The following is a 288,358-nucleotide window of genomic DNA, read 5'->3' on the forward strand; positions in this document are numbered from 1 at the left end:
CTAGTAATAATTATATTCCTCACATGACTCGTGCACCGTGTGCCTTTGATCTCATTCATTCTAATGTTTGGGGTCTATCTCCTGTACTTGCTTTGTCAAGCCATACATATTATGTAACTTTTACTGATGGCCACACTTGATGTACATGGATTTATCTTCTTTGACATAAATCTGAGGTTTTCTCCATTTTTGTTCAATTTCTACAAATGATTAAAACCCAATTTAAGTCTGTTATCCAGAATATCCACTCTGATAATTGGGGGGGGGGGGAGTACATCTCGGATGCTTTTCGCTCCCATCTTAATCAAGCGGGTATTCTCCAACAGCTCACTTGTCCTAGTACGCTTGAACAAAATGGGGTGGGTGAACGTAAAAATCACCATATTATGTCTGTGGTTCAGTGTCTTTTTTTGTGGTATGAATGTTCCCAAGTTATACTAGTATATGGTTGTTCTTACTGCTGTCTATCTGATTAACGGCACCCCGAGTCGTGTCCTGCAAGGCCTCGCTCCTTTTCAAGTCCATAGGCCGGATAGCACTATGTTTCCTATCCTTCCACGTGTGTTTGGGTATACTTGCTTTGTTCAGAATCGTAGTCCCATCCGTACTAAGCTAGATGACAAGGCTATCCGTTGCATTTTTCTGGAGTATTCCTCTTTATCCAAAGGGTATAGGTATTATGATTTAGTGTCTGGGCATTTTTATCATTCTTTAGATGTTACTTTTTGTGAGGATTTGCCCTTTTTTGGTTTTAACATTCCTTTGCAGGTGCGTAGTGTTGTTCCTCCATCTCCCCAGTCTCCTTCTGCTCGTCTTGTTCCCATCTTTGATACAAATATCTCTGACACTTCAAATAATTACCCTACTCCTAGCCCTTCTCCATCTCTTCCATCTACCCCGCCTCTACAGGTTTACACCCGTCACCCTCGGCCTTGCCAACCTCCTTTTCTCCTCTTAGGTCACGTAAGTCGTCTTCTCCTATTGCATCTACTCATTTCTCTCAGTATCGCAACAGAGAGCGTCGCCTCCCGTCTCGTTATGGTTGGCTTTGTAGTACTAATCATCCTATTTCCCAGTATCTCTCTTATAATAGTCTTACAGGTTCTTATCGCTCTTTTTTGGGCAAACTTGAATCTATCTCCATCCCTAGCTCTACCTCTGAGGCCCTCCAAAATCCCAAGTTGGTAGCAACTATGCAGGCTGAAATGGATGACTTAGAACACAATCAAACATGGAGCTTTTTCTTTGCCTCCTTCTGCCAAGACGATTGGGTGTAAATGGGTATTCACTGTTAAGTATCTTGCTGATGGGTCTGTGGATCGCTATAAAACTCGTTGGTTGCCAAGGGCTACACCCAAGTCACTGGCCAATTCACTGTTAAGTATCTTGTTGATGGGTCTATGGATCGCTATAAAGCTCGTTGGTTGCCAAGGGCTACACCCAAGTCACTGGCCAAGATTTTAGGGCTACATTTGCGCCAGTGGCGAAATTGACCTCTGTTTGACTTCTGGTTTCCTCGGTGGCTACTCATTCTTGGCCTCTTCATCAACTTGATGTGAAAAATGCTTTTCTACATGGGGAATTACTTGAGACTATCTATATGGATCCTTCACCCAATTTTTGGGATCAGGTGAAGTATGTCGGGAAAGTGTGTCGTCTTCGTAAATCTTTGTATAGTCTGAAACAGTCTCCTCAGGCTTGGTCCAGTCCGTTCAGCAAGGTTATCTTGTCTATGAGTTTCATTCAATGTCATTCTAATCATACTTCATTAGGCTGCAAGCAAATGGACAATGCATCATTTTGCTTGTCTATGTTGATAATATTATTCTTACTGGTAATGATGCTACAGTAATTGCTCAAGTTAAAAAGGATCTTAGCTATATTTTTGACATCAAAGATCTAGGTTCTCTCAAGTACTCTTGGTATTGAGATTGCTCATTCTCGCCAAAGGATTTCATTATCTCAAAGGAAGTACATCTTGGATCTTCTTAAAGATACTGGTATGATGGGTTGTAAACCTACCTCTACTCCTATGGATCCTAATCTAAAGCTTACTGCTGAAACTGGTAAGTTATTAAGTGATCCGGGTATGCATTAGCGTTTAGCAGGTCAATTAATATATCTGTCCAACACTAAATCAGCCTTGACATTTGCTACAAGTGTCGTGAGTCAGTTTATGCATGCATCTCGTAGCCCGCTCATCTTGATGTAGTTTATCATATCCTATGATATTTGAAGACTACTCCGGGTTTAGGGCTATTCTTCTCCGCCGGCTTGTAGTTTAGGTTGTCTTGTTTTACTGATGCCAATTATGCTGGCTCCAAAATTGATTGGCGCTCTACCTCTGGATTGTGTACCTTCTATGGCAATCATCTTATATCATGAAAGAGTAAGAAACAGGCAGTTGTCTCTAGATCTTCCACTAAGGCTAAATACCGTGCTATAGCACAGGGTACTTGTGAGATATTGGGGGTCAAATCGATTCTTGCAGAATTAGGCTTTAAGGAGAATACCTCATCCCTTTTGTTTTGTGACAATAAGTCTACAATTATGTTAGCTTCAGATTCAGTTCTCCATGAGAGGATAAACACATAGAAGTAGACATTCATTTTATTAGGGAAAAGGTTAGGACGAATGTTATAAGTCCATCCTTTGCCTCTTCATTGGAACAACTTGCTGATATGTTCACCAAATCGGTTGGTCCAACCTTGTTACAGTCTTCCATTGTCAAGTTGGGATTAGTGAATATCTTTGAACCAGTTTGAGGGGGAGTGTTGGAATAGGGAATCCCATATATTGTGTGATTAGAGGATTTTAGGCATATTTTCTTATATTTGATTTTATTGTTATTCTACCTTCCTAAATTGTAACCTCCTCAATTCAATACATATATATATATATATATATATATGTATATATATAAGGCTAATCATACATAGTGATTAAGCCATTCAATTATATTCTTCTTTTCTTATCTCTATTTTCTTTCATTTGTATACTATCAGTTCCTATAAATATTGATTAAGAAGTGAGTAATGATCATAATCCCAAAAAAAAAAAAAAAGTGAGTAACTAAGAAACAAATTTAATCATAACCAAGAGCTCTGAGATTGAAAGCAGCCTTGGTACACTGGGGGATGTCATCACTACAATTGGTAATGAGAGAGGCCGCAACAAAAACGCAAGGAAGCCCTTGATTTATTTCAAATAGGATGAAATTGCTTTATGAGCTCTGCTATCAATTCTGCATGCCTCTTGATTTTAAATGTTCTTTCACCTAGCTAAGATTTCAAAGATTGCAAGCCTGCTTTGTTTTTTCATTAACTTCTAATTGGTACTGAAATAGAGCATGAGTCTTTCAAATTTCAATGATAATGTAAAAACAACTCATTCGTGTTTGGGTTTGTGTGAATTCTTACCTGACTCAGAGGAAGCCATCCTTATGTAAATGTCTTGCCCACTTTCACTGATCACTCTGAGGTCAACCAGGTCATCAAACCAAAGCAAGCATCCACTTCCACCTCGGCTTATGTTTAAACTTGTGTAAGCCACACAAGAGCAGTTCTTCAAGCATACCTCGCTGCATTCCCCAATCGTCATCGTCCGATTAAACCACGAACTCCGTGTGTCCGGCAATTTCATGCCTGAATACTTCACAAACCCATCTCCATTCTTGCAGTCTAATGGTGTCCTCCTGACACACCCTTCTGACCAATCTGTCATGGCCCAACTTATCGAGTTTTTGGGCACAAATTTACTCAAGCAACCGCAAAAAAGGGGTTTATTAACGTCACAGCTACCATATGAACCGCACATTCTATAACTATCGCAGTTATCAGACGGTGAATTGAGGTCAAGTAACCAATCACGGTTTCGATCACTCCATCTCCAGAGCTGTACAACACCATTCGAATTCAAGATAAGCCTTGAAACCAGTGAGCTGTTAAGCGAGTCATACGAATAGGACACCTCGTCCCTTTCAAAATACGTTCTTATACTGTAAATTGGGTTTTCTCTCAAGCCTGTCCCGCTGAATTGGAGACCATTCCATGGTCCGGTTCGAAACTGCTCGACAGAGCCATTGCTGATGAAAATTTGTGGGTATCCACGAGGATCAAGCCAATAAGTATAATCACCTCGACCCGGATCATCTTTACTCTTCCACGACGACATGTTCCACTCTCGGCCAGTAACCGAGTTCCTCCCAAGCTTCATGCCCGGTAACAGAGTATCACACGGGTAATCGAAGCTCTGCCAAAGGAAATTTTCTGGGTTGTGATCGTTTGGGTCTTGGATGATAAGATTTCCTGAATCGAGAAGTCTCGCAACTGGGTTGTGCGAGGATCGAGAGGTGTTGGTGGACCATACGGTGTTGTTGGTGGAATTGAGAAGGACGAGGATTCCTGGGTCGATGAGTTTCAAGACACCAGAGGAATTAGGAAGTGGGTTTTCTCTGTTGGCAACCCATACCACAGTTCCCGTGGAAATTTTCTTGTACCATATTCCCAAATAGCGATTGTTGGAATTGCCAGGCTTGAAAAACCCCATTTCAAAGCTTTCACTAGGTGAAACTATGGTGGTGTTACTATCAACTGTAATGAACTGAGTTTTAGTAATGGTGTCGAGTGCTTTGGAGGTTGTTAAGATGGAAAATAAAGAGTAGAAGAAAAGAGGTATGGGATGAATTTCCATTGATGTATCTGGGTTTAGAAGTTCAAAATAAAAAAACCCTAGAAATCAACAAGAGAGCACTTTGGAGAGATGTCTCAGTCTCAATCTCAATCTCAGAGAATTCAAGAAAAGTCCCTGTTCCACTCCCAAATAAAATCTGGAAAAGATAAAAGATAAAAGATAAAAAATAAAAATAAACAAAAAAAAGAAAAAGAAAAAAAAAATTATAGGAGATGGCAAATAGTGTCCAAGTGAGTTTTTATATTTGTTGGAAATTTGGTGAATTTGTCTTTCAGAACTAAAAGTGGTTGTGGAATGGGAATCGCAGAAGAAGAGCACCTGGAGTTCGAAAAGGATCACACCGTGTTTTGACCTTCGCCTTCAACCTGAGTAGAAGTCATCCGTTCGGGATTTTAGAAAGGAAAATGAAAAATAAAGGTAAAATATAAATAAAATATATTTATATTTTATTTTATTTTATATAAATATTTTTATAATTTTTCAATCAAACACAGTGTAAATGTGTTTTGATGGGCGCTGGGAGTGAGATTTATATTATATAAGAAAATAATATATGATTCATGATGTATTAAGAAGGTGATTGATTAATAATTAATTATAAGTCTAGAAAATGGAACTAACTTTTAGATCTTAATAGTACCGATCTATTATATATATTAAGTGATTAGAGAACATGAGTGGATATAAGAATTTGTAATTGACATAGGATATAATCATGTGGTGTCTCAGAACTAATTAATAATTTTTTCAATCTTACACCGTGAACCTTTTATTTTTTGGGTAAATTACATTGACGTCTCCTGAGGTTTGATCTAATTACATCACATCTTTTGACGTTTTAGAAATTACATTCTCATCTCTATAATTAATAGTCTCATTTCACAAATTATTCTGCTTATATAAAATACAATGGCCTTGTTTGTTTTGTATTTCAGAAACAATTTTCTGAAAACACATTTCTGGAAGTAATCAAACCAAACAGATTTTCTCAAAAAAATTCTCAGAAATGTGTTTGGTTATCTTTTTTCAGGATCACTTTTCAAAACAAATTCTCAGAAATCCGTTTGGTTAGTTTTTTCAGAAACACAAAATACAAACACCCCCAATTATGTAAACATGTTTTCTTTTTTTCTTTTCTTTTTTTTTTTTCTTTTTTTTTTTAGAATGAAGCAAAACAGCACAGATTAGAATGAAATTGATGGATACTCACAGCATGGTCAAGAAATTCATACAATAAAGCTGTATTTTCTAATGCAAAAATCTGGCCCTATGCCAGATCAGTTCACCTTTGGAAGCATAATAAGATCTTGCTCAAGTTTGAGTTCCATTGAGCTAGGGAGGCAGTTGCATGTTCATGTTATTAAATCAGAATTTGGCTCCCACCTTATTGCACAAAATGCTTTGATTGCAATGTACACAAAATTTGGTCAAATTGCTGATGCATTGGATGTGTTTTCTGGTATTAAAAAAAGGATTTCATTTCATGGAGTTCAATGATTGCGTGCTTTTCACAACTTGGTTAAGAGTTAGAAGCATTGAGCCATTTTAAAGAAATGTTGTCTCAAGGTGTTTATCAGCTAAATGAATTTGTTTTTGGTAGTGCTTTTAGTGCTTGTGGCAGTCTCCTGCGACCAAAATGTGGGAGGCAGATCCATGGGATGATTACAAAATTTGGGCTAGGGAGAGACACTTTTGCAGTTTGCTCGCTCAGTGATATGTATGCAAAATGTGGTCTATTGGATTTTGCAAAAACAGCTTTCTATCACATAGAGAGGCCTGATTTAGTGTCTTGGAATGCAATCATTGCAGGGTTTGCGTATGGTGGTGATGCAAACGAAGCCATGCTGTTTTTTTCTCAAATGAGGCATCTGGCATTGACCCCAGATGGTATCACAGTTCGCTCCTTGCTTTGTGTTGGAGAAAAATGGTTGTATGAGAAATTGCCTCATAAATGTGTATATAACTCACACATTTAAAGCTCATCAGTTTTACAAAATTGATTGAGCAGTTTTGCTAGCATTAGTTACCAGCCTCGATGGCTAGAGGCTCCTCCTCTCTCCCCCATGGTGTATAAAAGGAGGCCCTATTCCTTGAAAAGAAAAAAAGATAGATAGAATTTTTTCTTGGTATCCATACCCTATCAGTTTACTTCTCCTATAATTTTCTTCCTGAGAGAGAGTGCTGTCGTTGTCAGTTCGTTAAGCTAATCAGAATGTGCTTCTGTTGTAGCTGGTAAAAACTATCATATCCTGGGAAGTAGACGCCGGCGTACCTCCAGCACCTAACGGTGAGGCAGCGAATCTATTTTAAGGAGACTGTGGTATCACACAGGCTTCGGTTTGCTTCCTTTAACCATTTTATATTTTATCTGTATTTTATTTAGCATGTTATATTTTCTGGAATTTGAGGTTTGTTTTGTTCATCTCATAATTTTGCGATATGCAATGTGAAATTATGTAATATGAGTAGTTTTTCCCAACAAGCTTAAAATAGATTCGACGTTTATCATAGAATTAGATTAATAGATTCATAGGTGTGTGTAATAATTTTGCATGTAATAGGCCACTGTTATCAATAGGGAAGAAGAGTTTCATTGGTGCAACGTTAATTCACTGTATTTTCTAATTAATTTATTAATTTATGGTGTACCGGTTCATGTCTTGTATTTCTAGATTTACATACTTATAGTTCACATGCTTCTAGTGTACAATATAAATTACATGTTCATTCGGGTTTAATTTTTAGTGTAATTTACATTTCTAGCATGTTTATCAGGTAGTAAATTTACATGTAACTTGTACCTATTAATTTTTAATTTAGGTGTGGAGTTGTAAAGTTTATAACTTGCCTATATTTAAATTCATGTTAATTTCTCTAGAATTATTTGCATGTTAATCATGTCATTTGCAATTCTTGCCTAGTAATGTGATTTAAGTGTTTAGGAGTTATAAAATGTTTGTAACTTGCCTCAATTAATTACATGTTTAGTGTACCATAAGTTCATATGTAACATTTACCAATTTAAAATATGGTTTAATTATATTTAATTTTGGGTTTGTAACTTGTATAGTTAATTACATGTTTATTATGTAATTAATTTTTTATAGTTTTTTTTTTTTTTTTTTTACTTCTAGATGTGTAACTTAAGGGTTGATTTTAATCTTTACTTACAGTTATTTATTATTTTGTTTGCTAGTACCTCCTCTTCAATCACTACTTTACCAAAAGTAAAGAAAAGCTGAGGGAGGTTTTGTTGTATTTTGTTGTTAACTCTTTATTGCAAGAATACCTATGGAAATGGGAAAAAGGATTAATTTGTACTAAATATGTAAAGCAAGTTTTATTTGCTTGTAATTATTGTAGCAATTTTGTTGTAATTGCTTATAAAGTGATGCAATTGTAATTGCTTGTACCGTTTGGAACTTGGTGTGTTTAACCTAGTTCATCCCTTGGAAAATTTAATTTTTAAAGTTGTTTCCCATAGACTAGGAGTCAACATGCTCTTGAAAGTTTTGTCTAAGGTTAACTGGATTTTAAGTGGGATCGGTGTGACCCCTCCAGTCTTCCTAGAAACTTTCCTGACCATGTTCGATTCTAGGTTGCGTGGTGAGACTAGTTTTGAATTAAATTTCCAATTTTGGGATTTTCTAATGTTAAGTTTGATTTCTAGAAATACAGAATAATGAAAATTCTGCTGTAATTTTTCAGAAATGGCAACTGTCTCTGATGCTGCTGCTGCTGCTAATGTTGGTGGGGATCCGAACCCCGGGGCGACTGGCTTGCCAACCCCTACTGTGACCTCTATGGTCAATCCTCCTGTTATTACTCCGGCTATTCCGGGAGGACCGCTCAATCATCACGAGCGCCCGGAGAAGTTCACGGGAGTGAATTTCAAGAGATGGCAGCAAAAGATGCTATTTTATTTGACTACTCTAAGCCTTGTGAGGTTTCTGAGTGAAGATGTACTAGCCGTAGAGGAGAATGAGCAAGATAAACAAATGCTCATGGCTCTGGACGCTTGGAAACAAGCAGACTTCTTATGCCAAAATTACATTCTGAACGGCTTGGCGGACCCGCTTTTCAACGTGTTCTATGCCAAGAAATCGGCTAAGGAGTTGTGGGATGCCTTGGACAAAAAGTACAAGACCGAGGATGCTGGGGTAAAGAAATTTATCGTCGGCCGGTTCCTGGACTTCAAGATGGTGGACTTCAAACTGTCATGAGTCAAGTCCAAGAGTTCCAAGTGATTCTGCACGAGATACATGCAGAAGGGATAGTCTTAAGTGAGTCATTCCAGGCAACTGCTTTGATTAAGAAGCTGCCTAACGGCTGGAAAGACTTCAAGAACTACTTGAAGCACAAACGAAAGGAGATGACAGTCGAAGAGCTCGTTGTCAAGCTCCGGATTGAAGAGGACAACAGGAAGAAAGAAGGGAATACCTCCACTGTCAAAGCCAACATGGTTGAGCATGGCGAGTCCTCGGGGGCGAGGGAAAAAACCACCGACAGGCAAAAGCTCAAAGTTTGGGGCTAGAGGAGGAATCTCCAAAAGGCCAGCCTACAAGCCAAAGGAGCCTACTTTTAGGTTCAATGGCAAATGCTTCAACTGTGAAAGTGACGGGCATCGGGCAGTTGATTGTCTGAAGAAGAAGCCCTACAGGAAAAACCCTCCGCAACACAAAAACCAGGCATATATGGCTGAAATTGAGGAATTGTCACACGATGTGGACGACATGCATCTGTTAGTCATCGTGTCAGAAGTGAACATGATGGGGTCAAACCCGAGGGAGTGATGGGTGGACACTGGGGCCACTCGCCATATTTGTGCAGAGAAGAGAATGTTCACAACTTTCGAACCGGTTTCAAATGGGGAGAAGTTGTTTATGGGAAACTCTGCAACCTCAGCTGTTGAGGGTAAAGACAAGGTGATCCTAAAGATGACTTCAGGAAAAGAACTGACTTTGAACGATGTCCTTTATGTGCCGGACATTCGTAAGAACCTTGTCTCGGGGTCTCTCCTAAGCAAGCATGGCTTCCGCATGGTGTTTGAATCAGACAAGGTCGTGTTGACCAAGGGCGGGGTCTATGTGGGGAAGGGATATATGTCAAGTGGTATGTTTAAATTGAATGTAATGACACTTATCCCTAAGATTAATGAGAAAGCTTCTTCTTCTGCTTATATGCTTGAGTCCCCTAATTTATGGCATGGTAGATTGGGTCATGTAAATTTTGACTCTTTACGTAGATTAATCAAGTTAGATCACATACCATCTTTCAAGATTAATCCACAACACAAGTGTGAAACTTGTGTAGAAGCAAAATTGACAAGGTCTTCTTTTCATTCTATTGAAAGAAATACCCAGCCTTTGGGTTTAGTGCATAGTGATGTGTGTGACTTGAAAGTTGTACAATCACGTGGTGGCAACAAGTACTTCATCACTTTTGTTGATGATTGCACTAGATACTGTTATGTGTATTTGCTTAAAAGCAAAGACGAGGCTATTAATAAATTTATTCTTTTTAAGAATGAAGTTGAGAATCAATTAAGCCGGAAAATCAAGGCATTGAGAAGTGATCGTGGTGGTGAGTATGAATCCCTGTTTGCCAAGACTTGTGCTCAATTTAGGATTATTCACCAAACCACAGCGCCTTATTCGCCTCAGTCAAATGGTGTTGCTGAGCAGAAGAACAAGACGCTGAAAGAGATGATGAATGCAATGTTGATAAGTTCTAGGTTACCACAGAACTTATGGGGGGAAGCAATTCTCTCCGCGAATTATATTCTTAATAGAATACCACGGAAGAAAGTGGACAAGACTCCATATGAGTTGTGGAAAGGTCATAAGCCTTCATATAAATATCTACGAATGTGGGGGGTGTCTTGCAAAAGTGGCGGTACCTACACCCAAGCGGGTTAGGATAGGTCTGAAAACCATGGACTGTATATTCATTGGTTATGCACAAGATAGTAGTGCATATAGATTTCTTGTGCACAAGTCTAATATTTCAGATATACACAAGAATACTATCATGGAATCTAGAAGTGCATCTTTCTTTGAAGATGTATTTTCGTATCGTCCCCGAGACAGGGTTCCGAGTTTCATGAAAGAAATAGTAGATGATCACGAAGACGATCACATAAATGATCACATGGATGATCAAACAGTTGATCAAATAACTGATCAAGAAGATGATCAAGTTGATGAAATAGATGAGCCAAGAAGGAGTAAAAGGGCTAGAACCACAAAGTCTTTTGGTCCAGACTTCTTGACTTATATGTTAGAGGGAGAACCTCGAACGTTCCATGAAGCTGTGACTTCACCTGAAAGTCCTTTATGGAAAGAAGCAATTAAGAATGAGATTAACTCCATCTTATAGAACCATACTTGGGAGTTGGTTGATCTACCCCCAGGCAGTAAGGCCTTGGAGAGTAAGTGGATCTTTCGAAGAAAGATGAAAGCGGATGGGTCAATTGACAAATATAAAGCTCGGCTAGTTATCAAAGGATACAGGCAGCAAGAAGGCCTGGATTACTTTGATACGTATTCACCTGTGACAAGGATTACATCCATTCGCATGGTGATTGCAATAACAGCTTTACGTGGTTTAGAAATACATTAGATGGATGTAAAGACAGCTTTCTTAAATGGAGATTTAGATGAAGAAATCTACATGGAGCAACCCGAGGGGTTTTCAGCTCCAGGACAAAGTAAGAAAGTTTGTAAGCTTGTCAAGTCATTGTATGGTTTGAAACAAGCTCCCAAACAATGGCATGAGAAGTTTGACAATGCTATGTTGTCAAATGGGTTTCGAATCAATGAGTGTGATAAGTGCATATATGTTAAAGACACTGACAAAGGTTATGTCATTTTGTGTCTATACGTTGATGACATACTCATTGTTGGTAGCAATGATGAAATGGTTAAAGCTACCAAAAGATTGTTAAACTCTAAGTTTGACATGAAGGATATGGGCCTTGCAGATGTCATTCTGGGTGTTAAGATCACCAGAACATCTGGTGGTATTGTACTTTCTCAAGCTCATTATGTTAATAAGATACTTGAGAAATTTGGAAAGTCAAATACAAGTATGTTTAGGACACCGGTAGACTTACGTCTATATTTGACCAAGAATAATGGTGAGAGTGTCTCTCAACTAGAATATTCTCGGGTCATTGGGAGTTTGATGTATCTGATGAGTTGTGCAAGGCCGGATATCGCCTACGCTGTTAGTAGACTGAGTAGATACACGAGTAATCCTAATGCTACTCATTGGAAGGGCATTATGCGGGTGTTAGGGTATATCCGTTACACCCTGGATTATGGGCTGCATTATACTAGATACCCAACGATACTAGAAGGGTATTGTCACGCCCCCAAACCGCCCCTAATAGTTTGGTGCCGTGATGGCCAGTAATCCGAGATTACCGAAGGCCGACTTACAAGAATCACACACAATCAGAGTATAAAATATGGGGCTTACAAGTGCGGAAGCAACATATATATATACAGAATCTAAATAGTCCATGAGAGCCGTGCTTAAGTCCAATGAAATGACATGCATTTTTACAAAGTCTTACAACTTAGATACAATAAGGGAATGAGATACAAAATACATCTTGACCAAAAGGCTTCTCAAGCCGACATATACAAGTACACATGAAATATAGGCTAAGAAGCATAATCTTCAAGATGGTACAAAATGCTAATCCAAAACACGTCGGCAATGCATCCAAAAACACATCGGCTACACGTCTAGGCCTCATTGCCTTCTTGCTCATCACCTACATATATATAGAGAGGGTGAGCTTGGATACTCAGTGAATGATATTAGAAATAAAGGTTTTGCATGATTGATATCCAAGATTTCTTTCAAAACAATACATAGTATACTTTACAATCAAGGGGGAAATCAAGTTTATTGCCGGCCTTTCAAGTTCTTTGGATGTTATTACATCTACTTAATACAAGGGGGTGATGACAATTCCAAGACAAGAGTGCAGTTGCATTATAGTCCCCTGCAGCTAAGAACTTTCAAGACAAGAGTGCAGTTGCATTATAGTCCCCTGCAGCTAAGGACTTTCAAGACAAGAGTGCAGTTGCATTATAGTCCCCTGCAGCTAAGGACTTTCAAGACAAGAGTGCAGTTGCATTATAGTCCCCTGCAACTAAGGACTTTCAAGACAAGAGTGCAGTTGCATTATAGTCCCCTGCAACTAAGGACTTTCAAGACAAGAGTGCAGTTGCATTATAGTCCCCTGCAGCTAAGGACTTTCAAGAAATGTCATCAAAACAAGATAGTGTTTAATATACAAGTAGGGATAGTCATTCATGCTAGATCAAGTACTTTTCAAAACAAGGCAAGACGAGATTTATGGAAGCAAGTGTAACATAGCTTTATTAAAAATACCACTCACATAGTTTCTTCAAACGAGACAAGCCCAAATCCTACAAACACATGGCAAAGCCTATTGAATGCACCTTCAACAAGTTTCGTATGTACACAAATGGTTTCGGAAAACATGCTGGGCACCAACCAGGTCTAGGCCGAGGTTCCACACCTCCTCGCCGAGGTGTGTTCCCGAGGGCCACATGCAAGGAAAAGAGGTCGGGAAACTCCGGGTTTCCCTCTGCTGATGAACATGAAGAACATGAGTGTGAAAACATGAAAAATATGAACGTTCAATCATAATCTGTCATCACAAATCTGGGATTTTCGTGCTATGAGTTTGAAAACGTGGACCTGGGTACCCGTACTTGGAATTCTTGCGGACAAAAACATGATTCTTTATGCAAGCTTTCGGATCAAAACAAGACTTTCTTAAAGAACACATGAATGTCATTTTCTCTTTCTAAAATCGAACTTCAAAACGATGCATGGCTTACAAATCATACCCGATCATGCAGTGCAATAACATGAACATAGAGAACATCATGAGCAGATCAAGAATCTAACCTTAGAACACGGATCTAACGGTTCGATCTCTAGGAATCAAGCTTGAAGATCTACTTCTTCACTCTAAAACTCCTTCTTCCTCCTAGAGTTTCTCTCTCTACAAGGCAAGGTTATGATACCAAATGATAGTTTTCTTTACCCGGTTCTGGGGTTAACCCTCTACTGAGACACGTGGCGGCGTCTGGTTGGGTTCTTCCTGAAAAGGTGGCTGACAGACCAGACAAAGCATGGTGGAAGGGTGTTCAACAAGTAAAGCGGTATGGGCTCTCTGACGAGGCAATGACATCGGCTAATAACAAGGCGTATTTAACAAGCTTCACGGAATGGCACTCCGGCAAGGGGTGACATCGGCTAACAAAAGGACTTCGGCAACTAAGGTGACAATGACCCCGGTTAGGAAGGACAACACTTGACTAAGCTGTGCCACATCTTGGCCTAGATGCGCCACACCTCGGTCTAGGTCATACCACTCCAGGACGAGATCACTTGGGTGCAAGGTAACATCTCGGCTAATGTGTCAAGGCGAGGACGGAGGTCAACAAGGGGTTCCAAGATACTTCTAGACTGAGCATGACCTCGGCTTGGAATAACATCGGCTAGTATAACTCAGGCAAGGCGTGACCTAAGTTTCACATCAAGGAAGGAACAAGACAAGCATACTACACTTAGACAAATCACAAGGCTTTAAAACAAGGCATGGATCACACTCGCTCAAGCGAAACAAGTCACAAACATACACATGCAAGCTTAACAAGTCATAATCATACAGATGCTCATGAATCATGATGAGAACATAAAATGTGGGTTCCTACAGGTATAGTGACGCAAATTGGATATCTGATATCAAAGATTCCAAATCCACTAGTGGTTATGTGTTTACCCTCGGAGGGGTAGCCGTGTCTTGGAAATCTGCCAAGCAAACGTGTATCTCGAGATCAACGATGGAATCTGAGTTTATTGTTTTAGATAAAGCAACTGAAGAAGCTGAATGGCTTCGCCAGTTTGTTGAGGATATTCTACGTTGGCCGAAACCTATGCCAGCTATCAGTATTCATTGCGATCAGCGATTGGTCGGGCACAGAGTAATATGTATAATGGAAAGTCTAGACATATCCGTCGTAGACATAATTCCATACGACAACTACTCTCAAATGGAGTTGTCTCTCTAGACTATGTCAAGTCTAAGGACAACATTGTGGATCCGCTAACCAAAGGGTTAACTCGAGAGTTAGTAGAAAAGTCATCAAGAGGAATGGGGTTAAGACCTTTAGTAAAGGTTACCGGAACGGAAAGCCCAACCTAGTTGACTGGAGATCCCAACATCTAGGTTCAAAGGGACAACCTAACTTCGTATAACAGGTGAGTCACTGAAGAGGTAAATCCTCTTGCCTATTCCTTTATACAGTGATGCCTTGTGGGGGTGGAAGGTTAAGCTAATGTTTTTAATGACCTTAGTGATGTGGTATAATGAAATACCGTATCTAGGTCACCTATGTGAGTGCGAAGTGGGGCTACTTCTTTAAGAATTGCCAAGGAAGAATTCTTTAAAAACACTCACAGAACCAGGCTAGTGTTCCAAGGCCATACCAGACACACTAGTGAGAACAAGAACAATGGTTGGACTAACTCCTATGTGAGGTCTATTATCTCGGTTTACATAAACGGCAGAACAGTTCAAGACATCACGTTCACTGGTCAGCCAATCAATCCGATAGGCTTTCACTACGAAAGGTTCAAGGCCAACAGCTACCTTTTCTGATGCAGGGTTAGTCTGTGTGCTCTCTCTCTTTCCGAGTCTTTGTTGATAAACGTTGAGCGTTTGCTGTATTCGGTCAATTTTTATTCATGTGGGGGATTGTTGGAGAAAAATGGTTGAATGAGAAATTGCCTCATAAATGTGTATATAACTCACACATTTAAGGTTCATTAGTTTTGCAAAATTGATTGGACAGTTTTGCTAGCATTAGTTGCCAACCTTGATGGCTAGAGGCTCCTCCCCTCTCCCCCATGGTGTATAAAGGGAGGCCCTATTCCTTGAAAAGAAAAAAAAGATAGAATTTTTTCTTGGCATCCATACCCTGTCAGTCTACTTCTCCTATAATTTTCTTCCTGAGAGAGAGTGATACCGTTGTCAGTTCGCTAAGCTAATCAGAAGGTGTTTTTGTTGTAGCTGGTAAAAACCGTCGTATCCTGGGAAGTAGACGCCGGCGTACCTCCAGCACCCAATGGTGAAGCGGCGAATCTATTTTAAGGAGACTGTGGTATCACACAGGTTTCGGTTTGCTTCCTTTAACCATTTTATATTTTATCTGTATTTTATTCAGCATGTTATATTTTCTGGGATTGGAGGTTTGTTTTGTTCATCTCATAATTTTGCGATATGCAATGTGAAATTATGTAATATGAGTAGTTTTTCCCAACACTTTGTGCCTGCACAAGTCCAGTTACCCTAAATCAAGGCATGCAGATACAGCCATACCTTATCAAAGTGGGTTTTGATTTAGGTATAGCAGTGTGTAACACTTTACTTTCAATGTATGCAAAGTGTTCAGATCTTTATGATACATTTAAAATGTTGAACGAGATGACAAGCAATGCAGATTCGTTCTACTACTCCTATCAAATGCTCCTTTCAAATAAACCACCGAACTCTGTAATGTGATGAAGGATAACCTAGTTACCAGACTAGAATGAACACAGTACCTGTTACCACACTGACAACATACCAAACCAGTGTCTCAAGGGATGAAGACTAACATAATCTATTGAAGCACCCAATTAAGGCCTTCTGTAAAAACATGTAAAAATGGATCTAAATATGTAAACACACATTCAGAACACACAGAAGCATCTGTTCCCAGACCAGAAAACCGAAAGCAGCATAATGCAAATTTAACATACACAGAGAAGCATCTGTTCCAGTTACAGATTCAGAACACACAGAGATGGGACTGTTCCAGTTACAGCATCTAAATATAAAATACAGATTCACCATTGCATCTAAATTTAAAATACAGATTCACCAGTTACAGCATCTAAATTTAAAATACAGATTCAGAACATAGCAACCCAGACTTGCCAGCAACACAGCAAATTTAAAATTAATCTAATCACAACTATCCACTGTTTCACTAATTTGCCAGCAACACATCAACACAAACTTCAACACATGGATACAGAACATCACCCAGATAAAGAAGACACAGATTCAGAACAGCACCACAGTGAATTTGATTGCAGCAGCCGCACCACGCGTTGGCTTCATCTGCATATGGCTTTTAAGTTAGCAATCCCATTTTCAAATATATACAAGAAATACAAATATAATGTGAAGTTTGAAACATTAACCTACTTTGATTATGTGCTCCATTTTTTCCAATTACCAAAAAGAATTTACCTACTTGTTATCATATACCTATTGTTGTATGCCTCCCACATAGATGCTGCAACATCATCTCGCCATTGTCCCATCTGCACTAGTTGTTCACGTGACATGTTCACATGGTTGTGTTGTTGCATAGCTGGTACTCCATCTTCATCTCCGTGACATTTTGAACTCCAACTTCACCTTGAACTTGACTTGCACCTTCGCCTTCACCTTCACATTCATCTTCATCTTCATCTTCATCTTCGTCTTCAACGTCATCTTCATCTTCGTCACTTGATTCTTCTGCATCGAAAAATTCATCCTGCTTTTGCACCGTTCGAATCCAATTGTGGAGAACACAACATGCCATAACGATTGGCCCTTGTCGTACCATATCATACCGTGGCATGTGTCTCAATAATGGAAACCGTTGCTTCAACACTCCAAAGGTTCTTTCTATAACATTCCTCAAAGAAGAATGTCTATGGTTGAACAACTCCTGTGGACCATGGTAGCAACGCCGCCTGTTGAACTCTTGCAAATGGTATTTTTGGCCACAATATGGGGCTACGTACCCGGGCATGTGTGTGTACCCGGTGTCAACGAGATAATACTTGTCTACAGGAAAACTCTTTCAGTAAGAACATGTCATGCCATATTTGGGTGTGAGAAAAAGGAAAACTCTAAATTAAAAACAAATACACTTACTAGGTGGTGGGTGTGGAAAGTCAGTAGAATTTGTGGTAAGTGCTTCTAGGAAAATTTGCGAATCGTGTGCACTACATTCCCAACCAGTGTATACAAACGTAAACTTCATGTCAAATGAACATGCAGCCATGACATTTTGAGTTGTATGCACTTTTCTACCTCGATATGGCATTTGGTCACCTTCTAGTGCCACAACAACAACATGTGTGCCATCTATGGCCCCTACACAGCCCTACATGACATAACTTTGAATTAATTTATCTAATTTTCAGTCTGAATAAGCCATATAAAATAATGCAAATGAACTTAAGTTTTTGTTACCTTAAACCATGGCCAGTACCGTCTGTCATTCCGAATTTTATGATGGGTCACATCCATGTTCGGTGGTTAGATTACAAATGGCACAAGATTTCCCAACGCCCGCATCATAAGTATGAAATGACGATGAATTGTCTCAATTGAGTGCTGAAATCGATCTCCAGCATTTCTTGTTCCTGAACTTTGACCACAGATAAATAAAAACATAGCCAACGACTCTTCAAGTGACAATCGCATGTTTGACCAGTCTACAACATTTCTACGAACAATATGTTTAACTAATTCCACATATGTCAGGACTTCTATTCGCAATTGTTCACAGATTGATTCAGGATTTCCACTGTCACGACCCAAACCCGGCCCTATGGGTTTAGCACCGTAACCGGCCAGTAATCCGAGATTACCAAAGGCCTGCAGAACAGTAACACAGTAAAACAGAGTACAGGGCCTGGCGGAAGCCAATACAGTAAATAAACAATGCCCGATGAGCTGTGACAGTCTGTATGCAAAAAAGACTTTCATACATTATAGGTAACCAGTACAGAACAGTATGCACAATATTTACAATCATTCCGACCAGGGACTCAACCCTATTAAACAGTACGGTAAACATTCAGTCTATACAAAACAGTGAGACGGTGCAGAAGGGGGAATTGTAAAACACCCCTAAGCCTTAACACGATAGGCTCGGAACCTCGCAGTGAGGCACATAGGCTGGCTTGACAAAACTGGAGTTACTCTGACGCTCCTAGCTCCGATCTGGTGGCTGAGCACCTACATATATATATAAACAGTGAGCTAAAGCCCAGTGAATAACATAGTGCGTAAAGAGGTTATGAATGAAATGTCCTTACAGTAATGAAATTAGTTCATTAAACAATACTTCAGTCTTTCAGTCAGAACAGTTATTCAGTCATATGTGGTACATCCATTAGCATAGCAGTAAACAGTATGTCTTAAAGACCGAACAGTAATGATGGCCATCAGTCAGTAAACAGTAGTGGTTCCACGAGGGAACCGACAGAGATCTCTGTAACAGTAACAGTAACAGTAAACAGTAGGTGCTAAGGATGCCACAATACAGTTTAGAAGATAGGACATACATTCATTTAGTAAACAATATCAGTTCAGTAAACAGTTCAGTTCAGTATTCAGAAGATAATCATTTGAACATATCTTTACACAATTGTTACTCACAGAGTTCAGGCTACAGTAAGCTAGAGCGTGTCTCCCCAGTCGCCAACCCTACACAGTTAACAGATTGAACACACTAAGCTACGCAGTTGGGAAATATAACAACTTAATCCCTAATGCCTCGGTGTGTTCTACCTCTATATCCTCAATAAGATGTCTTAAACTAGGCCTAAGAATGCCTAGGATGGGATGAGGATGCAAGGAGGCACACTTAAAAGCATTTTCAGAAAAACAGAGTCCCGCTCGAGCGCAGGTTTCCCCGCTCGAGCGGTCATGCAATAAAGGTACACGCTCGAGCGTAAACTTTCCCGCTCGAGCGTACTGTAAAAGTACTGGATGGGTGAAATCTCCGCTCGACGCCCGCTCGAGCTTGAGACATGACTCCGCTCGAGCGCCCGATCCTCCGCTCGAGCGGACTGTAAAACAGTGCAGAGAGATGCTGGTTGCTCGGATTCCATGCTCGAGCGTAACTTACCCGCTCGAGCGGAAGTGCGAAATCTGGAAAACCCAGATTGCACCTCCAAGCTCAAACTCAAGTTTAAGTGCATCAAAACCGATCCTCTTGGGCTGAATTTCCAGAAAACATTTATAAACACATAGAATAACATGGTTCAAAGCTCAATTTGAGAAATCAAAGCCCAAGGGTGTTTAATTCAAATCCAATTTCAAACCATTTTCCAAGAACAAGGAGAACATGCAAACATGCATGATCTTAAATCATTTTCAAAGCTTTAATGCTGTTTCAAAAGAGCTCAAACCTTCAAAAACAAGATGAACTCATGGAGTATGACCAAAAGATGGACATGCATGTGAGGAAACGTGGACTACAACCTCAAAACTTCAATATATGTACATGCATGCAACAATTAAGCCACAATTCAACATCTAAACCATGTTTTGGCTCTACACTCCATCAATATGACATGAACCATGCAAGAATCAACTTAAAACATGAACAAGAAGACAATGGAGCTACCTTTAGTCTTGTAGTTCAAGAAGGGAGCTCAAATATGCAATCTACCCTTCAACAATTCTTCAATTTCCAAGCAATATTGAGATGAACTCAACTCCTCAAGTCTCTCTCTCTCTATGGTCGGCTAAGGGTCTCACAAATAGGCCAAAGAAATGTTTGATTTAATGTATAAGGCTCAAGTGTGTGTGCGAGATAGTGGTCCACTAGGGGTAGTTCGGTAAATAAGGCCAACTCTATAATTGATCAATATTTAATCTAATTTAATCGTACCTAATCAGTTTTCAGATAATTATACCATAAAATCATATTAAATATGACGATCATAATACACTAACCCATTTCCGGTTCGGCGGCCGATAAGACCTTCAATTAATAGTTTAAACAAAAAACACGAACAGATCAAACAAACAGTCAACAGATAAAATGCAATTCAAACAGATGTATTCACTCAATTCAGTTTCAATTTCGGTCAGTCAGTTCAGTACTTTAATCAGTTCAATTCTCAGTCAGTCATCAGTCATTATCGTTTAACAGTAATCGGTGATCATCGGTAATCAATCAGTCATTAATCAGTAAACAGCATGAGGGTTGTTACATCCACTTAGTAAGAATTTTATGTACTGCTCACCGGTGTATGGACAACTACGTTGCGGTTGTCTCATAAGAATGTCACGTGTTAGTTGACAAACCATGTGTAAGTCCATCACATCATCGTCATCGTCACTATACGGGTCGTACATATTGTTCGGTTGCCTTCCATTGGGTCGTGACGACGACATCTAAAGCGGAAAGTGTAAAACAGTCAAGGTATTATCAGTAATGACATGAGTACAGCACTAAAAATTTAATGAGGACATTGCAACAAAGAAAACATGGCGAAAAGATATTACGACAACATAGTGGTAAGTCTAAAGCCAATGAACTTAGACAGCATGATATAGATAGTTAGGTCAACACCCAACATAGTCCAAACCGAATATTACAAAAACAAACAAATTAAAACAAATATAATTTAAGTTTAACAAATGCGAAAAACAAAGAAAAATACACCCAAACAATTCTGCGAGCATCTTCATTTCCAGAAACCTCAAACCAAACAGTGAGATGACCAAGCTTCTCACAAACTGAGGATCCAAAGGTACCTCATTTCCGGTTCCGTGGTCATAAACATGGTTCGCCATTCTAGTGATGTGAACATGTTCATGGCCTTCAAAAACAAGCTCGGATCTAGGGCTATTGATTTTAGGATGGTCATACATGCTGCAACGGAGTACGCATCAGCTGCCCCAGCGTTGGCCTCGGCTTGAAGGTAAAACCGTTCACGTGCTTCACATGAACGTTGCCATGATTGCAGTGCATCGTCCATTTTTGGGTTCTTGCTGGACTGACCCTGGCCACTAGACTTACACTTACTTCCGGAATTTATAGATTCATCTACTACGCCTTTTCCCGACGTATATGCATGAAAGCATTCATCAATTTCTTGCTCGTTATATCAGATGTGGGTGCACCCTGATGAGAAGAACGCGCAAAAGCACCCGTGGCAAATGACTTGGCAAATATTTCTGACATGAGCTCATAATGTTCAAGGCCTTTGGTTTGGAATTGTTTTGCATTTGGGTGTGCCTACAAGTTGTAAACTTTAATTAATTAAGCATTTAGAAAATTATTTCTCTATGCACATGGTTATGCTAAATGTATGCGCCAAATAATTACTTGAACATAATTTTCCCAAACATCGTCTGGGGCTGTCACTGTTTGAGTGATTGGATCCCAGCCCAAACCCGTGTGGTTTTTTAGAGCAACAAACTCTTTGTAGTTCGCCTTCAAACGCGCGAACTTACCCTTCAATTTTTTTTGCCCATAATTTTTTCCAACCTTTTTAGTCATCTCATCATCAATTGTTTGCCACTGCCTTGGGAAAAACTCCTATCTTTCTTTGACATGGAAGGACCCTCTTTCTTTATTTCACCCACCAATATTTCTAAAAATATCTTGACAATTTCGGACCCCCACATCTTAAAGTCGTCATTATCGTTAGCCATTCTAGCCTAATACAAGTGCAACAAATTACAGTTTATAGTTATGTGAACAACTTAAGTTCCAGAAAAAGTTTGGCAGTACGTGACATGAAACATATGCATAATAATAGCCATTACGAATATTACAAATATTTAATATGAGATTCCGCGTGCAAAAGTTTACCGGATAAGAACAATCGTTTTCAGCTGTGAAGGAATTGACTGATGGTTGAGGTGATCTCTTCCTCTTGGCCCTTGGTGTATTGAACAATGACCGTGGAGTACAAAGTTGGCCCGGTTTAAAATCAAAATGAAAAATTCAGAATGAGCAGAATTTATGTGGCATACATGAGCAGAATTATCAAAGCAGAATTTTCAAAATGAGCGGAATTTATGTACGCATACATGAGCAAAATTTATATTTCAAATCAAGTACCGCCTTTTTTCTAGTCATTCATTTCTGGTCAATGCAAGAAAAATCATTGAAGTTATTCTAAGTGAACATATGTGAAATACAATATTCAAACCTTCATAGTTTAAATTTTAAATCCTGCCACTATTCTAAATCAATTTTGCCTTATAAAACTAAAGAGAATTGTCATTCCAGCTACATCGACTCCACAGCACTAACTGATAAAAATCCAAAAACTGGGTCAGATTGTGAGAACCATGCCACTCCTGTGAAACACACTATTGGGCTGTTTTTTGAGCCCATGCAATAGAGATCACCATCTAGAATTTTTGGCTGGTTCGCTGGTTAAATTTAAAGAACATTGACAATGTTTGTACACTGGTTTGTAGTTTTGACTTTAGTAGAATAAAAAATTAAATTAATTCCACTCTAAAATCCCAACAAAAGTAGAAAAATGAATATAATTGAAAAATGCCAATAGAACAACTCAAAGTTTATTGAACAAGAAAATAAAAAGGCTGATCCAAACAGGGAAATTAATTTTTGCAAAACGTTCATTAGATCATTTCAGTACGAATATCCCAAACAGAGTTTTTGATCTGTCATTGATGATATAAATGCTCTCAAAATTTGTATTGACCAGAATTTATGTATGCATTGACCAGAATTTATGTATGCATACATGACTAGAAAAAAGGCGGTACTTGCATTGACCAGAATTTGTGTGGTCATCTATAGCCTTCTCTTGAATGGTTCATTTGCAGCATACTGTTTCCAAAATAAAAGCTGAAATGGAGAAAACATTGCAGTGGCTCATTCCCATTGCCACTAACACAACCAAGTAAAACTACTAGCCTTGACAACATTATGAAAACTCTACCACTATATAAAAATTAAACTACTCCATTAAAACTTTAAAATCTACTTAAAAGATAAACAACTTAAACTTTTTAACACATTCTAAACTGCTACTCGACTCATTTACAAGCCTAATCAGTAGTGTTTTGTAACCTCACATTTGCTTTTTTTCAATGTATCAAAACTGCATCTTCTATTTCCAACATCAAATATGTGTAGCATTTTCTATTTTCTCATTGTTTTTATATTCTCAAAGTAAAAGATTTTTTGAAAAGCCAAAACTACAACAAAAGCAACACTCATCAACTGCTATGTTAGACTTGGCTTGCTCACAAACACAAAACACACACCAAGCCTACTAATCTACAGAATGAAAGCTTCACCGGAATCAATTCAGCACAAAATGATACAGAACAAAAAATAAGAGTGCAAATGTATAATAAAGTAAAGAAGATTCCAATGTTTGTGGTGTAAACCAAGTGGTGTAGCAATTGCTATTGATTCCATATCCCAAAAGTCTGGCGTCAAAGATAGTGTAACAAATTGCATCAAGCTTTTGCACGATATGCAAGGATATATTACAGTATATGACCACAAAATCCTGCATTTTCGGGCAAAAATTTCCTTCTTATTTGAGAGCTTGAAAATGATATCAGCCGAATTGAGGGACCTTTAAATTATTCTTTCACCTTCATTGTTTACTGCCGTGGAACGAAATTCATGGCTGAAATCAGTGTAAATTCATCTTTTCACAAAAAATGGAGAGAAACAGCCATTTTCTTATCAAAATTGTTAATCCTAAAAAGAAAACTATCTGTAATCTGCATATGTTCTATGAGACACCAAATAAATTAGGCTAAGGTTAATTTAACGATTTCGAAAATTATCTGGTGTGTGACTGTATGGACTACGATTTCAAAAATTTACCAGAATCAGTCAATACATTGTTCAGAACTGACAAACCCAAATGAATTTTTTTAAAAAAAAAAAAAAGTAGTCATGCATTAGAAATACCTCTTGCTTGCCTGCTTTTGGTGGCCCTCAAATCCCACCGTCCACAACGAAGTTTTGAGCACGGCCTCTCCGTTTTTGCAGCGAATGATGAAGTTATGCTTCGTCTTGGTGGGGTTCGACGCTGGTTGGTTTGCATTTTATAGAGCCCAGAAGAAAAAAACGAAGGACATTGATGTTACAAGTCCCGATTGTGTGAAGATTTCATTCAGTTTAACTAAGACCAAAGCTAGGGCACGATTTGGGGAAATCTGTGAGGTAGAGAAGTTGTGATAGACAGTGTCGGTGCATCTAATGCGGAAGATTTCTCAAATCTTGAATAGCGTATTGATGGAGGGAAGGCAAGTGGGCCTTCGAAGGCACTTGGGCGAGTGCAGATCTTGACGTACAGGTGCGGATCGTTTTCCTTCACACAGCCGATAGAGAGCCATTGGACTGCCTTAAATGATTTTCTTTATATCACAGAGATAGGTCAGAAAAGGCAAGTGGGTCTTCGAAGGCACTTGGGCGAGTGCAGATCTTGACGTACAGGTACGGATCGTCTTCCTTCACACAGCCGATAGAGAGCCGTTGGACTGCCTTGAATGATTTTCTTTGTATCACAGAGATAGGTCAGAGAGGTTCTTTTGAGAGAGAGAAGAGAGAAGATGCGTTTTTAGAGAAGTTTTGAGAGAGAGAAGTTCCAAAACGTGTTCTGAGATGAGTCTTAGAGAATATTTCAGAAACAGGTTTGCCAAATGTGTTTTGGTACTTTTTTCTCTCAAAAATTGTTTCTGAAATACAAACCAAACAAGCCCAATAACTCCTAGTAAAAAAATAGAAAAAAATTATATTGAAAAAAAAATAAAAAATAAAAAGAAGTAAAGTAAGAAAAAAAGGCATGAAAAAGTTCAATGTCTTCTCATTACGTTTAAATAATTATAATGACAACAGAATTAGTATAATTTCCAACGTCAAAAATGATATGTATTAAATTCAAATCCCGTTGTAAGTATAATTTATCTTTTTTTTTTTAAACATAGGTCTACCCTAAATTGAGTCCGGTGTAATTTATAGTCAACCCTAACACAAAATAAAATTTATTAGGAAAAATGCACTTGTAAGTTTTTTTTAAAAAATTTATAACAATTGTGATAGAGACCTCTACACATACATGACCCCCGCAACCTTCACTTTTATTCCAACCATTCATAATATGGGGCCCACACATATATGAATGGACCCCACACATACATCAAGGATCAAGATCAAATTAGGGTCATAAAACCCCCAAAACATGGGTCCCAAACATTTCTCAAATTATAAATTGGTGTTAAATTTTAGGAAGATTATCCAATAAGTCTCATATTTTGGACTTATAATCCATATAATCCCCTTTTTTTTTTCTTGTGATCTATTTAATCCGTTTGGATGTGTAATGACTCATTTATCTGCTACATTAGAGTGTCACATTTGAAAAAGAATACACTAAGGAGTTTTTTAGTGTCACATCATAAGCCCCACATTGGAGTGTCACATTTAGAAAAAGTACACTAAAGAGTTTTAAATTTTTTTAGAGTGTCACATTGGAGTGTCACATTTAGAAAAAGTACACTAAAGAGTTTTAAATTTTTTAGAGTGTCACGTTGGAGCGTCACATGTCACATTTACAAAAAAAAATACACTAAAGAATTTTTATTTTTTTGGAGTGTCACATCATATCCACTACGTTGTCATATTTGAAAAAAATATACTAATGAGTTTTTATTTTTTTTAGAGTGTCACATCATACCACGTTGTCACATTTGAAAAAAAATACACTAATGAGTTTTTTTTTTTTAGAGTGTTACACCATATTTGTCACGTTGTCACATTTAAGAAAAGTATACTACAGAGTTTTTGTAACATACCCACCACATTGTCACATTTTAAAAAAAAATACATTACAGAGTTTTTTTTTTGGAATAAAAGTTTTTGAGTGTTACATCATACTCGCCACGTTGTTACATTTAGAAAAAGTATTAATTTTTTTGGAGTGTCACATCGTTGGAGTGTCACATTAATACCTGTCACATTGGACTATTACATCATACCTATCACATTAATAAAATGGTATAGTTGTCCACCAAAACATTACTAAAATAAAAAATAAGACCATATAGAAATAAACTCTCCACTAATAGGACTTAATAAATCAATAGAAAAAACTTGAAACTAATTGGAATACTTGTTTATGAGATGGGATTTATTGATAAATATTTCTAAATTTTATTGATTTTATAATTTTTTTTATAAATGTAAAAATCACTGATTTACAATTTTCTTAAATTTATTAGCACAGACTGAAAGTACGAAACTCTAGTCATTACGGCATTTGGGCTATGTTTAGTTTCGTTTTATAATTTTTTTTAATTATTTTATTAAAATATAAAAAATAATTTAATAAAAAAATAAAATTATATTTATTATTTTTATTTTTTAGGAGGGTTGAAATAACTTTTAAAATTTTAAAAATATCTTTTTAATTTGTCAACTTAATTTCTATTTTTTTAATAAAATTATCAAGAATAATTTTTTTAAAAATCAAATCAAAACAAAGATGTTGAGATTTTTGATTTATGCATTCTCATTCTTATGAAACCAAACTCCACCAAGTGGCGTTCTGTTTGTTTTGACGATTTTTTTTTGTTCTATAAAATATTTTATTGTAATTTTATTGTTTTTATATTTAGTTTCAACCTTAAAGTTAATATGTTAGGTCATTTTCTATCCTTCATTACATATTTTATTAAATTTAAATTTACCAAAATATTAGCTAAAATGGTACTCCAACCGTTTCATCAAATCCATATCAAATGAAAAAAAGTTAAATTTTTCATTAAATCAATGGAGCTTTTCTAGGTGGCCATTGACCCGGACATTAACTCGGACAATTGGACTTATAACAAAATTTGATAAAAAAATTTAAATTTACCATTATAGTGCATCATGTCTGTTTGCACCACATTCTATTTTTCTGTCGATTATGGCCTATTAATTATGGCCAAATTCGATTGTGGTCTATCGATTGAAATCATAGACTATCTTTAGAGAATAACATTGGCCAAATTTGTTGTTCTTGTTATTATTTCTGTCGACGGGCATGCTGACGTGGCATGACAGATGTGTTAAGGATGTGACATGATGTGGCATGATGACATTTTAAATAGAGGGTAAGAAAGTTGGCCATTGCAACCATTTGAAAAGTAGTTGCAGAGATTAAGGAGCCAAGACTAAGTGAAAGCACAGAATCTACAAGTAGTATAGGATATGGTTGAGTGGAGCAAAGATCAAGGAAGATCATGGATTGATAGCTACAACATGAGGTGATCAAGCAAGTATAAAAGGAGGGCTTGAAGAATGAAAAACAGGACATCTCAAACCCCATTCACAAGGTGTGATATTTATCTAGGAGTAGGTTAACTTAGCACTTTTAGGAGTAGAACAGTAGTAGCTTTCTCCAAACCTCCCCCCTCCCACTTCTCTTCTTTTCTTTTGTCAATTGCTGTATTTCTTCAATCTTTTGTTATTGTTTAAATTCTTGTAACTAGTGACAAATGACAATTCATTCGAATTAATACATATTCTATTCTTTTCCATTTTCTTCTTCATTCAATCACCTCAAGGGAAATCCTTAACCTGTTTAAGACAAAGAACTCAACTACAAAACCTGATTTTTATTTGTGTTTATTAAATCTTCTTAGGCTTGTTGATCAATCACTATCGATTGGGCTTGAATTGAATTTTTACCAACAATATCATATCAAACTTTCATCAATTTTTTATTCAAATTTAATGAAAAATTGATGAAAGATTAGAGATGCTCTTAGTGATTGTATTAATAGTGGTGGTAGAGATGGTGGCATTGTTATACTCCATTTGGATCGTGAGATGGGGTGAGAAAAGAAAATAAATGATTATAATTTCTCACCATTATGTTTGGATGAATAAAAGAGAAGAGAATGTGATTTCTCATCTATCTTGTTTTGATAAAATAAATAAAAGAAAGGAAAGGAAAATGTTTTATTTCATTTTACCAAAATAATCTTCTATATTAATAAGCTACGTTTTTTCATAAGAGTAATTTTGGTATTTTAAAAAAATGTAATTAAACTCAATTCTTTTCTCACCAAATCTCACAAGTTTTGGTGAGAAACAAAACATAAGTTTGGTGAGAATCCTTTTCTCATCATCTCTCATCATTTCTCACCTACTTAACTATCCAAACAAGTGAAGGGATTTTCTATTCTCACAATTTCTTTTTCTTTTCTCACCAAACCACTCCACTCAAACGGAGTTTTAATAACAGTGATGAGATAGTAGAGACGATGACTGTATTGATAAGATTTTAGGTATTTTTTTTTAAACTTTTTGAAAATAGAAAATATTTTCGTTCACATAATTTTTTTCCTTCTTCTATTCATAGTAAAAAAGTGTAAGTAATTGAACATTTAATTTCACTTTTGAGAAAACAACAATTTTTTTATTATTTTGTGAATTCTCCAAAAACAGTTATCCTGAAAAAAGTGAAAGTCATATTGTGGCCTATTTTGAAAAGTAGGTTAAAAAATGATTTCTTTTTTTTTTTTTTTGAAAAAATATGTAAAAAGGTAAAAATGTGATATGACTCAAAAAAATTAAAAAATCAAAATATTGACTTTTAACCGTGTTGTCAAAATAGACTTGTGCATCAATCTTCATGTCATTTTCATTTATGAAAAAATGAAAAACCAAAGAAAATTTTCAAAAGATGAGATACCCCAAGTCCAAGGTAATGAAAAATTGATGTTTAAAATGAGTAAATTATCAATAAGTCTTAGTTAATCGTGTTGTCAAAATAGGCATATGTATATATCAATCTTCACATCATTTTCATGTATGAAAAAATGAAAAACCAAAGAAAATTTTCAAAACACGAGATACCCAAGTCCAAGGTAACGAAAAATTAATGCTTAAAATGAGCAAATTATCAATAGGTTTAATAATTTGACTTAATTTTTATTAAAAATAAATTCTATTAAAATCGTCACTAAAAATAACATTTTGTGATGATTTTTTGAATCTCGCTAAAAATTGATAATTAGTGACCTTTTTTATTACGATTTTTATAAATTATCGCTAAAATTTACAATTAGTGACTTTTTTCTGTGATGAATTTTTCAAATTGTCGCTGAAAGTTAAAAATTTGTGACTTTTTGTGACAACCCTTACTACTGTTTACTGATAATACCACTGATTACTGCCAAACTGTGACTGAACATGATTAAGTAACTGATTTAACTGACATTCTGAACTGATTGATTGAGTGTATTAGTTTAAACGCATTTCTATCTGTTTGACTGTTAATTGATCTATTCATGTTTTAAGTGTCGAACTGTGAATTGAAGGCCTTATCGGCGGCCGAATCTGAAATTGATTAGTGTTTCATGTTAATCAGAATTTATGTGATTTTATGGTATGTTTAATTGAAATTTTATTTGGTATGATTAAATTGGATTAAAAATGTTAAATTACATTAAATGAGTTTATTACCCTTTTGTCATTGAGTGGGCATCTTTAGGCCATTAGTTCATTTCAATTTTGATACACTATCTCAGCCATTTTTCTTGGCCAAAACCGAGAGAGAGAGAGAGAGAGAGAGAGAGAGAGAGAGAGAGAATTGTTTTATCTGGAGAATTACTTGGAGAATTAGAAGATTTGGAGGATAATTGCACAAATTGAGCTTCCATTCTTGAAATTGAGGACCTAAGGTAGGAGAATCATCTTCTTGAACTTGTATTTAAGTTGTATCTTGCATGTTTCATGGAAGTTTGGTGATTAGAGTCTAGAATTGGTTCAAAATGTTGAATTGACGCTTAAATCATGCATGTATGTATATGTTCTAGCATTTTGAGGTTGTTTTCATGAAAATTGCTACATGCATGTCCATATCTTGATTATAGTACTTGAATTCATCATATTTTTGGAAGTTTCGACTTATGTGATTATGTATTGGAAGCTTTGATTTCAATTGAACACTTACATGTCATATGTTCATCGTGTTCTTGAAGTTTATTTGATATTGTGTTTAATTGACACACCTTTGGGCTTTGATTTTGCAAATTGATCTTCGAAACATGTCATATTATGGGTTTTAAAGTGTTTTCCAGAAAATTAGCCCAAAAGGATCGAATTTGAAGCTTTAAAAGTTGAATTTGAGCTTGGAGGTTCAATCTGAAAATTTCAGATTTTGAACCGACGCTCGAGCGTAAGACTTCACGTTCGAGCGTACGCTCTGAGTACATGCATCTCACTCGAGCGGGGGAAGTAACGCTCGAGCGTGAAATGCGTGTATCTAGTACTTTTCATATGTGTACAGTCCGCTCGAGTGAGAGAGTTCACGCTCGAGCGAGAACCTGTGTCTCACGCTCGAGCGTGGATCGAGCGCCCATCGAACGTGATTTTTGTGTATCCAGTACTTTTGCTTGAGTTTACAGTCCGCTCGAGCGAAGGAAGTCACGCTCAAGCAGAGATCGTTTGTCTGCATGTTCGCTCGAGCGTAGAAAGCCACGCTCGAGCGAGACCCCTGTTTGCTGAAAATTTAGAAAAGTGTTTTTAAGTACATCTTTGCATCCTCATTTCATCCTAGGCATTCCTAGGTCTAGTTTAAGGCATCTTAATGAGGATATTGATGTTGAACCACACTGAGTCAAGTTAGGGACTAAGTCGTTGATTTCCAAGTGTGTAACTTAGTGTGTGTTCATTCTGTAACTGTGTAGGGTTGGCATCCGAGGACGCTCTAGCTTATCTGTAGCCCAGTGCTCTGTAAGTAACAATGTTGTAAAGATATATTCAATCATGAATATTTTCTGAATGATCAACTGTACTGCTTTCTGAAATGATATTTCTTACTGAATGAATGCTTGTCCTATTTGCGAATTGTATTCGTGGCATCCATAGCAATTTACTGTTACTGTACTGTACTGCTACTGTCACAAAGATCTCCGTCGGTTCCCATGTTTGGAACCACTACTGTTTACTGATATGATGGCCATCAACTGACTGTTCGGTCTGTTAAGACCTACTGTACTATTTGCTATTGGATGTACCACTCATGACTGCTATGATCAAATAACTGATATACTGTTCAAATGATTGTTTTAAATACTGGAAGGACATTCATTCCTAACCTCTTTACGAATATGTTATTCACTGGGCTTTCGCTCACTGTTTTTATATATATGTAGGTGTCTAGGCACCGGATCGGAGCTAGGAGCGTTGGATTAAACTCCCTTTTTGTCAAGCCAACCAACGTGCCTCACTGCGAGGTTCCAAGTGTGTTCAAGCTTAGGCTTTTTGAGGTGTCTCAGTTCACCCTTCTGTCTCTGTTTTGTAATACTGTATAAACTTGTACTGCACTGTTATGGTAGGGATTTGGTCCCTAACCTGAATGCCTGTATATGTTGTATGTACATACTGCTTTTGTTCCGAATGTGAATATGTTATGAAAAGTCTTTTTGCATACAGTCTGTCACAGCTCATTGGACATCTTTCATTTACTGTTTTGGCTTCCGCCAGCCCCTGTACTCTGTATTACTGTTATTATTGTTAAGCAGGCCTTCGATAATCACGGATTACTGGCCGGTTACGGTGCTAAACCCAAAGGGACGGGTTTGGGTCGTGACACTTTTTTTGTAACGATTTTTTTAAATTGTCACTAAAACTTATAATTAGTGACATCTTTTGTGACAAAATTTTTAAACTGTAGCTAAAAATTAATAATTAGTGACTTTTTTTAATAGTTTTTGATGAAAAATGTCGTTAATTATCATATTAAATAATAAGTTTACCTATTAACACGTACACGTAAGTCTCCCTAATTGAAAGCCAATTGTATTTTTGATCGTAATGTTGCTTTCGTTTTTGAAAAAAATTTGAAAAACAAAAGAAAAACTATGAAATCAAAACAAACTAATCTCTCACATTTTATGTTTAAAAGACCCACCATATTTTAGCTAAGGATTATCTCTTCCCATGTTCTAATTATTTACAATTGTTAGATCATATATTAAGATTTTTGTATTTTAAAATTTTTATAATGAATGGTTGTGAATGAATGTATAAGGTATCAGAGATATTTGAGATATATAAAATTTATAACAAGTGTTTATAGAGTACTCATTTGGCATAATAGGTTGGGTCGGTTGGGACTAAAATAGGTATGAAAATATAAAATAAACTTTTTAGTTTAATAAGACAAAATGTCACATCTAAATCATAATCATTTTATTTTTTCTCTGACAAAAGTTAAAAAACTCATCTTAAATGAAACTTTTTAATCCTAAACTAAAATAGCTAAAAAAAAATAACCCACCTCCAAAAAAAAAAAAAAAAACCCAAAATATGAAAGAGTGTGCAAATAATTGACAATTTTTTAGGATACTTTCAACTTTGGGCAAAAAGTTGTTGCCGTGCTCATTAAGTCACAAAATTGCAACTAGTCAAGTAATTGTCTGGAAGGTTAGAACATTCAAATGAGTGAGATCATGATCCTCTCGATTATCTTTGTAATGACAAAACTTTAATGATTATAAAATAGGTATATAAATTTATTATTATTTTGAATGAAAAAATCATTATACTTATTAAGCTTCTTTTTTTCATTACTGTTAAATGATATAATAAAAATCTTAATGGACAAAATCTCAATCCAATAAATTTTTTTTTTTTTTTTTTTAACAAAGTAAGCACTACACCAAGAAACAAAACAGAGAGCACAAAACAGAGAGCACCACAGCCCAAAAGAAAGCTCACAGAGCAAACAGAGAAGACTCTGGCTAATTAACTCTAAGCAGCAAAGCAAGCTTTGTTGGAGGGTTGGCAACCCAATTAGGAGGAAGGCGGCCATGGAGAGAAGCTTGGGCCACCCAATGAGCAGCCTTGTTAGCGGTTCTAGGCCTCCAACTAAAAGAGAAGCGCCCCTGAGCAGCCATTCTCTTAATATCAGTAAAAATTGCACCACACTCCCAATCCATTTAGTAACCAATAGTGATTAGTATATCATAAAAAAAATGTAGTGTAATTCCCTAAAATTTCAACTAGGTAGACCATCCACGTACGTATGGTATATAAAAAGAACCATAAACCATTGAATTGAAGGCCTAAAACAGTAAGGTTATTTGATAATTATAGAATTCAATTTGCGTTTTTTTTTTTTTTTTTTTTTCTTTGTGTGGTGATTTTAAAATTGTTTATTAAGGTGTGCTAAGGATTCCATGGCCTTCTGCCAAAGTAGCAGGCTCTTTAATTTTGCCGGCTTGTTTTCAGAGGTAGTGGCTTAAGATTGGACTATTAGTCACTTAGGGTGTGTTTGATCGGGGATAAGAGGGGGAGGAGGGGGGATTATTTATTATTGGGATTGTAATTCGAGAGAGGTTGTTTATTCGGTATTTTTTTTTTAGTTTACTGGACATGGAGTCCGGCCGGACTCCTTATCCCCCATATGGGAAACTATTGTATCCTAAAGGGGTATGAGACAATTTTTGGGGACTATCCACTGTTGGGATTAGATAATGAAATGACTATTTTGACCCTCTACTATTTAATTATGTATTATATTTAGTAAAATTCAATAAAATTTAAATGTCTCAATTTAAAAATAAAATAATTTTGTTTAACTTTTTATTGATTTTTATTTATTTAATTTTTTAAAATAATTTTTTATAGATATTTTATTGATGTTTTATTTTAAAATTTTGTTTATAATTTATTTAATTTCATTATTTAAATTTTAATAGATGTTTTATTTAATTTCATTATTTAATTATTATTATTTTTAAAAATAAATTTATTAAAAATTTTAATTAAAAAAATAACATATATTTTTATTAATATTTTATTTATTTTATTTTAAAAAATTAATTTATTTAATTGTGTAAAAAATAAAATAAAATAAAATTTTATTTAATCTAGCTAAAAAATTAAAATATTAAAGATATGTTTAATATTGCTACTACTTAGTAAACAAATAAAAAATGATAAAATAGTCTTTTGTTCATTTGTCCTATACAGTCCGTCTAACCAAACGTTGAATTCACTAAAAATAGTCCTTTCCAGATATCTGATCCTATGAAAAAACAAACACAAGATATATATCAAACCCAACCAAATAGTCCGGGGGATTGACAGTCCTAAGACTCAAGTCCAATGGATTCTAATCCCCCATTATCCAGTCTGTCCAATCAAATGCACTAATAGTTCATTTGAACTAATAGTCCGTTATTTGGTTCAAAATTTTTACATCGAACTATTAATCTCAAATATGTTGAACTATTGTATCCCATGGGGGGTGGGACACAAATCATGGGATAACTCATCCCATGGGATTAGGTAATAAAATTACATTTTTTACCCTATATTATTTAATATCTCTCTAAAAATAAAATTTATTTATTAAATTATATATACTTAATTTATGGGCAAATTACAAACACCCCCTTCGAGATTTGGTAAAAATATTGATTGGACGGACTGGATAATGGGGGATTAGAATCCATATCCCATTATTTGGTTCAAAATTTTTACATCGAACTATTAATCTCAAATCTCGAGGGTAGTGTTTGTTTCGAGGGATTGAGTTATGGGATATGATTAATAGTTCATTTGAACTAATAGTCCGTTATTTGGTTCAAAATTTTTACATCGAACTATTAATCTCAAATCTGTTGGACTATTGTATCCTATGGAGGGTGGAACACAAAACACGGGATAACTCATTCCATGGGATTAGGTAATAAATTACATTTTTTACCCTATATTATTTAATATCTCTTTAAAAATAAAATTTATTTATTAAATTATTTATACTTAATTTATAGGCAAATTACAAACACTCCCCTCGAGATTTGATAAAAATACAGATTCTCCCCTGAGGTTTGAGAAATTACAAATTGCCCTCTGAGGGTCAGATTTTCATAACAAATCAGGAGAAATTATGGGGGAATCTGTATGAAAATAAAAATCTCACGGGGCAATTTGTTATGAAAATATAAACCTCAGGAGGTGGGATGTAATTTCTCGAACCTCAAAGGGGAATCTGTATTTTCACCAAATTTCGAGGGGGTGTTTGTAATTTGCCCTTAATTTATTTATTAAATTATTTATACTATTATAGTTAATAAATTATTTATTTTAATAATATGGTATTAGTTATACTTAGTAAAGTAAAATAAAATTTAAAAGTCCCAACTACAAATTAAAATAAATTTATGTAATTTTTATTAATATTCTATTTATTTAATTTTCTAAGTTTTAGTAAAAAAATAAAATAAAATTTATAATTCAAATTTAATATTCCTATTATTTAGTAAATAATTCAAAGGGTAAAATAATCTTTTGAGCATTTATCATTCTCAATAATATCCTAAACAAAGATGCACTTTAAAAGCATTTTCACAATTTTCAGAAAACAGGGGTCACGCTCGAGCGTATGTTACTCCACTCGAGCGGACATGCAGACAAAGGTTTCTGCTCGAGCGTAGACTTACCCGCTCGAGCGTTCTGCAAAACAGTCAAAAGTGCTGGATAGGTGAAAATCACGCTCGATTGGGCGCTCGACACCCGCTCGAGCGTCAATTATTCCGCCCGAGCAAACATCAAAACAGTGCAAAGTACTGGGAGCACTAATTGCACGCTCGAGCGCCAGTCACCCCGCTCGAGCGTGAGTTCAAAATCTAGAATTCCCAAATTTGAACCTCAAGCTCAAATTCAACTTTTAAACCATAAATTTCGATCTTCTTGGGCCAATTTTCCAGAAAACATCCCAAAACTCATAGTTTAACATGATTCCAAAGCTCAATTGTAAAATCAAAGCCCAAGGGTGTTTCAAACAACTCAATTTCAAACCAATTTTCAAGAACATGAAAAACACGCAAACATGCATGAATTAAACCATTTCAAAGCTCAATTTCATGCTCTAATGAGCCAATTCTTTTCAAAACAAGATGAAATCATGGACTTAACATAATTATGAGCATGCATGTAACATTTTTCCATGAAAACAACTCAAAACTCAACAATTCACACATGCATGCATGAATTAGGCTATAATTCAACATGTGAAGCTATCACATGACTTAATCCACTAAATTTGACATGAATCATGTAAGAACAAGTTCAATTCACAAATAAGGGGGTAATTACACTACCTTAGGTCTAGGATGCAAGATATACAAGCTCAAATATGCATTCAATCCTTCAATTCCTTCAAATTTGAAACCAAAATTCAAGATAAAGCTAAGTTCCTCTACCTCTCTCTCTCAGTCGGTTTTGCTTCTCAAATATGGCTGAACAAATGTGTGCCTAAGTGTAATAAGGCTCAACATATTAATAGACAAAGGCCCCATTAGATGGCATTTTGGTAATTAAGTCTAAGTTGTGCAATTTATTAATAATTAACCTAATTTAATCATACCAAATCACATTTTAACTAAATATGCCATAAAATGGCATTAATTCTAAGGATCACAAATCATCAATCAATTTCAGATTCGGCCGCCGATAAAGCCTTCAATTTGCAATTTAAACACAAAGGCATGAACAGATAACCAAACAGTCGACAGATAGACATACAATTAAACAGGTATACTTAGTCAATTCAATTCCAGATTTCAGTCAGTCAGTTTAGTACTTTAATCAGTTCAGTTATCAATCATAATCAGTCTCAGTTTAGCAGTAATCAGTGGTTAATCGGTAAACAGTGATAAGGGTTGTTACACGTCTAGTGGATTACAATCCCATTTATCCAATCCGTCCAAACAAACATACCCTAAGGGTGTGTTTGATTGGATGTACTGGATAAGGGGGATTAGAATCCATCAGATTTAAGTCTTGGGACTGTAAATTCCCCGGACTATTTGGTTAGATTGGATATGTGTCACGACTCGAACCCTCCCCTATGGGTTAAGGCCATAACTGGCCGGTAATCACGAGATTACCTACGGCGTCAAACCAAATAAGACAAAACTCATTAGAGTAAAGGGGCCAAACGGAAGCAAATTTAAAACTTTGTCCATGGAGCCGTACTGATATGCACATTATAACATTCCACATTTACATATGTTAATAACTCACAACAGAAAGTGTAGTAGCATAAGGTTCTGTATAGACAGGATCATTCAACTCTAAGTCAGCCAAACAAAACTATACACAAATGTATACCGAAGTCCTCGCCAACATGACAAAATACACAGAAAGGCAAAAGGGCGAAGACATGTCTCGTGCGTGAGACGTAAGGACTGACTCTTTAAACTTTGGTTGTTCCATACAGACTTCACTGAGGCTGGGTCTGAACCTCTCTTGGCTCACCTATAAACACATGAATGAGCGTGAGCGAAAGCCCAGTGAATAATGTCAAATAAAGAATATACATTGGAACAATATACATCAAATGCCCTTGAGCCTAATTTATATTTCTAACTAGTACATACATACATAGACATATGTAAGTTAAGTAATTGTGGTTCTAAACACATCATATGGCCTTGGGCCCAATTCATTAGTATCATTCAAGTCAAACTGTTATTCGTGCTAAACTGTTATTCGTGTCAAACTGGCCTTTGGCCCATTCAATCTTTCATGTCAAACTGGCTTCTGGCCCATTCATTTATGTCAATTGGCTTTCGGCCCAATCATCTATGTCAGTCGGCCTTCGACCCAATCATCTGTCAATCGGCCTTCGGTCCAATCATTTATGTCAATCAGCCTTCGGCCCAATCATTCATGTCAATCGGCCTTCGGCCTAATCATTCATGTCAATCGACCTTCGGCCCAAACATTTATGTCAATCGGCCTTCGGCCCAATCATTTATGTCAATCGGCCTTCGGTCCAAACATTTATGTCAATCGTTGTCCACCATTCAAATTAATGAACTTACAAAACTTGCATAGAAGTAAACAATTGGACAATAACATATCTCAAATATCTTGTTAAGACATTACTCACAGTGATCGCCTGATTGATTTGCCCTGGAGCTTGCCCCTACACATCACATAACATATATGGGTCACAACGGATTCAATCCGTTTTTAATTCACATATTCCTCTTTAGGCTTAATTCTTATTCTTCTAACTCATTTACCATGCTCAATGTATGCCTAAGAGTACTTTGAAGTGAAAGAGAACAGAAAATGAAACACAGAATGTTTTTTCAAAATTTCAGAAAACAGGGTCCCCGCTCGAACGTGGACTTTCCCGCTCCAGCGGACCCTTGAGGCCGGCAAAAGTACTGGTTATGTCAAATTTACGCTCGAGCGTGAGTTTTGGCGCTCGAGCGGAAGGCCTCTCTATATGGCTCCCCGCTCGAGCGTCAACTTCCTCGCTCGAGCGGACACCATGTCTGCAAAAAATGTTGGGAGCCCGTTTTTCACGTTCGAGCGGCGGTTTCCCCACTCGAGCGGGCACCAAACTTTCTGGGTTTTCTACAACTGTTCTTGAGCTTCAAATACACATTCAAGCTGGTATTTCTTGCATTTCACAGCCCATAACTCTCATATACATATACCAACATGATATAAACACCAAATTACAACATATTGAAACTCAATTCCCATGAATCAATCACATGCAAACCCAAATTATACCAAACTTACTTCCAATATATTAAATTCATGCATTTAAGCTTTATATCTTCATCAATCATGCATGTATGTCAATTCTTGACTCCATTTCTATTTCAAATGGTACAAATGGTGCTTATAACCATGAAACTCAACAAAACTATGCTTGCATGCATGATTCAACACTCACATTTCCATATTCAACTTAATACATGCTTGATTATGCAAAATCATGGTGATCCTATACATGCATGTGCATTTTTAACTTCAAATTCATCAATTAAAGCACAACTCTTGTTCTTGATCACCAATCAATCTTTAATTCACAAATTACAAGTTAATATTCATGAATCCATTTACCTAGAGGCTCCAACCCAAAGCAATTTCTTGAGTAATCTTCCAAAATCTCTAAGCCTCAAGACCAAAACCCCAATCTTCTACACCTTCCCTCTCTAATTCGGCTCTCCCTCTCCTCTCTTGGAGTTGATTTCGACCAAATAAAGAATTAGAGTGGGGTTGGTGTAAAATGCTCCACTAAATACTATTTCGCTTAATTACAATCATCAACATTATATATTTGAGCACTAAGTTATTATTTTAATCCAATTAATTTGATCCGAATCAATTTCCAATTAAATTTTAGCGTAGGCTCTAAAAATTATATCAATCACAATGGCGTAATCAATTTCAAGTTCTGTGGCCGATAAGCCCTTCAATTTAATTCCCAAAGTAGATAAGCAAACAGATATTCCTACGACGAAATTCAAAATCACACATTTTCACATAATGGCACATAAAGTCATATTAGACATATAATCAAACTCAAAATAAGGATCAATTAGCTAATTACGGAACATGGTTATCACAATATGTATCATGTGTTTGTTTTTTCATAGGATTAGATGTCTGGAAATGACTATTTTTAGTGAATCCAATGTTTTGTTAGACGGACTGAATAGGATAAATGAACAAAAGACTATTTTACCATTTTTCAATTGTTTACTAAGTAATAGCAATATTAAACATATCTTTAATATTTTAATTATTTTTAGCTAAATTAAATAAAAATTTATTTTATTTTATTTTTTACACAATTAAATAAATTATTTTTTAAAATTAAATAAATTAAATATCAATAAAAATATATGTTATTTTTTTAATTAAAATTTTAAATAAATTTGTTTTTAAAAAAAATAATAATTAAACAATGAAATTAAATAAAACATCTATTAACATTTAAATAATGAAATTAAATAAAATATAAACAAAATTTTAAAATAAAACATCAACAAAATATCTATAAAAATTTATTTTAAAAAAAATAAATAAAATATCAATAAAAAGTTAAATAAAATTATTTTATTTTTAAATTGAGACATTTAAATTTTATTGAATTTTACTAAATATAATATATAATTAAATAGTAGAGGGTCAAAATAGTCATTTCACCATCCAATCCCAATAGTAAATAGTCCCCCACCCCCTCCCCCAAGATATTATAATCCTCCACATGGGGGATAAGAAGTCTGGCAGGACTCCATGTCTGGCGGACTAAAAAAAAAACAAACGATGGACTACTCACTCCTTCGGATAAATAATCTGAACAGTGAATACTCCCTCCCCCTAAAGGTGTGTTTGATTGGAGGGATAAGGGGAGAACTATTTACTGTGCAAATTGTAATCCATTGAAAACATCCAATCTAACATTTGTTTTTTTTTTAGTCCGCCGGACATGGAGTCCGGCCGGACTCCATATCCTTCATATGAGGGACTATTGCATCCTAGGAGGGTGTGGGATTATTTTCATGGGATTATTTATTGTTGGGATTAAGTGGTGAAATGACCATTTTGACTCTCTACTATTTAATTATGTATTATATTTAGTAAAATTTAATAAAATTTAAATGTCTCAATTTAAAAATAAAATAATGTTATTTAACTTTATATTAATGTTTTATTTATTTAATTTTTTAAACTAATTTTTTATAGATATTTTTATTGATGTTTTATTTTAAAATTTTGTTTATATTTTATTTAATTTCATTATTTAAATTTTAATAGATGTTTTATTTAATTTAATTATTTAATTATTATTATTTTTTAAAATAAATTTATTTTAAATTTTAATTAAAAAAATAACATATATTTATTTAATTGTGTAAAAAATAAATAAATAAATTTTTTATTTAATCTAGCTAAAAATAATTAAAATATTAAAGATATGCTTAATATTGCTATTACTTAGTAAACAATTGCAAAAAGGTAAAATAGTCTTTACTCATTTATCATATTCAGTCCGTCTAACCAAATATTGGATTTACTAAAAATAGTCATTTCTAGACATATAATCTCATGAGAAAACAAACACAAGATACACATCCAATTCAACCAAATAGTCTGGGGGATTCACAGTCTTAGAATTCAAGTCCAATAGATTCTAATCTCCTTTATCCAGTCTGTCCAATCAAACAAACCCTAAGAGTGTGTTTGATTGGGGGGATAAGGGGGGAATTATTTACTGTACGGATTGTAATCTGTACAGTAAATCCAATCCGATGTTTGTTTTTTTTTAATCCGCCGGACATGGAGTCCGGCCGGACTCCTTATCCCCCATATGGGTGATTATACTATCCTAGGGGGGGTGTGGGACAATTTTGGGGAGATAATTTACTGTTGGGATTAGGTAGTGAAATGACCATTTTGACCCTCTACTATTTAATTATGTATTATATTTAGTAAAATTCAATAAAATTTAAATCTCTCAATTTAAAAATAAAATAATTTTATTTAACTTTTTATTGATGTTTTATTTATTTTTTTTAAATAATTTTTTATACATATTTTATTGATGTTTTATTTTAAAATTTTGTTTATATTTTATTTAATTTCATTATTTAAATGTTAATAGATGTTTTATTTAATTTCATTGTTTAATTATTATTATTTTTAAAAACAAATTTATTTAAAATTTTAATTAAAAAAAATAATATAAATTTCTATTGATATTTTATTTATTTATTTATTTAATTTAAAAAAAATAAATTTATTTAATTGTGTAAAAAATAAAATAAAATAAATTTTATTTAATCTAGCTAAAAATAATTAAAATATTAAAGATATGTTTAATATTGCTATTACTTGATAAAAAAAATTGAAAAAGGTAGGGGTGTACACGGTCCGGATTGATTCGGTTCTGAGAAAATTCAAGAACCAAACCGAACCGATCCTAATGGTTCTGTGATTTTGAGAACCAGACCAGACCGTTACACTTGTAAAATCGGATCAGAACCAAACCGAAAAAACGGATTGGTTTTGGTTTGGTTTACGGTTTCAAAAATTTCTATTTACAAGAATAAATTGTTAATATTAGCAAAATAATTATTCAAACTAATTACATTTAACTCATGATAAAAATTAATAATATAAAGGCATTACTTAATATTATATAGAAAAATGTTTGAGGGCCACAAAAACAGTGGCTCAAATGGTTCAAAACTGTCAAAACGACGTCGTTTTGGTAGTTTTGAGCCATTTGAGCCACTGTTTTTGTGTCCCTCTACCATTGCTGTATTACATATCTATACCATCCTAATATCATTAAAATTATAAAAAACTAATTAATAAAAATAAAACTTGATATTATATATATATATATTTTAAAAAAAAATCGGTTTGGTTCGGTTCGAACCACGATTTTTTTATAAAATCCATTAACCGAACCGTTTTTACGGTTCTCATATTTCTTAATCCGAAACCGAACCAATTCTTAATAGAACCGAACTAAACCGTACGATTCGGTCTGGTTCGGTCCCGATTACTAGTTTGAACGGATTATTGAACAGCCCTAGAAAAATAGTAAAATAGTATTTTGTTCATTTATCCTATCCAGTCCGTCCAACCAAACGTTGGATTCACTAAAAATAGTCCTTTCCAACATCTAATCTTATGAAAAAATAAATATAGGATGCATATCCAATCCAATCCAACCAAATAGTCCGGGAGATTCACAGTCTCAGGACTTAAGTCCGATAGATTCTAATTCTTCCTTATCCAGTCTGTCCAATCAAATACACCCTAAAAGTGTTCAAATAATGTTTGTTTGCAAATTAGAACTCGGAATTGATAGTCCCTTGGGACTAGTATGGGCTTTGGAATAGGGGATTAACAAAGGACTCCAGGAGTTGAGTTTCAAACTAGGGAGGAGATTAACTTAGAAAAATTTTATTTTGTCCATGTTATGCATTTGTCTATGTGTTTTTATTTTTATTTTTTTTGAGGAGAGATATTACGTCATATTTATATATAAATATTAATATAGTACAAAAAAATATTTATAAAATTTAATTTTTAATATTAAAATATGTCAAAAATACTAAAAGTATTTATGATATTTCATATAATTAATCTCCTGACTAAAATATATCATAAACAAATATAATTTTTTTTTTTTAGTACTTTCGCTAATAATCTTTATACTAATAATTTCGTTCAATATAATTTTGAAAACAAACAAGCCCTCATAATAGAAGTTGTGGGTTAAAATCTTCGCACTAAGCTTTGGTTGACATACACGATAAAAGTTAAAAAATTATTTAAAAATTCAAAAAAATGAATACTATTCACAATATTTTAATAGTAAAAAACAAAAAATTATATCAAAACCGTACGCATCAAGGGTTCAAAGAAAAAAAAATTAAAAATAAAACCATTTTTTTCTATGATTGATGTTGACATTCCGTACTGCCACACACGTCCGAACAAAATAAAAAAAAAAAAAAACAAATTTTCAAATATTGTATTGGACCACGGTGGAAAATATATATATATATATATCAACTTTTTCAAGACACACAAGTCCGTACTGACATACACGCAGATCTAAGAATTGTTTGAAATATCTTAAATAAGTGTATTTTTTATCTTTTTAAATTAAAAAATTGAGAAAAAAATATAGATGTTTAGATTAATTTTTTGACTTTTTATGAAAAAATATGTATTAAAAAATTACATAAATTAGTGTGTAGGGAAAAATTAGTATTGGAAATTGTGCAGCTGTACTTTTTAACTTTTGGTGACTAATTATAACTTGTTAACTTTTTGAATAATTTTTTGACATTTTAACTTTTTTTCAACTTGTCAAACTTGGCTTTATATGGGTAAAATTGTAATTTTGTAAATTTATATAATATTTTAATACACATTTTTTTCATAAAAAGTCAAAAAATTAACTCAAACATCTATATTTTTTCCTCAATTTTTTAGTTAAAAAAGACAAAAAATATACTTATTTAAGACACTACAAACAACCTTAACAATTTCATTTAATTTAAATCTAAAAACCAACGGACTCCTATCTGTCGGTTAAAATTTTTTCAAAAAAGTAAAATTTTTAATATTTTCTAAAAATATCCAGGCTTGGTTTGGGAAGTGGGTTGGCTTTTTGACTTTTTGACTTTTTTGGCTATTTTAGCCTGGGCTTAAAAGCTTGGTTTGGGAAGGGCTTTTTGACTTTTTTGAGTTTTTTTGTGAGAGAATAATGTAATGATTATGGGTTGGATGTGATGTTTTGTTTGTTATGGCTAAAATAGCCTATTTTGTTTTTTGTGGCTAAAATAGCCAAAAAAGCCTGCAAACCCACTTGCCAAACACAGGCCCAGTGTGTTTGGTTTGAGTTTTCTGGATTAAATTTTTTGAAAATTGACTTTTTTGGTTATCGCATTTTTTTGTTTTTAGTGAATATTTTTTAAATTTTAAATATATTTTTTATTTTTTAGATGCACCTTACTTAGATGTATCTAAAAAATAAAAAAATTGTAAAAAAATATTTGAAAAAATTAATAAATACATAAAAATATAAAAAAATGTACTAAATTCTTGTATTTTTTTTGTATTTATTGAATTTTTAAAAGATTTTTTTATAATTTTTTTACTTTTTAGTGTATTTATGTTAGGTGTGTCTAAAAAGTAAAAAAATTGCTTATAATATTAAAAAAATTCAGTAAAAATAAAAAAACATTGAAAATAAAAAGTATAATTTTCTAAAAAGTATTTTTTAAAAAATAAAAATAAGCAAGGTGATCAGCATTTTTAACAATAATTTTATCCTTAAAAAAGAAAAAAGAAAAAGTAAAAATAAATTGCTAGAAAAAGTAATTGACAAAACGTCTAGTACTGTAATAAAGTTGTGGAAGATGTTTCATAAAGTATCTCAGGCTGTCATAAGATGTTAATGTTGTTGCAGTCAACCCAAAAGTATACATACATCATAAGTTTTTTTGGGTGAATACATACATCATAAGTTACCCTAGCTTTCTATGTTTTTGGCTATGACTTGGCATCGTTTGGCACATCGAGTTTGTAACTGGAAAGTTAAAAATTTATTAAAAATATTTAAATTTTTAAAGAAGTATATAAAAAATTAAAGATTTTATTTTCTTTATATTTATTGTATGATTTTTTTTTTGCAAAAAATAAAAAATCATTCAAACATTAGTTTTTTTTTTTTAGTTAAAACGTTAAAAAGTTAATAAAATGAGAAAAATTATGGTACGCGCCTTCTTAAAAAGTGTGTACCATATATACTTTATAACTAAAAAAATGATATAATTTTATATTTTTTGAGTTATAACTAAAAATAAGGCCAAGTTTGGCATGCGCTCAAAAAGTTAAAAAATTAAAAAGTCAGTCAAAAAGTTAAAAAGTTATTACTATTCACCAAAAGTCAAAAAGTGCAGCCGCACAACTCCAAATCCAAATTTTTCCCTACACACTAATTTATACAATTTCTTAATACATATTTTCCCATAAAAAGTAAAAAAAGTTAGCCTAAACAGCCATATTTTTTTCTTCAATTTTTTAGTCTAAAAAAGTCAAAAAGTGCACTTATTTAGGATATCCCAAACAACCTCTAAATAAAAAAAAGTCATAACTAAATATCAAATATATCAAAATAATATCATAACTAAAAAAAAAAATTAATTATAACTAAAGAAAAAAATGACATAACTAAGAGAACATATGATAAAAAATATGGGTATGTTTGGTTTGACTTTGTAGAGTGATTTTGGAAAAAAAAAATTTAAAAATTTGTTCGGTTTGTAATTTTTCCAGAACAATTTCTAAAATCACTTTCTCTTTCTTACACATCAATCAATCACTTTTTCTCTCACATACATTTACTCAATTATAACAAAATATCAAATCATTTCAAACTCCCAAACTCCAAAACTACTTTCAAAATACACAACCAAACAAACCAAAGGGGTTGTGGCATTGTGGTAAAGCCTTGGGGTTTAAGCCCTAAGGTCACAAGTTCAATTCCCCCCTTGGGCCAATCTCCTGGGCGAAGCACTGTTGGTTAGGAGGTTGGACCTCAAGGATGCATAATCAGCTACTTGGTGTGGGTTTAATGCTCCCCCACTGTGCGAGTCCTGACTTAATCGGAGCTTGCCTTGGGAGGTCGGGACAAGCTTCCAGGTTATAGTCTCTTACTCGGAACGGACAACAGAGCTTGCCTTGGGAGGTCGGGACAAGCTTCCAGGTTATAGTCTCTTACTCGGAACGGACAACAGGACACCCTGGTGATCTCCTCATGGGGCGCTGCCTTGGACCTGTGGGAGGGTGGGAGGATTTCCCTGTAACCAAAAAAAAAAAAAAAAAAAAAAAAAAAATTCTCTCCCCAAAACAATTTTTAAAAACTACTCTCTCAAAACCAAACCAAACATACCTTATATATTGTAAAACAACAATGATTCATACCACTAAAAAAAAGACCACCAATAACACTAATGTATATTGAGAATGCCAAAAAAAAAAAAAAAAAAAAAAAAATAAGGCATAGGCAGTGGGTGGCCCACTGTTACATCATTAATGGTGCTATTAGAGCACCACTTTTAATACTCTTAGGGTTGGTTTAGGAAGTAAGTTGACTTTTTGACTTTTTTAATTTTTTTAAACTATTTTAGCCTGAACTAAAAAGCTTAGTATGGAAAAGACTTTTTGATTTTTTTTGGTGAGAAAAGAATGTAATGATTATGAATTGAATGTGATATTTTATTTGTTACGACTAAAAAAATCTATTTTACCTTTTACAACTATTTTAATCACAAATCATCTTCCTAAACGAACACTACCATTTTTCATTATAAAATTCCCCTATGCTTGAGGTTGAGATAAGCGACGTTTTCTGATAGGCATACTTGGCTTCATCTAGGGAAAATTATTTTTAAATATATGTTTTAATTTGATTTTTATTGATTGAAATATTCAAATTCACTATTTTTTTTTTTACTTTTTTAAGAAATAATTAAATAAATGTCTCAATAAATAATATGGAGCAATATTTTAAGACTACTAACTTCCACCGAGAAATTGTCAAATTGATGACATGTCGCAATCTAGTTGACTCGACTCTGCCTTCGTTTTGGAATTTAGTTAACTTTTTAACTTTTTTTTAATTATTTTAATTTGAAATAAAAAATTTAGTTTGAAAAGATTTTCTTAACTTTTTAAGTTTTTTTTTTTATAGAAAAGAGTGTAATAATTAGGAGTTAAATGTGTTGTTTTATTTGTTATGATTAAAATAAGTTATTTTGTCTTTTGTGATTAAAATAACTAAAAAAAAGCCACAAACTCATCTTCCAATAGTAAAGTTATAATTTTATAATGCAAATTATGTAAATAGTCTCGATAATTTACATGATTTATTAATTTGATCTTTATTATTTTACTTTGTTTAATTTTGTCTTTATTTTAATAGATTGTGTCATAATAATCTAATAAATAATGGCCGTTGGGTTTGGTATACAGAAATTCAAATGATATGTTAATTTAATCTCTATAATTTACACGATGTGTCAATTTGATTCCTATCAAAATCGAGCAAATTAAAACAATAAAAATCAAATTGACACATCGTGTAAACTATAAAGAATAAATTGATACATTGTTTGAGCATGCGACAACTTTCTGTCCACCAAACCTAACGGTTATTATCTATTGGACCAATATGACATAATCTGTTAAATTAAAGAACAAAATCGAACAAATTAAAATAATATAGACCAAATTAATACATTATATAAACTATAAGTATCATTTGCATGACTTATAACTTAAATAATACAAAAAGTCAAAAAGTCACTATCTTATTTAAGTCACATCATCTTATTTAAATCACATTACCTTTCTAACACATCACATCAAACCCAACCCATATAAGCCAATAAGTTAAAAAGTACACTTTTTTAGAACATCCCAAACCAACCCTTTAGCCCCGATTTGGTTTTCCTTTTGGGCTAAAAAATCAAAAAATGATTAAAAAAAAGGTCAAAAAAATCAAAAAGTCCACAAAAGAATAAAAAAAAATTATCATTCCAAAGCCAAAAAACCAAACAAGAAAATCAAACAAACAGAAAAGTTCTAGGCTAAAAAAGTCAAAAAAATCAACTAAAAAAATATTGTCAAACGAACCCTTAGGCTTGTTTGCGGAAGTAGAAATTTTTTTTTACCTTTTTTTAGAAAAAATAAAGAGATTATATAATCTAAATAAGTCAATAAATTAATTTTTTTTAATTGTCAAAATAAACCTTAATGATAGCTGCAATGCATTTTCAGGTGATCTCGTTCAGAGTAGACTATTTTATTAGGAGTATTTTCAAATAAATCCTCCTTATTATATACTCTTAATTATGTATTTTTTTTAATTATAATAATTTTTTTTAATTATCATATTATTTTAACAATTTACTTCACATTCCTTAATTATCACCATTTTCTTCACAGCCACGTCATCGCCGACTCACCACTCACACTCCATCATCATGTGACTCATTGAAAAATTGACCGTAACCATAATTTTAAAAATAAATAATTTATCTATTTTAAATATTAAAATTGTATGATTGTAATTGTTAAATTAAGTTATTTATTTTATTATTGATGATTTATGCACCCAACTTTAAAATTTAATAAAATGGATCATCAAAAGTCTAATAAACTAAACTAAATCATCAAATTCACAGACAAATTACATTATATGAGATTAAAATTCTTATCATATTATTGTAAATTCTAAATTATCAATATTTTTAAATTTTATATCTTATTCCATATTTAGAATGACTCACGATTATAAAGATGGATTAATAGAATGTTATTAAATTTTTAATTTAACTAATTATTCCCAACTATTTCTTAATTTTTTTTATTATTTTGTATCCTCTCTCTCCATCGATATTCACTAGTCGCTTATAGCGTGGATATTAAACCGAGGAGGAGGATGGAGGGGGCTGTTTGAGCCCACGAAATTCGTCATGGATTTTGTTTTAATAATTCAAATCGTTTATTTTGTTGGATATTTTACATATTTTATTCACAAAAAAATTATATCGATCTGACAATTATAATTTGTTTAATTTATCAAAATTTTCATTAAAAAAATGCCGACAATTATGTTTTCAAAAAGCGAACCATACATTTTTTTAATGACAAAAATAATAAATCGAATAAGTTACCATTATCGAATAAATCTCATTTTTTTTTTATAAATAAATACTTTAAATATCGATAAATTTCACGGCCTAACCAGTCGTCTCCCGTCCAAATCCATTAACCAAACGCCGTATTACCAATTCAAAGTGATGTTCGCCTTCGAGCCTTTCCCACTCAACAGCTCGTGAGTTGTCAACTTATTAGGTAAGATGTAGTTGTTCACCAGACTTGTAAAGCATTGATTGCGTTGATCATTTCCATTATCGCAAGGGCAAGTGCATGGACAAGACTTTGGGTCAACGCCTGTGGGATAATTATTTCCTGACTATCAATCTTAAACGACAAAAGTGGTGACGACTTGCTTTACTCCGTTCACCATTCTATCATCATCTTCGTTCCTCCCTGTGAAATGCAAGAAGAAATCAATGGAAGGTTTCACCATACCGCTTTTTTTCCTCTACTCTTTATTTTCCATCATAACAACCTCCAAAGCACTTGACACCATAACCAAAACTCAGTTCATCACATTTAACAACACCATAGTTTCACCGAGCGAAAGCTTCGAAATGGGGTTTTTCACCCCAGGCAATTCCAAGAACTGGTACATAGCAATATGGTACAAGAAGATAGCCTCAGGGACCATTGTATGGGTTGCCAACAGAGACAACCCACTTCCCAATTCCTCTGGTGTCTTGAAACTCATCGACCCAGGAATCCTCGTCCTTCTCAGTTCCACCAACAACACCGTATGGTCCACCAACACCTCTCGATCTACACGCAACCCAGTTGCCAGACTTCTCGATTCGGGAAATCTTATCATCCAAGACCCAAACGATCACAACCCAGAAAATTTTCTCTGGCAGAGCTTCGATTACCCTTGTGATACTCTGTTACCGGGCATGAAAATTGGGAAGAACTTGGTTACAGGTCGAGAATGGCACATGTCTTCGTGGAAGAGCAAAGATGACCCAGCTCAAGGTGATTACACTTACTGGTTAGATCTTCGTGGATACCCACAAATCTTCGTCAGCAAAGGCTCGGTTGTGTTGTTCCGAGCCGGACCTTGGAATGGTCTCCGGTTCACCGGCACTGGGACTGTACTGACCAAGAATCCAATTTTCAAATTTGGAATGTATTTTGAAAAGGATGAGATTTACTACAGGTATGATCTCCTTAACAGCTCTGTTGCTTCCAGGTTTATCTTGACTCCCAATGGTTTTGCACAGAGATGGACATGGATTAACCAAAAAAAAGGTTGGGTGCTTTATGTGAATGCACCAACAACTGTTAGTTGTAATAGTTATAATTTGTGTGGTGCTTATGGTAGCTGTGATGTCGATAAATCCCCTGTTTGCGGGTGTTTGAGTAAATTTGTGCCTAAAAACCTGAAAGATTGGAACATGACGAATTGGTCGGGAGGGTGTGTTCGGAGGACGGTGTTGGATTGCAAGAATGGAGATGGGTTTTTGCAGTATTCAGGGGTGAAATTGCCTGATACGCGGAGTTCGTGGTACAATAGGACGATGACGCTTGGGGAATGCAGAGAGGTGTGCTTGAAGAACTGTTCTTGTATGGCTTATACTAGTTTGGACATAAGAGGAGGTGGGAGTGGGTGTTTGCTTTGGTTTGATGAATTGGTTGATATTAGACTGTTCAATGAAGGTGGCGGGCAAGACATTTACGTAAGGATGGCTTCCTCTGAGTTGGGTAAGCATTCATACAAACCCGAAACACAAATGAGTTATTTTTACATGAGAAATGTTAGGGATCATGAAAAGTCTCTCATGAAAATGATCATGAAAGATTTGTGATCTTTAGATTACCTTGATTAGTGTGTGGTGCTTTATTCTAAGTGTAATCTAAAGGTCATAAATCTTTCATGATCATTTTCATGAAAAATTTTTCATGATACCTAGCATTGCTGTTTTTACATTATAGTTGAAATTTGATTGCATTTGTTACTTAATTGCTCACTATTTAATGAAACTTATAGCAACTGATAGTTTATTAATGCAAGAAAATATGGGTAATTAGTGTACAGAATATCATACTTGCTCAAGAAATTCCTCAGTTTCTATAATGTTTATCTAATTACATATTGACAAAAAAAGAGTTCAAGTGTTTTTGGAGTCCAATAGTCTATAGTAGTACTTGAGGCATAAGCAAGTAATCTTTCAAATTTGTGGTTTCATGGTTGTAGACTTGACAGTCCATCAAGCCAGCTTCAATGGCAAGAAAAGAGAGATAGTCATAGTGACCTTGACATTATTCACTGGAATGCTTCTGCTGGGTCTGAGCATAATGTTGTATATCCGGAAGAATAAGAAGAAGAAGAAGAAGAAGAAGAAGAAGCAGGATTCACAGTTGAAGATAGAAGGTAATCCAAATGAGTGTCTATTTGCTCTCTCGTCCTTGTCCTGTGATCTATTTTGTGAATGGATTCTGTGTCTTTTTGTTAACTTGGATCACAAAAAAGACAAAAAAAATGAACTCATAAAATGTATTGCTTTGTTAGCTGTCTCGTTTAAACTCAAATCAACTACTTTGCAGGAAGGCCGGTACACAACTCCAAACAAGGTTCCACTGAAAAAAACCAGAAGGAAGATATGGAGTTACCATTGTTTGACTTTGCTACGATAGCTAGTTCTACAAATAACTTCTCAATTGACAATAAACTTGGAGAGGGTGGATACGGACCTGTTTACAAGGTTGCAATTTAAATACCCTCATTTAGTTAGAATGTAGGTGTCACCCAATCCATAAGTTTCAAGAATATTTTTTAATTAACAAATTGGTAATTTTCAGGGTAGGTTGGAAGGAGGACAAGAAATAGCAGTTAAGCGGCTCTCAAAATATTCCGATCAAGGACTTGATGAGTTCAAGAACGAAGTCATCTGTATTGCCAAACTTCAACACCGAAATCTCGTGAAGCTTCTGGGTTGTTGCATACAAAGAGAAGAAAAGATGTTAATCTATGAATTCATGCCTAACAAGAGCCTAGACTTGTTTATTTTTGGTTTGGCTCTCAAAATTCTTTTGAATTTTTGTTACGAAACCTTTTCTTGTTAAATTCGTTTCACCCGAGTATGGATTGACTCATATGAAACTTTGTGTAGATGAAGGCGGAAGAACATTCATGGACTGGCCTAAGCGTTTTCACATTATTAATGGAATTGCGCGTGGACTTCTATATCTTCATCAAGATTCCAGATTGAGAATCATTCATAGAGATCTTAAAGCTAGCAATATTTTGCTAGATATCGACATGAACCCAAAAATATCAGATTTTGGCATGGCTAGAATTTTTGGAGGAAATGAGACAGAAGGAAATACGAATAGAGTGGTTGGCACATAGTAAGGATATCTCTTAACATGTCCTAAATAATAATTCACCTACATTAATTGTCCTAAAATATGTTTCATAACTCAATGCTTTGTTATAGTGGCTACATGTCTCCAGAATACGCGGTGGATGGGCTTTTTTCAATAAAATCAGATGTTTTTAGTTTTGGTGTTATGGTGTTGGAGATTGTGTGCGGGACACGAAATAGAGGCATCGTTCATCCAGATCACCATTTCAACCTCCTCGGGCATGTAAGTATGAAGTATGGAAATATTTGCTTGTGTGTTAAAAACTAAAGGTGTTAATACCAATTGTTGTGAATTGTCCAGGCATGGAGACTATATGAAGAAAGCAAGTCAATGGAACTTGTTGATGGGTTTGTAAGGGACTCATATTGTCTAGCTGAAGTGTTGCGATCAATCCATGTGGGTCTATTGTGTGTGCAACAACATCCAGAAGATAGGCCAACCATGTCGTCTGTGGTTATGATGTTGGGAAGTGAAGGTGAATTGCCATGGCCTAAAAAACCTGGCTTTTTTACTGAAACTGATGGTTCATCCAGCAAGTATGCACCATGTTCAGTCAATGAACTTACCATTACAACAATGCAACCTCGATAGTCGCATTCTCTAGGAATTGATTGTAATATAATCGTGTGGTAGAGAGAGAATTTGAAACAGGAGATAAGGGACAGGGCCAAGAACCCTTGTATAACATGATATAGTTGCATTTCTCTGAAAGCCACAGCAATGTGGACTATTTTATTACCTTGGGCTAACTGTATTTGGATTATCTTCTCATGATCCACATCCTCTGTAAACATTCTGATTTAGCCTTTGGTTGTTCCTATAAACTGTGCACCGGTTGTCTCATGTCCTCTGTTCTTTCTTTTGCTTTCTCTTTGAAATTCTCTTTTTTATTAAATGGTGACCTTTTAGTCAAAACATCAAATACTTGATGATCAATTCAACCAAATACCAATCCAACAAAGCAAGGCAACAAATCAAAACTAGATCTAAATAACTAATGGAGACACACACAAGTTTAATGATTCAAAACACCGTAGATCATCTTCAGCCTGTTAAATCACATTAGCTCTAAGTTGCAGCTTAGGTCCATGAGAGGGATTCACACACACAAGAATATGACATGAACTATGTTAAATACAATTTCAAATAGAAACATGATTAACACTGAAATAAATTATGGGATTACCAAAACTAAGTCTTAACACTATTTCTTCCAATGCTGGCGGCCAATGCCAATTTTTTTTTTTTTAAAAAAAAACTAGAGCCTCGTAAACAATACCACTGGCTTTTGTACCAAGGAGTCTCCAATATACAATACATCAGAATAAAGCAATTCCGTAAAGATATACATACATATTTATGTCATCGAGGCTTTAGTATTGTAATAGTGAATTCATTGGTTGGAGTAGGTGCATCTCTGCCAGAAGAATTATCAGTTTCAGTTAGATTCTTTTCAACCAAAAAAACCAGGCTATTTGGGATGGGACAATGCACCTTCACTTCCCAAAATTAGAACCACAGATGACATGGTTTGTGACACCCATATTCTGTATTATGCTAATTGGTCCTTAATGTGTATACGATTATGTGTTTGTTATGGTTTTGTATGCCATTATGTGAAAATATGTGGTTTTGAGTTTCTATCTGTTCACCGTAGGAATATCTGTTTGATTTTACCGCTTCGGAAATTAAATTGGAGGCCTTATCGGCCACGGAACCCGAAATTGATTACGCCATTGTGATAGGCATAATTTTTAGAGCCTACGGTGAAATTTAATTGAAAATTGATTTGGGTTAGATTAAACCGATTAAATTGATGAATTAGAGCCCAACTATTCTATTATTATAATCTTGGCCTTAGTGGATTTTGTTGTCAAGCTTTAAACACTCAATCTCTCACTCCCTAGTCTCATTTTGACTGATATTAAACTCAAAGAAGAGAAGAGAGGGCCGGTTGTAGAGAGAGAAAGGGAGAGACTTATGTGATTTGGGCTCAAGACTTGGGAATTTGAAGATCTAGCCCAAGATTTGGCTAGAGCTTGAGTGTTGAAGCTCTTAGGTGAGTGAATTCATGGACTCTTGTTTGTAATTTGTAAGTTCAAAGTTGAAAGAATGTTAAAGAACATGGAAGGAGTTGGTTTTGATGAATTTGAAGACTATATATGCATGCATGCATGAATTGTTTTGAATTTGCATATTTGAGCTTGAATCACATGACTCATGTTGCAATTTTGGTTGAAATCCATGTATTTGACCATCTTTTCATCATATGAGATGAGGAAGAAGGTTATATGTCACATGCATGTACAATCCATGGAAGTAGAAGCTTTGAATGCATGAAATGGTTACATTGGTAATGAATTGGTGGAAAATGAGCCATGCATGTAAATAAATTATGAAATTGCGCTTCAATATGTTGTAATTCTATGTTTGTACCGTGTTAATACATGATTATGCGAAGTTTGGACCGAAATCATGCATTTAGAGCCTTTGAATGTCAAGATGGAGCTCAAGAACTCAATTTGGAAAACCCAGATTTTCGATGTCCGCTCGAGCGGGTGAAGTGACGCTCGAGCGAAGAAATCGAGCTCCCAGCATTTTCTGCAGACATGGTTACCGCTCGAGCGGGGAAGTTGACGCTCGAGCGTGGGAGCTATTTTGACATGCCTTCCGCTCGAGCGCCCTATTTAACGCTCGAGCGTATTTTTCATGCAACCAGTACTTTTGCAGGCCTTAAGGGTCCGCTCAAGCGGGTAAGTCCACGCTCGAGCGAGGACCCTGTTTTCTGAAATTTCGTTCCTGCATTCTGTGTTTCGTTTTCCATTCTGTTTCACTTGTAATCACTCTTAGGCATGTGTTAAATGGCGTAAATGAGATAAGAATAAAGCCTAAAGAGGAATACGTGAATTAAAGAATGGATTGAACTGTTAGTGACCCTCTTGTGTTCATGAAATGTGTAGGGTCAAGCTCCAGGGCAAATCCACAAGCCGATCACTGTGAGTAATATCGATATTTGAATATTTGAATGCATGTGAATGTCCAATTGGCTACCCCATGTTTAAGCTTTATGAACTGCTAATTGGGATTGTGGACGTAAGTCCGATATGAATGCATGAATGGGCCAAAGGCCATTTTGATGTAAATGAATGGGCCAAAGGCCGTTTTGATATAAATGAATAAGCCAAAGGCCGTTTTGATATAAATGAATGGGCCAAAGGCCGTTTTGATGTAAATGAATGGGCCAAAGGCCATTTTGACATAAATGGATGGGCCAAAGGCCGTTTTGACATGAATGAGTGGGCCAAAGGCCGTTTTGACGTAGATGCAAATCAGAATGGGCCAAAGGCCAACATGTTAGAACTACAGTTACTTGATCTAGACTCTGTATAATGTACATATTGTTTATATGACTTCTATGTTTGATATTATTCACTGGGCTATCGCTCACGCTCATTCATGTGTTTGTAGGTGAGCCCAGGGAAGTCCAAACCCAGCCCCAATGAAGTCTGCTAGGAAAAATCCGAGTTTTGAGGAAGTCAGCCTTGCGTCTCACTCTTGAGACCTGCCCTTGCCTTTTTGTTATGTAATTATATTTTGTCTTGCCGGCAAGGACTTTATGTATATCTGTAATTAGTCTGCCATAGGTTGACTCGTTTTGGATGATCCTGTCTGTAATGGATTTGGCGAAACTGTACTTTTGACGTGGGTTATTAACGTGACTGAATATGGTTTGTTGATGTGTATATAAGCACGGCTCTATGGACAAAGTTTTTAAATTTTGCTTCCCTTTTGGCTTCCTTTACTCTGATGTCTTAAGTCTGTTTTGGTTGAGGCCGTAGGTAATCTTAGGGTTACTGGCCGGTTACATCCTTAACCCATGGGGGCGGATTCGGGTCGTGACAGAGTGGTATCAGAGCACGAGTTAATAACTCACACACTTGTCCAAAAGAGCAATAAGCGTCTAGATGAGATCTAAGATGCATTCATAAACTCGAATTTAGAAGCATTGGTTATATGCTTAAATGTTTGATATGAACAATTATGTGTGTAAGTTGTGAATTACTTGCACTACAAATTATCTGAGATTATGCGCTTCTTCGTATATGCACGCTTGTGGATCTTTTGTGTAAAATATAATACAAGTTTAATCAGATGGTGAGAACCAGAGGTGATGAGTTAGAGGAATCTTTTACTACCAGACTGGACAGAATGGAAAGATTGATCCAAGAAATGGCAGAAGCTTTGAGACAGCAACAGGAGTGGCAACAACAGTGGCAGCAACCACACCCGCCACCTCCACCTCCGGCACCACCTGTGCCAGATCATCAGAACGATGACTGGATTATAGCTCTCACTAAGGAATTCAAGAAAATGAAACCACCATAGTTTCACGGGGGATTAGATCCGTTGAAAGCCGAAGCGTGGGTCGTCGGCATTGAGAAGTTATTCGAAGCGTTTCCCTGTTCGGAGACTCAGAAAGTGCTTCTAGCCACTTTTATGCTAGAAGATGAAGCGAGAAGATGGTGGATGTTGATGAGAGAAAATCACAGAGATGTCGATTGGGTGAAATTCTTAGAAATCTTCTACGACAAGTACTTTCCGCAGTGTGTCCGGGATAGGAAAGTGGCAGAGTTCATGGAACTCAAGCAAGACAGCATGACTGTAGCGGAGTATGAGGCCAAATTCACTGAGTTGGCCAGATTTGCACCACACGTGATTGACACTGATTATAAGAAGGCAAGACATTTTGAGGGTGGGCTCCGCAACGACATCCTAGAAAGGGTGAATGTCCTGAAATTAGAGACCTACATTGGGGTGCTTGACAGAGCCATCATATCAGAGGCTAACATAGCCAGGCAAGCTAAGCCAGTAACAGAATGGAAAGGCAACAAGAGACAAGGCTTCTTTTCGAAGAAGAAATTTTTGAAAAAGCAAAACACAGGCTCCTCCACTACTTCAAATTCTTCCCGAGACACAGCTCCCATGTGCAATGTATGTAGCAAAAAGCACCGTGGGGTTTGTTACCGTGCGTCAGGAGGCTGTTTTAAATGTGGAAAGCAAGGGCAGATAGCCCGAGAATGTAATCAGAACAGGGGGAAACTCGCAGCTAGTTCAACTGCATCAGTTCCAAAGTCGGGAAATACTTTGGGATCTACTACTACTGGGGACACGGTGAGACAGGAGAGAGTTTTTGCACTTGTTCCGGGCGATACACGGAATGCCAATGCCGTTGTCTCAGGTACTATCTTAATATGTAATCAGGATGCTTTTGTGTTAATTGATTCTGGATAAACGCACTCATTTGTGACATATGCATTCGCATCTAGGTTGAAAAGACCCCTAGAATTGTTGCCATATTTGTTATGTGTGTCTGCTCCATCTGGAGAATCTGTGTTATGTGACTATATATATCGGTTTTGTGACATGCATATTGAGGATGCCACCCTATATGTAGATCTGTTGCCCTTAAACTTTAGACACTTCGATGTAATTTTGGGCATGGATTGGTTGACCAAATATTGTGCCACTATAGATTGTGTGACAAAGAGGGTTGTGTTTAAACCACCAGATAGAAAGAGATTGTGTTTGTGGGAAATGGGGTAGTGCCTCCACCATATTTGATATCCGCAATGAAAGCATGTAAATTGATCAGGAAGGCGTGCCAGGGTTATTTGTGTTATGTATTGACTGAACAATCCGTGAATGTTGAATTGAATGATATTCCCATTGTTAGAGAATTCCCAGATGTGTTCCCAAATGAATTGCCAGGGGAATTGGTAGACAGGGAGATAGAGTTTACTATTGAGACTGTGCCAGGCACCCAGCCTATTTCAAAAACTCCCTACAGGATGGCTACCGCCGAAATGAAAGAATTAAAGGAATAGTTGCAAGACCTTCTTAATAAAGGGTTTATCCGGCCCAGCACTTCGCCTTGGGGCGCACCGGTATTATTTGTGAAAAAGAAGGATGGTACTTTGCGCCTGTGCATCGATTACCGGGAATTGAACAAGGTAACGATAAAGAACAAGTATCCTTTACCCCGTATTGATGATTTATTTGATCAGTTGCAGGGATTACAGGTGTTTTCTAAGATTGATTTGAGGTCCGGGTATCATCAGTTGAAGGTTAAGGCCGAGGATGTTGAGAAAATAGCATTTAGAATGAGGTATGGTCATTTTGAGTTTCTTGTTATGCCATTTGGAGTGACTAATGCTCCGGCAACATTTATGGACCTAATGAATAGAATTTTTAAAACCTACCTTGATGAGTTTGTTATAGTTTTCATCGATGATATTTTGATATACTCTAAAGACAGACTTGAACATGAACATCATGTGAGGACTGTTTTACAAATACTTCGAGAAAGAAAACTATTTGCTAAATTAAAGAAATGTGAGTTTTGGTTGGATGAGGTTGTCTTCTTAGGGCATGTGATCAACAAGGAAGGAATTTCAGTGGATCTGCAGAAGATAGAGGCAATTGTGAATTGGCCTGCACCGACCAATGTGACAGAAGTTCGCAGTTTCATGGGCTTAGCTGGGTATTATAGGAGGTTTGTGAAGGACTTTTCGAAATTAGCAGTACCTCTTACCCAATTGACACGTAAGGGACAACCATTTGAATGGAATAGCGAAAGAGAATCAGCCTTTCATGAATTGAAGACGAGATTAACTACTGCGCCAATTTTGACACTACCTTCAGGTACGGAGAATTTTGTGATTTTCAGTGATGCATCTTATAAGGGTTTGGGTTGTGTGTTAATGCAAAACGGAAAAGTTATTGCTTATGCCTCCAGGCAGTTGAGGCCACACGAAAGAACTATCCAACACATGACTTAGAATTGGCCGCAGTTGTTTTTGCCTTGAAAATTTGGCAGCATCATCTGTATGGAGCAAAATGTGAAGTCTACACAGATCATAAGAGCCTGAAATACTTCTTCACGCAGAAAGAGTTGAATATGCGTCAGAGAAGATGGCTAGAACTGATAAAAGACTACGATCTAGAGATTCAGTACCATCCTGGGAAAGCTAATACAGTGGCAGATGCCTTGAGTAGAAAATCAACAGGGAGTGTGGCTTGTTTGCTTACTGAACAAAGGGAGATTTTGCAAGACTTTGAAAAGTCTGAAATTGAAGTGGTAGCATGTGAACAGGGTGGATTGATGGTCGCTATTACAGCCGAGCCGGTAATTGTTGATGAAATCAAGCAGAAACAGAAAGAAGATGAGTTCCTCAGAAAGGTAATGGATGAATTTGAGACAAGTCCAAAAGCAGAATTTAGTATTGAGAATGAAGTGTTGAAATTCCAGAACAGAATATGTGTCCCTGATATCCCGAAACTAAAGAAGAGGGTTTTGGATGAAGCCCACAGATCCGTATTTGCTATGCATTCGGGTAACAATAAAATGTATCGGGATTTGAAACAAACCTATTGGTGGCCTAAAATGAAGAAAGAGATAGCGGAATATGTGTCCAAGTGCCTTCAGTGTCAGCAAGTTAAGGCTGAACACCAGAAACCAGGCGGCCTACTTCAACCTCTCCCTATTCCTGAATGGAAGTGGGAACATGTGACTATGGATTTTGTTGTTGGCCTACCTCGGACTTCCCGAGGTATGGATTCTGTTTGGGTTGTAGTTGATAGACTGACTAAATCTGCACATTTTCTACCTGTCAAAACTACATTCACTGCTTACAGGCTGGCTACTATTTATGTTGATGAAATTGTCCGTTTACACGGAGTTCCGGTGTCCATTGTGTCGGATAGAGATCCGAAATTTGTATCTAGACTGTGGAAGAGTTTGCAGAAAGCCATGGGAACATAATTAAGGTTCAGCACTGCATTCCACCCACAGACAGATGGGCAGTCAGAACGAACGATACAGACTTTGGAAGATATGCTTCGCATGTGTGCCTTGGATTTTCAGGGGAGTTGAGAAGATTATTTGCCGCTTGCAGAGTTTGCTTATAATAACAGCTTCCACTCCAGTATCGGTATGGCACCATACGAGGCTTGTATGGTAGGAGGTGTAGATCACCTATTTGTTGGACAGAGGTTGGAGACAGAGCTTTGCTTGGGCCTGAAATTGTACAAGACACCTCTGAAAAGATCAAAACTATTCGACAAAGGCTCAAAACAGCTCAAGACCGACAGAAGAATTATGCAGACGTTCGGAGAAGACCTCTTGAATATGAGGTCGGCGACCATGTGTTCATCCGAGTTTCTCCGATGAAAGGCCAAGTCAGGTTTGGGAAAAAGGGCAAGTTGTCGCCCCGTTACATTGGGCCGTTTCAAATTTTGGAGGGGCTTGGTTCAGTTGCTTATAGAGTCGCCTTGCCACCGGGATTCGAGCAAATCCATAACGTGTTTCATGTGTCGATGTTGAGAGGTTACCTCCGAGACCTGTTACATGTGATTGATTATCATCGGGTAGCTATTGATGAGAATATGGAATACGCTGAATGGCCGGTAAGAATTGTTGACCGACAAGTGAAAGAATTAAGAAACAAGTCCATCCCAATGGTGAAAGTAGAATGGAAGGAACACTATGGGACAGATGCTACCTGGGAAAAAGAGGAGGAAATGCGTCTACGCTATCCACATTTGTTTCCTGACAAAGGTAACTTAAGTTTGGAGGACCAAACTTTCTAAAGGGGGGAAGACTGTGACACCCCTGTTCTGTATTATGCTAATTGGTCCTTAATGTGTATACGATTATGTGTTTGTTATGGTTTTGTATGCCATTATGTGAAAATATGTGGTTTTGAATTTCTATCTGTTCACCGTAGGAATATCTGTTTGATTTTACCGCTTCGGAAATTAAATTGGAGGCCTTATCGGCCACGGAACCCGAAATTGATTACGCCATTGTGATAGGCATAATTTTTAGAGCCTACGGTGAAATTTAATTGAAAATTGATTTGGGTTAGATTAAACCGATTAAATTGATGAATTAGAACCCAACTATTCTATTATTATAATCTTGGCCTTAGTGGATTTTGTTGTCAAGCTTTAAACACTCAATCTCTCCCTCCCTAGTCTCATTTTGACTGATGTTAAACTCAAAGAAGAGAAGAGAGGGCCGGTTGTAGAGAGAGAAAGGGAGAGACTTATGTGATTTGGGCTCAAGACTTGGGAATTTGAAGATCTAGCCCAAGATTTGGCTAGAGCTTGAGTGTTGAAGCTCTTAGGTGAGTGAATTCATGGACTCTTGTTTGTAATTTGTAAGTTCAAAGTTGAAAGAATGTTAAAGAACATGGAAGGAGTTGGTTTTGATGAATTTGAAGACTATATATGCATGCATGCATGAATTGTTTTGAATTTGCATATTTGAGCTTGAATCACATGACTCATGTTGCAATTTTGGTTGAAATCCATGTATTTGACCATCTTTTCATCATATGAGATGAGGACGAAGGTTATATGTCACATGCATGTACAATCCATGGAAGTAGAAGCTTTGAATGCATGAAATGGTTACATTGGTAATGAATTGGTGGAAAATGAGCCATGCATGTAAATAAATTATGAAATTGAGCTTCAATATGTTGTAATTCTATGTTTGTACCGTGTTAATACATGATTATGCGAAGTTTGGACCGAAATCATGCATTTAGAGCCTTTGAATGTCAAGATGGAGCTCAAGAACTCAATCTGGAAAACCCAGATTTTCGATGTCCGCTCGAGCGGGTGAAGTGACGCTCGAGCGAAGAAATCGAGCTCCCAGCATTTTCTGCAGACATGGTTACCGCTCGAGCGGGGAAGTTGACGCTCGAGCGTGGGAGCTATTTTGACAAGCCTTCCGCTCGAGCGCCCTATTTAACGCTCGAGCGTATTTTTCATGCAACCAGTACTTTTGCAGGCCTTAAGGGTCCGCTCGAGAGGGTAAGTCCACGTTCGAGCGGGGACCCTGTTTTCTGAAATTTCGTTCCTGCATTCTGTGTTTCGTTTTCCGTTCTGTTTCACTTGTAATCACTCTTAGGCATGTGTTAAATGGCGTAAATGAGATAAGAATAAAGCCTAAAGAGGAATACGAGAATTAAAGAATGGATTGAACTGTTAGTGACCCTCTTGTGTTCATGAAATGTGTAGGGTCAAGCTCCAGGGCAAATCCACAAGCCGATCACTGTGAGTAATATCGATATTTGAATATTTGAATGCATGTGAATGTCCAATTGGCTACCCCATGTTTAAGCTTTATGAACTGCTAATTGGGATTGTGGACGTAAGTCCGATATGAATGCATGAATGGGCCAAAGGCCGTTTTGATGTAAATGAATGAGCCAAAGGCCGTTTTGATATAAATGAATGGGCCAAAGGCCGTTTTGATATAAATGAATGGGCCAAAGGCCATTTTGATGTAAATGAATGGGCCAAAGGCCGTTTTGACATAAATGGATGGGTCAAAGGCCGTTTTGACATGAATGAGTGGGCCAAAGGCCGTTTTGACGTAGATGCAAATCAGAATGGGCCAAAGGCCAACATGTTAGAACTACAGTCACTTGATCTAGACTCCGTATAATGTACATATTGTTTATATGACTTCTGTGTTTGATATTATTCACTGGGCTATCGCTCACGCTCATTCATGTGTTTGTAGGTGAGCCAAGGGAAGTCCAAACCCAGCCCCAATGAAGTCTGCTAGGAAAAATCCGAGTTTTGAGGAAGTCAGCCTTGCGTCTCACTCTTGAGACCTGCCCTTGCCTTTTTGTTATGTAATTATATTTTGTCTTGCCGGCAAGGACTTTATGTATATCTGTAATTAGTCTGCCATAGGTTGACTCGTTTTGGATGATCCTGTCTGTAATGGATTTGGCGAAACTGTACTTTTGACGTGGGTTATTAACGTGACTGAATATGGTCTGTTGATGTGCATATAAGCATGGCTCTATGGACAAAGTTTTTAAATTTTGCTTCCCTTTTGGCCCCCTTTACTCTGATGTCTTAAGTCTGTTTTGGTTGAGGCCGTAGGTAATCTTAGGGTTACTGGCCGGTTACGTTCTTAACCCATGGGGGCGGGTTCGGGTCGTGGCATGGTTGACCTATCTTTTGGACTTTGTCGCACACACAATAGACACGCATGAATTGATCTCAACACTTCATGTACATGACAAGAGTCCCTTACAACTTCATCAAGCAAATCAAAGGACTTGCCCTCTTTATACACCATCCATGCCTAAACAAGAAGCAAACAAATTAGGACTACTGCTTTTAATTTAATGTAAATATCAAAATAGTATTACCAGCCTTGATTTTTACATGTCTAAGAAGGTTGAGGTTATGATCCGGATTTGTTTCTCTTCCCGCTCATAATCTCCAAAACCAAAACACCAAAGCTGAATATATCTGACTTTACTGAGAAATATCCATCAACCGCATATTTTGGAGACATGTAGTCACTGCAATAAGACATCGAACAAATTGAGAAATTTAGGACGATAATAAGTGCATTACAAATTACACATATCAAGTTACAATAGAGATTCGTACTATGTTCCAACCACTCTATTTGTGTTTGCTTCTGTCTCATCTCCTTTGAAACTTCTAGCCATGCCGAAGTCTGATATCTTTGGGTTCATGACAATATCTAACAAAACATTGCTAACTTTGAGATCCCTGTGGATAATTCTTAGTCTTGAATCTTGATAAAGATAAAGAAAAAGAAATGCTTGAGCAATTCCATTGATAATGTGAAAGCGCTTTGGCCAATCAAGTATGGTGCTTCGGATTGGATCTGCATATCTTTGACTAAGTTAACTGTGTTTATATATTTGAGTGTAAAAAAGTATTTTTAACTTTGAATACACGAACATTCGATTGGCAACAAATTCACATAGGCAGCCACTTGAATTACTTTTTATTTAAAAAATAACAATAATAATTGCAAGATGGCAGGTACTTCATTTCTCTGCTCACATAGGCAGCCATTTGAACTTGGTCCAACCAAATTCTAGAGGAACTTTGTGCCAAACCACCACACCAGTAGATGGAATACTTGAAAAATGTAGTGCACTTTTTGATCTAAAAATTACTATGGTTTTGACAAAGCCGGACCAAAAATAAAGGAGTCCAAGCTTTTGTTAGGCATGTATTCATAGATCAACATCTTCTCTTCTCCTTGAATGCAGCTCCCTAGAAGCTTTACAAGATTCTGATGCTAGAGTTTGGCAATCCATATAACTTCATCTTGAATTAATCAATTCCTTGTCTAGAGTTCCTCGAAAGCCTCTTCGCAGCTATTTGTTGTCTCTCTTCCAGCGTACCCTGAAGATTGGCAATTGTTATAAACCAAATATCCAGCCCTTGCAAAAATGCACTTTTGTTCTTACTTTCCTTACGTCTTTATTCTTTTTTATTAGTTACTCTCTATCAGCATTAAAAAAATTACCACCTTTGACAATAATTACATAGAGTTTATTTAAATGCTTACCTTGTAGACAGTGCCAAAACCCCCCTCTCCAAGCTTATTGCTTGCTGAAAAGTTACTGGTAGCATTCATTATTGTAGCTAAATCAAACAGTGGTAGCTCTAAGTCTTGCTTCTGGCTTTCATTGTTGCAACCTTGTTTAAAGATATCTCTCATTGTTCCTGTACAATAGCAGATAGAGTGAATTTGAATAAAAGAACCTGTTTAACTAGGTAGAGATATGCAATGATACTTTTTTTAGAAACACACAAGCACGCATGCACACACACAAAGTTTGCCACAGAATGTGTCATTTGAGTTACTTTTTCTCTTTATCTGCTGCTTCTGCTTCTTTCTCCACACATAAAAGATGAGACAAAAGATTAACAGGCCCATTTCCATTAATAATGCCAAGCTGATCCTGATTTTCTCTCCTTTCTTCCCCTCAGAGCTAGCTTTGGAAATTGTCAATTATACTATCCAATTGAAGAGATTAATTCATCTCAAAGGTAAAATCATATAAGTGCAAATTTAGAAGGATTGTTTTTGCCACATAGTGAAAATATTCTGTTTAGTACTGAAAGATACAATAATGTCTTGCAATTTATGATGTTAGTTGCTTCATAAAAGTTAAAGGACAACAATACAAGTAACAAAATATTATATATATGCTGCTTAATTGTCTGATTTCTTTCCTACAAGCTGACTCATAGGAGAGTTGGAAATGGAAAGATTGCAAGTCTGCTACACTTTTCAATAACTTATTGGAGACAAATATAACTGTTAATGTATTATGTTATTAGCTGTTAGTGTTATTAGCTGTAAAGTGTCCAAGCTGTAATCATGGTGTCTTTGCTTTCGGTTGCTTTTGGGTGCATTGTTTGTAAACTTCTCCTTTATAAAGAGCCCCTGAACTATTGTATAAAATACAACATATATCAATATATACATAATTTATTTTCTCTCTCTATCAATTTATCTTACATGGTATCAGAGCTAGGTTAACAACCTAGTTATTCTGCTTCACCGGCAGGCGGCAGCCTCGCCTTGGCCGCCCGCCGGACCTCTACACATACCCTGACTCCGCTGCTAATATATAATGTCATACCTAAGAGCATTTCCAACGGTAATAGGCATTTTACCTATCTAAATATTACTATAAAGTATATATTTTATTTTGCCTATCAACTATTTCATATTTCTACTCCAACCATGCTCTTTATTTTAGCTATTCATCTAAATACTATTAATTTTATAAAATGCCACATCAGCAACAAAGATGGAGGGAAATGATTCTAATGATTAAATATATTTTGCCTAGTCTTGAAGGCTAGCTACATGTAGCTAGTGAATGTGAGTTGAGCTAAAATGTCTAATCATATGCCTAGTGCATTGGAGTTGAAAAAAATAAGTTATACTAGGTATTTTGACTAACAAACATGATATGCCTAATGGATTGGAGATGCTCTAAGTCAGAGGAGGCCATCCTTATGCAGAGGTCTTGCCCATTTTCAGTGAAATCTTCTTTAATGTCAATCAAGTCACCAAACCAAAGCAAGCAGCCACTTCCTTCTCCATTACTTATATTCAATGCTGCATATGCCATACAAGTGCAATTGTGCAAGCACGCAGAGTATCACAAGGGTAATCGAAGCTCTGCCAGAGAAAATTTTCTGGGTTGTGATCGTTTGGGTCTTGGATGATAAGATTTCCCGTATCGAGTAGTCTCGTAACTGGGTTGCCTGTGGATCGAGAGGTGTTGGTGGACCATACGGTGTTGTTGGTGGAATTGAGAAAGACGAGGATTCCTGGGTCGATAAGTTTCAGGACTCCAGAGGAATTAGGAAGTGGGTTTTCTCTGTTGGCAACCCATACCACAGTTCCAGTGGAAATTTTTTTGTACCATAGTCCCAAATAGCGATTGTTGGATTTGCCAGGGCTGAAAAACCCCATTTCAAACTTTCACTAGGTGAAACAATGGTGGTGTTACTATCAACTGTAATGAACTGAGTTTTGGTAATGGTGTCAAGTGCTTTGGAGGTTGTTAAGATGGAAAATAAAGAGTAGAAGGTATGGTATGAAATTCCATTGATGTATCTGGGTTTAGAAGTTCAAAAAAAAAAGAAAAAAAACACAAGAAATCAACAAGAGAGCACTTTGGAGAGATGTCTCAATCTCAATCTCAGAGGATCCAAGAAAAGTCCCTGTTCCACTCCCAGGCACACCAATTCTCTTTCTCCTCTCTACATATATTAAAGTGAGTCCTCATATTTTTTGGAAATTCGGTGAATTTGTCTTTCAGAACTATAGTGGTTATGGAATGGGAATTGCAGAAGAAGAGCACCTGGAGTTCGAGAATGACCACACCCCTATTTTATTTTATTTATTATTATTATTATTTTTAAGACCCGGGAACTTGGGCCTTTTCATGACCCGACCCTATAAGTTAATTCAGAGAGGATGTCCAGAAATCCACATTTCATCCCCCAATTTCAGTCAAGTCTAGAGCTGTAAGGAAGTTGGTATAGATTTCAAACACCATCACGGAGGCTCTTGGTCATGCAAGTTGATACTCATCTTTTAACCTTAGGAGAAATTATTCTTTGATCTGAGACCCAACCACGTGATGCTACAGATATATTCTGGTTGGTAAAAAAATGAAATCCATAATTATATATTAAGTGATTAGAGAACATAAATAATATAAAAATTTATAATTAATCTGAGACATGATCAGATGATACTAGAACTAACCAATCCAACCTTAGAGCCTGAACTTTTTCTTTTATTTAAACCTAGGTCTATCCTAAATTGAGTCCGGTCCAATTTAGAGTCAACCTTAACACAAACTAAAATTTACTGGGAAAATTGCACTTGTAAGTTTTTATTAAAAAAAATTATAAATTAGTGTCAAATTTTATCAAATTTATAAATATTTAATGTAAAAATTACTGATTTGCATTTTTTTTTAAAATTTATTAGCACGGATTGAAAGTGTGAAACTCCGGTCATTACAACATTCGGGTTATGTTTAGTTTTGTTTTATAAATTTTTTTAAAAATCATTTTATTAAAATATTAAAAATTAATTTAGTAAAAAAAAATTTAAAATATATTTATTATTTTTATAAATTTTATTTTTTGGGAGGGTTGAAATAATTTTTTAAATTTAAAAAATATCTTTATAATTTGTCAAATTAATTTATATTTTTTTAAAAAATTATCAAAATAATTGTGCAAAAAATAAAATAAAATCAAACCAAAATCTTGAGATTTAGATTTAAGGAGAAACTTTTCTCCAGTCCACTGGGTTAGAGTGTACTGTTGGGTTCGTGGGTCTCACTACAGGTCTTGTTTTAATAATTCGAAACGTTCAATGTATATAACTCATCGAGTACTTTATGCCTGTAAAAAATCATGTTGATCGGATATCGGGTTCCATTTCGATCAAGTGGCCACTGATATCTGATCAATGTGATTTTTTATAAGTATGAAGTATTCGACAAGCTCTACATATTGAATTATTTGAATTATCAAAATGGAATCTGCGGTGGGTTCCACGAATCCAACAGTATGCTCCAGTAAGCCTCTCAAGGGGCTACCGATATCTGATCAACATGATTTTTTTTTAAGTATGAAGTATTCGACGAACTCTATGATTTGGATTATCAAAATAGAACCTGTGGTGGGTTCCATGAACCCAACAGTATGCTCTAGTAAGCCTCTCAAGAAGCCACCGATATCTGATCAATATAATTTTTTTTTATAAGTATGAAGTATTCGACGAACTATATATTGAATGATTTAGATTATCAAAATAGAACCTATGGTGGGTTCCACGAACCCAACAATATGCTCAAGTAAGCCTCTCTCTAGATTTATTATGAAACCACACTCCACCAAGTGGCATTCTGTTTGTTTTGACCCTTTTTTTTAGAAAAATATTTTATTGTAATTTTTTTTGTTTTTATATTTAGTTGCAATCTTATAATTAATATGTTAAGTCATTTCTAATCTTTCATTAAATATTTTATCAAATTTAAATTTAATGAAAAATTAGTTAAAACTTTCAACTGTTTCATTAAATCGATATTAAATGAAAAGATAGTTAAATTTTTCATTAAATTAAGGGAGTTTTTTTAGATGGTCATTGGCCCGGACATCCTTTCGAACAATCGAATTTGTAACAAAATTTGATAAAAAAAATATTAAATTCACCGTTGCAATGCATTATATTATATCAAACTTTTCAACAAATTTTTATTCAAATTTGATAAAAAAATTTCATGAAGGATTGGAGATGCTTTTAGTGATTGTATTAATAGTAGTTGTAGAGATGATGGCACTGCCACACTCTGTTTGGATCGTGGGGTGAGGTGAAGAAAGAAATTATTGTGATTTCTCATCTAGGTGAGAAAAGAAAATAAATGATTATAGTTTATCACCATTATGTTTGGATGAATAAAAGAGAAGAAAATATTTCTCACCTATCTTGTTTAGATAGAGTAATAAGAAAAAAGAAAGGAAAGTGTTTTATTTCATTTTACCAAAATAATCTTCTCTATTAATAAGCTATGCTTTTTTATAAGGATAATTTTAGTATTTTAGAAAACTTTCATTAAACTCAATTCTTTTATCACCAAATTTTATCACTTTTGGTGAGAAACTAAATATAAGTTTGTGAGAATCCTTTTCTCACTATCTCCCGTCATTTCTCACCTACTTAATTATCCAAACAAATGAAGTGATTTTTTATTCTCACAATTTATTTTCTTTTCTTATCAAATCCTTCCATCCAATCAAAGTGTTGATTGTGCTGGTGGGGTAGTGGAGATGATGGCGGTATTGATAAGATTTTAGGCCAATTTTTTTATTTAACTTCTTAAAAATAGAAAATATTTTTCGTTCAAATATATATTTTTTCATCATTCCAAACAGTAAAAAATGTAATTAATTGAACATTTAATTAATTTTTTGAGAAAACAATAAATTTTTAATTATTTTTTAAATTCTCCAAATATGGTCATCACGAAAAAAAAAGCGTGTATCAATCTTCACGTCATTTTCATTTATGAAAAAAAAATGAAAAATCAAAAAAAAATTTCAAAAGACGGGATACCCATGTCCAAGAGGTAATGAAAAATTGATGCTTTGTAAGATATAAGGTAAATTATCAAAATGGTTTTAATAGTTGAATTTAATTCTTATTAAATTCTATTGAAAATAAGTTCTAGTAAAATCGTCACTAAAAATAATTTGTTGTGCTGATTTTTTGAATATTTTGCTAAAAATTAATAATTAGTGACTTTTTTTTGTCACGATTTTTATAAATTGTTGTTAAAATTTATAACTAGCAATGTTTTTCTATAATGAATTTTTTAAACTGTCGTTGAAGTTAAAAATTAATGATTTTTTTGTAACGATTTTTTTAAACTATTGTTAAAACTTATAATTAGTGACATTTTTGTGACAAAACTTTTAAACTGTTGTTGAAAATTAACAATTAATGACTTTTTTAATAGTGTTCAATAAAAAATGTCATTAATTATTATATGACCTATTAAATAATAAGTTTACCTATTATGACTTACACGTAAGTCTCCTTAATTGAAAGTCAATTGTATTTTCAATCGTAACATTGCTTTGGTTTTTGAAAAAAAAAAAAAAAATGAAAAACAAAAGAAAAGCTATGAATTCAAAACAAACTAATCTTTCACATTTTATGTTTAAAAGAGCCACCATATTTTAGCTAAGGATTATCTCTTTGCATGCTCTAATTATTTAAAATTGTTAGATCATATATTAAGATTTTTATATTTTAAGATTTTTATATCGAGTGGTTGTGAATGAATTAAGGATAAGGGATTAGAGATATTTGAGATATAAAATTTAGGGTATACTATTAATACATCTTAATAGTTGAATTTAATTTTCATCAAATCTTATTAAAAATAAGTCTTAATAAAATTGTCGTTAAAAATAATTTTTTGTGACAATTTTTTGCATGTCTCTAAAAATTGGCAATTATGGACTTTTTTTTTGGTCACAATTTTTATAAATTATCGTCAAAACTTACAAGTATTAATGTTTTTCTGTGACAAAGTTTTCAAACTGTCTCTGAAAGTTGAAACTTAATGACTTTTTTTGTGACGGTTTTTTAAACTGTCGCTAAAATCTATAATTAGTGACATTTTTTATGACAAATTTTTAAACTGTCACTGAAAATTAATAATTAGTGATTTTTTTTTAATCCTCATAAGACTTATTAAATAATAAATTTACTTATTAAAACCTATACGTAAGTCCAGTTAAAATCTATAACAAGTGTTTATAGAATATGAAAGAGTGGCTCAAATAATTTTCCATTTTTTAGGATACTTTCAACTTTGGACAAAAAGTTGTTGCCGAGCTCATGAAGTCACAAAATTGCAACTAGTCAAGTAATTGTCTTGAAGGTTAGAACATTCAAATGAGTGAGATCATGATCCTCTCGATTACCTTTCGTAGTTATAAATGACAAATCTTTATTGATTATAAACACATTTGTTATTATTTTAAATTAAAAAAATTATTACACTTATTAAGATTCTTTTTTCATAAGTGTTAAATGATGTAATGAAAATCTTAATGGGTAAAATCTCAATCTATTTGGTAACCAATAGCTATTAGTATATCATAAAAAAAAAAAAATGTAGTGTAATTCTCTAAAATTTCAACTAGGTACACCATCAACTGAAAGAGGTACGGTATAAAAAGAACCATAAACCATTGAATAGAGGGCCTAAAACAGTAAGGTTATTTATTTTTTATTTTTTTTTAGAGGGGAAAAACCCAAAAAGAAATTACAAAGTTTCAGAAATTATCAAAGAAAATAACTCCAAATGAACCTCTTCCATCTAGATTGATATCCCAAAGTCTTAGCAACCATCTGGGATGGACATGAGCAACTTGATTGCCCGACGGTAAGGTTATTCAATAATTATAAAATTCAATTTGTTTTTTTTTTTTTTTAGTGATTTTAAAATTATTTATTAAGGTGTGGTAAGGATTGCATGGCCTTGGCCCTATTTGGTAGGGCTTATTTCCAGCTTATTTCAGTTTTTAGCTTAATTTAAGCTATTTTGATGTGTTTGATTTAGCTTAACAATATAGCTTATACTTTTTTGTAAGTCAAAAATCAACTTATTCTTTGAGTGGGGGAGGAGAAGCTTAATTTATAAGTCAAAAATCAGCTTATGTTCACAGTTATAAGCTATAAGTTGTTAAACTATAAGTTATAATCACTTTCTCACAGCTCTATCAAACGAGACCCTTGTGCCAAAGTAACATTTTCTTTTAACTCTTATCCTGTTTCTTTTCAGAGGTAGTAGCTTGGGATTGGATTATTAGTTAGTTGAGAGTGCTAAAATCATATTTATTTGTAAAGTGGAGCTTGGAATTAGTAGTCCCTTGAGACTATCATGGGCCTTGAAGGAGGGGATTAGTAAAGGCCTCTAAAGATTGGGTTTCAAAACTAGTGAAGGGATTAGTTTAGAAAATGACTATTTTGCCCATGTTATGTGTTTGTTTTTGAGTGTATGTGTGTGTGTTTTTTTTTTGGTATTACGTCATTATATATATATCTAAATATTAAAATAATATAGCACAAAAAAATATTTGTAAAATATAATTTTTAATATTAAAATATATCAAAAACACTAAAGAGTATTTATGGTATTTCATATAATTAATCGCCTCGCTAAAATATATCACAAATAAATATAATTTTCCTTAGTACTTTCACTAACAATTTCTGTACTAACAATCTTCTCACTAATAATTCTATCTAACCTAATTTTGAAAGAAACGGATCCTCATACGATGTTAATGTTGTTGCAGTCAACCCAAAAGAATACATACATCATAAGTTTGGCCATGACTTGGCCTTGTTTGGCAAATCTATTTTGTAACTTAAAAATTAAAAAATCAATAAATAAATTAAATATTTTATTTTCTCTATATTTTTTTATACTTTTTTTTTCCATAAAAAGTAAAAAAATATTCAAAACATAATTTTTTTACGTTTTATTTTAGCTAAAACGTTAAAAAGGTTAACAAAATGGAAAAGACTAAAGAGTGTGTATTATATGTACTTTATAACTAAACAAGAAAATGACATAACTCTATACTTTTTAAGTCATAATTAAAAAAAAAAAAATTATAACCAAACACTACATGAGACATAATTAAACATATCAAAATAATATCATAACTAAATAAAAAAAATTGATCATAATTAAAGAAGAAAATGAAAATGAATGTATAGTAAAGAGTTTGTATTGTGAGAGGGCAATTTTTGGTAAAAATTGGGCCGAGCTGCGAAGATGGACTTTATGGCCCAAAGTATGAAGGACAAAAAGGCCCAATGGAGATGTAAAACTTACTCCGGTCCAAGAATAAGAATGTTACTCCGGTTTAGGAGGTAAAGTTACTCCGGCCCAGAAAGAGATGGAGTTATTTCGGTTTGAGGGTAAATGTACTTCGGTCTGAAGGTAACTTGAAATTAGACCGGTCTTGAAGGTATACCGGTCTCGTAGTTATACCGGTCGTAAATTGTTAGTTCGGTCCAAACATACCATGGGTTGAACAGGAGAAAACCGAGGTAAGGAGGAGTAGAGGGAGAGCCGAACTAAGGATAGCTCGGCCTACTCTGTGGCTCAGCATAGCCAGTTTTACTTCAGTCAAGTGGAAGTTCGGCCATAGTGAAAACCATCCCACTTGGTTTAAGCAGTGGGGGGGGGGGTATAAAATGATAAGCATTATCCTTTAGGAGTATGAATCTTAGGAGGACTCTGCATGGAGAAATAAAAGTCCTACTAGGATTGTGCCACTCGAAATATATAAAAGCTCACAAGCATCACCTTGGGGGAGGTAACAACATAACACAACATACAATTTTGCTTTCTGAACATCTTAAGCTTTGTCTATTTGTCAAGTTTTCTGACTTAGGCATCGGAGAGGTTTCCGGCACACACCCACCGACTAGCTCACGTTTGTGTTTTCAGGTGACAAAGCGACGTCGTACGGAGGAGCGTGGACTTAGTCAATAGGATTATACGAGGAGAATTATTTCTTCCCCGTACAATTGGCGCCGTCTGTGGGAACAACAGACAGAACGAAACCTCTTGACTAAGCTTCTCATTTTCTCATCCAATGGCACACATTGAAGACTTGCCGCAGTCCGCCGTCGACGGACTAACTCCTGAAGGGGGCGCGAGGCGTGAAGGATTACCTTCTGTCCCTCCCATGGCGGACTTGGAACCCCAACGACATACCTCCAGAAGGGATGCTAGGGGAAGACGGAATCACAGCCCCCGTCAATCCCACTCTCAAAGCCCCGACCGGCAAAGACGGAGGATTGACCCTCAAGCTCTAGAAGATCGCATGAAAGAGCAAGACGAATTAATAAGGAAGATGGCGGCAGACATAGAGGCCTTAAAACGCCAGATGAAGAAAAAAGAAGTGGCGACAGGAGAGGGGTGCAAAAACCAGACGCCCCCTCGCCACTCAGAAAATCGTAGTAGGAATACTACACCCTCGCAAGGAGAGAGCAGAAGCCTCAAAACAGGCGACACTCAATCCTGGTCTTCCAGGACTCGTCACTCCAGGTCTGAAAGGACGAGACCTGAAAGGTCATACACTGAAGGAAGCACATATTGGCCTTCACATTCGCACCAAACTAGATCTAAACAGACAGAATTACCTAAATCATCCGACTTACGAACCGTGCTCGAAGAGAAAGCACGATGCAAGGAGGATGCCAGGGCAAGGGATCCACATAGAGTTTCAGCCTTGCAGCGGTTGGCTCCTCGGACGCATGGAAGCGTCGAGGTTGGAATGCCAATACCGCGCCCTGCCTATGAACCGACGAACAAAGCTTTGGCAAGACTACAAACTTCGCCGTTTGTTCCAGCAATCGAGAACGCACCCCTACCATCAGGCTTCCTTCAGCCAAAATTCACCACATATGTAGGGAAGACGGACCCGTATTCACACCTAAGCCACTTTCGCCAGGTCATGGCCGTTTACAGGCGAAACGAGGCCTTAATGTGCATACTCTTCCTATCAAGCCTTGGCGACCTAGGCTTGACTTGGTTCGAGAAGCTCCCAGAAGGCAGCATAGCCTCTTGGGCTCAATTGGCAGAAGCCTTCGTGACAAGGTTTCAGACGAATACTAAAACTCCGGTGGAGATCGACCAGCTACTCTCCATCGACATGGGTGATAAGGAGACCCTGAGATCTTACAACAGTCGCTACTGGGAAACATTCAATCAGATTGGGGACTGCCCCACCAATCTCGCCATTGCACAATATAAAAGAGGCCTTCCAGTCGGGAACAGACTGAGGGACTCGATCACCATGACGCCACCCCTCACTATGGAAGCCCTGATGGAAAGAGTGCACCAGCACATCAGGGTAGAGGAGGACGGCGCACGTGCCAAAGCAAAATCTAGTGCGACTACAGTGCCAGAAAAGAAGACCTCAGCAAAGGTCAATACGGTAGACCGAAGTAACAGAAACGGACGTGGCAAACGAGATAATGGAGAAGACCCAGATAAAAGATGGTTGAGAATCTGCACTGCCATAACAACGGTGTTCAAAAAATCGATATATCGAATTCTGAGCGAAATAAAAGATGAGCCTTTTGTCAAGTGGCCAGCCAAGCTAGGAGAAGCTCAGAAAGACTACGACGACAGATCACGGTGCACCTTCCACAAAGAAAAGGGGCACCGAACTGAGAATTGCACACCATTGAGACAGCACTTGGAAGAATTAGTAGCAGCAGGACACTTGGACAAATACATTGAAGGAGGGACGCAGCCAGCCCCCCAGAACCATAACAACCCCAATGGAATGCCACTCGACGCCCCGCCTCAAGGCATTATCAATGTAATACATGGAGTCTTTGAACCTGAGTGTGTATGCGAGCTCAGGGGATCTATAAAAAAGGCTGAGCACTTTAGAGAGGTGTTAAGTGCCCAACCTACCATCAAAAAGGGAAAAACAGGGGCAACAAACGTCATGTCTTTTTCAGATAAGGACTTGGATCGAATATACTGTCCTCACAATGATGCTCTGGTCGTCACTCTCCGAGTCAAGGATTTTGACGTCAAGCGGATCCTGATTGACCAGGGTAGTTCATGTGAGATCATGTACTACGACACATTCAAACAACTAAAGTTAAAAGACAAAGACTTGGCGCCTGCAGTATCCCCCCTAATTGGATTCAACTCCATGCCAGAGTGGCCCGTCGGCAAAATAATTCTTCCAGTCAGAGCAGGAAGTGTAACAAAACAAGTGGAGTTCTGGGTATTGAAGGTCCCCTCCACTTACAACATCATCTTGGGCAGAACATGGCTGCACGCCATGCGTTCGGTGGCATCATCATACCATCAAGTGATGCGGTTTCCCAACGACTCCGGTATAATTGAAGAGGTATATGGAGACCAAATCATGTCAAAACAATGTTTCGCCACGGTGAATGGCAGCCGCGCCGCCAAAGGGTATGTTCATTCGGTGGAAGAACCAGAAAGTAATGGGCTATTCGCAGACGTCGGCAAAGAGGCTGATCAAAAAGCGGTGGAAGACTTGGTGGAGGTAAAGATAGATGAGAAGAACCCGGATAAGTTCTTCTTGCTTGGCTCGTCGTTGTCCAGCACTGAGAGATTAGAGATCTTGGAGTTCTTGACCTCTAACATCGAAGTGTTTGCCTGGACACCTTACGACATGCCAGGCATTGATCCAAACTTCATCAGTCACCAACTCAATGTCCACCCATCCGCCAGACCAGTCATCCAACGCACACGCAGATCGGCACTCCACCACGCCGAAATAGTGGCGGAAGAAGTAGGCAACCTGCTGGAGGCAGGAGCAATTAGAGAAGTGCACTATCCAAGATGGATCTCCAACACAGTAGTAGTACCAAAGAAAAATGGCAAATGGCGAGTCTGCATCGACTACAAAACAGTCAACAAGGCCTGCCCAAAAGATAGTTTTCCTCTACCAAGGATAGATCAACTGGTGGACCTAACGGCCGGGCACAACGACTTAGCTTTCTGGATGCATACAGAGGCTATCACCAAATCGCCATGCATGAGCCAGACCAGGAGGTCACATCTTTTACAACCCCAAGAGGACTATACTGTTACAAGATCATGCCCTTTGGCCTAAAGAACGCAGGGACAACATTCCAACGGATGGTCACCAAGATGTTTGAACCATTGTTAGGCAGAACAATGGAAGCTTACATCGACGACATGGTGGTCAAAAGCAAGGATGAGAATGACCATCTTAAGGACCTAGGCGAGATGTTTGAGATCCTGAAGAAGCACAAGTTACGCCTCAATGCGTCCAAGTGTGTATTCAGAGTAGGATCTGGCAAATTCCTAGGCTTCCTCGTGACCAACCGAGGTATAGAGGCAGACCCCTCTCAAATCAAGGCAATCCAGGAGTTGGAGAGACCAAACTCAGTCAAAGAAGTACAGCATCTCACCGGCATGGCGGTTGCGCTCAATCGGTTCATAAGCAGGTCATCAGACAGATTACGACCATTCTTTCAAGCTTTAAAAACCAAGTTTGAGTGGGATGAAGAATGCGACCGAGCCCTGGAAAGCTTGAAAGAGTACATGTCTTCCCCACCACTACTTGTTACTCTAGTACCTGGTGAAGAACTCTTTTTGTACCTAGCAGTCTCTCAGCACGCAGTTAGCGCAGTGTTGGTACGTGCAGAAGGAATACAACACTTGCCCATCTTTTATGTCAGCAAGACATTGTTGGGAGCCGAAACAAGGTACTTACCCTTGGAGAAACTAGCATTAGCATTAATGATGGCCTCTAGAAAATTGGCACACTACTTTCATGCCCACACCATAGTCGTCCTCACAGCTTTTCCACTAAAAGCTTTGTTTGAGAGGGCAAACTTTTCTAGGCGCATCTTGAAGTGGGCAGTAAAGTTGGACAATTCGACATCAAGTTCCAACCCAGAACCGCAGTAAAGGCCCAGTCTTTGACAGACTTCGTCGCAGAGTTTACTCCTGGTAGTCATCACATCTGCCCAGTCGACCTAACTGACACGACCGAACTAGGGATGGAAGTTGACGCCAGAATAGCGTAACCCCTAGCAGTTAGCACTCAGTCAGACTCCAAGGCAGACCAGACTAAAGACAGCAAGGAAGAAGCAAACCAAGACTCACCAACAGCCCAACTAGATGGCGAGGAACAGACAACAGGCATGGACCTTGAAGAAAACACCATTCTTGACCCCACGACATCATCTGACCCCTCCACTTGCTGGAAGTTATTCGTTGGAGAGATGTGGAAACTCTTTGTGGATGGAGCATCCAACCGGCATGGTGCAGGACATGGCATAGTCCTCATCTCTCCAGACGGCCTGGTTGTGGAGCAAGCAATCAACCTTGGCTTCCCAGCATCCAACAATGAAGCAGAGTATGAGGCGCTTCTCGCAGGGCTCAAGTCAGCATACTACATGAAGGCCACCGAACTAATGGTGTACAGTGACTCTCTGCTGGTAGTAAACCAAATCTCTGACGAATACGAAGCAAAGGATGATAGAATGGCCAAGTACCAAGAGCTGGTAAGAACAGAGATCAAGAAGTTCGCTGTAGTAAGGATAGAACAAATTGGCAGGGAGGAAAACAGCCGAGCGGACGAACTAGCAGGCCTCGCCTCAATGACAGATACATCCATCCCTCATCTATTACTCATCGACTTCTTACCCAGACCAAGCATAGAAGACCCCGAAGCAGAAGAGGTATGTTGCACAGAATTAGGCCCCTCCTGGATGGATCCCATCATCCTATTCCTGAAAGACGACATCCTACCAGAAGAGAAAAAAGAAGCCAACAGAATAAAAGCAAAGTCGCAGCGATTTTGGCTATCTCCATCTTTGGCCTTATACAAGAAGTCATTCTCAGGGCCTTACCTAAAGTGTGTTCATCAAAGAAAAGTAGAGGCATTCTTGTTTGAAATACACGAAGGGGCTTGCGGAAGCCATCAAGGCGGAAGATCGCTAGCTTATAGGGCCATTTCACAAGGTTACTGGTGGCCATACATGCAAGCATCCTCAGAGAAATATGTAAAGAAGTGTGAAAAATGCCAAAAATTCGCACACCAAATACATCAACCAGCTAGAGAACTCCTACCATTGACTAGCCCATGGCCATTCGCAATGTGGGGCTTGGACATAGTGGGACCACTTCCAACAGCACCCGGTGGTAGAAAGTTCTTCATCGCAGCAACTGACTACTTCACAAAGTGGGTGGAAGCAGAAGCATTGGCATCAATCAAAGAAAAAGATGTGAAGAAATTCATTTGGCAGAATATCATCACTCGGTTTGGCATACCAAAAGCCTTAGTTTCAGACAATGGCACTCAGTTCGACGGCAGAATCTTCAGAAGCTTTTGTGAAGAATACAAGATAGAGTTCTACAATTCTACACCAGCATATCCTCAATCAAATGGCCAAGCAGAAGCATCAAATAAAGTCGTCTTGGATGGACTTAAGAAAAGACTGGAGAAGGCAAAAGGCAAGTGGGCAGACGAACTTCCTCATGTTTTATGGGCTTACCGCACCACACCTCGACGATCAACAGGAGAGACACCATTTTCCTTAGCCTATGGAATAGAAGCAGTAATCCCACTGGAAGTTGGCCTCCCCACCATCCGAAGCCAAAATTTTGATCCAGACTTAAATGAATAAGCCATAGCATTGGAACTTGACCTTGCGGAAGAAAGAAGAGAAAGAGCATTGGTTCACATTGCTTCGTACCAACAAGAGTTAATTAGAAAATACAACAAAAAGGTGCATCCAAGACAATTCAAGATCGGCGATTGGGTACTACGCAAAGTAATGGGAAACACCTTGGTACCAGGAGATGGCAAGTTGGGGCCAAACTGGGAAGGTCCTTACAAGGTGGTTGGGTTAGTAGGCAAAGGGGCATACCACCTAGAAGACGAGGACGGCAAAGCAATCCTTAGGCCATGGAACACGGCCAATCTCAAGTTGTTTTATTTTTAGCTTTTTCTCTTTCAAGCATATGTAATTTTCTTTTTCCTTAATAAGACAATCAATTCTTTTCAGCATGAGTTGTTCTTTGTAAAAGTTAGCTTTAGTGTAGATAGGAATATCGCAAACCCATTATTCTAAGTTAGCTGGAAAAACTAACTTAGAGGTTGGCTGGAATAAACCAACACCCTTCCTAAGCCCAGGATAAAGATCCAGGCTGCAGGACGTTTGGTCGGAATAACCAAACATTATTCTAAGTTAGTTGGCTAGATTAAACCAACTCTCTGTACTCTTCAGCTGAAGTATGGGCATGGCTGAAGAGTGGTTGGCTGGATTAAACCAACTCTCTGTACTCTTCAGCCGAAGTATGGGCTTGGCTGAAGAGTGGTTGGCTGGATTAAACCAACTCTCTGTACTCTTCAGCCGAAGTATGGGTATGGCTGAAGAGTGGTTGGCTGGATTAAACCAACTCTCTGTACTCTTCAGCCGAAGTATGGGCTTGGCTGAAGAGTGGTTGGCTGGATTAAACCAACTCTCTGTACTCTTCAGCCGAAGTACGGGTATGGCTGAAGAGTGGTTGGCTGGATTAAACCAACTCTCTGTACTCTTCAGCCGAAGTATGGGCATGGCTGAAGAGTGGTTGGCTGGATTAAACCAACTCTTTGTACTCTTCAGCCGAAGTATGGGTATGGCTAAAGAATGGTTGGCCGGATTATCTCTACTCTTTATACTCCTCAGCCGAAGTAAATACATCGGCTAAGGAGTGGTTGGCTGGTAAGCATGGTTAGGCTAAACTATCTAAAACCGGAATAACAGTTGGAATTACAGAAGAAATTTCAGGTGTAAGCATACACATCAACCGAAGTAAGAGTTCAAGCAAATTTTCATTTCATTAAAAGATCAAAATAGGAACATAGGAGGGGCCGCAGCCCGGTTACAAAGAAAAAAGGCAACAAAAAGAGAAAAAGTACAAAGTCAAGAGAAAAGATCTTCAATTTCGGCATCAAATGCGGCATCAGCATCAGCAGGAAGACCAGTTTCAGGCGGAAGCTCGGTGTCGGTAACAAGAGTTGTTTCGGTCGGAACCACAGTTTCAGCTGGTCGTTCGATTGTTAGATCCTCCACCATGGGCTCCGACCGAACCACCTCATCGACGTTGACAACCAGAGTATCCTCAGAGGCAGAGTCTTCATCAGAATCTGAGCCTTCAAGAAACTCCTGTTGCTTGGCATTCGCGTACTCCAAGAGGGAGTTCGGTATGAAGTAGGCTGGAGGGTTGAAAATCTCGGTCTGAGGATCATGACCGAGCTTCTCAACGGCCCCCCTCCAGCCGCACTTAAAGAACAGATCTTTGGCAGCCTCACACTGTTTGACATAAATATCCTCTGCCTTCTTGTAGCCTTTCTTTTTTGCCTCTTTTGCGTCCTCCTTCGCCTGGGTTATTTCGGCATCCTTCTTTCTTTCCAGCTTCACAAGCTCACGTAAGTACTTATCTTTCAGAGCAATGGCAGTCTTTTGCTTTTTCGCATCGGCCGAACTAACCAGTCCGGTCAGTCTGCCGACCTCCCCGCGCAGCTCGGCCATTTGTTTTCGGGCCTCCTCCAGCTCGGTCGTTTTTGCTTCGGCCTCTGCCACTGCTTGCCTTGTGGTTTTTCTAAGCTCCAGGACCTTTCTGTAAGTAATGTTGTTTTTCTGGAAGGCCTGACAAAACAAAGACTTCAATTGAGCCGAAGTAAAAATTGGGAAAAATTAGACCGAAACAACAACGCAGAATTACTTACCAAAATCATGGATTTCGATGCAGACCGGATAGACTTCAATTCGGTGTTTAATTGCTTTTGGTGGTGCTCCATATCTTTAGGGAGGCACACACTCTTGGCCAGGCTGAAGGCCAATTGATGATCTTTATCAGCAACAACCGAATCAAAATCCTGGATATCTCGGTCGTTGAAGGTAAGCTTTGGGGCCCATTTGGAAGATTCTGCTCGGTCAGTTTGCTCCGGTTGAGGAATAGGTTGAGGACTTTGTGGGATGGATTCGACCTCATCGACAAGGCGCTGTTCGGTCGATGTAGATCGGGCGCGTTTAGAGGGGCGAGATGTAGAAGGCCGTTGAGAAGGAAGGGCCACAACGACAGGCTGCGTTTGGGCTAACGGTGGTGCTTCGGCCCTGGTTGTTTCGGTCAGAAGGGCCCTGACTCTGCTTTTCTTTGCCATCTCTTCTTCAGCAGTTAATGGGACAAGTCGTATTTCGGGCAGGGTTGGGTCCGGTTCAGGTGCGTCTTCAAGAAGGAAATCGGTCACTCGGGCTTTTCGGCGACCGCTATATCTGTAGGTCGGCTCAAAGTTTAGAAGCTTAGCCCAACTCCTTTCTTTAACACGTAATGCAGCTCGGAGTATGTTCAGATTTGGGTAACTATAATAGGAAGCAAGATGAGCTAAGTCTGCAAAAAGGATACCACTGTTAGATCGGTTATGACATCCGAAACCAAAGTACAAGAAAAAAACATACATAAAACCGAGGTAAACTCTACCAGGTTTTCCTTTCTTCCAGTTAATACTTCGGCTTGGGATTTGGGCTTGCTGATCTTCAAAATTGCCCGATACCCAGAAAAAGTCATCATCATTGACGTCCTTATCCGGCGTGTCTTGTATTATCTTTTCTCTATGGCGGCGTATCCTAAGGTAATAAACCCAGCCATCTTCTTTGGAACCTATGGAGTACTGGTGGAAGATTTCGGCTAAATCGAGGTTCAGTCCTGCTTGGCGGTTTAGCTCGGCTATACCCATTATTATCCGGTATGTATTAGTGGATAGCTGGGTTGGGCATAGTCTGGTTTGCCTCAGAAATTCACAAATTAAAGGCTGGACTGGGAATCTTAGTCCGGTCTCTATTATTGAAAGTAGGGTAAAGGGTACAAAGCCTGCCTCACCCCAGGGTATGATATCCTTCTTGGCAAGGGTAAGGTGTACATCGTCTGGAATGCCATAATCCCTTCGGAATTCGGCCATGCCACCAGGGGTCTCTACCAAATATCTATACTTACCCATCTGGTGTATAATTTACGAATAAATTATATCGGTGCAAAAATCGTGCTCAGTAGCTCGGTTGAGCACACGCAGGAGTGCCTGGGTAACCTAAGTCTGCAAAGTAAAGAACAAAGGGGTTAAGCACTGATCATTAGACCGTGCTACAATGTAAAAGCAAGGTATAAGAGCCCTACTTCGGCCTCATAAGCTGGTTCTACCTCGGTTCGTCATAAGGTTTGATAGCTCGGTATGAGCAGATTGCTCGTTAGACCGGCTCATCGTATATGGGCAGCTTTCTGAGTTCGGTCTATAAAACTAAGAAAGCTGGTTTAGCCCCAAAGGCCTAAATCGGTTGGAGTTTGAATAAAGTTATTTCGGTTGAGCCTCTAGGGGCGGCTTTCTGAGTTCGGTTTAGAAACTAAGAAAGCTGGCTTAGCCCCAAAAGGCTTAGTTCGGTTGAAAACCGAGGTTCCTAGTTTAATATGTTCAAACCTCGGTGATCTTATTTCGGCTAAAGTAAATCAGGAGTTGGTCACTCGTTGAAACTTTTGTTATTTATTCAAGTTCTAGTTCAGTTATTGACTATAGTGATCTGCCCATATAGGACAAACAGTATCCTAGTTCGGTTACTACCTAATTTTGGATCTAATACTAGTTTTCTACAGAAGTTCATACACACATGGGTTCTACTAATATTTTCTCATAAAAGTACTGAAGCAAACCAGAAAATGGGCAATAATGTTTCGCATAAACATTAAAAGCAAAATACGAAAGCAAAATGAGTTTACTTACCAGGTTGAAGAAGAAGGATCTGAAGATGGGAAAGTAGCAACAAAATCAGTCTTCAGAAGCAACGGAAGAACAGCAAAAGCACAGAGAGAGAAGATAAAGAATGGAAGGTGAATGATTCAAGAACAAAAAGGTTATTTTGTGAAAGAGGAGAGAGAAAAAGCGACAAAAATGGGCGGGACTGTTCAAAAATTTCGAAGTACGAAGACGGCGTGATAACAGCTCACAGCCTATCAGAACCTGCCACGTGTCATTGGAAAGGGAAGCGTTACAGGCGCTATGATTGAAGAGACATTTTGACCGGACAAAACAGAGCCCGGAGTAAAATTAACTCAGCTTAAAAGTTTAAGAGTTTTTAGCTCGGCTGGAGAGGCTAAAGTGTTTTTAGCTCGGCTGGAAAAGCTTAAAAACTCCAGCTCGGCTGGTGGACTGGTAATCCCAATCATGCTATGCAGATGGAATTAAGGGGCAATTGAGATGGTAATTTTTGGTAAAAATTGGGTCGAGCTGCGAAGATGGACTTTATGGCCCAAAGTACGAAGGACAAAAAGGCCCAATGGAGATGTAAAACTTACTCCGGTCCAAGAATAAGAATGTTACTCCGGTTTAGGAGGTAAAGTTACTCCGGTCCAGAAAGAGATGAAGTTATTTCGATTTGAGGGTAAATGTACTTCGGTCTGAAGGTAACTTGAAATTAGACCGGTCTTGAAGGTATACCGGTCTTGCAGTTATACCGGTCGTAAATCGTTAGTTCGGTCCAAACATACCATGGGTTGAATAGGAGAAAACCGAGGTAAGGAGGAGTAGAGGGAGAGCCGAACTAAGAATAGCTCGGCCTACTCTGTGGCTCAGCATAGCCAGTTTTACTTTGGTCAAGTGGAAGTTCGGCCATAGTGAAAACCATCCCACTTGGTTTAAGCAGTGGGGGGGTGTAAAAGGATAAGCATTATCCTTTAGGAGTATGAATCCTAGGAGGACTCTGCATGGAGAAATGAAAGTCCTACTAGGATTGTGCCACTCGAAATATATAAAAGCTCACAAGCATCACCTTGGGGGAGGTAACAACATAACACAACATACAATTTTGCTTTCTGAACATTTTAAGCTTTGTCTATTTGTCAAGTTTTCTGACTTAGGCATCGGAGAGATTTCCGGCACACACCCGCCGGCTAGCTCACGTTTGTGTTTTCAGGTGACAAAGCGACGTCGTACGGAGGAGCGTGGACTTAGTCAACAGGATTATACGAGGAGAATTATTTCTTCTCCGTACATATTGTAACATTCTCCTATGCTTGAGGTTGAGGTAAATGACATTGTTTTCCAGTAGGCATACTTGGCTTGATCTGAGGAAAATTATTTTTTTTGGTGTGTTCTTTAATTTGATTTTTATTAGTTGAAATAGTGAGATTTGCTTTTTTTTCTATTTTTTTTAATAAGACAATTAGATAAATATCTTTTAATAAATAATGTGAAATAATATTTTAAATAACTTCTCTGGATCTAGACCGGGAAATTGTCAAATTGATGACATGTCGCAATATATGGGGCGGTCTCCAAGAGTGCTATGAATTTAATTGGTGAAATTGGTGAAAAGACTGATGCATATAATTTTATGTTGAATTATGGAGAATAATAAAAAGCATAATATCTGGTGGAATGCATTATCAAGTGACTTCATTTAGAATAGACTATTTTATTAGTAAAATTTTATATTATAATTCTCTTATTATATATAATTTTAATTATGTTATTTTTTAATAATGATTATAATTTTTTAACTATAATATTATTTTAACAATTTTCTTGACATTCTTTAGTTATGTCTATTTTCTCAAGCATATGCGTCTTTTTTAACCTCACAGCCACATCATCGCCGACTCATTACTCACACTCCACCATCATGTGACTAATTGAAAAAATTCACTGTAACCACAGTTTTAAAAATATTTTATTTATTTATTTTAGGAAATTTTTTTTTAAGATTCCTAATAATAATAATTTAGAGGATAAAGGACACTAAAAAAAAGGAGTGATGCATCATGTCCTTCAATTATTATCGCGCGCATTTTTAATTATCTCATGGACCAAAATACCCCTCACAAATCAACATAGAAACTGAACTGAACTCTGACGACTGAGTTCCAACCATCTTCACGAGCAAGAGAACAGCAGAATTAGGGTTTCAATTGTTGGAAAAAATGATTTTTGGGGACTTTAATTTAATATTAAAGTGTGGTGACTTTAATTAAAGATTAAAGTAGGTCCCAACCATCTATTGTGTTGGGTCCAAGTGGGTCTAGATACTTTGCGTTGAGATCTTTACACCACAGATAGAATGGCCGAAAACCATTGAGATTTGAATGAGAAATTACCTCATGAAGTGAGCTTCATGGAAAAAAGGTAATGAAGTTTGTAACTTCTGCATTAATGGAGTTTGGAACTCCTGCATTAATGGGGTTTGTAACTCTTGCATTAATGGGGTTTGTAACTCCTACCTTTATTGCAGAGGTTAATGGTGCATTATGACAGCCATAAAGGCTGGAGGCTCTTCCTCTCTCCCCTATACATGTATAAATTGAGACCCTCCTGTCAAGTCTCAAACACAGAAATTTTTACTTCCATTTCACAAGTCAGTTTGCCTGAAAGTTCCTACAGTGAGAGAGTGCTGCCACTGTTTTGTTCGCTAAGCTAGACAGAGAGTGCTTTTGCCGTAGCTGGTTTTGACCGTTGTATCCTGGGAGACAGACGCCGGGATTCCTCAAGCACTCGACCAGTGAGGCGGCGAAATCTGTTTTAAGGAAACTGCTTCCGTGCAGGCTTCGGTTTCGTCTCTTTACCCTTTTATTGTTTTGTGTATTTCTGTTGAAATTTAGTTGTAATTATTAGCATGTGTTCTTGGTATATATATAATTTGATTTCTTCATAAATCTATTTATTTAATTTCAAAATTTGAACAACAAGCTTAAAACAGATTTCGCATATATGTTTTTCCTATGAAATTGATCGAATAGATTTATATAGACATTTGTATAATGTTACTAGGAATTGTTGCGGAATTGCTTCCTATTTCAATGATTGTAAATTATGCAATGTGATTCTCTAATTGTTTAGTTTAATTAGAATGCCCTATCATAATTTTTATACTTAATTGTATTACTCTGACCTTATTTTATGAGTATGGTTCATCATTCCCCTTCTATGATTTGCATGATTTTTAAGGTTATAAAATATAATTATTGATGTTCCAATTTGACATGCTAATTCTATTATATTCTAGGTTTTAATTTGTTACATGCTTATTATTTTCTAGACTAGATTACATGATTTAATCTTTAGAATTTTTGTATGTTAATGGTTGAATGGTTATATACTTGAAGTGCTTGGTTATTAATTTATTACATATAAACAATTCAAATTATTTACATAAACCGCATGCTACTTATTTGGTTTCATCCTATTTGTCTAATGTTGCATATGTATATTTTGATTTTGCATGCTTCTAGCTTTACTATCTAATTTGCATGTGAAATTGCTTCTAGTTTCTAGAGTTATACACATAAGTTATTTTCATGAATAGTGTGTGATTTAATTGGATGAATTAAAGTTTGAATTAAATGTAGTTCTTTGGAGTTATAAAATTTGTGTAACTTGCCTATATTTATTTACATGGTTATTGTGAATTAAATTCTTATATAATTTATGGCAATTTATTTTTTAATTTAATGTAGAAGTTATAAGGTTTTGTAACTTGTATAGTATCTTAATTCCTTAGTTATTTTGCTATTCTATGATTTGCTAGAAGGTTAAATAATATTTGATTGTATGTACAATTGCTTTATATTATGTTGTTGTTTTCTACTAACTCTCTTTGTAGGCATACCTAAGCGTAGAAAGGAATTGTATGGACTACTTATAATCCTCAATTGGATTGGTTATTTTTCTTTATGTTTGAAGAAAATTTTTACTTGAGATTTAGTTGGTTTGTTTACCAATTTGTAGTAGCAAGTTTTATTTGCTTATTAAACACATTTTATATGCATGTATTTGGTTGTAGCAATTTTAAATTGTTTGCAAGTTTAAATTGCTTGTAAGTTTGGATTTTGGTTTGGTTTTCTGGAATAGAAACCAAAGTGTTTAGCCTTGGCTAAAAAGGAGGTTTTATTTGTTTCGAAATGGCAACTATCACTGAAGCTGCTGCTACTACTAATGTTGGTAGGGATCTGAACCCCGGGGCAACTGGGTTGCCAACCCCTACTGTTGTGACCTCTGTGGTCAACCATGGCGTTACTCCGACTGTTCCGAGAGGACCGCTCAGTCATCATGAGCGCCCAGAGAAATTTACTGGGGTGAACTTCAAGAGATGGCAGCAAAAGATGTTGTTCTACTTGACCACGCTAAACCTTGCAAAGGTTCTGAGCGAGGATCCTCCAACCGTGGCAGAGAATGAGCCTGATAGGCAGAAAGTCATGGCGCTTGACACATGGAAGCAGACAGACTATCTTTGCCGGAACTATGTGTTCAACAGCTTGGCAGACTCACTCTATAGTGTGTTTTGTTCCAAGAGCTCAGCAAAAGAGTTATGGGAATCTCTAGACAAAAAGTATAAGACTGAGGATGCTGGGGCAAAGAAATTTGTGGTTGGCCGGTTCCTTGATTTTAAAATGGTATACTCTAAAACTGTGATAAGCCAAGTCCAGGAGTTCCAAGTGATCTTGCATGAAATTCATGCTGAAGGAATGCCTTTGAACGAGTCATTCCAAGTTGCTGTGATCATTGAGAAACTTCCCAATGGTTGGAAGGATTTCAAGAACTACTTGAAGCACAAGCGCAAGGAAATGTCAGTTGAAGAGCTGGTGGTCCGACTCCGGATTGAGGAGGATAATAGAAAGAAAGGAGGGAGTACCTCCTCAGTAAAAGCCAATGCCATTGAACATGGCAAATCTTCTGGAATAAGAAAGAAGCCCTCTAAGTTGGGGCCTAGAGGTGGTGTTGCAAAGAAGCCGGCTTACAAGCCACCGGAACCAAGTAATCGGTTCTTTGGGAAGTGCTATAACTGTGGTAGCAATGGGCATCGGGCTAGTGACTGCCACAAGCAGAAGAAGTCATACAAGACTAAACCTCGTGCTCATATGGCAGATTTACAAGAGCACTCCCATGAGGAGGATGATATGCACTTGTCTGCCGTTGTCTCTAAGGTGAATCTGGTAGGTTCAAACCCAAGAGAATGGTGGATTGATACTGGGGCTACACGCCACATCTGCTCCGAGAAAAAGCTGTTTACAACTTTCGAACCGGTTACAAACGGTGAGAAGTTGTTTATGGGAAACTCTACTACCTCGATTGTTGAGGGGAAAGGAAAGGTGGTCCTGAAGTTGACGTCAGGAAAAGAGCTGACCTTGAACGAAGTCCTGTATGTTCCGGACATTCGTAAAAATCTTGTCTCAGGGTCTCTTCTTAGTAAACATGGTTTTCGCATTGTTTTTGAGTCCGACTAGGTCGTTTTGACCAAGAGCGGAATGTATGTGGGTAAGGGTTATATGTTGGGGGGTATGTTTAAACTCAATGTAATGACTATTATCCCAAAGATGAATAAAGATGCATCTTCTTCTGTTTACATGCTTGAGTCTTCCAATTTGTGGCATGGTAGACTAGAACATGTGAACTTTGAATCTTTACGTAGATTAATCAAGTTAGATCACATACCATCTTTTAAGATTAATCCGAAACACAAGTGTGAAACTTGTGTTGAAGCGAAGTTGACAAGATCTTCGTTTCATTCTATTGAAAGAAGTTCAGAACCGTTGGATTTAGTGCATAGTGATGTGTGTGACTTAAAATTTATACAATCACGTGGTGGCAATAAGTACTTCATCACTTTTGTTGATGATTGCACTAAGTATTGTTATGTCTATTTGCTCAAAAGTTGAGAATCAAGTAGGCCGCAAGATTAAGGCTTTCAGAAGTGATCGTGGTGGTGAGTATGAATCACCGTTTATTGAGATTTGTGCTCAATCCGGGATTATCCACCAAACCACGGCGCCTTATTCTCCTCAATCAAACGGGGTTGCCAAACGGAAGAATAGGACGCTAAAGGAAATGATGAATGCAATGTTGATAAGTTCTGGATTGCCACAGAACATGTGGGGGGAAGCAATTCTCTCTGCAAATTACATTCTGAATAAAGTACCCCGGAAGAAGGTGGACAAGACGCCATATGAGTTATGGAAAGGCGTTAAGCCTTCGTATAAATTCTTACGAATGTGGGGGTGTCTTGCAAAAGTGGCAATTCCTACACCCAAACGGGTTAGGATAGGCCCGAAATCCGTGGATTGTATATTCATTGGTTATGCACATAATAGTAGTGCATATCGATTTCTTATACATAAGTCTAAAATTCCAGACATACACAGGAATACCATTATGGAGTCAAGGAATGCATGTTTCTTTGAAGACATTTTTTCTTGCCGAACCCATGAAAGGGTTCCAAGGTCTTTGGAGAAATTTGATGAGCTTGCTAGTGAGGATGATCATATTGATGATTCAGGTGATGATCAAATTGAGGTTTTAGATGAGCCCAGAAGGAGTAAAAGGGCTAGGATATCCAAATCTTTTGGTCCAGACTTCTTAACTTATATGGTTGAGAACGAACTTCAAACTTTCCACGAAGCTGTGACTTCTCCTGAGAGTCCATTATGGAAAGAAGCGATTAAAAGTGAGATTGACTCCATCTTACAGAACCACACCTGGGAGTTGGTAGATTTACCTCCAGGTTGTAAGCCTTTAGGCTGCAAATGGATTTTTAAAAGAAAGATGAAGGCCGATGAGTCTATTGACAAGTATAAGGCGAGGCTCGTTATCAAAGGGTACAGGCAACGAGAAGGCCTGGATTACTTTGATACGTACTCACCTGTTACTAGGATAACATCTATTCGGATGGTGATTGCGATTGCTGCTTTGCGCAATCTATAAATTCACCAGATGGATGTAAAGACAGCTTTCTTAAATGGAGATTTGAATGAAGAAATCTACATGGAGCAACCTGAAGGATTTTCAGCTCCAGGGCAAAGCAGGAAAGTTTGTAAACTTGTCAAATCTTTATATGGTTTGAAGCAAGCGCCTAAACAATGGCATGGGAAGTTTGACAACGCAATGTTGTCAAATGAGTTTAGAATAAACTAATGTGACAAGTGTGTTTATGTCAAAGACACTGACAGAGGTTATGTCATTTTGTGTCTATATGTTGATGATATGCTCATTATAGGTAGTAACGATGAAATGATCAAAACTACCAAGAAGTTGTTAAACTCTAAGTTTGACATGAAGGATATGGGAATTGCAGATGTTATTCTGGGAATTAAGATTACCAGAATCTCTGACGGAATTGTACTATCTCAGTCTCATTATGTTGATAAGATACTTGAGAAGTTTAGTGGATCAGATACGAGTGTGTCATCGACACCTGTAGACTTAAGTCTACATTTTACCAAGAATAATAATGAAAGTGTCTCACAGTTAGAATATTCTCGGGTAATTGGAAGTTTAATGTATCTGATGAGTTGTACTAGGCCGAATATAGCTTACTCGGTTAGCAGGCTTAGTAGATACACAAGTAATCCTGATGCTTCTCATTGGAAGGGTATTGTGCGGGTGTTAAGGTATTTACGCTACACTCGGGATTATGGGCTGCATTATACTCGATATCCAGCGGTGCTTGAAGGCTATAGTGACGCAAATTGGATATCAGATATAAAGGACTCAAAGTCCACTAGTGGATATGTGTTCACTCTTGGTGGAGCAGCGGTGTCTTGGAAATCTTCCAAACAAACGTGTATATCTAGATTAGCGATGGAATCAGAGTTTATTGCTTTGGATAAAGCAATGGAAGAAGCTGAATGGCTTTGCCATTTCCTTGAAGATATTCCAAGTTGGTCCAAACCTGTGCCTGCTATTTGTATTCATTGTGATAGTCAATCTGCAATTGGTAGGGCACAGAGTAATATGTATAATAAAAAGTTTAGACATATCCGTCGTAGACATAATTCCATACGACAACTACTCTCGAATGGAGTTGTCTTTATAGACTATGTAAAGTCTAAGGACAACATTGCGAATCCGCTAACCAAAGGGTTAAATCGAGTGTTAGTCGAAACGTCGTCAAAAGGAATGGGGTTGAGGCCTTTGGAAGTTACCGGAATGGAAACCCAACCTAGTTGACTGGAGATCCCAAGATCTAGGTTCAATGGGACAACCTAATTGCGTGTAACGGTGGTATGTCACTGAGGAGGTTAAACCTCCAGCCATTCCTTCTATCAGTGATACCTGCAAGTGTAGAGGTTAAGCTGAGCTTTTAATGACTCTAGTGTGTTAAGCTATTGAGCTGAGTATAGCAGGATACTCAAGTAGAGTCACCTATGTGAGTGTGAAGTGGGGACGCTTCTAGAAGAATTGGGCAGGCCAAGATTCTTTGAAACCACTCGCTAAACCAGGCTAGTGTCCAGGGCCACACAGGGCACACCAGTGAGAACATAATGGTGGTAGGAGTAATTCCCGTGTGAGATCTATTGTCTCAGTTTACATAAACGGCAGAGCAGTTCAAGATGTCATATTCACTGATCAGCCAGTAAACTCAATAGGTTTTCACTGGGAGAGGTTCAAAGCCAAAAGCTACCTTCTCTGATGTCGGGGTTAGTCCGTTGTACTCTCTCTCAGAGTCTTTATTGTTGAACGGTGTTCGTTTGTTGCGTCATTCGGTCAATTTTTATTCATGTGGGGGATTGTTGGATAAAATGATTTTTGGGGACTTTAATTTAATATTAAAGTGTGGTGACTTTAATTAAAGATTAAAGTGGGTCCCAACCATCTATTGTGTTGGATCCAAGTGGGTCTAGATACTTTGCATTGAGATCTTCACACCACAGATAGAATGGACAAAAACCATTGAGATTTGAATGAGAAATTACCTCATGAAGTGAGCTTCATGGAAAAAAAGTAATGAAGTTTGTAACTCCTGCATTAATGGAGTTTGTAACTCCTGCATTAATGGGGTTTGTAACTCCTGCATTAATGGGATTTGTAACTCCTGCCTTTATTGCAGAGGTTAATGGTGCATTATGAACAGCCATAAAGGCTGGAGGCTCTTCCTCTCTCCCCTATACATGTATAAATTGAGACCCTCCTGTCAAGTCTCAAACACAGAAATTTTTACTTCCATTTCACAAGTTAGTTTGCCTGAAAGTTCCTACAGTGAGAGAGTGCTGCCACTGTTTTGTTCGCTAAGCTAGACAGAGAGTGCTTTTGCCGTAGCTGGTTTTGACCGTCGTATCCTGGGAGACAGACGCCGGGATTCCTCAAGCACTCGACCAGTGAGGCGGCGAAATCTGTTTTAAGGAAACTGCTTCCGTGCAGGCTTCGGTTTCGTCTCTTTACCCTTTTATTGTTTTGTGTATTTCTGTTGAAATTCAGTTGTAATTATTAGCATGTGTTCTTAGTATATATATAATTTGATTTCTTCATAAATCTATTTATTTAATTTCAAAATTTGAACAACATCAATATCATCTTCACCATCGACATTAGAGCTTCATTATCTTCTGCAAAAATCATTCACATTCCTTCCTCACAAATTTCTCTGACCTCGTTTTCACTGTTCATCGTCATATCAATTCATCTTCATCACGTCGCATCTTCATCTCAGGGCATATTAGCTCATCATTACAGTTTCATCCTAACTCTGGTAAGTTTTTTTACAATACAACTAGATTTTATCTGGAAATACAGTTAATTGCATTTTATATTAACCTTCCATAAATTAGGGTTTCAATTTCGTAATAAAAAGCTACATGAATTTGAAAAAAGTTATTTCTCTGTGTTTTGAACTTATTCTTGAAGATGTTTGTGTGATTTTATCTGTAAATTTCTCTGGCATTTGAATTTCTCTGATTTTTGCTTGATGTATGTTTCTTCTTTGAATTTTTTTTGGTATGCTTATTTTGAAAAAAATTATTTCTCTGTGTTTTCATCTTATTCTTGAACATTTTTCTGTGATTTTGTTTATAAATTTCTCTGCTTTGTAAATTTCTCTGCAATATGTATTTTTAATTGCAATGTCTTTCTTTCTCTGGAATGTCTATTACTGTCTTGTCTCTGTCTAAGTTTCTCTGGTATTTATTATTTTCTCTGACCACATCACTTTCCTCCCTTGTGTATCTCTATCATGTTTAATTTTCTTTGGTTGTGTATGTAAATTTCTCTAGCATTTTAATATTATGGACTGGAATGTATGTTTCTTCTTTGAATTTTCTCTAGCATGTTTATTTTGAAAAAAGTTATTTCTTTGTGTTTTGATCTTATTCTTGAATATGTTTATGTGATTTTGTCTATAAATTTCTCTGCTTTGTAAATTTCTCTAGAATATGTATTTTTCTCTGGAATGTCTATTACTCTCTTGTTTGTGTCTAATTTTCTCTCGCCACATCACTTTTCTCCTTTGTGTGTCTCTATCATGTTTAATTTTCTCTGATTGTGTATGTAAATTTCTCTGGCATTTTAATATTATGGACTTGAAATTTTCTCTGAAATGGAAATTTTCTCAAGAATGTGTAATTTTCTCTAGTATGTTTATTTTGTTCAATTCTTGGTTTCAATGTTGTTTAATTTTCAGTGACATGTTTACGTTGCTTTGTTTATTTTATCTTGCTAATTGTGGAATCGAAATTTTCTTTGACTTGTCATGTTTATTTTTCTCTGTCATTCATTTTCTGTGCTTGCTAGATATATGTTTCTTTTTTCAATTTTCTCTGGCTATATTTTACTTCTGTATGTAATTTTAACAATTATTAAAAATTTCTCTGCCATGTTTATGTTGCTTTGTTGATTTTCTCTGGGAATGGAAATTTTCTGTGGCTAGATGTATTCCACAGGAAAACAATTAGTACTACAACAAATTTGGGATTTAAAGACGAAACAAATTTGTCCCAAAATGTATATATTTCGTCACCCAAACTAATTACGACGAACATTTTTCGTCACCCGTTTTGTCTCCAAAGGGTCGTCGCTAAAGGGTCTTAGAGACGAAAAAAAATATTCGTCATTGAAAATGATAAATTTGTGACGAATTTTTTTGTCTCCAATACACTTTGTTGGCAACATACTTGTAAGTAATTAGTGACAAAATATTTTGTCATTAAAGAAGAAATTAGAGACAAAAGTATTTCGTCACAAATATAAGAAATAGAGACGAAATAATCTTGTCACGTTTAATATAAACGAAGACGAAAATTTTTTGTCAAAGAAGCTACCAATAGAGACAAAAACAAATTCATCATTAAAAATGATAAATTTGTGACGAATTTTTTTGTCTCCAATACACTCAGTTAGGAACATACTTGCAAGTAATTAGCGACAAAATATTTTGTCATTAAAGAAGAAATTAGAGACAAAAGTATTTTGTCATAAATATAAGAAATAGAGACGAAATAATTTTGTCACGTTTAATATAAACGAAGACAAAAAAAAATTGTCAAAGAAGCTACCAATAGAGACAAAACCAAATTCATCATTAAAAATGATAAATTTGTGACGATTTTTTTTTGTCTCCAATACACTCTGTTGGGAACATACTTATAAGTAATTAGTGACAAAATATTTTGTCATTAAAGGAGAAATTAGAGACAAAAGTATTTTGTCATAAATATAAGAAATGGAGACAAAATAATTTTGTGACGTTTAATATAAACGAAGACGAAATTTTTTTGTCAAAGAAACTACCAATAGAGATAAAAACAAATTCATCATTAAAAATGATGAAATAATATCAAAAAAAATTCGTCACACATTGAGGGTAATAGTGACAAAATGTGACAATATTTTTTGTCATGACAAATTCATTTAGCGACGAAATAAAGAATTCATGACAAAATTAATCATCCACCTAAGCCAAATAAGAGACAAAAAAACCTTCTTTAGGGATGGAAAATTTTGTCAATAATTTCATAATATTTTTTTCCACATTATATACCTATTTTATCAAAATCTAAATTTTAGTTCAACAAATATGACCCTGTTCATGTTGAAACCTGTTGAATATAACAATTCCATCACAACTTAACCTAACCTGTTATCAACACATTTACGAATTAACAAAATAAAAATATCCATTCATCATTACAAATAATTTCATCCTGATATAATAAAATAGTGAAATATCCACAAAATATCCAAAAGTTATAACTTGTTCAATTCCACCAAAAATCCAACAATAACTAGTGTAACTCCAAAAAGTATGTGTATCCTTATCAAATAAAAATGAACATTCAAACAAATTACATCATTGTTGCACGTCAAAAATGCCACCCCAATCCAATCTGCAAAAAAATAAATTAAAAGTTTTAGTAATTAATCAATTATACAAAAGATTAAAAACATTAGTAACTCATCAATTTACAATTAGATCAATTATACAAATCTATAATTGTGTGATAATTTAGCATTTCGACAGCCTTTTTTCAAGCTTTAAGTATAGAGAAAAAAATATATTTTTTAGACTAATTCACAATTTATACATCATGTGCACCTGTACAAATTGGATGTCATATGCATGTTTCCATTACTTCCTAATTCTTCAAACATGTATTTTTTTATAAAATTTGTTATATTAAAGTTAATATACTTTACCAAGAAGTATGTCCACTTGTGGATGAGTCCCCTCCACTTCTAAAGTGTCCAGTGAATCCTTTGGTCCTCAAAAAGTTGACAACATCAGCCATTATCTCCCCTTGCTTCTTCTTACCCTCTCCAAGATCTTCTATTTTATTGTTTTGCATTTGTATTTGTTCCTTTTGTGTCTCTATTTGCATCTCAAGGCGCTTCACATAATCATTTGTTTCAGCATATATGGTAGTGGCTCTCCTAATAGAGGATGAAGGTCTCATGCCAAGTCCCTTCACATAGCCAGACCTTGGCTTTAGGACTTTGATTGATAGCTCTTCTGCAGTCAAAGGGGTTGATCCTGGCTATGAGAGGTGATCAGCCTGTGTCTGTATCATATTTTCCTATCAAATATAAAAAAAATTAAATAATTATTAGAAAATTAAATAAGATTATAACAAATAGTATTCTAAAATTTTGTTAATAAAAATTACAATATATACTCACATAATTACATTGAGCTTGAGATGAGATCCACTCATGTGTTTTCTCAGAGTTTCCTTGTACAAGATTGTGTTTAACATTAAAACTACGTTTGGTAGCATATGAAATGAGAAACGGAAAAAAAATGATTATATGTTTTCTCACTAAATCTCCTTTTTTTGTTTTTTTTGTTGTTGAGAAAATAGACAAAATAACAGAGATCTCTCATATTTGCTCACTTAATTTATAAACCAAACAAACATGAGAAAGAGTAATCTTTCCCTTCATTTTTTATCCCTTCTCACAAAATTACTGAAATTTATATACTAAAACTTCTGAATCGCATTAGCATGAAAAGATACCAACTTTACTCTTCATTCATCAAAAACTGGAAAGAGAGAGAGAGAGAGAGAGAAAGAGAGAGAGAGAGTACTTACAGAGGACAGACCAGAGCAAAGAGAGGCCTGCAAGTGAAATACAAGAATACGTAAGATTATATGTATGTATCTACATGCATACGTACGTGCATATATATACACACACATACACATACGCATGTATATACAAATGAGGTTAGAACAAAACATAGAGATAAAGCTGAAAATCAACTTCACAAAGTCGGCTAGTATATCTAACGTGAAAGTTGGACATTCGAAGAGAATCAAAAACAGAGGAGTAAAGATAAAGTAACTAAATATTAAAAAAAAAAAAAAAAAATCACTTTCTTTGTGTAGCCAGAGAAAACAAATGATTCATACCAAGCAAGAAAATCTAAGAAGCACTTCAAACCCAACTTGAGAAAACTCACAAAACCCATCTACAATTAGATCTCTTCCAACCTTCCTTTTTCTTCTTAGAATTTCTTGGGTTTGTAATACTAATTTGATGTGATGAGATGAGATTCTACAAATCCAGACTTTATACATGTACGAAAGAGGGAAATGATCCTCATGATGCAGTACTTTGTTAATTACGGAATTGTCCTGCTAATGTTGTTGTACCGCACAACTGTTGTAGCAGAGGAGAAGAAGGGCAATGGACATGTCTTTTTGGGAACCCATAACGTCTCTTCGTGTTGTGAAACACTATGGTGCATATTTATACATGCACTTTATAACTTAAAAATATATATATATATATATATATATATATATATAATTTTAAATATTTAAATTATAATGAAAAAAAATTTCATAATTAAATATAATATAAGACATAATTAAAGAATTTATGAAAATAATATTATAATTAAAAAAATTAATTATAATTAAAAAATAAGAAAGGGAAAAAAAATTAATTATAAAAATTCCATGTCACCCGTGTTATGCACAGATTGTGTTTAACTTAAAAATATATATATATAAAACTCCGTTTGGTAGCATATGAAATGAGAAAGGGAAAAAAAATGATTATGTTTTCTCACTAAATCTCCTCTTTATGTTTTTTTTTTTGTTTTTTTTGTTGTTAAGAAAATAGACAAAATAACAGAGATCTCTCATATTTGCTCACTTAATTTATAAATCAAACAAACATGAGAAAGAGTAATCTTTCCCTTCATTTTTTATCCCTTCTCAAAAAATTACTGAAATTTATGTACTAAAACTTCTGAATCGCATTGGCATGAAAAGATACCAACTTTACTCTTCACTCATCAAAAACTGGAGAGAGAGAGAGAGAGAGAGAGAGAGAGTACTTACAGAGGACAGACCAGAGCAAAGAGAGGCCTGCAAGTGAAATACAAGAATACGTAAGATTATATGTATGTATCTACATGCATACGTACGTGCATATATATACACACACATACACATACGCATGTATATACAAATGAGGTTGGAACAAAACATAGAGATAAAGCTGAAAATCAACTTCACAAAGTCGGCTAGTATATCTAACGTGAAAGTTGGACATTCGAAGAGAATAAAAACAGAGGAGTAAAGATAAAGTAACTAAATATTAAAACTCCGAAGAGAATCAAAAACAGAGGAGTAAAGATAATGTGTTTTCTCATTATAGTGAGTTTCCTTCTCATTATAGTGTGTTGGGACTTTTCAAGAAATTCATATCTGTTGGAATTTTCAAGGAATTTTTTTTATGCTTGTTTTTAATGCATTAAAATGTTATTATGAGGGTAATGCTTGGGGGATGAGAGAAATTAATAAATGCTAAGGTTTTTTTTTTAAATCAAAAAATCAAGAAATTTAGATTGGGATATTGGAGCTCTCACAAGGCTTGAGGGTTAAAAACTCCCTTTTGCTTAATATATAGTATAGAAGTATAGATAGCATATCACCCGTGCTATGCACAGATTGTATTTACAATTATTTATATATGTGAATTGCGATTTTTAATTTTTTTTTTGTTGTTGTAAAATGCCTTTTTTTTTTTTATAGTATATTAAAGTTTAATATTTTGATAATAATCATATATGTTAGACTTTTTAAGGAATTAAGTGTCTTTTTTATTATTATATTATATTAAAGTTTAATATTTTGATAATAATCATATGTGTTGGACTTTTCAAGAAATTTTTTTTATGCTTGTTCTTAATGTATTAAAGTGTTATTATGAGGGATAATAATCATATGTGTTGAAACTTTTCAAAGAATTCATGTGTGTTGGATTTCAAAGAATTTTTTTTATGCCTGTTCTTAATGCATTAAAGTGTTGTTATGCTTGGAGGTTGGGAAAAGTTAATAAATGCTAAGGTTTTTTTTTTTTTTTTTTTTTAGATCAAAAAATTAAGAAATTTAGACTGGGAGATTTGAGCTCCCACAAAACATGGGGTTAAAAATTACATTTTGCTTAATATATAGTACTAGCATATCACTCGTGCTATGCACGGATTGTGTTTACAATTATCTATATATGTGAATTGTGATTTTTAAATATATATATTTTTTTAAATGTCTTCTTTTTTTCCTTTTTTATATTATATTAAAGTTTAATATTTTGATAATAATCATATATGTTGAACTTTTCAAGGAATTAAATATTTTTTTTATTATTATATTATATTAAAATTTAATATTTTGATAATAATCATTTGTGTTGGACTTTGTAAGAAATTTTTTTTATGCTTGTTTTTAATGCATTAAAGTGTTATTATGAGGGATAATGATCATATGTGTTGGGACTTTTAAAGGAATTCATAATAATCATATGTGTTGGACTTTTTAAGAATTTTTTTTTATGTTTGTTCTTTAATGCATTAAAGTGTTATTATGAGGGCTAATAATTATGTGTTGAGACTTTTTAAGGAATTCATAGGTGTTGGATTTCAAAATAATTTTTTTTATGCTTGTTCTTAATGCATTAAAGGATTATTATGATGGTAAGACTTGAGAGTTGAGAGAAGTTAATAAATGCTAAGATTTTTTTTTTAAATAAAAAAATCAGGAAATTTAGATTGGGAGATTGGAGCTCTCACAAGACTTGGGGTTAAAAATCCCATTTTGCTTAATATATACTAGCATATCACCCGTGCAATGCACGGGATAATTATAGATATTTATATTTGTTTTAATTTTTTTTAATATATAAATTATGTTTTTTAAGATTTTTTATAAAAATAATTTAATAATCTTATCACTAATCATAGTTTACAAGAGAAATTAAAAAGGCTACTGCAAAAACAATGCACGACCTGTATCTATAATTAGTGATAAATTATTTTTTTTAATATATAAATTATACTTTTTAAGATTTTTTATAAAAATAATTTAACAATCTTATCACTAATCATAGTGTACACGAGAAATTAAAAAAGCTATTGCAGTAACTATACATAAGTTGTATCTATAATTATTTGTATGAGACGATTTTAAATGCTAATCAGGGATTTTGACCAAATCAATAAATGCAGGCATGTGGATTGGAAAAAGTTAATAAATGTTGATCAGGGGATTTTGACCAAATCAATAAATGCTGAGATTTTTTTTTTTAAAATCAAAAATTTAGAAAATTAAGATTGACATATTGGATATAGCGATCCCGGGTTTACCCTTGTTGTACAGTGATCCGGACATGTGTCCGTGGTTGTTGGTAGTTGTTTTTTTTTATCTTGTTTACATCCTTTTTACTTTGTATTTGAGTTATGGGATGTGTTGGGCAGGTTTGTTACAGGTTGGTTGAGTTTAGAAACCAAAACTAGTTGCCCAGATTTTGACCTGTCCGCTCGAGCGGGGGTTTTGGCGCTCGAGCGGGAATTGCACCCATCCAGTATTTCCTGTGCAGTGTTGGACGCTCGAGCGTGGAGTTGGCCGCTCGAGCGGGGTTGTGTGAGTTCCGCTCGAGCGGGGAGCTGGAAGCTCGAGCGGAGACCTGGTTCTGTAAAAGTTCTGGGAGTGTGTATCCGCCGCTCGAGCGGAATGGTTGACGCTCGAGCGGGAGTTTGTGAGTGACGCTCGAGCGGGGCGTTTGACGCTCGAGCGGGGCGACTGGGTTTAAGTTCCGTGTTTTGACTTTTCAAATCACTTTTTCACTTTCTCTTCTCTCTCTTACTTTTCCAAAAACACCATTGTTGAGCCTCTCACTCTAGAACTCTACCTTCTCTCTAGGTTTTGATCTAGTAGGAGTGATTTGCTCATCTTTGGCCTTTACAAAAAGGTTGTTGATCGTCGAGGGCTACATTTTAATCTGAAAATTTCGGGATTTGGAGCACATTGGGTTTTGTCATCTTCTCCCTTGGGGCTCCGAATTTGAGGTAGGGATATCCTACTCCTCTCTATGGATTTTGTCTTTAAATTTTGGTATTTTGAGATGTTGGGGTTGGTTTGGTAATTTTGTGAAAGTTTGGGGCTTTTGTGTTATTTTACAAAAGTTGGGGTTTTATTTGTAATAAACCTAGATGCATGTTTGGTATAGAGAAGAGGAATAAATGTTGAATCATTGATGAAAATGGGACCTAAGGGTTGTAATGTTAATTATGGCAAATGACCTAATTACATTGTTTGATTAATTGGGATAATTAATTGTGAGAAATGAGGAAATGAAATGGAATTGTTGAGATTGGGAGTGCATGGGGTTAAAGGGTGTAGTTGAACTATTTATCACTCACCGAATTGAAATGTTGATTGAATATCCATTTGTGCATTTATTTTCAGTTTAGAAATAATTGCTTTGGGCTATCGGTGGAGGATAGTCGTGATTGTTGTAGACAATGCATGATGATTAGGCAAACGGAAACTAATCAATGAATGTGTCATGAAATCTGACGGTTGATAGAATACATTAACTGTATGTATTGAGTGATTGTATATAGAACCAATGTGTTTGTATACGTTATGTGTAGAGGAGGAGATGGGGGATGTACTCCGCGGTTTAGGGGAAGATGGGGGATGTACCTCTAAATCGGTTAGTATTGGGAGAAGATAGGGGATGAACTCCGTAGATACAGCTCATATGCTTGTCTGGAGAAGTGAAGATAGAGCTAATATGCTTATCTTTGTGAAGTGTGGATACAACTTATATGCTTATCTGTGAATGTGGGATATTGTTGTTATACATATCTGTTGAGAATGTGGATATAGCTAATATGCTTATCTGTGAATGTGGGATATAGTTTTATACTTATCTGTTGAAAAGGGGAAAACGAAAAGTAACTTGGACTCATAAGTCGGATGACATAAAATGTAATTTATGTGGATGTATCAGTGTTGGCCATCTATCAATTGCTAATCTTTTAGTCAATGTTCATGGTTGGTTTAGTGTATTTCTTCTGGGCTGTGGCTCACCCTATATGGGAATATCATTTTCAGGTACAGGTAGCATGCCACCTCCAAGGTCATAGCTTGGGAGGCTAGAGGCGAGCAGATTGTTGTTGTTTTAGTTCCTTTTGGATGTATTACATGTATATTCAAGCCGAGGGCTTAAAGTGTAGACGAGTTAGCACTCTTTTGTTGTAACCAAGTGTTAACTTGGAAAGCTGTAAGCCCGTAGGGCATTTTGCTTTTGTTGTTAACATGTAATACCTTTGTAATGAAACTCTGATGAATAGAAGAATGTGGTTATCTCATATGTCAATGAATGTCTTATTTGATGGGTTTAATGTTATTATTTTGAGGGCGTTACATTGGAGCTCTCACAAGGCTTGGGGTTTAGAAACTCCATTTTCCTTAATATATTTACCATTATCTATATATATGAATTGCGATTTTTAAATGTCTTTTTTTTTTTAAATGTCTTCTGTTTTTTCTTTTTTATATTATATTAAAGTTTAATATTTTGATAATAATCATATGTGTTGGACTTTTTAAGGAATTAAATGTCTTCTTTTTTTTTATTATATTATATTAAATTTTAATATTTTAATAATAATCATATGTGTTGGACTTTTCAAGAATTTTTTTTGCTTGTTCTTAATGCATTAAAGTGTTATTATGAGGGATAATAATCATATGTTTTGGGACTTTTCAAGAAATTCAAATGTGTTGGATTTCAAAAAAATTTTTTTATGCTTGTTCTTAATGCATTAAAGTGTTATTATGAGGGTAAGACTTGGGGGTTGGGAGAAGTTAATAAATGCTAAGTTTTTTTTTTTTTTTTAAATCATAAAATCAAGAAATTTAGATTGGGAGATTGGAGTTCCCACAAGGCTTGAGGTTAAAAATCTCATTTTGCTTAATATATAGTACCAACATATCACCCGTGCTATGCACAGGATTGGATTTAAAAAATCAATGAATTAAAAAACTAAATTATAAATTTTTTGGGGAGACAAAATACAACCTAATCATCATGTGATCAAAAAACATAGAAATTGTCGCAATCCAAACCAAAAAAAAAATTTCTCATCAATGAGTTACAAATTTTTTTAATTGATATTTAAAAAACACAATTATTTTTTTAAAAAAAAAACACACTGAGTTCAAAAACCCAATCAGTTTAAAAATACAATCACCGTATATTTAAAAAACACAATTATTATTTTTTCAAAAAATACAATGAGTTAAAAAAACTTAATCAGTTTAAAAAATCACAATCACATTTTTGTACATAATAAAAAAAATAAATAAAAAAAGAAACTATTGAAAAAGAAATGAACAGATTACTTACAGATCTTTTGTGACTCTGAAGGTTTCAGTCTTTTTCCTCAAATTCTGCCCAACTCTCTCTCCTTCTAAACTTTTCCCAGATTCTGTGAATCACATTTTTTTTAAATAAAACTCTCTCTACTCAAAAGGAATGATGAATGCAAATAAAAAAAGTATGCAATATAGAGTTGTGATTGTACAGATGCATCCTTCCATGGCGAATATATTATTTTTATCAACAATGAAATTAATTGGTAGTTAAAAAATATAATTATTTTTTTTTCAAAAAATATAGTCACTTAAAAATTCAATCATAAATTAAGTCAATTGATAATTAAAAAATACAATCATTTATTTTTTCTCAAAAAACACAATGAGTTAAAAAATCAAATTATAAAATTTTTTTTAGTAGACAAAATATAATCTAATTATTATGCGATCAAAAAATACAGAGATTGTCGCAATCCAAACAAATTTTTTTTTTTTTTTATCATGAGTGAGTTACAAATTTCCACAATCACATTGGTATTTATGATCTTCTTACACATTCTAAAGACAATGATCAATAATCACATAGAAGAAGAAGTACTTTAATCCATGTGCCTAACAAAATAAACTATGATTCAACTCTCACGAAAACTTAAAAGGAATGACAATGCAAATAAAAAAATTATGCAATATAGAGTTGTGATTGTACAGATGCATCCTACCATAGCGAAGATATTTTTTTATATCAGCAATGATGTTAATTGGTAATTAAAAAATTTAATTATTTTTTTTTTCAAAAAACACAATGAGTTAAAAATTTCAATATAAATTAAGTCAATTGATAGTTAAAAAATACAATCATTTTTTTTCCCCAAAAAATACGGTGAGTTAAAAATCAAATTATAAATTTTTTTAATAGACAAAATACAATCTAATCATTATGTGATAAAAAACATAGAGATTGTCACAACTCAAACAAATTTTTTTTTCTCATCAGTGAGTTACAAATTTTTTTTAATTCATATTTAAAAAACACAACCATTTTTTTTTTCCAAAAAACACACTAAGTTAAAAATTGAATCAGTTTAAAAATACAATCACCGTATATTTAAAAAACACAATTATTTTTTTCAAAAAACACAGTGAGTTAAAATATCCAATCAATTTAAAAAATCACAATCACATTTTTATTCATAATAAAAAAAATAAACGAAAAAAGAAACTATTAAAAAAAATAAAAAAATTACGTACAAGTTTTTTTTTCTTTGGACTATGAAGGTGTCTTTTTCTCCAGATTTTGTCCAACTCTCTCTATACTTTTCCCCAGATTTTGTTAATCACATTTTTTTCCCATTAAACTCTCTCCCTCTTTCTCCAAAGAGTTATTTATTTTATTTGAAGTTATATGTAATACATGGCGGATGGCGGATGGTGGAAGGAGTTGAATAGGCTGTGCAGTGGGTAGGGGAAGTCAAAAAGATTGTGACAGTAGGATTAATGTTATTAAATTTTGAAAAAAGTTGAAATTAAATGGTGAGTGGGATTATTATTTTTTAAATCAAAAAATTATGAAATGAGAATTGGGATATTAGAGTTCTCTCAAGACTTGAAAAGGGTGTGTATGAGAAGTCAAAAAGATTTGAGAAAAGTCAATAAGTGCTGAAGTTTTTTTTAAATCAAAAAATTAAGAAATTAAGATTGAGACATTGGAGCTCTCACAAGACTTGTGGATTAAAAATCCTATTTTTCTTATATAATACTAACATATCACCCGTGCTATGCACAGATTGTGTTTACAATTATCTATATATGTGAATTGTGATTTTTAAATATATTTTTTCTTTTTTTTAAATGTTTTCTTTTTTTCCTTTTTTATATTATATTAAAGTTTATTATTTTGATAATAATCATATGTGTTGGACTTTTGAAGGAATTAAATGTCTTTTTTTTATTATATTATATTAAAGTTTAATATTTTAATAATAATCATATGTGTTGGACTTTTTAAGAAATTTTTTTTATACTTGTTCTTAATGCATTAAAGTGTTATTATGAGGGATAATAATCATATGTGTTGGAACTTTTCAAGAAATTCATATGTGTTGGATTTCAAAGAATTTTTTGTATACTTGTTCTTAATGCATTAAAGTGTTATTATAAGGGTAAGACTTGGGAGTTGGGAGAAGTTAATAAATGCTAAGATTTTTTTTTAAATCAAAAAATCAAGAAATTTAGATTGGGAGATTGGAGCTTCCACAAAACTTGAGGCTAAAAATCCCCTTTTGCTTAATATATAGTATAGATTAGCCTATCACCCGTGCTATGCACGAGATAATTTTAGATATTTGTATTTGTTTTAGATTTTTTTAATATATAAATTATGTTTTTTAAGATTTTTTATAAAAATAATTTAACAATCTTATCAGTAACCATAGTGTATGGGAGAAGTTAAAAAGGATACTGCAGTAATTATACACGGATTGTATATATAATTATTGGTATGAGGTGATTTTAAATGCTGATCAGGAGTTTTTGACCAAATCAATAAATGTAGGCATGTGGAAAGACATGTGGATTGAAAAAAATTAATAAATGCTGATCAGAGAATTTTGACCAAATTAATAAATGCTGAGTTTTTTTTAAATAAAAAATTTAAAAAATTCATATTGGGATATTGAAACTCCAACAGGCCTTGGGGTTTAAAAACTCCCTTTTGCTTAATATATAGTGCTAACATATCACCTGTGCTATGCACGGATTGTGTTTACAATTATCTATATATGTGAATTGCGATTTTTAAATTTTTTTTTTTTAAATGCCTTCTTTTTTTCCTTTTTTATATTATATTAAAGTTTAATATTTTGATAATAATCATATATGTTAGACTTTTCAAGGAATTAAATGTCTTTTTTTTATTATATTATATTAAAGTTTAATATTTTGATAATAATCATATGTGTTGGACTTTTCAAGAATTTTTTTATGCTTGTTCTTAATGCATTAAAGTGTTATTATAAGGGATAATAATCATATGTGTTGGGGCTTTTCAAAAAATTCATATGTGTTGGATTTCAAAGAATTTTTTTTTATGTTTGTTTTTAATACATTAAAGTGTTATTATGAGGGTAGGACTTGGGAGTTGGGAGAAGTTAATAAATGCTAAGGGTTTTTTTTTTTTAAATCAAAAAATCAGAAAAATTAGATTGGGAGATTGGAGCTCCCACAAGGCTTAGGGTTGAAAACCCCCTTTTGTTTAATATATAGTATAGATAATTATAAATATTTATATTTGTATTCGATTTTTTTTAATATATAAATTATGTTTTTTAAGATTTTTTATAAAAATAATTTAACAATCTTATCACTAAGCATAGTGTATGAGAGAAGTTAAAAAGGGTACTGCAGTAACTATACACGGATTGTATCTATAATTATTTGTATGAGGGGATTTCAAATGCTGATCAGGAGATTATATCAATAAATGCAGGCATGTGAAAAAACATGTGGATTGAAAAAAGTTAATAAATGTTGATCAGTGGATTTTGACCAAATCAATAAATGTTGAGTTTTTCTTTTTTTAATAAAAAATATAAAAAATTTAGATTCAGATATTGAAACTCCCACGGGCCTTGGGGGTTAAAAATCCCTTTTTGCTTAATATATAGTATAGATATAGATAGATAGATAGATATAGATATAGATAATATAATATAGATAGATAGATGTGTTGAAATTTTCAAGGAATTTTGTTTATGCTAGTTTTTAATGCATTAAAGTTTAATTATGAGGGGGTTTTGACCAAATCTCCCAAAAGGTATGGGGATTGGGAGAAATTAATAAATGCTGAGGTTTTTTTTTTTTTTAAATCAAAAAATTAGAAAATTAGGATTGGGATATTGGAGCTCCCACAAGCCTTGGGGGTTAAAACCCCCTTTTGTTTAATATATAGTATAGATTAGCATATCACCCGTGCTATGCACGGATTGTGTTTACAATTATCTATATATGTGAATTGCGATTTTTAAATGTCTTCTTTTTTTTTTTTTTTTAAATGTCTTCTTTTTTTCCTTTTTTATATTATATTAAAGTTTAATATTTTGATAATAATCATATGTGTTAGACTTTTTCAAGGAATTAAATGTCTTTTTTTTATTATTATATTATATTAAAGTTTAATATTTTGATAATAATCATATGTGTTGGACTTTTCAAGAAATTTTTTTTATGCTTGTTCTTAATGCATTAAAGTGCTATTATGAGAGATAATAATCATATGTGTTGAGACTTTTCAAGGAATTCATGTGTTAGATTTCAAAGAATTTTTTATGTTTGTTCTTAATGCATTAAAGAGTTATTATGAGGGTAAGACTTGGGGGTTGAGAGAAGTTAATAAATGCGAAGGCTTTTTTTTTTTTAAATAAAAAAAATCAGAAAATTTAGATTGGGAGATTGGAGCTCCCACATGGCTTGAGGTTAAAAACCTCATTTTGCTTAATATATAGGATGGATAGATAGATTAGATAGATAGATAGATAGATAGATAGATAGATATAGACATATAGATAGATAGATAGATAGATATGGCACATACCATTTATATGACACAAGGACCAAAGTACCGGGACAATTGCTGCAATTTGCCCTCATCTAAATTAAAGGGATTTAAAAAGTAAAAAAAAAAAATTATAATATTAAAAAATGTTCACTAAAAAAATATAGATTAAAAATTAAAAATTAATTATTGAAAACTCAATACTAAACAAGGTAATGTTTTCTATTAATTTTGAAAATTAAAAAATTATTATTAATTTTTCCTCTGTTTTTTTTCTCACAATTTTTTTTTTTTTTTTTTTTTTTTTTTTTTTTTTTGTGGAGAGGGGTTTTGACCTGCGATTTTTCTAAAATGAGTCTTCTAGACGGAAAGGGTAGAATTGGTTCAGACAATGAGAAAAAGTGCTTATGCAAGGGGCGCCTTCATTATGAGAAAGAATAGTCGGTTTTGCATAGGGTGCCTTTTTGGATAATAGCTTCAATACTGGCATGCATGAAGGGCTTAAGTGTGAGACATATGAGAGGGGCTTTAGTGCGAAAATAAAAGAAATGGTTTACAGAGTGTCTTCTTACTTCACGACTTCAATACTTGTGAGAGAGGAGTAGGCTCAAGTGTGAGAGAGAAATGAGGGTTTCTAGGAAGTGTCTTCTTGGGTTGCGACTTGAGTGTCCGTGCACATAAAAATGAGTGATAAGGGTCAGAGTGTGTCTCTTGTGGTGACGGTTTTAGTGCTCTGAAACACAAAATCATAGCATTTTAATAAAGAGAAATAATTAGTGATAAAATATTTTTGTCTCCTTAAATACAAGAACAAAGAATTTATTATTTGTGACGAAATATTTTTGTCTTCCACAACATAACCTTATAAGACGAAAAATATATTCATCGCGCAATCAGTCAGAATTTATTAGTGACGAAATATTTTCATCTCCCACAACTTATTCTTCCAAGAAAAAAATATATTTGTCGCCCATTTAACAGAAAGATGAAACGGCATCGTTTGCATGATGGAGTGTTTATTGGTGATGAAATATTTTCGTCTTCCATAACTTATCATTCCTAGACAAAAATATATTTGTCGCCTAATAAATAGAAATATGCAACGACATTGTTTAATAGGTAGGGAATTTATTGGTGACGAATTACGTTCGTCGCAAAAAATATATATATTTTGTGACAAAAATGTTCGTCTCCAATGAGCTAAAATAATTTGCGCCAATGCAAATGAAATTGGCGCCTGAATTTTGCAGACGAAATTTTTTTTCGTCTCCTATACGTTTGAGAAAAATTAAAACAAACGACAAAATTAATATTTTGTCATCTTTGGGTTAAATTTTAAGTCACCAAATTTTGTCACAATAGCCTAGATTTCTTGTATTTTGTTTCCTTGTTTAATTATTATTATTATTTTTTTGTTTTTGTGGAGAGGGGTTTACTGTGAGAAAGAATAGTAGCTTTGCACAAAATGTTTTCTTGGATAACAATGTTTGCATGCACAAACGGCTTAAATGTGAGAGAGAACAGAGAAACTTCAATGCGAAATAAAAGAGATGGTTTATAGAGATTGTTTTCTTGTGTCACAACTTCAATACTTGTGAGAAAGGAGACTCAAGTGCGAGACAGAAATCAGGATTTGTAGAGGGTGTCTTTTCGGGTCACGACTTTAGTATTTGTCTGTGTGTGAAAGTAAGTGATTAAGATAAGAGCGTCTCTTAGTTTCTAACGACATTTTAATAAAGAGAAATAATTAGTGAGAAAATATTTTCATCTCAAACTCATATGTTCGTTGCCTAATCAACAAAAATACGAAAACAATGTTGTGTGGGGATGGAGAATTTATTGGTGATGAAATATTTTCGTTTCCTTTAACTTAACCTTATGAGACAAAAATATATTCGTCGCACAATCAATCAAAATGCAACACGACACATGGAGAATTTATTAGTAACGAAATATTTTCGTCCCCCAAAACATATCCTTCCGAGACAAAAATGTATTTGTCGCCTAATTAACAGAAAGATAAAACGAGCATGAACGGTTTATTGGTGATGAAATTTTTTCGTCTTCCATAACTTATCCTTCCCAGACAAAAAATATATTTGTCACCAAATAAAAAAAAAAATGAAACGACATCGTCTAATAAGTTTGGAATTTATTGGTGACGAATTCCTTTTGTCGCAAAAAACTTTAAATTTTGTGACAAAAATGTTCGTCTCCAATGAGCTAAAATAATTGGCGCCGACAAGAAAAAAAATTGGTGCCTCTTTCTTTTTTCTGACAAATTTATTTTTTCGTCTCCTATAGTTTTGAAAACAATTAAAAGAAACAACAAAAGTAATATTTGGTCATGTTTGGGTTACATTGTAAAACGAAAATAAATTTTATCACCAAGTTTTAAAAATTAATTATTGAAAACTCCATACTAAACAAGGTAATGTTTTCTATTAATTTTGAAAATTACAAATTTTTTATTATTTGTTTCTCTGTATTTTTTCTCACAAAAAAAAAAAATAGCTACATTAATTATCTTTTTTTTTTTTTTTTTTTTTTTTGTTGGAGAGAGGTTTTGACCTTCGATTTTTTTGAAATGGGTGTTCTAGACGGAAAGGGTAGAGTTGGTTCAGACAATGAGAAAAAGTGTTTGCATGCAGGAGGGGCCTTCACTGTGAGAAAGAATAGTGGGTTTGCATAGGTGCCTTCTTGGATAATAGCTTCAATGTTAGCATGCACAAAGGGCTTAAGTGTGAGACAGAAGAGATAGGCTTTAGCGCAAAATAGAAGAAATAATTTACAGAGTGTCTTCTTGAGTCACGACTTCAATACTTGTGAGAGAGGAGTAGACTCAAGTGTGAGAGAGAAATGAGGGTTTGTAGAAAGTGTTTTCTTGGGTCACGACTTCAAGGTCCTTGTACATGAAAATGAGTGATAAGCATCAGAGTGTATCTCTTAGGGTCACAGTTCCAATGCTTTGAAGCACAAAACCACGGCATTTTAATAAAGAAAAATGATTAGTGATAAAATATTTTTGTATCCTTCAATACCAGAACAAAGAATTTACTATTGGTGATGAAATATTTTTGTCTTCCACAACTTAACCTTATGAGACGAAAAATATATTCGTCACGCAATCAATTAGAATTTATTAGTGACGAAATATTTTCGTCTCCCACAACTTATTCTTCTAAAACAAAAATATATTTGTCACCTATTTAATAGAAAGATGAAATGACATTGTCTGCATGATGGAGTGTTTATTGGTGACGAAATATTTTCGTCTTCCATAACTTATCCTTCGCAGACAAAAATATATTTGTCGCCTAATAAATGGAAATATGCAACGACATCGTTTAATAGGTATGGAATTTATTGGCGACGAATTACGTTCGTCACAAAAAAAAATATATTTTGTGACAAAAATGTTTGTCTCCAATGAGCTAAAATAATTCGCGCCAATGCAAATGAAATTGGCGCCTCATTTTTGCACACGAAATTTTGTTTTCGTCTCCTATACTTTTGAGAAAAATTAAAACAAACAACAAAATTAATATTTCGTCATCTTTGGGTTAAATTTTAAGACAAAAAAAATTTTGTCACCAAATTTTGTCACAATAGCCTAGATTTCTTGTATTTTTTATTGATTTTAAGCATTTGGTGACAAAATTTGGTTTTCCTCTCTAAAAATAATACATTTGGAGACGAAATTATTTCCTCTCTAAATTTTTTTACAATGGTGACGACAAATTTCGTGTCCAAAATGGCGCCAAATCTTCCACCAAATTTTCCAAAGGCGGGAAATTGTTTTCCGACGAAAAATAAAATTTAGAGACGAATAAAATTTTCGTCACCTATTGTTTTATTTGATTTTAAGCATTTGGTGATGAAATTTGGTTTTTGTCTCTGAAAATAATATAATTGGAGGCGAAATCTTATTTTCATCACTAAAACATGCATATTTGGAGACTAAATATTTTTTCGTCACGCGTTTTCGTCACCATAGACCTTTTTTGTTGTAGTGTAGTACTCTGACATTTAATTTTTAGTGTCTAATTTTGTTTGACATTTATAATTTTTCCTGGCCACCTTAGTTTTCTTCCTTATGTGTAATTTTCTCTGACATGTCCAATTTTCTCTGACATGTCCAATTTTCTCTGGCATGTTCAATTTTCTCTAGGACTTAATGTTGACATCTTTATGTTTTTATCATTGTCTAGAAATGGCAAAACGTAAAAGCAACAAAACACCGAAAACATCAAGCAAGAAACAGAAACTCTCTCAGTCTTCTTATGATCTAAGATCAAAAACCAGCAAAACACCACAAACTCCTTGCCAAAACACATAAGTCCGAGGTGATGAAGCAACTAGCATCAAGATAAGTACCCCAACTTCAAAAACCTGTTCAACTCCAAAGAAAAAGAGCTCATTACAGCATTCAATACCGATCCAACCTCTCATCTGTTGTCTCCTTTTTTCAAACACTTAAATTCAATTCAAATCAACTTGTAGAGCTTCAAAAGACCCCATTCTAGTATTTGATCCAAGATCTAACCACTAGAAGGATGGATCCAAGGAAATCTAGGAAATCTGATAATGATGTAGTTGCAATAATCCAATGTTACAATGAAAAAACAAAAGCATTCACAATTGGTAAAAAGAACTTGACCTTTACAACCAATGACATGACCTTGATTTTCGGTTTGCAAGGAGGTAAAGGAGCCATGTCATTAAGATACTCTTAAAAGTCAAAATCTACATTCTTAAGGAGAAGTTTCCCAAAGGACACAAGGTTCACTGGTCCTATTCTTAAAAATGCCTTGGTCAAAGCAATGAAAGGCAAGCAACTGACTGATTACAAAGATGTAGTAATCATTGTTACATTGTACTTGTGTCTCACCTTTTTTTTGCAACAAGTGAGAATTCAATTGGGTGGGTTTTTATAAAGTATGTGGAACCTCTTGAATCAATGAAACAGTATGATTGGCCAGAAGCAATCACATCAACATTGATTGATTCTATCATAGCATTGCACAAAACGGGGTGTGTCATTACATTGCTAGTAAGTATAATTTCCATTCAAATTTGCAGTTATCATACTTACAAATTTGTGTGTTTAGCAAAATTTAATTACTTTAATTCCCATCACAGTATTGGCTATGTGAACATGCAAATATCATTGACTCGGAAGACAGTAACACAACTGACTTCCCAAGATGTGCCAAGTGGAACCTGCAAAGCTTGACGAAACAGCTGCAAAAGACACCAGTCCACTCTCTTACACCTCGACAGGTTAGATTTCTATCGCCGCTGAAATCTCAGTGAAATTCCAAAATTTCTCTGACCACTGGTTTGTTTCCCTCATTGTGCCTTGATTGATTGAGATCAATTTTCTCTGAACTATCAATTTATGTTTCTTCTTTGATTACCACTGGTTTATTTCTGCCATTGTAATCAATTTTCTCTGCAATCCAAATTTCTCTGACCACAATTGTAACACATTAACTTATATACCCTAATTGATTTTCTCTAATATTTGAATTATGTTGGTTGTTTCATAATTTTCTCTGGCTCATAAAATTGTTTCTCCTTGTGTGTAATTTTCTTTAGCCCATAACATATGTGCCTTGCATCTTTGATTAACACTGTTTATTTCTACCCTTCTAATGAATTTTCTCTGAAATCCAAATTTCTCTGATACAATTATAGTAAAACATTAACTTATATGCATTGATTGATTTTCTCTGATAGCTAAATTATGTTGCTTGTTTCATAATTTTCTCTGCCTCATAAAATTAACTCCTTGTCTATAACTTTCTTTGGCCCATACAATTTTCTCTAAAGTTTGTTTCCCATTAGTATCATTTAGATGAATTTTATTTTCCTTGTTTAAATTTTTTCTCTCAATGAATTTTGTAACATTTCTTTAATAAAAGAACCTCCTGTTACAGATAGATAACAAGGAACTAGTTAAAAACCCATCAGAGGAGTTTTGTCTTGGTAAAAAGAAGCAGAAAGAATCAAAAAAGACAATTGTCAAATTCAAGGAGACATTAGAAGATTCATCTGAAGAACCAGGGAATGAGAAAGGAGAAGGCAACATAGAAGAACACGAAGCCAGCAATAGACAAGAAGATTGAGCAAGCAGTGGAGAAGTGGAAGCCAGAGAAGAAAGTGAAGAAATAGAAATAGAAGACAAAGAAGAAAATGAACAGATAGAAGAAGACAATGAAGAAGAAGATGAAGGCACTCAATCTAAATAGCAAGAAGAAAGCAATGAGGAAAGTGATGAAGAAGAACATAATGAGCCAATGAACCAACATCATGATAACATTTGTGGCTCAACAATGCATCAGCCTCAAGAATCTGATGAATCAAAGGATGCCCAAATTGCTGATCTACATCAAAGACTAAAGGCACTTTCTAAATCTAAAATAGAAGAAGAGAGAAATTGGAATAAATTGTTTGCAGAAAAGGATATTGCAATAAGAACCTTGACATCACATAACTCAGAACTTCAAAAAAGAGACAGCACAATCCAAATGAAACTAAGGATGTTGGAGGTTAAAAAAGAAGATGATACAAAAACAATTCAACAATTGAGGTATTCAATTTCAGAGCTTGAAACTGAAAATGCTAGATTGCATGAACAAATTCAAGGACTATCCGTCCAACTAGCAACACAACCTTATCGAACACCAACACAAGTTCAACCACAAGGTTAGTGAAAATCTTGAGTCACAAAAAGTTATGTCTTTGTGTCAACATAACTCAGAGAAATTTCTATTTATTATAATTTTCTTTGGATGTTAAATTTCTCTGACCACATTAGTTTCAGCTGCTTATTTCTATTGATTTCTATTGCTTATTTGATTTTCTCTGTCTATTTGCTTATTTGATTTTCATTATGTATAGTTGGAATAGAAGTGGAACAACAACCAACAACCAACAACCCAACAAGAACAAATGGCACACAAAGAACAACCAAAACAAAAGACAAAAGTCTATGGTAACTGAAAAATATTGAATCAAATAAATTTACATATTAAAATATCATCTCTTACTTCAGAGAAATTTCACTTTTACTGATATTTTCACTGTCTACAGTGAAAAAAAGATCCTACATCAATGATAAAGAATTTAAAGGCAAAAGAAAGGAAAGAAAAGTAGTAAGATCCAGAATTTCAATGTCCCAAAGTTGAAAAGGTGACTAGAGCTTCAAAGTAAGCTGCAAAGCAAACAGAGCAAACCACCAAAGACAAAGAAGTACTTGATGCCGATGCGTACGTCTTGCCTCCACCAACAAACATCAGAAAATCTTGGGTTTTTCCACAAATTCTACCAGTTTCAAGATTGATAAAAGAACATGTAAAAGACATCTTGTAGCACATATCAAATGTGTCTGGACTCGAGTAAGTACAACAAACAAAAAGAAGATAACAAACAACAATTTACTAACTTATATTGCATTAATAACTATTAAATCCTTTCTTTGTCATTTTGTAGGGCTTTAATCTGGACAAGTGAGTTGAATCTCATTACCTTTGAAGATATTGGAAACCTAATAAAGCAAAAAGAAATTGCCAACAATGTAAGTCTTTCATCAAAATTTTTTTGCAATGTTCCATCAGCATTTATAAACCAATGTTACAATTATAAATGATATTTTTCAGGTCATTGATGGCTATGGAGAGATCCTATTTGCTGACCAAAGGAGAAAACGACAACAACCAACTTCATATTTTTTCACATCCATGAGCTTAGTATGTTACTACACTTTTATTTGATTTTCTCTGGAATTTAGTTACTACTTTCTCTTGTTAAGATACTTCTTGAGGCCAGTTGTGTCCCTGGTCTAATTTTCTCTGGCTAGTTGTGTGGATTTAAAATTTCTCTATGTGTATATTTCTTAAATTCCTGTCATTTCAACTTTCTCATAATATAACCATTTTTTGATTTTCTCTGACCACAGAACTTCATCAAGATGACGGAAAATCAAACTTTCCAAGTCTCATTATTTGACAAGCATCTTGAAACAACATGAAAAAACTACAGGTTCCTCTATTTCCCAATAAATACTGGGGGTAATGAGAAGTCAACAGATGGAAATCACTGGACGTTGCTAGTCTTGGGCAAACAAGACAATTTATGGAGGTTCTATAACTCAAAGGAGGGATGATGCACAAGACAAATATATTAAAGATGCAAAACAATTGGTAACGAGTTGAAATTTCTCTGATGCATCATAATGTTTATGTGATGATAATTTTCATAGAGTCCCATTGATTTGTCTGTAAATTTCTTTGTTATTTAAAAATTATTTTTTTGCAGCAAGATTATGTGGAGAATTTTTTGAAAGCTTGCCTTGAAAGAGGGGCACAATCCTAACCCTCTTTCAAATTAACGGACTCACAAAACACAAATTACAACTTTGAATATGTCAACAATGCTCCACAACAAGACAGTGATTCGTAAGTTTCATACAGTATCTACAAATAAGATAATCTAATTGAATGTTTTTTAAAACTAACTATTCCTATAATTTGTATGCAGTCTGGATTGTGTCGTCTTTGTATGCTACATAATGAGACAATATAGCAACCATAAACCTATCAGCTCCAAATTGTCCACACAAGACGTAAGGTTGATGAGGGCAGAAATCATAGAGAGATTTGTGACCGAAGTTGGCCAGTCATGGATAGAACCAATTCAAATACCACTAGAAGAAGAACCAAAAGTATAATAGTGAAAGCATACTAGTGAAAGGAAGACAATGTACACAATGTAATTAGGATTAACCATTCAATTTATTTTTTCATACATTAAAGGAATGATGATGTTTGACATATATGTATATATCTTTTTTTTACTAACGTAAATTTCATAACTATCAGTGGTTAAATATATATTTTTTTTATTGTGATTGTCAATACAATCCACACAGAGAAAATTGTTTGTAGAAATTTCTCTGGTATGATGTTACCAGAAATTCACAGAGAAATTTGACTCGTATTTTGCCAATAGCAGAAATTTCTCTGGTATGATGCCTATATGATCATGTAATCTATAATGCTATGTGTTGGTACAAAACAATCATTAAATTCAGAAAACACAAAGCAAGCAGTAATTTTCTTTGCTATTTACAAATTTCACTGGATGAATTTGAAGCTTCAAAACACAATGCACAAATAATTTTCTCTGCAAGTGGAAAATTTGTCTGGATGAAATTGACTGGTATTATAAAGACAATGCCCATAGTATGTTTCAACAAACACAATGCACATTGTAATTTTCAATGCTATTGGAAATTTTTTTTGGATGAATTGGACCTCACAAAACACAATGCTCATTTCAACAAACACAATGCCCATAGTAAATTTATCTTCTATTGGCAAATTTCTATGGATAAATTTGACTGGTATGAAGTTACCAGAAATTTGTAGAGAAATTTAACTCATATCGTCCCAAAGAGGGTGCCTATATGATCATGCAATCTGTAATGTGCTGTGTTGGTATAAAACAATCATCAAATTCAAAAAACACAATGCACAGAGTAATTTTCTCTGCTATTGGCAAATTTCTCTAGATGAATTTGAAGCTTCAAAACACAATGCACAGAGAATTTTCTTTGCTATAGACAAATTTCTCTGGATGAATTTGATAGGTATTATAAACACATTGCCTATAGTATGTATCAACAAACACAATGCACACTTTCACTGCTATTGGAAATTTTCTCTGGATGAATTTGATAGGTGTTATTATATACACTGTCCAAAAAATACATTTTACAAAACAAAATACACAAAGTAATCATCAAATGTATTATTCAATCAATAAAATGTATTATCCTCAACTATTTAACAAAGGTTCCTTACATATCCTCTTATTATGACGACCAATACTCTCACAACGACTACACTTAATCACCCTTTTAAACTCTCCAGTAGAAGCAATTTTGTTCTTTTTTGGCCTCCCAGCTAGTCTCTTACTCAATGGAGGTAAAATCATAGCATTATCAATGCTACACACAGGTTTTTTAATAGTTAGAACTGGGCCAATCGAAAATGAGTATGCTTGATGATACATATCAGCATAAAAGAATGGTTCAACAAATGAATTCAAATTCTTTCCACTCCTAAAAATTAAAGCAACATGTTGACATGGATACCCATTTATTTCCCATTTTCGACATGAACAATGTCACGTCCCAAACTCGCCCCTAAAAGTTTGGGCATGACCAATTCAGAAACGAACATCAAATTCGATATGTACAACATATGGGGCCTGAACGGAAGCAGTTAGCAATGCAAAACAACATCCATTGAACTAATACTAATATGTCAGGATCATACACTTTATATTAGGTAATTTAATGCATTATAAACATACACGTGATTATATATATACAAATATACAGACCCATCCCCGAGTTTGAGAATGTAACAAAACTATGATAAGGGAAGTTAATCATGTTTAACAACACCAGACAAAAGATTCAGTGCACGAAGTTAAAAGTTTTGCAAGAACTCCACAAAAATGAGTGAGCTTCATCTAAGTGCTCGATCGTGGTGTGATGGACAAAAGACAAGCGGTCCAAGCTGGACTAAGACTGACCTCCAAGTTGATTACCTACAGAGACAGACATAACACGAAGTAAGCAAGGCTCAGTGAATAATAGTACTTAAATGATTCAATGAACAAACTTGAATTATAATGTATATAAGTGCAGAGGTCATATGATTACCCTTATTCTGTAAACATTTTCAGAATCGTCTTGGGCCGAATCTTTATACAGAGCGGCTTCAAGCCCAGTATCATACAGAACGGTCTTAGGCCCAACAGATTTTACAGATCGGCCTCGGGCTCAGATAGCAACAGATGTCTGAACATTAACGGGTAAGTGATACATCGACATGTACGCCACTTCCCTCGGCCACAGGCCATAAATATATTTAATTCAAACTAGAACACGGTCGGTGAGTCATTGACATGTCCTCACTTCCCGTTTTTTCAGAGTTGTCCACAATTGGTGGCTTATAACTGAACGGCCTCAGGCCCATTATTAGCAAAACAGAATGATCTAAGATTCACACAGATATCATTGCTCAATAATGTGCATAAGTTCCATTTACTCATTATGAATCGACGTAGTTCACTTATGGATAACAGAATGTTAATATTAACTACTAACAGTAAGCAAAATGTACTACTACAGTACTATTACTCACAGTGCTGTGGCGGAGCGATAGTTCCTTCCGGAATGTGACCTACACACATATGCAATTCACAAATTAGCATCTTTTTCCTTTTAAATCATTATCTGATTCGTTTTGCTTCCAATGAATTTATAGACATTTTAAATCATCAAATACAGATTTTAGTAATACCAGAGGGTTAAATAAATAAAACGGAGGAGACGAAATTTTTCTACATGGGTCGCACGTGGGGAGGCCTTTCGCCGCACGTGCGGGAAGATGGCCGCACGTGCATTTATTTCAGAATGCAACATTCAATTTTCCCCTTATTTCTTTCACGTGCGGCTGTGAGCCCTGCACGTGCGGTGGTGCTTCCCGTACGTGCGGCCATGACCCCCGCACGTGCGGTCGTAGCCCCTGTTTTGGGTAGTTCGAATTTAGGCACAAATTCATCAAATTCTCAACATCACAAAGGGAAGAAATGGGGGAAACAACACAATATAATGGCATAACAATACCATAAACATGGATTACAAGTCATAACACCATATAATCATAAATTACAAGTTTAATGAAATCACAAGCTAACTCCTCAATTTGGTATAGGAACAATAAATATGTTTAACCATGTGAGTTCAGCATGAGAACCAAGGAATAGGATGTAATTCCACCATCTAACCCAAATTACTTCCCAAAACAAGTAAATGATAAGAATACTCTTCCAATCAGGTGATTATCACATATTCCATCCCAATTACAAACCCTAGCTTACATATTAATAAGAAATTCTTACTCAAATTCAAGAGAAGGGTTGTACAAGGTGAATTAAACTTACATTGAGCTTAAATCTCTCAAATTCTTCTTAAGTGCCAACTTTCTTGTTTGTTGAAGCTCTCCTCTTTGATTCTTTCTCTCTACTCTCTCCACTCTCTCTCAGAAGATATTTTCTTGAGAGACTTATCAAGTTAAGAGTATAAGAAATAGATAGATATATATAAAAGTTGATTAAAAAAATAAAAAAAACCAATCAGTTTAATCATTCCGAATCAGATTTTTATAGAAAATCATATTATGATCTAATAATTATGCTGAACTCAATTATAAAGTCAATTTCAGATTATCAAGTTTCTAAGGCTTCCAATTTTTGATCCAAACATCATAATTGTAACAGATATTTCTCTGATTAGACAGATATGAATCTATAATCATAAGATTCACTCAATTAAACTTAATTTCACATGGAATTTCACAGCAAGCACATAAATGCACAAAGTAAGGGACTGAAAGCATACCAGAAAACATGTACGAGGGTCGGGTTATTACAAACAAGTTCTCAACCCAAGATCAACCATAACCGAAGGAAAACAATGTACTTCAAAGACATTATCAGATGATAAACTCACATTCCATGTCCTCCTATCCAAGAAAGCCTTCTCCAATACACTATCCATACGAGGATAGAGAACTGTATTCCATTTACTAGAGAGCAACCTCCTATCAGACCTCATATTCATGATTTACAACCGTATCATGTCCACCAAATTTGTTATTGGCAAGTGCCGAGCGTCTCGTATCCATGAATTGAATGACTCAGCAACATTTGAATACATCTCACCATAACGTTTGCCCTCAAAATATGCATCACTCCAATTTTCATATGGTAAACTTCTCAAGAAAACACTCACAATGTCTCCTCCCTTACTTTTTAATTCATTTAACTTGAAATGAAATGATGCCTTTGTTGGCGTATATGCACATTCTGAAAACTTGGACACAATCGTCTCTCTAACCAAATTTGTGTTTCCATATGACAACTTATCTCTCAAATTTCTCTTTAGATGTTCAAGACAAAATCCATGAAAGCAATTAGAGAAAAACCTAACAATTCCTTCCACAATACCACAATGTCGATCTGATATGAAACTTATCACCCTCTCCGATCCCAATACTTCACATAAATGTTCAAGGAACCAACACCAATTGTCTTTGTTCTCAGCATCAACAATAGCAAAAGCTATAGGAAAAAAACTTACAAAACAAATACGAACTAGCATATTAGATATACACATGTAGAGAAAATTAGAACAATAAACAACCAGAGAAATTTGACACTGCCAACATCAAGAGAAAATTCACACAATGGCAACCTCCAAAGAAAATTCACTTAGTGACAAACTCTAGAGAAAATTCAATACTGACCAACTACAAATAAAATTCACACATTGGCAACATCCAGAGAAAATTCACTTAGTGACAATATCCAGAGAAAATTCACTTAATATGACGACCGGGTCTTTCTTTTCTTCCTTCTCTTCTCTTTTCTTTCCTTCTTTGCCCCTTCTTTCTTTTATTTTTCATTAGGCTTGAAACGTTTGGAAATTGTTCTTAAAATAGAATCCTTGTTCTTGTGGTGTTTGGTGTTGGATCTCACTTGCTTCGGGAAGTGTAGGGTTAGGTCCGGAGTGCCTGGGAGCGAAGCGAAAAATTTTCTAGGCTGTTAGGCTAGGGTCGCACGTGTGGGAGGCCAAGCCACACGTACGGGAAAAGGGGAGCTTGGTGGGCTGCATTCTACTTTAATTGCAGGTGCGGAGCAAGTTGAGTGCAGGAGGGCCTCACGTGCTGGGTTGGAAGCCGCACGTGCGAGAGTGAGGCTTCGCATGTGCGGGACGGCTGGGCAGTTTGAGGCTCTATTTTTCTTTCTCTTTTAGGGCCGTTTGTATCTTATTTTTACACACCTCTCTCTCTAAAAAAAACACATTTTTCTCCTCCTTCTCTCTAGAAACTCACACCAAAGCCCTAAAACACCTTGATTCTTGTAAATTTTAGGTCTAGATCATTAACATTTCTCACCAATCTTGAAGATCCAAGTTGGGGTTCCTCTTGGGGTTGTGGAACATTGAAGAGTTTTCCACCAAAGCTAGGGTTTTCATTTCCTTTCATCATCAAACATTGAGGTAGGGAAATCTCCTTGAGTTATATGTATATTTATGTTAGATTTGGTTGATTTAAAGGTTCCATTAATGACTTTGAAATGTTTGGTCTTGTCTCATAAATGCTAGGGTTTCAAAAGTGGGTTTGATTTCCCTCTCCTCCTAAACTATTTTCTTGAGGATTTTAAACTCACATAATAGGGGGTGTGTGTAGACACCCCATTTTTGATTGACCTTAAGACTTAGACGTCACCAATTGAGCGCTCAGTAATGTTGCATATTGTGCTCATTCTGAGGTTGCAAAGTCTCGGCTGAGAGCCTTGCCTCCGGGCTTCGGAACCTTTTCGTGCCTTGCCTCGGTTTGCGAACCCGGTCCCATTTTCTCTGTTTTCTCTTCTTGAAGGGAGGGAGAGGTCTCGTAGACCATCTCTCAGTGGCCGTAGGTTACGTTTCGTGGTCGTAGGCCATTTTTCCCATTTCGAGACCAATTTTCGATTTTTCGGAGCCGTCGGCCGTGTGCCTCGGTTCGGGACCACTTAACTACCTCCGTTTGCTCTGGTTTTTGGCACACACCTTGTTTCCTCTCCTTAGAGGGACACTGTGGCCCGAGAGACCACCTTCATGGTCGCATGCCACTTTCAATGCTTAATAGTTAGTTTTCGGGGCCCCTGGCTGTGCGTTTTGGCCCCCGAACCTTCGTTTCGCATCGGTGTGGGTTCATTTTTGGCATGGACCCTAGTTTTATTGTTAGGAAGGTGGTAGTAGGGTGGGAGACCACCTTTTCTTCTTGGAGGCCACCTTTTCCTGATCGGCCGATTTTTTTGACAAGTAAGTGGTCTCCCTCACTTTTGAGCCACAATTTCTGGTCTCCCATACCACCACTGAGTTGCATTCACCTGGGAGACCACCAATCTTGGTAGGCCGACCACCTTTTGAGATTGACCCTTTTGACCCCTGGTCGGCCGGCCAGGGCAAGTGGTCGGACCACTTGAACTGGTCGGCCGGCCATCTGCTTTTTCCTCTCTCTGAGTGTGTTCCAGCTGTGCCAGCTGGGAGGCATTTGGTGTGTATGGAGGATGTTTGGCCTAGATTTTAAGCTTCTTTGAGAAGATTTAGACCTTCTCCTCTATAAAGGAAGGGCCTTCCCTCCTTGGCCTTGGGTCAGAAAAGTGCTAGAGCATACATGCATATATCTCCCTCTTGTATCTCCATATTGCCTCCAAAACTCCATAGTTCTTGGCCTATCACACACCAACCCTTAGCTTAACCTTTCCACCATCCATCCAAGCACCTTGGAGCTATTTCTCAGAGGTTGAAGGGTTGCTACATTGGTCTAGAAGTTGCTGAAGGTCTGCTCTACAAGGGTAACTCTCTATTTCCCTTTTTGTAGCACTATTTTGCTTCATCTTTTAGACTAGTTTGAAAGTATATTTAGGCTTTGTCATAAACTGAAAAAAGTCTTATTTTGAGCTTCTAAACATGTTTGTTTAAGGTCTTTTTTCTGTTGGGGTTCATCTACCCCCTTGCATGCTTGTTTTCATCTTGTTTTGAGCCATGCATCTAGGCCTTTGTATTGTGCTTTGTTTGACCTTTTAGCCACTGAAATCCAGTGGATTTTCAGTGGCTAACATGCTGTTTTGAGTCTCAAAATCAGAGAGGGGTGACCCTCTCACCCCTTTGTTTTGTTTACTAGCTTTGTTGGCCTTACAAAGGAGCCCCTATTTGCATGTTTCAAAGCCATGCTCCAGGCCATTTTTGATGTGTTTTGTGACCTGCATGACCTCTGTCTAGAGGTGGTTTTTCCATGTTGAATGTCTATTATGCATGTGTAGAGTAATCCTCTTCAAGGCCTTTCAAAGGGGCCTTTATTTGCATGCTTCCTAGACTCATTTCAGGCCCATTTCAGTGAGTTTTAGAGCCATCATAACCTTTGTCCAGAGGTGGTTTTTCCATGTTGAATGTCTATTGTGCATGTGTAGAATAACCCCCTTATTGGCCTTTCAAAGGGACACATCATTCTTGCATGCATTGACTGAGTTTCAGTGGATTTTTGGGCATTATTTGGCATGGAATACTTCTGTCTTTGGCTGGTTTGGTGACCTCTCATGTGCTTCATATAGTTGTAGTGCAAATCATGGTTCACTGGCTTGTTTGGCATGGTGTTTTGGCCATCTTTCTTAGCACTTTTTGGCCATGCCTTAAACTGATTTTGTGCATATTTTGGACTGTCTTAGCTCTGTTTTGGGGTCTAATGGTCGAATGATGCTTGTTTTGCATGCTTGTAGTTCAATATCCATGTTTAACTTTGAGTTTCGAGGTCCATCGCATGCATATACTGAGGTGTGTAGACACCCCATTTTTGACCGTCCTCAAGACTTGGGCGTCACCGGTGGAACACTCGGTGATCATCCATGTTCGTGTTCGTTTTGAGTTCCCAGAGGCCTTGGTTGGGCGCCTTGCCTCAGGATCTCTCAACTTGTTCATCTTGCGTTTGGTTTTTGTAGACGTCCCCGAACGCCCCAGGAGGGTGAGTCCCGTTCTGTTCATTTGGGGTCACTACAGCTCGGACTCTCAAATTGTCACGGTTCTTAATCTGAACCAAAGAGTCCAAATCTAGCAAATCGTTTTGAGAAACAGATTTTTAGAAAAAGAAGTGCCAAACATGGACTGCTTTGCCAGATACAGAGTCGCCACCTAAATATTTTTTATGGGGGAATTTAGGAAACCCTGACTCAGTGCCGAAGGCCACATGTCTGTCATCACCGGAGTTGTCTCGGCTCGAGAGCTAGGGTACGATTGGGGAAGGTCAGCTATGAGCACCCCCTCTCGCCCGATTCGAAGATCGGCCTCTACTAACCGTGATATCCGTTTTTGAAAACGTTATATGTTCTTATTCCAATTATTAGCCTAGCGTTACTATATTATGCGCACAACAAACAAGTATAGACTAGATTGCCTAATTTGGAAATAAGCATTGCATATCCGTTTGTCTTAAAAAAAGTACTTTGGAATTTGCTACTCGCAAGTAGGCTAAAATACAGATTTCAATGAGTTTTTCCAACTCAAACAATCCAACCTTCACCCACAGGCATTCAAACAGTTTATAACACATAAGTATCTAGCCACATGGTAAGCATACTGTCATGATAGCATTCACACGCATGCGATGATGCTAAAGCATAAATACTTACATTGTACTCCGTGCCAAAACAATAAACTGGTTAGCAAACATGCGTGATCTTAGTTCATGTCAAGTTGACTAATGCAACACATGCAAGATGCAATTAGAGTAGGCTCGGCTAACCTAAGCATGGCATGTGAAATGCAACCAATTGATGCACGTATTCAATTTGGAATTGAAATACAAATGCAGTTAGCGTGATGTACCGAGCCCGGTGCATGCAAGACAAATGTATGGATGCACGCATACATAGCATAAGGTATGCTAATTTAAACATGCCCTAATCTACCATCATAAGCAGGTAAATAAAAGGGAAGAAAGAAATGGGGGTTGGAAGACATACACACACTCACCCACATTTATTACAGATTCGTCCTCACTCGGAGGGACCAAAAGAATAATACAGATAATTAACCTACAAGCTAATTAATTATTACAAATTACCTAATTAGCTAACAAACTAACTAAGCTAGGAAAAAACAGTGAACTGCCTCGGGAAGAGAACCCAATGCAATGTGTGCTCGGGTCTTGCTCGGAAGTGCACCGCCATGCATAGGCTGCCTCTGTTTTCCTTTCTTTACTCCTCTGGAGGCTGCCAAAACCTCAGGATTGCTTCTCTGGATACTGGAGAATGTCGTCGGATGGGTAGAATTCCCACCGGCAGTGGAATGTAATCACCGGCCATTGGTGAAGCTATCGGCAGAGGGAGGATTGCCGGTCGGCACTTATAACTGCCGGTCGACAGAAAGCTCCTGCAGAATCTGTAATTGACAGCAACAGAGGGCAAGACAGAGCATGGCAACACAATTCAAGGCATATATGCACCAATCATGTCCCTTATCATGTTAATGACTCAAAGGGACATGTTCCTTGGTTCTCGGACCATCAATCGCGCATTTCCATGCGTGATGGCCCAAAGGACCAAGTGTGCACGTTTTGATATCAAATGCAATGCAAACCAACAAACCAATGGGACTCGACCTCCATCATGACTTGGTCAAAAGGTAGAGCATGCATGCCAATGCAATGCAATCCTAATCATGCGAGCTAGCATGCAACATAGCAATGCAATGCGAGTGATGTACACTAGGCACACCAACTATGCAAGCAAGCAAACAAGCATACAAGGCATGAGATAATGCCACCAACAAGTATGCAAGGCATAATGTGGGTGTTTAAGCATGTAAACAAACATGTGACTTCATTCAATCATGCAAGTTCAACTATTCAACAACTCACCAATATGCTACAACATACAAGGAGTACATGCAACAAACAAAGAGATGGACTTAAACATGATTTGGGCAGCTCTAATAAGGCCCAAAATAGTGGCCAAAGTGACCAAAATAAAGGACCAAATACACATGCACACATGCACATGATTAAGGGCCAACACTTAGGCACAAAAGGGGGAATCTCAAGCACACTTGAAAGAGGCATAATGTGGACTAATGGAATGCAAGATAAACATTGAAAATCATGTTAAGATGGTGCCAAACCATGCAAACAAAATAGACTAAGCATGCAATAAATGGCCCAAATACTTGAAGCAAGTCAAAGGGGCTTGAACCATGACCAAGTTAACCAAGCCTCACAAGGCTAAGAGGACTTAAAATAGGTTCAAGGCAAACCTAGACCATGCAAAGGGGGCCCCCTAGATGGCATTTAAGTGGCTCAAATTCAAAGGCATGTACGATGGACAAAACATGGAACATGCTACACAAGCTTTCAAAGCATTAAAGAGGTATCCAAGGCAAGCATACAAGCATGTCAAAGGGACTAAAATTACATGACAAGTGGTCCTAACCCACTAAATTAAGGCAAGGATGCATGCTATACATTCACACACTTAAGGTCGACAAGCCAAAAATGCAAAGGGGCTATACAATGCATGCCATGGCCGACCCAAACAACTATGGACAGACCTCTAGCATAGTAAAATAAGCATAGAAGCTTCACAAAACTAGACCTAAAACAAGCTTGAACAAAGGTTTACAACCTAAGGCATGTTAAGGCAATAAAGTGGCATTACAAGGTAGGTATGCTAAGCATGCATGGTGTACCAAAACCAACAATAAACAGAGGCATATTATGATATAATAGGCACAAAAAATAGCCAAGGCATGGTCAACATGAAGCTTAGCTAGATGCTCCATCAAGAGGCCAAAAATGGTCCATTTCAAGGACAATAAGGAGAGGGGGTGGCCCTCTCCTTCTTGGGACCTCAAGGCACCATCCTCACCTCTGAAATCCCTCAAGATTTTAGTGATGAGGAGGCCCAAACACCAAGGTCTCGGAGCTCACTCAAAATAGCACAAAATGGGGCCTTTCAAGGCCTAAGAGGGGTCAAACACCTCTAAACCACAAAACACTCTAAACAAACTATTTAGAGAGCCTAAAAACAGAACATTTTTATATTATACACTAAGCACAAAAATAGTTCTAAGATAGGTAAAAAAATAATGCAAAAATGGAGAACAAAGGGACTAATTTCTTACCCTTGAAGACCCCTTCAACAATGGTGGACCAGCAGCCTCTTTTAGGTTGAAACTAGCTCCAAAACTTCAAAAACAACCTCTTAGAACCTCAGTAGCTAAGTGAAGGTGAAACACTATGTGTTTGTGTGCAATAGTAAGACACAAACACACTTAAACACACACAAAGGTAAAAAGAGAGAGGTATAGAGATAGAATGTGTATCAATCCTAACCCTAGAACTCAAAACCCTAGTATGGCTGTCTAAAATCTCTAACCTAAACAAGGGAGAGGAGGGCTCCTCTTATAGAGCTTTTTGTCTTGTAAAGCTTACAAGACAAGCTTCTAAAAAGAGAGATCCCTCCATACATGTGTATGGAGGGGAGCCAAATGCAAGACAGCTGTAATAAAATATCTGCAAAAGCAGATGAACAGTAGTCGGCTACCCAAAAATGCCATTTTGGCAAAAGGGAGTGCCGACAGGCAACAAAGAATGCCGACCGGCAATATATATTGCCGATGGCAGCAAAACACCAGCCGGTGGCCTCTGGCCATGGCCGGTGATGTGTGGGGATGCCTCACAAGGCATTCCCTGCCCCTCCAAGGAAAAACACAAGTGTTTGGTACAAAACCAGACACTAAACGGTCGAGTTCGGAGATCCTGAGGCAAGACGCATAGCCGAGACCTCCGGGAACTCCAAACGAACACAAACAAGGGTAATCACCAAGTGTTCCAATGGTGATGTCCAAGTCTTGAGGACGGTCAAAAATGGGATGTCTACTGTTTTGCACCAGATACTTGTGCTTTTTCTTTGAGGGGCAGGGAATGGCTTGTTGGCCATTCCCACACCCCATCGGCCTTCCCTTTGCATCACCGGCCATTAATTGCTGCCACCGGCCATGGTTTCTTAATACCAATGGCCGGTCGGCACTCTATATGGCCGGCCGGCACTTTATTTGGCCGGTGACCTCTTTTGCTGGCCGGTGTGACCCTTTTGCACCCTTCAGACTTGGTGCATGCCAGCTGTGCCAGCTGGAATGCACTAACACTCCTCTCCGTGCATGAAGTGGCTATTTTGAGCCTTTGCACCCCTTTTCCTTCTAGAAGGTTGACCCCTTTGGTCAAGCTTCTTGAGGAAGCTTGGCCAGCTGTCCTAGCTTCCTCAAGAAGCCTTGACCTCTTTGCCCCCTTTGCCCCTTTTTACTTAGCTTCTTTGAGAAGCTTAGAACCATTTCTTTTGCCTATATAAGGACCTCTCCTCTTCCATTGTTGGGGGTTAGAAAAAAACACAAAAAACACAGAGCTTATACCTATATTCTGATATATATATATCCTCTCTCTCTCTATATATATTTCCCTCTCTCTCCTCCTTTGTGTGTGTTTTGTGGCCTAAAAGTGTATTTTTACCTTATTTTTGCACTAACACACACACACCATCCCACCTTACTCCGACCTTGAGGAGCTTGGAGGGTTTGTTCTTGAGCTTTTGGGCTAATTTTGATCAAAAGAAGAGGGCTGCATTTGCTGTTTATCAAGGGTTCTTCAAGGGTAACTACTTTACTTTAGTTTCCCCAATCTTGCATTGGCTTTTGACCTGTCTTGCATGTTGATTTAAGCTTTGTGTATAACTGAAAAAAGTCTTGTATTTTCATGCTTAAAATTCTTCATTAAGGTTGTTTTGGTGTTTGGGGTCGACCTCCCCCTCTTAGGCCTCTTTTGGCCTCTTTTTGTGCTCTTTCGGCAAGCTTTGTTTACCTTGCTGTGTTGGCCTTCTCTCCACTGAAATCCAATGGATTTTTAGTGGTGAGGAAGGGGTTCTAAGGTCTTGCATAGGGGAGGGACACCCCTCTCCCTTAGTCTCTCATTGTTGCATATTCTTGGCTCATAAGGGTAGCATGCATGATTAGGTGTTTTTGGTTCCATTTCAGAGGTTTTTGTATGTTGTTAGGTCATAATATGCCTCTCTTTTTGGTTGAATTAGTGGTCTCTTACATGCTTAATATACTTGCTTTGTATTCCCTTATTTTTACCTAGAAATGCATCATGACATTTGACCACCATGCTCCCATATTTTGGTTTTACTTTGTGAAGTTCTTGGCCATGTTTCATCATGCTTAAGGTCTGTTGACCACTGATTTGGTCATGTTTGACACGTTTGATATAGTTGCTATGCATTTTGATTTGTGAGCCTTAAGGGTGTGAGTCCCTAGCATGCATTGGTTAGGCTATTTTAACGATTTGGAATCATTTAACATGCCATTTCAGTCCCTATACCATGCTTACATGTCTACATTTATCAGCTCTTTCATGCCTTGAAATGTTGGCCTTCCATATCTCGGGATAGGTCATTGTGCATGGCCATGTGTTTGAGGCTTTGGGATGCCATGTGTGTGGGTTTTGAGGCTCATTCTTACATGCTATAGCACTGATTTTTGTTGGTCTAATGTCCATGTTTGTCTTCCTTTAGGCATGCTTGAGTTGGCTTTTGTCCCTTAGTCTTGGGCTCGTTGATTGGCATGTTTGTCTTACATGATTGGCACCTTTGGCCACTGTTTTTGGGGTGGGCTGAGGTCTCCCTCTTTGTGGTCTAAATCCGCCTTTGCATGAGCATGTTACATTACATTAGAAGCATGCTTGCATTGTATCCTACTTGCATGTTTGCTTAATGTTGGGCTATCTCATATACTTGTTGCACATTTGGCATGATTTGTGCCTTAGCTTCATGTGCATGCTTGAGCCATGTTTGTATACTTGCATTGCATTGTTTAGCTTGGGGTGTCAAGCCAAACTTGAGGGGTGAGAAGTGTTCATACTTCAAGTGATGCAACATCTCTCAACCCTCGGTCGCCGAGGCTTTTGACTCTAACATGATGGGGTCTTGGTATTCATTTGTGTGTTGCATGCATTTTCATTGAATGGCAAGCTTGACTTCTTAGGCCATCATGCCTAATTGATGGCCCGAGGATCGAGGGTCATGCCCCCTTGAGTCCATGGCATGATAGGGAGTGTGACCATGCTTACTTTTGCTTGAAATTCCATTGCCATGCAAAGCTTTGCCCTCTGCTGCTGTCAAACAGGTCCTGCAGGAATTTTCGGTCGATCGACTACACAGAGTGCCGACCGGCCATCCATCGGTGGCCGATGGATTCATCTTTAGTCGATGACCACCAAATCACAGCCGGTGATGATACCCTTTGGTCGGTGGCATTCCCCAGAATCTAGTGAGAATATCCTGAGACTTTGGCAGTTTTCAGAGGAGTATAATAGGGAAAACAGAGGCAGCTTGCACATGACAGTGAACTTCTGAGCAAGACCGAGCATGCATTGCATTGGGCTCTTTTCCCGAGGCCATTTATCGCTTTCTTAGATTAGTTGATTTGCTTAACTAATTTAGTTGGTCTGTAATAATTAATTAGCTAGGATAGTTGGTTTGTTATTCGGACTGTATTATTCTTTCGGACCCTCTGAGCGAGGGCAATTGTGTAATAAGTGTGGGTGCGTGTGTGCATGTCTTCCAACCCCCACTTCTTTCTCCCTTTTACTTACCCGCTTTGATGGTTAGTATTAGGACATGTTTAATTTAGCATACCTTATGCAATGCATGCGTGCATCATTCATCAGTATTGCATGCACCGGGCTCGGCGCATCATGCTAACTGCATAAGTATTTCAAATCTAACTTGAATACATGCTACTTGTGCATTTTCACATATCATTTATAGACTAGCCGAGCCAACTTTAGTGACATTCCGTATGCGTTGCATTAGGCATTTAAACATGGACTTGGATCATGCATGTTTGCTAACACGTTCTTGTTTTTGGCACGGAGTACTAGGTAAGCTTTTATGCTTTAGCATCTTGCATGAGTGTGAGTGTTTGCCATGACAGCATGCTTACCATGTGGCTAGATACTTATGTGATATAAACTGCCTGAATGCCTGTGGGTGAAGGTTGGATTGTTTGAGATGGAACAACTCGTTGAAATCCGTACTTTAGCCTACTTGCGAGTAGCAAACCTTAAAACGTTTTTCGAAACAAACGGATATGCAATGTTTTGTTCCAAATTAGGTGATTTGGTCTATACTTGTTTGCTGCGCGCATAACATAGTAATTCTAGGCTAATAATTGGGATAAGAACACATAACGTTTTCAAAACTGGATATCATGGTTAGTAGAGGCTGATCTTCAGATTGGGCGAGAGGGGGTGCTCATAGCTGATCTTTCCCAATCGTACCCAAGCTCCCGAACCGAGGCAACTTTGGTGATGACGGACACGTGGCCTTTGGCACCGAGTCAGGGTTTCCTAAATTTCCCAAAATAAAATATTTAGGTGGCGACTCTGTATCTGGCAAAGCAGTCCATGTTTGGCACTTCTTTTTCAAAAAATCTGTTTCTCAAAACGATTTGCCGGATTTGGACTCTTTGGTTCAGATTAAGAACCGTGATACCAAATTGAGTCCGAACTGTAGCACGAAGGCCTCACGCGGGCGCGTCTACAAGGTGTTTTCATGTTTTGGGGCCATTTCACATCATATTTCAGAGCTTATATGCATGTCATATTCCCATGATTTCCACTCTTTAAGTGCATTAGAGAGTCGGGCTTGTATGCCTCATTTACCGACCATTGCATGGGCTTCATTCGAATGCATTCCGAGCCATCATTTTAGACCAATTTCCCACTGTATTGGACCTGTTTAGGGTCTGTTTGGGGCTGGTTTTACCATTTGTGCAGTGCTTTGTGCACCTCTAGTGTAACGCACTTCACTAGTTTCGATATTTGGGCCATCTAGCATGCATTGTGTGAAGTATTTGCATGATTCGGGACCATTGTGCATCATGTTTCTGAGCTGGAAAATGTGTGTTTCTATGCCATATTTCATCCTTTTCCATGCTTAGTTAGAATTGCATGATGTGCCTTAGGATCGGTCATTTGCATTCGTGCATGTTTGCATGTATTTCGGTTGTCTCATTTTCATCATGTGGCCACTGATTTGAGTGTGGCTGAGGTCCACTCTTATTGGTTTATGTCCATCTTACATTGCATATGCCATATAGTTCATGTGCATTGAGTATACCATTCTAGGTTCATAGCATTGCGTATGTTAATTGCATGTGTGCATATCATCCCTCGCATGCCAGCATGATTAGGTTGCATTGCATTTAGGGTTGCATGTTAGTCGCATTGTGTATGCCATCTCATTGCATTGTGTTTGGAGTAGGGTTAGTCCAAACACAGGAAATGAGGGGCGTTTCATACTCAAAGTGACGAAACGTGTCTCAATTCCCGGTCACCGACACTCCGGATTACCCATGATGGAGTTTAGGCCTTATTGTGTCTTCATGTGCATTCATTTCACATTGAGTCATGCAATTCGACTCCTCGGCCATCATGCATCAAGATGCGTGATTGGTGGCACGAGAATCGAGGTCTACACTCCCTAGAGCTCATGCAATGACGGGGAGAGTGGTCATGTACACATTTGTTGAAAATACATTGCCTTTTCTCTCTCTTGCATTTGTTGCAGAAAAACCAGAAACCAGAGGTGTAAATTGGTTGGCCGACCAGATTTTCTGGCAGGCCGACCACCCTCTTTGGTCTCCACCACAAAGGGTGGTCGGCAGATGGTCTCCCATGCTAATAACTGGTCGGTGGCCTTCCCAAGGTGGAGTTTCAGCCTTCTGGAGCTTTGTGCAAGTTTCTGAGATCAATTGCAAACAAAGGCGAGGCGAGGCGTCGCGATGGAACTTCCCGACAAGGCGACGCGAGCATGCATGCATCTTTCATCATTCGGAATAAGAGCTGAGGCAGTCCATTTTATAGCTTGCATGCTGGTTTATTCGCTTTCCTAGTTAATTTGTTAATTAGTTAGGGTTTTGTAATATTTAATTAGCTAGAGTAGTTAATTATTTATTCGGACCCTCCGAGGAGGGCAATGTTGTAATAAGTGTGCGTGTGTGTGATGTATGTTTTCCAACCCCACGTCTTTCTCCCTTTTATTTACCAGCTTATGATGGTTAGATTAGAGCATGTTTCAATTAGCATACTTATGTTTGCATGTTTGCATCATTCATCTGTATTGCATGCACCGGGCTCGATGCATCATACTAACTGCATTTGTATTTCAATCCCGAGTTGAATACGTGTTAGCTGTAGCATCATCATATGCCATATTAAAATAGCCGAGCCTATTATAGTTGCATTCCCTGCATGTGTTGAATTAGGCATTTCTGTATAGTTAAGATCATGTATGAATTTCTAACATAGCTTTTGTTTTGGCTTGGAGTACTCGGTAAGTGTTTATGCTTTAACATCCTTGCATGTGTGTGAGTGACTGCCATGATAGCATGCTTACTATGAGGCTAACTGTTTATGTGATATACTTGCCTGAATGCCTGTGGGTGAAGGTTGGGTTATTTGGATTGGAACAATTCATTGACTGTGAGTTTTAAGCCCACCCGAGGGTGGCAAAACCTGCATTTTAGCCTACTTGCGAGTAGCAAACTGTTTTTCAAAATGAACATAAAATGTTTTGTTCCAATTCAGGCGACCTAGTCTATACTTGTATGCTATGCGCATCACATAGTAAATCTAGGCTAATAACCGGAATAAGAGCACATAATGTTTTCAAAACTCGATATCATGGTTAGTAGAGGCCGATCTTTGATCGGGCGAGCGGGGGTGCTCATGAAGTGACCTTCCCTAATGGTACCCAAGTTCCCGAGCCGAGGCAACTTTGGTGATGACGGACACATGGCCTTAGGCAAATGAGTCAGGGTTTCCTAAATTCCCCAAAATAAAATATTTAGGTGGCAACTCTGTATCTGGCAAAGCAGTCCATGTTTGGCACTTCTTTCAAAAAATCTGTTTTCAAAAACGATTTGCCGGATTTGGACTCTTTGATGATTCATCGGTCTTGCATTGCACTCTGCGAGATTAGATATAAGACTGTGACTTTTTAATCCGAACTGTAGTAAGCCCAATGAACAAAACGGGATTTCCCTCCCGGGGCGTTTGGGGATGTCTACAATGTGTTATCTTGATAGAAAACTCTTTCAAAAGAGAGGAAAGGTGTTTGTTTTGATTTTGACATAAAACCCTAGAAATTTTGGGAATTTTTGAAAGATGTAAGCATGTTTAAAGGAATCTTGTTGTTTTATAATTAAAAAGTGAGCTCTCATCATACGTTTAGCAAAATGACAATTTACTTGATATATGAGAAATGAGTTTCTACTTTAACATTTTATTGAACATTTAAAAGTGCATTGTGGTGAGATAACAAATGGTTGTGCACCTTGAATAGTGAAATTTGTTCACATTGGGGTTGATGTTTGAAAGGCATCACTTGTATCCTTGAAGGGACTAAATTGTTGTGAATTGGGCATGATGAGAAATTGTTATTGCTTTAAATTGAAGGTATGGTCGTTGTATAATAATAGTATTGAGAAGAAGAAATGAATAAGGTAGTAAATTGATATTGTTGTAAAGATGTTTGAAATGAAGAAATGTTATGAGATATTGTGTATTGCATCATGTTCTCATTTAATTTATTTAATTTATTATCCGTATTGCACATCTTGAAATGAATTGAAAAACATTTACTTTGAGAAAATTATTAGGGCTGTTCAAAAATCCGTTCAAACCGGTAATCCGAACTGAACCAGACCGAATCATACGGTTTGGTTCGGTTCTATTAAGAATTGGTTCGGTTTCGCATTAAAAAATATGAGAACTGTAAAAACGGTTCGGTTAATGGATTTTATGAAAAAACTGCGGTTCGAACCGAACCGAACCAAATTTTAAAAGATATATATATATATATATAATATCAAGTTTTATTTTTATTAATTGGTTTTTTATAATTTTAATGATATTAGGATGGTATAGATATGTAATATTAAGTAATGCCTTAATATTATTAGTTTTTATCATGAGTTAAATGTAATTAGTTTGAGTAATTATTTTGCTAATATTAACAACTTATTCTTGTAAATAGAAATTTTTGGAACCGTAAACCAAACCAAAATTGAACCGTTTTTTTGGTTTGGTTCTGGTCCGGTTTTACAAGTATAATGGTCTTGTCTGGTTCTCAAAATCATAGAACCTTTAGGATCGGTTCGGTTCTTGGATTTTCTCAGAACCGAACCAATCCAGGCCGTGTACACCCCTAAAAATTATGATGAAATGAGAACTATGAAAGTGTGCAAGAGGTAAATACGTGGTAAGTCTGGATAGGAGGTGTAGTTGAACTTGATAAGTTGGCCTGAGTGTTCATGGTGAATGACCAGAAAATCGCGTGGATAGGTGTCGAGCCTTCCGGTTAATACCGGTAAAAATGACATTTTGGATAATATTTGTACAGTCTACTTTCAGACACCAGCCTAGGGATTACCAGTGTCGTATTTACCGCCCCTTTGATTAATATAATTGGAAGTTTGAAATTGACGAGATTGAAAAAAAGGTTAATGCAAAGCATGGTGATTCTTTTAAGAAAGGCATGATATGAGGTTATTTTGAAAAAGGCATTGCATCGCATTTTGCACTTGCATTTAATATTAGACGTCTTACATAAATGTATATACTCTGTTAGGAATTTCCCTACTGGGCTTTATGCTCACCCCTATGGGAATTTGGTGTAGGTAAGGATGTGACAATCTCGCCGAGCTGAAGGCGCGGATATGTTTAGTGAAGAGTATTTTGCTCTTTTGTTTTTGTTGTAAATTTTTGTAAGCCAAGGGCTAATTTGTTTGGGTTCGAGAGGCCATTTTGTGTAGCCGGGCTATTGCCTTGGAAATGTAGGCCCTTAAGAGCATTTTATTTTTTTAAGACTGAGTGCTTCACATGCTATAGATTCATGTGTATCTTTATCATTGAATGTATATCCGCATGTGAAACTTTTGTATAAACTCTCTTATTAACTATGTAAAGATGGAAGATTTATTGCCATGGTTTGGTGTATGTTAATTAACGTGGGTAATTCATGTCGGATTATTTCAGGGCGTTACACTTAGTGACCAACTATAGATAAAATTCATACAATGACAACATCCAGAGAAAATTCACACAGTGACCAAAATCCAGAGAAAATTCACATTGGCCACAACCAGAGAAAATTCACACAGTGGCCAAAACCAGAGAAAATTCAAAGTATCGGAGAAAAATCACATTCACTCAATTCCTACATGTATAGAAAATTCACATATTTAGATAAAATAATATATATTTACAATTACCATCATTTCCATCTTTCCCCGTCGCAACAAGCATAACTCCTTTGTATCGTCCTTTAAAAAATGTTCCATCAAGAAACAGCGATGATCGACAATATTTGAAACCAGCAATGCATGCATGAAAAGCCACAAACACTCTTTTGAAACGCTTGTTATCGTCAAAATCTAACTCAAAATGACTACCTGGATTGTTTTTCAATGCCTCATCAAAATACCACCGTAATTGATCGAATGACAAACAAGAATCCCCATATGTACTACATTTTGCTTTTCAACCCCTGACCAACCACAATTATAACTGATTAAGACCCCATACTTGTCTTTCATTTCTTTGACAACGTCCACTGGACGAATTAAAGGTTTTGCACTTACCTCTTCAAGTATCAGCCCAAAAACTAAGCTGGAAGTCATCCTAGCATGTTTATTAGTACAAACCGCCACACCACACGTATGTTCATTGTTCAAAGTTCTTATGTAAAAGAATCCATTTGTTTTTTCAACTGAAGCATGTAGACGCTACATACATCCCCTTGATTCCTTATATGTACATTCTGTCATAACCCTCAGCTTGTCATTTTTAACATACGTAAACTGAAAGCCAACTTCAATAGCATACTTGCATAAAACAGTACGAAACTCAACCACACCACCCTCAAACTTTAGTCCAACACTCATAATAATATTTCACCAACCAGCTGACAATAACACTTTTTCTTAGTGAGAACAAAACTTAGAGAGTGAATTCTTTTCAATATCCACCAGCCTATCACATTCATCATGTACAAAATTTACCCAATTAGACCCCACTTCATCCTCTCGATTAGAAGTACTACACCTAGTAACTGAAACATCAACTATATCAACACCACGTGCATAAATAGCCCTCAACATATTCAGAAAATCAATATCATTTCGAACCATACAATTTGGATGGCCCACAATAGAATGTGAAATACACATCGTCTCAGGTTTCAAAATTTTCCATGTTTTACACAAAATGCCAACCAATTCCTCAAAATTCAATTTGCATGAAACATTAATGACAATATGTAGACACCCCATTTTTGACCGTCCTCAAGACTTGGACGTCACCGTTGGAACACTCGGTGATTATCCATGTTTGTGTTCGTTTGGAGTTCTCGGAGGTCTCGGCTCGCGCGCCTTGCCTCAGGATCTCCGAACTCGACCGTTTAGTGTCTGGTTTTGCACCAAACACTTGTGAGACATCCCCACACACCACCGGCAGTGGCTAGAGGTCACCGGCTGGTTCTTGTTGCCATCGGCACATTTTGTTGCCAGTCGGCACTCTTTGTTGCCGGTCGGCACTCAATTTTGTCAAAATGACATTTTTGGCTGGCCAACTACTGTGCATCTTCTTTTGCAGATATTTTAAGACAACTATCTTACTTTTGGCTCCCCTCTATACACGTGTATGGAGGGATCTCTCTCTTGGAAGCTTGTCTTGTAAGCTTTACAAGACAATAAGCTTCTATAAAGAGAAGCCTTGTCTCTTGGCTTGGGGGTTAGACACTTGAGATATTTTGGAGAGCTTAGATAGCCATTGTTAGGGTTTGAGTTCTAGGGTTAGGGTTTGATGCACTTTATCTCTCTCTTTTTCCCTCTTGTGTGTGTAAAAGGGTGTTTGTGTCTTACTATTGCACACAAACACCTAGTGTTTCACCTTCACTTAGCTACTGAGGTTCTAAGGGACTGATTTTGGTGTTTTGGTGTTGGATTCAAGCCAAGGAGGGCCATTGGAGCATCCTTTGTGAAGAGGTCTTCAAGGGTAAGAACCTTACCCCTTTTTACCCCAATCTTGCATTGTATTTTTACTTATCTTAAATTCGTTTTTGAGCTTAGTGTATAATACAAAAAATTTCTGTTTTTTAGTCCTCTTGATTGTTTATTAAGAGTGTTTTTTGGTTTGGGGGTGTTTGACCCCTCTTAGGCCTTGAAAGGCCTCATTTTGTGCTATTTTGTGCAAGTTTCGGGACTTTGGTGTTTGGGCCTCTTCACCACTGAAATCTTGAGGGATTTCAGTGGTGGAGATGGTGCCTTGAAGTCTCTAAAAGGAGAGGGCCACCCCCTCTCCTTGTTGTCCTTGAAATGGACCATTTTTGGCCTCTTGAGGGAGCACCTAGCTAAGCTTCATGTTGACCATGCCTTGGCTGCTTTTTGTGCTTAATATGTCATATTATGCCTCTGTTTTTACTTGGTTTTGGTACCCCATGCATGCTTAGCATACCTACCATGTAATGCCATGATATTGCCTCAATGTGCCTTAGGTTGTTAGCCCTTGTTAGAGCATGTTTTAGGCTTAGTCTTGTGAAGATTTTGTGCATGTTTTGCCATGTTTTAGGTCTGTCCATGGTTGTTTGGGTCGGATTTGGCATGCATCATATAGCCCCTTTGCATTTTGCCTTGTTGGCCTTAAGTGTGTGCATGTATAGCATGGCATTTTTGCATTGGTTTGGTGATTTGGGACCATCCACTATGTCATTTCAGACCTTATAGTATGCTTGTAAGCTTGCATTTGATGTCCCTTTAATGCCTTGTAAGGTTGTCATCTCATGCTCCATGTTCGTGCCTTCATGCATGTCACCATGTTTAGGCCCTTAGGATGTCATGTCATTGTGTTCTTAGCTTTGTTTTAACATGCTAAACCTCTGATTTTGATCCTTCCTTTCATGCCATGTTTGGTCTCGCTAAGTGTAGTTCAATGCTCCTTTGGTTTGCTTTGAATACTTAGACCATTTGTCCCATTGTTTGGCTTGATTTATTGCTTGGTTTGGCACCATGTTTTAACATGATTTTAATGCTTATGTTGCATGCTAATTGTCCATGATTACCTCCTTTCAAATGTGTTTGAGACTTGTCCAACTTATGCTTAAGCGTTGGTCCTTGTGTGCATGCATGTTTGCATGCCATTTAGCCCTCATTTTATAGCACTTTGGCCCTTGTTTTAGGCCTAATTAGGGCTGCCTAAATCATGTGTAAGTCCATCTTTGCATCCATTTGCATGGCCCCCATGTTTGCTTGTATGCTTGCATAAGTTTGTTGCCATGCCATGTTGCATCCTTAGCTTGCATGCTTAAGTTGCATTGCATCTTGCATGCATGCCTTGTTCCTTGACTTGGTGATAGGAATTGGGCCTTGATTTGTGTGTTTGGTTTGCATTTCATTTGACATGAAAGTTGCACACTTGGTCACTCGGGCCATCATGCATGGAAATGCATGATTGGTGGTCCGAGAATCGAGACACATGCCCTTTTGAGTCATTACCATGATAAGGGACATGGTTATGCCTTGAATTGTGCTGCCATGCTTTGCCTTGCCCTCTGTTGCTGTCATTTGCAGATTCTGCAGGAACACTTTGCTGACCGGAAGTGTTAAGTGCCGACCGGCAATCCTTTCTCTGCCGATAGCTTCACCAATGGCCGGTGGCCACAACACACTGCCGGTGACAGTTCCATTTAGCCGGTGGCACTCCTCAGTGTCCAAGGAACCAGTTATGAGATTTTGGCAGCCTCCAGAGGAGTGAAGGAAGGAAAACAGAGGCAGCCTATGCATGGCGGTGCACTTCCGAGCAAGATCCGGGCATGCGCTGCATTTGGCTCTCCTCCCGAGGCAGTTTAATGCTTTTCCTAGATTAATTAATTAGCTTATTAATTAGCTAGGCGATTTGTAATATTTAATTAGCTTGCGTAGTTAATTAATTTGTATTATTTATTCAGTCCCTCCGAGTGAGGGCAAATCTGTAATAAGTGTGGGTGAGTGGTGTGCATGTCTTCCAATCCCCGCTTCTTTCTTCCATTTTATTTACCTGCTTATGATGGTAGATTAGGGCACGTTTAAATTAGCATACCTCGTGTAATGCATGCGTGCATTCATACATTTGCTTTGCATGCACCGGGCTCGGCGCATCATGATAACTGCATTTCTACTTCAATTCAAAAATTGAATATGTGATAGTTGATCGCATTTCACATGTCATGTTTAGGGTAAGCCGAGCCTATCTAATTGCATCCTGTATGCGTTGCATTAGTCATTCTTAACATGAACTAAGACATGCATGTTTGCTAACTAGTTCATTGTTTTGGCACGGAGTACGATGTAAGTATTTATGCTTTAGCATCTCGCATGCGTGTGAATGTTGCCATGACAGTATGCTTGCCATGCGGCTAAATGCTTACGTGTTATTACTGTTTGAATGCCTGTGGGTGAAGGTGGGATTGTTTGAGTTGGAAAAACTCGTTGAAATCCGTATTTTAGCTTACTTGCGAGTAGCAATTTCCAAAAGCGCTTTTCAAAACCGAACGGATGTGCAATGCTTATTTCCAAATTAGGCAATCTAGTCTATACTTGTTTGCTGCACGCATAACATAGTAATTCTAGGCTAATAAATGGAATAAGAACACATAACGTTTTCAAAATCGGATATCATGGTTAGTAGAGGCCGGTCTTCGGACCGGGCGAAAGGGGGTGCTCATAGCTGACCTTCCCCGATCGTACCCAAGCTCCTGAGCCGAGACAACTCCGGTGATGACGGACATGTGGCCTTCGGCACCGAGTCAGGGTTTCCTAAATTCCCCCATTTTAAAATATTTAGGTGGCGACTCTGTATCTGGCAAAGCAGTCCATGTTTGGCACTTCTTTTCAAAAATCTGTTTCTCAAAACGATTTGCCAGATTTGGACTCTTTGGTTCAGATTAAGAACCGTGACACAAATCGTGTAACGCCCTCAAAATAATAACATTAAACCCATCAAATAAGACATGCATTGACATATAAACTAACCACATTCTTTTATTCATTAGAGTCTCATTACATAAGTATTACATGTTAACATCAAAACAAAATGCCCTACGGGCTTACAGCTTTCCAAGTTAACACTTGGTTACATCAAAAGAGCACTAACTCGTTTACACATTAAGCCCTTGGCTTGAAGTTACATGCAATACATCAAAAGTAAAACGACAAAAGTATGTCCGCCCCTAGCCTTCCATGCTATGTCCTTGGAGGTGGCATGCTACCTGTACCTGAAAATGATATTCCCATATAGGGTGAGCCACAGTCCAGTAGAAATACACTAAACCAACCATGAATAATGACTAAAAGATCAGCAATTGATAGATGGCTAACACAGATACATTCACATAAATTACACATTTATGTCATACAACTTATGAGTCTAAGTTACCTTTCATTTTCCCTTTTTCAACAGATAAGCATGCTAGCTCTATCATCATTTCCACAGATATGTATAAAAACTATATCCCACATTCAGATAAGCATATAAGCTATATCCACACTTTACCAAGATAAGCATATAAGCTCTATCTTCACTTCTCTAGACAAGCATATGAGCTGTATCTACGGAGTTCATCCTCTATCTTCTCCCAACACTATCCGGTTTAGAGGTATATCCCCTATCTTCCCCTAAACCGCGGAGTACATCCCCTATCTCCTCCTCTACACATAACGTATACAAACACATTGGTTCTATATACAATCACCCAATACATACAGTTAATGTATTCTATCAACCGTCAAGTTCCATGACACATTTCATTGATTAGTTTCAGTTTGCCTAATCATCATGCATTGTCTACAACAATCACGACTATCCTCCACCGATAGCCCAAGCAGTTATTTCTAAACAGAAAATAAATGCACAAATGGATATTCAATCAACATTTCATTTCCTCATTTCTCACCATTAATTATCCCAATTAATCAAACAATGTAATTAGGCCATTTTCCATAATTACCGTTTCAACCCTTAGGTCCCATTTTCATCAATGATTTAACATCAATTCCATTTCTCTATGCCAAACATGCATCTAGGTTTATTATGAATAAAACCCCAACTTCTGTAAAATTACACAAAAGCCCCAAACTTTCACAAAATTACCAAGCCAAACCCAACATCTCAAAATACCAAAATTTAAAGACAAAATCCATAGAGAGGAGTAGGGTATCCCTACCTCGAAGTTTGAGCCACAAAGGAGATGAAAACTCGAAGATCAACTTGCTCCAAATCCAAACTTTTTCAGATTAAATCAAAGCTCTCAACGCCCTCTATCTTTTTAACAAAGGCTCTAGGCTAGATTCACACTCTAGGGAGATCAAATCTTAGAGAGAGTGTAAGTTTAGAGTGAGAGGGTCTCGGATCAAGGGTTTGAAAGAAGAAAAAGGTGAAAAAGTGATGTTCAAAAACGCTACTGTCCGTCGATATAAAACACGCTCGCTCGAGCGAAGCCTTCGTCGCTCGAGCGACCAGACACAGAAAACTCTCGCTCGAGCCAAGAAGTTCTCGATCGAGCGAAGAAAAACCCAGACCGCTCGAGCGAAGGAAGCTCGCTCGAGCCAAGAAAGGCAACTCTCAGGTCCAGAACCAGACGCAACACTCGCTCGAGCGAAGCCACCCTGGGTCGACCCACCAGACATGAACCTCACTCTCGCTCGAGCGACCAACTCCTCGCTCGAGCGAAGGTCCAAAAATCTGGGCAGCAACACTAGGCTCCCAAACACAACCAACCTGTAACAAACCTGCCCAACACATCCCATAACTCAATATACAAAGTAAAAAGGATGCAAACAAGATAATAAACAACTACCAACATCCACGGACACATGTCCGAATCACTGTACAATGAGGGTAAAACCCGGGATCGCTATAACCTCCCCCCCTTAAAGAATTTTGCCCCCGAAATTAAACACAAGTTTTCAAAAACAAGTTTTCCTCCATTTTAGACAATGTTACATTTTAACATTCAACAATTCGACCCATTACCGGTCATCCCATCCCTTTAACAAGAGACATTTTATAATATGTAAACAACATATGTACTTTCAACATGCATCAACATCATGCACTATCTTTCCAGTTTCAACAATATATTTAACACATATAATGTTATATTCAATTTCCACATAAGGCAAGTTCCAAAACACACTTCCAATAACCAAAACATTTTCAATGTTTCACAACTTAAGACATATATAAAAGCTCCTAAGTTCAACAAAATTTCAAAATTTAACTACAAGATTACAAATCAACAAACAAGTCCGGATATTTCTCACGGACTTCCAACTCACGTTCCCAAGTGGCTTCCTCCACTCCGTGATGTTTCCACAAGACTTTCACCAAAGGAATGGTCTTGCCACGCAGGACCTGATCCCGCCTATCCAAGACCCGAACCGGTCTCTCCTCATACGAGGCATCCTCATCTACCTCTAAATCGGTTCAATCCAACACATGTGATGAATCTGGCTCATACTTCCGAAGCATACTCACATGAAACACGTCATGCACTCCGGATAACTGCGGGGGTAAGGCTAATCGACAAGCAACCTTGCCAATTCTCTCAAGGATCTCAAAAGGACCAATAAACCGAGGGGATAACTTCCCACTCTTCCCAAACCTCATCAAACCTCGCCTAGGTGATATCTTCAGAAAGACATGATCACTTACCTCAAACGCTAAAGGTCTCCTTCTACGGTCAGCATAAGATTTCTGACGACTCTGGGCTGTAACTAGCCTCCTACGGATAAGCTCAACTTTCTCCGTCGTCTCCCTAACCAACTCCGGACCCAACAAAGGTGCATCACCCACCTCGGCCCAACAAACTGGAGACCTACACGGTCGGCCATACAAGGCCTCAAACGGTGCCATACCGATACTAGACTGAAAACTGTTGTTGTAGGCAAACTCTACCAAGGGCAAGTGCCTCTCCCACGTCCCACTGAAGTCTAGGACACAACCCCGAAGCATATCCTCGAGGATCTGGATAGTACGCTCGGACTGACCGTCAGTCTGAGGATGGTAAGCCGTACTAAAGGTCAACTTAGTGCCCAAGGCACTCTGCAAACTCTGCCACAACCTAGCAGTAAAACGAGGATCTCTATCCGAGACGATCGTCACTGGGACCCCGTGCAATCTCACTACGCCCCGAATATACAAGTCGGCAAGATGATCTACCGAATCTCTCACGCGCATAGGAATAAAGTGCGCCGACTTTGTTAACCGGTCTACAACCACCCAAATAGCATCACTACCCCGCTGAGTCCTTGGAAGACCTACAATGAAGTCCATAGTGACATGCTCCCACTTCCACTCGGCAATAGGCAAGGGTTGCAACAAACCCGCTGGCCTCTGATGCTCGGCCTTCGCTTGCTGGCAAGTAAGGCACTTCGATACGAAAACAGCCACATCTCTCTTCATACCCCGCCACCAAAAATGGCGACCCAAATCCTGATACATCTTAGTACCTCCCGGATGCACCGCAAGGCGCGAATGGTGAAACTCTCGGAGTACCTCCTCTCGGCAAGACTCCGGTACAAACAAACGGTCTCGGTATCTCACACTCAGGTCGGGATACACCGTCAAACCCTTCTCAATCTTCCCATTGGAGATCTTCTCTCGGAGGGATTCTACCTCAAGGTCACCTCCCCGTGCCTCTAACACTCGTGTCACAAGTGTAGGCTGCGCAACAACAAAAAACAAGGCCGCAGCCTCAACAGATTCACCCAGTAGCAAATCAAACTCACCAAGTGCACCCAACATCTCCCATTCTCGGATGGCTATACTAGCTACATCACTAATGGATTTCCTACTAAGGGCATCGGCCACAACATTGGCCTTTCCCGGATGATAATGCAACTCAAAATCATAATCCTCGATGAACTCCATCCATCTCCTCTGCCTCAAATTCAAGTCTCTCTGTGTAAACAGATACTTCAAACTCTTGTGGTCCGAGAACACCTCGAACTTCTCACCATAAAGGTAGTGCCTCCAGATTTTCAAGGCAAAGATCACTGCTGCTAATTCTAGGTTGTGTGTGGGGTAATTCTTCTCGTGTATTTTCAACTGACGTGAGCCATAAGCTACCACTTTCCCCTCTTGCATCAACACACAACCCAAACCCTCTCGTGAGGCATCACAATAAACCGCGTAACCCAACCCTCTCTCTGGAATGATCAACACCGAAGCGGTAGTCAATCTAACTTTCAGCTCTTGGAACGACTTTTCACAAGTCTCACTCCACACAAACTTGACTCCCTTCCGAGTCAGTCTAGTCAATGGTGACGCTAACCTGGAGAAATCTTTCACAAACCGACGGTAATACCCAGCCAATCCCAGAAAACTGCGGATCTCAAACACACTCTTAGGCTGTGCCCAGTCTTGCACTGCCTCAACCTTGGATGTATCAACAGACACCCCTTCCCCGGATACCACGTGGCCTAAGAATTTGACTTCCCTCAGCCAGAACTCACACTTCCCAAACTTGGCGTACAGCCTATGGGCTCTAAGTAACTCAAGCACCACTTTCAAGTGTGCCTCATGCTCCTCCTCAGAAGACGAATAGATAAGGATGTCGTCCACAAAGACGACCACAAACCGATCCAAGAATTCCCGGAAAATCCGGTTCATCAAGTCCATAAAGACTGCCGGTGCATTGGTAAGCCCGAATGGCATCACCAGAAACTCGTAATGGCCATACCGCGTACGGAATGCCGTCTTAGGAATATCCTCCTCCCTGACCCTTAACTGATGGTAACCCGATCTCAAGTCTATCTTAGAGAAACAACAGGAACCCTTCAACTGGTCAAACAAATCATCTATACGGGGCATAGGGTACTTATTCTTAACCGTAGCCCGATTCAACTTCCGGTAGTTTATACACAATCTCAAAGCACCATCTTTCTTTTTAACAAAGAGGGCCGGTGCTCCCCACGGTGAAACACTAGGGCGAACAAAGCCCTTATCTAGCAATTCCTGGAGCTGGACTTTCAACTCCACCAACTCTGCTGGAGCAAAACGGTAAGGTGCCATAGAAATCGGCGCCGTGCCGGGCACTAGATAAATAGAGAACTCTATCTCTCGGTGAGGTGGCAAACTAACAAGATCTTCGGGAAAGACATCCGAATACTCACAAACCACCCTCGGCAATATAACCTGCATCTCATCACACTCACCAGTCTCAACGCTAGCCAGTAGACTACTAAGCTCACTTCGCCCTCGCGAATCATACCCCGGTGGAAAAACACTACCAACCCGGTCTCCCAAGAAATGGAACCACTCCCCGCTCAAGGTACATAACGTGACCCTCTGGCGGTAGCAATCAATAACAGCCCGGTATGACGATAGCCAGTCCATACCCAAAATAACATCAAAACCCTTCATGGGCATGACAACAAACGGAAAAGGAAGCCTATAGTCGGCGACCTCTATATCACATCCTCTAATACCCTGTTTTAGGATTAACTCACCACTCAAAGGCGATACCACACAAATAGGAGATGCTAACTGTGCTAACTCCAATTCCAAAACAGATGCAAATGCAGCAGATACAAAAGAATGAGATGCACCCGTGTCTATCAACACACTAGCAACCGAGTTGCAAAACAGAAAAGTACCTCTCACTACTGATGGAGCCGGTACTAAATCCTGCGCGGTAACAGCATACACGCGCCCCGTAGGCCCCTGGTCTACCTGCTCACCTCTCGGAGCAAAAGACTGCTGCACAGACTGGGATGACGAAGCTCCCGAATTGGCCCTCGAGGCCTGCACAGACTGAGCTGGCTGAAAACCCTGCGTCTGCCTAGAACCAGACGCTCCCGAAGTGGCACTCAACTGCGGGCAAAACCTCTTCAGGTGCCCAGGCTGTCCACACTGATAACAAGTCAAGGGCTGCCCCCTGCCCAAACTCTGACTCTGCGGTCTAGCTGACGATGAAGCAGCTTTCTGACCCCCACCCTTCTGCGGGCAAACTGAAACCTTGTGACCCAGCTGGCCACACTTATAACAAGTAAACTCTCCCTGACTGCCTCTCCCCGAGCTTGCACTCGGCACTGGAAAGGTCGATCTAGAGACTGCACCCTGAGACTGCTGAGGGTTATAACCCCTCTGCCTCCTGCCATCATTCTGACTATCCTGGCTCCTCTTGGAGCCCCTCTGTTCTTCCTCCTCTTCCTGCATCATAATTTCCATATGAGCAGCGGCATCTACCAGGTGTCTATACTCTCGGATGTAAGACCCACCAACTCTCAGTTTGAGGCCCCGCCTCAACTTCCGTTCAAACTCATAGCAACCGTGTTCCTCAGACGCCACCAGTTCCGGTGCAAACCTGGACAAACTAGTAAAAGTAGCCTCAAACTCGGCCACTGACAAGCCCTGCTGTTTAAGCCGGCTGAACTGATCCCTCAGCTTCTCCCTAGCTGCTGCAGACAAAAACCTCTCCTGAAAAGCATTCACAAACGCCTCCCAGGTACCACCAACACGAGCCTTCTCATACTTCCACCATTGACCCGCATCTCCCTTCAGCTGGAAGGATGCCAAGGTCACTTTCAGTGCTCCGTCCTCGATGCCAAGCATCTCGAACATCTTACTCATTTGCTCTAGCCACTCATCAGCCTTCAGTGGCTCATTCGGATCCCCAATAAACTCATCCGGATTAGACCGGAAAAACTCCCTCTTCAAGAAAGAAGGCCCTGTCTCAGATGCCTGATTCCCAGCTCTAAGAATACCCAAAGCTCCTACTATCTCTCTAGCCAAGGCACCCATAGCCTGCTGACCCACTGGCTCGGCCACATTGGCCTGACCAACTCCTTCCTGCACTGCCGGAACCTCCTCCGGTAACGGTACTTCCTGCCTTGCAGGTCTACCATGCCTAGCTCCTCTTCCTCGTCCTGACATCCTAATAAAGGCAACACAGAACGTTAGCACATTCATAAATGTGCCGAAACTAAACACTCACGTCCTAATGCATGGACAACTGTAATTCACTCCACATAAGCACATAAACATATAAGCACTTACGAATTTCATTTCCGGATAATGATAGTCCCGAGGCGTTACTAGAGTTCCGGTTAGAAACAGCATTGATCAAGTGCTTTTCCAACAAGACTCCCAGAAACCCAAGGATCCAATCAATATCCTAGAAATCAAATCCCATACCCACATAGTCACATAAACATGTTATCAATTAAGCACATAGCATATGATACTACATCTAAGCCTCTATCAAGCGAGACAAACCCATTGTAATACTAATCACTTCCCACGTACCCAAAGTATTCGAACCCGGTACGCTCTGATACCAAGTTGTAACGCCCTCAAAATAATAACATTAAACCCATCAAATAAGACATGCATTGACATATAAACTAACCACATTCTTTTATTCATTATAGTCTCATTACATAACTATTACATGTTAACATCAAAACAAAATGCCCTACGGGCTTACAGCTTTCCAAGTTAACACTTGGTTACATCAAAAGAGCACTAACTCGTTTACAAATTAAGCCCTTGGCTTGAAGTTACATGCAATACATCAAAAGTAAAACGACAAAAGTATGTCCGCCCCTAGCCTTCCAAGCTATGTCCTTGGAGGTGGCATGCTACCTGTACCTGAAAATGATATTCCCATATAGGGTGAGCCACAGCCCAGTAGAAATACACTAAACCAACCATGAACAATGACTAAAAGATTAGCAATTGATAGATGGCTAACACAGATACATTCACATAAATTACACATTTATGTCATACAACTTACGAGTCTAAGTTACCTTTCATTTTCCCTTTTTCAACAGATAAGCATGCTAGCTCTATCATCATTTCCACAGATATGTATAAAAACTATATCCCACATTCAGATAAGCATATAAGCTATATCCACACTTTACCAAGATAAGCATATAAGCTCTATCTTCACTTCTCTAGACAAGCATATGAGCTGTATCTACGGAGTTCATCCCCTATCTTCTCCCAACACTATCCGGTTTAGAGGTACATCCCTTATCTTCCCCTAAACCGCGGAGTACATCCCCTATCTCCTCCTCTACACATAACGTATACAAACACATTGGTTCTATATACAATCACCCAATACATACAGTTAATGTATTCTATCAACCGTCAAGTTCCATGACACATTTCATTGATTAGTTTCAGTTTGCCTAATCATCATGCATTGTCTACAACAATCACGACTATCCTCCACCGATAGCCCAAGCAGTTATTTCTAAACAGAAAATAAATGCACAAATGGATATTCAATCAACATTTCATTTCCTCATTTCTCACCATTAATTATCCCAATTAATCAAACAATGTAATTAGGCCATTTTCCATAATTACCGTTTCAACCCTTAGGTCCCATTTTCATCAATGATTTAACATCAATTCCATTTCTCTATGCCAAACATGCATCTAGGTTTATTATGAATAAAACCCCAACTTCTGTAAAATTACACAAAAGCCCCAAACTTTCACAAAATTACCAAGCCAAACCCAACATCTCAAAATACCAAAATTTAAAGACAAAATCCATAGAGAGGAGTAGGGTATCCCTACCTTGAAGTTTGAGCCACAAAGGAGATGAAGACTCGAAGATCAACTTGCTCCAAATCCAAACTTTTTCAGATTAAATCAAAGCTCTCAACGCCCTCTATCTTTTTAACAAAGGCTCTAGGCTAGATTCACACTCTAGGGAGATCAAATCTTAGAGAGAGTGTAAGTTTAGAGTGAGAGGGTCTCGGATCAAGGGTTTGAAAGAAGAAAAAAGTGAAAAAGTGATGTTCAAAAACGTTACTGTCTGCTGATATAAAACACGCTCGCTCGAGCGAAGCCTTCGTCGCTCGAGCGACGAGACACAGAAAACTCTCGCTCGAGCCAAGAAGTTCTCGATCGAGCGAAGAAAAACCCAGACCGCTCGAGCGAAGGAAGCTCGCTCGAGCCAAGAAAGGCAACTCTCAGGTCCAGAACCAGACGCAACACTCGCTCGAGCGAAGCCACCCTAGGTCGACCCACCAGACATGAACCTCACTCTCGCTCGAGCGACCAACTCCTCGCTCGAGCGAAGGTCCAAAAATCTGGGCAGCAACACTAGGTTCCTAAACACAACCAACCTGTAACAAACCTGCCCAACACATCCCATAACTCAATATACAAAGTAAAAAGGATGCAAACAAGATAATAAACAACTACCAACATCCACGGACACATGTCCGGATCACTGTACAACGAGGGTAAAACCCGGGATCGCTATAAATCGAGTTCGAACTGTAGCGAAGGGCCCCTCGCGGGGCGCGTCTACACAATAGTATCATTTTCATATTTGCACAGCAACAACACTGCACTGTCCATTGAAACTGAAAAAAAAAACAAGAAAAATAATTTGTTCAACATAAAAACACTTCACAAGAACAACATAAAAGTCAAGAGAAATTTCTAATAATTATAATTTTCTCTAGATTATAATAACAAGCTTATAATTTTCTCTGGATTCAAATAAAAGTCCGGAGACATTTACAGACTTATATTCACCTTCAAGATAACAAAAACAAAATCACAGAAAAATTAATGAATCCAGAGAGAATCACAGGAAAATTTACTACTAACTATTAAACACAATCATAGACAAAATCACACAGAAGATTTGTTATAAAATTATAAGTTTCTCTGTGATTTTCACTGAAGTACAAGCTTAGAATTTTCTCTGCGTCATTCAGCAATATTACACTCATATCAAAATCCAGATAAATTTACAAACTCATATACACCTTCAAGATAACAAAAAAACACTGCACTGCCCATCTAAACTGAAAGAAAAAACAAAAAATAATTTTTTTTTTTGCTTAGAGAAACAAAAACTTATATTCATTTTCTACAAACTTATAATTTTTTCTGAACTACAAATTGAAAGTGAATAACAAATTTATAATTTTCACTCAACTACATATAAAAGTCCAGAGAAATTTAAGAACTTACATTCACTTTCTCAGATTCTATCTGCATTAGAAACTTCTAATAATATGTCCATATGAACTTATAATTTTCTCTGTCATTTTCGTTGGATTATAATAACAAACTTATAATTTTCTCTGGACTATACCAGCAAAAGTGCAGAGAATGAAATTTCTCTGATTTAAACAAATTTCTCTGGTTTGAAAAAATAGAGAACAAACTTATCATTAATCAGCATGTTGATGAAAAACAGAGCATGAAAAATGAATTTTGATCAGCATGTTGATGAAAAACAGAGCATGAAAAATGAACTCTAAACATCAAAATCAACTACACTGTTAACACTCATTGAAATTGATCAAAAAACAGAGAATGAAAAATTAATTCCAAAAATAAAAATCAACTCTATCAAGCCGACCTCTGTCTAAAATTGATCAATAACAGCAAATGAAAAATCAACTTCAAAAATCATAAACAACTTCACTGAGCTAGCCTTTCTTTTAAATTGATCAAAACTGAAAACAAAAACCTAATGCAAAAATACACTCGAAAAACTAATATAAAATCGGAATCCTTACATAAAATTCAAAACAAAAATAAAAAATTCATGTGGAATCTCTATCGAAACCATACCTGATTCAACTTCAGTGAAAAACCTACCCAATCAGCACACTGTAACACCTACATGATCGTCATAATCTCTATTGTCAAGTCCACTACAACACTTGCGAAATCGCTTCGAAATCTCTGACAAAATCTCCACCGCAAAATCAATTTCCAAAATCTCCACCGTAAAGTCAGCAATAGAATATTCAGTTTGCCAAAATCCAAACAATCTTATGTTATAACGAAGGATAAATTAGGTATTTTATAACATAAAATAAAGTTGAGAGACCTTAGCCATCAAAACATATTATTGTATACCTCTCCTCCTATCAAAAGTTGGAGAAGGACCTTAGGCCAATTTTCCCTTTATTTTAAATATTAAAATTATATAATTATAATTATTAAATTAAATTTTCATTTATTTATTTTATTATTGATGATTTATGCACCCAACTTTAAAATTTAATAAAATCGATCATTGAAAGTCTAATAAATCAAACTAAACCATCAAATTCACAGATAGATTAGAATTATAGGATAAATTACTAATAAATCTTAATAATTAAATTTAATTCTCATCAAATCCTAATAAAATCGTCGTTAAAAATAAATTTTTAAGACTTTTTTTTTTTTGCATCTGCAGCTAAAATTTGACAATTAGTGACTTTTTTTTGTTACGATTTTTATAAATTATCACTAAAATTCATAGTTATGACTTTTTCTGTGACAAAGTTTTCAAACTGTCGCTGAAAGTTAAAAATTAATAATTTTTTTATGACGATTTTTTTAAACTATTGTTTAAATTTTTAATTAGTGATATTTTTTGTGATAAATTTTTTAAACAGTCCTAAAAATTAACAATTAATGACTTTTTTTTAATAGAATTTGATGAAAAATAATATTAATTATCATATGACCTATTGGATAATAAGTATATCTATTAGGATCTACATGTAAGTTTCCCTACATTATATAAGATTAAAATTCCTATAGTATAATTATTAGTTCTAAAATTATCAATTTTTTTAAATTTTATATCTTATTCCATATTTAGAATGACACACAATTATAAAAACGGGTTGACAAAATATTATTAATTTTGTAATTTAATTAATTATTTCCAGCATTTTCTTAATTTTTTATTTTGTATCTTCTCTCTTAATCTCGACGGATCGATATTCACTAGTCCCTTGTATGGTGGACATTAAATTAAGGAGAAGGATTCTCTCTTGTCTAAAATTTAGATTAGAAGGCATTGTTTGGGTTCATGGGACCTATTATGGATTCCATTTTGATAATCCAAGCCGTTTATCTTGTTAGGTATTTCGTGTATTTTATTTATAAAAAAATTAGGTCGATTCAATAATTGTAACTTGTTGAATTTACCGAGTTTTTTTACTAAAAAATGGACAATAGTTGTATTTTTAAAAAATAAATCATATATTTTTTTGATAAAAAAATTAAATAAGTTACAATTATCAGATTAATTTATTTATTTTTATAGATAAAATATATAAAATATCTAACAAAATAAACGATTTAAATCATCAAAACAAAACATGTGATAAACTCTACGAACCAAACAGCCCCTTCCGTCCAGATGTGGACGGAATCCTCCTTCACTAACTAAACCCCGTCTTGTCCAATCTAAAGGTGATATCCGCCTGGGAGCCCCTTTCTCTTAATATCACATGGTTTTAATTAATAGAGAGAGGTATAGGCTCACAATTTATGTTAGGAATGAAAGAATAATATAAGAGACTAAGTAATTGGTCATTGGCTTGGAGTGTGATCACGTGGTGTTCCGAGATTATAAAATAACTAACATAATTAGCCGTGTGTATAAATAAATAATCAAAAATCAATTTTTAAAATTAAATAATAATCTAAAAAATTTATCTACAATATTTAGCAAAAACAATTTAGAATCAATTAAAATTTTATTTATTTTTATCATAGTTACATATAAGAGATTTTTTTTTTTTAATTCTTGTGTCATTAATTGTGTGCTCTAAGTTCTTAATAACAAATATATGTCATAATTTAAGTGGTAAAAATTAAAAAATAAATCACAAAAATTATATTCATGATAAAATATAAATACATTTCGTCTTATGAGTTTCATAAATTTAATTTATCATATGATAGTGGTAAATTACATTTGTCAATATAGTAATTTTTTCATATTTTGTGAAGTCTAAAAATTATAATTTGTCTTATGTTATAAGATTTACGTAAAAATGAATTAGGATTCATTTGTGATATTAAATTTGGGCTTGCACCTAATCATTAAAAATTGTCTTGTTCTGTTCCCAACTTATATGAATCATATGACCTATCTATTTATTAAATTAGTAAATAAATATTTGTAAATATTTTTTTATAATAAAAATAAGAAATATGGACTTATTTTATACATACTTATTAAAAAGTTTGAACGATAGTTTAAAAATATATATATATATATATATTTAAAACAATTAAATGAATAGTTATATATATATATATATATATTATTTATGTATAAAAAAATTATTTAAGATAAAAAGCCACCCTAAATTGTAGGTCATATTCTAGTCCTAATAAATTTAAATTTTAGGAGTTTTTTTTTAAGGTCCCTGATATTAAGGTTGTATAGCATAAAGGACATTCAATATTTTCATAATGTCTAAGGTCCTTCAACAATATTTTCATAATGCCTAAGGTCCCTCAACCTTGATCCAGATAAATTTCAGTACAGAGAAAATTGGTCCAGAGAAATTTCAGTCCAGAGAAAATTTGTCCAAGGAAAATTAGTCCAGAGAAATTTCAGACCAAATTTCTCTGGAAAGTCTAATTATTCTTAGAATTTCTCTGGCGCAATTCTTCCCAGAATTTCTCAGTATTTCTCTAATACATTGGTTGAGTCCAGAGAAGTTTTGAATTTCTCTGCTCCAATTCTTCTCAGAATTTTTCTGGCCCAATCCTTCCTAGAATTTCTCTGATGCATTAACTGACTGTCCTGACCATATGCAATCACATACTCTTATGGACATTAGGAAGTACTTTGTTCTCTTTACTATATCACTAAGAAAATTTCCAGATCTGCTGCTACTTTTAGCATGCAAAATGCCCATGATTTTGTTTGGTATTGATTAGTACTCTTTCTCTTTTACAGTTTTTTCCCCTTGTCTTAAGTTTATGTCCCAATCCTTTGCACATTGTCAATTTCTCTGACTTTATGTATTATGTAAGCCAACAATACAATCTTTACTAACAAAACCATGAATTTCTCTGGTCCTCCAAACCAGACAGATTAGAGAAATTCTCTCTATTTGCAGAGTTGTATTTTTATGAACAAACCTTGGTTATTGTACATTGATCCAGGAAATTTCTCTGACTTCACAAATTTCTCTGGCTTTATTCACAAAGAATTTTTCTGACTTTGTGTAATATATTTGTCTAGATAAAATTGATCCAGAGAAAATTGGTCCAGAGAAAATTCCTCAATATTTTCATTCTTATGCTTTCATCATCAAAATAAATATTTTCATTATTCAATTTCTGCCTACAGTGAAAGAGTTTTTCATTAACCAGTAGACATAAATGCCCACTGTTATATTCCCCAAACCTACTGTGATGATTCCCATCGTACATAAAAGGTCTACATAAATATATGTATGTATATGTGTGGGTTTTTATGCTAGTAAATTGAAAGAAAGAAAAGAGGCATGGTTCTGGATGTGTATATATATAACTGGTTTGGTTGGTCTGAATTTTCTCTGGGTTGTTGGACTTTTTTTGGTCTGAACTGAATTTTCTCTAAGTTGGGTTGGTCCAGAGAAATTCTCTGGTTAATTTCTCTGAATTTTTATTCCACCAAAATCAATGCAGTATAATAATAGTGTGTATAAAATAAATAATCCTTACAGTAGTCACTCATCTTGATGCTAAAAAAACTGAACTTCACAATCAATTTATATTCATTTTTGTTTGTCTTCTTTCTTTATTGTGGTTTTATATCTTCCATATTAACCAATATAGTTATGACAACAAGATAAGAGTGATGCTTTCATGAGGATAACAAATAGCATTTATGAGAAAGAGGAGAATGCTCCATATCGAAGAGTGACAATTCTATTAATTTGAAAATGTTGAAGAACAGATTAATCCTCTTCTTGGGAAGGAAAAGCATAGTTGGTAGTGAAATCTGGTTCAAAATGATGGGGAGTTGTTGCAGGTTTTGAGGGAAAAGAGGATCCTAAACCCAAGGGGAGTTTGGGTCGCTTGGATGGACGCTTGTAGCGTGGTGACGTTTCAAGAGGTGGTGAGTGCTGTTCGGCCGCCACAGACGGCGTCGCCGGGGACACCAACTGGGCAATTTGCAGTCTACGAAACTCCAACATTATTGATCAGAACTCCAACATCCAGACCTTCAATGGTTTCACAAATCCGACTAACCCCTTTGTTCAAATCTCCAGAGAAATCAACAACCATAGTCTTGATATGGGTTTTCCCGAATTTGGCTCCAATCGACTCCGAAACCTCCTTGAGTTTCTCGGGGTTTCGACCAACAAGAATCAAATTCAGACCTTTATGTTCGTGACTTGGTTATCCTCTCTGGCTATGAGAGTGCAGGTGTAATATAAGGGTACGGGGGTGAGGGACCTTAGACTACAAAAGAACATATCGTGGACCTAATCCATTACTAAAAGTTGGATAGGGACCTTAGACCGATTTTTCCTAAATTTTATATTTAGATTATATCATAATTTATCAGTTCGTGACTGATATGAGCTAATTTGAGGGTTTTAATATTGGATTAAACACTAAAAAATAGCTAAGAAAATTTAGTTCAAGCCGATTTTTTTTGCCAATAATTCTTGATTTAAGCCTAATCCTTAGAAAATCGTCTAATTCATGTCCAATCCATGAGTTAGTAAACGTACCTATTTATTTAATTTTTAATTAGTAAATATATATATTTTTAAAATTTATAACAAAAATAGGAAATATGTACATATTTGTTTGGTATATTTATTAACAATTTCAAAATTAATTAAGAAATTATGTACTTATTCTTAAAATGGTAAATTACATTGGTAATCCCTATATTTTAATGCTTGTGTTATTTTTATCCTTGCAATTTTAATTTGCTCAATTTTGACCATAAATTTATAATTTTGTCTCAATTTGGTCAAATTATTATAATTGCTAGTGTTTTTTTTTTTTTTTTTTTTATATATATTAAAAATACACCCATGAGTAGCATCTGTTATACTTTTATAGATAAATTTATAAACTTGTTTAACTCAATAAGGGTTTGTTTGGGAAGTGGGTTGTCTTTTTGGTTTTTTTGGTTATTGAGAAGGGTTTTTTGGATTTTTTTGACTTTTTGTGAGAAAAAGAATGTAATGATTATGAGTTAGATGTGATATTTTGTGTTATTAGGCTAAAAAGCCTAGTTTGCCTTTTTGTGGTTAAAATAGCCCCAACACTGCTTCCCAAATGAAGCCTAAGTTAATCTCAATGAACTTAATATCTATTTTCTTTCAAAAATCTTAACCAGCCTTATTATCAATTGGACTAAATTAATACAAAATCTAAAATTAGGGGTAAAAATCAAATTAATTGAAATTACAGAGACCAAATTGACACAAGAGACAAAATGCGGGGACTATCGATATAGTTTACCCTTCTTAAAATATGTCTAATATTGATTGTATCAATATTAAGATATATTTATATCTGAAAAATTATTTAAGACCAGATCAGGTTAGAACTTGAATAAAAAATTAATGGCTTATTATAACTATTTAATAATTACAAATTCAAATTTGATCAATTTTTCATTTAAATTTTTCCATAGAATTAGGTTGTTTGATAATTTTAATTTATAGTTCCAATTTTTTCTTGTATTTTTTAAAAATATTTTTAAATTATATATAATTATAATTTCTTTTGAAATTTCCTTTTCAATCTCAAATTAGTTATAATTTGAATTTTGTTAAAATTTATTTTTGACTTCTCATTTACAAAACTAACAATAAACATAAATTATTTTTTTGAACATTGTAAAAAGGTAAATGAAGAAATATATTATCAATAATAATAATAACAAAATATATTTTTATTTATCATGTGATGCCTCACTACTGCATTGATAATAGATATTAATAATAAAATTCATTACGATAATACAACAATAATATATCAAATAATAAGTAACATGTGATCATAATAATTTTTTATAGTTATACAAAAGTATCCAAAATTATGTATAAAAAATAATATATGATCCATATTCAATTTTTATATGGTAAAATTCACACTTAATCTGAACCACACATTAATTTTCTAAATTAATTCATCACTTAAACTATCTACTATTATTTTAATATTCACCTTTTCAAAATCCACCAAAACAATGCTCTAGTCGAGCTCATCATCATCTTTATTGTTGCCATACTCACCACCTCTAGTCTAGTTTTTTTTTTTTTTTTGAATCTTTGTAAATATAAAAAGACAATATTGTAAAAATAAAAATGTACCATTATAGTTTTAAAGAGTTAAAAATGAAAAATAAAAAATTGTGTGATTCTAGGTTTTTTTATTCCATATATGGGTTTTTTTTTTTTAACAAAAATACATAAATTATGGAATAGTGTTCATTATTTAAAATTTTATTTATTGATGGGAAAATCAATTAAATGTTTTTAATTTTTTACAAATAAAAAATTTGAAAATTTTGTTTAAGAAATTTAAAAAATGGTCAAATCATTAAGAACAATATAAGACGCCTTATTATATATGTGTATATATATATTAAAAAAAAATCTCATAACTATATTATCAATTCATATATTTCAAAAGAAATAATAACAACAATATAAAAAATACACAAACATCCACCCAAAAAAACAAAAAAAAAAAACTTCAAATCAACTCTCAAAACAAAGATAATTAACAGATATATATTTATTATCAATTTAGTTGAAAAAGAAATAAATTGGAAAAAAAAGTCACATACAGAAAAAAAAAAAAAAATACTCATATTGGCAAAGACAGAGAATAACCATTGCATCATTACATTTGAGTAGGAGTTGGTCGGGTTAAAAAAAAGATCAAATATTAAGTATTTTAAAGAGATAATTGCATTGAATTTTTAATTTGATTGGGTTTTTAAAATTTTAGATTTATATTATTTTTAGAAAATGTGAGAGTGGGATGAAGGTGACTTGCTATATTATTTAGAATTTTGAAATTCAAAATCATAGATAATTAGTGTCTTTATTTTTTTTATTTGAATTATTTTGATCAATATTATTTTTGGAAAGAGTGAGAGTGACTTATTATATTGTTTTGAATTTTAAAATCCACAATTGTAGATAATTAGAACTTTTTTTTTTTTATTTTTAGACTTTTGACTTAAAGAATTAATCAATAATTTTTTTTAATTTCTTTAAAAATTAATAAATTAATAACATTAATTAAAAAAATTAGAACATCCACCATCATTATTCTAAAAAAAGACCATTCTTCATATATATATATATATATATATACAACAATGGTAGGTATCATAAAGAACCTTTCATGAAAATAATCATGAAAATTTTATGACCCTTGGATTATACTTAGAATAAAATATTACACATTAATCAAGATAATTCAAAGATCATAACTCTTTCATGATTATTTTCACGAAAATATTTTCATAATCCCTAACTTTTCTATTTTGGGAACTTGGCTAAAAGCCACTTTTTTTGGTTAGTAGCAAAAGCCGAAAGTTGACTTTTTTGGCTTTTTTTTCATTTGGCAAGTTGGTTTTTAGCCAACGGTGAAATTACAATTTTACCCCTCATGGGTCACAATGTGTTACATAGGTTCAGTTGTAAATATTTTAAATAAATAGGGGTAGTTTAGTCATTTTATTATGATTTGACATCATAAACAAATATTAATCAAAAAAGTCAAAAGTCACTTTTTACCATCTTCCCAAATCATTTGTCTAGAGTGTTTTTTTCCTAAAATTTCCTAAAGTGGTATATTGTGTGGTTGAGATTTAATGCTGAAAAATTGATGTGACTTGTCATTAAATCTCAACCACACAATGCACCACTATAGGAAACTTTAGGGAAAAAAAAACTCTAGAGGATCCTTACTCAGGATGTAGTTATCGTTAACCAGACTTGTAAAGCATTGATTGCGTCGATCATTTTCATTTAAAATTTTTATTAAATATTTTATATGAGTGTAAAATTTTATATAAAATATATAATATAATTATTAACAGAATTTTTAATAGGATTTTTGAGATTTCTATTATTTTTGTTTCGGTTATCGCAAACAAGTGCATGGATTAGACTTTATCGCAAGAAAAGTGCATGGATTAGACTTTGGGTCAACAATGTGAGATAATTAATTCCTGACAGTCAATTTTAAACGACAAAAGTGGTGACGTGATGACTTGGTTTACTCTGCTCACCATTTTATCATCTTTGTTCCTCCCTGTGAAATGCCAAAAAATAAAAAAATTAGAAACAGAGAACACCATGAAGAAATCAATGGAAGGTTTCACCATACTTCTTTTTTTCCTCTAGTCTTTATTTTCCATCGTAACAACCTCCAAAGCACTTGAGACCATAACCAAAACTCACTTCATCACATATAACAACACCATAGTTTCGAAATGGGGTTTTTCACTCCAGGCAATTCCAAGAACTGGAACATCGCAATATGGTACAAGAAGATAGCCTCAGGGACCATTGTATGGGTTGCCAACAGAGATAACCCACTTCCCAATTCCTCTGGTGTCTTGAAACTCATCGACCCAGGAATCCTCGTCCTTCTCAATTCCACCAACAACACCGTATGGTCCACCAACACCTCTCGATCCACAAGCAACCCAGTTGCCAGACTTCTCGATTCGGGAAATCTTATCATCCAAGACCCAAACGATCACAACCCAGAAAATTTTCTCTGGCAGAGCTTCGATTACCCTTGTGATACTCTGTTACCGGGCATGAAGGTTGGGAAGAACTTGGTTACAGGTCGAGAATGGCACATGTCTTCGTGGAAGAGTAAAGATGACCCAGCCCACGGTGATTACACTTACTGGTTAGATCTTCGTGGATACCCACAAATGTTCTTCAGCAAAGGCTCTGTCGTGTTGTTCCGAGCCAGACCTTGAAATGGTCTCCGGTTCACCGGCACTGCGACGATACTAATCAAGAATCCAATTTTCAAATTTGGAATGCATTTTGGAAAGGATGAGATTTACTACAGGTATGATCTCCTTAACAGCTCTGTTGCTTCCAGGTTTATCCTGACTCCCAATGGTTTTCTACAGAGATGGACATGGATTAATCAAAACAAAGGTTGGGTGCTTTATGTGAATCGACCAACAACTGTTAATTGTAATAGTTATAATTTGTGTGGTGCTTATGGTAGCTGTGATGTCGATAAATCCCCTGTTTGCGGGTGTTTGAGTAAATTTGTGCCTAAAAATCCGAAAGATTGGAACACGACGAATTGGTCGGGAGGGTGTGTTCGGAGGACGGTGTTGGATTGCAAGAATGGAGATGGGTTTTTGAAGTATTCAGGGGTGAAATTGCCAGATACGCGGAGTTCGTGGTATAATTGGATGATGACGCTTGGGGAATGCAGAGAGGTGTGCTTGAAGAACTGTTCCTGTATGGCTTATACTAGTTTGGACATAAGAGGAGGTGGAAGTGGGTGTTTGCTTTGGTTTGATGACTTGGTTGATATTAGACTGTTCAATGAAGGTGGCGGGCAAGACATTTACATAAGGATGGCTTCCTCTGAGTTGGGTAAGTATTCACACAAACCCGTAACACAAATGAGTTGTTCTTACATTATAGTTGAAATTTGATTGCATTTGCTACTTCATTGCTTACCATTTAATAAAACTTATAGCAACTGATAGTTATTAATGCAAGCAAATATGGGTAATTCGTGCACAGAATATCATACTTGCTCAAGAAATTCCTCAGTTTCTATAATGTTTATCTAATTACAGATTGACAAAAAGAGAGTTCAAGGGATTTTGGAGTCTAATAGTCTATAGTAGTACTTGAGGCATAAGCAATTAATCTGTCAAATTTGTGCTTTCATGGTTGTAGACTGGACAGTCCAACAAGCCGGCTTCAATGGAAAGAAAAGAGAGATAGTCATAGTGACCTTGACATCACTGGAATGCTTCTGCTGGGTCTGAGCATAATGTTGTATATCCGGAAGAATAAGAAGAAGAAGAAGGATTCACAGTTGAAGATAGAAGGTAATCCAAATGAGTGTCTTACTCTCTTGTCTTTGTTCTGTGATCTGTGCCTTTTTGTTGACTAACTCAAAAAATTTTATAGCTTTGTTAGTTGTCTCATTTAAACTCAAATCACCTACTTTGCAGGAAGGCCGGTACACAATTCCAAACAAGGTTCCACTGAAAAAAACCAGATGGAAGATATGGAGTTACCTTTGTTTGACTTTGCTACGACAGTTAGTTCTGCAAATAACTTCTCAATTGACAATAAGCTTGGAGAGGGTGGATACGGACCTGTTTACAAGGTTGCAATTTAAATACCCTCATTTAGTTAGAATGTAGGTGTTGCCCAATCCGTGAGTTTAAAGAATATTTTTTAATTATCAAATTGGTAATTTTCAGGGTAGGTTGGAAGGAGGACAAGAAATAGCAGTTAAACAGCTCTCAAAATATTCCAATCAAGGACTTGAAGAGTTCAAGAACGAAGTCATCTGTATTGCCAAACTTCAACACCGAAATCTCGTGAAGCTTCTGGGTTGTTGCATACAAAGAGAATAAAAGATGTTAATCTATGAATTCATGCCTAACAAGAGCCTAGATCTGTTTATTTTTGGTTTGGCTCTCAAAATTTTTTTGAATTTTTGTTATGGAACCTTTTCTTGTTAAATTCTTTTCACCCCGAGCATGGACTGACTCATATGAAACTTTGCGTAGACGAAGGCGAAAGAACATTAATGGACTGGCCTAAGCGTTTTCACATTATTAATGGAATTGCGCGTGGACTTCTATATCTTCATCAAGATTCCAGATTGAGAATCATTTATAGAGATCTTAAAGCTAGCAATATTTTGCTAGATATCGACATGAACCCAAAAATATCAGATTTCGGCATGGCTAGAATTTTTGGAGGAAATGAGACAGAAGGAAATACGAATAGATTGGTTGGTACATAGTAAGGATATCTCTTATCATGTCCTACATAATTATTCACCTATATTAATTGTCCTAAAATATGTTTCATAACTCAATGCTTTGTTGTAGTGGCTACATGTCTCCAGAATACGCGGTGGATGGGCTTTTTTCAATAAAATCAGATGTTTTTAGTTTTAGTGTTTTGGTGTTGGAGATTGTGAGCGAGATGTGAAACTGAGGTATCATTCATCTAGATCACCATTTCAACGTCCTCGGGCATGTGAGTATCAAGTACGGAAATATTTGCTCGTCTGTTAAAAACTAAAGGTGTTAATACCAATTGTTGTGAATTGTCCAGGCATGGAGACTGTATGAAGAAAACAAGTCAATGGAGCTGGTTGATGGGTTTGTAAGAGACTCATGTTGCCTATCTGAAGTGTTGCGATCAATCCACGTGGGTCTATTGTGTGTGCAACAACATCCAGAAGATAGGCCAACCATGTCGTCTGTGGTTTTGATGTTGGGAAGTGAAGGTGAATTGCAATGGCCTAAACAGCCTGGCTTTTCTATTGAATCTAATGGTTCATCCAACAAGTATGCACCGTGTTCAGTTAATGAACTTACCATTACAACAATGCAACCTCGATAGTCACATTCTCTAGGAATTGATTGTAATATAATCATGTGGTAAAGAGAGAATTTGAGACAGGAGAGAAGGGACATGGCCAAAAACCCTTGTATTACATGATATAGTTGCATTTCTCCAAAAGCCAGAGGAATGTGGACTATTCTATTACCTTGGGCTAACTGTATTGGATTATCTTCTCATGATCCATGTCCTCTGTAAACATTCTGACTCAGCCTTTGGTTGTTCCTATAAACTGTGCACTGGTTGTCTCATGTCCTCTGTTCTTTCTTTTGCTTTCTCTTTGAAATTCTTTTTTTTCTTAAATGGTGACCTTTTAGTCAAAACATTAAATACTTGATGATCAATTCAACCAAATACCAATCCAACCAAGCACGGCAACAAATCAAAACTAGATCTAAATAACTAATGGAGACACACACAAGTTTAACGATTCAAAACACCGTGGATCATGTTTAGCCAGTTAAATCACATCAGCTGTAAGTTGCAGCTTAAGTCCATGAGAGGGATTCACACACACAAGAATATGACATGAACTATGTTAAATACAATTTCAAATAGAAAACATGATTAACACTGAAATAAATGACGGGATTATCAAAACTAAGTCTTATCACTATTTCTTCCAATGCCGGCAGCCAATGCCAAAAAAAAAAAGTAAAATTTTAAATTAAATAACTAGAGCCTTGTAAACAATACCACTGGCTTCTGTACCAAGGAGTCTCCAATATACAATACATCAGAATAAAACAATTCTGTAAAGATATACATACATATTTATGTCATCGGGGCTTTAGTATTATAATGGTGAATTCATTGGTTGAAGCAGGGGCATCTTTGCCAGAAGAATTATCAATTTCAGTTAGATTCTTTTCAGCAAAAAAAGCTAGGCTATTTGGGATAGGGCAATGCACCTTCACTTCCCAACATTAGAACCACAGATGACATGGTTGACCTATCTTTTGGACTTTGTTGCACACATAATAGACCCACATGAAGTGATCTCAACACTTCAGCTACATGACAAGAGTCCCTTACAACTTCATCAAGCAAATCCAAGGACTTGCCCTCTTTTATACACCATCCATGCTTGAACAACAAGCAAACAAATTAGGACTACTGCTTTTAATTTAATGTAGATATCAAAATAGTATTACCAGCCTTGATTTTTACTTGTCCAAGAAGGTTGAGGTTATGATCCGGATAAAAGAATCATCTGTTTCTCTTCCCGCTCACAATTTCCGAAACCAAAGCACCAAAGCTGAATATAACAGATTTTATTGAGAAATGCCCATCAACCGCATATTTTGGAGACATGTAGCCATTGCAATAAGACATTGAACAAATTGAGAAATTTAGGACGATAATAAGTGCATTGCAGATTACATAGATTAAGTTATAATAGAGATTCGTACTATGTTTCGACCACTCTATTTGTGTTTGCTTCTGTCTTATCTCCTTTGAAACTTCTAGCCATGCCGAAGTCTGATATCTTTGGGTTCATGACAATATCTAACAAAACATTGCTAACTTTGAGATCCTTGTGGATAATTCTTAGTCTTGAATCTTGATGAAGATAAAGAAATCCTCGAGCAATTCCATTGATAATGTGGAAGCGCTTTGGCCAATCAAGTATGGTGCTTCGGATTATATTTGCATATCTTTGACTAAGTTAACTGTGTTTATATATTTGAGTGTAAAAAATTATTTTTAACTTTGAATACGCGGACATTCGATTGACAGCAAATTCACATAGGCAGCCACTTGAATTACATTTTATTTAAAAAATAACAATAATAATTGCAGGATGGAAAATACTTCATTTCTCTACTCACACAGGCAACCATTTGAACTTGGTCCAACCAAATTCTAGAGGAACTATGTGCCAAAGCACCACACCAGTAGAGGGAATACTTGAAAAATATAGTGCACTTTTTGATCTAAAAATTACTATGGTTTTGACAAAGCTGGACCAAAAATAAAGGAGTCTAAGCTTTTGCTAGGCATGTATTCATAGATCACATCTTCTCTTCTCCTTGAATACAGCTCCCTAGAAGCTTTACAAGATTCCGATGATGAAGTTTGGAAATACATATAACTTCGTTCTTGAACTCATCAATTCCTTGTCTAGAGTTTCTTGAAAGCCTCTTCAGAACTATTTGTTCTCTCTCTTCCAGCGTACCTACCCTAAAGACTGGCAATTGTTATAAACCAAATATCCGACCCTTGCAAAAATGCACTTTTGTTCTTACTTTCCTTACGTCTTTTCATGTTTTTTTATTAATTACTCTCTATCAGCATTGAAAAAATTACCACCTTTGACAATAAGTACATAGAGTTTATTTAAATGCTTACCTTGTAGACAGTGCCAAAACCACACTCTATAGCTTGCTGAAAAGTTACTGGTAGCATTCATTATTGTAGCTAAATCAAACAGTGGTAGCTTTAAATCTTTCTTTTGGCTTTCATTGTTGTAACCTTGTTTAAAGATATCACTACTAAAAAAAATATTTTTTGCGATCGCTACAAATCGTTGCAAATAATAGAAATACAGTTGCAAAAGACCTTTTGCGACGGCCCATGCGATGGCAAATGGGGTCACGAATGTGGGAGTGCCAAATACTTTTTGTGACCTCAAAACAGTAGTCGCAAACTATTTGCGACCACCTAATCTACTTATGGCGACAAATGGTTTGCCGTCGCAAAAAAAAATAAAAAAATGCTTACAATGTATTAACGACCATCTTGTTATCGTTGCAAATTTTTTTTTTTTAAAAAAAATGCCTACAATGTTTTAGCAACCTTTATTCTCATATATATATATATATATATATATTCAAATATTATATACAATAAATGTGAAGTGACGTTTGCAAAAATTCTAACACTCATGTATTATTTTCCATCACTTCCCTCAACAAAATTATCTTTCTTCAAAAAAAAGAAAAAAGAAATGTGCATACAAAATATAAACTTCTATACATGCAAAACAAATATCCATAAACCATCTTTAAAATTATTTATACAAAATACTAACAGATTCAAAAAAAAAAAAAAAAAATCTCAGTTTAGCTCTCAATATCACCCAGTCAATAATATCAACTACTCCCTCAATACTAACTGCAAAAATATACATCAATATATTTGTACAAAGCCATATTTAGACCAAGCTAATTATGATGGAGAATAATAAAATACGATAATACACACAAGATAATTTGATCTCCTGCTCAAGCTTCTTTTCTATAGTTCCTAACTTCAGATGTTCATTTAAGATTTTTTTTATTTCACTCTCCTTTAGCTTTTTCACATGTAGCCCGGTGTAAATGTCAAGAAATTATAACAATTTTTCAAAAGGGACAGTAAGGCCATGTTTGTTTAGGTGGACATGAGCTTGGGATTGGATTAATAATCCAATAAAATTATTAATCCGATGTTTGGTTAAACAATTAAAGTAGGGACTAATTATTTTAAACTTTACTATTAGTTAAGATAGGATACATAATCCAACGGATTCGTAGTCCTAGGACTATTAGTCATGGGATTGCTAATCGAGTCCGCCCAAACAAACATGGCATAAGTGTTAAAGATTTACGGTGGGACTTGCTCTCGCACAAGTCCTTAAAATAGGGCATCTCAGCAATTAAATCTATGAATAAATCCACTGTTAACAGTCATTGAAGAAAAAATATGTGGAAACAAGCAAACCTCCTTGTCACAATCAATTTCAGCCCAACAATCATCTAAAGAAGCAATATCACAATCTTTTGTCAGCTACACATGTTGATAGTGGTTTTTCAAGAGGAAAAAAAAATGAAGAAAATAAGCATGGAAAAGGGTCATGTTATTGTGTACCTATAATGACATATTTGTAACCAAGTTTAGCAAGGCCAATTGAAACCAGAGCATCAGCTGTGGTAAAAAAAAAGTAGAAGACAAATTAATGAAGAATGTTGAGTCTGTCATAGTAACAATGTAATGTATTATTTGAAGAATAATGAAAATAGAAGAAATCCCTGAATAAAACAAAAGAAAGAAAATAAAAACATTTAAGATAACCATTATAAATTATAATTGTTTCTCCATTCAGAACTACCATCAAATAAATTAAGTAACAATAATAATAATAATAGCAAAAACATTAACCATAAAAACAATTAAAAAGAAAAGAGAAGGAAGGAGTAAAATCCAGAGGAACACTACAACAAAAACACACTTTAGTGGCACTATACTAGTAGCATGTTTTTAGAAAATGTCACAAAAATAATATTTGGTGACATGTTTTAAAAAAATGTCCACTACAACAAAATATACCTTTGGCGACTAAAATTAGCGAGTAAAACAAATTAAGTTGCCAAAAGTTTTGGAATTGGCGACTAAAACTTTTTTTTGGTCGCCAAAAGTATAAAATTTAGCTACTAAATTTTTTTAGTCAGGATATATTAATTATTGGCAACTAAAAAATAATTTAGTAGCTGAAAATACTAGAATTGGCGACAAAAAAAATTTTTAGTCGCCGTATATTGAGTTTTGGCTACTAAAATATTTTGTCGTCGAATGTAAAATTAAAAATTTATTTTTTATCTTTTGGCGACCAAAAGTTTAGTCGCCAAAACATATTTTCAGCGACCAAAAATTAGTTTAGTCGCCGTTTATTAGGTATTGGCTACTAAAATATTTAGTCGCCAAATGTAAAATTAAAAAAAAAACTATCTTTGGCGACCAAAAGTGTAGTCGCCAAAACATATTTTCAGCGACCAAAAATTAGTTTAGTCGCCAAAAAAAAAAAATTGGAGGGAGACCTTTCTAATTTAAATTTGGGGGATTTATAAAAGTAATTGGCGACTAAAAATTTAGTCGCTAATGGTGTAATATATATATATATATATATATTTGGTTTCAATCTGCCAACACAACAGACAGAGGAAACATTTTCCACTATTAGAGAGAGAGAGAGAGAGTGAGTGAGAGAGATGGGGTTGGGGTTGCTAGCTTCCAGAGCCCTGCGTTTCAAATCTCCAAACCCTAGATATGCCATCGTTCGAACCATCGTCTCCACAGCTAAGCTCCAGAAGCCAGAAGCTGCTGCTGAAGCCCAGCCTCCGCTAGATGATGTCCAAAATCGAACCCCAGTGGGAGGAGCTAGAGTCCACTTCTCCAACCTCGGAAGACGCGATCGAGGTGTTCGTGGATGGCTATAAAAAACCCAAAGGGGATGACCGTTCTACAGGCCTGTGAGGTCGCCGGCGTCGAAATTCCCAGATTCTGCTACCACAGCCGCCTCTCCATTGCAGGAAACTGCCGTACGTGCCTTGTCGAGGTCGAGAAGTCGCCCAAGCCTGTCGCTTCTCGCACCATGCCCGCTCTTCCAGGTTTTCATTTATTTTTTTACGGATTAGTAATGCCATTTGCTTAATTCATCTGGGTTTAGTATTTTGTTGGGTTCATTATCTATGGTCTATTATTATTTTTTTTCTGGGTTCACTTGATTAGTTCAAAATTTGGTTTTTGGGTTCTATATATTTATATTTTTAATTTATTACTATTTTCATGGTTATATTTTGTTAGGTAGGTGTATTTACACTGTTATCTCCTATCCTGTTATATATTAGATCATGATGGGCTCTAGGATTATAGGTTTGTTTGCCTAAAAAGTGTTCGACAAAAAGACACTGTTGGTTTATCTTATTTGATGGGTTGTTACTCTCGATCTTTTTCAAATTTCAGATTTTGTTTATTCTTTTTCAGTTAATTTGTTGATTTTGCGAGAGGGTTATGATTAAATCAGTCTGGGAATGATTGTGGGATTAATTAGATGATGTTCTTTATGGGATTGTGCTGAATTGTTGATATCTCATGAATCTATGTCCTCTTAAATGAGACTGTTGATCTTCTTTGATTTTTTTTAATAAATTATTGTACTCTTATTATTTTTGTTGCTCCTCGAAACTCAGCCATATGATCAATCACAAATTTGATGAGTTGATTGAGGAAAGATCCTTGTTTGTTGAGGGAGGTAGACATTGATAAATGAGTTTTCTTTTGACAGATTTCATCTATGCGTTTATCATATAACTTCCCTTATATTAATTTTTACGCCATTGCATTTGAGGCCTTAAAGTTTTGAGGGATTTATAAAAGTAATTGGTGACTAAAAAATTTAGATCATAAACTCTGAATTTGGATCATTGGTTTAGGTGATTGTTTGTTTGATATGTGGATTGTTAAATTTTTTGCCCACCAAGTGTTTGATTCTATGCTCAAGTGACAAATTTATCAGAAACAATTGGAACATGGAGTGTTTGAATCTGTTTCAATCTGCTTTCACAATTGAGCATGGTCACCAATATATGTACACCATTGTAACTCTGTTACAGAGTATTGTGATTTTATTGAGAGATAGACATTAATGAAGATCATTAGAGAGATGGACATTAATAGCAAATCAAACCACTGCATAATTAGCCAAGCCCCATGGAGTCATAAAAGAAGACAAATTTCTGTAAGGTTCCTTCAATACAAAAGTGGCCAAATAGTGATCATTTTTTACAACTTCCGTTCCATTCATTCTAATAAGGATGGGGTTCATTGCTGATGAGAGGTTTGAGGAATCGTATGCTTATGATTCCTTAATGCCATTTTTCTTCAAAGAACAGCAAAGATCATTCTTTTATTAACAATTTGATTGTGTGGCATTTGAATAGTGGACTTTCATTTTTAATGCTCTAATTATGATTGGAAAGGTCTACTTAGAGAAATTTTTTATTGCAGTGTTTGGTTTATTTTTAGATAATTAATGTGTTCAAGTGATGCACACAATGAGATTAAGTCTCTTTGGAGGTGATGCACACAAATTGGAGGTTCAGTCTCTTAATTTCTTTCTTAAATTATACATCTTGCTAGAATATCATTTCTTGTAGCAATGAAGTTGCATAAATTGCTGGTTTCTTGAAACATGTCAATATTTTTGTCTCTTAATTCGTAGTATCACTCTTTAATCTTTATTCAATCTGGCTGAGCATGTAACCAAATGTTGACTCTTAACTGCAACCCTTGTTTGGGGACATGAACTACATTACAATTTTTTGAGTTCTAGAAAATATGTACTTAGCATATGTTTTATAATCTGATGCATGTTCATTTGAGGCCCTTGCATCTGCTAACTTTCTACTGTTCTGTTTTCTTGTTTTTGACTTTTCCCTTTTTCCAGGATGTAGCTAGGTACCATGATGAGCTGAAGGATATTGCCCCACACTCTCTCTTGAAATGTTCAAGTGATGCAACAACGTTGGTATGAAAGCCATCTGGTTCTCTTACTAATAATTGCTTACAGTTTACTTTTAAATTCTTAGCATCAGATGGTTTCTATCTTTTTTGTGAGTCTATTATTTTTTGTTAAATAGCACTAATTTAAATGTTGGTCAAGCTGGTTCATAATACTTTCTTGCATTTTTCCTATTAATTACTGTATGGCAGACTTTTGGGGATGGAGAAAAATATATAAATAAAATGTTCTTGAAGAAATGGCGAAGGAAGGTGTTGCTTGATAATTTATTTTCTGTGGTTTTTAAAAATATTTGTATATGTAGTAGTGTCTTTCGATTCGCATCTTATGAAATGATGCAAATATTTTCAAAATTATTTGTTGATTCTCCCACTTCATGTGTCCAGTATCCATTTTGTCTCTACTTGGCTATACTTTTGTGGATGCCTAGATGTTCCATGGAAATTTTATTTAGGTTTCTGTGAATTCAAATTGGTAATATATATACAATCTGTTGTATGATTTACATGGATGATCTTAGATTGTTCGACATCAATTACATCTTTTGATGATTTTTCTTGATTATTGGTGAGCTTTTGTTGATTCTTTGAATTTTAACTTCTAATGCAATTCATTAAAAAAAAATGTGATTAAAATATTTTGGTTTTTCTCCAACTTTTTTTGATGACACTAGTTGTAATGAGGAGTGATGATTCTTATATCAATCATTAAACGTCCTTGAAGTTGTCCGAATTTTTTGAGTGTTAAGAATGGCAGTTGATCTATTCAGATGAATGGGTTGGTCGTTCTTACCTTTCCTCAAATACATGTAAGCTTTCTTGGGGCATGGCTTTGATTCTTTTCTATAATAAAAATAATTATATACTATTTCTCCCAACCTGTAAAACTGACTTCTTTTGAGTGATGAAAAAGGTGGTAAAATTAATACATTACTAGTTTAAATACATAATGTCAAAAAAAAAAAAAAGAAGCAATTTTAAATACATAATGTGCATTTGTTTGTCTTACACTTAACACACGTCCTTTCTTTCTTTTTCTCATTTTTCAAGTTTGTTAAGGTCTGGGAAAAGTTGTAGACTTCGATGGGTGAATTATGTAATGACTTATTTTCATATTGTAGGTATGGGACCTTGTTACTGGAAGATTTTTACAAACTTGAGCTTTTCCACTACCAATTACTGCAATAGTTGTTGATCCAACAGAGATGAAGTTATTTTTTGGTGGTATAGATTGCTAGTGGATATTTCTTTTTTGTATACGAAGGACATCATTTTTGTATGATTATCTGTTTGTATGGAATTATTTTTGGGGTTGGATTATATTTGGTTTGTATAGAATTTGATGTTACAAGACCAAATTTTTGGATGGTTAAAAGTGAAATAGAAATAGACTTATGTATTGTTTTGTTTATATACAGGGTGCAGGTTGCACGAAATAAATACAGATTATGCAGAAATTAATAATAATAATAATAAATAACACTAAATAAAGTTTTTGGTGACTAAATGTTAGTAGCCAAAAAAACAAAATAAAACTTGTTGGCTACTAAAAATTTAGTAGCCAAAAACAAACCAAAGATTTTTTGGCGACTAAAAATTTAGTAGTAAAAAATATATGAGACTTTAGGCGACTAAATAGTTTAGTAGCTAACAAAAAATATGAAAATTAATTTTTTTTGGCGACTAAATATTTAGTAGCTAATAATAAATGATACTTTGGGCGACTAAAAGTTTTAGTCGCAGAAAATGAAAATTAATTTTATTTGAAAACTTTTGGCGACTAAATATTTAGTCGCCAATTTATGACTTTTGGCTACTAAAAAATATTTAGTTGCCAATACCTCGTACTTTTCCCTCCTAAAACATTAGTAGCCATTTATAGGACTTTTGGCGACTAAATTTTTTTAGTTGCCAAAACTTTCCCCGACTGTTTTTCCGCGACAAATCTAGCGATCAAAATATTTAGTCGGGAAAAGGCTTCGGCGACTAAAAACCTTACTTTTGGCGACTAAAACCTTAGTCGCCAAAAGTGCATTTTCTTGTAGTGGTCACAAAGCCACAAACATAAAAGGTTTTAATGGCATTTCAAAAAAGAAGTGTCACATCACTTCAACAATAATGTGATTTAGTGGCATTAATTTTATGACATTTTATACAAGAATGACACAAAAATTCATTTTAATGATATTTATCAACAGATGTCATTAAACGACCAATGCATTACAACTATTTTAATGTCACTTTGTGAGAAAGATGCCACTAAACTTTAAGATTTATGGCATTTTGAGAAGTACCACTAAGTCAAAAATCTTTTCAAATTATCTAATGGCATTTTTAAAAATTAAAAAAAAAAAAACAAAACAAAAAGTCCAATATACTCACAATAATTTTTAAAATGCACCATCCAAAAAAAAAAAATTTAAATATTACATTTTTAACTCTACTTGTGACACGTACAAAAAATTGATGAACGGCCTTATATGAATTAAATGCAAAAATAAAATTTCTAATTACTCTTTAATATAATGATAAAATTACTTAAATTTTTAATTGAAATAAATTTTTGAAATCATCAAAAAATATTAATTAACTTGATAATTTATTAATAAAATTGGTCATTAGTGAACGTGATGTAATTTCTAGAACTATAAACAGACAAATCTTATTTTAAACAAATCTTAAAAGATATATTTATAATTTTACCCATTTTTAATTACCACATTGGAAATGTCACAAAAATATTATTTACTGGCATGTTTTGAAAAATGAGATTGAGCGACAAGTGTTATACATCGATATTGACATTTCATTAAAAAAATGCCACAAGAAAATTTAATTTTAATGGCGTTTAGTTATTAATTTTAGATTATTTTAAGCACTCTTGGGATAATTTTAAACATTCTTTCTCAACCTATTAGCAGTTTATCTGTTTCTTTCTCTCTCTGGGGTTTTTGATCGGCAATGAATGATGCGTTCTTCATGTTCGACAACAGCAGCCAAAAGTAGGCCCAAGTCCATACGATTTACATACCTTAGAAGGCTGCCTTCAAGTTTCGCAAGTACACCAATCATGTTTGTGACGGTGCCCCTCACAACATCTTGGTCATTCTCAAATACATTGCAATCTAGGTAACTTTTGATCATTCTTATCAAGCCCACGCACATCTGAGATCTATTGCTTTGAAACTTGAAATTTTTATACTGTCTCTCTCTCTCTCTCTCCTCACTCCATAAATGTTTGGGACATCACTTTTGTCATGAATTACTAGTTGATATTTGTTAATTCTAACTCTGTTCACATGGGAAAATAATAGGAACTTGAGAATTTGTGTCAAAATGCCCAAATAGTCGATTCATGGGACGCAATCCAGTCGCAGGATATAGCCAAAAGCTATTGTTGTATAGCAATTTTTTGATGATCAGTGCATACATAGAGATGTATATATACAGGCACACAACTATAACTATCAATGCACCGTTTTGGCTTTATTTTTTATTTTCAAAATTTATAAGATTGTTGAACCAATCAAGTTTTTTTTTTTTTGGGTGTGAGTTTTATTGGACTCAAATTAATGAATATTGCTCAGTTGATTGTTTATACAATCATCACACATGTGCATAAATTTTCACTTGTATTGCAAGTGTTTGATAGAATGACCCAATAACTCATTAAATTTGTTCCACTTCAACCATGTATAAATGTTCATTGGAAGTGCTACTATATACACCCCAAAAGCTTTTTATTGATATGCATCCAAAGTTTTAATCACAATGGTTCATAATTTTCACTAATTTGGATCATAACCAAAATCAATTTGGTTCTTAAAAAAATACCATAAAGCCTCATAACTAAGGCCGCTTAAATTTATAACTAAACATCATAAAATTTTATAACCAAAACCACCATGGGTTATAACCATAAACACTACAAAAAGTCTAATAATCAGGTTCATCATAAATTTGACCATCACAAAATCTTATAACTAAATGCCACATAATTCATAAGTAAGACCACAAATCATTAGAACTAGGGTGCATGGTACACATTTTTTAAGGGGATGTGTATCATAGAATTTTTCAATGTTTATTTTAATTGACTCTTACAAATTATTTGTGATATAGGAAGTTTTCAACTTGAAAAACAGAGTCTTTTGAAAGGACATCCATAACTTGCGAAATCTTCATGCCATGTTTCACTTTCCTAGTTATAATAAATAGTACTCTGGTCTTGTTTTTAACTATGCTTCTCCTGACTTGGGTTTTCATGATTCAAAGTGCAGTGTCAAAAAAGCTGTAAAGAAAACCACTTTCCCAATCATTTTGTTGAGATTCTTAAGCCTAAAGTTGGACCTCCAAGAGAAAAGTCCATGAATTGAGCCTGTACACAGCCAAGAAACCCCCCCACCATTTGAGAATGAATGTCCAAAATTCCCAAAACTCATCGAATTGAACTGAACAAAACTTTAAACAGTTTGCTTCATGTTCAGAATCGAACAAAACAAATACTTAGGAAATATATCCATGAACCTTATCGTCACTTGGTCTGTGTATAAATACTTAGGAAGCTATAAATTATAATTTAGTAGTTGCATTTGATTCATATTAGATTTCTAGGTTAGCTAAAACTATTTCAGAAAATGTTGCAAGTTTTCAAGGTTTACAGAAGCCTATTGGTAAGACATCTCATCTCTGTGAACTTTGCTCTTGATGGACATAAAATATTAATTTGGTTAGGAAGACATGGATGTTGTAATTCTAGATGCACCACTTTCTCAGGTGTTGAGAGACAACGATGTTGATGATGATGGAGATGAGAAAGAATTAGATCTTCTTATGTGACTGTTAAATTTGTTGAACATTGCTAGTTATTTATATTTGAAAACAATTCTATAGTTTCTTTTCCCTCTCTTTCTTTATCATTGTTTTTGTTAATTTAATTGATTGTTTGAAGAATGAATAATGCAGTTTAAATTTAACTATGTCATTTTCATATGTGGCTACAAAATATTTATTAACTATACGTTACATTTAGTCACTATCAAGATAGCAACGCAATAAAGGTGAATACACAAATTTTCTTTGTTAATTTTCTTCAAGTATTTTTCTTTGTTACATTCTATGTTTACAATTTGATCAAAAAATATTTTGCTTCAATCATACTAGGATTCATCTGTAAAGGAAAAAGCCTATGGACCCATATCCTCGTCTAATTTATGGAGAGATACATCTGGTCATAAAGCAAACCAAGACACAACAATGGATGCTATGGCAGCTGAAAATTCGGAGTGCTCTGAATAACTTGACAAACACATCTAACCAGGTAATTTTTTTAATAGAATTTATAAATTATTAATGTTTTCCTACACATATATATACATACAAATATCTATATGTGTGTGTTTTTGTAAAATTAATTAGTTAACAATTTTGTTAGCTCACAACAACTTCTAGTCCTCTTGACATGGTAACTCGACATCAAGTATGGTCCGTGTCATCAATATAAGATGTCTCTCTTACTCAGGTATCCACTAAGAGCTAATCACATTGTTCAAATTTACTTCCAACTCTATTTTAGAATAGCATTCAAAATTTGTTTTACAGCTTTATTTTACAATGTATATCACTTTCAGTTGTGATCATCTTCACTCTGACACTTTGTACTAGTTTATTTTTAATATATTATTTATTAATTGTAAATTTATAATAAGTAGTTAAATCTTGATTTATAGGTGAGAGATATAGTTGATCTAAAAAGTATCATTAGGCCAACAGAAATAGTTGCAATCGGGGTACTTAAAAGCACAGACCCATCTAAAGAAGTAGAAGGGGAAGAACTAGGACCTGACTATTGGGAGATCCCTGTTCAAGTGCTAGTCAAACTGTCAGGACCCGAACTCGCCCCTATGGATTAAGGTCATAACCGACCAGTAATCAAGGGATTACCTGCGGCCTCAAACCAAAAAAAAACGTATTCCATCAGAGTTAAGGGGCCAAACGGAAGCAAACTTGCAAATTGTCCATAGAGCCGTGCTTACATGGCACATCAAATAACTCATATCAGCATTCATTAATAACTCACACTAAAAAGGAAATCAACTTAAAGTGTTATACACACACAGAATCATTCAAGTCTTAGTCAGCCTAACCAAAACTTATATACAAAGGTAATCCAACATTTCGCCAACACAACGAGATTACAACAAGAGATCAAAAGAGGTGAAAGTAAGTCTCATGCGTGAGACGTTTAGGGCTGACTCTCTAAAACTTGACCTTTCTCACAGACTTCATCAGGGCTGGGTTTGGACATCTCTTTGCTCACCTACATACACATGAATGAGTGTGAGCAAAAGCCTAGTGAATAATATCAGATAAAGAAGGTACGCAAATGAAATTCACATATATCAAATGGCCTTGGGCCCATGTAGAATTCTATTTAGTGCATTTTTTTGGTACATTAGGCGATTCAAGCCCGAACATATCAAATGGCCTCTGGCCCACTTCGTTCTTTGACAAACGGCCTCGAGCCCAATTCATTCATGTATATCAAATGGCTTTTGGCCCAATCAATTGTATCCAACGGCCTTTGGCCCTTTCATTCATTCATTCACGTCAAATGGCCTTCGGCCCAATCAATTGTACATGTCAAACGGCCTTTGGCCCATTCATTCGTTCATTCATGTCAAATGACCTTCGGCCCAATCAATTGTACATGTCAAACGGCCTTTGGCACAACCAATTGTATCCAACGGCCTTGGGCCCATTCATTAATTCATTCATGTCAAACGGCCTTCGGCCCAATCAATTGTACATGTCAAACAGCCTTTGGCCCAACCAATTGTATCCAACGACCTTTGGCCCATTCATTCATTCATTCATGTCAAACGGCCTTCAGCCCAATCAATTGTACATGTCAAACGGCCTTTAGCCCAACCAATTGTATCCAACGGCCTTTGGCCCATTCATTTATTCATTAATGTCAAACGGCCTTCGGCCCAATCAATTGTACATGTCAAACGGCCTTTGGCCCAACCAATTGTATCCAACGGCCTTTGGCTCATTCATTCATTCATTCATGTCAAACGGCCTTCGGTCCATTTATTCATTCATGTCAAACGGCCTTCGGCCCATTTGTTCATTTATGTCAAATGGCCTTCGGCCCATTTATTCATTCATGTCAAACGGCCTTCGACCCATTTGTTCATTCATGTCAAACGGCCTTCGGTCCATTTATTCATTCATATCAAACGGCCTTCGGCCCAATCAATCGCGTCCAACCATATGGCATAACAAATATTTGTCCACAATTCGATTTAACAAACTTATAAGACTTAGATGGAAGTAACAAACAATTCTCAAAACTAGTTTTGAAATGGTGATCACCAAGTACCCTCTCCTCTTCCTCTCTTTTTCTTTTCTTTTCTACTCTTTCTCTCTTATTTTCTTCTTTGCTTAGGTGTGTATCTCTAAGGTGGCTGAAGATGGGGTCCTTATGTAGGAGTTTGGAGGCCTATTTTTATTTTATTTTATTTTTATTTTATTTCTTCTCTTGGCTTGGAATTATCATCTATATGTATAGGTTTTAGAGTATGCTCCTATGCATGCCTTGGCATGCTTTGCTAGAGGCTTGGAATTATCATCTATATGCATAGGCCTTTATGCATGCTTTGACAGCAGCCTATTGGGAAGAAAGACAGCCCAAAATCCTCTGCCCAAAACAAATCTGATTTCCTTTTCTTTTTTATTTTTTTTATACAAAATAAAAACCAATGAATATATATAACTTAGTCACTAGATATTTTGCTCCTTTCTATCCTCTGATGAATTTAGTTACTATTTATTTAACTCATTTAGTTTCCACAATTGTATTTAGCTACAAAAATTTTATCACAGAAAGATAAATAATTTTATTTAAAGGAATTTAATATTGGTATTAATCATGATGCTATTAACATTATAATTTGATAATTTAATAAACACTATTAATTGACTTAATATTGTTATTGACAAACTTAATTAGTTGTACAAAATTTTAGATTCTTACATGTTCATTTAAGATTTTTTGACAATTAATAGTGGATCCTGTAGCTTTTTCACATATTGAGCATTAAACTGCAATACACAACATAGAACAGAGATACTGAACTGCATGACATTACAATCAATCTTAAGGCACACAATGGCATATTTATATGGCCAACAATATGTGATTTTAAATAAGATAATTTATGGGCCTAAAAACATTCAAATTATCTTTGCTTGAGCAATAAACACCTATGAGGTTCATTTTAAACAGTCAAATAGTTTAGACCTTCAAGCTTAAATGTTATGCAAAGCAAACCACTTGGAGCTATTACATCCTGAACATATGGGAAGGAAATGAAAAGAAAAAAGGAAATAACAATATAAGTAATAAGCCTGATGTAACTCTAGGGTGGGGTTATAATTAAGATGACAAACATGACTCTCCATAACTTGACGAAGCCCTATTGAGCTTATAAAGAAACCATAAGATGATCTATTGACCAAATGCACCTTTTTCATTCTCATGAATGTTCCAACAATCACGTGCTAGCCAAGAATTACCACTTAATCACAAAATAAGTTCTAGGTGGTATATGGTTGAAAAAAATTAAAGCTCTCAGCTCAGTTCAACCTCAATTTTGCAGATCCCCAACAAAACAAACATAACATAAGTACAGAGGCAAAACAAACAGGTAGATATACAACATAAGCATGCCAAAAATGCTAACAAAAAGTTCAACTTAGTTTCATTGTTCAATAATTGACCGGCACCTGAAATTATAGGATGGCCGGTACCTGAAATTCAACTCAGCTTCATCGTTCAATAATTCTAATTCACAACAAGGGAGCACTACACAGCAAAGAAGAAAAATAAATAAATAAAAGAAAAAAAAATTTACAGTGTCAAAATCAGACTTATCTCCGAAACTACTCAGTATTGAAGAACTCCAAAGCGAGCTGCAATCTAGAGATAGTGATTTTGTGTTTTTATTTAATTATAATTGTCTGAATAGCCTAAAAGGAGTTTAGATGGATCAATAACGAACATAAATTAGACATCTATAAATCTATAAAAATTGAGAAAAAAAAATTAGTTTAAAATAATGAAAGAAATTTGCAAAAAAAAAAAAAAAAAGAGGACAAGAAGAAATTAGGCTACCAAACCAAAAACAACATTCTCATGGCAAAAAAGAAGAGCTATATACAAAAATTCAAAGCTCATGCATACAGAGCTCCACATAAAACATCTCTAACAGATCAACCTTCACAAAAAATCAAGGATGTCAAGTTTAAATCAATAATTCTTCATCATTTCCTTTTGCTCTTCTCAGTTTTTTAAAATTTTAAATTAAATTCAGAAAACACATTTAAAACCTCTATTCGACTCTGAATTTCTTAATTTGAATCTCCGAAGGCAACAGTAAAGAAATAAAAATATCAATTCAGTTTTAAACTTCGTACATATGAACGCATAAACACGTAAATACATATGCATATGCATATATGTGATATGTGAGTTGTACGTGATATCACTTAGAATCATTTGGGAGTACAAAATTCTATCAATTCGAGAAAAATATTGAGTTTGGAGCATCAAATAGTTCTACATCTCCGTGTGGTTCACAAAATCAAAAATAGAAACAGTTCAGAGAATGAAAATTCAAACACTAATTTGAAAAATAAATTTAAATAGTCATCTTATAAAAAGAATTCCAAAGACTCAAAAATAACAGAAGTAAGAATCGAAATAGAAATTGGGAATAAGAATCTGCGAAGAAACAGTAAGATGCCTGCAAAGTATGCAATGGCCTTAAATAGGCCTAAATTCCATGAATTTGGCTGGGAATTTCATGACACATCTTCAAGAATTATTCTTTTTTCTTCCTTTCACCCTCACATTCCATTCTCCTTAATTAAAATCATTTTTTTCTCAATTTAAGGAAGAATTCAGGGTCTTTCTTTTATAATCATTCTACCAATGCAATGCTATCAATCTATCTACACAGAATATAATGCCAATGTAGTCAATCATAAAGCTAAGCACAACTGAAGAAAATAATCCAAGCAATGATTTATCACTCAAACATGATACAAAAAAACAAACTCATCATAACAATATTTGTACGATTTTAATTTAGCACCAATGAGAAGAGACCAATGAACAATTTGGAGGGAAGCAATATGTTGATCAAACTAAGCTACATCCAACACACAGCTTCAAGGATCAACAAAGATAAAAACAGAGAATACATTAACTTTTAATTTAGGCCAACATTAACATTATCAAAAGAGATAACAACAGTATAAATTACCTCCAAAGCATAGCCACAAGCCATTATGACAAGATGAGCTTTAGGTTGTCAATGTCAATGGTTATTTCCTCCAAAACAGAAAAAAATAAAATTTACCATAACCAAATCTTTCAAAGGCTATCATAAATAATAATTGACCATTTTTATTGCTAATCAGTGCTTGTTCATTCAAGCATTAGTGCCAAACAATAACGTTAACAAAGTGATATATATATATATATATATATATATATATATTTTGTAGGATACATCTCAGTTTTTTACCTTTAGCATCATCTTTGCCTTCTCAATTTCAAGATGATGAGGATGACTTGCAACAAAAATTAAAAAAAAACAACAACAATTAAAAAGTATTAAACAAATATAATTTCCAAAAACTACATTAAACAAAGTGAAATGATCAACGTAGCATAGATAATCAACAGACCTTGAACCTAAATGTTCAGATTATATAGAGCTTAGAGTTAGAAATCGAAACTCAAGAGATTCATGTATCTAATTAAGATAATCAAATCATCAACCACAACAAGCAATGCAAATTATAGTTCAAATTCAAATCAAATTGTTTACCTGAACCGAAGCTTGAGTCCCAACTGACGCGATCGCAGTCGTAGTAGCACTTATCGTATCTAGAGCATTGTTGTTTGCACTTCTCATCTCTTTGTTTTTTCTCTTTGCTCAATCAAACAATTAACCTAATTTCACTCAACAATTTTCTGTTTCATCGTCGATCAAATCTCGTAGAGGCTGCAACTTTCTCAAGAAAATTCAACTTAGAAAATCAAATTTCGAGTGGGAAAATGAAATTGAAGATCAGAGAAACAGAGCATGACGAAGAAAGTGAGAGACCGAGAGATAGAGATTCATACCACTGGAGCTGCGACTATGGCGAGCAAGAGAGCGAGAGGGACAATTTGTGAATGGCGTGAGAGTGAAAGGGGCTAGGGCATTGGTGTATAAAATAAATAAAAGAAATAGCAATAATAAATTGAGGGAAGTAAAATCATGTAGTTTTGAACTAAATATATTTCGGTTCATTTATTTTTTTGCGTCAGCATTTTTGGAGGTTGCAATTATTTTTTTTTTTTTTTGCGACGGTTAAATAGTCAGTTGCAAAAAAATTAGACAAAAAATATCAATTTTCTAGTAGTGTATCTCTCATTGTTCCTGCACAATAATAGATAGAGTGAATTTGAATGAAAGAACCTGTTTAACTAGGTAGAGATATGCAATGATATTTTTTTTAGAAACACACAAGCACGTTTGCACACACACAAAGTTTGTCATTTGTGTTTAACTAGGTAGAGATATGCAGTGATTTTTTTTTTAGAAACACACAAGCACGTGTACACACACACAAAGTTTGTCATTTGAGTTACTTTTTCTTTTTATCTGCTGCTGCTGCTTCTTTCTCCAAACATAAAAGATGAGACAAAAGATTACCAAGCCAATTTCCATTGATAATGCCAAGCTGATCCCAATTTTCTCTCCTTCCTTCCCTTCAGAGCTGGCTTTGGAAATTGTCGAGTATACCATCCAATTGAAGAGATTAATTCATCTCAAAATTACATATGGGAAAGTCTATAGTACATTTTGTTTAAAAAATGTACGGTACATAGAAAATCAATGGCTAAGATTCAGCCACATCAGCTAAAATCATATTTCTTCATAATTATGATCAAATTGATCATAACTTAGTTATAACCACATCTCATAACCAACACCATTTTGTTCATAACTAATATCACATATTTCATAACCACATCTCATAACCAACACCATTTTGTTCATAACCATAATCACATATCTCATAACCACATCTCATAACCAACCCTTTTGAGTCATAACCAACATCACTTATCGCATAACCACTAGTTACATATCTCATAACAAACACCTTTTTTTCATAACCAACATCACATATCTCATAACCATTAGTCACATATTTCATAACTAACACCCTTTTGCTCATAACCATACTACTTCGATCATAATCAATATCACATATCTCATAACTATTGATCATATGTCTCATAACTATTACCCACATGAATCATAACCACATCTCATAACCAACCCGTTTGAGTCATAACCAACATCACATATCTCATAACCACTAGTCACATATCTCATAACTAACAACCTTTTTGCTCATAACCACACCACTTTGATCATAACCAATATCTCATATCTCATAACCACTAACACATATAGCATAACTAAACACCCTTTAACACCACTTTGCTCATAACCAAAATCACATATTTTATAATTACTAATCAAATATCTCATAACTATTACCCACATATCTCATAACCAACATTACATATATCATAACTACTAATCACATATCTCATAACCACACCACTTTGATCATAACCAACATTACATATCTTATAATCACTAATCACATATCTCAACAAAACACCCTTTGACTTAAAACTACACCACTCTGCTTATAACCAAAATCACATATCTAATAATCACTAATCATATATCTCATAACCTTTACCCATTTATGTCATAACCACATCTCATAACCAACACCATTTGCCTCATAACCAACATCATATATATCATAACCACTAATCATATATCTCATAACCACTACCCACATATAGGGGTGTAAATTTGGCCCACGAGCTCGCAGCATACCCCAAGTCCAGTCACTCCCTGGGTGGGCCCAACTAGGCATGAGCCTAAGCCCAACCTAAGACCCTAGGCTATGTGTTCTAGAGTTTGGCCCGACTTTGGTGTGTTATAGAGTGTGACCCATCTCGCGCGTTCGACCAGAATTTTTTTTCCCCATTTGGCCCGACCCAACCCCAACGGCTCCCAGCCCCCTGCTAGTGCAATGGTCAAAAATTAAAAAAAAAAATTGAAATAGTCATATGACTGTTAATTCCACTAACAATCAATTTTATTTTATTTATATATATAAATTAACTCCTCCCTCCCAAGTCCTATAAATACCACCCCTCTCTCATTTTATTTCTTACAAACAAATCTGTCTCTCAAACTCTCATTATCTCTAAACTTTCAACTCTCTTAATTAATTTTAAAGTGTCATCCCTATGTGACAATTGCAATTGATCACCTATCTCTATTTTAGATTTATTTTTAGTCATAGTATCTTCATTAAATATAATAGAAATAGTAATATACAAACGATATACTTTTTCAAATATCTATATACACTTATAGACATATATATATATATATAATTTAACTAAATTTTAATAAAAAAATATGTTGAAAAAAATTATATATGACGTGATTTTATTTTATTCTATTAAATAAATTTTCTCCTAAATTTTTTTCCCTAACTTTTCTTCCTTTTTTTCTCTACTCTATTTTCTTTCCCTTAATTTTTCCGAGTTGTGCCTGAGCTCTCTCTATTTCTTACTTAGACTTCTCTATTTCGCTCAAATTATCGAACGACCATTGTTGATAGTTCTTCCTCACTAGATTCTTCCACTCTCTACTCATGTATCTCTGCAATAGATCCTTGAACTCGTCGCTACTCTCTTTGTCTATTTCAACACTATTAATTCTGGTGATATTTCTCTATCTAGTAAATGCATCTATCTCGAAACTCTGGCTCTTTCACATTAATATGTCATACATACACAAACCTTTTGGTCGAAGTTATGATTTGAAAGGTTTTGTTATCATCAATTTGTACATGTGTTATAGAACTGTTGAAAAATGAATATTACACATTTTGTTGTACTGTTCTGCTATCTCAGTCTTCTTTATCCCTCAAGCATCTCTCTCATTCTTTACTGTCATTGTAGATATCTCTGATGTTCCTTATCGGAAACGACAACATCTTTGACATCATTTTCACAGGCGATAAGCCCGTTCAGTCTCTCTTTCTCATATTTCCTTTCCTCTCACTCTACTAGCTAATCCTCTTTAACTCTCATTTTCTATTCCATGGCTTTAAGTCGTTGATTAAATTATTTAATGATTGTCATTACATTTTTTTTTCTCTGTATTATGAGAGATCCCGATTGGTGATTCTAAGATTTTTAGTGATTTGTTTAGTCATTTTATGATAATTGTTATGAAACTTTGTTGCTTGATTACAATATTTGTGGTTTATAAAAAAATTGGATATTTTTGTTGCATCAATTAGCTGTGTTGTTACGCATTTTGTGATTGATATTATGAATTTTTTTTAGTTGGTTATGACATTTGTGATTCGCAAAATTTTTGATTATTTTTATTATGGCAATTAGTGGTGCAGTTACGCATTTTGTAGTTAATGTTATTAAATTTTGTGAGTTGATTATCACATTTGTGGTTTTTAACATTTTTAGATGTTTTTGTTATACCAATTACTGGATAGTTACATGTGGGGGCCGAATATTGGGAGATGTAAAGAGGCCGAATAATTAGACCTGGAGAGTGAAATATATACATCGCATTCGGCCCCGTCTTATACATACAAATACAAAAGTACCCTATTCGGCCAAATAACCAGTTGAGTAAGGGGTCGAATAAAGAGCGGTTTGCAACGAAAGGAGCCGAGTAAATAGTTATACGGCGAATTGAAGATGGCCCTAGCCCTGAGCCCCAAGAAAGAAAAGATATAAATAGAAGAACATCTGCCAGAGAGAGATATGTGAGAATTAGTATGCTTAACTTAAGATACAAGCAATCAAGAGAGTATATACTGACTTATTCGTTGGAGTGCTAATTTCGGCACCCCCGATCGGAGTGTTCATTCCTTTTCAGGTTATTAGCTGAGGATCTCAAGCGTCCCATTGGATCCAAAGAGTATTTCCAAACCACTTCCCCACAATTGGCGCTGTTTGTGGGAATACTCAACTACATCCATAGCGGGCGTAATGGAAGATCCTCTGATAGTCACTGATGAAACCACACAGAGAGATGACCTCACTCCGACAAATATGCTTGGACCGAAAAATATCGCCGTAAGACATGCCTTGAACTTTGACTCACTTGCCCAGAACTCACCCTCGACCTCAGCACATGAGACAATGCAAGTGATCATGGAACAGGCGAAGCAAAATGAACAGAGGCTGGAAAACGTGATCGTTGAGAACGAGCGCTTCCGTCAAGATTTGGCCTTGGAAGTAGCAAAATCCAAGCAAGCTGCACGCCAAGATCCTAGACGATCTCTGAGAGAAGATGGTCGACAACCTCGAGTTTGAAGACAAGAAACTGACAGTGATTCTGACTCATTATCACCGGAACCTAAAAGGAAGGGACGAGTAGAACCCACTAGTTCCTCCGAAGAGAGTCCGTGTGCATGCCATAAGCGAAGGCGAAATGATTTAGGCGACGAGGACTAGCATAATCCCTTTGTGCGACAAATCGCAAAGGCAGTACTACCTAAAAAGTTTAAAGCCCCATCTTTCACCCTGTACGACGGGAAATCAGATCCCACTGATCGCATCCGACATTACAAGCAAGCTATGACGTTGCATGCGGACAACGAGGCCCTCATGTGTCGAATATTTCCGAGCAGTTTGGGACCGTTGGCTGTCAGATGGTATTATAAATTGGAACTAGCATCAATTAAGAGCTTCCATCAACTCCAAAAATCCTTCAGGGCAAGGTTCATCACCAATGAGGTCCAGCCGAAGCAGGCCGACTCTCTCTGGGCAATACAAATCCAGTCAGGGGAAACATTACGGGTGTATTCGGCACGCTATTGGGAATGCTATAATCTTGTGGATGATGTCTGCAACGACTCCATGGCCATCACCGCCTTTAAGATGGAGTTGCATATTCATAGTGCCTTTCGTAGTTCCTTGACTAGAAGGCCCCCCAAAATAGTCTTGTTGTTGATGAAGAAAGTCGAGGAATATTGCAAAGTTGAAGATGACGTACTGCGGGTCAAAGCCGGGCAAAAGGCCATCAAGACGGCCCCGTCTGAAATTATTCAGCCGATAAGTTCTGTACCATCACGGAGCCCTGAACCCCGGGGCCGGGCTAAACGAGACAAGAGAAGTTCGCGCCGATCAAACGACCAATGCCCCCATCAAGCCAATGAACAACTTCAAGTGGATAACAAGCGTGTAAGGCACGTGGACAAGAAGTATACGGAGTTGTTAGAGTCGATCAGCACGGTTATGACTAAAATTCAACATCTATCGTTCTTCAAGTGGCCGCCCAAGAAGGTGGGACCTCCGAACACAAGGAGATGGGATAGGCGGTGCGAATATCACAAAGATCACGGTCATGATACTGACAGCTGCTATGCCTTGCAAGACCACCTTGAGGAGTTGGTACAAGACGGTCAGCTCCAGCAACACGTCCGAAAGAACATCTCAACCAAAACAGTTGCCTTAAGGCAGGATTCACCTTCGCTCGACGTAATCCATATGATATACAGCCTGCTGACAGCCCCCGCCGTGCATTCAATTCCGTCTCATCCTAGCCCCCAAAAGCAAATCACACCAGCAAAGCGGCCCTGCGAAGCTCCGAGTATTACCTTCAATGATTCTGATTTGATTGGTGTGACACTCCCCCACATTGACCCATTGGTCATCGAACTACGCGTAAATCGATTCACCGTTGAGCGCGTTCTCATAGACCAGGGGAGTACTTTAGAGGTTATGTATTACAAGACCTTCATCAAACTCGGGTTCACTGAGTCGGACTTGTCTCCAGCTCCTTATCTGTTATTCGGCTTCAATGCTAATCTAGAATACCCGTTGGGCAAAATCACACTACCAGTTCTAGCGGGCTCCCGAGTAGTAGATATGGAATTCTTGGTCGTCAAGTTGCCTTCGCCGTATAATCTTATCATGGGATGAACTTGGCTGCATGCCATGCATGCCGTTCCCAGCACCTATCACCAATTGCTCCGCTTCCTGACTGAACGAGGCATTGAACAAATTCGTGGTTTCCAGAAATCGACACAAGCATGTTATCTTCTCTCCACAAACACACTAAGAGAGCTGGAGGTGAACTCTATTGAGGTGCTGGATCGCGAGAGCCTGGACGATGTTGGACGGCTTCCAAGTGAAAAGGCCACGGAAGCCCTAGACCAAGTTGAAATTAACGAGGATCCTGACAGGTTCTTCATGGTCAGCGCCTCCCTGAATAAAACGGACAGGCAACAGCTAATTACCTTCCTGCTCGGCAACCTTGATGTATTCGCATGGTCGCCGTATGAGATGCCGGGGGTAGATCCATCTATTTCTGAGCACCGTTTAAATGTTGACCCCAAATGTAAGCCGATCATTCAGAGAAGCCGGCGGTTAGCCACAGAGCACACTGCTGCCGTCATTGAAGAAGTTGATCGGTTGCTTGATGTCGGGGCAATCCGGGAAGTGACCTATCTTACATGGCTATTGAATACTGTGGTGGTAAAGAAGAAAAATGGAACTTGGCGTGTCTGTGTGGACGTCACGGATTTAAATAAAGCTTGCCCCAAGGACTGTTTTCCTCTCCCCAGAATTGATCAACTCGTAGACGCCGCAGTGCGTCATCAACGTATGAGCTTCCTCGATGCCTACAGAGGCTACCATCAAATCGCCATGCATCCGGAGGACCAAGATAAAACTGCATTCCTCACCTCAAGAGGAACCTATTGTTATAAGGTTATGCCTTTTGGGCTGAAGAATGCAGGGGCAACTTACCAAAGACTGCTCACTGCCATGTTCAAGGAGCAACTCGGCTATACTATGGAAGTGTACATTGATGATATGGTGGTGAAGTCAAAGGAAGAGCAAACTCATCTGGCCGACTTGGAAGAGACATTCGGCATTTTACGCAAGTACAAAATGAAGCTGAACGCTTCCAAGTGTGCATTTGGGTTTTGATCTGGCAAATTCCTTGGCTACATTGTTAATCACCGAGGCATATGTCACAACCCAAACCAGCCCCTATGGGTTTAGCATCGCAACCGGCCAGTAATCCGTGATTACCAAAGGCCTGCTTAACAGTAATGACAGTAATACAGAGTAAGGGGCTAGCAGAAGCCAAACAGTAAATAAAAGATGTCCAATGAGTTTTGAAAACCTGAATGCAAAAAGACTTTTATGCATAAGCCACATTCATAACCAAAACATATATACATACGTCATATATACATGACATCTGGGTTAGGGACCAAATCCCTTTAACATTACTGTACAGTCGGAAAGTCTTATTCAGTCAACACAAAACAGAGACAAAAGGGTGAATCTGAAACACCCCAAAACAACCTTAGCTTGAATGGACTTGAAACCTCGAAGTGAGGCACAATGGTTGGCTCGACAAAACGAGAGCTTAACTTGGCGCTCCTAGCTTCGGTCCGGTGCCTAGACACTTACATATAAATATAAATAGTGAGCTAAAGCCCAGTGAATAACATATGCGTAAAGGGGTTAAGAATGAATGTCCTTTCATTAATTAAAACAGTCATTTGCATCAGTAAATCAGTTATTCAATCAGTGGCTCATATTTCATGCCATATCAGTCATTTAGAATTCATAACAGTCATACGTGGTACGTCCAATAGCGAAACAGTACAGTAGGTCTTAATAGACTGAACAGTTAGTTGATGGCCATCATAACAGTAAACAGTAGTAGTTCCAAACATTAGAACTGACAGAGATCTCTGTAACAGTAGCAGTAACAGTAACAGTAACAGTAAATTGCTATGGATGCCACGAGTATGGTTTACAAATAGGACAAACATTCGTTCAGTAAACAATGCCATTTCAGAAAACAGTACCGTTAATCGTTCAGAAAATAATTACAATTGAACGTATCTTTACAACATTGTTACTCACAGAGTACTGGGCTATAGACAGGCTAGTCAGCGTCCTCGGGTGTCAACCCTACACAGCTACAGAACGAACACACACTAAGTTACACACTTGGGATTAATAACTTAGCCCCTTTACTTGATTCGGTGTGGTTCTATAACATTACCCTCATTAAGATACCTTAAACATGGCCTAGGAATGCCTAGGATGAAATGAGGATGCAAAAATGTGCTTTAAAACACTTTTCAAATTTTTTGCTGAAACAGGGGTCTCGCTCGAGTGTGAATTTCTATGCTCGAGCGAGCTTACCAAAACAGAGGGGTCGCTCGAGCATAGACTCCCTCGCTCGAGCGGTTTGTAAAAATGCAAAAGTACTGGTTGTTGAAAATCCCCGCTCGATGCTCGCTCGAGCGTGAGACACAGTTTCTCGCTCGAGCATAGGTTTCGTCGCTCAAGTGTGCTTCTGCGTCCACAAAAACCTGAGAGCTTGAAAACTATGCTCGAGCTAGCATTCCATCGCTTGAGCGGAGCCCTGAACACAAAAGTGGTCGCTCGAGTGTGAAATCTTTCGCTTGAGTGTGGAAGCCAAAATCTGGGTTTTCCAGATTTGCTTCCAAAGCTCAAACCAAGAATTAAACTTATCAAAACTCAACCTTTTTGGCCATTTTTTTGAAAAACACTTGAAAACTCATACTACAACATGTTTTGAAGATTAATTTTGTAAAATCAAGCCCAAGGGTGAGACAATTGACCACAATTTCAAAGAAACTTTCATGAACTATGTAAGAACATAACATGCATGAGTTCTTATGGATTCCAATGCTCCAAAACACGGTCAAATGCAAGATTGAACTCTAAAACATGGTGAATTCATGGACTACAACCAAAATATGGACATACATGTGGAAATTCTCATGTAAATGATCTCCAAAACTCAATGATATGGACATGCATGCACACATTGCAACTCAATTCAACTCTTTAGGCTATAACTTGATTCTAATCTCCAATATTTCCATGAACCATGCAAGAAACAACTCAAATTCAAGTTCAAGAGGGTGAGTTTCCTACCTTAGGTCTTGAATTCCAAGTATGGTAGCTCAATTTTGCAAATCTTCTTCAATTCTTCTAAGATCAAGCAAGACTCTTGTGAATTCAATTTCTTTCCTCTTACTCTCCTCTCACCCACGGTTTGCTCAAGAAGATGGATGAAGAAATGATGTAAAAACAAGCTCCAAACAATGACTCTAAAGGTGGCCCACTCAATGGCACAAGTGTAATTACCTAGGTTCAATTAGTTTAACATTATTTAATCTAATTTAATCATTCCAAATCAGATTTTAATTAAACCTACCATAAAATCCTATAAATCCTAATTAGCATATAACATTAGTCAATTACTGAGTCGGTCGCCGATAAGGCTTTCAATTTGCAATTCGAAATTAAAACACGAACAGATCATTTAGTAATCAAATAGATATAAATGCATTTAAAACAATGCACTCATACAAACAGATTGGGATTTCATTCTAATCAATTACTTATCATGCTCAAACACAGTTTAACACTAATCAGAAGTGAGGGTTGTCACAGTCTTCCGTCCTCAAAAGAGTTTGGTCCTCCAAACTCGGATTACCTTTGTTTTGAAAGAATACTTGATCCAAGGGGAATAATTCAGGATATCTCTTCATCATATCGTCTTCCCTTTCCCAAGTGGCATAAGTGCCACCATGGTTTTGCCAATCCACTTTTACTAACGAAATTTCTTTATTTCTCAACTTCTTGATTCGTCGGTTTACAACCTGAATAGGTCGTTCTTCATAAATGTAGTCATCACTTAGCATTACACGGGTAGGCTTAATAACATGGAAGGGATCCCGGAGATAATCCCTCAACATTGAAATATGGAAGACATTATGCATATGTTCCATTTCCGGAGGAAGTGCTACTTGATATGCCACTGGATTAATCTTTTCAATGATTTCATACGACCTAACATATCTCGGTGCTAGCTTTCCCTTAGCCCCAAAATGAGTCTGTCCTTTCATTGGTGTCACTTTAACGAAAACATGATCACCCACTTCATATTCCCTATCTCGCCTTCGGACATCCGCATAACTTTTCTGTCGACTTTGTGCGGTTTTCAATCTTTGCTGAATTAGTTTCACCTTTTCGGTAGTCTCATGTACAATTTCGGGCCCAAGCAAAGGCCTATGTCCAACTTCTACCCAGCAAATAGGAGATCGGCATTTTCTGCCATATAAAGCCTCGAAAGGCGCCATACCAATGCTCGAGTGAAAACTGTTGTTGTAGGCGAATTCAGCTAAAGGTAAATGACTTTCCCAATTTCCTTAGAAATTAAGAACACACATACGCAGTAAGTCTTCCAGAGTTTGGATAGTTCTTTCTAATTGGCCATCTGTCTGAGGATGGTACGCACTACTTAGTCTCAATTCGGTACCCAATGCTGTTTGCAGACTTTGCCAGAATTTCTCTGTAAACTTCGAATCCCTATCAGAAACAATAGACACAGGCACTCCATGCAATCTGACAATCTCATCAATATAAATTGTAGCCAATTTGTCCGCATTATAAATTGTTTGAACAGGTAAAAAGTGAGAAGATTTAGTTAATCGATCAACAATAGCCCAAATTGAGTCCATACCTTTACTGGAGCGAGGTAATCCGACAATGAACTCCATAGTAATATGTTCCCATTTCCACTCCGGTATCGGTAAGGGCTGAAGTAAGTTTGCGGGTTGTTGGTGTTCAGCTTTAACTTGTTGGCAATGTAGACATTTCGACACAAAGTTAGCTATGATATCTGTGTTCCGTAATATGTTAATTGGTCCTTAACATGAATGTGATTATGTGTTTAATATGATTTTGTGTGTCATTATGTGAAAATATGTGGTTTTGAATTTCTATCTGTTCACTGTAGGGATATCTGTTTGATTATCTGCTTTGGAAATTAAATTGAAGGCCCTATCGGCCAACAAAACCGAAATTGATCGCGCCATTATAATTGGCATAATTTTTAGAGCCTACGGTGAAGTTTAATTGAAAAATTGATTCGGACTAGATTAAATCGATTAAATTGATGAATTAGTGCCCAATTATTTATTATTATTAAATTGGTGCTAGTGGGAACTTATGTAAAGAGGCACTATACACTTAATTGATACACTTGAGCTCAAAAATCAGATTTTGTGCCTTGAGAGAGAGAGGGCCGGCTATAGAGAGAGAAAGGGAGAGAATTGTGTAATCTTGGCTCAAGGTTTGGAAATTTGAAGATTTAACTCAAGAATTGGCTAGAGTTTGGGGGTTTGAAGCTCCTAGGTAAGTGAATTCATGAGTTTAATGTTGTAAATTGTGAATTCAAGTTTGATTAATGGTCAAGAACATGAGTTAGATTGATTATGATGAAATTGAGTTGGTTTTGTTGAATTTGAAGTCTTAGAACACATGCATGTAAGAAATTGCCATAAATTTCCATGTTTGAGCATAAAGTATGTAATCCATGTTGAGTTTTGATTAATGACCATGTATTTGATCATCTCTTCACCAATTAAGTTGAGGATATTGTGTATAATTCACATGCAAGTGCAAATCATGGGGGTTTGAGTCTTGCATGTTTGAATCTAGTGAGTTGGTGATGAGTTTGAGTTAATTTGAGACATGCATGTGATTAAATTGTGAAATTGAGCTTCATTGTTTTGTAATTTGGTGTTTATACCATATTAGAATATGTATATGTGAAGTTTGAGCCAAAATCATGCATTTGGAACCTTTGAACATCAAATTGAAGCTCAAGAACATGTTCTGGATTTTCCAGAATTTTGATGTCCGCTCAAGCGGGGAAACCGCCGCTCGAGCGTGAAATTCGTGTTCCCAGTATTTTCTGCAGACATGGTGTTCACTCGAGCGGAAAAGTTCACGCTCGAGTAGGGAGCCATGTAGAGAGGCCTTCCGCTTGAGCGCCAGAGTTTGTGATCGAGCATAATTTTGATGCATCCAGTACTTTTGTAGACCTCAAGGGTCCGCTCGAGCGGGGAAGTCCACGCTCGAGCGTGGACCCTGTTTTCTGAAATTTTGAAAAGACATTCTGTGTTTTATTTTCTGTTCTCTTTCACTTCCAAGTACTCTTAGGCATGCATTGAGCATTGTAATCGAGTTAAAGAGATAAGAATGAGGCCTAAAGAGGAAAATGTGAATTTAGAACGGATCGAGTTGTTTGTGACCCTTTTGTGTTCATGGAATGTGTAGGGTCGAGCTCCAGGGCAAACCAACCAACCGATCACTGTGAGTAATATCTTAACAGAGATATCTGAAATATGTTGTTGTCCAATTGCTTACCTTTATGTAAGTTTTATAAGTTTATTGATTCGATTGGTGGACAATGTTTGCTCTACCAAATGAATGGGCCAGGGGCCGTTTTGACATGAATGGATGGGCCAGAGGCCATTTTGACATGAATGGATGGGCCAGAGGCCGTTTTGACATGAACGAATGGGCCGGAGGCCGTTTTGACATGAATGAATGGGCCGGAGGCCATTTTGACATGAATGAATGGGCCGGAGGCCGTTTTGACATGAATGAATGGACCGGAGGTCGTTTTGACATGAATGAATGGGCCAGAGGCAGTTTCGACATGAACGAATGAATAGACCAAAGGCCGTTTTGACACAAATGAAAGTTTGAATGGGCCAAGGGCCAGTTTGTTCGGAACCGCAGTCACTTGACCTAAATTGTGTATATATGTTAAATAGAAATATGAATTAGGCCTAAGGCTGTTTGAAGCATGTTGTTCTACATATCGTCTGTATAGCTTCTTTAATTGATATATTTCACTAGGCTTTCGCTCACGCTCATTCATGTGTTTGTAGGTGAGCCAAGAGAAGTCCAAACCCAGCCCCAGTGAAGCCTATGTGAAATAACAAAGGTTTTGGGAGAGTCAACCGTTGTGTCTCATGCACGAGACCCGTCTTCGCCCTTTTGTTATGTATTTATATTCTGTCATGTTGGCGAAGACTTTGCATCTGTTGTATATAGTCGTGATGGGTTGACTTAGACTTATATGATCCTGTAGGTACAGAACCTTATGTAGTATATATTTTGTTGTGAGTTATTAATATGCATATGTATGGTTTGTTATGATGTGCCATGTAAGCACAGCTCTATGGACAAAGTTTTAAATTGCTTCCGTTTGGCCCCTCATTAACTCTGTTAAAATACGTTTGGTTTGGTTCAAGGCCGTAGGTAATCTCTTGATTACTGGCCGGTTATGTCCTTAACCTACGGAGGCGGGTTCGGGTCATGACATCAGCAATCTTTTTCTTCATTCCTGGCCACCAAAAGTTAAGTTTCAAGTCTTGGTACATTTTTGTGTTTCCTGGATGGATGGAAAGTTTTGAATTGTGGCCTTCCTGCAAAATTTGCCTTTTCAGTTCAGAATCATTTGGTACATACAACCTTCCCTGAAATTTCAATACATTGCTTTCAAATTTAAAGTCTGGCCTTGGCTTGGATTCCCGTTCATCAATGATCTTCTTCAAGAAGTCATCTAGGTGTTGTTTGTCTTTAATCTCCTCAATGAGGGCCAGTTGAGTAGAAATAACAGCCAATGTTCCACCTTGTTCTCGCAAAACAATCTCAACTTCAAATTTCTCAAGATCATATAGCAGTTCTTTTTGTCCGGTGAGTAAACAGGCCAAATTTCCAATTGATTTCCGACTCAGTGCATCAGCAACGGTGTTAGCTTTTCCCGGATGGTACAAAATTTGCAAGTCATAGTCTTTTATCAGTTCTAACCATCTCCGTTGTCTCATGTTCGACTCTTTCTGTGTAAAGAAATATTTCAAACTTTTGTGATCTGTGTACACTTCACATGTTGCCCCATATAAGTAGTGGCGCCAAATTTTTAATTCAAATACCACTGCGGCAAGTTCTAAATCATGAGTTGTGTAATTCTTTTCATGTGGCCTCAGTTGTCGGGAAGCATACACAATAACCTTACCATTCTGCATTAATACAAATCCCAAACCTTTATAAGAAGTATCACTAAAAATAGTAAATCCATCTGTACCTGAGGGTAGGGTAAGAATCGTTGCAGTCACAAGTCAAGTCTTTAATTCTTGGAAGGCTGATTGTCTCTGATCGGTCCAGTCAAATGATATCCCTTTTTGAGTCAATTGAGTCAATGGTAGAGCGATTTTGGAGAAATCTTTCATAAACCTCCTGTAGTACCCGACTAAGCCCAAGAAACTCCGGACTTCAGTAACATTAGTCGGTCTAGGCCAATTCACCATTGCTTCAATCTTCTGTGGGTCAACTGAGATGCCATCCTTACTAATCACATGTCCCAAAAACATTATATTATCAAGCCAAAATTCGCATTTTGTAGTTTTGCATACAGTTTCTGTTCTCTTAAGGTTTGTAAGGCAATTCTCAAATGACATTCATGTTCTTCCTCACTCTTGGAATAAATCAAAATGTCATCTATAAAAACAACCACAAATTCATCAAAGAATGGTTTGAAAATTCTGTTCATAAGGTCCATAAATGCAGCAGGCGCATTAGTAACTCCGAAAGGCATAACAAGAAATTCATAATATTCGTACCTCGTTCTGAAGGCAGTCTTTTTAATGTCCTTTATTTTGACTTTCAACTGGTGGTATCCGGATCTAAGGTTAATTTTGGAGAAAACTTGAGCACCATGTAATTGGTCAAATAAGTCATCAATACGAGGCAATGGGTACTTGTTTTTCACTGTTACCTTGTTCAATTCACGATAGTCAATACAAAGCCTTAATGAGTTGTCTTTCTTTTTCACAAATAGAACTGGTGCGCCCCACGGTGAAGTACTGGGCCTGATGAACTTCTTATCTAACAATTCTTGCAGCTGAACTTTTAGTTCTTTTAATTCGGTAGGTGCCATTCTGTACGGAGCTTTAGAAACTGGTTGTGTACTCGGTAACACTTCAATAGTGAACTCTATCTCCTTATCAATCAAATCCCCTGGCAGATCATTTGGAAAAACATCTGGGAATTCCCTGACTATAGGAATACTGTCCACATTAGCTTTAGTATCAGTAGGTACAGTTAATATGCAACATGAATACCCTTTACACCCCTTTTTAATTAGTTTGAAAGCTTTCATGGACGAAATCATATATGGGGAAGGTACTACACCAACTCTGTTAAATACAAATTCAGGCAATCTAGGTGGATGAAAAACAACTTGTTTCGTTACACAGTCTATGGTAGCATGATATTTTGTTAACTAGTCCATTCCCAAAATTATATCAAAATGATTAATATTCAAAGGCAGTAAATCAATATACAAAAGTACATCCCCAATAACAATCTCACACGCAGGATACACATAAGCACAAGTCATGGATCCCCCAGCAGGTGAAGATACAGCTAACAAATAATGCATGGGTTCCAGTGGTCTATTTAATTTTCGTGAAAAAACATGCGAGACAAATGAATGTGTAGACCCCGAATCAATCAGAATATAAGCATTTTGGGCACAGATTGAGAGTATACCTGACACAACTGTCTCGGTGTTTTGCACGTCTCCTGGTACGAGTGCAAACACCCGGCCTTGCCTTAAAGGCTCATTTCCAGTGGCTTTGGGGTTGGGTTTTGGTGTAACAGTTGATGCTGCAGCACTAGCTGCAGCCTTACTATTGCCTTGAGATGAAGGGCAATCTTTAACCATGTGGCCCACCTTGCCACACTTGTAACATGCACCAGAAATCTTGTAGCAAACTCCCTTATGCCTTTTGCCGTATTCAGAGCAGGGTGGTATGGAACTATTTTCCTGACTAGAACTGTTTGTTGACCCTGTATTCTGCTTCTTATTCAGAGAGTTATTTCGGCCCTTTTTGAAATTGAAGCCTTGCCTCTTACCCCGCCATTCGGTCACCGGTGACTTAGTCTGTTGCAATATAGTGATATTTGCCTCGGCCATAATTGCTCGGTCAAGGACATCCACATATTTGAGTAGTTTCAAAACATTAATCCGATCGAGTATCTCGACATTAAGCCCGCCCTCAAACTTCCTGGCCTTTTTATAATCAGTATCAACCATGTGTGGTGCATATCGGGCGAGTTCAGTGAACTTAGATTCATATTCTGCTACTGACATGGTACCTTGTTTCAATTGTTCAAATTCAGTTACCTTGCGGTCTCGGACACACTGGGGAAAATATTTTTCAAAAAAGGATTCCTTAAACTGAGCCCAAGTCATAGCATTGTCGGTGTCACGGACGAGCATCCACCACCGTCTAGCCTCATCTTGTAAAGTGAAGGTAGCCAGTAACACTTTGTGTGCTTCAGAACACGAAAATACTTCAAACAACTTTTCAGTTTCTAAAACCCATGCTTCGGCCTTTAGCGGTTCAAGGCCTCCTTGGAATGATGGTGGCTTCATTTTGTTGAACTTCTGTGTCAAGGAAATTACATCATCATGAACATTCGGTTCCGGTTGTACTGGAGGAGGTGGGGGCTGTTGGTTCTGTTGTTGCCTTAAGGCCTCAGTCAACAGTTCAACCGTTCTTTGTAACCTTGCCATTCTTGCCTCAGATGATTCAGATTCATCGGCATTTCTTGCATTCTCCATTTCACTATAGGCAATATGGTAATAATAAACATAGGAAGTTGCTGACTTAAGCATATTAGCACATTAGCACATTAGCACATATATTCATATCATAGCCACAGACACTTTCTTATGCTCATGCAATGCCCTAATTACTTTTCTAGGACATCCTATAGCTCATTAGGACACGTGCATGCGGTATAACTCGTGCTCTGATACCACTCTGTCACGACCCAAACCCGCCCCTATGGGTTTAGCATCGCAATCGGCCAGTAATCTGTGATTACCGAAGGCCTGCTTAACAGTAATGACAGTTATACAGAGTAAGGGGCTGGCGGAAGCCAAACAGTAAATAAAAGATGTTCAATGAGCTGTGAAAACCTGAATGCAAAAAGACTTTTATGCACAAGCCACATTCATAACTAAAACATATACACATACGTCATATATACATGACATCCGGGTTAGGGACCAAATCCCTTCAACATTACTGTACAGTCGGAAAGTCTTATTCAGTCAATATAAAACAGAGACAAAAGGGCGAATCTGAAACACCCCAAAACAGCCTTAGCTTGAACAAACTTGGAACCTCGAAGTGAGGCACAATGGTTGGCTCGACAAAACGAGAGCTTAACTTGACGCTCCTAGCTTCGATCCGGTGCCTGGACACTTACATATAAATATAAACAGTGAGCTAAAGCCCAGTGAATAACATATGCGTAAAGGGGTTAAGAATGAATGCCCTTTCATTAATTAAAATAGTCATTTACATCAGTAAATCAGTTATTCAATCAGTGCCTTATATTTCTTGCCATATCAGTCATTTAGAATTCATAACAGTCATACGTGGTACGTCCAATAGCAAAACAGTACAGTAGGTCTTAATAGACCGAACAATCAGTTGATGGCTATCATAACAGTAAACAGTAGTAGTTCCAAACATTGGAACCGTCAGAGATCTCTGTAACAGTAGCAGTAACAGTAAGTTGCTATGGATGCCACGAGTATGGTTTACAAATAGGACAAACATTCGTTCAGTAAACAATGCCATTTCAGAAAATAGTACCATTAATCATTCAGAAAATAATTACAATTGAATGTATCTTTACAACATTGTTACTCACAGAGTATTGGGCTATAGACAGGCTAGTCAGCGTCCTCGGGTGTCAACCCTACACAGCTACAGAATGAACACACGCTAAGTTACACACTTGGGATTAATAACTTAGCCCCTTAACTTGATTCGGTGTGGTTCTATAACATTATCCTCATTAAGATGCCTTAAACATGGCCTAGGAATGCCTAGGATAGAATGAGGATGCAAAAATGTGCTTTAAAACACTTTTCAAATTTTTTGCTGAAACAGGGGTCTCGCTCGAGCATGGATTTCTACGCTCGAGCAAGCTTACCAAAACAGAGGGGTCGCTCGAGCGTAGACTCCCTCGCTTGAGCGGTTTGTAAAAATGCAAAAGTACTGGTTGTTGAAAATCTCCGCTCGATGCTTGCTCAATGTTCGCTCGAGCGTGAGACACAGTTTCTTGCTCGAGCGTAGGTTTTGTCGCTCGAGCGTGCTTCTGCGTCCACAAAAACCTGAGAGCTTGCAAACTATGCTCGAGCCATCATTCCGTCGCTCGAGCGTGAAATCCTTCGCTCGAGCATGGAAGCCAAAATCTGGGTTTTCCAGATTTGCTTCCAAAGCTCAAACCAAGAATTAAACTTATCAAAACTCAACATTTTTGGCCAATATTTTGGAAAACACTTGAAAACTCATACTACAACATGTTTTGAAGATCAATTTTGTAAAATCAAGCCCAAGGGTGAGACAATTGATCACAATTTCAAAGAAACTTTCATAAACTATGTAAGAACATAACATGCATGAGTTCTTATGGATTCCAATGCTCGAAAACATGGTCAAATGCAAGATTGAACTCTAAAACATGGTGAATTCATGGACTACAACCAAAATATGGACATACATGTGGAAATTCTCATGTAAATGATCTCCAAAACTCAATGATATGGACATGCATGCACACATTGCTACTCAATTCAACTCTTTAGGCTATAACTTGATTCTAATCTCCAATATTTCCATGAACTATGCAAGAAACAACTCAAATTCAAGTTCAAGAGGGTGAGTTTCCTACCTTAGGTCTTGAATTCCAAGCATGGTAGCTCAATTTTGCAAATCTTCTTCAATTCTTCTAAGATCAAGCAAGACTCTTGTGAATTCAATTTCTTTCCTCTTACTCTCCTCTCACCCACGGTTTGCTCAAGAAGATGGATGAAGAAATGATGTAAAAACAAGCTCCAAACAATGACTCTAAAGGTGGCCCACTCAATGGCACAAGTGTAATTACCTAGGTTCAATTAGTTTAACATTATTTAATCTAATTTAATCATTCCAAATCAGATTTTAATTAAACCTACTATAAAATCCTATAAATCCTAATTAGCATATAACATTAGTCAATTACTGAGTCGGTCGCCGATAAGGCTTTCAATTTGCAATTCGAAATTAAAACACGAACAGATCATTTAGTAATCAAACAGATAGAAATGCATTTAAAACAATGCACTCATACAAACAGATTAGGACTTCATTCTAATCAATTACTTATCATGCTCAAACACAGTTTAACACTAATCAGAGGTGAGGGTTGTCACAACATCGAAGCCAACCCGAGGCAAATCACAGCAATCCTGGAACTCGGCTTCCCTCGATCGGTGAAGGAGGTTCAAAAGTTGATGGAGATGGCCGCCGCACTCAACCGGTTCATCAGTCGTTCCACAGACCGTTGTCGACAATTCTTTCATACCCTACGGCAGGGCATGGCTTTTGAATGGAGCTCTGAGTGCGAAGCCGCTTTCAACGGTCTAAAGACCTACCTCCGATCAGTACCACTCCTGACAACACCTTCGGCAGGTGACCCGCTCATTCTATATCTGGCAGTTTCCGACCGTGCCATCAGCGCCGTACTGTTAAAGGAAGAGCTTGGAGAGCAGCGGCCAGTGTACTATGTGAGCAAGGCAATGGTTGACGCCGAAACACGATACCTTCTGTTGGAAAAACTCATCCTAGCCCTCGTCATGGCAACAAGAAAGCTGATGCATTAATTTCAGGGGCATACCATTGGGGTACTAATGGACCACCCCCTCCGATCAGTACTCCGTAGAGCAGAAGCGTCAGGGTGCGTTTCAAAATGGGCTCTTGAACTCGGCCAGTACAATATTCAGTTTCTGCCTAGAACCTTAATCAAGGGGCAAGTGCTTGTCGACTTTGTGGCTGAATTCACTGGTGGTCTTGCCGACTTCAAGCTTGATGAAATTCAACCTAAGCCAGACTGAAGAATTTATGTTGGGGACATTTGGCAATTGTACTGTGATGGATCATCCAATCAACATGGCAGCAGGGCTGGAGTAGTGATCATGGTTCCCGACGGAGCAATAATCGAGCAAGCTGTCAAACTCAGCTTCGAAGCATCAAACAACGAGGCCAAAAATGAAGCCCTGCTAACTGGCTTGCAGAATGCACATTTTCTGGGTGCTCGGTGTCTGCTTATATTTTACGATTCGAAACTAGTGATCAATCAGCTAAAGGGAGAGTACGCGGCCAAAAACAACCGTATGGCCGCTTACATGAAAACAATAAATTCCTTGCTAGCAAAATTTGACCATCATGAGCTGAACCAAATAACTCGTGATTAGAACATGCATGCAGACGTCCTAGCTTGCCTAGCCTCCGCCATTAACTCAGAGATTAAACGGACAATCGAAGTGGGTTTCATCCCTAAACCAAGCATTGACCCTTCAGAGGAAGTCCATATCAATGTCATAGAGTTAGGTCCGAGTTAAATGGAATCCATTGCTGCATTCTTATCTTCCGAACAGCTCCCGTCGGATAAGAAAGAAGCACACAAGTTATGAAACAAAGCCCTGTGATACTATTTGGATCCGCAAGGAAAACTTTACAAAAAATCCCTTTCTGGCCCGTAACTAAAGTGCGTTCATCCGGATAAAGTCGAGAGACTCCTGACTGAAATACATGAAGGTAGCTGTGGTGCCCATTCTGGCGGGTGCTTTTTGGCCGATCGAGTTGTGACACAGGGATATTATTGGCCAACAATGAGAGCTGATGCCGAATGTTATGTGAAAAAAATGAACAGTGCCAGAAGTTTTCTCCCTTAACTCATCTGCCTGCTGAGGACTTAAACTTTACAACTAGTCCTTGGCCGTTTGCCCAATGGAGACTTGACATCGTCGGACCGTTGCCTCGCGCCCCGGGCAATAAGCGATTTTTGATTGTCGCAATAGATTATTTCAGAAAATGGGTAGAAGCGGAGGCACTAACGCATATTCGAGACACTAATGTGAAGCGTTTTGTATGGAGAAATATCATAACGCGATTCGGCATTCCAAAAGCACTAATCTCAGATAACGGCACCCAGTTTGATTACGGTGTCTACAGAGAACTGTGCAGCATGGTATTCGGCCCTATTTCTCCACCCCAGCTTATCCACAGAGTAACGGCCAAGCTAAAGCCTCCAATAAAGTCATTCTGGACGACATCAAGAAGAGGTTGGAGAAAGTTAAAGGCAGATGGGTCGAAGAATTACCGAGTGTATTGTGGGCTTATTGCATTACTCTAAGACGGTCCACTAGGGAAACGCTGTTCTCTTTGTGCTTCGAAAATCAAGCCATCATCCCCTTGGAAATCGGCCTCCCAACCTTGAAATCAAAAGTTTTTGATATGGGCCGAAACGACATGATGTTGGCCTTGAATTTAACTTTGATTGAAGAACGAAGAGACCGTGCCCTTGCATCCATGGCATGGTACCAGCAGCAGCTCGCTAAGTCGTATAATCAATGCATTCAGCCGCGCCACTATGTTCCAGGCGAATTGGTCCTGAAGAAAGTGCTTCCAGCTGCTAGGAATCCGGCTGATGGAAAATTGGGTCCTAACTGGGACGGCCCCTATCAGATCCACTTAATCGCGGGAACAGGGGCATATCGGCTCAAAGACATGTCTGGAAGAAGTTTGCCATGCCCTTGGAATTCCTCGTATTTGCGTAAATTCTATCATTGAACCCGACCTATGGGGCAAGATATTTGTTTTGAATGATTCATCATGTACAATGCAAAGTCTTTTATTTCCTCACTGTGAAATTCAACTCGTTACAACTCTCAAGCTTCCGTATTCGGAGCCGATTAAGCCTCCGGATTCGGAGCGCCCTTCGTAGATATCACAATTGACCAAGATAAGAGTTCGAATTCGGAGCTCCATCAGCGCAAGACCCTTTTGGGCCGATTAAGCCTCCGAATTCGGAGCGCCCTTCGTGGATATCACGATTGGCCAAGATAAGTCTACGAATTCAGAGCCCCATCAGCGCAAGACGCTTTTAGGCCAATTAAGCCTCCGAATTCGGAGCGCCCTTCAGGGATATCACGATTGGCCAAGATAAGTTCTAAATTCGGAGCCCCATCAGCGCAAGACACTTTTGGGCCAATTAAGCCTTCGGATTCGGAGTGCCCTTCGTGGATATCACGATTGGCCAAGACAAGGCTCCGTATTTGGAGTCGATTAAGCCTTCAAATTCAGAGCGCCCCTCGTGGATATCACGATTGGCCAAGATAAGACTCAGAATTCGGAGCCCCCTCAGCGCAAGACGCTTTTGGGCTGATTAAGCCTCTAGATTCAGAGCGCCCTTCGCAGATATCACGACTGGCCAAGATAAGTCTCCGAATTCAGAGCCCCATCAGCACCAGATGCTTTTGGGCGGATTAAGCCTTCAGATTTGGAGCGCCCTTCGTGGATATCACGATTGGCCAAGATAAGTCTACGAATTTGGAGCCCCATCAGCGCAAGACGCTTTTAGGCCAATTAAGCCTCTGGATTCGGAGCGCCCTTCGTGGATATCACGATTGGCCACTCTGAATTCGGAGCCCAATCAGCGCAAGACGCTTTTGGGACGATTAAGCCTTTGGATTCGGAGTGCCCTTCGTGGATATCACGATTGGCCAAGACAAGGCTCCGTATTCGGAGCCGATTAAGTCTTCAGATTCAGAGCGCCCTTCGTGGATATCACGATTGGCCAAGATAAGACTCAGAATTCAGAGCCCCCTCAGTGCAAGACGCTTTTGGACTGATTAAGCCTCTGGATTCGGAGCGCCCTTCGTGGATATCACGATTGGCCAAGATAAGTCTCCGAATTCAGAGCCCCATTAGCACCAGACGCTTTCGGGCCGATTAAGCCTCCGGATTCGGAGCGCCCTTCGTGGATATCACGATTGGCCAAGATAAGTCTCCGAATTCGGAGCCTCATCAGCGTAAGACGCTTTTGGGCTGATTAAGCCTCTTGATTTGGTGCGTCCTTCCTGGATATCACGATTGGCCAAGACAAGCCTCCATATTCAAAGTCAATTAAGCCTTCGGATTCAGAGCGCCGTTCGTGGATATCACGATTGGCCAAGATAAGACTTCGAATTCGGAGCCCCTTCGGCGCAAGACGCTTTTGAGCCGATTAAGCCTCCAGATTTGGAGCGCCCATCGTGGATATCACGATTGGCCAAGATAAGTCTCCGAATTCGGAGCCCCATCAGCGCAAGACGCTTTTGGGCTGATTAAGCCTTCGGATTCGGAGCGCCTTTCGTGGATATCACGATTGGCTAAGAAAAGTCTCCGAATCCAGAGCCCTATCAGCGCAAGACGCTTTTGAGCCAATTAAGGCTCCGGAATTAGAGCACCCTTCGTAGATATCACAATTGGCCAAGATAAGTCTCCAAATTCAGAGCCCTATCTGCGTAGGACGCTTTTGAGCCGATTAAGCCTTCAGATTCGGAGCGCCCTTCGTGGATATCACGGTTGGCCAAGATAAGTCTCTAAATTCGGAGCCCCATCAGCGCAAGACGCTTTTGGGCCGATTAAGCCTCCGGATTCGGAGCGCCTATCGTGGATATCACGATTGGCCAAGAAAAGTCTCCAAATTTAGAGCCCTATTAGCGCAAGACACTTTTGAGCTGATTAAGCCTCCAGATTCAGAGCGCCCTTCATAGATATCACGATTGGCCAAGATAAGTCTCCAAATTCAGAGCCCTATCAGCGCAAGACGCTTTTGAGCCGATTAAGCCTTCGGATTCGGTGTGCCCTTCGTGGATATCACGATTAGCCAAGATACGTCTCCGAATTCGGAGTCCCATCAGCGCTAGACGCTTTTGGGCCGATTAAGCCTCTGGATTTGGAGCGCCCTTCGTGGATATCATGATTGGCCAGGATAAGTCTCCGAATTCGGAGCCTCATCAGTGCAAGACGCTTTTTGGCCGATTAAGCCTCCGGATTCGGAGCGCCCTTCATGGATATCACGATTGGCCAAGATAAGTCTCCGAATTCGGAGCCCCATCAGTGCAAGATGCTTTTGGGCCGATTAAGCCTCTGGATTCAGAGCGTCCATCGTGGATATCAAGATTGGCCAAGATAAGTCTCCGAATTTAGAGCCCCATTAGCGCTAGACGTTTTTGGGCCAATTAAGACTTCGGATTCGGAGCCCCATCCGTGCAAGTTGCGCTTGGGCCGAATAAATACTCCAGATTTGGAGCGCCCTTCGAGGATACCACAATACACTATGAAAATGGAAGCATGCAAGCATCCAAGATGAAATGTTTCATTAAATTGAACTGGCACATGCCTCATAAACATAAATTAAAGCATGCAAGCATTCAAAATGAAATGTTTCATTAAGTTGAACCGGCATGAACCGTATAAACATTAGCTGAAACATGCAAGCATTTAAAATGAAATGTTTCTTTAAATTGGTCGATTGACAGAAAGTGTATGAACATAAGTTGAAGAATGCAAACATTTAAAACAGAGTGTTTTATTATATTAACCAATAAGTACATAGTTGGCGCCCAATTTGCGTTGGAGCGTTTACAATATGTACATTTTATTCGGCATCACCCTCGTCGTTGCTCTTCTCGATTTCGAAAGTGCCAAAAGGAAAATGATGACATTGGTATAATGGCAACACCGATTCAATGCCTGCTTCTTGGAGAGCCTCTGCAGCTTTGAGAGCCTTAATCCACCCGTGCCTAAAACCTCGATTCTTGCATCGGCATACTTCCTCGGCGAGTTTCTCCTTGGTCTTGTCTATCTCGACTCTCTGGCCGTCGTGAAAGCCTTTTTCATAACCCATGGACCTTGCAGTCTCTACTGCAAACATGCTTGCTGTATCTCGATCGGCAATGGCATGACTTATCAGCCGTTGGGTCACTCTTTCCTCCACGACAGGGTTAGATTGTCCAACCGCACATGGCTCGACAGTTTGGGCCTTCTTTAGCTCACGCTCGGCTTTCTCCGCACGAGCCTTCAAGTTTCGAATTCGTTCGTTCTTCTGCTCTATCTCCCACTGCGTGGCACATAGACGCATGCTGACTTCATAGGCGGTATACTGCCCTTTGACTACTCCATGGATGCCCTCTCGAAACACTTTGAAATCCTGTCGACCAACCATCGACTGCTGGACTTTCGGTGGAAAAATCTGTTGAGCGAACTCGACTACTACACCTGGGTCATGACCAATAGAATCTGCCTCCGTCATCGGTTTATTCCCCACAAAAATTGCAAAACTAAACGGTCACGGTGTTGCATTGGATTCACTTCTTGGTTGCGGTCGAGGTGAGCTGCCCCGTTGCTGTTTTTCCCTTCTGGGTGATCTACTTCGACGACTTAGGGGCTGACGTTTTTCCCGTTCCCTCGACGTTCTACTTCCCGTGCGTGTTGGCTCGCCGCTGCAATTCATTTTAGTATCAAGCTCAGCCAATGTCTGCCCCTCTCCTTTACTGTTGAAGAATAGTCTATTTGACATTCGCACTTATCTAACCTTCCGCAACAAACTGGTTTAAATTGAATTTGAACACAATAAGTGGATTTACGAGCGCGAAGAACTCACCCCATTTATTCCTAACGCATGCAGTGCCCCCGAGGCGATATCATTAATGCTAAACTTCAAAAGCCCGATGCCGATCGACGTATGCCGCAACCACTCCATGAACTAATGATATTCGGCCTTTGGAGTTCATACATTGGCTGGGGCAGGGGCATATTTATTAATCTGATCGGCCAAATATCTAGGCCTGATGCCGACCAACGTGTGCTGCAGCCACTTCATGAACTAATGATATTCGACCTTTGGAGTTCATACATTGGCTGGGGTAAGAGCACATTTATTAATCTGATCGGTCAAATATCTAGGCCTGATGCCGATCGACGTATGCCGCAGCCACTCCATGAACTAATGATATTTGGCCTTTGGAGTTCATACATTGGCTAGGGCAAAGGCAGATTTATTAATCTGATCAGCCAACTATCTAGGCCCGATGCTGATCGACGTATGGCGCAACCACCCCATGAACCAAGGGTAGATTCATGAAGCTAATCGGCTATTCGACGAGGCCTTGAGCCGTTTCACTTATTTGGATAAATTGAAGGATAAATTACTAAATTGCTTAGTTATCTAATCGACAAGTGTACACGGATGTTTTATCCCAAGTAGCAAAAAGAAATACTATTCATCAATAGCAAAATTAAGCACAAATAATAGCAAAGTACAAAGGAAATTTTCATTAGTAGTTCTCTAATCGGCAAGTGTACACGGATGTTTTATCCTAAGCAGCAAAAAGCAATACTATTCATCAATAGCAAAATTAAGCACAAATAATAGCAAAGTACAAAGGAAATTTTCATTAGTAAATTGGGTACAGACAGTAGCCATTTTACATATGAAAACTACTAAACAAAAAGCTACAACTTTGCATGGAAGATGCCTAGCAAAAACTTAAAAAAAAAAAACAGTAGCCATTTTACACAAAAACTACTAAACGAAAAGCTACAACAATACATTCAAAATCCTTAACAAAAAAAACTAAAGTGTCGCCCTAATCAATCCTCGGGGTTAGACTCCAGCGGCTCAACGTCCACTTGCTCGTATGGAATCGGCTTAGCCAATGTCACATTTGCAGCAGCAAGGGCTTTGAGCCAGCCGTGTTTGAATCCCCGAATCTCAAATTTGGGGACTTCTTCCACATAATTTGCAAGGGCGGCGCCTTGCCCAGCCTCGTATGCCTTGGAAGCCTCAGAGTTGGCTATTTCCTTTGCCTTCTTCGATTCTTCCAAGTTGGCCTCCAGTTTGGCAATCACCACTTGGGCTAACTTGAGCGCACCTTCGATCGCGTTTGCCCTCTCATCGGCGGCCACTTTGAGCTGGTCTGAATTTCTTACCCTTTCCATCTTGGCCTCAGCCCTTGCACTTTCCATCATCGCCCTCGCCGCTTCCAACTCGGCCCTACTCCTCTCGCCCCAAACTTTCGACTTTAAACAGCCAATTTGTTAGATGGCGTCATACTGGTGCCGGTCTATCTCGGCTATCCTTTCGACCGTCTGCAAAATAGGAAATTAAAACCAAAAAAATATATGCATAAAGCGAAAGACAGGATCAAGTTATATACCAGAAGAGCCGATTGAGCGGCTAATGTTTTTGCCAACAGATTTGGCTCCGCCCGGAAAGCTGCCTTGTCAGCCGGCAATGAGACCGACGAAGCCATGCTCAACGCCACAGCTGGGTTTTTCATAGTCGACGCGTCAAAGGAGATCGGCATGTTTTTTTATCTTTGGTTGAACGACAAAAGGCACAACCACATCCGACTCCTCTAAGCACGGCCGTTTGTCAGCGGGGTTTTCTTCGGAGCCGGCCTCGATGTAGACCTCGGCAGGACGTTTCTTCACCCCTCGCTCAACCTCCTAATTCGCCTCCTCTACCGGCTCCGACTCGGCATTCCGAGTTTGAGCCGTCTCCACTTCGATAACAGGTAGAGAGGGCTCAGCATCGGCGGCGGGTGGCACTTCCGATCGAATGGCCTCTACTCTCTGTTGCGCGGCTATTCTTTCGGCGTTTTTCTTTTTGGCGAGTTATGTGAGTGACAACCCAACCATGTCCTCAGGGTACGCGCAGGGAAGGTCTTCTAATCCAGTAAAGATGTCGTCGAAGGAAACGTTCCCTCGGCCCGAAGTGGACGGAGGGTTGGTTGAATTGAGGCTGGCTTCCTCAAAGGCCAACTTCAAAGCCTCGTCTACTTCGACTTCAGATTGGTTTGACTCTTCAGCGACCTCCTCAGCTACCTCCGCCTGCTCCGAGTCGGATCCGTCCAAACCAACTTGCCGTAAGTTTTTGAAGTTGGTTAAAACAAGAGCCATAAGAGACTTTTTGCCCCTCGGAATTGAGATGTTTTTTGCCGCTGAAAATGTCATATACGTCGGCTTGTACCGAAGAAGAATGTGGGCCGCCCTGCCTTGTTTCTGAAGGCTTGGACAGTTGAAGTATTTGAGCGCGACTTTAATTTCTACAAGAACGACGTCGTCGGTTGAAATCAAAACTTTCTTCAAATCGTTTCCTGCACAAGAAAGACCATGAGACCGCAAAAATAAAGCCTTGTAAATATAAGAAAAATAAACGCAAGGAGCTATATGGCCACCTGGTTCGCCCCTCCGTCTAGGAATAGGATCTGGGTGGTCCTCGCCTTCATTGAATTCCCAGTTACCTCGGACAACGACCATGACATCATTGACTTGCTTGCCAGAGCTGGAAAGCATAGTCACCAATTGATGGTCGGTGTCCTTGGCCCTAAGAAAATAGCGCCCATGCCGGCCAGAAGACTTGGCCAAGGCATAACAATGCCGAATAGCAAGTATGCCGAGATTAATCCTAAGGTGACGATTTAACTCTATAATCCCCATTACGATTCGAAAAAAGTTTACATTAGGTTGGGAAGGGATTAGACCCCAATGGCGAAGGACAGCCCTAAGGAATGAGTGAAGGGGGAAACAGACTCCGCCCTCTGCAATTGATAAAAGGGGGAAGATGATTGTGCTTTCATAAGCCCTCTCCATATCAAGGGTGTTGTCTGTCACAAGTGAAAGACGGACATCATCAGGGATAGAAAAATGGCTTTGAAAGCCAGAGACTCGATCCACGGAGAGGAGGTCTTTCAAATGCTTTGCCATTTTTGTCAGCCTATAGGAGTACGCTAAACTAAAAACAAACCAGGAAAAGGGATTCAAAGCAGAGAGGAAGAGAACTTACAAGAGATGGAGAGGACAATGAGGCATAAGAGGAAGTTGCAGAGGTGAGTTGGAAGGCACTCCAAGAGCTTCAAGCGTCCAAAAATGTGTATGTATTTGAAAAGACGAAAATTTTTTAAATCACAATAAATGGAAGAAGCGTACGAAGGGGCGGGAAGTTGTAGTGACGACCGAAAGGCGTGAGCTCTGACATCCGCGTTGGAATGAGTTTAACTGCCGAATTTCGGCTCTGACTTTTCGAGTTCGAAACCAAACACACCAGCTAACTGTTGTTAATGGAGTGTTTGGGGGGCAATTATGGGGGCCGAATATTGGGAGACGTAAAGAGGCTGAATAATTGGACCTGGAGAGTCAAAATATATACATCGCATTCGGCTCCGTCTTATACATACAAATCCAGAAGTATCCTATTCGGCCAAATAACCAGTTGAGTAAGGGGCCGAATGAAGAGCGGTTTGCAACGAAAGGAGCTGAGTAAATAGTTATCCAGCGAATTGAAGGTGGGCCCAGCCTTAAGCTCCAAGAAAGAAAAGATATAAATAGAAGAACATTAGCCAGAGAGAGGTATGTGAGAATTAGTATGTTTAACTTAAGATACAAGCAATCAAGAGAGTATATACTGACTTATCCGCCGGAGTGCTAATTCTGGCACCCCCGACTGGAGCGTTCATTCATTTTCAGGTTATTAGCTGAGGATCTCGAGTGTCCCATTGGATCCAAAGAGTATTTCCAAACCACTTCCCCACATTACATAATTTTTTGTTAATATTACGAAATTTTGGGAATTAGTTACGACATTTGTGATTTTCTATAATTTTAAACAATTTTGTTACGCCAATTAGTGATTGCGTTATGTATTTTGTATTTTATATTACAAAACTTTATGACTTGATTATGATATTTGTGGTTTCTAAAATTTTAAATATTTTTATTACGCCAATTAATGGTGTGATTATACATTTTGTAGTTGACGAGTAAAATAGTCTTTTTTATTAATTTTACTTAATAAAAATAGATGAAGGATTTATATTAAAACTAAATAATAAAAAATAAGTATAAATTGACAAAATTATAAATTAATAATTTATTTTATTATAAGACTCTATTAATAAATGTTTTAATTTTTTTATAAGGATTATTACATAATTTTGGCCCCATTTTCTCCAAATATTTGGAACAAATATCTAAATTTTGTCAAAATCAAAATTCCATCATTAATTGTTTTTGTTAAATCCCTAAACCCTTTCTTTAGCCCAAACAAGAGAGAGAGAGAGAGAGAGAGAGAGAGAGAGAGAGAGAGAGAGAGAGAGAGAGAGAGAGAGAGAGAGAGAGAGAGAGAGAGAGTAATTTTTGGACTTGGGGTGTGCCGCGAGCTCGTGGGCCAAATTTACACCCCTATATGTGAGTAATGGTTATGAAATATGTGATTAGTAGTTATAAAATATGTGATGTTGGTTATGAGGCAAATGATGTCGGTTATGAGATGTGGTTATGACATAAGTGGGTAAAGGTTATGAGATATATGATACGCGATTATTAGATATGTGATTTTGGTTATTAGTACAGTGGTGTAGTTAGAAGTCAAAAGGTGTTTGGTTGAGATATGTGATTAGTGATTATAAGATATGTAATGTTGGTTATGATCAAAGTGGTGTGATTATGAGATATGTGATTAGTAATTATGATATATGTAATGTTGGTTATGAGATATGTAGGTAATGGTTATACGATATTTGATTAGTAATTATATAATATGTGATTTTGGTTATGAGCAAAGTGGTATCAAAGGGTGTTTAGTTATACTATATGTGTTAGTGGTTATGAGATATGAGTTATTGGTTATGATCAAAGTAGTGTAGGTATGAGCAAAAGTGTTGTTAGTTATGAGATATATGACTAGTGATTATGAAATATGTGATGCTGGTTATGACTCAAAGGGGTTTGTTATGAGATGTGGTTATGATTCATATGGGCAATAGTTATGAGATATGTGATCAATGGTAATGAGATATGTGATATTAGTTATGAACAAAGTGGTGTGGTTATGAGCAAAATGGTTTTAGTTATGAGATATGTGACTAGTGGTTATGAGATATGTGATGTTGGTTATGAAAAAAAAGGTGTTGATTATGAGATATGTGATTAGTGGTTATGAGATATGTGATGTTGAGACCCCTGGGCTTCTTTGATTTCCTTTGCCCTCTTTTTGATAACCGGTTACACTGGTTGCCAATTCAAAATTAAATTATTAAAATAATTTAATTATGTGATAGTTATGAGATAATATGGTATGTATGGATAACTAAGTTATGAGTTAATATAATAATGGTTACGAACTATATGATATTAGTTATAATATAAAATCATATATCCTTATAACTGATGTATGTTACGTTCAAATGTACCATAACATCACCCCAATCATATAAGTGCAAGGATTGCTTTTGTCACATAGCGAAATATTCTGTGTAGTACTAAAAGATACAATGTCTTGCAATTTATGATGTTAGTTGCTTCATAAAAGTTAAAGGACAACAATACTAGTAACAAAATATTATTGTGACAACAATATATATGTTGCTTAACTGTCTGATTTCTTCTTCCTACAAGCTGACTCATAGGAGAGTTGGAAATGGAAAGATTGCAAGTCTGCTACACTTTTCAATAACTTACTGGAGACAAATGCCAGAAAGGAAGAACCAGTAATATATAATGTCATACCTAACTCAGAGGAGGCCATCCTTATGTAGAGGTCTTGCCCATTTTCAATGAAATCTTCTTTAATGCCTATCGGGTCACCAAACCAAAGCAAGAAGCCACTTCCTTCTTCACTACTTATATTCAATGCTGCATATGCCATACAAGTGCAACTGTGCAAGCACGCGGAGTATCACAAGGGTAACACAAGGGTAATCGAAGCTCTGCCAGAGAAAATTTTCTGGGTTGTGATCGTTTGGGTCTTGGATGATAAGGTTTCCCGAATCGGGAAGTCTTGCAACTGGGTTGCTTGTGGATCGAGAGGTGTTAGTGGACCATACGGTGTTGTTGGTGGAATTGAGAAGGACGAGGATTCCGGGTCAATGAGTTTCAAGACACCAGAGGAATTAGGAAGTGAGTTTTCTCTGTTGGCAACCCATACCACAGTTCTAGTGGAAATTTTCTTGTACCATATTCCCAAATAGCGATTGTTGGAATTGCCAGGGCTGAAAAACCCCGTTTCAAAGCTTTCACTATGTGAAACTATGGTGGTGTTACTATCAACTGTAATGAACTGAGTTTTAGTAATGGTGTCGAGAGCTTTGGAGGTTGTTAAGATATAAAATGAAGAGTGGAAGAAAAGAGGTATGGTATGAAATTCCATTGATGTATCTGGGTTTAGAAGTTTAAAAAAAAAAAAAAAAAAAAAACACAAGAAATCAACAAGAGAGCACTTTGGAGAAATGTCTCAATCTCAATCTCAGAGGATCCAAGAAAAGTCCCTGTTCCACTCCCAGGCACACCAGTTCTCTCTTTCCTCTCCACATATATTAAAGTGAGTTTTCATAGTTGGAAATTTGGTGAATTTGTCTTTCAGAACTACAGTGGTTATGGAATGGGAATTGCAGACGAAAAGCACCTGGAGTTCGAAAAGGACCACACCCCTATATATATATATATATATATATATATTTTTTTTTTTTTCTTTTTAAGACCGGAAAATGTCTCAATCTCAATCTCAGAGAATTTAATATACATATATTAAATTTTTAAATATTTAATGTAAAAATTACTGATTTGCAATTTTCTTAAATTTATTAGCACAGATTGAAAGTGTGAAACTCCCGTCATTACAACATTTGGGTTATGCTTAGTTTTGTTTTATATTTTTTTTTTAAAAATCATTTAATTAAATATTAAAAATTAATTCAGTAAAAAAAAATTTAAAATATATTTATTATTTTTATATATTTTATTTTTTAGGCGGGTTGAAGTAATTTTTAAAATTTAAAAAATATCTTTATAATTTGTCAAATTAATTTATATTTTTTAAAAAAATTATCAAAATAATTGTGAAAAAATTCAAATCAAATCAAACCAAAATCTTGAGATTTAGATTTATGGAGAGGCTTTTCTCCAATCCATTGGACTAGAGCGTACTGTTGAGTTCGTAGGTCTTACTACGAGTCCTGTTTTAATAATTCAAAATATTCAATGTGTATAACTCGTCGAGTACTTCATGCTTGTAAAAAATCATGTTGATCGGATATCGGGTTCCGTTTCGATCAAAGGGCCACTGATATCCGATCAATATGATTTTTTATAAGTATGAAGCATTTGACGAGTTTTACATATTGAATAATTTGAATTATCAAAATAGAATTTGTAGTGGATTCCACAAACCCAACAATATGCTCCTGCAAGCCTCTGTCTAGATTTATTATGAAACCACACTCCACCAAGTGGCGTTCCATTTGTTTTGACCTTTTTTTTAAGAAAAATATTTTATAGTAATTTTTTTTTATATGTACTTGCAATCTTACAATTAATATGTTAAGTCATTTCTAATCTTTCATTAAATATTTTATTAAATTTAAATTTAATGAAAATTAGTTAAAACGGCACTTCAACTGTTTCATTAAATCAATATTAAATGAAAAGATAGTTAAATTTTTCATTAAATTAAGGGAGTTTTTGTAGATGGCCATGGGCCTGGACGTCCTCTCAAACAATCGGATTTGTAACAAAATTTGATAAAAAAAATTAAATTTACCGTTGGAATGCATTATATCATATCAAACTTTTCAACAAATTTTTATTCAAATTTGATAAAAAAAATTCATGAAGGATTGGAGATGCATTTAGTGATTGTATTAATTGTAGTGGTAGAGGTGGTGGCACTGTTACACTCTGTTTGGATTGTGAGGTGAGGTGAGGTGAGAAAAGAAAATAAATGATTATGGTTTATCACCATTTGTTTGGATGAATAAAAGAGAAGAAAATATTTCTCACCTATCTTGTTTAGATAGAGTAATAAGAGAAAATAGAGTAATAGATAGAGTTATAAGAGAAAAGAAATGAAAGTGTTTGATTTCATTTTACCAAAATAATCATCTCTATTGATAAGCTATGTTTTTTCACAAGGATAATTTTAGTATTTTAGAAAACTTTCATTAAACTCAATTCTTTTCTCACCAAATCTCACCACTTTTGGTGAGAAACTTAAATATAAGTTTGTGAGAATCCTTTGTTCACTATCTCCCATTATTTCTCACCTACTTAGTTATCCAAACAAGTGAAGGGATTTTCTATTCTCACAATTTATTGTCTTTTCTTATCAAATCCTTCAATCCAAACAAAGTGTTAATAATGCTGGTGGGGTAGTGGAGATGACGGTGGTATTGATAAGATTTTAGGCCTTTTTTTTTTTTTTTTTTTTTTACTTTTTGAAAATAGGAAATATTTTTCATTCAATTTTTTATTTTCATCATTCCAAACAATAAAAATGTAATTAATTGAACATTTAATTTCATTTTTTTGAGAAAATAACAAATTTTTAATTATTTTTTAAATTCTCCAAAAATGGTTATCACGAAAAAAAAAGTGTGTATCAATCTTCACGTCATTTTCATTTTCATTTATGAAAAAAAATGGAAAAATCAAAGAAAGTTTTCAATAGACGAGATACCCCATGTCTAAGGTAATGAAAAATTGATGCTTTGTAAGATATAAGGTAAATTATCAAAAGGTTTTAATAGTTGAATTTAATTCTTATTAAATTTTTTTGAAAATAAGTTCTAGTAAAATTGTCACTAAAAATAATTTTTTGTAACGATTTTTTGAATATTTCGCTAAAAATTGACAATTAGTGAATTTTTTTTGTCACGATTTTTATAAATTGTCGTTAAAATTGATAACTAGCATTGTTTTTCTATGATAAATTTTTTAAACTGTCGTTGAAAGTAAAAAGTTAGTGATTTTTTTGAAACGATTTTTTTAAATTATTGCTAAAACTTATAATTGATGACATTTTTGTGACAAAATTTTTAAACTATTGCTGAAAATTAACAATTAGTGATTTTTTTAACAGTATTCAATAAAAAACGACATCAATTATTATATGACCTATTGAACAATAAGTCTACGTATTATGGCTTGCATGTAAGTCTCCTTAATTGAAAACCAATTGTATTTTCAATTGTAACATTGCTTTCATTTTTGGAAAAAAAAAATTGAAAAACAAAAGAAAAACTATGAAATCAAAACAAACTAATCTTTCACATTTTATGTTTAAAAGAGCCTCCATATTTTAGCTAAGGTTTATCTTTTCGCATGTTCTAATTATTTACAATTGTTACATCGTATATTAAGATTTTTATATTTTAAAATTCTTATATCGAATGGTTGTGAATGAGTTAAGTATAAGGGATCAGAGATATTTGTGATATAAAATTTGGGATAAACTATTAATATATTCTAATAGTTGAACTTTATATATCCTAAAAATTGACAATCAGTGACTTCTTTTTTGTCATGATTTTTATAAATTATCGCTAAAACTTACAATTACTGATGTTTTTCTTTGACAAAGTTTTCAAATTGTCTCTGAAAGTTGAAACTTAATGACTTTTTTTGTGACGATTTTTGAAACTGTCGCTAAAATCTATAATTGGTGACATTTTTTGTGACAAATTTTTAAACTGTCACTGAAAATTAATAATTAGTGATTTTTTTTTTTAATAAAGTTTGATGAAAAACACCATTAATTCTCATAAGATCTATTGAATAATAAGTATACTTAATAAAACCTATACGTAAGTCCACCCTAAAATCTATAACAAGTGTTTATAAAATATGAAAGAGAGGCGCAAATAATTTTCAATTTTTTAGGATGCTTTCAACTTTGGACAAAAAGTTGTTGTGATGAAGTCACAAAATTGCAACTAGTCAAGTGAGTAAGATCATGATCCTCTCGATTACCTTTCATAGTTATAAATGACAAATCCTTATTGATTATAAAACAAATATACACATTTGTTATTATTTTAAATTAAAAAAAATTATTACACTTATTAAGATTCTTTTTTCATAACTGCTAAATGATGTAATGAAAATCTTAATGGGTAAAACCTCAATCCATTTGGTAACCAATAGCTATTAGTATATCATAAAAAAAATGTAGTGTAATTCTCTAAAATTTCAACTAGGTAGACCATCCACTAAAAGAGGTACGGTATATAAAAAGAATCATAAACCATTGAATTGAGGGCCTAAAATGGTAAGGTTATTTATTTTTATTTTTATTTTTAAAGGGAAAAAACCCAAAGAGAAATTACTAAGTTTCAGAAATGATCAAAGAAGATAACTCCAAATGAACTTCTTCAATCCAGATTAATATCCCAGAAGTCTTAGCAGCCATCTGGGATAGACCACGAGCAACTTGATTGCCAGACGGTAACGTTATTTGATAATTATAAAATTCAATTTGTTTTTTTTATAGTGATTTAAAAATTATTTATTAAGGTGTGGTAAGGATTCCATGGCCTTGTGCCAAAGTAGCATTTTCTTTTAACTCTTATCCTGTTTGTTTTTAGAGGTAGCAGCTTGGGATTGGATTATTAGCCTTCGCTTGGCATTGGCTTTTTTAGCTAGTTTTTTTGTGTTCGAACTTTTTTAGCCGAACTTTTTTAACTTCATTTGGTTTGATTTTTTTTGATTTTTGTGAGAGAAAAAGTGTAATGATTATGGGTAAAAAGTAATATTTTGTCTTATTAGCTTATATAGCCTATTTTGTCTTTTTGTGCTTTTTTGGCCAAAACTCTTTAGCCAAACCACCCCTTAGTTAGTTGAGAGTGCTAAAATCATATTTATTTGTAAAGTGGAGCTTGGAAGTAGTAAGCCTTGAGACTGTCATGGGTCTTGGAGGAGGGGGATTAGTAAAGGCTTCCAAAGATTGGGTTTCAAAACTAGTGAAGGGATTAGTTTAGAAATGACTATTTTGCCCATGTTATGTGTTTGTTTGTGTGTGTGTGTGTGTTTTTTTTTGGTATTACGTCATTTTATATATATATAAATATTAAAATAATATAGCACAAAAAAATATTTATAAAATATAATTTTTAATATTAAAATATATCAAAAACACTAAAATGTATTTATGGTATTTCATATAATTAATCCCCTCACTAAAATATATCACAAACAAATATTATCTTTCTTAATACTTTTACTAATAATTTCCGCCCTAATAATTTTCTCACTCATAATTCTATCCAACCTAATTTTGAAAACAAACGGATCCTCATAAGGTGTTAATGTTGGTGCAGTTAACCCAAAAGAATACATACATCATAAGTTATCCTAGCTTTCTATGTTTTTGGCCATGACTTGGCCTCGTTTGGCAAATCTATTTTGTAACTTAAAAATTAAAAAATTACTAAATGAATTAAATAAAAAATTAAAGATTTTATTTTTTCTATTTTTTTTGTATTTTTTTCATAAAAAGTAAAAAAAATATTCAAAACATAATTTTTTTTTCCTTTTATTTTTGCTAAAACGTTAAAAAAGTTAATAAAATAGAAAAGACTAAAGAGTGTGTACTATATGTACTTTATAACTAAACAAGAAAATAACATAACTCTATACTTTTTAAGTCATAATTATAAAAATAAAAAATAAATAAAAAAAAGTCATAACCAAACACTATATGAGACATAATTAAACATATCAAAATAATATCATAACTAAATAAAAGAATTGATCATATAAGAAAATGACATAACTAAATGATTGTATGATAAAGAGTTTGTATTGCAACATTCTCCTATGCTTGAGGTTGAGGTAAATGACATCGTTTTCCAGTAGGCATACTTGGCTTGATCTGAGGAAAATTATTTTTTTGATGTGTTCTTTAATTTGATTTTTATTAATTGAAATAGTGAGATTTGCTCTTTTTTTATTTTTTTAATAAGACAATTAGATAAATATCTTTTAATAATAAGACAATTAGATAAATATCTTTTAATAAATAATATGAAATAATATTTTAAAATCATCAAATAACTTGTCTGGATCTAGACCGGGAAATTGTCAAATTGATGACATATCGCAATATAGTTGGCGGTCTCCAAGAGTGCTATGAATTTAATAATATTAATAATTTTTTAATTATAATATTATTTTAACAATTTTCTTGACATTCTTTAGTTATGTCTATTTTCTTCTCAAGCATATGCTTCTTTTTCAACCTCACAGCCACGTCATCGCCGACTCATCACTCACACTCAACCATCATCTGACTCATTGAAAAAATTGAGTGAAACCATAGTTTTAAAAATATTTTATTTATTTATTTTAAATGTTAAAATAACAAAATTATATAATCATAATTATTAAATTAAATTTTCATTTATTTATTTTATTATTGATGATTTATGCACCCAAGTTTAAAATTTAATAAACTAGATGATCGAAAGTCTAATAAATCAAACTATCAAATTCACAGATATATTAGAATTATAGGACAAATTACTAATAAATCTTAATAATTAGATTTAATTCTCATCAAATTCTAATAAAATGGTCGTTTAAAATAATTTTTTGTGACTTTTTTTGTGTGCGTATTCAGCTAAAATTTGACAATTAGTGACTTTTTTTGTTGCGATTTTTATAAATTGTCACTAAAATTTATAGTTAGTGACTTTTTCTGTGACAAAATTTTCAAACTGTCGCTGAAAGTTACAAATTAGTGACTTTTTTATGACGATTTTTTAAACTGTTGTTAAAATTTATAATTAGTGATATTTTTTGTGATAAATTTTTTTAATTGTCTTAAAAATTAACAATTAATGACGTTTTTTTAGTAGTATTATTTGAAAAATGACATTAATTATTATAGAACCTATTGAATAATAAATCTATCTATTAAGATCCACATGTAAGTTTCCCTACATTATATAAGATTAAAATTCCTATCATATAATTATTAGTTCTAAAATTATCAATCTTTTAAAATTTTATATCTTGTGCCATATTTAGAATGACTCACAATTATAAAAACAGGTTGACAAAATATTATTAATTTTGTAATTTAATTAATTATTTCCAACCTTTTCTTAATTTTTTATTTTGTATCTTCTCTCTCAATCTCGACGGATCGATATTCACTAGTCTCTTGTGTGTGAGTGAATTTCTGATCACACTGTCAACTTAGTATTCAGCTGGAGAGCACTGGCAGAATAGATGACGCTTGAATGACTTGCAACAGAAAGAAAAGATTCCGACGGTGGTTCGTCCGCCCGAGGGCACTCCGACGATCAAGTCAGTTATCTCAGAGATAATCAATAGTGTTTAACTCACTATTCAGAATATAAATTGCGTACCTTTGACCCATGGGGGTGCCTCTTTTTTATAGCCAACTCAATCCTAATCCTAATAGAAGCTAGCTTCAATGGACTTCAGCTCAATGCCTATCTTGGACTCTCCAATAGATAAAGATAAACTCCCTAAGAATGTTATCCTTATCCATGCTGAAGTCCTTCCTCATTCTAAGACTCTTGTGCATTATCCACTTATCTCGGATTCCGATATTTTCGGAGGTAACCTCGGCCTAGCCGAGATAACCTCGGCATCACGACCAGGACACGTGGCACCTCGGCCGACACGTCGGGGGTCACCTTGGCCACGTGTTGGTACTCAGAAAATATATCCCCACACCTTGTATGGTGAATATTAAATTAAAGAGAAGGATTTTCTCTAGTCTAAAATTTAGATTAGACGGCATTGTTTGGGTTCGTGGGGCCTATTACGGATTCCATTTCGATAAACTGAACCGTTCATTTTGTTAGGCACTTCGTGTATTTTATTTATAAAAAAATTGGGTCAATTCAATAACTGTAACTTGTTGAATTTACTGAGTTTTTTACTCAAAAAATGGACAATAATTGTATTTTTTAAAAATGAATCATATATTTTTTTGATGACAAAAAAAAAAAAAAAAAAATTGAACAAGTTACAATTATCAGATTAATTTAATTTTTTTTATGGATGAAATATATAAAATATCTGACAAAATAAACTATTCGAATCGTCAAAACAAAACCTATGATAAACTCTACGAACCAAACAGCCCCTCCCGTCCAGATCTGGACGGAATCCTCCTCCATTAACCAAACCCCTTATTGTCCAATCTAAAGTGATACTCGCCTTGGAGCCCCTCTCTCAATATTGGGTAATTATTGAGTATTCTTGGAGTATAGATACATGATATTTTATAAGATTTTAATTGGTAGAGAGAGGTATAGGCCCACGATTTGTGTTAGGAATAAAAGAATAACATGAGGTCTAAGTAATTGGTGATTGGCTTGGAGTATTACCACGTGATGTTCCGAGATTATTAAATAACTAACATAATTAGCCGTGCTATGCACGGGTATAAATAAATAATCAAAAATTAATTTTTAAAATTAAATAATAATCTAAAAAATTTATCTACAATATTTAACAAAAATAATTTAGAATCAATTAAATTTTATTCATTTTTATCACAGTTACATATAAGAATTTTTTTTTTTTATTCTTATGTCATTAATTGTGTACTCTAAATTCTTAACAACAAATATATGTCATAATTTAAGTGGTAAAAATTAAAAAATAAATCACAAAAATTATATTTATGATAAAATATAAATACATTTCGTCTTATGAGTTTCGTAAATTTAATTTATCATATGATAGTGGTAAATTAAATTTGTCAATATAGTAATTTTTTCATGTTTTTTGAAGTCTAAAAATTATTATTTGTCTTATGTTATAAGATTTCCGTAAAAGTGAATTAGGATTCACTTGTGATATTAAATTTGGGCTTAACATGAAATTTAAGCCAACTTGTCATTCACCTAATCATTAAAAATTATTTTGTTCTGTTCCCAATTTATATGAATTAAATGACCTATCTATTTATTAAATTAATAAATAAATATTTGTAAATATTTTTTTATAATAAAAATAAGAAATATGGACTTATTTTATACATACTTATTAAAAAGTTTGAACTATAGTTTAAATAAATATATATATATTTACGTTTAAAACAATCAAATGAATAGTTATATATATACATATATATATATATACATATATATATATATTTATGTATAAAAAAATTATTTAAGATAAAAAGCCACCATAAATTATAGGTCATATTTTAATCCTAATATATGTAAATATTATATTTAAATTATATTATGGTTTATCAATTCGTGACTGATATGAGCTAATTTGGGGGTTCTAATATTGGATTAAACATTAAAAAATAACCAAAAAAATTTAGTTCAAGGCGATTTTTTTTGTCAATAATTCTTGATTTAAACCTAATCCTTGGAGAATCATCTAGTTCATATTCAATCCATGAGTTAGTGTAACGCCCCCAAAATAAACCATAAATCATACATTCTTAACATGATTAGACATAAGAGAGTAAAGCATTATTTCATTCATCAGTGTATTCATTTCAAAAGTATTACATGTTGACATCAAAAGTAAATACCGTACGGGCTTACAACTTTCCAAGCCAATACTTGGTTACAAAAGAAGAGTACTAACTCTTAATATAAAATAAGCCCTTGGCTTGATTTACATGTAATACACAATTAATCACAAAGGAAGCCTTCAGCTCCCACAACCTCCCAAGCTACATCCTTGGAGGTGGCATGTCGTCTGTACCTGAAAATAATGTCCCATATAGGGTGAGCCAACGTCCAGTAGAGATATGCTAAACATAATATGGGCAATAACTAAAACATTAGCATTTGATAAATGTTTAACTGATAAAAACCAACATACAGTATAATCCAGCTCCATAATCCTTTATTTATCCAATTCTCAACTTATAAACACGGTTCAGAACCTGGCCAAACAACTTAAATGAGACTACATCTCATGCCAATCAATACTTCAAACTGCCACTTTACGGAGATTGCATCCCCGGGATTCGGCACCCATGTATAATTATTTTCTAGTTGCCATTTTACGGAAATTCCGTCCGCGGGACTCGGCACCCATGTATAAATATTTTTGAATTTGCCATTTTACGGAAATTTCATCCGCGGGACTCGGCACCCATGTATTCGTATACATATCATATACAATGACCAATCAATACACATATTCGCTGTACTATTCCAACCGTCATACTCAATGACATACTCAAATTGATTAGTTTTAATTCACCTAATCATCATGCAGTGTTTACAACAATCAAGACTATCCTCCATCGATAGTCCAAAACAATTATTTCTAAACAGATAATAAATGCATCAACAGATAAATTGTCAACAATTTTCAAAGGTGAGTGATTATTAAATCCAACTCCACCATTCTACTACATAACGAGACAATTTCATTATTCCCAACTCAATTTCATATTTCCATAACATTTCCAAATTAATTCATGCAACAATTTGGGGCTTTCTCCCTTTTTTTTCTACAATGACCCAAAGGTCCCATATATCATTAACAACAACAATACCATCATTCTAAGACCCAAGATACACATTTATGAGTCAAAATAACTAAATCCCTCTTTATTCATTTTGAAACCCTAATACCAAAAATTACCTAACTTCAACATTACATCAAAATGACCAATAGTTTATGTCAAAGATAATAAAAATGAGTAGTTATCCCTACCTCAAAAGATGAGACCAAAAGGAGAAGATGAAGAATTTCGAAATGCTCCAAATCCCAAGATTTTCAAATGAAAATGTAGCCCAAGCCAAGCTCTACACTTTCTACAAAGGCCCAAAGGTAGGAGATCATTCAAACTAGATCAAACCCTAGAGAGAAGTTGAAGTTTTAGAGAGAGGTGCTCTCCAATGGAGGTTTTGAAAAGTTAGAGAGAGAAAGAAGAGGTTGAAAAGTGATCTAAAAAGTGATTTCACAGATTGATATAGAAACAGGTCCGCTCGAGCGTGGGATTCCCCATTCGAGTGTCAGACACAGACTTACGCTCGAGCGTCAAAACCCCCGCTCGAGCGTCGATTGCACACTTCCAGAAGTTTTGCAGACCATGGTCCCCACTCGAGCGTCAGAATCCCCGTTCGAGCGGATGAACAAAATCAAAAGGGCCCGCTCAAGCGTCAAAACTCCCGCTCGAGCGTCGATTGATCTGCAGAGCAAAAATGCTGAGAGATGAAAAACCACGCTTGAGCGTCAAAATGCCTGCTCAAGCGGAGAAGCAAAAACGAAGGGCCCACTTGAGCGTCAAAAGCCCCGCTCGAGCGTGAAGGCCAAAATCTGGGTATCAACTCTAGATTTCTAAACACAACCAACCTGTTTCAAACCTGCCTAACATAACTCAAGATTCAAATACAAAGAGTAAGGATAGAAATGAGAATAAGACAACAACACATTCACAGAACTGCGTTCGGAATACAATACACAAAGAAAGGGAAAACCGGGATCGCTATAGTTAGTAGACCTGCCTATTTATTTAATTTTTAATTAGTAAATATATTTTTTTAAAACATTTATAACAAAAATAGGAAATATGTACATATTTGTTTGGTATATTTATTAACAATTTCAAAATTAATTAAGAAATTATGTACTTATTCTTAAAAGGATAAATTATATTGGTAATCCATATATTTTAACTCTTGTGTTGTTTTCGTCCTTGAAATTTTAATTTGTTCAATTTTGACCCTAAATTTATAATTTTATCTCAATTTGGTCCAATTGTTATAATTGCTAGTTTTTTATTTTTTATTTTTTTTATATATATTGAAAATACACACATGAGTAACATCTATTATACTTTTATAGATAAAATTATAAACTTGTTTAACTCAATAAGGGTTCGTATGGGAAGTGAGTTGTCTTTTTGGCTTTTTGGCTATTAGGAAGATTTTTTTGGATTTTTAAACTTTTTGTGAGAAAAAGAATGTAATGATTATGAGTTGGATGCTATGTTTTGTCTTATTGGGGTAAAAAGCCTATTTAGTCTTTTTGTGATTAAAATAGCCCCAACATTACTTCCCAAACGAAGCCTAAGTTAATCTCAACCAACTCAATATCTATTTTCTTTCAAAAATCTTAACTAGCTTTACCAATTGGACAAAATTAATACAAAATCTAAAATTAGGAGTAAAAATCAAACTAATTGAAATTACAAAAACCAAATTGACACAAGAGATAAAATGCAGGGATTATTGATATAGTTTACCCTTCTTAAAATATGTCTAATATTGATTGTATCAATATTAAGATATATTTATATCTGAAAAACTATTTAACACTAGATCAGGCTAAAACCTGAATAAAAAATTACTAGCTTATTAGAAATATTTAATAATTATAAATTCAAATTTGATCAATTTTTATTTAAATTTTTCCATAGAATTAGGTTGTTTGATAATTTTAATTTATAGTTCCAATTTTTTCTTGTATTTTTTTAAAAATATTTTAAAATTATATATAATTATAATTTCTTTTGAAATTTCTTTTTCATTCTCAAATTAGTTATAATTTGAATTTGGTTAAAAATTATTTTTGACTTCTCATCTACGAAAACTAACAATAAACATAAATTAATTTTTTGAACATTATAAAAAGGTAAATAAAGAAATATATTATCAATAATAATAATAACAAAACATATTTTTATTTATTATGTGACGTCTCACCATTGCATTGATAATAAATATTAATAATAAAATTCATTACGATAATACAACAATAATATATCAAATAATAAGTAACATGTGATCACAATAATTTTTGATAGTTATACAAAAGTACCCAAAATTATATATAAAAAATAATATATGATCCATATTCAATTTTTATATGGTAAAATTCACACTTAATCTTAACCACACATTAGTTTTCTAAATCAATTCATCACTTAAAATATCTACTATTATTTTAATATTCACATTTTCAAAATTTACCCAAACAATGCTATGACCAAGTTCATCACCATCCTTATTGTTGCCATGGTTATCACCTCCACTAACCATTATACAACTCCGGTCTATTTTTTTTTTATCTTTGTAAATATAAAACGACAATATTGTAAAAATAAAAAGGTACCATTAGAGAGTTAAAAATGAAAAATAAAAAAATGTGTGATTTTAGATTTTTTTTATTCCATATATGGGTGTTGAATTTTTTTAATTTTTATTTTTAAAATCCATAAATTATGGAATATTTTTCATTATTTAAAATTTTATTTATTGATGGGCAACTCAATTTAATGTTTTTAATTTTTTACAAATAAAAAATTTGAAAATTTTGTTAAGAAATTTAAAAAATGGGCAAATCATAAAAAATAATATAAGACGTCTTATTCTAAAAAAAAAAAAAACTCATAACTATATTATCAATTCACATATATCAAAAGAAATAATAACAACAATATAAAAAATACACAAACATCTACTAAAAAAAAAACTTCAAATCAACTATCAAAACAAAGATAGTTAACATATATATATATTTATTATCAATTTAGTTGGAAAAAAAATACATTGGAAAAAAAAGCCATATAGAGGGAAAAAAAAATACTCATATTGGCAAACAAAAAGAATAACCATTGCATCATTATATTTGGGGAGGAGTTGGTCGGGTTAGAAAAAATATCAAATATTGAGTATTTTAAAGAGATAATTGCATTGAATTTTTAATTTGACTGCCAATTTTAAAAGACAAAAGTGGTGACGTGATGACTTGGTTTACTCTGTTCACCATTTTATCATCATCTTTGTTCCTCCCTGTGAAATGCCAAAAAATAAAAAAATTAGAAACAAAGAACACCATGAAGAAATCAATGAAAGGTTTCACCATACCTCTTTTTTCCCTCTACTCATTATTTTCCATCATAACAACCTCCAAAGCACTTGACACCATAACCAAAACTCACTTCATCACATATAACAACACCATAGTTTCACCCAGCGAAAGTTTCGAAATGAGGTTTTTCACTCCAGGCAATTCCAAGAACTGGTACATCGCAATATGGTACAAGAAGATAGCCTCAGGGACCGTTGTATGGGTTGCCAACAGAGATAACCCACTTCCCAATTCCTCTGGTGTCTTGAAACTCATCGACCCAGGAATCGTCATCCTTCTCAATTCCACCAACAACACCGCATGGTCCACCAACACCTCTCGATCCACACGCAACCCAGTTGCGAGACTTCTCGATTCGGGAAATCTTATCATCCAAGACCCAAACGATCACAACCCAGAAAATTTTCTCTGGCAGAGCTTCGATTACCCGTGTGATACTCTGTTACCGGGCATGAAGGTTGGGAAGAACTTGGTTATAGGTCGAGAATGGCATATGTCTTCATGGAAGAGTAAAGATGACCCAGCCCATGGTGATTACACTTAGTACATGTTTATTTGGGTGGATATGAGTTTGGAATTAGATTAATAGTCTAATAAAATTATTAATTTGATGTTTGGTTAAAAATTAAAGTACAGACTAACAATTCATCTGGATATGGTATCTGACATATGATGGACTATTCAATCCCACAGAAGGAGGTGGGATATAAATTGAAAGACTAAACCAAAGTCTGAACTATTAGTCCTCCTTATAATCCTAACTCAATCAAGACATAATATAGAATACATAATCCAAAGGATTCGTAGTTCTAGCACTATTAGTCATGGGAATGCTAATCCAACATAATCCAGTCCGCCCAAACAAACATGGCCATAGGGTGTGTTTGATTGGGGGATTAGGGGGGACTATTCAGTATTTAGATTGCTTATCCGAAAAAGTGAATAGTCCATCGTTTGTTTTTTTTTAGTTCGCCGGACATAGAGTTCGGCCGGATTCCTTATTCCCCATATAGGGGATTATACTATCCGGGGGGAAGGGTGTGGGACAGTTTTGGGGGATAATTTACTGTTGGGATTAGGTGGTAAAATGACCATTTTGACCTTCTACTATTTAATTATGTATTATATTTAATAAAATTCAATAAAATTTAAATGTCTTAATTTAAAAATAAAATAATTTTATTTAACTTTTTATTGATGTTTTACTTATTTAATTTTTTATAGATATTTTATTTTAAAATTTTATTTATATTTTATTTAATTTCATTATTTAAATGTATAGATGTTATATTTAATTTCATTGTTTTATTATTATTATTTTTAAAAACAAATTTATTTAAAATTTTAATTAAAAAAATAACATATATTTTATTGATATTTTATTTATTTAATTTTAAAAAATAAATTTATTTAATAAAATAAATTTTTATTTAATCTAGCTAAAAATAATTAAAATATTAAGGGTGTGTTTGATTGGGGGATAAGGGGGGGATTATTTACTGTGCGGATCGTAATCCGCACAGTAAATCCAATCCGACGTTTGTTTTTTTTTTAGTTCGCCGGATATGGAGTCCGGCCGGACTCCTTATCGTCCATATGGGGGATTATATTATCCTGGGGGGTGAGATAATTTTGGGGGGATTATTTACTGTTGGGATTAGGTGGTGAAATGACCATTTTGACCCTCTACTATTTAATTATGCGTTATATTTAATAAAATTCAATAAAATTTAAATGTCTCAATTTAAAAATAAAATAATTTTATTTAACTTTTTATTGATGTTTTATTTATTTATTTTTAAATAATTTTTTATAGATATTTTATTGATGTTTTATTTTAAAATTTTGTTTATATTTTATTTAATTTTATTATTTAAATGTTAATAGATGTTTTATTTAATTTCATTGTTTAATTATTATTATTTTTTTAAAAAAATTTATTTAAAATTTTAATTAAAAAATAATATAAATTTTTATTGATATTTTATTTATTTATTTATTTATTTAAAAAAATAAATTTATTTAATTGTGTAAAAAATAAAATAAAATAAATTTTTATTTAATCTACCTAAAAATAATTAAAATATTAAAGATATGTTTAATATTGCTATTACTTAGTAAACAATTGAAAAGGGTAAAATAGTCTTTTGTTCATTTATTCTATCCAATCCGTCCAACCAAACGTTGAATTCACTAAAAATAGTCTTTTCCAGACATCTAATCCCATGAAAAAACAAACACAGGATACATATCCAATCCAACCAAGTAGTCCGGGGGATTCACAGTTCCAGGACTCAAGTCCGATGGATTCTAATCCCCTTATCCAGTTCGTCCAATCAAACACACCCTAAAAGTATGTTTAATATTGTTATTACTTAGTAAATAATTGAAAAAGGATAAAATAGTCTTTTGTTCATTTATCCTATCTAGTTCGTCCAACCAAACGTTGGATTCACTAAAAATAATCCTTTCCAGACATCTAATCCCACAAAAAAACAAACACATGATACATATCCAATCCAACTAAATAGTCCAGGAATTCATAGTCCCAGGACTTAAGTCCGATAGATTCTAATCCCCCTTATCCAGTCTGTCCAATCAAACACACCCTTACTGGTTAGATCTTTGTGGATACCCACAAATGTTCTTTAACAAAGGCTCTGTTGTGTTGTTCCGAGACGGACCATGGAATGGTCTCCGGTTCACCGGCACTGCGACGATACTAATCAAGAATCCAATTTTCAAATTTGGAATGCATTTTGAAAAGGATGAGATTTACTACAGGTGTGATCTCCTTAACAGCTCTGTTGCTTCCAGGTTTATCTTGACTCCCAATGGTTTTCTACAGAGATGGACATCGATTAATCAAAACAAAGGTTGGGTGCTTTATGTAAATCAACCAACTACTGTTAATTGTAATAGTTATAAATTGTGTGGTGCTTATGGTAGCTGTGATGATGTCAATAAATCCCTTGTTTGCGGGTGTTTGAGTAAATTTGTGCCTAAAAACTCGAAAGATTGGAACACGACGAATTGGTCGGGAGGGTGTGTTCGGAGGACGGTGTTGGATTGCGAGAATGGAGATGGGATTTTGAAGTATTCAGGGGTGAAATTGCCGGATACGCGGAGTTTGTGGTATAAGAGAACGATGACACTTGGGGAATGCAAAGAGGTGTGCTTGAAGAACTGTTCTTGTATGGCTTATTCTAGTTTGGACATAAGAGGAGGTGGGAGTGGGTGTTTGCTTTTGGTTTGATGACTTGGTTGTGGGCATTTACATAAGGATGGCTTCCTCTGAGTTGGGTAAGTATTCACACAAACCCCAAACACAAATGAGTTATTTTTACACTATAGTTGAAATTTGATAGCATTTGTTACTTAATTGCTCACTATTCAATGAAACTTATGGCAACTAAAAGTTTATTAATGCAAGAAAATATGGGTAATTAGTGTACAGAATATCATACTTGCTCAAGAAATTCCTCAGTTTCTATAATGTTTATCTGATTATAGATTGACAAAAAGAGAGTTGAAGGGTTTTTGGAGTCCAATAGCCTATAGTAGTACTTGAGGCATAAGCAGTTAATCTTTCAAATTTGTGTTTTCATGGTTGTAGACTTAACAGTCCATCAAGCCAGCTTCAGTGGCAAGAAAAGTGAGATAGTCATAGCGACCTTGTCATTATTCATTGGAATGCTTCTGCTGGGTCTGAGCATAATGTTGTATATCTGGAGGAAGAAGAAGAAGAAGAAGAAGAAGAAGAAGAAGAAGAAGGATTCACAGTTGAAGATAGAAGGTAATCAAAATGAGTGTCTATTTGCTCTCTGTCTTCGTTCTATGATCCATTTTGTGAATGGATTCTGTGTCTTTTTGTTAACTTGAATCACAAAAAAGACAAAAAAAAAAAAAAAAAAACTCATAAGATTTATTGCTTTGTTAGTTGTCTCGTTGAAACTCATAAAATCATCTACTTTGCAGGAAGGCCGGTACACAACTCCAAACAAGGTTCCACTGAAAAACACCAGAAGGACTTTGCTAAGATAGCTTATTCTACAAATAACTTCTCAATTGATAATAAGCTTGGAGAGGGTGGATACGGACCTATTTACAAGGTTGCAATTTAGATACCCTCATTTAGTTTCTTAGAGTGTAGGTGTCATCCAATCCATAAGTTTCAAGAATATTTTTGATTATCAAATTGGTAATTTTCAGGGTAAGTTTGACGGAGGGCAAAAAATAGCAGTTAAGTGGCTCTCAAAATATTCCAATCAAGGACTTGATGAGTTCAAGAACGAAATCATCTGTATTGCCAAACTTCAGCACTGAAATCTCGTAAAGCTTCTGGGTTGTTGCATACAAAGAGAAGAAAAGGTGTTAATATATGAATTCATGCCTAACAAAAGCCTAGACTTGTTTATTTTTGGTTTGGCTCTCAATTTTTTTTTTTTGAATTTTTTTTTATGGAACCTTTTCTTGTTAAATTCGTTTCGCACGAGCATGGACTGACTCATATGAAACTTTGCATAGATGAAGGCGGAAGAACATTAATGGACTGGCCTAAGCATTTCCACATTATTAATGGAATTGCACGTGGACTTCTATATCTTCATCAAGATTCCAGATTGAGAATCATTCATAGAGATCTTAAAGCTAGCAATATTTTGCTAGATATCAACATGAACCTAAAAATATCAGATTTCGGCATGGTTAGAATTTTTGGAGGAAATGAGACAAAAGGAAATACGAATAGAGTGGTTGGAACATAGTATGAATATCTCTTAATATGTCCTAAATAATAATTCACCTATATTAATTGTCCTAAAATATGTTTCATAACTCAATGCTTTGTTGTAGTGGCTACATGTCTCCAAAATACGCGATGGATGCGCTTTTTTTTTCAATAAAATCAGATGTTTTTAGTTTTGGTGTTATAGTGTTGGAGATTGTAAACGGGACGTGAAACAGAGGTATCATTCATCCAAATCACCATTTCAACCTCCTCGAGCATGTGAGTATTGAGTATGGAAATATTTGCTCATGTGTTAAAAACTAAAGGTGTTAATACCAATCGTCGTGAATTGTTTAGGCATGGAGACTGTATGAAGAAGGCAAGTCAATGGAATTGGTCGATGGGTTTGTAAGGGACTCATGTTGTCTATCTAAAGAGTCGCGATCAATCCACGTGGGTCTATTGTGTGTGCAACAACATCCAGAAGATAGACTAACCATGTCATCTGTAGTTATAATGTTGGGAAGTGAAGGTGAATTGCCATGGTGTAGACACCCCATTTTTGACCGTCCTCAAGACTTGGACGTCACCGCTCGAACACTCGTGATCACTCATGTTTGTGTTTCGTTTTGAGTTCCCGGAGGTATCGACTACGCGCCTTGCCTCTGGATCTCTCAACTTGACTATTCTGTGTTTGGTTTTGCACCAAACACTTGAGGGTAGAAAGTAGCTTGTTAGCTACCCCTGACACCCACCGGCCTTGGTTTGAGGCCACCGGCTATGTTTTGAGGCTACCGGCCATTGGTGAATTATACCATTGGCCGGTCGGCATTCAGTATGGCCAGCCGACCATCTGTTTGGCCGGTAACCTCCTTTTCTGGCCGGTGACACCTTTTTACCTTTTTCAGGCATGGTGCATGCCAGCTGTGCCGGCTGGAATGCACCAAACCTACCCCGGGGCATACATGTGGCTGTTTTTTCCCTTTTGTCCCCTTTTGGTCAAAGCTTCTTGAGGAAGCTTGACCCTTTGTCAAAGCTTCCTCAAGAAGCTTGCCAGCTGTCCTAGCTTCCTTAGGAAGCCTTGCCCCCTTTGCCTCCTTTGACCCCTTTTTGTTTAGCTTCCCTAAAAAGCTTCAAAGCTTTCCCTTGTCTATATAAGAGCCTCTCCTCCTCCTTGTAAAGGTTGAGCAAAAAAACTAGAGCTATACACATATATATCTGATATATATCATCATCTCTCTCTATATCTCCCTCTCTCTCTTCATTTTGTGTGGTTTGAGGGCCTAAAGTGTGTGTTTGTTCTTAGTTTTGCACACAAATACACACTACTACACCATACTTCGAATTTGAGAGGCTTTGGGGGTTTGTTCTTGAGGTTTTGGACTAGTTTTGATCAAAAGAAGAAGGTTGCACTTGCTGTTCATCAAGGGTTCTTCAAGGGTAACTCTTTTACTTTAGATTCCCCAATCTTGCACTAGACTTTTGCCTATCTTGCTCATTGTTTTAGACTTTTGTGTATAACTGAAAAAAGTCTTGTATTTGCATGCTCAAGATACTTCATTAAGGTTGTTTTGGCGCTGGGGGTCGATCTCCCCCTCTTAGGCCTTGTTTGGCCCATTTGGTGCTCCCTTTGCTAAGTTTTGATTTCTTTGGTGTATTAGCCTTCTCACCATTGAAATCCAGTGGATTTTCAGTGGTGAAGAAGGGGGTTTGAGGTCTTGCATAGGGGAGAGACACCCCTCTCCCTTGGTCTCTCATTTTGTTCATGTTTTGGCTCATAAGGGTAACATGCATGTTTGGTTTGTTTTTGGTTCCATATCAGAGGTTTTTGGGTGTTATTTGGGCATATCTTACCTCTATTTTTGGTCAGATTAAAGGCCCCTTGCATGCATAGTATACTTGCCTTGCATTCCCCCATTTTGCCTAGAAGTAAGCCATGCATTTAGGCCATGATTCTTGCATGCTCTAGCTTAACTCCATGAAGGTCTTAGCATTATTTTGCCATGCTCAAGGACTGTTGGGGGCTGTTTAGTCATATTTTCCATGTTTGGTATAGCCCCTTTGTATTTTGGCTTGTGAGCCTTGAGTGTGTGAGTCACTAGCATGCTTTAGTTGGGTTGTTTCAATGATTTGGAGTCATTTCACATGCCATTTCAGTCCCTAATCCATGCTTGTATGCTTACATTCATCATCACTTTTTTGCCTTGAAAGGTTGTTCTTTTGTGCCTTGGAAAAGGTCATAATGCATGCCTTGTGATTAAGTCATTTGGGATGCCATATCAGTGGGTTTTGGGGGCTCATTTTACATATTGAAACTCTGATTTGTATTGAAAAGTGCATGCCATGAGTGGTTGGGGTGGTTGTAGTAGGATACTCTCTTTAGTGGCCTTGAATGCTTCCTCTTTTGTATCCATTTCCTAGCATGTTTTTGTGCCATCTTTTGCATGCATTTTAGAGTCTAACATGAGTGTTTGGTATCCATGTACCTCACCTTTGGGTGCTCTTGAGAATAGCCCTCTATGCCTTAGCTTTAGGCCCCTTTGATTTGCTTGTCTGGTATGCTTGTTGTCCATCATTTTGGCATCTTTGGCCACTCTTTTGGGGTGTGGCCGGGGCCTCCCATTTCAGCCTAAGTCCACTCTTGTATATGGTTGCATGCTTGACTTGTTACCTTTAGTTGCATGCTTGCATTGTGCCATGTTTACATTACATTCTAGGTTGTATTGTAGCATTGCATGCTTGGCACATTGTACACTTGCATAGTAGCTTACATTGCATTTGGCATGTTTTGTAACTTAGTCTTTTGTACACTTGAGCCATGTTTGTATACATGCATTACATTGCTTGGTTTGGGGTGTCAAACCAAGCACGAAGATTGAGGAGTGTTCGTACTCAAGGTGACGTAACACGTCTCAATCCTCGGTCACCGACCCCCTTGACCTCAACATGATAGGGTGTTGGCATTCATGTGTTTTGTTTGCATGCATTTACATCAAAGTTGCTAACTTGGCCTCTTAGGCCAACATGCATCAAAATGCATAATTGATGGCCCGATGGTCGAGGGTCATGCTCCCTTGAGTCCCTTGCATGATAGGGAGTGTGCCCATGCTTACATTTGCTTGAAAATTCCATGCCATACACTGCTTGCCCCCTACTGCTGTCAACTGCAGGTTTTAGCAGGAAGATTTGGCCGGCCGGCAGTGTTGAGTGCCGACCGACAAAGAATGTTTGGCCGAGAGCACAATATTTAGCTGATAACCTCATTACCATGGCCGGTGGCCTTTTGATCTGGCCGGTGGCACTCCACTGCACTCAGAATGAAGTTCAAAGCAGTTCTGGAGACTTTCATAAATTTCAGAGGGGTGAGGCAGTGTAAACAGAGGCAACAGTGCTATGGCAGCGAGTTTCCGGGCGAGACGAGTCAAGCATGCATCATTCACGCATCCCGAGGCGGGGCTGTGGCCACTTTCTTTCTGTATTTAATTTGTCAATTAATTAGAAATTCTGTAATAATTAATTTAGTATTATTTATTCGGACTGTAATATTTATTCGGACCCTCCGAGCGAGGGCAATTGTGTAATAAGTGTGCGTGAGTGTGTGTATGTCTCCCAACCCCACGTCTTTCTTCCCTTTTATTTACTAGCTTTCGATGGTTAACCTAGAGCAAGTTTCAATTAGCATACAGTATGATAGCATGCGTGCATCCATACATTTGACTTACATGCACCGGGCTCGGCGCATTATACTAACTGCATTTGTATTTCAATTCCAAAGTTGAATACATGTTAGTTGTAGCATTATCACATGCCATCTTAGAATAGCCGAGCCCATTGTAGTTGCATCTTGTATGTGTTGCATTAGCCATCTTAACATGAGCTAGGATCATGCATTGATTACTAACTAGCTTTTGTTTTGGCTCGGAGTACTAGGTAAGCATTTACGCTTTAGCATACCGCATGCGTGTGAGTGTTGCCATAGTAGCATGATTACCATGAGGCTAGCTGCTTATGTGATATAACTGCTTGAGTGCCTGTGGGTGGAGGTCGAATTACCTAAATTGGAATAATGCATTAAAACTGTGAGTTTTAAGCCCACTAGATAGTGGCAAAACCATCTTTTCTAAGGCCCACTTGAGGGTGGCGAAATCTACATTTTTAGCCTACTTGCGAGTAGCAAACCATTTTCAAAACAAGCATAAAATGTTTTGTTCCAATTTAGGCGATTTAGTCAATACTTGTTTGCTGTGCGCATAACGTAGTAATTCTAGGCTAATAACTGGAATAAGAACACATAACGTTTTCAAAAATGGATATCACGGTTAGTAGAGGCCGATCTTCGGATCGGGCGAGAGGGGGTGCTCATAGCTGACCTTCCCCAATCGTACCCAAGCTTCCGAGCCGAGGCAACTTTGGTGATGACGGACACGTGGCCTTTGGCACCGAGTCAGGGTTTTCTAAATTCCCCCACAAAAAATATTTAGGTGGCGACTCTGTATCTGGCAAAGCAGTCCATGTTTGGCACTTCTTTTAAAAAAAAAAAAAAATCTGTTTTGAAAAACTATTTGCCAGATCTGGACTCTTTGATAATTCATCGGTCTTGCATTGTACTCCGCGAGATTAGATACAGGACCGTGACACCAATTGAGTCCGAACTGTAGCATGAGGCCCGAGGGCGCGTCTACACATGGCCTAAATAGCCTGGCTTTTTTATTGAATCTGATGGTTCATCCAACAAGTATGCACCATGTTCAACCAATGAACTTACCATTACAACAATGTAACCTCGATAGTCGTATTCTCTAGGAATTGATTGTAATATAGTCGTGTGGTAAAGAGAGAATTTGAGATAGGAGAGAAGGAACAGGGCCAAGAACCCTTGTGTTACAAGATATAGTTGGATTTCTCTGAAAGCCAGAAGAATGTGGACTATTCTCTTTATCTTCTCATGATCGATGTCTTCCGTAAACATTCTGACTCAACCTTTGGTTGTTCCTATAAACAGTGCACTGATTGTCTTATGTCCTCTGTTCTTCTTTCTTTTGCTTTTTGTTTGAAATTCTCTTTTTTCTTAAATTGTGATCTATTAGTCAAGAAATTAAATACTTGATGATCAATTTAACCAAATACCAGTCCAACCAAGCAAGGCAACAAATCAAAACTAGATCTAAATGACTGATGGAGACACACAAGTTTAACAATTCAAAAAACCGTAGATGTTCTTCAACCCTATTAAATCACATCAGCTATAAGTTACAGCTTAGTCTATGAGAGGGATTCACACACACAAGAACATGGTGTGAACTATGTTAAATAACAAGCTTTTAACTCTTGCCCTGTTTGTTTTCAGATGCAGTGGCCAGGGATTGGACTATTAGTAGTGCTAAAATCATGTTTGTTTGTAAATTGGAGCTTGGAATTGGTAGTCTCTTCGGACTAGCATAGGCCTTGGAGAAGGGGATTAGCAAATGCCTCCAAGGGTTGGGTTTCAAAACTAGTAAAGGGGATTAGCTTAGAAAATGACTATTTTGCCCATGTTATGCGTTTGTTTGTGTGTGTGTGTGTGTGTTTTTTTTTGTGTGAGTATTACATCATTTCATATATATAAATATTAAAATAATATAGCACAAAAAAATATTTATAAAATATAATTTTTAATATTAAAATATATCAAAAACACTAAAGGGTATTGTGGGTGTTGATTTCCGACCACACAACCAAACAAAAAACTTGGCTGGAGAGCACTGACAGAATAGATTAAGCCAATCACCTGCCAACAAGAAGATGAGAATATCACGGTGGTTCATCCACCCGGGGGCAATCTGATGATCAAGTCAGTCAACTTATCTCTAAAAGATATCAAAACAGTGCTTAAACGCACAAGTAAAAACATACCTCAGACCCACGAGGGTGCTTTGCTTTTATAACCAGCAGTGACCTGATCCCCTAGGAGCCTTACTTCAGTGGACTCAAGCTCAATGCTCATCTTGGACTCTCGGCTAGATAGGGATAAACTCCTCATGAGCCTTATCCTTATCTAGACTGAGAGCCTCTTTTGTTCCAGGACACTTGTCTCTTATCCGGATACCTCGGGCTTCGGCATTACTACAGAACATCTCGGCAATGCTGTGATCACCTCGGCAACATGACTCATCAATGTGGTACCTTAGTCGACATCTCAGGGCTATCTTGTCCACGTGGCGTCATTCACAAATTATTTCCCCACAACTGCCCCCTAGGATCTATTTCCTCGGTAACTTGAGGTGATGAAACCTACATCGTTTGTCCATCCAACACGTGGCTCAAAACGCAGATACTACTCTGACTCAGATCATGACTCGTTAGCTTCAAGTAACCAGGACTCAGTTGCCCACTTTATCAAGAATCAATAACCAAGTTCTCTGAGTATTCCGACTGAGATCGCTTCTCTAGCCGAGGTTATTGCCTCATTACTTTAAGAATTTCAAGAGTTTCAATTACGCATGAGCTGTCACGCACTATCACCTATCACTGTAACTGTTTCTTCCACATGTCTCATTCCTATTGGCTCGTATTTGTCATGCACCATCAAATCACGTGGTTTTTTCTACGCCACTTGACAAGAATGTTGTCCAAGGCAATTATATCAATTTTTGTTACCCTTTCACTTTTTAACAAAATTGTTCTCCCTCTCTCTGTCTCTTCACTTTGCAAACACAAGTCTCTTTCTTTCCAAATTCTCTCTCTCTCTCTCTCTCTCTCTCTACCATTGCCAAGCTTCAAAGCTTTCCCTACAACCATTTGTTCATCACCTCTTGCAAACCCTTTGCCATTTCGTTCCAGTGATCGTCTCTATCTGACTCCGGCAAACTTCGTTTCGACATCCATTTCGTCGGCTCCATTCAATAAGTTCTCAATTTCCTCGCTCTACTTTCAGTTCCTCACTGTTCTTGAAAATGACACTGTTGTGAACCATTTGTACATTTTCCATAGTTCCTTTTATCAAATTCTACATTTACTCCCTGATTTTTCTTGCTATTTTTCATGCTCTAGACATTGTGAACCAATTCTTGTTCTTGAATCTATTTTTTGCTTCGAAGTCTACCCCTGTGTTCTTGAGTGTTATTTGTACTGCTTGTGGCTCTTGCACATTGCCTTGTACACACCTACTCAATGTTCATGGATTTGTCATTCTCTATGTACTGTTTTTGTACATGCAAATCTGTTGAAGCCTGAGTGTGTTCCTCTATGTTCTTTGATCATTGCTTCTCACCACTGACTTCATTGTTCTTTTATGCCCTTTTCTTAGTTCTAAATCATGTCTTTATCTTTTCTTGGTTTGTTTTCTAGATTCTTGCCTTTGCATCTTGTTCATCTTTGTAGATTTATGCTTGGGGTTTGACTTAGATTACTGTTACCTTAGGAAAATTGAAACAAAATCTTCCCTAAGCGACCAGAACCCTTACCTTAGAACCATTAGGGTCTAGCCGAGGTCTTCAAACCCACATCAACTTCTTTTCTCTAAAATCTAGCACCAATCATTTCAAGCTGATATCATGGGGATGTTTAAGTGGAGGGTAGACACCCCTAGTAAACTTGAGTATTCCCGCCAAGAGTTCTCTATCCCAGCAGACCTCCATCTTAGGTTGGCTGGGAAGGAGGACTCAATCATGCCAGGAGAGACCTTCATGTGGTTCCTCACGTCAGACAAGAATACCTCAGATACATCCACACCTCGGAGATGACCAAACTAATCATCTTGGATAACGACTTATAAATTTTCTTATCAAATTTTTACAAGTGCTATTTCTTCACTTGTACTTGCTGTCTTCTAGCAAGACTTCGCTCTTCCAAGTCTAACAACCTCACTGAATATCTCGGATAATTACACTTTAGGTACATTACAGTACTGTCATCTTGGATTGACTTATCTTGGATAGTATCACTTGTCAATGATCTCGGATATTTTCAACTTGTAAAATTTTTTAAAAAATTCCACTAGTGTTATGCTCATTCCTACTTCCTGCCTCCTAATGTGAACCTAAGTATCACTTATGTTCACATTAAGGATGCATCATTTTGTTTTCATCTTAGTTTTATGTAGACATTCTTGACCAAGTTCTTTATGTTTGGCTCACCTAAACGAAGCACTTAAGGGTTAATCTTAGTGCACCGAGAGTGTCATTCTCCTCAGCTTTCCTTTCACACTTAACCAAACAGTGGCCAGTTTCGCCTTGTTTCATACTGAAACATCGCAGATTTACTTTAACTTTATCATGGCAAGTTTAAGTTAATCGTCATGTTTTATGCTGAAACATTGCAGACTTAGTTCAACTCTACCATCATGGCAAGTCTAAATTAATCGTCATGTTTTATGCTGAAACATCGCAGACTTATTTCAACTCTACCACTATGGCAATTCTAAGTTAATCGTCATGTTTCATGCTGAAACATCACAGACTTAGTTCAACTCTACTACCATGGAAAGTCTAAGTTATTTATCATGTTCACTATGGAAACATTGTCTTAAGACTTTTTAGTCCTATCGCATAAATTTCAACAATATTTTATAAAAACAAAATCGAGCTAGTATTTTATTAATACTTCGGCTAATAAATCTTTACATAAAACTCTAAAAATAGAAATTAATGGTAGAAAAACTTCAAATTGCTTATGTTCCAAGGTTTTGACAACTCCTTGCCATTAGTGTCTTCAAGCCGGTACGCGTCATTGTCGGCGACCGAGATGATTCGATACGGTCCTTTCCAGTTTGGTCCAAGCTTGCCCTCCTTGTGATCTTTCTTATTACCAACAAACGTTTTTAGGATGAGGTCCCATTCTAAAACTCCCTAGGATTGACCTTTTTGTTGTATGCCCTAGCAAGCTATTGCTGGTATGCCCCTAGCTGAATTACTACTTTCTCCCTTCTTTCTTCTAAGATCTCGGGCAAGGAATGCCTCGTTTATTCCATTCTCCATTCCTTGGGTTTTGATTCCAGGGATGCTGATCTCTAGTAGGATGACTGCTTCAGTGCCATATGCCATGGCAAAAGGAGATTCTCCAATAGACCTTCTCGACATAGTCCAATATGCCCATAGGACATTTGGCAATTCCTCTATGCATTTTCCCTTGGCGGCTTCTTGCATTTTCTTGATTCCATCCAAGATGGTTTTGTTGGATGCTTCTGTTTGTCCATTGCACTGGGGGAAGCTAAAAGTGAAATAATAGTTCTTGATCTTGTATTTCACACAAATTTTTTTGATCAACTTGCTGTCGAATTAAGTGCCATTATCTGCTACTATGACTCTTAGGATTCCAAATCGGGTGATTATGTTTTCCAGATAAAATTCTTCACGTCTACATCTCGGATCTTGGCCAAGGGTTCAGCCTTTACCCACTTTGTGAAGTAGTCAATTGTTACTAGTAAGGACTTCCTTTGTCTAGTTGCCTGGGGCAATTGTCTAATAAGATCCATGCCCCATTGGGCAAATGGCCAGGGACTGGACACTGGATTCAGATCTGCAGCTGGTTGGTGTATCAAAGGTGCAAACCTTTGACTTTTCTCATATTTCCTTATATAGGCTTCAACATCTTTTTGCATACAGGGCTACTAGTATGCCTGAGATATGGCCCTATGAGCAAGTGATTTGCCTCTAACATGGCTTCCACATACTCCATCATGGATCTCGTACAGAAAGTCCTCAACCTAGGATGGATGCACACATCTTAGAAAGGGTCCAGTGAAGGACCTTCTGTACAGATGGCCTTCTGCTGACAGGCAGAACCGGATCGACTTTAATATGATCTTATGCGCTTTCTTTCTATCTGTTGGTAGCTTACCATCTCTGAGGAATACAACTTTGGCATCCATCCAACTTGGACCCATCTCCATGCACATTGCTTCATACTCTGTTATTAGGGGCTCTATATTTGGGCTTGATAGATAATTTACCATTATTGTTCTTGCCTCACCTGATTTCATCGTGCTGGCGAGGTTTGCCATAGCGTCGGTGTGGCTGTTATCATCTTGGCTAACCTACTGTAACCAGCAACTTTCAAAACATGTTAGCAGCTTGACAACCTCCTTGACATATGCTATCATCCTCTCATCCCGGGCTGCGTACTCACTCATTACTTGATTTATAATGAACTGAGAGTCAGAGAAGACTACCACCTTATCGGCATCCATAGCTGCTGCTAGCTTTAGTCCAGTAATTAGTGTCTCATACTTTGCTTCGTTATTTGAGGCCTTAAACCCCAAACGGATGGACTATTCGATCATTCACCCATCTGGCAATAACAAAACCACTCTTGTCCCCGCTCCTTGTTGGTTTGAGTTGCCATAGACAAAAAATAGTCGTCAACGTAAATATCACAGGGCCCGTTTGTTTGGAGTTATAGGGAGGGAATTGAGATTGATAATGAGGTGGGACTCACTATACGGGGTGTTTGCTTTGAGAGATGGGGAGGGGACTCCTAATCCCTTGGTATTAGGATAGGCCTTGGAAGGGGGATTGAGATGGAGGAGGTGGAGATGGTAATAGAAAAATAGTTCCATGGACTAGAATTTTTTTTTTATTTAAATTTATTTTTTACATGTTGGGCATTTTTGTTTGAACATTAATGTTTAATTTTTTGTATTTTTGTTAAGTAAAAATTATTGTTTTATTTGTTTTATTTTTTTCTAGAAATTTTTTATTTATATTTTTAAAATTTTTTTTTTACATGTTGGGCATTTTTTTTTTGAACATTAATGTTTAATGTTTTTGTATTTTTTTATTTGTTTTATTATTTTATATAAAATAATTTATTAATCCCTACACTAACAACTATCATCAAAATAAACACAATTTTACTTAATCCCTTCACTATCAGTCCACTCACTAACAATCCCATCACTATTAATTCCCTCCATTATATCTCTGAAAACAAACGGGGCCATAGGACTTTAACCTTTCTTTTGTCTTCTTTTGCTCTGCCGGTGTGGGGTTCCGTGGCCCTAGTTGGTTTTTCTCTTCCGCTCCTAGACATCCTAGGCCTCACCGGTGCCCGCCTTGGGATCGTCCCAGGAGAGAATTCTGTCACAAAGTTGCCCTAAACTTAGCCCTTGATTGTTGTTCTCAGTCTGAATTCTAAGTGATACTGACCTAGAACTATAGCCCATCAAGCTACTCTTCTTGTTAGGTCTCCATGCTGTAATAGGGACTTTAGTGAATGTTCAGTTACCACCATAATCTTGTGGGCTTGAAAGTAGTGGTTCAAATTTTTCGAGGCCATTAGCAGGGCAAATGTTAACTTCTCCAAAGGCAGGTACCTGGTTTCTGCATTTGCCAGGGTCTTGCTCACATAGCACACTGCCTCTGCTCACCTTCTTCTTCTCGGATTACCATGGCACTCACGGCGTGGTCTTAAACTGCCAGGTACAAGAACAATTCTTCTCCCGGTACCGGGTTCGACAACATTGGTGGGGTTGTCAGGTACTTCTTCAAGCCAGTCAAGGCGACTTCGCATTCTTCTGTCCACAAAAAGTTTGTGGCCTTCTTCAATAAGCCAAAAAATTATTTGCATTTATCTGAACTTCTGCTAATGAACCTGTTTAGGGCCGCTGCCCTTCCAGTCAGAATCTAGACTTGTTTGGCTATTGTTGGGCTCTTCAAGTCAAGGACGGCCTTGATCTGATCTGGGCTCGCTTCAATACCACTCCTAGTAACCAAGTGCCCCAAGAACTTACTAGATCCAACTCCAAATGCGCACTTCGAAGCATTGATTCAAAGTCGATATGATCTCAAGATGTGAAAGACCTCTTTTAGGTCGGTTAGATGATTCTTAGGTTCTTTGGTTTTAACAAACATATCGTTTATGTAAACTTCCACTATTCTCTCAATTAGATATTTGAACATCTTCTTGACCAGTCTTTGGTATGTCGCTCTTGTATTCTTCAACCGAAAAGGCATTACTCTATAGCAATAGAGTCCTTTAGGGGTGATGAATACTGTCTTTTCTTTATCCGAGGGATACATTGCTATATGGTGATAACCTCTATATGCATCCAGAAAACTCATCCTACCATGCCCCGATGTGACATCTACCAATTGATCAATCTATCACAGTAAACTTCATTATTACTTTCTTGCTCCTTGCTTGCACCTCTAGATTCGTGGCTTTGAGAGGCCATATCGGTGTCCCGTTGAATCTGACCATAGGGATGTCAGATTGTTCTAAATTATCTGGGTGGAGGTCAAGCTCCTTGTAACATCTAACATATATAATGTCACAAGAGCTGCCTTAATCAATCAGTATGCGTCTCACCTAGCAATCTCCAATCTTTAGAGTTACCATTAGGGCATCATTGTGCGGATGCTGTATCATATCCAAGTCGGCCTTAGTGAAAGAAATTATCGGTCCCTAATATTCATTTGTTCTAGGCTTCTTCTGTTGGACCTAATATACATGTTGTAGGTGCCTTACTCTGTGGGTCTTCCCTTGAACTTCATTCTCATTGACCTTCGAGTGAATCAGATTGATTACCCAAGGTCCTTCTATAGCGACCCGTGGTTGAGTGTTGTAGTTTATATCTTGTTTTTCACCATTGTTTCCTTATATTTGAGCTTTGAGATATGTTGACCGAGTTTGGAACAGGTTGGTTGTGAGTTTGTGCAAGTGATTGCTGCCCAGGTTTTTGCCTCTTCGCTCGAGCGAGGCTTCTTGCACTCGAGCGAGACTTGGGTATTTATCTCTTCGCTCGAGCGAGCTTTCTTGCGCTCGAGCGATCCTTGTTTGGTATGTCTCTTCGCTCCAGCGAGTATTCTCGCACTCGAGCGTGCGTCTGCGTTTCTTTTAGACCTGGAGAGTGGTATTCTTCGCTCGAGCGAGTTAGTACTCCTTCGCTCGAGCGAGCATTTTTGCGCTCGAGCGTGCGTCTGCGTTGGTGGGTTGTAGACCTGAAGTCTTGCTTTGTTCGCTCGAGCGAAGCTTCTTACGCTTGAGTGAGGTTCGTTCGTTGTGTCTGGTCGCTCGAGCGTCGACTCCTTTGCTCGAGCGAGCTTCGTATATATCAGATTTCAATAGCGGGAATTTTATCACTTTTTTATTGTCTTCTTCCTCCAAAACCCTAGATCCAACTCTCTCTCTCTCTCTCTCTCTCTCTCACTCCTCTCTAAAAATACTCCATGCTCTAGGGCTTTCCTACCCTTCATCCTTTGCAAAAAGGCTAGAGTTTGGTGTGGGCTTTCTTTTGATCCAAGAAAATACGAGTTTGGAGCACCTTGGGGTTTCTTTCATCTTTCCTTTTGAGCTTCTCCTTGGAGGTAGGGATTTCTTGAGTTATATATATAGGTTATGTATTGTTGTTGTTGATTTGAAAGTTTCCTTGAAAGATTAGTGTTGATTTTGATTTTGTGACCTAAAATGTGGAGTTTTCAAAATGGGTTTAATCCCAAATCATTTTACTAAATACTAGTGGGCTTGTTTAGTTATTGAACTCAAGAGGATGATTTAATGGGGTTTCTTTATGGGGATGGCAAATGTTTGGTGTTTGGTGAAAACCCTAGAAATTTAGGGACTTTTGGAGAATTTGGAAGATGTTTATAAAATTATTTTATTTCTTTGAATAGAAGTTGATTGAGTATAAATTCCATCATGTGTTTGCAAGAATGGTATTCTTTTATATATAATGAGATGAAGAAATTGTTTTGAAAAATTTCATATGTAACCCTTGATGAGACTATGTTGCTATGACTTGTGAAATGAGGGAATTGTGGTCTGAATGGATGGTTTATGATTGACTTGTGAAAGACAATGAAGGAAAGAAATGGGAAATTGTGAATGTGGCATTATTGTAGAGATTTTTGAACATGAAGAAATGTTATGAATTATGGAAATCATTGCATTGCATACTATTTCATTTATTATTGTGCATTGTGGTTCTAAATCGAAGGAATTTACATTCATGACAGAAAATGGTTTTGTATGAGAAATATGGTAATGTGAATAGGGTAAATACGTGGTAAATCCGGATAGGAGGTGTAGATGAACTTTGTTAAGTTGGCTTGAGAGTCCTTGGTGAAAGACCAAAAAACCGCGCGGATAGGTGTCGAGCCTTCCGGTTAATACCGGTAAAAATGGCAGTTTGATAGTACTCATAGAGTCTACTTGCAGACACCAACCTAGGGATTACCAGTGTCATATTTACTGCCCCTTTGTCTAAAATTGGAAGTTTGAAATGTGTTAAGATTGCAAGCTTTTATTGAAAAATGGAAAATCTTTGGGAAAAACATGAAACGAAATTTCCTTTAAAAGAGCATTGCATGGCATTGGAATTTACATTTATATTGGGAGTTGCATAACCATATATACTTTGTGAGAATTCTCTACTGGGCTTTATGCTCACCCTTATGGGATTTGGTGCAGGTAAAGATGTGGTGATTCTGCCAAACTGAAGGCGTGGATATTTTTGTGAAGAGTAAATAGCTCTTTCGTTTTTGTTATAAATTTGTGAAGCAAAGGGCTAATGTGTATGGGTCCAAGAGGCCATTTTGGTGTAACCAGGCTATTGCGTTGGAACTTGTAAGCCTTAAGGGCATTTTATAATTTTTTTTGAGACTTGTGGCTTCACATGCTATAGATTCATGTGCTCTTTTATTTCGTTGAATGTATATTGCATGTGGAACTTTGTAATCAAACTCATTTATTAAATATGTGAAGATAAGAGGATCATTGTTATTGTTTAGCGAATGGTATTTAATGCGAGTAGTTCATGTTGAATTATTTCGGGGCGTTACACCTTCCGCCTGCTGCAGTGGTGGTGGTGGTGGTGCTACTGGTTCTTGGGGCAGCCTTGAGTGCTCTTTCCTTATCCTCGCCTCATCTATTAGGTCTCTCAAGTGACCCTGTCTGACCAGATCCTCTAGGTGTGACTTTAGAGCCCTGCATCCCTGAGTCATGTGCCCATTCTCGTCATGATAGGCGCAATGCCTCCCAGTGCTTTTGTACATGAACTCGCCAGGGACCCTCTGTGGTGCTCTGTAGTATGGCTGGCTTTTGATCCTCTCCAAAACCTTATAGATTGGAATCCTGAATACCTTGCTGGCTACCTGTATAGCCCTCGTTCTTATTTCTGGCCTGTCAACGTTGGTATTCCTTCAGTTTCGCTTCGGCGAGCCGTTTCTCCTTTCTTGCTTTGGTGTCTTCGTTCTTTATGTGCCTTCCTTTGCTCTGGCATACTTCTCAATCTGTGCCATGTGCTCTTCCATGCTCTTCGGTAGGATTTTTGCAATTGATTTCTGAGGTGAGCAATTATCATTTAGGCTGTTCTTGAAGGACACGACTGCCAGCTTCTAGTTACAAGTTGGAATTCAGTTGTACACCTTATAGAATCTCTTGGCATAAGCCTGAGGCCTTCGCCATCACTAATCTTCAAAGCCAATAAGGAGTCTACTCTCAGTGGCTGCAACTTATTCGCAACAAACCTGGTCACAAACATCTCGGCCATGCCTTCCTAACTCTTTACACTTCCTTTCAACAACTTATGGAACTAATCTGATGCTATCTCCCTGAACGACAATGGGAATACCTTGCACAATAGTTGCTCGTTCCTGCTCCACAAAGCCATTGAATTCAAATACGAACCAACATGATAGTTTGGATCAGACTTACTATCGTAGATCTGAAACCTCGGCATGTTGAATCTCTTCGGTGCCTCAAACGTATCTAACTCCACCAAGAATGGCATCCTCGGCTAGACGTTGGATGTAATCTCAGCGTTTAGTCTCTTCGCCTGGAGGTAATCTCTTAAATCCTCTTTCGTTCTACCGGGAGCTCGGCTATTAATAGACTTCAGTCTCTTCGACGTGCTGCTCTCAGTGTAATTGTGCGTCCTCTTGGAATTCCCTTCATCCACTGCATCAAAATAGAGGCCTTGCCCTTGGATCTGCCGAGATCCTCTGATATAGGTCCCCTTGGTTTGCGGTGTCCTCTATGACTCGCCTCGTACTAACTCTATACGCCCGACATCCTTTGATGGTCGATGTGAGTTTCGTTGCCCCCTGCCATGCTGTGGGACAACTGGGATTGCCTTCTTTCTCCTTTTAGGGCATCAGTCTTGGCTATTGGTGTCGGTGTATGACGCCCTAAATCTTTTTTTTTTGGAACATCATAAAATTTAAATAACAAATAACTTGCTAAATAAAATTTTAACAACTAATTAGGAAATTATAAATTCTTACATAGTCAAAGTTCAACAACAAAAATAAAATTACAAGTTCACATTCAATGTCATAACATTTTTAAATACTAACACAAGAGATAATAAAATTTTATTTTGATAAAGTCTTGAGTTTAAGTTAGCCAAGGTTCAATATTAGCAGCAGCTCCAAATTCAGCCTCAGTCCCTTTTTCGACATAATCTGGCATGAAACGCCAGGGCAACAAAATATATGCCATAAGTTTTGCAACACAGTAAGAAAATATAACCAACCTACCATTCTTTTTAAGAGAAAATAATCAAACCATAATAATTAAAATAATAATAATAATTAATAGCATGATAAATGTAACAATCATTATAATAATTTCGATAATTTTAATAGTTTAGGTGATGCTCAAAATCGTACCTAAGAGATTTTCTTACCAACCACTAAGTCATGGCCACGGTTAATTTGGAAAACTCCCCTTGGTCAAATATTCAAGAACTACCAAAGATGCCCACGCTCGGAGTTATATATCCAAGCCGTGGCATCCGTGGTCTGCTTCAAGGGAACGGTCTACTAGGGGTACGTAACTTCTCTGCATGCCACCCGCACATCCACCCTTATTCCAAAACCAAATACCGATAAGGGTTCAAATAAGCCCCATGCCATCTTAGCGTTTCGCGACACAATTTACATAAAAATTATCAAAAACCAGGGCTCATCCTGAACAACCGATATTAACCCTTTATCATTAACTTGATATATACGATTAATCATTTCGGTTAGTTTTTATATTAATCACAAATTATTCAAATTTCAATCACCAACATAAAATATGTTGAGTCAAATGTCCATGTCTAGGATGAGTTGAATGCCCGTCGTTTGCATCGGAGAGGATAAAAGAGTAATAGGTTCCCAAAGAGAAGAGAGAACAATATTTGGGTTTGAGAGACAAAGATGAGGAGATATTGATATTTATATATAGACACGCGAGTCTCATGCATTCAGGCCATTCGAGCCCAAACTTTCGAGCTATAAAACATTTTGCTTTCAAAATATACAACCAAACAAATCAAAAAAATTTCTAAACCCCCTCCAAATTTTTTTTGAACTCATTAAAATTCCCAACATAAAATATTACACATGTCACACAATAATAATTCAATGTTCAAAATTTAATTAAACAATTAATTTAAACCATGGTATGGATATAATAACTTAGATACAAAGAAAATAAACCATAATCACACGCATGCATGAATTTTTAATTTACAAAATTAGACTAGCACAATATTAAATAAACCACAATACATCCATACATGGATTACTTAATTTACAATATTTAATGAATTAGACCAACACAATAATTGATTTTTATCCAAATAAATGATTGAAGTGATGATCTTAAACTTGCATAGAAAATATCATATTATACCTTAGGTAATAAAAATTATAAATAAATTGTTATACAATTCTAAAATTCGTGCTAATGTATAGAATATTCAATAAAGATGTTTAGGTCATTTTTTTAGAAAGAATTTCCCAAAAATAAGTTATAAATAATTCTGTAAAATTTCTAGAAATTTTATGACACAAATTTATTACATTTTCTTAAATTAATTCCATACTTAAATTCATAGATCAACTCTATAATCTAAAAATTTATCATGAAACTAGCCTTCTCAAATTTCATCTTTGAGTTAGAAATTACCAGATTTGGCTTAATATAAATTTTTTTTTTTGGTAAATTTTCAAACATATAGTAAAATCTGTCTTACAATTTCAGATTTAATTAAAAATTTGTATAAATTCGTAAAAAGCTCAATAATTGTTGCCAAAATTCCTGGATGAACTAGACATTATTCTTAACGACTTTGTAGAGAAATCATCTTCAAATTTTGAGTATAAGATTGTCTAAAAATTTGTATAAATTTTCTTGCAGATTCAAGGACCAAATAAAATCTTCAATCCTCTCTTTAATGGTATAAACTACACATGCAAACCTATTTTCACAATAATACCATGACTTTAAGACTATCAATATCTTCAAATATTTGATATACACATCATAAAATTTATATACATATATATAAAAATTTTTATTTATAAGTTAGTCATTTTATCATATGAATATAATCTCAAAATTTCAACAATTAGAAAAAAAATAAGAGGGTTGAGAGGGTTTTCTTACTTAGTTACAGGATTGAAATGGGATAGTGAAATGGTAGGTGTAGATCGCCCGGAACTCCGCTCCGCGCGCAAGGGCGCGAATCGTTGTTCTTTAGCTGCTACAGTTCGGACTCCTGTCACGGTTCTGAATCTAATCTCACAAAGTGCCATGTAAGACTGATAAATCACCAAAGAGTTCAAACCCAGCAAATCGTTTTGGAAAATAGATTTTTAATCAAGAAGTGGCAAACATGGACTGCTTTGCCAGATTTCAGAGTTGCCACCTAAATGTTTTGTTTTTCGAAAATTTAGGAAATCTTGACTCGTGCCTAAGGCCACGTGTCTGTCATCACCAAAGTTGCCTCGGATTGGGAACTTGGGTACGAGAGGGGAAGGTCATGAAATGAGCACCCCCGCTTGCCCGATCAAAGGATCGGCCTCTACTAACAAGATATGTTGTTTTTGAAAATACATGTGTTCTTATTCCGGTTTATCAGCTAGCTTACTATGCGATGCGCACAGCATATAAGTATAGACTCAATCACGCGAATTGGAACAAAACAACTCATGTTTGTTTTTGAAAGTGGTTTGAAGGTGCTACTCGCAAGTAGGCTAAGACGCGGATTTGCCACCCTCAAGTGGGCTTAGAAAAACATGATTTTGCCACTTCAAGTGGGCTTAAAACTCACAATCAACGAGTTGTTCCAATCCAGGCAATCAAGCCTTCACCCACAGGCATTCAAGCAGTCATAGCAGTTAAGCACATAGCCTTATGGCAAGCATACTGAACATGGCAACACTTGCACGCATGCAAGGATACTAAAGCGTAAACACTCACAGTGTACTCAGGGCCAAAACAGAAGCTAGTCAGTAATCAATGCATAATCCTAGCTATGTCAACAATGCCTAATGCGACACATGCAAAATGTAACTAAGATAGTCTTGGCTATTCTAAGATGTCATGTGAATGCAACTAGATAACATGTATTCAAATCAGTATTGAAATACAATGCAGTTAGTATGATGCGCCGAGCCCAGTGCATGCAAGACAGATGAATGATGCAACATGCGAGCATAAGGATGCTAATTGAAACATGTCCTAAAACTAACCATCGAAAGCAGGTAAGTAAAAGGGAGAAAGAAATAGGGGTTGGAAGACATGCATCACATACGCACACTTATTACAACAGTTGTGCCCTCTCGACGGAGGGTCCGAATAAGAAGCTAACTAGCTAATCTAAGCTAATTGAACTAATTATTACAAAACAGAACTAATTAACTAATCCTAGCTAACTAGTTATTACAACATGAAGCTAATTAACTAACAAGTTAACTAACTAGTTATTACAACACAAATAAGTAGCTAAACGCATTAACTACTTAAATATAGAACCAAAACATAAACTAGCTAAGGAAAGCTGTAAAGAGAGGTCCTCGAGAAGAGGAGTGCATGCATGCCCGGTCGCCTCATTCAGAAATCCACCGCGATGCCCCAATTTGCCTCTGTTTTCAATTGTTCTCAGGACCTTGCACCAAGCTCTAGATAGCTTCTAACTCACCTTGGAGACCCCCAGGAGGGCTGCCGACTAGTTGTTGGTGTTGTAGACCACCTGCCGACCACTTGCCATTGCTGCAGACCAGAAAAAGTGGTCGGCCAGCTAGTTTAACTGGTCGGCCGACCAGTTTTTGCTGCACTTCTCCAATTTGCTGTATCAGAGGACAAGAAGGGGCATGTCAATGTATTTGCAACATATGTGTGCACAACCACCCTCCCTATCATTTCTTATGTTCAAGGGAGTGTAGTTCTCAACCCTCGGGCCACCAATCACGCATCTCAATGCATGATGGCTGGGAAGCCAAGATTGCATGAATCAATATGAAATGAATGCACACATAACACATAAATACCTTTACCTCTATCATGCATGATCAAGAGGGTTGGCGACTGAGAAATGAGGCACGTTTCATCACTTCAAGTATGAAACGTCTCTCGTTTCCCGTGTTCGGATTAACACCCAATTCAAACACAAGTAATGGAACTCAAACATGGTAAACACAATGTAATGCATGCATACACAATGCAAGGCAACACGAGCAACCTATCAATTCTAATAGCATGCATACACAATGCAAAGCAACATAAGGATCCTATCAATGCTAATGGCATGCATACACAATGCAAGGCAACATAAGCATCTCAACACAAAGCAAACAACAAGTATGCAAACATAATGTGATGCAACAAGCATGCAACATAATGTGCTCAATGGACTTAAACTGAAATTGAAAAAACTTTAGTCATGCCCAAAACAGTGGCCATAATGCTAAAATGGTGGCATGAAACACAAAACAAAACAAGCACATGCATTGGCCCATCAACTAGGCCTAAGAACACAACTCTCAAGAGCGCTCAAGAAGTGATAAACATGGGAGTGTAACAACACTATAAGCTTTGAAATAAGGTATGAAATGATGCCAAATCATTCAAACAACACAAGCAAAACATGCAAGGGTCCTTAAGCATTAAAGCTAGCAAAGAGGACTACATAAGAGGCATGTAATACATGGCACAAATGCATGAACCAACCATGGATAGAGCTCAAATAGGTCAAAACAAAGACCAAATCATGCTGAGATGGGGGCTCAAATGACTAGGCATGCATGTATGCACACTAGGCCATAAGCAAGGCAACAATGCACAACCCTTAGAGGCACTCAAAGGGTGAAAGAAGTGATAACATGGCAATGCTATATGCTCTAAAATGTCACATTAAATGATGCCAAATCATGCACATGATACAAATGAAGCATGCTATGGTGCTCAAAACTCAAAGCTAGCAAAGCCAATTGCACTACAGCTATGCAATACATGGAGCATATGGAAAAGGCAACCCAAAACAATCCTAGAGCATGTCAAAATGATGCTAAAACATGTATGGAAGGAAGCCAAAATAAGCTAGCATGGTGAGCATGAAGCATGAAGCATGAAATATGTAAGGCCAAAAGGGAGGATTACACTACACCTACTAAGACCAAGCATGAGATGGCTTCACCAACAAAAATCAGAGTTATATTATAGCAAAATAACCCAAAAATACACTTAAATTATAGCTCGCAAGCTGAGGCATGAAGGCATACACAATGACACATGCTTAAGGCATAAAGAACCAACCTTCCAAAGCATGGAAAGAGTGACAAATATGAGTGCATGAGCATGAAACATGCACTGAAATCTCATAAAAAATGATTCCAAATCATGAAAATAGCCCAAGCAATGCATTCTAGTGGACTTGATACACAAAGCTAACAAGCAAGAATGCACTATAGCTATATAAAGCAAGTCATGCATGACCAAAAAAACATAAATCAGAGCTAGAGCATGCTAAAACATGAACAAAATCTTCTTAGAGCTAAGCCAAAAGCATGCTAGAATGATAGTCTAAAGCATGATACACATTAGGCTAGTAAATGTAAATGCACTACAAGTGCATGGAGCATGCATAGGGCCATCAAAAAAACCCCAAAAAGATCTAAGGCATGTTAAAACAACACCAAAAACCTACTGAGATGGACTCAAAACATGCTAGAAAGACATGCTACTTCATGAAGCACACAAAGCTAGTTTGTATGAATTAAACTACAAGTGTATAAAGCATGCATGAGGTGACAAAACCAAATCAAAACAATCGTATGCCATGTCAAAATAACCCCAAATACATGCTAAGATGGAGCCAACATAAGCTTAACAAACATGCTCAAACATGAGGCACACAAAGCAAGCATTCAAAACACAAGGAGAGGGGATGACTCTCTCCTATTTGGGACCTCAAAATTCCATTTCCACCACTGAAATTCCTCCGAGTTTCAATGGTGAGAAGGCCAAAAAGAGGTGGTCCCAATAGCTTAAAAGGATAGCATAAAAACAAGGCCAAACAAGGCACAAGAAGGGGTAGACCACCCCCAACACAAAAGAGACCTTAAACAAACATTACAGGCATGCAAAATTAGAACTTTTTGTATTTAAAAGTTAAGCCTAATAAGCATGAAAATAGGTCCAAAAGCTTAATCAAAATGAAGCTTTAGAGGGCTAGTTGACTCACCTTTGTAGAACCACTTACAACTCTAGCAGGTTTTTTGAGCTCAAACCAATCCAAAAACTCTAAAACCAGCTCCTAGGTGCCTTAGCAACAAAATGGTGATGTTTTACTATGTGTTTGTGTGCAAAAGTGTGAGAAAATGACACTTTAAGGCACAAAACAAGAGAGAAATGGACGATTATAGAGATAGATGATATGTATAGCTCAAGCACAAAATTCTGAACCTAAGGCATGAGGGAGGAGGCTCCCTTATACAGAAAAACAAAGTTCAAGCTTGTTGAACACACTTAAGCCTTCAAGCCATCATTCCATACACGTCTATGGAGGATGCTTTCTGTGCCCAACAGCTGGCACAGCTGGCAAGAAAATATCTCCAGGAAACTGAAGGAAAGCTGCCGACCAGTTGAAGTGGTCGGCCAGCTACTTTTACTGGTCGGCCAGCTACTTGTAGTGGTCAGCCGACCACTACAAGTGGTCTCCCAGGAAATAAAATGGTCTCCCATGGGGGAGGAGTGGTCTGCACTAAAAAAACAAGCTAATGGCATAGTGGGAGACCACTATTGGTGATCCAAAGACCAAAAAAACCAGTTGGCCGACCAAAAAAAACTGGCTGGCAGGTAGGAAAAGTGGTCTCCAAGGAAATAAAGTGGTCTTCCATGGGGGAGGAGTGGTCTGCACTGAAAAAGCAAGCTAATGGCATGGTGGGAGACCACTATTGGTGGTCTAAAGACCAAGAAAACTAGTTGGCCAACCAAAAAACTGGCTGGCAGGCAGGAAAAGTGGTCTCCAAGGGGAAGAACTAGTCTCCCACCCTTATTCCAACCTCCAAGCAAGGAAAACATGGTTTGTACCAAAAACAAACCAAAAAGGATGAAAGACAAGGGTCCGGGGGTCAAGGCGCGCAGCCAGAAGCCCCGAAAACTAGTCTACGAGCAGCAAAAGCGGTCTACGAGAGAAAAATAGTCTGCCACTACAAAAAGTGGTCTATGAGACCGCAGTGCCCCTCTAGGCAAGGTCAACAAGGCATGGTTCAAAAACCAAGCCAAACGGAGAACGTCAAGTGGTCCCGAGACAAGGCGCGCGGTTGAAGGCTCTGAAAATTGAAAACTAGTCTCCAAGCAGGAAAAGTGGTCTACGACCACAAAAAGGTGGTCTACAAGACCTCTCCCTCCCACCAGGCAAAGGAAAACAACAAGACAAGGCACTCGGCCAAAAGCTTCGGAAACCGGAAACTAGCCGACAAAAGGGAAAAGTGGTCTACGACCACAAACAGTGGTCTACGGACCTCTCTCTCCCCTCCAGGCAAGGTTAGCAAGGCTTGGTCCATAAACCGAGCCAAGACACAAAGAGTTCAGAGGCCCGGAGCAAGGCACTCGGCTGAAAACTCTGGAAACTCGAAATGAGCACAAGTATGCGCGATCACCGAGCGCTCAATCGATGACGTCTGAGTCTTAAGGTCTGTCAAAAATGGGGTGTGTACAGTAGGAAAATATGCAACCTTCTTAACCTCCTCCTTTTGTTAACTCATTCCACTTCACAGATTTTCTTTTCTCAGGTTTCCTTTATATTCTCTAATCAAAGAGTAACATGCATATATATATAAACATGCTGAAGTTGAGGCTGAGGCTTTTCCGTTCTCTCTCTCTCTCTCTTCTCATCATTCTTTGGTCACTTTGTATCTTCTAAATCCAAGAAGTATGATGAGGTGAGGGTTCTTACATTTACATGCAAACAAACAGGTGGCATTATTCTGCCACCGAGAATTAAATTCATATTTTTTTTTTGTGTGTATTTGTATGGGTTTCTCAAAATTGATACATTAAGATTTTTAACTAAGGTATTTAATAAGAATAATTATCATGTTAAATCCTAACTAAAATAATTTATAAACAATAAATATTGAATACCGACAAAATTATTATTTTTAATAATGTCTTTGTTAGTGATTTAATTAGATTAATTTAAAACTAACTTATACACTAATACATTTCAGACAAACTCCAGATAAAATTAGTTAATTAATTTTTATTTTTAGAATAATTAAATGTGGGTGTAGACATGCCCCGAAGACTCCGGAGAAAATCTTGTTTTGTTCTCTAGCTACTACAGTTCGGCCTCAATGTCACGGTTCTAAATCTAATCTCGCAAAGTGCAATGCAAGACCAATAAATCACCAAAGAGTCCAAATCTGGCAAATCGTTTTGGAAAACTGATTTTTAAGAAAGAAGTGCCAAACATGGACTGCTTTGCCAGATACAGAGTTGCCACCTAAATATTTTATCTTGGGAAAATTTAGGAAACCCTAACTCGTGCCTAAGGCCACGTGTCCGTCATCACCAAAGTTGCCTCGGCTCGGGAACTTGGGTACGAGGGGGGAAGGTCATGAAATGAGCACCCCCGCTCGCCCGATCAAAGATCGGCCTGTACTAAGCATGATATCTTATTTTTGAAAACACATGCGTTCTTATTCCGATTAATTAGCTAGAATTACTATGTGATGCACACAACACACAAGTATAGACTAGATCGCCTAATTTGGAACAAAGCATTGCATATCCGTTTGTTTGAAAATTGGTTTGAAGTTTGCTACTTGCAAGTAGGCTAAATCGAGGATTCAATGAATTGTTCCAATTCAACTAATCCAACCTTCACCCACAGGCATTCAGGCAATTATATCACATACTAGTCTAATTAGCTTTATTAGATTAGTTAAAGTAGCTTAGCTTATAGTAGCCTAGCTTTTATTCGGACCTTCCGTCGAGAGGGCACAAATGTTGTAATAAGCGTACGTGCGTGTGATGCATGTCTTCCAACCTCCATTTCCTTCTCCCATTTACTTATCCACTTTTAGTGGTTAGTTTTATGGAATATTTCAATTAGCATCCTTATGCTTGCATGCGTGCATCATTCATCTATCTTGCATGCACTGGGCTCGGCGCATCATACAAACTGCATTGTATTTTAATACCAATTTGAATACATGTTATCAAGTTGCATTCACATGACATTCTAGATAGCCGAGCCTACTTAGTTGCATTTTTGCATGCGCTGCATTAGGCATCTTAACATAGATAGGATCATGCATGATTACTAACTAGCTTCCATTTTGGCTCGGAGTACTAGGTAAGCTTTTACGCTTTAGCATCCTTTCATGTGTGTAAGTGATTGCCATGACAGCATGCTTGCCATGATGCTATGTGCTTATGTGTTTAACTGCATGAATGCCTATGGATGAAGGCTTCATTGCTTGAATTGGAACAATTCATCGAAATACGAGTTTTAAGCCCACTTGAAGTGGAAAATCACCATGTTTTCTAAGCCCACTTGAGGGTGGCAAATCCGCATCTTAGCCTACTTGCGATTAGAAACTTCAAACCATTTTCGAAAAACCAACATGAGAGGTTTTGTTCCAAATTGAGTGATTTTGTCTATACTTGTGTGTTGTGCGCATCACATAGTAAATTAGATTAATAACTGGAATAAGAACACATGTGTTTTCAAAAATAACATATCATGTTAGTAGAGGCCGATCTTTGATCGAGCGAGTGGGAGTGCTCGTTTCAGGACCTTCCCCTCTCGTATCCAAGTTCCTTAGCCGAAGCAACTTTGGTGATGATGGACATGTGGCCTTTGGCACGAGTCAGGGTTTCCTAAGTTTTCCAAATCAAAATATTTAGGTGGCGACTCTGAAATCTGGCAAAGCAGTCCATGTTTGGCGCTTTTTGATTAAAATCGATTTTCCTAAACGATTTACCAAATTTGGACTCTTTGGTGATTTATCAGTCTTACATTGCACTTTGTGAGATTAGATTCAGAACCGTGATAGGAGTCTGAACTATAGTAGCAAGAATAACGATTCGCGCCCTCGCGCGCGGAGCGGAGTTCGGGCGGTCTACAGTTTCTGGCAACTCCATTGGGGAGTTAGAGAACTTGACTCGACCTCATGATATGTTGTTTTATCTACACTCATGTGTTTCTTTGCATTGCATTTGCATTGGTGCGCCTAGGACACCATGTTTGCCGTCTGCTATTCTAGAACGGTTTGCCAGAGGCTTGCTTGGAAAAATGTACCATATGGCTGACAGGTTGCGGGCTCTGCCACGATGGGAACACAGACCTCGATTTTTACCGAGACACCCTTTTTGACCATTCGACCTGGTGCATATCGGAAGCCGTAAAGACCATTCCAAACTAGGACAAGTTGCTTACTCGAATGTACGTTTTTTAAAACCGCTGCGTGCGTAGTGAAACACTAGCTCCTAACAAAATAGGACAGGGAAACCCTACCCCATCATAGGGGTGTTTTGGCTCTCATTAATTGGTATGTGCTTTACAGTGAAACTGTGCAGGAATATGCGTATCAATTGTGAGTTTGGTATATGATTTTGGGGCAGAATTCAACAAAGAGTGAAATCATTCAGCTGTACTCATATCTGTTCTAGTGAAACCAGGCTGAGATGCTGTCTGTTTTCTTCTTTTGTAAGGTAGTCCTGGAACCATAGCTTCAGAAGGCTCCGATATCCCTCGGGTACATTAGACTTCTGTTGATAGACTTTGTCAGGTCAGAGATTCAGTTCAAAGGCAACCAGTGTTTCCTTCACTGAGGCAAGGCAAAGAAAGGCCAGTTAGGGCTCACCTGGTCAACTGATCTGTCAATCACCTGTCACATCACCTTTGTTCAAACTCAGCAGACCATGATGGCATAGGGTTTGGAAGAAGTTGTGGCCATGATAGCAGCATTAAATTAGGGAACTGCCACCAATGCTGAAACGCAACGCCCATCTGGGGCATCTACCACACATCCAGCTTTGGGACCCCAACCGAACTTTGACCCACTTTCGCCAGCTGAAGATTTGCAGGGTCTAGATCCCTGAGAAAGGTTGGCTCAAGCTCAGGTTTTCAGGCCCTTGGTGCAGCCTAATGAGAGGCTTTATCCCCTTGATGTTAATGAGCTCAATCCGACTGCAATGAAAATTGCGAACCTTGAGAAGCAATTCAAAAAGGCGTAGGGCCTTAACTCCATTCCCGACATTGAGGATTGGTACATCGAGGCTACTGTACGGCTCCTAAACAGATTCAAAATGCCATACCTTGACCGTTTTAACGAGTCTGGAGATTCTATGGTTACATATCAGGCTTTTCTTGGACGTCCTGAAACCAATGGGTCTGACTAAGCTGCATAAACTTTCTCTGTATGGAAGAACCTTGTCGCGTGTAGCAGCCGCTTGGTATGCTAATTTGGAGAATATAGTGAAGCAAAACTGGGAAGAGTTGGTTGAGGCCTTTGTTGATTAGTATTCTTACAATACCAAAGTTGAAATGACCACCCAAGAGCTTGAAGCAACCCACCAGAATCCTACAGAGCCGTTTGTGGAATTTGTTGCAAGGTGGAGAGCAAAGGCAGCACGGATAACAGATCGCCCTTCTGAGAGGGATCAAGTGCGGATAGTGGTGCGAAACCTCAAGCATGATATGTTGCAAAAGTTGATAGTCGCTCCACTATGCACTTTCAAAAGTTTGCATGAACTGGGGGTTCAAATCGAGAATGCGTTCAACAGTGGGATCATTCCCAGAACAAGTGAACCGATAAGGAGGGTCTTTGCAGGGAGTACCAATGCTGGTAGTAGCACTATTACCAAACCCACCAAAATTAATACAGTCACCACAGCTGCCCCTTTTGCCAAACCAAGGCTACAAACAGTCGGCTTGACCCAAGCTCAGGGTAGAACTTTCACTCCCCTCTATATGAGCCTAACTAGCGCACAAAAAATCCTAATGAAAAGAGGGTATCTCAAACCCCTTAATCCTCAACCTTTGCCTGACCCACTCCCTGCCAGGCATAACCCCTCAAAATACTGCGTGTATCATCAACAGCGCGGTCATGGCACCGATTGTTGCTACCGCCTTCGTCATGAGGTCCAGAATCTCATCGACAACCAGACGATAGCTCCACCTCAAGGTCCCAATGACCAAATATCTCCTGCCTACCTCAACCTCATCCATACAATACCACCTACCTTCGACCCCAGCATATACATCACCCAGGCCCCTACCCAAGCCTGAGGTGTTTATCCCGAAAAGTAGGGACTTATGCATGATGAATGCACTCGAGCCCCAATCATCTCAAACCCATGAGCCCACTAATTCTGAGCTGATGAGAATGATTGAAGATCTTCAAAGAACTGTGGCAGATCTGGCCTTTGGGATATTGGCTCCGTCATCCACCACATCCTATCCTAGAAATTTCCTGCCAAGAGGCTCTCCAATCTTGGGGCAAGCTGGAATTGAAAATGACCAACCTAAAGCCATCCCAGGCCTGGGCAATGACATGTCGACAACAATAGGGCTCCGCTCTGATATAACGACCCAATCCCTTGGCAAAGTGGAGGCGAGTGGAAAGAACAAGATAGGGGTAGGCATTGATCCCCATGAAAACCTTCTGTGGGCTGTTGAGGCTTTGAAAGCCGAAGGGCTGAACAAACAGCAAATGCTCGCAGTTGTTGCAAAGACTGTGGAAGACACTTTCACCACTCAAGTTGGAGGCAGTCTGAATCAAGGGGCAAGTCGAGATAAGGGATGTCATACCAGAAACACCCCTTTCAACTCCAATCCTACACTCGGAAGAGATCGTCAAAAGTCAGCACCTGCCGACCCTTTCGCTAGTGCATCTGACATAACCAGCTCACAACCTGCCAAATACCCGCCTCGGGGCCAGAGGGTGTTCACCCCACTATATATGTCTTTGTCAACGGCCCTGAGGGTCCTGATAAAAAAGGGGCATCTGAAGCCCCTAGAGCCGCAACCATTACCGAATAAACTTCCTTTCTCCCACAACCCGGCTAAGTATTGTGCCTTTCATCAACAAGTCGGCCATGACACTGACATGTGTTTTTGTCTTCGCCATGAAATACAAGATCTGTTTGATAAAGAGGTCATTGTCGCGCCAGGTCCTGTAAAGTCTATCGGTACTGGATTGATGAGCTTGGGGGATAATGTGATGTGATCGAGGGGATGAACCACCTGGGGATGGCACCCAGTTTACTCCAGATGTGGTGGATGGCCCACACTATTTTGAGCATTGTGCAAATACTAGTTTTTGTACATTCTGACTTGGGTATTGGGTTAGTCTTGTTGTGTTGTTTTGAGTCTGTCTTGTTGTATCGAGTCAGTCATGTTTTGTTAGAGTCAGGTGATTTCGGAGGTGTTACATCGGATATCACTAGCTTGTTCTGTGTTTGTCTTTTGCACTCTTTCTTTTGTGTCTGTTTCTGCCGTTGGGGCCAGTTGCACCAGCAGATTAGAATGAAACAGCAGTGATTTTCACACTCTTGAGTTTGTTTCTGCCTTAAGCCAGTTGTGCTAGAAGTTCTGAATAAGATGGTAGTATTTGACTACAAACTGTCTTTTCTGTGCCTTGAAATCATTGCATTGACCTAAGTTTTTCAAAACTTTTTAAGCACTGTGGTGAAAACAAAGAGGAAGGAATTCCTCGGGATTTGCAAAATTTGATCAACTAAGAGAAAGAAAGGCATAATAAGCCCTTAATGAATGAGATCATGTTTGTTAACGTGAGTATTGAGAAGGATCCTGGCTTGATCCAGATTGGTTCTACATTGTCTTCAGTGCGAGCGATTAGTCACTTTCTTAAAAGATTTCAAAAAAAAAAAAAAAAGTTTTGCACCGTCCTGCGAAGACCTGTGTGGAATCTCTCTTGAGATTGTTCAGCATAAGATCACTCTCAGCCTCAAGACTCGACCCCTGTTGCTTTTAAACCTTGAACTTGGATTCAGAATGTTCAACGGTCAACCACAATGTGAGGCATGTATGGCCAGATTTGAAGCAGCCCATGAACTAGGAGCAAGAAGATCATATGTGATCAAAGAAAGCTGGATGAAAAGCAGCCTTGAACTAGGGGTAAAAAAGGTCAGGTGTGCTCAAAGAGTCAAGAATTGGGACATTTCTCAAGCTAACGAAGATCGACAAGAATGCCAAATCCCAGAAGGGTGGAAAGAAGAAAGTATTGCTGAAGGACAATCGAGCTCCTATCCATAACACTGGGGGCAATTTAGACCCGGCTGGATAGACTCCTACATCATCAGCAAACAGCAGCAATTCTCTTAGATTTAGATGGCTTCAAAATCTCAAAACCATTCAACATGGACATGTTACAACTTTTACCCTTAAAAGGCTCGCTGGGCCAAAAACCCAGAAGGGTGACCCAGGCAAAAGTTAGAGCAAGAAAGAGCAAAGAATGAAGAAAAGAATGAAAAAGAAAAAGAGAAGAAATGAAAAGAAGTGAAAAGAAAAGAAGAACATAGCTCTCAAGGTCGAAAACCCGGAAGGGCGGCCTTGGCAAAAGTTAGAGCGTAAAAGGAGAGGTTAAATACCTGAGTGTACCTTAACCCTGAACTACGTAAGGCTTGATTCCCATCTTTGGGATACGTAGGCAACTTCATTCTGAAGTCCAGCCATAAACACTTCCAAATCGACTATGTCCATGTAATGTTTCTGATCATCTTTGTCTTCTCTGTATCCGAGAGTTCGGTTGTGATCTGTGGTGCGATTCAGATAAGGGGCAACTTTCCGTTGTTGTGCAGTGCCATTTAGACAAGGGGCAATTTTCCATTGTTTTGGATTTGAGGTTGTGCATCTCAAGAATAAATTCTGTATTGGTCGAGCAGTGGCCATTTGCAAAAATAGTTTTTGAGGATTTTTAAAGTTGACTAATTCTCTCGAAAATTATTCCATTTTTCCAAAATTGGACCATTTCTTGGACCCAAAAAAGGAAAATTTTCAGTGCTCATAGCTTGACTTGCATGATTTTGAATCAGAAAATCGAACAAACATGTTAATCTGACTTTCATGTTGGTCAAAATTGTTTTAGTAGAAAGCCAAAAACAAAAAATGGTCAAAATGATGAACTAGGAGCACAGTTGAGCAGATGTTCTGTCTTTTTCCCATTGTCAACATACTTGCCAGAAAGGGCACTCTACCTGCCAGAAAAGGGCACAATTGAAGCAAACAACAAAGGGCCGAAAGCTCCCTCATCCTCCGAGTAGCGAGGTATTAAGTCAAGTACGAAGCATGAACTGGAAAAGGAGCAGGGTATTCCCCTCCCTTATCCGAAAAGGTATGGTCACATCCGAGCTAAGCCAAGGGCATCGTCAACCGATGTCAATTGCAGATCTGTTGCGCATCTGGTCGTACCACAACCCTTCTGTGGGAAAACTCACTGTTGGCTGCGGAAGAAGAAGAATATAGTGGAATACTAGGGGCAAGAGCCCACAACCTTCTGTTTATTCATCAACCACCTAGGGGAGGGATAAAAAAATAAGAGAGATTGAAGAATAGAGAGATGTGCACTGAGAGAAAAGTGAGGAAAGGGCTTTTCAGGGAAAAAGAGATTGCGTGGCAGAGTGATGTGAGAATCACAAATGAGAAAGGGTGGGAAACAATACCCGAAGAAACTGGCTCCTCATAAACTAAGAGGTCTCTTCGCATTGGAATACGTCTGAGTGTCATGTGTGTTGTTTTGATTGTCTCGATTATTGTTTTGAGTCATTTTGAGTGTCAATAGATGTGTTTAGGTTGTTTACCTTTTGTTTTCCTTTGTTGAGTCGTGCTGTGAGGTGGTCAGTCGTAGGCTCAATACCCGATCCAGAACTCATTTCTCAATTTCAAATCGTTTTGTGCTCAGAGTGCTGTGTCATTCTCCATGTATGTGCAAAACAAGATTTGTTCTTCCATAAAACTGCAGGGTTCAACCCAGGTCGTATGAGAACAGTAGGATAAGGACCTATCTGAAGCTATATAGGTTCCAGACCGCACAGCAAAAGAAAAGAGGGAAAATTGAAGCATCTGAGTTTGTTTCAACTTCAAAAAATTTCGAGATTGTATTCTGGATGTACCTCTTCAGGTCTGGTCAATGCTCCGAAGTATGAGTGTGCCTCTACCTCAAGCTCAAGATCAAGCTTGCTTCAAAGCCATAATGGCGATCAGAAGTGCTCTCCCCAAGTACCATTCCATGCCAGGGGCATTTTGGCTGTGTTTGCAATGAGTTCCTAGGAGACCAACTGCAATGGTAGAAACTAGAGTTCGAATGGCTAATGCCTAGAATGCAAAGGTTCAGGATTTCCGAGACTAAATCTGGTTTTAATACCCAGGGGTGTATCCTTGGCTTGAAATCTGTATGGAAGCCCTATAGGTTGAGGTTGCGTGTATGCGTCTCAATTTTGGATACTGAACCAACCTAGTCTGCCACCCCCGTTGGAGAATAGGAAAAGTTCTGAATATGATCGGGAAGACAAGCAGCACCCATGGTTTTCATATGCAGATGTTACCTCTCGCCAGTATAAACAGGATATATCCTTTTTGAGCTGAGCATGTTGCAAAATCCTATGAGAGGTAAATTGGAGGCACCAAAGTACATATTTGATGCCCCTCTATTGTATAGAATGTGCACTTCATATACACTTTTGTTGCATGCGTGTTGCACATCGTTATGATTCATGCATTGAATATGCTTGCTTTCAATTTTGCATAGAATATGCTTTCAATATTGCATAGAATATGTTTTGCTTGTCTCATATATAGAATATGCTTTCAAGGTCACATAGAATATGCTTGCCTCATGCATGGAATATGCTTTTCATCTTGCATAGAAAATGCCTCCATACTTGCATAGAAAATGCTTGTATCCTTTGCATAGAAAATGCACTCTTCCATACTTGCATAAAACATGCATTTTATCGCACTTTTTTGCGCAACTTACTTGCATAGAACATGCATTTTATCGCACTTTTTTATGCAACTTACTTGCATAGAACATGCATTTTATCGCACTTTTTTTGTGCAACTTACTTGCATAGAACTTGCATTTTATCGCACTTCTTTTGTGCACCTTCCTCGCACTTTATTGTGCATTGTATCTCACTCGCACTATCTTGTGCACTCACTTGGTCTACGAGACCTTAAAATCCTGCGTTTATCATCCGCGCTGTTTGGCGCATCGCACTGTTTAGCGCAGTCTATCACTCGTGCTGTTTAGCGCATCTCATTGTTTAGTGCAGTTTATCACTCGCGCTGTTTAGTGCATCGCACTGTTTAGTGCAGTTTATCACTCGCACTGTTTAGCGCATTGCACTGTTTAGTACAGATTATCACTCGCCCTATTTAGCGCATCGTACTATTTAGCGCAGTTAATCACTCACACTGTTTAGCGTATCGCACTGTTTGGTGCATTTTAAATCGTTCGCGCTGTCTTGCGCATCGCACATGTCTAGTGCACTCTATCCTGTTTAGCATCGTTTTTCTTGCATTGTTATGTGCGGTTCTAGTTGCATTGTTATGCACACTTCACTTGCATTGCTATGCACCTTTTCACTTGCATTGTATATGCACGCGTTTATCTCATATTGGAATTGTATCTTGATATAGCGTTGATCATGTGTTCCCATTATATTATACTTGTCAAAATCTCTCTTTTGTGCAGGCGCAATATTGTATGTACGGTTCATTTGAAGTTGGTGAAACCAGACGATATTGTATGTACGGTTCATTCAAGAGAAGTTCCGGTTCAATTTGACTGCTACCCTTGTCCACTCGCGTTTGGCATGCGTTTGGACGTACCTTTCTCCTCTGGTGTTTGACACGCGTTTGGATGACTGCGCTTTCTTGCACAATCATTCTCCTTATGCGTTTGATACGTTATGAGGTGTTTCGTTTGAGACTCCGGTATTCTCGGTAGTCACTTTTAGCCTTCTCTGCATAAGACGCAGTGAGAATTGTATAATTTCTTATATCCTTTCTGCATGAGATGTAGTTTGGTTCGTGTTTACCTGCTTATGTACGAACTTGCTGTAGTATTTCTTTGTATAACATTCGCTTAAAATGTTGTATTTATTTTGCATAATTGCTTCATCACATTCCTCTTTGCATAATCATAAGTTATGTTTGGCATTGTGCATGTCTTTGCATTTTGCCCCTGCCTGCGGGCGCATCTCTTTGTTATCTTGCCTGTTTGTCTAAGTCTTCGGCCTTGTCGAAAATGGGTCGTCTCTAGGCTTTGACATTCACTCCCATCAATTCTTGACTTTCGAGTTCTGTCAAAGAGGGGCAACTGTAGACACCCCATTTTTGACCGATCTTAAGACTCAGACGTCATCGTTTGAGCGCTCGATGATTGTGCTTGATTGTGCTTGTTTCGAGTTTTTGGAGTTTTCAGCTGAGTGCCTTGCCTCCGGGCCTTTGAACTCTTTGTGTTTTGGCTCGGTTTGTGGACCAAGCCTTGTTGACCTTGCCTGGAGGGAAACAGAGGTCTGTAGACCACTTTTTGTGGTCGTAGACCACCTTTCCCTCTCGTAGGCCACTTTTTGTGCTCGTAGACTAGTTTTCGAGGCTTTCGGCTGCGTGCCTTGACCCGCGGACTCTTGTCTTGCATCCTTTTTGGTTTGTTTTTGGCACAAACCTTGTTTTCCTTGATTGGAGGGTGGAATAGGGGTTGTAGATCAGTTTCTCTCCCTGAAAATCACTTTTCCTCCCTGCTAGCCAGTTTTCTGGTCGGCAAACTGGTTTTGGTGGTCTTTGGACCACCAAAAGTGGTCGGCAGCCATGCCACCACTTTGCATTCTTTGTGCAGACCAGTACTCCCCCTTTGCCGACCACTTGGTCTCCCTACAGACCACTTTCTATGGTCGGCTGACCAATGCAAGTAGCTGGCCAACCACTTCAACTAGTCGGCAGCTTTCCTGTAGTTTTCTGCAGATATTTTTTTGCCAGTTGTGCCAGCTGTTGGGCATAGAAAGCATCCTCCATACACGTGTATGGAAGGATTGCTTGGAGCTCCTAGCTTGTTCAACAAGCTTGAACCTTGTTTTTCTATAAAAAGGAACCTCCTCCCTCTTGTCTCAGGTTCAGAATTTTTTCTTAGAGTGATACATACACTTCTATCTCTATATTTCTCTCTTTGTCTCATATTTGTGCTTGAAAGTGCCTTTTCTTCACATTTTTGCACACAAACACCTACTCAAACACCATACTCTTGAAGTTGAGGCACCTTGAAGCTGGTTTTGGAGTTTTTGGATTGCTTTTGGTCAAAAAAGGTTGCTGGAGTTGCTGCTTTGAAGTTGTTCTTCAAGGGTGAGTTTCTAACCCCTTAAACCTTTGTTTTTGATTAAGATTTTAGCCCTATTTGCATGGTGTTTTAGGCTTAACTTTCAACTGCAAAAAGTTCTGATTTTAAGTGCTTGAAATGTTTGTTTAAAGTGTCTTTGGTATTGGGGGTGGTCTACTCCCTTTTGTGCCTTGTTTGGCTTTGTTTTGTGCCATCACTTTAGACCCTTGTGATCACCTTTATTTGGCCTTTCTACCACTGAATTCCAGGGGAATTTTAGTGGTGGAAACTTGATTTTGAGGCCTCAAATAGGAGGGGTTGTCCCCCTTCCTCTCCTCTTGTGTGCTTGTGTTGATGGCTCACCTAGTTAGCATGTTTGTTAAGTTTGTTTGGGCTCCATCTTAGCATATTTTTGGCCTTATTTCAGTATGGCATACCTCTGTTTTGGCTTGGTAGAGTCACCCTTTGCATGCTACTTACACTTGTAGTGTAATCCATACAAACTAGCCTTGTATGCCTCATGTTTTAGCATGTCTTGATAGCCCATTTTGGCTCTATCTCAGCATGTTTTTGACGTTGTTTTAGCATGCCTTCGCTCTATTTTAGGTTAGTTTGATAGCCTCTTGCATGCTCCTTGCACTTGTAGTGCAATTCTACTCACTAGCGTAACATGCATCATGCTTTGGACCATCATTCTAGCATGTTTTAGGCTCAACTCCAACAAGATTTTACTCATGTTTTGCCATACTTAAGCTCTATTTTATGTTGTTTTGGTCATGCATGCCTTGCTTTGTATAGCCATAGTGCATTCTAGCTCACTAGCTTTGAGTTTCCAAGTCACTAGCATACATTACTTGGGCTATTTGCATGATTTGACATCATTTTTTATGTGATTTTAGAGCATGTTTCATTGCCATGCCCTCACATCTTTCACTCTTTCAATGCTTTGGAGGGTTGGTGCTTTATGCCTTAAAAATGAGCCATTGTGTATGCCATCTTGCCTAGGCTTTTGGGCAGCCATATCAATGTGTTTTTGGTCTTATTTTTCCATAATACAACTCTAATTTTTGTTGGTGTAGTCATCTCATGCTTGGTTTCGGTAGGTGTAGTGTAATCCTCTTTACTAGCCTTGCATGCTTGTTGTTCTAGCTCATTATGCTAGCATGTTTTAGCTCTAGTCCATGCATGTTTTAGCATCATTTTGACATGCTCTAGGACTATTTTGAGTTGCCTTGGCCATATGGTTCATGTATTGCATAGCTGTAGTGCAACTGGCCTTGCTAGCCTTGAGTTTTGAGCACCATAGCATGCCATACTTGAGAGGTTTGCTTGCCATGACATCATTTCACATGATATTTCAGTGCATATAATGTTGTCACACTTCCATGTTTGTCACTCATTGATCATGTTTGAGAGTTGTACTCTTATGCTTAGTTGATGAGCCATTGCATGAGCATGCATTATCTTGCTTTTCATGTCATCATTTCATAGCCTTTTGGCCACTGTTTTGGCATGATTTAGGTTTTTCCATATTCGGTTTAAGTCCATTGAGCATTGTTTTGCATGCCTCTTGTGAGATGCTCTTTCCTAGCTTTGATGCCTTAAGCTTCTAAACTTGCCATGCATGCATTGTTCATATGTTGGAACTTTGTGCATGCCATCCTAGCATTGGTAGAATAGCATATTGTTTGCATGTTGTTACATTGCATTGTGTTTCCATTTTGTTGCATTGCATGTTGCTTGCATGTGCACGCATTGCATTGAGTTTGCATGCCATTAGCCTTGATAAGTTGATCATGTTTCATTGCATTGTGTTTGGATTGAACGTTAATCTAAACACGAGAAACGAGGGCCGTTTCATACTTGAAGTGATGAAACATGCCTCATTTCTCAGTCGTCGACCCTCTTGATCAAGCATGATAGAGGTTAAGGCCCTTAATGTGTTATTTGTGCATTCATTGACATTGAATTGTGTAAATTTGGCTTCTCAGCCATCGTGCGTTGCAATGCACGGTTGGTGGCCCAAGAGTCGAGAACCACACTTCCTTGAGCTTAAGAAATGATAGGGAGGGTGGTTGTGCACACATACCTTGCAAATACACTGCTATGCCCCTTCTTGTTCTCTGCTGTAGCAAATTGGAGCTTGGCAGGATTTTTTGGTCGGCAGACTAGAAAAAGTAGCTGGCCGACCACTTTTTCTGGTCTGCAGCAAACTTAGGTGGTCTACAGGTGGACTACACCACATTTTCTGGTCGGCAGCCTTCCTGGAGGTTTCCATGTTGGAGTAGAAGCTATCTGGAGGTTTGTACAGTGTTCTGAGATCAAATGCAAACAGAGGCAAGTTGGGGCATAGTGATGGATTTCCGAGCGAAGTTGAGCATACATGCATCCCTTGTCCCGAGGCCATTTCAACGCTCTTGTCAACTTAGAATAAGTTGTTATCTTAGTTAGCATTGTCGGTTTTGTAATTAATTAGTTAATGTGTTAGCTAATTTAATTCATCATTGTTATTTCTTAATTAGCTTAGCATAGCTAATTTTCAATTTGGTGTTGTAATAAATAGTCTAATTAGCTTTATGAGATTAGTTAAAGTAGCTTAGCTTAGAATAGCTTAGCTTTCATTTGGACCCTCCATCGAGAGGGCACAAATGTTGTAATAAGCATACGTGTGTGTGATGCATGTCTTCCAACCCCCATTTCTTTCTCCTTTTTACTTATCTGCTTTTAGTGGTTAATTTTAGGGCATATTTCAATTAGCATCCTTATGCTTGCATGCGTGCATCATACAAACTGCATTGTATTTTAATACCAATTTGAATACATGTTATCAAGTTGCATTCACATGACATTCTAGATAGCCGAGCTTACTTAGTTGCATTTTTGCATGTGCTGCATTAGGCATCTTAACATAGTTAGGATCATGCATGATTACTAACTAGCTTCTATTTTGGCTCGGAGTACTAGGTAAGCTTTTACGCTTTAGCATCCTTGCATGTGTGTATGCAACTACCATGACAGCATGCTTGCCATGAGGCTATGTGCTTATGTGTTTAATTGCATGAATGCTTGTGGATGAAGACTTCATTGCTTAAATTGGAACAATTCATCGAAATACGAGTTTGAAGCCCACTTGAAGTGGCAAATCACCATGTTTTCTAAGCCCACTTGAGGGTGGCAAATCCGTGTCTTAGCCTACTTGCGAGTAGCAACTTCAAACCATTTTCGAAAAACCAACATGAGATGTTTTGTTCCAAATTGAGTGATTTAGTCTATACTTGTGTGTCGTGCGCATCACATAGTAAAGTAGATTAATAACTGGAATAAGAACACATGTGTTTTCAAAAACAACATATCATGTTAGTAGAGGCCGATCTTTGATCGGACGAGCGGGGGTGCTCATTTCAGGACCTTCCCCTCCCGTACCCAAGTTCCTGAGCCGAAGCAACTTTGGTGATGACGGACACGTGGCCTTTGGCATGAGTCAGGGTTTCCTAAATTTCCCAAATCAAAATATTTAGGTGGCGACTATGAAATCTGGCAAAACAGTCCATGTTTGACGCTTTTTGATTAAAATTGATTTTCCAAAACGCTTTGCCAGATTTGGACTCTTTGGTGATTTATCAGTCTTACATTGCACTTTGTGAGATTAGATTAAGAATCATGACAGGAGTCCAAACTGTGTTAGCAAGAACAACGATTCGCGCCCTCGCGTGCGGAGCGAAGTTCGGGTAGTCTACACCCTGACTCGTGCCAAAGGCCACGTGTCCATCATCACCAAAGTTGCCTCGGCTCGGGAACTTGGGTACGAGAGGGGAAGGTCATAACATGAGCACCCCCACTCGCCCAATCAAAGGATTGGCCTTTACTAACATGATATGTCGTTTCATAAAAACATGTGTTCTTGTTCCGATTATTAGCTAACTTACTACATGATGCGCTCAGTATACAAGTATAGACTCAATCACGAGAATTGGAACAAAACAACTCATGTTTGTTTGTGAAAATAGTTTGAAAGTGCCACTCGCAAGTAGGCTAAAGTGCGGATTAGCCATCCTTAAGGTGGGCTTTAAAACATGATGATTTTTCACTCCACAAAGTGGGCTTAAAACTTACATTTATCGAATTGCTCCAATTCAAGCAATCAAGCCTTCATCCACAGGCATTCATACAGTTAAACACATAAGCAAATAGCCTCATGGCAAGCCTGCTATCATGGCAACACTCACACTCATGCAAGGATGCTAAAGCGTAAAAACTTACAGTGTACTCCAAGCCAAAATAGAAAACTAGTTAGAAATCGGCATGATCCTAGCTATACAAGATGCCTAATGCAACACATGCAACACATGCAACAATGAAATTAAGTAGGCTCGGCTACCTAAGATGGCATATGAATGCAACACTTGATAACATGCTTTGAAACACGTATTCAAGTAGGTATTGAAATACAATGCGGTTTGAATGATGCGCCGAGCCCGGTGCATGCAGGACAAATGAATGTTACAAACATGCAAGCATAAGGTATGCTAATTGAAAAAATGCCCTAAAACTAACCATCGAAAGTGGTTAAGTAAAAGGGAGAAAGAAGTGGGGTTGGAAGACATGCACACACACACACACCCTTATTACAACATTTTGCCGTCTCGACGAAGGGTCCAAATAAAGAAGCCAATTAGTTACTCTAATTAAGCTAACTATTACAAACCAACTAATTAACTAATCCTAGCTAATTAATTATTACAATCCAAATTGAAATAAATAGCTACGCTAAGCTAATTAGAATATTACAAAACAAAGTGAACGATTAATTACACAAACTAATCAAGAGCAATGAAATGGCCTCGCGGGCGAGGGAGACATGCATGTTCGATTGGCGTCATCCCGGGAATCCATTGCTTTGCCATCAATTGCCTCTGTGTACACTTGCCTCGGTTTTTGAACACTGAACCAAACCTCCAAACTGTTTCTGCTCCAAAACAGGCTCATTTCTACACAAAATTGGACTGGTGGCCGGTCAGCCACAAAACATGGCTGTCGGCCACCTTAACTGGCCAGTCAGCTAGTGAAAGTGGCCGATCGGCTACTTGAACTAGCCGGTTGGCCACCTATTGTTCCAGACTTCTGGTTTTGCTGCAACAGAAGACAATAGAGGCACAACAATGTATTTTTTAGGAAATGTGTGTTATACCACACTCCTTATCATATCTCAAGCTCAAATGAGGGTGGCACTCGGCTTTCAAGCCACCAACCAAGCATCTTAATGCATGATGGCCCGAAAACCAAGCTTGTACAAGCTTAGTAAGCGCACAAACAAGACTCGAAAAGCCTCCACCCTATCATGCATGATCAAGGGTGTTGGCGACCAAGAAACGTGACGTGTTTCATTACTTTGAGTATGAAACGTCCCGCATTTCTTGTGTTTGGATTAACGTCCTATCCAAACACATACAATGCAAACAACATCCTTATCTTAGTCACGTTTTACTTGGCTCATTTTGTTTACACATTTTAGCTTACCAATTAATCCTTTAACTGGTTAAGTCCCATTGTGAAAGTCCTCTAATTGGAAAGGTGGCCTAAGCCTCAAGCACCTTAAGCATGGAAGAAGCCTCATGCTTTTGGTTAGTAGGAACCCTCAAGAGAAGGCTAAAACCATTAGGCATGAGAGCCTCAATTTCATGATCAAGCCAACAAAGGGCTTAAGACCACTTTCAAAGAAAATGAAAGATTGAAACCATGGAGTGCAATGACACATATTTTAGCACTGAAATGACATGCTAAATGACTTAAAACCATGCAAACAACCCATGTAATGCATGTTGAAAGGCTTAAGCATCAAAGCTAGTGAAGTGTATTACACTAAAGGCATGCAAGACAATGCTCTAATGGCCAAACCAGCTCTGGATAAAGCTTAATCATGTCAAAATAATGCTCTAAACCTACTGAGATGGAAACTCAAAAGACTAAGAGAACATGCATGCATGTTAGCCCATATGCAAGGCATAATACACAACCCTCTAAAGCAATGAAGAAGTGAAGTATGTGAGAGTGTGACTACACTATATACACTGGAATTACATACTAAATGGTGCCAAATCATGCAATCATCACATACACAACATGTTAAAGGCCTCAAAACTCAAAGCTAGTCAAGGCCCTTTACACTCCAACCATACAAGGCAAGCCTCAAAGGACCAAGGCCACTCAAAATAGAGTTAAAGCATGCTAACACATTAGTAAAAACATGATGAGATAGAGCTAATACATGCTAGAATGATGGACTAACTCTTTAAGCATTCATGGATATTAAGCAAGATTACACTACAAGTGTAAGAAGCAAGCAACCAATGACTACACCAGCCTAAAACAAAGTTATAGAAGGTCCAAAAAGTCAGAAAAACATGCTTGAACTAAGCTTCAAAAAGGGAGAAACACATGCTCATTTGGTAGGCCATCAACACATGCAAGCAAGATAAGAGGAGAGGGGACCACCCTCTCCTATTTTGGACCTCAAAACCACCTTTCCACCACTGAAATTCCTCTGGAATTCAGTGGTTAAAGGGTCCAAAAGATATGGTTTCAAAAGCTTTAAAGGATGGCCCAAAAGCTTAGCAAATAAGCAATGAAAGAGGGGGACCACCCCTAACTCCAACAAGGACTCAAACCAACATTTTAACACTTAAAAAAAAGAATTTTGTAGTTGACAAACTAGGTCAAAACAACGTGCAAAGGTGGCCCAAAGTACAGTACAAAAACAAGCTCAAAAGGGGTATATGCTTACCCTTGAAGAACAACAGCAAGACAGGAATTTCTCTGAGCTAAAACCAGTTTTTTGAGTCCAAACAAGACCCTCAAGTACCTCAGCAGCAAGGTAGTGGTGTTGGACTAGGTGCTTTAGTGTAAATATGTGAAAAAACACACTTTTAAGCTGAATATAGTACAATATAGAGAGAGAGTGTGAGAATTCTAGAGAGAGAGAGAGAGATTTCAGCTTTGAAATTTGTGAACCTCTCTAAAGGGCAAGGGACCTCCCCTTATATAGAGCAAGCAAGCAAGCAAAAAGCTTGCTCCATCCCTCAATACACGTGTATGGAGGATGAGTTTCAGTGAGCCACAGCTGGCTCAAAAGATCTAAAAATATCTAAAAAGGAGAATAATTGGCTGCCGACCAATTAAGGTGGCCGGACGGCCACCTCTCCTAGCCAGCCGACCACTCCAAGTGGCTGGCAAGGAAGAAAAGTAATCGGCAAATGCCAAAAGTGGCCGGCAAGCCTCTCTCTTCCCTCAAGCAAGAGGGATCAAGGTTTTGCCCAAAAACCAAGGCCAAAACATAAAGTGTTAAGAGGTTCAAAGACAAGGCACTTAGCCGAGGACTCAGGCTCTTAAAGCAAGCACAAACATGCACAATCATCGAGTGCACAACCAATGACGTCGAAGTCTTGAGGTCCGTCAAAAATGGGATGTCTACACTACCATAGATGTTGGTGCCGCCCTCGGTGCAGACATGGATGTGAAGGAAGCCGTTGCATTACTCCCTCTTTCCGAGAGGCATTTTGACGCAGCCACATACCAGCCACACACACACGTGCCGCCTTCTGGTGGTATCCTGAGATTCGAGGGTTTCATTCCTAGGCTAGACGAGGATACCTTGCTACTAGAGCCCATGGAGCATCTCTCTGCCAACGCTTCAACAGTACGCAACTCTTTCCCTATTTTGCTTTGTATCTTACTTTACACATATGTTGAAATGTTGAACTTGATGAACAAATCACTTACCCATGTTGCACATACACTGATAAAACTTTCATTTGATAGGTGATCGCCAGGAGGGTAGGCGGCTACGGCTCTATCTCCGGCCTCGGCACAGGTGCAAACGGCTTCCTACGGAGGTCCACATTTTGGTGGATGCTACCGATTTCGGCCCCTTTTGTTTCGAACTCATAGAGATGAGGGCTGAGTCTTTGCTTTACAGGGCCCTGATAGAGAGATAGTGGGACACAACTAGCTCATTTCATTTCTCTTCTACCGGAGAGATGACACTGACCCCGTATGATTCCTCGATGCTGACCGGTCTATGGGTTAGCGTCGGCGGCCCGTCTCTTTTGATCCAAATATGACTGAGTGGAGAGATGCATAGCTCCAGCTTCTTGGAGTGATTCTGGACACCACTAGCCAAGGGATGGTGCGCTATAGCTAGTTTTATGACCATTTCTCTGGTACACAGTCGGCTACTGCAGACGAGGTTGCTTAGTACACTCGTGGCTTTCTGACATATCTCATCGGTACTACCCTGCTCGCAAACAGGAAGAATACCATAGGATTGTACCTCCTCAGGGCGCTGGTACATCTTCCTCAGATAGCGGATTACGATTGGGGCGGCACAGGTTTAGCCACCCTATATTGTTATATGTGCTCCGTTTCCTGCCATAAGGTGGATTCACTTGGCGGCTATTGAAGGGTTTGGGAGGTACATCTTACATTCACCTTTCTGATGCATTTTATATCTTATTCACTGTCGCATTTCTCATTCATTTAATCTATTTTCTCATGGCATCTATCTGTCTTTGATTTGTAGCTTTGGGTCTACACCTACTTTACTTCATTAGCTCCAATTCCAGTGAGGCCGATCGAGTTGTCCGTACCATGCTCTTGACACTACAACTCACGATTCGAGCAGCGTCGCCTTGTGGATCGCAACTTTCCATATTTTCGTAATTTCTTCGACACTATCACAGCGGATCAGGTATTGCACCATTTCTCACATTACATGGTCTTTCTTATATTGTTATCCTGCCGCACTATACTACATTGCCATTCTCACATTGCACTGACTTCGACACTACACTGACATTCTCTCACCACATTGCACTGAGTCTGACACTGCACTGCCATTCTGACACTACACTAATTCTGACACTATACTGCCATTCGGACACTACACTGATTTTCTCAACACACTGCATTGCCATTCTGATACTACACTGATTTCCTTAGGTCAACTGGCACCCTTGGACAGGCATTCCCCATGAGTCGAGGATGACCTATATCGCTGCCTGGCATGCTTCCACGTTGACGATCCTATTTGAGGGCCCTTTTGGCCGAGCATACTACCTGGGGAAGAGAGTCATCCACCAGACTCAGGGCGTAGCTGACCTTGATGTTCCACATCCCCCTCCTGTCGGCATGAGGGTTGTAGATGATTTACAGGACGGTCCCGACCTGGACCTTCTAGTGACAGGTGAGGACAGTGATCGCCACCATGAGCCTGAAGACTTCATGACTTTCCTGTGCACTCAAGTGATGGCTCCTCTTACCCCAGCCGTAGCTCGTGCTATACCAGCGGTTGCTGCTGCCCCTGCTGCTGGAGCTGGTAATGCGCTTGCTGGAGGTTGGCCTGCCGCTGCTCCTATTCCCGGACTACCTATGCTTTTTACCGAGATTATGTACATGTATCCAGATGGAGTGATTGAGTAGATCCCGCTCAAGCCCATTGAGGAGAGAGACTGCAGACTTGTATTTGTCCCCAGCATCGAGTAAGTACACTTTGTTTTTATGCTAGTCCATGTTGCACTTTAGCTTATTCTCAGCCATTACTATTTTCTGTTCAGTTACTTCTATCTGCCTTTCTCAATTTTCTTTAAGCTTATGGTGATGAGCTCCTTCGGACGATTGACCGACTACTCCTCATGGTACGGAGGAGGCAAACTGCCTTAGTCACCCACAGGATTGAGGTACATTCTGTGTGTAGCTTACTATCATTACCATGTTGTACATTCCGAGTCACTATATTTGATATCAGAAATTCTTTTCAGCTTGAGCCGGTGCTAGCAGTGCCTGCAGGACCTTCCACAGCTAGTCGGCAGAGATGGGGCCCAGTGAAAGGCCGATGAGGCGCTGATAGGGGGAGAGGCCGAGTGAGGCAGCACTCACCTTTCCCTTTTGATGGGTCTACGACCCCAGAGGATGAGGGAGAGGAGATGGACCTGCAGTCAAGCAGCTCCAGGGATGACAGCGATGCACCTCTTCCACAGCCGCGGAGGAAGCGAGTGAGGATGGGTTGTTGATATCGATGCTAATTTTGCTTAACTTTGCTTTTGTTTTCATTTTGTTAGTTAGTTTATAAAACTAGCTTCAGATTGTCTTTTTATTTTTCAAAAGCTTTCCTTTATTTTGGTTGTATAGAACAATGATCGGAGTTGGACCCAACAGTTATGAAATGCAAGTTTTGTTGAATGGTTCCTTCGCTCATCATGATATTTGCATTACCTTTGCTCTTGCAATCTTTGGAATAGTAAATGCCTTGCTCTCGGATTGATTCATGAACCAGATAGTAACTTACAATCAACCAAAACATAAAATACAACTTGATAACGGAAAATAAAATGAAAACAACTCGAAAAAGAAGACAAACACCTAATATAAGGAAAACAAGATCCAGAAGTAAAATTGCAATCCATCCATGCAAAGGCTAGGCTTCACTGCAATAGACATGCATTGGGCCAACACTGAGACCTGGCCAGGCCTCACTGATGCGCGGCTGGCCATTGGTGTGATGTCAGTTAGTGCTGTCCAGGTGTCATGCTCAACTGCTTCCCAAACTCTATAAATAAGACTCCCATGCTGCTTTTCTGGTAAACACATGAGTTCTTGATAGTTTGGTGTCAAAATGGAGGTATTATTCATCAACAGACTTCGAGAATGGATAGCTGTTTTAGATGGCTCAGAAAAAGCGAATTTCTGGGGTTTCGGGATAAATGCACTATTCTTGTTAAGTCGTTCTCCACTGTGTTTTCTGTTCCTTCACTCCGCAACTAGGTGTTGGAATCCAATTACACACGTCTTTAGCTTCGGGGGACAAGAGCTATGCCTGACAATTGAAGAATTCCAAGCTTTGGTGGAATCCGATGTGATGAGGAAATCTTGCCCCAGCTCCGTTTCGGTCACGCCCAAGATTTAGGACGGATGTGCGGGCTTACCCTGCATGAGGCTCGATCTTTAGTTCACAATGGGGAACTAGACATCCCCAGTTTGATTCATCGATTTTATGATGCCGGTGACTGAGAGGATCTCCTTTGGCAGGGGTTTTGGCAGCACGCCCTTTGTTTGTGTATATTGGCACACTTTCTACTTGCCCTAAGTTTTGGAGGGTCTAGCATTCACTTGATCAAAGTGGCCCAAGGCTTGAAAACGGGCAAGAGCTGTATTGGCTTAGCATTGGCCGAGATTTTGATGGGCTTGGATGTCTTCTATTGGCGGGAGACGTCAAAACTCGCAGGAAGTTCACTACTTTTGCAAGTAATGTTTCCCATCTTATCTTATATATTTTTCTCACATCACTCGGCACTCATGCTCTGTTTTTCTCTCAAAGCCCTTTCTGGCTTTTCTCTCCACATACACTTCTCGATTTTCTAATCTCTCTTATTTTTCCTCCCTCTCCAGATATGGCTCATGGACAAGTTGAAGGTAGTGGACTGTTGCCCTACATATTCAGCACGAGGCTATTTCTTTTGCCAACAACTAGTTGATTTCCCGAACGAGGGGTGGTGGTGCCATTGGATGTGCAACAAGCTCGCTACTGACATTGCTTTCCGTTGTCCCTGGTTTGATCTGCCTGAGATGAGTTACAGGATGTCCTGACAACCCGATATTTAGCTGGTTGGCTTAACACACTGCGTATTACTTTCCATTCCGGTTCAGTCGCCAGTTCGGGCAGGACCAGATTTGCGCAGAAGAAGGAGTAGAGTACCCGACTTCATTTCCAATCTGAGGTTCACAACTAGCTCGATATCTCGCTGCATGGAGGACAAGAGAACTTCTGACTCCTGTTCCCAATTTCAACCACGCCTTATCTGGCGAATACATAGCTTGGCTTGAAGATGAGGCACACACAGGGCCCACTTTAGCATCTGAAGCTTCCACAAGCTGAGGGAGGGGACGCAGGAACACCTGACTCGTCTATGCCCCAAGTTTATTGCTTTGATCTGTACTTTCAAGTTTTCCTTTTCAATGTAATAAAAAACAACTTTGATTTGTATCAAGAGTTAGAGAACTTTGTATTGAAATCAATGAAATTGAAGTTGTGGGCACTGAAAATTTTCCTTTTAGTCTAGAAATGGTCTAACTTGTAAAAAGATTAATTTGAACAAAATTAACTTTTATTAAAACTTTTCAAAACCATTTTTGATAAGGATCACAACTTGACACACATGGAATCTATCCTTGAGATGTACAACCCTGAATCTAGCAAATGGAAAGTTGCGCCTAGACTGAATAGCACTACTCAGCACTGTAATCATCTCTTCTCTCAGGGTATGGATCCCAACCGATCTTTCAGATAATGAATGGACAAAGAGCCTTAATCAAGCACATGGACACAATTGATTTGGAGGTGTTTAGAGCTGGACTTCAGAATGAAGTTGCCTACGTATCCCAAAGATGGGAATCAGGCTTTACGTAGTTCGGTTCGAGTTCACTTGGGTATTAACATTCTCCTTTTACACTCTAACTTTTGCCAAGGCCGCCCTTCTGGGTTTTCAACCTTGCGAGCTCAGTTTTTCTTTTTTCAATTTTTTTGTGCTCTAACTTTTGCCTAGGTTGCCCTTCCGGGTTTCTGGCCTAACGAGCCACTCAAGGATAGTATTTCTTCAAGTTGTCCATGTTGATTGGTTGGGAGAAGTAGTGGCCATCTAGGTCCATAAGAATGATAGCTCCACCCGACCAGATTGACTTGATGATGTAAGGGCCCGTCCAATTGGGTCTGAACTTGCCCTTAGGGTCGTGGATGGGAGCTCGGTTGTCTTTGAGCACCAAATCCCCTTCTTTCAAATTCCTGGACTTAACTTTCTTGTTGAAAACCCTAGCAATCCTGCTTTGATAACCTTAGACATGGTACAGTGCTTTCAACCTTCTCTCATCGAAAAGCATCAGTTCCTCGAACCTGCTCTGTTGCCAATCTGCTTCTGCTATCTGGTACTCAGCCATAATCTGCAGTGACGGAACCTCTATCTCAATCAGCAAAACAACTTTCATCCCATAAGCCATAGAATACAGGGTTGCCCCAGTAGATGTCTGAATTGATATCCTGTAGCCCCAGAGAGCAAATGGCAATTTGTCTAGCCAATCCCTGTAAGTTTCCACCATCTTCTATAGAATGTGCTTGATGTTCTTGTTGGCAGCTTAAATAGCTTCGTTAGTTTGCGGCCGATATGTGGATGACTTACGAAAAGCCACGTTGTATTTCTTCATCAAGTCGATCACTTCTCTCTTGAAATGGGAGCCATTATCTGAAATGATCTCATTCGGACCCCATAACGACAAATAATGTTGGTCCTGATGAACTTGGCCACATGCGACGCTTTCAACACTACATAGGATTGGGCCTCGACCCACTTGGTGAAGTAGTCTATTGCCACCAGGATATACTCATGCCCATTCAACCCTTTCGGCGTAACTGCCCCAATAACATCAATTCCCTAGACTGAGAATGGCTACGGTGAAGTCATGTTCTACAACTTCGGTGGCGGAACGTTCATGCGATGAGCATGGATTTGGCATTTGTGGCATTGCTGAACAAAACCAATACAATCCTCCTCCATGGTTGACCAATAGTACCCTTGCCTAAGAATCTTCTAAGTTAGCATTACTCCACTCATATGCGATCCGCACACCCCTTCATGGATGGCCTCCATTGAGCGCTTTGACTCTTCTGTATCAACACAGAGCTTATACATTCCCAGATGACCTCGTTTGTACAACTTACCCCCACAAATGATAAATTGACCGGCCATTCGTGGTATTGCCCTCTTATCTTTGGCATTTGCCCCTGGTGGATAAGCCTCATTTTCCAAGAAGTTCCAGATATCATAATACCAGGGGTTCTGATCTTGTACTTCATCTATTGTGGTAATCAACTCATAAGCCGGCGCATACCGCTGTTCAATAATGATCGGACGCATCCGGACTCCCAAAAGGATGTCTGTCAAGGAAGATAGAGTTGATAAGGCGTCAGCCATCTGTTGTTCTCCCTTAACAGATGCGTGAAGGTTAGCTTCTCAAACCTAGGAATCGGAACATCCAGGGTTTGGTGATAGATTTTCATCCTTTCTTCCTTAACCTTCCAATCTCCTTTTGCTTGAGACAAAACCAGATTCAAGTCCCCGATGACGTCCAACCTTTTTGCCCCTAGTTCCAGGGCAGCTTCCAAACCAGCGATACACGCTTTGTATTCTTCCTCGTTGTTAGATACCTTGAACCGGAGTTTGAAGGCTAAAGGTATATAAGAATTGTCGAGTGCTATCAGCAATACCCTTATCTCATAACCATACTAATTTGACACTCCGTCAAAGTACATGGTCCAAATCTCTTCCTCGACCTGTAGAATAGCCTCATCTGGGAATAGATATTCTACTCCTTCGCCTCCTTCCACTGGCTGATCTGTCACACCCCAAACTCACCCCTAAAAGTTTGGGCATGACCACCTCAGAAACGGACACAAAAACCTGATGAATATAACCTATGGGGCCTGAACGGAAGCATTTAATAACATATAATAACGTAAAATAATATCCATTGAGCTACCACTACTATGCCAGGATCACAAACAGAACATAATGCAGATAAATATATAGTGACGTGCATCTGAAGATAGCCATGTACATATACACATACAGACCCAGCCCTCAAGATCGGGCGTATAACGAAAACATGAGAGACTAAACGGATTACATACACATCAATCTTAACAGACTTTTAGAGTACAACTTAAAAACTTAGCAAAACTCCATAACTTGAATGGTCAACATCTAAGAGTTTAGATACTCAGGGATTGACAACTGGGTAACAGAAGCCACAGGTTAAGGTTGACCTCCAGGTTGAGTGCCTACAAAAACAGACATAAAATAAAGTGAGCCAAGCTCAGTGAATAATAGCACATAATAATTCAATGTTCAACATGAATTATAATACATATCCGAGCATTTATCAATAAAGAGAACATATCGTTAATTTGTTTCTGTATGCATAGCAAAGTATCTTCTTCAGAAAACTTGTCATATCTTGAACATTCGGAGTTTCGTAGTGTATCTAGGCATTTTGGAAAAATTATCCAGAAAACGTATCATAACATAAACATGTCGGAGGTTCATAGCATTTTTATCATTTCATAAAATACTTATCATATTAAACATCCCGTAACCCAAAATATGGATTTCATTAAACATTGTATAGCATAGTCATTTTCAAAATCATTTATACAAAAGTATCTTTTACAGAACGGCCTTGGGCCCCATCTTAAATAGAGTGGCTTTCAGCCCTTAATAGAATGGCATGAAATCCTTAACAAAATGGCATGAAGCCCTTATCAGAATGGCATAAGCCCTTATAATGGCATAAAGCCCTTGTATTGGCATATAGACCTTGTAATGGCATAAAGCCCTTGTATTGGCATAAAGCCCTTGTAATGCATGTATGAACTCAAGAGATGGCTCGTACGGATTCTAGAGGTGACTCGCATTGCAGCACTTAGTTCGGTACAACACTTTGTTTCATACTAACAGATCATACAAAATGGCCATGGGCCTCATAACTTTCACGTTGGCTTTACGCCCAGTTCACATATGTATGGACTCAAGAGGTGGCTCGTACGGATTCTAGAGATAACTCGTGTCGCAGTACTTAGTTCCGTACAACACTTTGCTCCATACCAGAATTTCATAGGTCTTATAGACCGAATCATCATATCATGTCATAGCATAGCATAACCGAAACAGTAATAGAAGTAATTTCAGTTTCCTTAGAATTCCATTATGCAATAATGCACATAAGTTTTCCATGGCTTGGTTACAAATTAATACAGGTGTCTTGCGTATAACTGAATAATAATAATAATAACAATTATTAACTGAACCCACATATATCATTACCATATGCTTAATAAGGGCAGAATAACCCACATTCTAACATGAGTCACATAATAATGTTAAACATTTGCATGCATGTCATAGGTTCTTAACGACCTCGGGTCCACATGTAACATAATGGAATAATCTTCGTTTCATACAGATACCTGGTTTAAAGATAACCATAATTCCATTTATTCATTAAGAAACGACGTAGTTTGCTTACAGTTCATAGAGAATTATTACTTGTTATTGATAGAACAGAGTCATTTCAAAGTCATACCGATGTATGCCAATCTTTCAACGTTCACCTTGACTTTCAATCATAATAAATGTTCGTGTAACATGTTCGTGTAACACTTACAAGAAACAGAGCGTTAGTGATAATAATTATCAATGGTAAATCAAATGTACATCTTCGTACTATTACTCACAGTGTGTTGGTGGAACATTTATTCCTCCCGAAGCATTTCCTCAATAATCAAGCAAAGAAGTGAGCTTGAGAAGAAGCCTTCGCAAATCCGAGTTCCAATCGGGTAAAAACATTGATATTCTCTTATTCTACATTCTTGATGCAAAAACCATGGTGGATTGTTGATCAAAGTAGAGGAAATCAAGGTTTTGGGGCTAGGGTTTCGGACTAAGAATGAGAGGAAAGAAGAGGGGAAAAGAATAATGTGAGAAAAGATCTAAAATCCCGTTTTTAAGTTGCTGTACTCGCAAAACCCGCTCGAGCGTCCCTCTTCCCGCTCGAGCGTACCGGCTCCCAACACAGATTCCAAAACTTCAAACATGCATAACTCTCTCATCCGGACTTCGTTTTAGGTCGTTCTTGTGTGTAAATTGAAGCCCCTGAAATAAGCTTTCCAATGGTTCTAACCTCACATCCAAATTCGAAGTGTGGAAAAAGAAAAAGGCAAAAGAGTGACTGCTGAACGTAAACGAATTGTTCGAATTAAAGTTTTTGGTCCAATTTTACTTTGCCATCAAATTAGCATCTCAATCAATACTCCAAAATAAAATAGGAAGGTTCCAAATACACTACTACAATGTCAAGGGTAATCTTACTTTTCACGCTTGAGCGTGCACAGACCAATAAAGCAGTCCGCTCGAGCGTCAACTCCTCCGCTCGAGCGGAGGGAAAAATTCTGGGTGGTCACATGATCTGCCAGGAACTCAGCTACCGCTCTTCCCTTGACAGACTTGCGAGTCACATATTTCAAATCAAATTCGGAGAGAAGAAGTAACCAACAAGCTAGCCTACCCATAAGCGCTGGTTTCTCAAAGAGATATTTGATGGGATCTAATCTCGAAACCAGAATTACAGAGTGAGCTAACAGGCAGTGCCTCAACTTCCTGGTAGCCCGTACTAAAGCTAAGCAAGCCTTCTCCAGCGGCGTGTAGCGGGTTTCATATTCCAGCATCTTCTTGCTCAGGTAATGGATGGCTTTCTACACTCTATCCTCAAATTCCTATGCAAGCATGCAGCCCATAGTTGTGTAGCGGGTCGCACTTCCTTTTTAGTCCTTGGTGGTGGCATTTCTAGGATGGCCTTGATTTTGGAAGGATCAACCTCAATGCCCATATGTGTGATCAAGAAACCTAACATTTTCCCTGCTGTGACACCAAAGTGCATTTATGTGGGTTCAACCTTAACTGATATTCTTTGATCCATTAGAAGAATTTCTTCATGGTGGTGTAGTGGCCCTCTCTTTCCTTGGACTTGACAATCATGTCGTCCACGTACACCTCAACTTCTTTATGGATCATATCATGCAAGATCGTGGTTGTAACCTGTTGATAAGTAGCCCCTGTATTTTTCAGACCGAACACCAGCACCCTGTAGCAGTAGGTTCCCCGTGGCGTGGTGAAGGAAGTCTTCTCTCTATCCTTGGGTGCCATCAAGATCTGGTTATACCCGGAAAATTGATCCACAAAGGAGAGCAATGCATAGCTCGCAGTGAAGTGCACCAATTCATTGATGTGCGGTAGAGGAAAGTCATCCTTCGGACTAGCTTTATTCAGATCTCTAAAATCCACACACACCCTGCATTCTGCCATTTTTCTTTAGCACCGGAACAACATTGGCCAACCAAGTCTGATACTCAGATACTAGCAAGAATCCTGCGTCTATCTGCTTGGTAACGTCCTCCTTAATCTTTAAAACCCAATGTAGACACCCCATTTTTGACAGCCCATAAGACTTGGGCGTTACTGATGGTTTACTTGGTGATAAAAGGCGTGCAGGTAAAGATCCAGTTTCTTCGGCAAGGAGAGAGACAAGTCTCAAATTCACACCCCGTTTTGGACCAAAGCTATTTTGAATGGTTTTTAGACCTTAAAATCCTCTCTTGCAAAATGTTTTGAAAATAAAATTCCTACGATGTTCTGAGGCACGCATTTTGTCAAACGTTGCGCTTTTCGGTAAACCGAGCAGGGACGAAGTGGAAATGAATGAAAGAGAGATGAAATCTTTGAAAAATATTTCAAAACACCTTGCTTAGGGGTTTGAAGTTGAAGAAAGGAGGGGAAGAGAGAAGAAACCAAGTTGGAGGAGAAGACAGGCATGAATCTGGGTAGAAGGGAGTCGAGCAGTCCTCGCTGAATCAGGCTTATTAATCTGCATACTTGGATTTTAGCTATAGGGCCACCACCGTCGGAAAGCTAACTTTCGGGGCTTCAATTTGGACACCCACCGGCCATTTTTTTTACCTTGGCAGCATCTATCGGCAATCTATTTAGCCGACCGGCAATTTATTGTGCCGACCGGCAATTTATTTTGGCCGACGACCTCCTTTTCTGGAAGGTTTGACCTTTTTGCACCTTACAGGCATGGTGCATGCCAGCTGTGCTAGCTGGGATGCACAGACCTGTCCCCCCATACACATAGGTGGTTGTTTTGAGCCATTGACCCTTTTTTTGCACCCTTTGCTCAAGGCTTCTTGAGGAAGCCTTGACCCCTTATCTTGGCTTCCTCAAGAAGCTTGCCCAGCTGTCTTAGCTTCCTCTAGAAGCCTTGACCTTCTTTGCCCCCTTTGCCCCTTTCACTTAGCTTCTTTGAGAAGCTTAAACCATTTCCCTTTGCCTATATAAGGACCCCTCTTCTCCCATTGTCAAAG

General features: G+C 37.0%; 3 protein-coding genes, 4 long non-coding RNA genes and 5 pseudogenes across 23 annotated transcripts in view; 8 read left to right on the forward strand and 4 right to left on the reverse strand.

Annotated features, from left to right (window-relative positions):
* The window catches only part of LOC114315192 (G-type lectin S-receptor-like serine/threonine-protein kinase At4g27290), a 13,064-nt gene extending 7,959 nt beyond the window's left edge, over window positions 1–5,105 (reverse strand). For 8 of the 9 annotated variants that reach the window (XR_014338805.1, XR_014338808.1, XR_014338810.1 and 5 more), the window contains exon 1: window positions 3,420–5,105. Coding sequence is in view for 3 of the 9 variants with exons in the window: in XM_082884308.1 (XP_082740434.1) it covers window positions 3,420–4,692 (1,273 nt within the window). In the remaining 6 variants the exon portion in view is untranslated. The remainder of the gene's footprint in view (window positions 1–3,419) is intronic. The other variant, XM_082884305.1, reaches the window with a different exon arrangement.
* Window positions 5,106–30,147: 25,042 nt separating this feature from the next.
* On the forward strand, window positions 30,148–31,987 carry LOC145796763 (uncharacterized). Its single transcript, XR_014337275.1, has 3 exons — window positions 30,148–30,277; window positions 31,286–31,331; window positions 31,754–31,987. It is a non-coding gene; the product is annotated as an uncharacterized LOC145796763 (long non-coding RNA).
* Window positions 31,988–49,697: 17,710 nt separating this feature from the next.
* On the forward strand, window positions 49,698–53,828 carry LOC114271349 (G-type lectin S-receptor-like serine/threonine-protein kinase At4g27290). 3 transcript variants are annotated; one of them, XM_082884311.1, is made up of 7 exons: window positions 49,698–51,320; window positions 51,814–51,990; window positions 52,164–52,321; window positions 52,419–52,629; window positions 52,730–52,967; window positions 53,057–53,207; window positions 53,286–53,828. In XM_082884311.1, the coding sequence occupies exons 1-7, from the start codon at window positions 50,039–50,041 to the stop codon at window positions 53,574–53,576; spliced, it is 2,508 nt and encodes an 835-aa protein (XP_082740437.1). In that variant the 5' UTR covers window positions 49,698–50,038; the 3' UTR covers window positions 53,577–53,828. The 3 variants fall into 3 exon arrangements, with proteins under 3 accessions (XP_082740437.1, XP_082740435.1, XP_082740436.1); XM_082884309.1 differs by having other exon boundaries at window positions 49,757–51,320; window positions 51,814–51,985; window positions 52,162–52,321; XM_082884310.1 differs by having other exon boundaries at window positions 49,771–51,320; window positions 51,832–51,990.
* A 10,156-nt stretch (window positions 53,829–63,984) lies between these two features.
* LOC114270008 (G-type lectin S-receptor-like serine/threonine-protein kinase At4g27290) lies at window positions 63,985–64,910 on the reverse strand (annotated as a pseudogene). The gene is made up of 4 exons (XR_014339230.1): window positions 64,882–64,910; window positions 64,473–64,730; window positions 64,242–64,381; window positions 63,985–64,158 (listed from the first exon to the last, which is right to left on the reverse strand). The product of XR_014339230.1 is annotated as a G-type lectin S-receptor-like serine/threonine-protein kinase At4g27290 (transcript).
* Window positions 64,811–215,088, reverse strand: LOC145788849 (ATP binding / protein kinase). Of its 2 annotated transcripts, XM_082884314.1 has the most exons (4): window positions 214,969–215,088; window positions 65,712–65,864; window positions 65,413–65,570; window positions 64,811–65,246 (listed from the first exon to the last, which is right to left on the reverse strand). In XM_082884314.1, exons 2-4 carry the CDS (start codon window positions 65,788–65,790, stop codon window positions 65,175–65,177), a joined length of 309 nt encoding a protein of 102 aa, XP_082740440.1. In that variant the 5' UTR covers window positions 65,791–65,864; window positions 214,969–215,088; the 3' UTR covers window positions 64,811–65,174. The 2 variants fall into 2 exon arrangements, with proteins under 2 accessions (XP_082740440.1, XP_082740438.1); XM_082884312.1 differs by lacking the exon at window positions 214,969–215,088 and having other exon boundaries at window positions 65,712–66,168.
* Window positions 96,404–98,469, reverse strand: LOC114269151 (uncharacterized). Its single transcript, XR_014337276.1, has 4 exons — window positions 98,156–98,469; window positions 97,835–97,861; window positions 96,942–97,318; window positions 96,404–96,631 (listed from the first exon to the last, which is right to left on the reverse strand). It is a non-coding gene; the product is annotated as an uncharacterized LOC114269151 (long non-coding RNA).
* On the forward strand, window positions 161,994–165,407 carry LOC114271441 (G-type lectin S-receptor-like serine/threonine-protein kinase At4g27290 pseudogene; annotated as a pseudogene). Its single transcript, XR_014339231.1, has 7 exons — window positions 161,994–163,149; window positions 163,462–163,616; window positions 163,743–163,900; window positions 163,998–164,208; window positions 164,310–164,547; window positions 164,637–164,787; window positions 164,866–165,407. The product of XR_014339231.1 is annotated as a G-type lectin S-receptor-like serine/threonine-protein kinase At4g27290 pseudogene (transcript).
* On the forward strand, window positions 164,330–165,156 carry LOC145789355 (G-type lectin S-receptor-like serine/threonine-protein kinase At4g27290 pseudogene; annotated as a pseudogene).
* LOC114271784 (uncharacterized) lies at window positions 170,060–173,848 on the forward strand. Its single transcript, XR_014338811.1, has 3 exons — window positions 170,060–170,525; window positions 172,364–172,444; window positions 173,559–173,848. It is a non-coding gene; the product is annotated as an uncharacterized LOC114271784 (long non-coding RNA).
* Window positions 175,321–215,647, forward strand: LOC114271734 (uncharacterized). Of its 3 annotated transcripts, none has more exons than XR_014338812.1 (4): window positions 175,336–175,566; window positions 177,601–177,757; window positions 177,872–177,958; window positions 214,858–215,647. It is a non-coding gene; the product is annotated as an uncharacterized LOC114271734 (long non-coding RNA). The 3 variants fall into 3 exon arrangements; XR_014338813.1 differs by having other exon boundaries at window positions 214,869–214,989; XR_003632426.2 differs by lacking the exon at window positions 214,858–215,647 and having other exon boundaries at window positions 175,321–175,566; window positions 177,872–178,134.
* A 13,545-nt stretch (window positions 215,648–229,192) lies between these two features.
* On the forward strand, window positions 229,193–232,330 carry LOC114272701 (G-type lectin S-receptor-like serine/threonine-protein kinase At4g27290 pseudogene; annotated as a pseudogene).
* A 28-nt stretch (window positions 232,331–232,358) lies between these two features.
* Window positions 232,359–239,245, forward strand: LOC114277476 (G-type lectin S-receptor-like serine/threonine-protein kinase At4g27290; annotated as a pseudogene). The gene is made up of 8 exons (XR_014339232.1): window positions 232,359–232,377; window positions 232,691–232,870; window positions 233,053–233,186; window positions 233,287–233,497; window positions 233,602–233,839; window positions 233,929–234,082; window positions 234,161–234,335; window positions 239,151–239,245. The product of XR_014339232.1 is annotated as a G-type lectin S-receptor-like serine/threonine-protein kinase At4g27290 (transcript).
* The last annotated feature ends 49,113 nt before the right edge of the window (window positions 239,246–288,358 follow it).

This window comes from Camellia sinensis, chromosome 8 (genome assembly GCF_055761805.1).
Source record: "Camellia sinensis isolate YWXY chromosome 8, ASM5576180v1, whole genome shotgun sequence".
Lineage (NCBI taxonomy): Eukaryota > Viridiplantae > Streptophyta > Magnoliopsida > Ericales > Theaceae > Camellia > Camellia sinensis.

Coding starts and splice junctions, on each gene's coding strand:
- LOC114271349 (XM_082884311.1), top strand. CDS start 50,039: ATGGAAGGTTTCACCATACCGCTTTTTTTCCTCTACTCTTTATTTTCC. Junction 52,630..52,729: donor CCTAGACTTGTTTATTTTTG/GTTTGGCTCTCA, acceptor AACTTTGTGTAG/ATGAAGGCGGAAGAACATTC. Junction 52,968..53,056: donor AATAGAGTGGTTGGCACATA/GTAAGGATATCT, acceptor GCTTTGTTATAG/TGGCTACATGTCTCCAGAAT.
- LOC145788849 (XM_082884314.1), bottom strand. CDS start 65,790: ATGGAAATGGGCCTGTTAATCTTTTGTCTCATCTTTTATGTGTGGAGA. Junction 65,571..65,711: donor GCAGCAGATAAAGAGAAAAA/GTAACTCAAATG, acceptor GCTATTGTACAG/GAACAATGAGAGATATCTTT. Junction 65,247..65,412: donor GTTTTGGCACTGTCTACAAG/GTAAGCATTTAA, acceptor GCCAATCTTCAG/GGTACGCTGGAAGAGAGACA.